Below are 230200 nucleotides of genomic sequence, written 5' to 3'. Positions count from 1 at the left end.
TTTGTGGTTCAGATCTTCCTTTACAGAGCCTCTTTTTGGTTCTGAGTCACCTAAACACCCCAGATCTGTTTGAATGATGGGTCAAGTGATTGTGGGAGTTCTCATCAGATGTTTTTATGGTAGCATCTTTTATGGCTGTGTTATTAGAAGGGCTGACATGCTGAGGATTCCCAGAGACCAGTCTTCAAGGTGCACTGGAATGATAAAAAATATTAGTAGACATAATTTGTTATATCTGTGTTTGGTTTGATTGCTGTCTTGTGTTTGAAATCCTGTAATTAGGGCAGCAGACTGCCTCCAGAGCCAGTACTGCTTCAGGTAATTCAACACTAGGGCGAGTTCCTTTGGCTTCAGTAGGTGATTATTTACAAAGAGTGAAGGCTGGAGCCCATGAAAATTAAACATCACCTCTGGGCATCTGAAGATCACAGGGAGAGCAGGGAAATACTGAGGGTCATCTCTCCCTGTTGAATAACTGAATTAGAAGTATAGATCCTCGGGAATGGGCAGCACCTTGGCTTGCTCGATCCCCTCCCCCACTAGATGGCACTGAATTCTTTTTCTTTAAACGGGAAAAAAAAAAAAAAGGACGAAGGAAGAAAAATATGGTGGAGGTCATTTTGATGTAGAAAAGACCCCAAAAAACCAAACCAAAACAAAACGGACGAAGAAAAGCAAATTACAATCGGTTGTGTATTTACTCAGTCCATTTACTCTGCCGTTCCCCTTCCTAGCTCGCACCTCTGTGTGCCTTGTAGAGGCGCTGGCTTTGCTTTTGTGTCTGGAGCTCTCTGGGCGCGGGAGGATGCTCGGGGAGGCCGGAGGGAGCAGGGCGGCCCTGGCTGCAGGGCTCTGTCCGCAGGGAGCTCCAGCGCACAGGGCTGGGCACAGGGGCACTCACCGGGCTGCGCTCGCCGTCCCGCTCCTTCAGACACGCTTTCCTGGGCTCTCTGCCTTTCTCCGCGCATCACTGGAATCGTAACCCGCAGAAAGGAAAGCCTCGGCTCTCACTCCGTCGCCGAAACTGCGTTTTCAGCCCCTGATTCATTTAAGAGCCGTGAATTAGCTCCCTGTGCGGAGATGTCCTTAATTCCCTGTAGGGAGCGGTTTCCATGTGGTGTGCCCAAGTGTGCGTGGAGGGGTTGTGGGGTTTATTTATTTATTTATTTTTAAATGTCTTTCTCCCAGCTTACATTCATCGACAAGGATTGGTTTTTTCCCCCTGTGGTGAAGCAGGGGTGGGGTGGGAGGAAGGAAATTTAATAATGATCTGTTTGTGCTGAGAAGGGGCTGTCTGTAACAATCCTGGTTAGAGACATGGGGAAGGCTCCTGATGCCTGCAGCAAGCAATATTCTCCCTCCTGAAAAAAGATTAGGGATGATGATGAAGGGAAGAAAATCTTTAATTCTAGCAGTTAAAGAGGAGCTAAAATCCAACAATTTCTTTTATAGTTATATGTTTAAGGTGACTTGTAGACTGCATCTGATAAAGCTACAAATGCAAGCAAAAAAAAAAAAAAAAAAAGCATAGAAACTGCCAGTAAAATGCCTTTTCAGAGAAAAAGATAAAACCTGGAACTGAATGTCAATTTTTGGCTTTCAAACCCAGGCTTAAGAATGAGAAGAGGGAACAAGTCTGGCTTCTTCAGGTAGGAAAGTCCTCCTGCCCCAAACTGTCTTGCCGTCTTGGAAAACCTGGCACCTGGACCTCCCTGGGTCCAATCAAATCTTGACTCTTTGGACTGTAATCCTTGTTTAACAAGAGGGAAATGTCTTGTGTGTGATTCCATTATATGATTTTCCCATCCTCTCACATATCTTTGGCCAGCACCATGAGAAAAAACAGTTCTAGTAGCTGGTTCTTCCATTCTGCTCTTCCAGTTCTGTTTAAACTGAATGTTTAGACAAAAACCAATTTTGTTTTCCAGTTCAATATAAATAGAGAATAAACATAGCAGGCAAGGTTTTGTGCTTGAACAGAAAATCCAACAATCAGCTGAAAAATATGGTTGGTAAAATTAGGCCTGTTCCCTGTTCTCATCCTTCAGCTTGGGACTTGATGCTAAAAATTGACAAAGAAATTCAGGTGCATTTTCATCTCTGCGTGGGTGTGACACAAGAAACCTCGATATTCGTCATCTTATAGGAGCCAACAGCTTTTTGGCCACAAAACTCTAAATTTAATCTTTGAAGAGACAACAAGTATGGCTGCTCCAGGCCCCCTGTAACATCTAATTCTTTTCATCTACTGACATGTAGTTACTTGGAAAATCCAGTTATAGAAGTGGATCCATCTGTGCTGAACTATTTTTAAAAAAAACCTGAGATCCTTAAATATTGGCTGTTATTATTAACAACAAAGGGAAGTTACTGCAAAAAAAATTAAACTAGTCTCTTTTTTCAGGAAAAGTCTTAAATTTACCTAGACCTTTACAGATACAGTGAATGTTCATAACACAACACTGAAATTTTGCAATACATCTGGTTCAGTAGATGCAGGTGATTATAACCTTTATGGTTTGGATGACTGACTTTTCTTTGCCAGTTTCATAACCCTGTGAGGTGGTTAGAGAATACAGTACATTTCACACAAAAAATGGTTTAATGACACATATATTCTTCCATAGCTGCAAATCCCAGTTGATATGGACCCTGGTTTTGCCAGATAAAATGGGAGATACTTTGATTTTTTCTATAATACAATTTGGTTTAGTGCCAAAAATTATGATCCAGCCATATGGGTTAATTTTTTACTGATGCAGCTGTATTCCACATGACAATCCAGGTATGTATTTCTGATACACACAGAGCTGCCACATCTGCTCTCCCCACTGGAGCAAGTATAATTTGTGTGGCTAGGGTTAAAAGTTAGCAAAATCCCAGGGCTCTCCTCCTGGGGCCAAGAGCTGTCACCAGTCCCAGAAAGGCTGTGTTTATTTTAAATTCAGATGACACAGCTTGGGGTTCAGGGGCCAAAAGCTGGTGGGATCCAGCACGGATGTAGATTTTTGCAGCATACATCTGTGGGGAGGCATTGGGCTGTGGACTTTTTGGTGCAGTAGGAGCAGCTGCATTCTTTGCCTTGCATGCTGTGGAGTCAGTGGGAGCCAAATATTGGTTGGAGCTGACTTGGTTCCTCTGTCAGCTGCAGGATGCTGTGGTACTCACAGGTCAGGATGTGCCAGCTCCCAGCCCTTTTTGGTGCAAGGGAAATGACCATGTGTATTTCTTTTTTTAAGCACTGTGTTTCAGAGTCTGGAGGCCTCAGCTCTGTGGATCACACAGAAGGTCTAGAATCCAGGATTTCTTTCAAGCTTGTTCTCTCTACTATGTAGCAGGTTGGGATTTATTTTTTGGTGCAGTGAGAAACGGCTCTGCTTGTTTTGGATTTGGTTGACATAATGTAAGGGCTTGTGATCAAGAATGATCAGGATCCAGCTAAATCCAGGTTTTACATTTTCCCCTCTTAAGAGAGTAAGGCTTCGACATTTCCTGCCTGGGAAGTGGTGCAGTTTATCTTTAAGGAGGATAGAGAAATAAGAAATGAGTCTCACGTTGCATGGGTGACATCACTGGCTTTTGGCTCAGCGCTCTGTATGCTCGGTCTGTAGGCTTCGGCCAAGGCTGCAGGGCTCGGTGTTTGAACAAGGAAACATTCCCAGGTGTACAGAAGATTGGATTTGCCATTATTTGGGTTAAAAACGGTGAAATGAGATTTCTAAAGCTTGGGGACTCCAGCTCGCCTTCTGTTGCACTTGATCTCTACAAGATGGGTGAGTTATTCCCATTAAAGAGAAAGGGAGTGAAAATTTAAGGAGAGAAAAAAAAAATGTCTGAATATATAACTACCGATGCCGGGGATACGATCCGTACGAAGCTGCTGAGCTAAAGAACCTCAGCTCCGACGAGGAGATCGGGCCATATGGCAGAGAAATGGTGCAGCCCTAAAGCTGTTGACAACAGTTAGGGGCTGCTCTCCTCTCCCCGTGTGAGGTGTGTGGCTCCCCCCCACCTCCGCCCCTCCGCCCCGGTTTGTTTTGGTTCGGTTTCCCCCGACCTCCCTCCTCCCTCCTTCCCCTCCCCGTTCCTCAGCATCCTCTCCGCCAGCCGTAGCCCTGCCTGCCTTCATCTTGCAGATGGCTAGCGTGCCGCCGTGTTAGGAAAACTGTGCACAACACATCCCAGCGCCGGGCACGGAGGAAGCCTTGCAGCTGCCGGCGGAAGGGGGGGCAGCAGCGTGTCTGTGTGTGTGTGTGGAGGGAGGAAGGAAGGAAGGATGCCGGGGCCCAGGGCAGCCCCCCGCGCTGCCTAGCGGGCCGGCGGCGGCTCCTGCCCGGCCCGGAGCCCGGGCTGCCCGCGAAGGGAAGGCAGAGCCGCGATCGGCTGCCCGGATGACAGCGCCGCCGACTAAAGCGGGAGAGTGAATGGCAGGGCTGGCAGAGAGAAGCCGAGGTGTCTCCGAAGCCAGGATGCCAGCGGCTGTCGGCGAAGGCTGCTGAGGGAGAGAGCCGAGCGTGCCCGCGTCCCCTGAGGCAGCCGGGCAGGGGATGCTTTAACCACGATCTCAAACAGCAGCAGCGGCGGCGGCAGCGACAACAACAACAGATTGCTCCCCCCCTCCCGCTCCCTCCCTTTCGACCCCGCTTTAAACCCAAGCAAGTGACCGACCGTCCAGACGATGATGCTCTTGCTGAGCCGCTGACAAAGGAAAAGCGAGTCACCCATTCCTGACACCGGGACAACTGGCTGCCTGCGAGTGGGAGATGTCAGGCTGTTGAACTTTTCTGTCCTGTGATGATGCTGTAGTGATCTGAAGCCATCTCTTCTGGGTTTCTGAGCGGGCCAGATTGAACGAGATTAATGGACTGATCAGCCATCGGGTCTCTTCAGGGGCATTCATCCCTTCAGCCCCTGCCACTGGGGTGCTCGTGGTGAAGGGCTGTGTTTCTCCTCACCAGCTCTCCTCTGCAGAGGAGAAGAGGCAGATGAGACTCCAAGACTGCCTCCAGGGCAGAACTTTGTAGTGGTCTCAGCATCCCTCTGCAGCGTGGATGTGAGCCACGGGAGTTGGGGATGTTTGAGGCGGTCTGTGCCAAGTGACACCCAGCAGCTGCTCCGCTGGTTTTTGTGTGCTCTCACCCCCAGTGGCTTTGCCTGTTGTGAAGATGTCCATGGTGTTTCTGTGAAGCTGAGGCATGGCTGCTGGAAGGTTACTGCTCTATGCTGGCCTCTCTTTAGCTCTGTGTGCCCTTGGCATGCTGGCTGTGGCGATTTGCTCTGACCATTGGTACGAAACTGATGCCAGGAAGCACAGAGAGAGGTGCAAGAGCATCACTACTAAGAGAAATGATCCTGGCTTCATTTATAACTCCAACAACAACCTGCCTCTCAGGGCCAGCAGGTCTAGGTTGGACCGCTGGGAAGGGAAACTCCTCTTGGCAAGGAACAGGAGGCAGATCTTTGCTATGAGCGCTGTCGACGAGTGCAACAGACAGTACAACTCCACCAACATGGGGCTCTGGAGGAAATGCCACCGACAGGGGTTCGACCAGGAGCTGGAGGAGCTGATTGCCAAAGGTAAGGGCTGTTTTTGTGACCAGATGAACGTGCCAAGCGCTCCTGAGATGAGCAGGGGCTGAGCAGAGCCATTTGGGCTCACAGATGGGAGCTGGCGTCTCTAGCCAAGTGCTTCTCCTTGCAATGGGTGAACTGGCCTGGCTGGGCACTGCTTCCAGAAGCACTGCCAGGGCAATTCCCCACAGGATCTCTACTCCTGGGGTTTGGGAGCAAGAAGGCAATGAGGGTGAGAAGACACACGCCCCAGAATATCTTTTTCATGCCTCTCTCTCTAATCTGGATGTAGTCTTCCCATCACCATGGTATCAGATTATTTCCACACACAAATAAGAAGCATGCATAAAGGAGACACTGTTGCCTTTTTTTTTTTTTTTCAGTTTGTTTGACCCTGGTGGCTTGGGCAAAGTACATAATATTTTATTGGAGGCTACATGTGTCTGTGTTTCATCGCTGCTTTTCTGAATATCCCATCCATCCTGAAATACACCATTTGCAGTGCTCACATGTAGGCTTTTTCTATCCTCAAATGGAGAGTAAACAAAGAGAAATGCTAAAGAGCAGGAGGAGACCCAGCTTGCTGTTTACACTGAGCTATGCTTTGGAATATTTTCAATATCTACAAAACATTACATGAATTTATTGGAAACGAATAATTTTCTCTTGGGGTGGTGATGCATCTGTTTGCCTGTAGCATTTTTGTGCTTTTTTTTTTTCCTGTCTTTTGGTCCTTTGTCTTAATTGCTCCCTCAGGGTAGTGACTGAAGGTGATGGTCATTTTGCCCCAAATGTTTCTTTGATCTGAAGTCTAGGAAAGGGGATACATGCATAAACCCCTAGCTAAACAGAAGATGCATGTTTTTGCAGGATGATGAGGGTTTCAGTAAAGGATGAAGGCATCTTTGCTGCCCACAGCACGGTTACTCTGTACTACAAAATAACATTTCCCTCCCAAGGTTCTTCTGTTGCAATCAGAAGATTCCCCATTGGTTTATTTCCATTGTAGTGAAATCATTGCTCCTCGCACAGTGCCATCTTCCAAAATACTTGTCTTCTAAGAGTGTTCTCTATCCCAAACTTGCTTGATAGCCTTCATTAATTCCCTCCTCAGACATTACAAGTGGAATTACTGCCTAAAGCTACTTATTCAGGAGGGGGGTTCTCACACGTGTGCCCATGTACATGTTTTGTTCCACATGTTTTATGAGTGAGCACTGGCTGTGAGTAGCATGGTAGAAACTTGTACCAAACCAGTCCAAGCAGGTGGTGTACCTGGATCACTGCTTGGGATCCTGCCTGTCTTTCTAGGGACCCTTCATATCCAGCTGCTATTTAACAACTCCTAGGAAATAGATTGGGGTCTTCAGCCCCATTTTTAAATGACAGGTGGATGTGTCAGAAGCCTGTCAGCACCCAGACGCCCTGCTGCTGGTTTCAGTGCCAAGGGAATGATTCCTGTTCTCCATCTAGGCGAGGATGGTGTGTGCTGGGCAGGCCATGGTGAGCTGGATTGCTCTGCCACGTGTGCTTGCTGTGCTCGGGGCATAAACAAATTCAACCTTGACAGCGGGCAAACATGTCAACAGAGCTTACCTTTGCAAATGGAGCTGTGGTTATTAGAGAGGATTTTCAGCCTGAAATAAGTGGGAGTCTTTCCTCTTTCTCCACTTGGCTTGTCCTGGGAGCAGGAATGTCCATTTCTCCTGGCAGAAACAGCTGAATTTCTGTGTCTCAGGGTTATGTGTAATGGCAGTGTTACCCTGCTAAGTGTTACCCACAGGGAGAATGTGACAAAGCAAGATGAGGTGGTTGCATGCAGGAGAAGGTGGTCTTTGAAAGATCTTGCTGTAGTCTTGTGTTCATGTGTGTGGAGTGTGCTAACTCTAAACACCCAGCAGGTAGCCAGGGGTTCCCTGGGCCCAGTGCAGTGAGTGTCCCTGCACACACACCCTGTGTAGCTGTGGCTCCAGATGGCCAGGCAAGCCCACTGCCCCAGGTCAGATGTGCAGCTTGTGCACGTCAAGGAGCTGTGTGCAAATATCTGGGTGTGTCACTCCTTGCCTGCTCTAAGTGTTTTCTGATACACTTCTAGGTTGTAGGATGAGAGAAGTGCTTGAGGAGGGAGACTTGTAACATTAAACAGCAGCATTTCAGTTCATTTGCTGGCCTTTCTGGGGTGAGGATCTGTCTATGCTGTAGCTCTCAGCCATGAGGAAGAGTCACCCATATAGAGGTATAGCACATATATAAATATATATATGCTTTGGCACCTCTAGACGGAAACACAGAAAAGGCAAGTATAATGGCAATTCAGTAAAATAGCGTTTGACTTGCTCAGAAATAAAAATAGAGATGTTTCCTTTTTGACCCTCACTTATATGGTGAAAGTGAAGTAAGTGTTGCTGCTGTCTAGTGCTGAGAAGAGCTGTGAACTCAAAACAAGGCAGGTATTCCAGGTACATACCAACAGGATATATCATGAAGGTAAAAACTAAAAGTAGTTTTCACTTCCATGACAGATCCTTTTTTGGGGTTTAGGAGCTGCAGGGATGGGTGTGTGGACAGAATACGTCATGTGCAGGTGTGAGGGGCTGCAGATATTCCCTGTGTAGTGTTCAAATAACCTGGCTGGGGCACATATCCTTACACAGATGAAATCACTCTCTGAGATCCAGGGCAGATAACTTATAAAAGAGGATGAACATACAGCTTTAACTCTTATTCCTCTGTTAATTTAATGTAATATACCTCTTGTAGAAGTGGATAAACTAATGCAGGCTCTGGCCTCAAATATGGTGTATAATGTTATATATAATTGAATGTAAATTTTATTAAGTCTTTTGGTTTTTTGTTTGTTTGCTTTTAAAGCTGGACAGAATCTGTGATCCATTTAGTTTAAAACAGATCCTACATTTTTCCCTAGGCAAGACTTCCAGTATTGAGAATGGTCTATTGAGATTTGTCTATCAAAGTATAACAAAAAATGGTCATTAAGAGCCTAACTAGCTTTGCAAATACCCTGCAGTTATTCTGCTTGTGAACTCTGCTGAAATTAATACAAGCTATAGGCAATGGCTTGTGGCAGGATCAGGAACTGTGGTACTTGGCAATATTCTGATATCAGTGATTTTAAAAACCAATTCTGTTCCTGAATAGGTTGGGCCACTTCTGTAATTCTATTCTGTATTTATTAATTTTTACTTTCTGGGAAATAAATCCAGACCTTTGTGTTGGATTTAGCTAGAAAAGCTGGAGATCTGTTGCTTCAGGTTTCTTATATATAGGTATAATTGATAGTAGTACATATACAAAATAGTTGGTCCTATTTTTATTTCTCCTATACTCTTTTTTGTATTTTCATAGAACCCATGTGCATGTTTTAAACAAATACAATTAGGTAAATAGGCAGTGAATTAAAAGAGATTGTCACAAGTAAGAATACTCAAGGAGAGGCAGACTAGCATGAGACCAAAGGAGTATTCTAAAGTTCCAGCAAAATTAGGCAGTTCATTTCTTCTCTTTGACATGATGAAAAAAAAAAATCAGAAACAACAGAAATTACAATCAGTAAAGAAGTTATTGGAGTTGAACATGCAAACTGAGGTCTCAGTCTTGCTAACTTTTCCTCTGCTGAATAATCTGTATTTCTGGGAATGGACTGCTTGGACTGAGGGAAAGCACTCTGATACAGAGGGACCAGTGAAAAAGAAAGCCAATAGAGCTGTTCCTCTGACTCTTTCACATCTGATTGAGCCTTTTAGAGTCTCAGGACCAGAGTTTCACTCCTGATCCCTAAAGCCTTGCAGAGTCAGGAAATGCTGGCTCTGGGGTTGTTCAGCACAATATTCTAAAACCCTTCCAATTCTCAGGTGTTTCTCCCTCACAAACTGAATAGCCTTTGCTGCTGGAGGCTCCTTTGATCATAGAGCTCACCCTGTCCCATCATATCTACTGTTTTCCTGTTTAGCAGGGAGTTTCTAGCAAAAGCAGCAATCCCTCACCCAAGCAACAACTCTGAGTGAGCCAGCCAACTGCAGGGCTAAGCAAGCAGAGAGCTGGAATGCAGGTGAGTGTCTGGAGAAGGCAGAGTTTACGTCCTGCTTTGGCAACCAGCAGCTCACAACTCCTTGTGCACGACTTGTAGTGAGCCAGAAAAAAATGGGGAGCCACAGAGTCTGCCTGCATCCTATGGCAATGCTGCTCAGATGCTTTCCTGCAGTAGTTGAGAGGAAAACGAGAAAGGAAAAAAGGGAATTTCATCATTTAATTATAAAGGTACAATAAAGTAGATGAAGAAGTTGCACAATAACCAGAGTCTGTTCCATTTAGACAATTACTACTCAGAGGACCTTTCATCTTGCCTTTGGAAGGCTGCCAGTTAAATGTGACTGGATGGGGCTCTGCTACCTGCCATTGGAATCCAATTTTTATTTAAAAATCCCCAGAATTTACAATGACCTTGTTTTTCCAACCCCCCTTTTACCTTCTTTCTTTTCTTCTTTGCAAGTCATAGTAAATCCTATTTTAAAAGCATTTTACTGTGAGTATACTTAGCCCATGCCACCACTGAAAAAAACCCCCGAACTCTAAATAATTCCTGTGCAGCCTACCTCCACATGAAAGAATAGGCAAGATTTCTGAGGTGAAAGCATTCTCTGGTTTGGTTTGTCAGAGGCAGGGCATAACTGAGGAAGAAAGGCTTAACAGGACTACTCCAGCCATCACTAGGGATTATTTATACACAAATGGAAAGAGGCTACTGAGAGAGGCTACTTGCAGCTGTATCTAGCTGCAAAGAGCAAAAAGATTTATTTTTGTTAAGATTCTTGCAATACCTTACAATGTTCAAAATTTGACTTTTAAAGTGCAATGGTTTTGACAGGTAAATTAGGACAGCCATTTTTTCCATGTATCCTTTATACATTCAAGACTCAAATGCATTGTTTAAAATATGTGCTTGAAATCCCAAATGTTTTTCAAATGGACTCGTTAAAAAAGGGACTTTATTGAAGTCTGGTTTCTGATCCTACAGAAGTCAATAGTAAATGTTTTATTGAATATGGTGATGCAGCAAGTTCAGGCCTTTAGTGTTTCCTTTGAGGTTAAAATTGTCCCTGGGTAGAAAGGCCAGTGCAAGGTCTGTGCTCCCTCCTGTCACAGCTGGAGCTCTGCTGGAGGCATCCACTGAAATTCAGGCAATAGACAGCACTGGAGTTGAATCTTAGGCTATCCAGGTACTCAGTTTTGCAGTTTTTGATGCTGAAATTCTTCTTAGTCAGTTGATTTAAGACTGGAAGTCAAACAACTGAGATACAGCAAAGCCATCCTCTTGTTGAGGGATTTTCTAAAATCCTTTAGTGGATGAAATCACTGGTTCATGTGTATGAGTTCCAGCAGGATTTGGCCCATCATATCTTGAATAAGCAGTTTAATATTTTAGTTGCATCAAATTTAAATAGCAATTCATGAACAAGTTTATTTGCCACAAGTAAGAAGAACCTGACACATTCCTCTGACACATCTGGGATAATTAGTTTGATAATATATATCTGCTAAAAATAATAAGAACATATATGTAATTTGAAAGAACAGCACCTGGTTTTGATCATGAACTTTTAAAGGGCAAATTTCAATCAAGTTCTTGGCTTTCAAACAAATTTGCCAGTGAAGACAAATGGAAATTTTGCCTGAGTAAAAATGACAGGATCATGCCCTTCTCAAGAGAAACTGATGTTTGCAGAGCTGCCTGCAGGACTGCATGCTTAATTCCTGTTCATTTAATTGAACATCCAAATCCTTTTGAGAAATCTCAGCAGTTTTATAATTTCTACCTACTGCTAAAAATTTGCAAAAGCTGTGGAGGAAAGATTTAATATGGGTGTAGTTGTGTTCTATTCACTCTAAAAATAAAAATTTGAAAGATAATTTTATTTTAATAGAGATGAAATGGTCTGAACTATTTTGTCATCTCCTGCAATAAAAATCCATATTAATATTGCTTTTTTGCATTGAAAAAGTATTTCTGTGCATTTAGAAAAGGTTCAAGAGGGGAATGAGTTAATTAACTATTGCAGAACCTTTGTAGATAAGAAGCCTTTCTGTTTGTAGGTTTAGCTGAAATAATGACAGTAACTTATAATGTGAGTTACTTAATGGCTCATTGCTCACAAACTGCTGCTGGAACTCTTTACTACATATTTACCTCTTTAGGACCAAAAGAAAGAAATGAGATGGTGTTCTTAGTCTTTAAGGACAGAATAAATAAATAATGTGGATTCTGGAATCCAAGTTCCCTTAACAGATCATTCAGACTAGAATCCACTTAAAAGAAAAGAATATAAACTAACACATTTTCCCTGCAGGAGAGAAATCAGAGTAAAAAAAATGGAAATTTATCCATTTTCTTTCTCATTAGGCCTCATTCTTTTATAAATAAATATTCAGAACTGCCCAGCTGAGCCTGCTGAAATCATAATCCTTTGTAGATAAGTACCAAAATAGATAAAAGAAAGGTAGTACTGCAGTTAGGGCAGGGGCTTACAAAGCCAGAATTCAGTCCAAGCTCTGCCATAGTCTTTCTTCATGACCTGAGGCAAGGGACTAAATCTCTCAGACCTCAGCTCAGTAGCAGTATAATAGGGATTTCGTTCACTTTTATTAATGCCAGTTCGCATTCTGCCCTCAGATTTATGAGCCTTAATCATGGATCAGAAATCACGGATCACAAAAATGTCCCTGGCCTTTTGACATGTGGCTGCACTTTAAATATTGGCAGTGAATGCAGCCTTATGAGAGAGTACAGAGAGACTACAAAGTAATTATGTTCACCATGAATGGTGTGGCTTTAGAACACCAGGAGGCAAACCACATTCCTGTGAGCACCACAAAATGTGGCATTCCTACACATGTGCAGTTGTAAAGAAGGATAATGAATAAGAAGTGTGGATGCTTACAGGATAGTCTTCCAAAGATTGAGGGATGGCACCAGAGAAATCATGGGTCATGTCTGCTTGAAATATTAATAAGCAGGTGATGGGGATTGACCTCTTTGGGTGGCTGTAGGAAGAAGTTGACTTTTCCTTAATGAAGACAAGTAGATTACACTAATGAGATAGATACAGGGACAGCAGTCTACAGCTGCTAAGAGAAATGACGTGGTCAGAGTGATGTGTTGGGAAAATTATATTTCTAGCAGCATCCTAAATACATACATGGAGGGCAAGTTCACATTTGTAAAGGTCAGAAAAAGAAATATTGTGGTAATAAAGGCAGGAGGTGGTGAGAGCCTGGATGGTAAAAGGATATGCAAACCTTGGACATCCCCTGGATCTATATCTATGGTGAGAGAGATGAGATGAAAATGTTGCTCCAGTTCTGGACCAGAACGACGAGAAAAGTAATAGCATTGTCTGTGATGATCTAGAGGGGAATTACTGAAGAGAGTATATAGTAAAGAAGGAAGAAGGCCATTAGGGACTGTTATAATTACAATAAGCTGAGTTTGTTATATGTGTGTCCATGAAGAAATATTAGAGATACTGTGGGTATGGACCTAGGAAGACAAGTCTATGTTAGAGGAGTGAGCTTGGAAATTTCTCCATGGAGATCAGAGTGGAATCTATGTTTGCACTTGAAATTATCAAGGAGTGAAATACAGAAAGAGAAAAAGAGAAAAGCCCCATGAACCCCAGCAGATCTAGGAGAACAAAAGTGTCTTCTGGAGGGCATGCAAAAGGAGCAGATTCAAAGGTGGTGCAGTAGAAGTCAGTAACACCACGGTAACTGAAGAGAGACACTGCTTCAAGTTTAAACAGCACAAGAGACTACTGCAGGTAGCCAGTGTGCTGCAGCAGCTGAGAACAGAGTATTCAGACTGTGCTGAAGATTGCCCAGTACATAAAGTAAAATTTTAGTAGCGGTTGCAAAGGAGAGGAAGCCACAGTGAACTCCAGGCAACTTTTGTAGCTGGCATAGTCAGAGAGGTTGGTGAGGAAGGGAGGAGAGGAAAAGACATGGTATTTATAGGGGAAAATAAATGTTTTAAGATAAAACAGTGTTTTAAGATGAGACTATTTTGAGAGGAAAGAGATTGAATGGTATTTGTGTTATGAGAGTAAAGAGGCAGAGGGGTGTGAGAGGTCAAGGCAAAGAGAGAGCAAGAGGGCAAGAGCAGCTGTAAGGAAAGGCAGGAGGCTGGGTAAGACTGGCTCAGTGGCAAATAAAAGAAAGGAATAGAGCCACATAGGAGGTTTTCATCTGTAGGAGAGAAGAATGGGGAAGGAGTTGTAGGAAGGCAAGAGGAAACAGAAGGCAAAGCTTCTGGAAGAGGAAGAGCATGGTTTGTCATTTTCTCATGGAAGAACCAGGTGAAATCCTGTGTGACAGCTGAAGTGGGGGCTGGAGGAGGCAGGAGGGTCTGAGAATGAGCCAAATGTGGCTAAGAGGTGATTGTGACTGTGAGTCTGAGATTTAACTGTGCTGAGCCAGAGTAGTAAGCTAGGAAATGAGCAGGACTTAAATGGGGAAACCATGCATTTATAGAGGAGAAAGGCAGGAGGGTTCCCATTAGAGATGCCCTGCTGTGAGACATAGCAAAGTCCAGCTGGGATTTGGGGTATAGGGCAGGAGTAGCTAGGGGAATGCAAGGCAAAAGGTCTGTGAATGAAAGAATGCAGCATGGATAGCATCTACAGGTGGAGAAAGGCAAGGAAAGATAAAGAGTGATAAAAGAATGAGGGCAGGCAACAAGTCCTTGATGCTGATGATCTCAGGTGACAGAAAGGCCAAGGAAGCTTGAAGTGGTGGCTGGTGCTTGTTGAAAGAGTCCAGGGGATTGTCCAGGTGGTGGAGGAGAAGAATGGGGGGAAATCCACAGGGTTCAGGATGAAGCCCTGCCTTTTTGGGACTGACTGGAGCAAGCAGAGTTGTACACTGAACAGAAGATGCACTAAAATGTACAGCTTAAAGAGCAGAGAAGTCACTACCACTGACTCTTGTACAATTTGCTCTGCCTTCCTGCTGTGAGTTTATCCTGTGTACCCTTACAGAGGTGTAAGCATGACTCTCCCCAACAGAGTTCAGCAAGTTTGTCCAGTGCTTGCAACAGCCATGTTCCAGTCTCAGCTTGAACCTCAAAGAAGATAAATAAATATCAGGATAATATTAATTCAGGATATTTTCCAGAAAGTGGGGAGGTGTGTGTGAGTATGGAGAATGGTATTTGCATAACTGGGGGCTTTTAAGGAGTTTCAGGATGTCCTGTGTACACAGCAGTGTGGATCCTGTTAAGATATCTCACCAGATGGAGTGAAAGACATGGGGTGTCTCATGGTAGCCCTCACTTAATTCTGAGAACTTCTGTTGGTTATGAGTTTTAACAGCAGACATTTGAAAAAAGCTTCCTAAATGTATTTCTAGACTTTCTAATAGGATGAAACTGTCGTGCTAATTTTATTGGGTAACAAAAGCTGTTTAAAAAGATCTTTCTGCCGCAATATGAAAGTATAATTCTTTGTCTCTGTCTGTGTCCCTATTAATCAGTGCCTATCTTTGAATATGCAAAAAAGCCTTTATAGTGTAGATACTTTACTTTCTGCCTAATGGTCATTTAAAGATATAAATATTATAACAGAAACAAACACAAACAAAAGAAACGGAAACTTTTTCAGATGTTACAGGTGTAGATTAGGGTCACTAGAGCCATTTTGAAGAGGTGATGGTTTATGGTAGCTGATGATCCAATTATATAGATTTGTCTTAGATTAAGAGAGTATCCAAATGCCTAAACATAAAGGAATTTGAAGAGTAGAATGGTGCCTCTTTTACACAGAGGACAGTTGCTCAACAATGCAAAAGCTCTGCAGGGCAGCCATTTGCATTGGAAAGAAATTTGTAATTGTTGATCCCTAATTACATATTTTATGTTAAATTTCATCCCCTTTCTATTTACCAGTTCCCAAGACTGTCCAGTTTTGTTCATGTGATATTCTGTAATGGTTAAAGAGAAAGGGAGGGGTATTATGGTGATCAGAGAGAGAAAGGAGACAGCCAACAGGAGCAGGGGAAATGGAAAAACTCAAATAACTTAATGGGCTCAAATTGGGAAGTTGGACAATTTCCATCTCAGTCTTTTGAAAGATGTGACATTGCAAGTCCAGTAAAAAGGATTTTCAATAAATCTGTCTAATTAGGGTGGTACATTAGGCATGAAAAGTAGCAAATCTATATTTAAAGAAAGGAGCAGAAGTTGTCTGGGCCACAGTGGACCTTTTAGTTTGATCATAATAACACCAAGCAGTGTTTAAAGTAAGTTCTAAAGGAGAGATTAGTTAAATGCACAGGGGAAAATGAAGTAAACAGGCAACGTGTGTTTTCCTATTTGAAGTGTGCCCAACTACCCTGATATATTTTGCTAGGAAGATAACTGGGGGTTTAAGATAAGGAAATGCTTCAGACCTAAATTATCAGGATTTTGGTAGAGCTTTTTGTATTCTGCCCCTAAGGAAATGGTTTGTTGTGATGTTAAGGTAATTAGTACAAAATTTACAGAGGGTTTAAGGAACTGACTGAGGGAAGGCAAAAAGTTCTGAGAGGGGAAGTGTCAAGATGAAGTCAACAGTAGCATTCCTGGAGTAGGGGACCAGTAGCATCTTTGCACAGAAGTTGGCAGGGCTCATTGATCTAGATTTGAAGGGGGAAAGAGATAAAGCCAGGCTTCTTAGAGATAAGCCTGAGGGTGGCACACTCGTGTTTTAGGGACAGTGTGCTAGCAAGGCCCTTTGGTTTGCTGTCGCAGTGGAGGTAGAGGATTCATGTGGCAGCCAAGACTTGAGAGTTAGTGGTGTGTTGGAAGGAGAGACTGTGACCTTTGGAGAAAGAGGCAGGCAGCACAGGAGGACTACAAGGATGTAATAAGGTTATGCAAAAAGGAAATTAGAAGGGCCAAAGCCCAACTAGAATGATTTGATGATCTTAAAGGCCTTTTCTAATCCAAGCTAGTTGGGTCTGCTCTGCCCCTTGGACCTGTCTGCAAGCAGAGGGTATTGTTTAATCAAAAGGGGATTACCTTCACCTGGCCATACCATTGTTTTCCAGTCATTCAGTAACTAAGACTTGGTATCTCAAAGCTTGCTTTCATTTCAATCTCACTTATGGTTTCCATATTCTCAAAATCTTTTGCCAGGCAATCATATTTATAAGGCTTTCCTGTTTCATCTTCCCCAACTCAAGAGGAAAGAGGAATCCTTTCTAGTCGGTGTCTTGTGGGAGGATCCTTCCATTTTCAAATGCTATTCCTTCTAACTCATTGATCCTGGTGGGAAAGGTAGTCACAGACTCCCAGGGCATCAGCTTTGTGGGGATGGGAGCAGGACCAAATTTCACTGTCCACTCCATGAGGTCCATGTTTATCAGTGGTGAAGATGCTGCAGAATGGGCCTATACATTGTCCTGGCATCTGGACCTGGAAAATTCCATTTTTAGAAAGCATGGGGTCTTGTTTTAAACATTTTTTTAAACAGAAGGTGTCATTGGGAAGAGTGTGGCAATTTAAGTGTCTTCCAGAGAAGGAGGGACAGGCTCCTTGATTGGTTGGAAGCAGGAAAGATGTATGTCTGTGTAAATTTTCCTTCACACTGACAGTGATGGCACTACAGGGACGGCCTCTGCTTCTCCCCCAGTCTTTCCTTCCTGTCCCCTATGCTGTTCTTTCTGGTGTCCCCTGCACTCTGTGCCACAGCAGAACTTGTGGCACATCTGCCCCCTTTTGTTCATCAGTTATTATCAGCCTCCAGCCTGTGACACAGCAACTAATTGCATTGCCAATGCCTTCAAATGAAGAAGCAGTAGGAGCAGGAGCAGATGAACTCTTCAGCACCAAAGTCCTCTTTGCCCATGCGTGACTCTAAAAATACAAGTACAAAGGGAGAGAAAGGAGAAAGGAGCAGGAATTTGGTGGAAAGCTGCCCACAATGCCGAGACATGGGCAAAGATTCAAACTCAAGCTCTGCTTCACCTGCTGCCAGCCTTGCTTCCATCTGAGGGGTCTTGGTGTCCATTTGGTTTTGTTACCAGGGTGTAGATTTTGGCTGGTGGCATTAGGATGACTGGAATGGCACAGCTTCTTTAAAGATTTTCTGTCCTTTGAATGCAATTCATGGCATTTTGGGAGTTCCTGTACCTGAAGTTTGAGGTGACCTGCACTTGATTGCTCTGGTTGGATGGCACATTTTACCTGACACCTAGGAAATTAGGTTGTTTGAATGTTCCTCTTGGGCACATGAGTTAGGAAGTGAAATACCTCCTCAGAGGACTGAGGCTCTTCATGTTGCTTGGGATAATGTTTCATTGAATGTCTTTAGGATCTGTGTTTTGAAATGAGATCCAACTGTTTAGCTCTCAGAAGGCACAAATTGCCCCAGTTATATCTATCCTGGTGGCAATTTACACCAGGGTAGGACTTGGTTCTAATACTTGGGGATCAAATATGAATATTTCTCCATTCATTTCAATGCTTTCTTTCCAGGGTTTTGGTCTGTGTTAAAATGCAGGTCAGAGCTCCTGAGTTTAAGTTTTAATTTGAGTAAGTCTCACTCTCCATCAGAGCTATGGCAACAATCTTTTAAGCTGATATCATGGTTTAGGCATTTGTGCACACATACCTGAACCAAAAGATAGAGGCAACATGTAGAAAACTGGATATGAGTGGAAGAAATAGGTCAGGAGTTCTCTCTATGGTCTTTAACAGTTTCTTTTACCACCAGGCTGTTCCTTTCCAAAGATAATATATCAACTATTTTTTCATTGTTTCTAAGGGCTGGGAGCTGAGAAGTGACTCCTCTGACATTTTACAGCAATATACCAAAAATTATGGGGAAAGTTTTCACATGAAACATGTAAGAGCCAAAGTTTACCCATCACAGATGCCAATCTGCTTTCAAAGGATTTAACAAGGCCTATTGTCTACCATGCTGGTTTTTTGATTGATATTTTTCTGTTGATGTATTGTCTTTGTAGCTTTTTCATCTGCTAATTGATGTATGGCTGTATATACTGGTCTTTCAGCTGTTCTCCAGCTTTATATTAGAAGTACTATGTATTTTTGTGATTCTTATGGTTCTATTTAAAGGTTTAGGAAGATAAGTCTGAAATAAATTTGTAGCTCTCATGGGTTAAAGTAACTTTATTGAAGTGAACCAGAGATGCAGTGGGTGCCTGAGCCCTCAGGCAGCCTGGAAAAATGACTTAGCAAGGTGATCACAGTCATTTCACTGGAGCATCATGTTTCAAGCCAGAAGGTGAAAATTCAAACTCACTGATGAAGGGGAGGTCAGAGTAAGAACGAAACTACTGGGACTGAAAGTTTGGAGTTGTGGACAAAAGAAAATGGTGGCAAAGTTAGGGAAAACATGTGCAAAGAGAGAAGGGAAAGATTGTGAGAAGCACTGGTAAGGAGAGACAGCAGTGGCTGCAAGGGGAGCAGACCTTTTGTTGAGTGTTAAGGCCAGAATCTGTCCTTGAACAAAAATTGAAGTGACAAAAGGTATATAAACACCATGTTTCCCCTTTGGCTGTTAGCAAACTATTGACATGTTTGTGGAATGTGTGGGAAGAGCCTGAACTCTAATGCTGCCTGTGAACCAGACTCATGGTGAAATTTTTCTGTCAAAGATGCGTTTGTGTCCTTACTGTAGTAGGGGCAGGACAAGGGCAAGCCTGTGACCAGCCTTTTTCATCTTGAAAGGGTTATTTCACCTGCCATTTCTGTCCTTGCAGAGCCTCCTTGGGGGCACTTCTTCCAGCAGAGCACTTCTGATCAAGTTTTCCTCCAGAAACTGAAGCAGGAGCCAGAGTCCTTTGGAAAGCCCTGCATATAAATATCTTGTTTAGTTAGTCTAATAAAGGTATTACTAACAGTGCTGCTTGCAGGATTTATTGGGGGATTTCACTAAGACAGTGTTAGCAGTGGAATTATAGTCATTCTCATGTAAGACCTTGTCAATGCGAGAGAAAATAACATTGATCCAATCAGAGATATTTTACAGGATCAATGTAATATTCTTTTGCATAATCACAACCAAAGGATTATGGGCCTGTGCTGGGAGTGATGAAGGATCACTTGACAGATCACAGCCTCATTTGTTCTCATCCTTTTAACTGGTGAAGTACGGGCAGTTTTTAAAAGTCTGCCTCTATATCCCTGTATCTTAAATACATCAGGGCTCCTTTGGGCCACAGGCATTATATACTCAGTCTATTGCTTTTAAACAATATTTTTGGCTACATGCATTTTTCATAACTGAGCCATACTGAAGCAACTTGGTATGACCTTGAGACAATTCCCTCTGCAATCCAGGAAACCAATGTACACAAAATGGGAAATGAGGCCCTGAGGTGAGCAGGGAGGAGGAGAAGACAAATCAATACACAGCATGAGCCTTATAACCCAAACATCTTAAGGGATTCTGAATAAGTTTGTGTAATTGAGCTTTCGGGTAGTGCAGCAATTCCTCCAAGGGGACATGAGCATTGAAGATAGCAGTGAATTCAGGAGGCTCAAGAGCATCTTGTGGTATGCTGGAAATAACTCATTATCAAACAAGTCCCCCTCATTGTTTACAATATTGTCTTTGCATTTTTTCAAGATCCCAGGTCTGCTCTATTGCTTTAATGACAGTTTTGTCATGCCTTGTGAAAGTCCTAAATCCCTCTACTGGCTGCAGTTACCTAGATATTCCCTTGGCTTTAGACAGGCTTCTTCTGCTGTGGAAGAGAAGCTGTGTGTTTGATAGCTTCACCAGATTTGATGGAATGGTTCCTTTGGATTTGCACGTCCATCTCAGTAAAGGATGGAAGGGGAAAATGGTGGCTGAGGTGCAGAGCAACGGCTCGGCTCACTGATAATATCAGGGACCATTCAAGCTCCAATCCTGTGGTTTCAGATGACTACAACTGCAGGGCTGCAAAAGTTATTTGGGGAAGAAAAACCAGCTATTACAAGTGACATTTAAAATTAGATGGGACATAGCTCTCGTGAAATACAGCAGGCATCAGCTTGTTTCCATCAGGACTAGGACAGATGACCGAACATGTCCCTTTTTCAGTCATAGGCAGAGTCTAGCCTGAATCAGAGCACACAGCTTTGCTAGGAAGAAGTGACTAATGTGAAGCATTTGTACAGAGGAGTATGTGAGAGGATGCAGGAGCCTTTTGGAATTAACCCTTTAAACAAGTGCAGGCTGGGGAGAAAATCTCCAGGAGCTTTGTGGTCTCTGCAGCTTTACCTTGCAGCAAGAGGCATGGGAGGGGGAAGAGGAGACAGAGTTCCAGATCACAGATGGGTCACAGCCTCCAGGCAGCACCAACCCTGGCAAAGCTCCCTTGCTGGCCTTGTCCTTGCAGGCTCATGTTTGGCAAGGCAGGTCTTGCACAGCCATCACTGTGGGGTGATTTGGGGAGGCTGTCTGGTTTGACAGCTCCCCTTTGTGTGGCCCATTACCTCCTGTGCCAGGTGGCATACAGCCCCTCCTTGTGCAGACTGTGACCCCCTGTGATGCTGCCCCTGTGTGGGCTCCTGCTGCCCACGGGGAACTCTGATGATGGCCATTTCCATGGGACCTGGATAACTCTGTCCTGCCTGTTAGCCTTGGGACATGGGTCTGGCACTGTGGGTAGCACCAATATGGCAAAGCAAACTCAGGTTGCCAGAATGATTAAGTGAGAGTAATTGTGGTGTCACTTTATTTTTTCTCCTTGCTACCTCAAAAAATCAGTGATCAGATTGCTTTAGCAAAATGCAGTGCCAAGACGTAATTGGTGATAGCAATCATGCACTGTATCAGCTCTGGCCACAGAGCTTTGGACAGTTTTTATATCCTTGCAATTCATGAGTGCCTGTCATTTGTTCTGTCAGTGAGTCTGCAGAAAATCCGTACTAAAATGAGGTTAGGGGTTCAGACTTAAACCCAGAAAAGCATGAAAAATCAGAGCAAATCCATGCTGATAGACTATACTTTGTTGTGTAAGTTCAGGATGGACCTTTATATGGGATTTTCACTCTTAACTCACAGCATCCTGGTGCTGAGAGTTAAGTTAGATCATGGATATTTCTGGATTGTGCGTACTTTCATGTTAGTGGATCCATAGGCATATGATGAGCACACCAGTGTAATTTGCATTTTAAAGTAGTCTTAAATAAGTTCTCATGTCTGCAGCTGGGCTTTGAGAAGACTGTGTTCCCTGGAGTTAGCCCAGGGCAACGTGCTGAAGATCACACATAGCTTTTACTCTGTTCTTGCTCAAGCAAAACTGCTTTTAAGTCCAGGGGAGCTAAGTCAGCCTTGCTGAAGTTGGAAGCAAACGTGCCTTTGACTTCAGTGGGACATAGATTTTGCCCAGTTTTAATTTTTTCTTGTGAAAAGTCTTCAAGAAAAAATGGAGGAAGGCCTTGTAAACCAAACCTCATAGGGATTTACTAATCACTCGTTCTTGCATAGGTTCGGTGCCATGTGAGTCCCCTGAAATATTACCTTGAGTCTGGCAGGAGGTTTGCCTAGAGAAAATGACCTATATACAAGGCAAGTGCCATGTAGCACTTGCAGTTAACATTTTATTTGTTGGTATAATAAAAGCATGTCAACAATTCAGTGTTGCCAAACTCTATTTGCCTGTTTGGCTGGGATATGTAGTTTTTTTCCTGAGGAGACAGTAAAATTATGTTCATTTGTTTCTTTACTACACTGCTCCTGGCAAAGAAGAATTTGTGCCAGGGCTGATAAATATTTGAGGGAATTTTTTGAGGTTGTTACTCTGAACCACTGCTCAAAAAAAGTTCAAGGAAAAATAAGCCAAGGCTTCATATCAATTCATATAACTACCCTTACTAATAAAAATGTTAGCTCTTTAGTTGAATAGTCCAGTACACCTCTGACATTGTGGTCTTTTGTAGAAGTAATTTCTTCTGTGAAAGCTGCAAATGTAAATGCTCCCTTTCAACCAGTCTCACTCACAAATAAGTAACTCAGATCTTCCTTGATGCACATAGTGTCGACCAAACAATTTCCATCGTCTTAGGCTTGTTACTTTTTCATTTTGCCCAGAGGGATTTGCAATCATTACGAGTCACTTTCCATTTTGACTTGTAGCCCAAACAATTGCACACAAGTGCAAGGCTTCGATAAAAACTGCTCACTGCAGATAAGAGTGACCCCCATTTACGAGCAGGTAAGGTCAGGCCTTTCCATCATAACCTTTTAGGGGGGATGCTGATCTTTCAGGCTATTACACAGGCTGGAGAAGCATACCATGATGTCCATGTCACTGAGATTTTTATACTATCCCATCACAGTAGCATCTAAATACCGACATGCCCAACTCTGTGAGGAAATACAGCTCAGAAATTGTCTGGAGTAGATATGCCATGTATTATTAATTACCCAGCTGAAGCATCTGTAGTAATATTTGTACTATGGGCTCTGCAGTTCTATTCCCCCCCAATCCTTTTGAGCACTTATTTGAATATTGTTATTTATTTTAAGCTGCCTGGTGATGCCCAAGCTTGAGGAGCGTAATTGTGCTGTAGCAGGGGAAGTTGGGCACTTGTGCGGTCCCTGCCGTCACGCGGGCTGATTCAGCAAAATGGCTGATGCGGGCACGAGAAGTGTAAATCAGCCAGGGCTGCAAGAAGAGCACTTAATTGAAGCTTTATCAAGTGCCTGCAGAGCTGACCTCCGAGCAGCAGCTGAACCACAGTTGGGATGGGAGCGAGCCAGCAGCTTTCACTGATGACTAAGCCCGTGTGCTGGGAAAGGATTTGCTTAGGAAACTTGCCTGCTTTACCCATGGGTGGCAGACCGCTGCATAGCTAGGGGTGACTTAAATCATTCTGCCTAACTCACTTAAGTTATTCCTTTCAGCAGATTCAGAGCTTTTGGGACGATTTGATGGCTCTGTAGCTGTGTACAGGGGATTTGAGTTAAAGCCAGTCGGGGTGAGCACAATGTTAATGGCACAGGGGGTGCCAGGCTGTATGGTGACATGATGGCAAATTTGGGTCTGTGAAGTCTTTCTGTGCTGGTCTGGCATTGGAAGGGTGGGTCCAGCACATTTTCTATCCCTTCTGCATGAGCATTTTCCTGCTCTGCATGTCTGCAGCCGTGTATGCAGAGACAGGTAAATATCCAAGAGTTGTAGATATTTGCCTGTTGAGAAATGGATCCCACTGAACTGCACAAGCGTACTAAACAAAATAATGCCCTGAAGGCTGAAAGCAAAAGGAGAAAGAACTGTGTGAAATTTCACAAAGCTGAAAATAATAGAGGACCAAATTAATTTGGAGATAAAATCTAAACAATCTTGACAGGTAATTGGAAACTTATCGACAACATTCTACTGCATGTCCGCAAAAAACTGTAGTGCTATATCTGAGAAAGAAGACGGTATTGTTTAAAATTACAATGGCTTTGCTATGAGGGGAAGTAAAAATAGCAGGAAATAAAAATTGTGAATGGGCCTTTTCTCACACACAGGAAGAAAAAAGGGCAACATACTGAAATATCTGGAAATTAAAACCTTGCAATGATAACAGCTAGGTAGGAGAAGAAAAAGAAGGAAGGCAATAGGTAGCTGTGTTGATACAGGAAGCAAAGTTCCAAAAGCTATTAAAACCCAGACACTTCAAGTAAATTATTATTATATGCTCTGTAATAGCAAAGCATATTAATGATAGAAATGCTAACAATAGTATTTGCCTTTTGCTAAATGGAAATGATTAAGAAAACCTGTGGAAGTCAAGGATATTTTTAATAATGTTTAATTAATATTAATTTTTATTTCTCATTTGGGAAAATCCTAGATAAGATATTCTCGCCATGTGATGACAACAAAATACTTTCTTCTCCAGCAGTAATTTAGACTGATAGAACAGTTAATAAGTTCAGTCATTTTAATTTAATTGATCTGAATAATTTGATTCCAAGCATTTTAAAAGACCTAGCTAAGGAAATGTCCAGATTTAATTCATATAAATAGAGATTTCTAGAATTTGCCTGGATACTGATGAAATAGCAAAGAACTGGAAGAAAGCTGATATTATTCAAATTCTTGAAAAGTGTAAATATAAAAATGCAAGGAAAAGTAATGCAGCAGCTAATGTAATTAATGAATAAATTATTAAAGAGTTAAATACAGATATGCTAACTAATGCTAATCAAAATGGATTTGTAACAATAGATCTCATTAAAGAATTTTTGTTGATAAAGGCGCTAGTGTTGATTGACTATTCCTTCTCTTTTTTTAGGCACTTGACAGGGTACCAGATGACATTTTTATTAATAAACCAGAGAAATCAACATGATACACATTAAATGGATTAAAAAGCTGGGTAAATTATGGAGTTTAAAATGAAATTTTCTATAGACATAAAACAGATTTCACAGGATGTTACAGGTAACAGCTTTTTACATTAGGCTAGCTATCATTTTTATTAAAGGACTAGGGAAAAACATGACAAAGTAATCCATAAAGTATACTTATAATAGTTTGGGGAGTGCTAAATAATAATGCAAACCAGGTAGCTCTGTGGAAATGGTTGAGGAGAGCACACTTGGTAATGCAGGGCTTATGGAGCTCAACCAGCCAAGCTTAACAAAGAGAGGACTGAGGGATGGCTTCACCATAGGCTGTAAAGCTGCATATGGAAAGAGAATCTGCTCAGAGAGGACTCTGTATCTAGCAGGCAGATCCATCACAGGTGAAGGGCTGAGGTTAAAGCAGCTGAATTCAGATGAGATATAAGGCCAGTTAGTGGGGAAGGTATTAACCCAAGGAACAGCTTCCTCTTGGAGGTGGCAAATTTTCCATTGCAAACACCTTGAAAACTTAGATTGTATTTTTGAAAACTTAGATTGTATTTTTCAAACAGAATTGAATTCTGGACAGTCTCATGGCCTCTAACTGGGCATCTGGGTGAGCGATCACAGAGCTGCCTTCTGCACTCATAATTTATAACTGAGCATTACACAGAAGTTGTGGCTCTGGAAAATGAGTGCCTGACACCGAGTGTTCAGATTTTGCCTTTGTCAGTCAAAGGGTTCTCTGGCTTTCCTGAATGTAGAGCAAGACTTGGAGTATTTTATGTGTGTAAGTATGCAAAGACATAAATGCACCCACTTCAAAGCTTTGTGTAACTGGGTGGATCTGACTCCACAGCAATGCAGCCTAGGAATGCTCTTAATGCAGGGCCACGTTCTGCTGCTGCTCCAAGATCAAGCTGAGAGGATTTTATCAACATCATCAGCATTTTACTGTGACATAACTCAGAACTGAGTTTACCCTTGCAAGTTAGCATGGCCAGCTGTCCCACAAGAGAGGATGTGGAGGGTGATGTCAGGAACAGGCAGTAAAAGAGGGAAAGAATACAAGGGAAAGTTAGAGAGGAAGGAGAGATGCAGTAAAACCATCAGCAGCACAAGAGAGGCTAGAAAACAGAGACATGTGAAAGCTGCGTTTTAAGCTGTAATTTTGTGTACATAAGGAAAAGAAGGGAGAGAAGTATTGCACAAAACCAGGGAAATTTGAGAGTATGTACTTAAAAGATGGGGAGAGAGAAAAGGAGAAGAAACAGAAATGTTTGTTAGTCTTTGTGATCTTCTGTTACACTTACTGAATTATTTATTCTGATATTTGCTGGTATCTTCCTGCCAGCCATTTTTTTGTCACGATATAAATAAGAGCAGGACTCCGTTACTGCTATTGCTGGAGGGATTTTGATGTTGAATGGCAGCGGGCACCTTCCCCCTCCCCCTGGCATCAGGCGATTATGAATTATGCCGAGTGCCTCTAATAACTAAAGGGAAAGGGCTGCTCAGCACATTTGGAATGTAAATCTCATTTTTTTCTCTTTTGTAGGTCATGAAATGCAGCCCTTTTCTAAACCCCTGTGCTCAGATCACAAGCTACTGCTGCACACAAATTCCTCAGTCTATCCTCTGCAAGGGTGGCATTTGACCCAATGCTGAACCCCTCAGCATCCTAAGGGCTTGAGATAAGATTGTTATTATTGTTTTAAACACAAGCATGCTGCATCATGTCACTTAAAAAGTGCTGCATAGATGTTATGCCACATGGGAAAACAGACTGTTTAAAAACAGAGATTTGATGTATTCCAATTCGAAAGCAAGAACTTAATTTATGGTTTTTTCCATAGCCTGCAGGTAGTCATGGGCTACAATTTGTAGGGAATCTGCACTTACTGGCCAAAACTTCAGAAATGTTGACTGCCCAGCCCCTTTCAAGCAGCCATGTAAGAGAACAGGCACTTTTGGGCCCCATATTTAGTTCCTGAGCTCTTGCATCTCCTGCCCTTGGCGCCTTCTTTTCAGGAGCAGGTTCTGTGCTGCAGCTTGAGGAGCTGATGGCCTCTGGAGAAGATGCATGTTTCTGCTTTGCAAGAAATGAAAGGGAGGGGAGAATCCCTTAAACATTGATGAGCTGAACTGTCTGCTTTATGACTGGAGTAATTTAGTTATGATTCAGGTCATAGATGGTCAGTTTTTGTTTCCTACTGTACTGGCATTGTGCAACATGCAGTACAGACCTTGTTTCATTTTGGAAGAGTAAGCAAATTATGTGAATAGTTAAAAGGAGGGGATGCAGGTAAAAGGGAAAAAAGAAATTAAAATTATCTGGTGCTTGTTTTGCTTTTGGGAAGGACAGTTTCTGTCTGTGGGGAGAAATTAACTTTTCTACACAACTTAAATCTCTCTTAAATCCTTAAAATGGAGCTGTGGGAGTGACATGGCTGAGGCCTTGCTGCTGGCCAGTTTCACCTTATCATATTTGCTCAGAATATTTCCAGCCCAGCAGAGTAACTTTGCTGACAGCCCTGCATGAGCTCCAAGATATTTTCTTGCTTATAAATTAAGTTTTCCCAGCAATCCACCCTGCTACTTCAGTTATCATCACTGGAGAGCGGATGTCCTCAGGGACTCAAAAAGGACTATGCAGTCTCTCACCCATGGGTTTTAACTTGACCTTGCTCACATCACTAGTGACCAAAAGTCATTACCATAAGTGGCTTATGTGAAATGTATTGGTCTCAGTCAATTATAAGCAGACAGTTGTCTGCATGACTAAACCACCATCCCAAATGGTGCTTTTTTTGGGAAGTCCTAAGCATAGGCAGGGTCAGTACAGCTGGACTGAAACCTCAGCAAAAGCACAAGGAGAATAGACTTTAAGTTTTGTGCTTATTCACTTTCAATAGAATGAAAATAACACAAGCTGTAAAATAGCTGTAGAAGGTATTTCATGTCTGCATAATTTAGAGCAGTCTCTGGGGCTGCTCTGACTTACACATGGGACAGTCATACTCCCCAGACAGCCCCCATCTTCAGAAGACACCAAGGTGGCAGAAAGCCTTTCTAGCAGCCTTTGCCCCCACCTCTGCTGAGGCAGAGCAGAGACCAGCAGCCCAGACTAATGTGCTGTGCCCAGCACATCAGTTTTTACCCAGTGTGCCAATACAAGCTCAGCCTTTCTCTTCACAGAATATCACACTGTGGACAAATGGGATGCTGTCTGCCAGGCCTTTTTGAGCCACAGAGAACCGTCAGACTTGCTGTGACTACCCAGAGGTACTCAGCTTTGTTGGGGTACAGATGGGGTGAGATGCAGAGCCAGGGCCACGGCCCAGGAGGAGAGAGAACAGTTGGTCCATTTTGCTTTAAGCTACAGGCAGCAGATTTTCAATCTGGGAAAGGCTTGCAAGAACTGATCCGGAAATTCAAAATAGCAGATTTTTCTCAGAACTGGAACACCAAAGTAGACATTTAGTTTGAATCAGCTGAAAGCCCCTGATTTAGTAACAGATATTTAATTTTGATTTTGCTTTATTTATTCATTATCTTGGTAAACACGTGTTGACTGCTGCCTGCTGCTAAACCCCAAAGCTTCCTCTCTTCCAGCACTCTCCTCTCCCCAAGCCATGGCAGTGGAACAGTGGAACAGTGCAATGTCTCTCTGCACAGCTACAGGGAACCAGCTCTGGGAGGAGCCCTCTTGCAGGCCCACTCTTTGCTGTGACCTAATCATGTCTTTCTGGCTTTCCCTACAGTGGGAGAAAGCTTTACTTTGTGCCTGCACTCGGGTTCCTTCTGCAGCTCTGTGTAGTCCTGCAGTCGTGGTACATTAAAATTCACCTCAAAACATTAAAACTGAGCTCCAGGATGGGATTTCTACCAAGGGGCCCAGCAGAAGGCCTGGTCTTTGATTGAGGACTGGGTATCTGAGCTGACTACTGTCCTGAGGAAAAGGACTGCCTCAAAGCATAAAATTGAAACAGTGAAAGAATTATTGAGATATTCTGTTTTCCTTTTTTTTGCCAAGAAGCTCAGGTGCCTTGTCTGCAATCTCACAAAAATCTGAGCTAGAGCTGGAAGTGTGTCCAAAACTCTTGACCCCTAGTCTTGTGCTTTAGCTATAAAAGCATCCTTTCTTCCTGAACAGCTGTAGTAATGGTCTGCCAAGGGAATGAAGGGAAATGGAGACTCTTGTCTCCAGTATTATGATTCTGAATAAAGCCTCAGGTCAATGTAATCAGACATACCAAAAAGAGAACGATGATGTCTCTATGACATGGTTGAATTACTGGCATTGCAGAGCTGGTCCAATTTTTTTTATAAATGGTAAACTTATCAATGTGGAGAATCAAAGGGTTTTGTGAATTTTTGTCAAGCACAGTGACAAAATAATCACTATAGTGTCAGAAGGCAAGGAAGGATTGAGGGAAACAAGGCAGTGGAAAAGTAATTTTTTTTCAGCACAACAGATGTCATTGTGGAAATTATAACAATTTTTAATATTATAAAAATAGACTTCCATTTTTTTAGGGAATATTTCTCAAGGGAAAATTGATCCAGTTAAAAATCAAAGCATTTCTTTATTGTTTTGCCAAAACATTCTGGGTTGATCTAAAATTATTTTTTTTTATCTTAACATTTCACTGAAAAGCTTTAAAAATTTTATTCTGCTTGAGTCAAATTTAATTTTTTCCTGATTTTGCTCATTTTCCCATCTGTTTCTGATGGATCTTTCTTTACTAAAACAGCATCTTAACTTTTGTTAGCTTGATCTTGCACACTTGAATGTGAAAAAAGGCAAAAATAAGTTGAAAATTATATGCATTAAATTTTCACAATGTGTAACTTTAGTATGGATATGTAAGTATTTCATCCCTCTTTGGTTCCTTTAAAACATCTTCCAGCCCATTGACTCTAGTAATGGGCCAGGTAAACATCTTGACCTTTATCTACTTAACTCAAAATCCCTATAAATAACTTTTATTGGTTTCTTTCCTCTGCAGCTATATGTAGTGTCACAGATAAGAATGTCATTGCCCCAAACTGACAATTATGTTTTCCATTTTTTGGCCTTTTGCTTTCTTTTTCTTCTTACATAGTTTATAAAGCACAGAGACAAGAAAAGTCAAAAGAAAGGTCTTTGTTCAAATAAAGGTAAAATTCTGCTGCAGACAGAAAAGTGACTTTGGAGAAATAATGATTTCATCAGACTCTGTATTTATTCTTTTCAGTGGCATCCAGATCAAATTTACTTGGTTTTCAAGGTGATGTTTCTAACCAGCCAGCCCTTAAACTCAAACTGGGATCTGAAAGTCAAGCTGTGTCCTTTCTGACTCATGCATAATCATCCTTAATAAAGTTTCTATAGACAGGATTTAGCTGACAAGTTGGTGTTTATCATACACAAGACAAAAGAGATTAATCCAAGCCATTCATCCATAGCTAGGCTGACTCTTCATCATTAGCTGGTTAATGTGTGCTATCTGTAAAGCAAGCCAGAACAGGATGATCCAAAGAGCAGATGTCATAATATGGAGCTGCTTTTATGCAGTGCTTTACTCCACCACAAATGCATTTCATTTAACAAAGTATTCCCCGGACAAATCCACTGGTGAGCCCCTGTGATAGAAGGCCTGGGAGAAATCCCTTTTGCCTTCCTTCCCCTCATATTTGTGCCCATCTTCCAAAGCAAAATGTGTGTATAGGATTAAAAAGGGGAAAGAGTGGGGATGGGACAACATAGGAATATCTGGGGCTCTGCTCTGCAAAGGGATCAGCTGGTCAATGGAAGATGAAGTCAGATTTGGGATTTCCAGCCCCACAGCTCTCCTTGTTGAGCATGATACCTCATGGAGTATGGCAAATATTGAACACCCTCTTGAGCTTGCTGACATGTGCATTTGTGTATTTAATGTACATGTGTGGCAGTCTGACACCCACTGTGACAGAAACCACCAGCAGTCTCTGTGCAGCAAGCTATCTTCTCCCATCTCTGTAGGTTGAGGTGATGATGCAGTTTGAGCTTCCTTTGAGATCTCCCCTCTTTTTAATGAGCGTTAGATCTTGTCTTAAATGTTATTTTAATCCACTTGTTATGTACTTAGCATGCTGAGTAGTCAGGCAAGGAGGAGGGAGCTGACTGGGTGCAGGGTAAGTGAGGTATCTCTCTGCTTGGGAGAGCTCTGGTCCTTCCCCTTAAGCACACCTACCTCATGTCTGATGATGAATGTTATAGGGAAGACTGGATGTCACCTGGCTTTTTTCCTACCACCAGGGTGCCTGTAAGAAACCAGAGGAAGCACAATCAGTTTGAAGAAGTGGTGCCCTTTAAGCAGAGAGAGAAAGAGATCATGCTTATAGGAGGCAATGCTTTGCAAGAAGCACAGTGAAGCAGAGGAGAGTCTCCATTTCCTGATCTGTGCTAGACAAGCTTAGTATTGTAATGTAGGGAACCTCTGACATGAGGAATGATTGGTGTTTGATTTTATTACTATAGAATGTTGAACAATTATTTTATTAAAACGACACTATATTACATTAATACTATACTATATTGAAAATACACTCTACTACGCTATACTAAATTATATACTAAAAAGTACTAAAGAAAACTTGTGTCTGTCTCTGGACAGTCAGGACACAGCTTCAAGTGATTGGCCAAGGACACAAAATAATCTTCCGCAGAATTTATTTGACAAATCACTTCAGGTAAACAATTTTCTTAACACATTTTACATGTGCAAAACAACAGGAGCAGCTAGTAGAGATAAGGATTGTTTTTCTCTTCTTCTCTCTGTGCTTCTCCAGGTAAAAACCCTGAGAGAGAGAATTATGTCTGTCTGTTCAGAGAATGTGAATGCCACAAGCTGAGGAAGCAACTTCACCCCCTGCACCTCAGCTATCTTACCTGTTAGTTGCAATGGAGATCCCTCCTTTATAAGACATTTGGAGTATGTTAGTAAAGAGTGTGCTATTAGAGAAAGGAATATTACTATTACTACTATTACTATCACAATGCTAATAGAATTACTCAGTTTCTGTCTGGACAAAGATGTGTAGGGGGATATAATATAAGAAAATAAAGATAGTGTAGAAAGTAATCTTACCCCTAAGGAGTTGCAGCTGGGCCAATTATCAAAGATTAGGGACACGCCTGACTTTAACAGGCCACAGCTGTAAGCAATGAGAAGAAGATGCTATAAAAGAGTGGGGTGGCTGGGTGAGAAGGGAGCTGGTGTCAGTTGGCTGGTTCGTGAAGAAGAAAGAGTCAGTGCTCTGAGGAGCTGCTCAGGAGAAACACGAAGAGGGTATGAAACTCTTGTGGTAAGGAGACAACAGTATGCAACCCTTACAATAAGATGACAACAAGATGAGATCTTTGTTGGCTTCTTGAACAGATGTGTGGCCAGGTTTTGTATCATCAGAAATGGCTTTTGGCTATTGCCTTCAAACACCACCTCACCTATTAATGGCTTAGTCTGGGGCTCTGTTGTATGTTTGAAATACAGAAGTTGTCCCTTTAGAAGCTGCCAGGACTTCTATTGGATTGTATTTGTGTGTGACGTGAACTGTGCTCTTAATGGCCTGATGCAGTCTGCTACCCTGGGTTGTGACAGTCTGGGGCTGTCACAACTTTTTTCCTTTCAGTCTCCAGACTACTGTTCCTTCTGCTCCTTTGACCCCTGCTCTTCTCTGCTCCCTTTCTCTCTGTCCCTTTCCTTAGTCCCATTTTTTTATTATTAGTCTTGTCCTTTCAAGTTGCCCTGTTAGTTCTCATCTTCATCTCCTGCCTCTTTTGCATAGACCCAGTGTCTTCCCATGCAGATTATGTAACTCATAATATTCCCTATCTTGGAAGAGCCAGAGGTGGCTAGCATGCAGTAATTGTGGCCTCTCACAGCAGGAGCACAAAGGTAACTGGTTTTTTTAGGGACCCTCAACACAGTGAGTGGACAGCAATCAGTCCAGGCAAGAGAGGAGACTTACACCTTATTGATGAGGTTAGGTTGGGCCTCTTTAAGAGTCTGGGGATCCTCCTCTGTGTACTTGTTCATTTGTCCCATGTATGACTTGGGTGACTTTGAGTTCCTTTCTCCAGTACTATTTCCTCACTGTCTTCTGAATCTCCTGTCCATCTGTCAGCAGGACTGTACCACATGTCTTCTTATGATCCTGTCACTGAGCTTCCTTCACCATGTGAATGCAGCTACACATAATCCAAGGCTATATGAGTTTTATATAGTGATGGATGGTGCTCTGCAGAGGAGTCAGGATTGTGGGATTTGGTGGTCCTTTGCTGTCCCAGCAGTAATCACTGTACACACAGACACTAAACAAGAATTCAGCCAAACCAATATTTTCTTTAGGGCAAAATGTCATGGAGACTTTGAAAAATACATTGAAGCTTTCTTTTCTGATTATTATACTGTATTATGATGCTCCTTCTATTGAGATTTTTTCAGAACCCATGTCTCTTCTAATGAAAAAAACAAGATACAAAAATAATCTGGAACTCATGACTCTCAAAAAGAATCAAAAGCCTGGAGATGAGCTCAGAAACTCAGGATAGGACATTCCATATTAATCTGCAAAGTAGGAGCATTATTTTCCAGTTCAAGGTGGTAATAGATTGATTCTATACCCTTCTGATGCATATACATCTAAAATTATCACATCAAGCCTTAAACAAAACTTTGATAGCAGTGTCTCAACAAACTGAGAGGAGTTCAAAGAAAAGCATCAAAAATTATCAGGATGGCTTCAGGATTGATTTAGGTTGAAAGATTAGGTGTGCTTAACGTGGGCAAGAGATGATGAAGGTGGGCACACACTAAAAGACTACAAATATTTGGTGGGCGTTAATGCTAAGAGGAGAAGAATTAATTTGTGTCATAAGAAATGACACAGAAGGAAGTGACAAAATAGTCTGAAAACTACAAAGAACCTTCTGCTGTCAAAACATATAGTACTGTGTTGTCAGTGAAGTATCTACAGAGGTAGGTAACAGGCCCTGAGGGCAAAAACTGGGAGGCTGTGCTGCATGGAGTCAGCCTGCTCTAGAAGAGAGGTGAAGTGGAGATTACCAGTTCACCTGCCTGAGACAGCTTTCCTCTACCACGTATTTTGTCACTTCCAAAACAATCTTTTTGAACACACCAGTTATTCAAATGACCTCTTCTAATTGAACAATCTAATCTGTGTATTAACTTATTTCTATATATGTAACATATATATATATATTGCTATGACTTCTTGTTATGTTCCCAGTGAGTGTACAAGTTTCAGGAATCTTGTTAATTTGGCCCAATCTTTCAAATATGTTATCTTAATATCTAGTCTAAACCCATGAAAATCTGGTGTGTTTATCCATCAGATACCTTGCCACACAGGTAAGAAGAACAAAGGCTGGTTTTTTTGTTCTTCCATTGTGCTGATTCACAAATTTCTTCATTGCCAGAGACACAGCTTAGCTTCTGAGTGTAGCCCATAGCAGGAGCCCCCCCAAGCTCCGGGATGAGATCTGTGTTACTGTTAATGTTGCTTTCCTCCCCAAGTAAACTTTAGACTGCTTTAATTTTGTTCATCTGCAGCACAGTGGATTGTTTACATCCAAAGATGGAGTCTCTGCATCAGACCTTTGGTCCTTGCTTGCTAAATGTTTCCAGGGGTCATTTTTGGCAAGCATGACACCTGCCTGGGCATTCCCTCAGGACTGTGGGTGGGGTGCAGAAAGAAATCCAAGGCCTGAGCAGAAGGATGCTCATGCCAGGGGTTTCTGGAGGAGTGAGGCAAGTAAAAGACAGAAGCACAAGTGTCATCCAAGCTCTTGTGCAGGGGTGAAAATTTTGTGGACTTTTCTCATGTTCTTTTCTTGACAACTCATTTATTTCAGTGGCTGTTTACTGCTGGAAGGGGAGACACATAAGGCCCCTAGCTGTTAATCTCTTCTTCCAAAAGAACATTGTAAATAATCCTAGGAAAATTTATGATGGAATTTGTTTGCCTTTTATCAGCTAGATGTTTTCTTGAGGGAAAAGGAAACACCACCACAGCTGACTCCAGCCAGGCCATGGCAGGGCCTGATCCTGGCTGGATGCCATTTGCTGCAATCCCTCAGCCCGGTGACCCTCACATCACCGAGGCACTGATGGGGGAAGCTGCACTCTGGGCACAGCTCCTCCGTATCTCTGTGGGGAAAACAAGCCCTGTGTGCCACATGGCTCTGGTGGCAGCTGCTCCTCAGCAGAGGTGGTACCAGCTGGAGGCAATCAGGGCCCCTCACGGCCCCAGATGGCTCCACCTGGGCCCCCCACAGCCATCCCGGGGACCATTTCAGCTCGGCCTGAGGGTGCTGGCTCTTCCCCGAGCTCTGCTGTGAGGTGATGGCTTACACATCAAGGGGTGCCATGGTCCTGGCTTGCTCATTGCTGGATGGATGAACCATCATTGTGATGAGGGACCCTATTACCAGCCCCTGTGCTCCATCTTGTGGGTTTGTGCCCCTCATGAGGCTTTTCCTGCCATTTGAGGCAGGTATGTGCATGGCTGGGTACTGGTGGGGCCTGGTTTTGTGCACCTGGATTCTCCTGAGGCTGCTCGGAGCTGGTGCTGGGGTGTCCCTCTGGGCTGGGGACCAAGGTGCTGTGGCCTCTGTGGCCCAAACCAGCAGGGCAGGCTTTGGTGATCCCCTGGACTGGGTACAGCTCCTCTTGTAGGCAGATTGTGTGAGCAGAAGTAGCAGCTGGCTGAGGCCCCTTGTGTGCTCTGGAGTGTAGCTCTGTGGTAAAGAAGTGGTATCTCCCTCAGCTGGGGACCCTCCCTGGTCTGGGAGGTGACAGGGGACCTGCTGCAGGTACCTCCCCCATGTCCTCATGGCTTGTGCAGCATGAGGAAACAAACACCACATTAATTGTGGGATGACATGACATCTTTTTCTTTCCTGGCCCTTCCCTCGGCCTGGGGAGACTTGGCTGCTGGTTTGGGGGATCATCACCTCTTAGGAGGAGCTGTGGGGGTTTCTTCCCTGAGCCACCCAAGGTAGTGACATCCACCTGGGGAGTGCCAGTGCTAAGGCTGAGTGATGCAGGCTTGGCTGGTAGAGCATCTGTATGTGATCCTCCTAGCAAAACCAGTGGCCTGTGAGGTTGTCTCTGTGCAGGCTGGATGTCCAGCTCCTTTGTTTTCAATCCAGGGAGGCTGGAGCTTGGGGTCTGCATGGGCCTGAGAGCTTCCCCTGAAGCTCTTGCAGCCCTGGCAGGACTCAATGGCTCCATGCTGATCTGAAGGGGATCAGGACTTGGTGTGACTGTGGAGTTGGTGAATGAGCAGTAAGGGAAAAAAGCTTTATGTATGTTTGGTCTGTGTTTACTTAAGAGTAAGTGAAAAATAGATTTAAACAACAGAGAATTTATCAACACTTTCCCACAAAATGTTCAGGGGCCAAAGGGACCAGGAAAAATGGATTCAATTAGGTTAATAGGACTCTTCCTGTTATTTAGAGTTGTGTTTTCAGTTTGGGGTTTTGAGTGTGTGTGTTTGGTGACTTGCAAGAGGGGATGGCAGCTAAAAGCTCTCAAGCTGCAGCCTTCAGTCACAACCCAGTGAATAGTGCTGTGTGCAGTTGGACACCTGTGTGTAGTTTCCTGTCTTGCACTGCCTCTGCTTACTGGAGCAGCTCCTCACAAAGGTCCTGTGTGCTGGCACAGAGCCTTGCACTGGCCAGCCCCAGGAGTTTGTGCTTTGCTGCAGAGTGTGTAATTATTCACCTTATGACTCAGTCAGCAGTACTGTGAGTGTCAGCATGTAATTCTTCTCTGCCCTGAAGTAATGGTCTTCGACCAATGGTCCAGGAACTATTTCTATGGGTTTGTGAAAGATAATGAGAAAAGTGAGGCTATTGTCATTAGGCTTAAATTCATTATTCAGGGATCCATACCTCCATTTGAGATACTTTATAGGTCTATAAGTTTCAATAGGCTGAAACCAGTGGCTCTGACAGCTTTCTTACCTTCTGATGGTACCTTACATAGTGCAGTATCACCACTTTTTCCGCCCTAGAGTAACAAATAGGAGGAGTACTAGGTCACACTTCTGTAGAGCAAACTATTACCAGGAAGGTATAATGGTGGTAGTCTAATTGAATTGACATTTTATGTATTATAAGTGATCATATTAAATGAATTTTATTGTGATATGTATCACATTGTGTGAGGTTTTAGGGGAAAACTGCTGCTTTATGCCAGATGTTGCTGAGGGGAATATTATAAGTGGCAAAAGTATTATAAAGGCTGTCTCTTTCACGCAGGATTTATGTCTAAGGTCTAAATTTTAATACTCTCATTGATATTTGGATTTTATTCTGTGAGTTGTTTGACAACATCCATTCCAAATGTGCAAAAAAATCAATCTAGCCCTAAAAAACCTGAAGATTTATAAAGCATATGTGATTGACAAATATTGGCCTAATTTTAATTTTATTCTGGTTATTGATCAGTGCCCAGGTATTCAGGGTAGGTTTTCAGCTGTCTTCCATGAGTTTAGTTGCTATATTATTGGAGCTGAGTCTTAACAGACAAAATACTTTGGGAAATGTAGGTAAAATACCAAAGGTTACAGCTGTGCACTTGGCTTATAATGCAGAATTTGATACTACTCTCTGTAAGGGCTGTAGTCTTGTCTATAAAGATAATTTGCCTGGGATATAGTGTTAAAATTGGGGTTGGTGGGAACACCATCTATACTGTGGGGGTTTTCTTCAGAAAAAGAGTCTAATAAATCCTCTGAAGAACTGCAATAACTGCTTTTGGATTTCATATCTGTGTGACTCCTGTATATCCAACAGATATGAGGCCCATGTGCCTTTTCAGCTTTATTTTCTGTGTTTACATTCATCTTAAGTGGCACAGGCACAGCGATGGCAGATTGCACAGGGGTATTTTTATTAGGAAAGCCCAGTAATGCAAGATAAGTTGTAAAATTTGTCTAGACAGAAGAATAGACTGAAATAGCAGTGGAACATGAGCAGGAAGGAAGGAAATACAAGTGTGTGTGTGTGTTGATGGGGGAGTACACAGGGCTGTTTCTACCTCCAGGGCAAGTCATCAGGAACATGTTACCACTGGTAAAGGAAAATCTTGAGGACAGACGGAGTCCCAGGGGTGAGAGCTGTCTGAAAAATGAGAACATAGTTGTGGAAAGGTAGTACCAGACTTTTTAGACAGGGTTTTTTTGGTAGTTCAAGATAGACCAAAAAAATGAGTCTTTCTTCCCTTAAATTTCATTGACATCTTTGAAATCTTTAACATGGTTACAATGAAATTATTTCCTAATTGTTATATTGAAATTTTAATTATTATTAATAATAATAATTAATTATTATTAGTAATAATAATAAGTTTTAGTACTATTTTTTGTAATTTGTAATTTTTTTTGTAATATGTCTGTAAAAGTACAGGCAGCAATTAAAAAAACCCCAAACAACATGGAGGACTTTGATTTTTTGGTTATGAAATGCAATTTTTTTAATTTAAGGCCACTCTCCTGGGATCCGATTCACCACTGCCTTATCCTCATTGTCAAGAAGAATTTCACAGATGTGGTGCCAATGCCCTCATGGAGGGGTCTTGCTGTTTCGTGCCTGGGGTCTTGTAAAACTCTTGTTGCTGTTGGGCAGAGCCATGTCTAGGAATAGTTCCTTTTAGTGAAAAATAGGAGTTGTAATCTGTGTAAGAACTGATATTAAACTGGCATGATTTTAAAGTCTGTTATAAGTGGGGCAAAGCATCAGAGTACTCCAGAACTGTTGATAGCTATTGCCTGGCAGCACAGAAATATTTCACTTTTCTATCTGAGCAATACTGGGGGAAATCAAAGAACACTGAAAACTGGGACACTGGGATGATTGGCTTAGGAGTTAATTTTTTTTTTCCAAAGCTAAATCAGTAGGACCAGACTTCAGAGCTTTATTCATGTTCAGTAGTAGCTCCATTAAAGTCACCTTCCTTCTCCTGATTTTACACACAATTTAAAGGGTTCTAAGAGCCCTATTAGTAGTATTGAAATATGGCTTGTACCTTGGCACAAAAAATAGGGGGAAAAGATCTGATCATCACACTCTCTGTGGCTCTAGTAAAAGCAAAGTTTGAAGAAACACACAGAAAAAAATGGTTAATAATGAACTGAAATGTAAAATTTTAGTTCAGTGCAAGACACTTGAGCATGGTGATAAACTGTGGAATTGGATTCTGAGACAAATGGTAAACTCAGGCTGCCTGAAGCCTTTGATTTGTTTGAGGAACTGCTTTAAGCAATCTTCTGCAGCATAGTTTCATATACTTAGATTTTAACTCCTGGAGTGAAGTGCAGCATTGGGAAGAGAGCAGAGGAGCACAAGGCCTGTGTTAGTGTGACCCCAACCCTTGATGCAGAGCTTGTGGGCACACTTGATGATTTCAGGAAGAATGCAGTAACTTCCTGGTAAATGTCCATTTTCCAAATATTGTAGTACTGGAGAATATGGAATAAATTGTCATTTCCTGAAATTTAAAAAAAAATCCTGCTGAAATTGGAAGCTTTTATTGTGCTACTACTACAACAGCATAAGTGGAAAAGCATTTATAGCTTGAACTTGCCTACTTCTTTTGGTGTGGGCAGACAAAGTGAGTTTCAAAGCATGTTCTCAAGCAAAAGATTTGATATTTGCAACCTAAATCACGTGGCACTGTATGTTTCCTGGGAGGGTGATTCCTCTAACAACCCAGCTGCTAACTGGGAGTGTGCAATTAAAAATGTATGTTGTGTTTGTCAGCTCTTTAAACTGTTCAAGCTGGTTACATAAGGTGAAGAAATTCATTACATAAGTTACACCATGAATTGCAAATTGTTTACTTAGTTGTGACAGCCATAGCTTAAGATATTTGTAGGCTGAGGGTTTGTCAGGGTAGACATTTATGAATCATTCTGAATAATGAATAAATTTCAGATTTTATTTGCAGCCTTTTAGCAGACAATTAACAAAGAAAAAAGGATAAAACTTGTCAGAGTTGTATTTAAATGACTGTCTGCTCCAGATTAGTGACTTAAGCTGGGTTGCTGAATTTGTACTGTTGACTAAATTTGGCAGTTCATATCTTGCTGTCAAACTCCTGAGTCATCTAGGCTTTTGAATGTTTTTCTGCATAACTGTATAATTATAGAGAGAAAATAGACTAAGTACATTAATAAGGCTTAATTAAAACATGCATATGTACAAATACTCATGTATACAAATGAAAGTATCCAAACTTCTGTGTTCTTATTGAGCATCAGACACAGCAGTACTCTGCAGTACAAATTCTCTGTAAACTGTGTTTCAAGTCTTCTTCTACATGGGTAATAAAATTCAAACAGCCTAGTGATGTGTTAGAAATTTCTCTAACTGTAAAAAATGTTGCTGTCTGAATTTTCTTATTTCAACTCCAGCTTTCTCAATAGAATTGCTTGTTCCTGTTCGGAACAAAAATAAGCTATATTAAGTATCAAGTGGTTTGCTTGTAGCACAGTGTACTGGATTCTCTGCTAGGATGGTTTTTCAGGAGAAATTTTACCTTTATTGCAAAAATCATGTCAAAAACCTTATTTCTTTATGGACTACCCCTTGAGTGTGTGTTCTGGGGTTCTGTTAACTCCAGCCAAGTCTTGTGCTCTGGGCTGCCCACTGAGAACCTTTTGTGTCAGGTGTGGGCAGTGAGAGCCACCTGCTGCCATGGCAAAGGTTTCTGTCATCCTTTCCTGAGGTGTGAGTGACTCAACTAGCTGAGCTGTAAATCTGTGATCCCATGGCCTGTGGGAAAATGTGGGATCTGGCTGTGCCCTTCCTTTTTCCCCTGGCCCATGAGCTTTCCTTAGAGGTGCTGAAGGTCACTTGTCCTGACAATCTGTGTCTGGCTCGGCTGCTGAGGTAGTTGAGGATTATCAGTTCATGGATGCCTGGATCAGCCCTTGCTTCTCTCAGCCAAAGCTTTTAGGATGATTGACAAATGCAGGGGGGCTGTTGGCCAAAGTGTTTTCTTGCAAGAAAGGTAATTCTGGGGCTGGAATGGCTCACAGCAAGTTGGCTGTATGTCAATAGAGCAGCATGAAGTTGACTTAATATAGAATGGCCTTTAACTCTGGCTGTGATCACCTATTTGATGTAGTTTTCGTGCAGTTTTGTGGTGATTAATGAATATTTATCATTCTGGAGATCTTCCAGTGGAAAACATTTTAATAAGTACACAAGAATGTTATTGAAATGCACTTCATTGCATAGCAGGAAAATGTGTATTTAATTGTCTCTGTAATTGCTGGTGACTGGATGCCAGGCTGGCAGGGCAGTGGCTCCAGAACCTGACCCATGTGAAGGCTTCTGGTGCTGCTGTGTGTGAGCCCTGCCTGCTTTGAGAGGTAGAAGTGACCTCTGCTTCACTCTGAGTTCAGAGCCAATGAACCAAGTCACCCTGTGAAGGAGGCAAATGAAATTTGGAGAAATAAAGTAGTTTGTAGGTTTTCTTTTTCTGCTGGGGTTGTTCCCACCCATCTTGAATAACTTATTTCAGCAAGGCAAGTGAAAACTTAATTTCCTTTAATATCAACATTCCCTTCTCCATTGCTTTTGCAATATTTTTGTAGCTGTCATCATGATAGAAGGAAATCTGTAAAACAAAACAAGAAAAAAATTAAGGAAAGTACATGAAGCAGGAATCAGTTTCAGTTCTCCAATAGTGTGAAAGATGCAGTTTGTTACCAGGCAAAGTAATTTCAGAATATCTTTTTACGCTTCAGAAGAAAACACTAATTAAAGTATTCCCTGCTGGTCTGCTGCACAAGGCAGCATAGCTCTGATGCTGTTCTGAGCACTTTCAGTGGCTGTGCTGAGCGAGTCTTATGGGTGGGTAATGGTGGTTAAAGTGGAATGGAGGCTAGAGGTGGTTTATTCTTAATAAAAATGTTAGCTGAGTAGAGAGTACTTCAAGTAATGTAGTGAGGTCATCGTGGCAGAACTTAGAGAGGAGAATTAAAATATTTAATTGCTCTTGTGTTTTTTCCCTGTTCACATCCATGAAATACAGATAATTTTTACTGCCTTCTCCTGACACCTCTGTGCAGGATGAGGAAGAGCTGCTGAATCAGTGTAGTCTTCTGCTACTGCAAGCAACTGCTAGGTAAAATTCCAGCCCCAAACACCTTAAGATACCTATGAAGAAGTAAAATTTAGGCCCCTTTTTTTGGGTGACTCCAAAATGTGGGACTGCACATTTGAGGTTCTTTGGTTCTTTTTGGGTTTGGCTTCAGTCTTGATCTCTGCCTTCTCACAGCTGATAGTCTTGCTCTATTGATGTGATTCTTTGTTGCAGGTCTTGCCATCAACATGAGGTTTTTTTCACTGACTTTCCACCTCATCTCAAAACTGAGAAGGAATGTGGCCTTTGTCAGTTCCTTAACTGCTTTCCATGCCTGCTGTTGCTTATTTCCCTCCACAGGGTATTTTGGGATTTAGCAGGGACAGCGTGCTAGAGCCAAGTGAAGTCATGTTTGGCTACAGCTGCTGGAGTAGATCCTTGCCCCTAAAGAGCAAAGAGAAGCAGTGGATGTACTTTAGGTCTTAAATTGTCCATTCCTTTCAGGCACAACTCTTGTTGCTAATATAGATGTTAATATTAACAAATCTCATGACTCTGTTTCCTGTGGCTTTCACAGGTGTGTTTGCTAGCATTCCACATTTGGAGTGTGTTGTAGTGAATTTGCCTGCTTTGAGATCCAGGTAGACTACTTAGTTGAATTTGGTTATCACAGTGGGACTTGCAGTAGGTACAGAGAAACTCTGGTGAGGCCAAGCCTTGAGACAGAGCCCGTGTACCTCTCCTACCTTGCCTGGGTCAAAGGCAAAACACTCAGATGATGACTGGGCACAAATCACAAAAGCCAAAATATTTTGTTCCCCAGACATTTGCTCCAGTCTAGACTGCTGATTGGGAGTGTTTTGAGTGACCTGACAAAATGTGTGTGAGTTTCTGGGGCGGTCAGAATTCTTTCACTATGTAATTTCCCCCCTTTTTGATGCTCTTTCTCTGTTGTCACAACTTTCTTACTGCTTAGATGCCTCCAGCTGCAGCTCACTGGCATGGATGAACAAAATTGGGTGGTTTATAAGCTGACAAAAATATAAGCATCAGACTCTCAAATTGATATTTGACAAGGAAGAGGGCTGAGAGACTCAGTAATGCTGCCTGTATGAAAAGACAGGCAGCCACCTTGAAGAGAGATTTTTCATCTTGCCAGGGAGCCACAGGGAGAGAAACCAGCCCAAGCTCTGTCCAGTCACCTGAACAGCACTCAGCCATACTCAGTTGTGTGCTAGATTTGTAATACAACATTTCAGTTGCCTGTGGTCTGTGAACCATTCTATTTAGAGCTTTAATTCCCAGAAGATGGGATTTTTATTTTGACTGTATGGTTGATGGTTACTTAAATACAGAGAGTTATGCTTGGGAAGGAATGCTAGTTGTGCCAGAGACTAGGTATTGGAAATGGAGAGTAATGCAGAAGGGGAAAACCTTTGTGGTGTTGCATTTTTCTTTTCTCCTAAACAAAATGCTTTGATCTCCAGATGAAGAAACTAGCACAACAGTTCATGTTAATTGATACCACTCAATCATCAATCCACTTGGCTTCTGCAAAGAACATTAGTTCAGCAGCACTGGCAGAGCATCAATGGAAGTTAATTTTAATGGTAATTCGGAGCTTCGCTTATTTCTCTTTTAAAAGCTTTTTGTACATGAAATAAATTTTTATTGCTAATTCATTTCATTATCATCTGGTGTGGGTTCATGCTAAATAGTGCAATTCACTCTTCCTTTTCTGGAATAGGGTGAAGCTACTGTCCCTCCCCAAATATTCATGAGTTGTGATTGTTGTTTGTAGTTCAGAGAGGTGAAATTCAGGGTTAAGGGACCAAAGGTTAAACCAATGAAAGGCATATTTTTTTTAATATTGAAACAAGCTGCAGTTCTTCCAACCAGGTAATTCATGACACAGGAGTCTGGGCCTGCTTGCTGAGACACGTTATGGACTCTGGCAGGACAGTGCTTCCACTTTTCTTCTGTCTGATGGGAGCAGCATAGCCCTAAGCCTAATGAGAGGTACTGTCAGAACTTTCCATCATGCTTTTAGTGATATGGCAGAGCAATACAGTTCATAATGCCTGACTGCATCCCTGATGCAGCACAGCTGCAGGCATGCACTGTGCTGCAGGTATGATGGTACCCATTTCCAACAAGGCATTTGAGTGATTATCCCTGTCCTTTCTAACTCTGGGCTGAGGATCCAGCAGGCACCAGCACCTTCCAGGCAGAGATAAGTAACTGGCTATATCTAGCATAGCTTAAAAATGATTTTAAAATCTCCTCATAAATATTATCCTGGTAGGAGTATCTGTGGTGATATGAGTCTGCTTTTCTCCTGTTAGAAGTGAGACTGGCATCCTTCAACTACTGTGCACATTGTATTTCTCAGATTTACTTTATAGGATTAGGAAGAATAGCTGAGGGGAAATGATGCTCAGCTTCATGTCCAGGTCAGCATATTTGGAGAAGCTGCAGAGCTGTCCAGTGCTGAAGCGATTCAAGCGCTGTATTATTGCCACGGGTCATGTGCAGCTGTTTGAAGTAAACCTCTTTACTGCTTTTGTACTTCATGGCATGGCATCAGGCTCCAGAATGATCAAAGCCTCAGGCTTAAATTATCCTAATTAGGCAAAATCAGAGGAGCATGAGTTGAGGCTTAAAGGTTGCCACAGAGGCAGCGTGCAGCTTACATTGCTATGTCCTACTTCCTTGTGGGACCTCAAGAGTATACATGTTTTTTACTTCCTTTTGGAGTACAAGATTCTGAGTCTTTTAAACGACCAGGACTATTTCAGAGTCTGTTTTTTTTTGCTCTGGAATAATATGAATAATAAAATTGCAGGCTTGGTCTTAAGTAACAACTCTTGTGGGTGAGGTGTACAGTTTGAGCATCATTAGATCATTCCACTTTATTTCTTTTCTTGGATTTTGAATATTAGTAGTATATCTAGCTGTGATTTTTTTATTTTTCAAGTACATCTTTCTACCCTAGTACAAAATCAGCTTGTACTGTGATATTATACTGTGATATTGGGTGTGATATTGCAGAAGCACTAGATTTTTTCATCAAAGGGTGAATAAATTGGGTCTGGAACACTATTGGTTTCACAATCACACAGTGCCTGGACTTATGGGAACCCAGTCTAAGACTGAAGTTCCTAGTCATTGACCCAATACTGCTGGATTGCAATAAATGCCACCAAGTCTGTAGGAAATATAAACAGAGAAACAAGGTATTTTCTTTTGCTCCCTCCTTTTAAAGACAACCTAAGTGTTCTTAAATATAATGGTCTATATGTCAAGAATACTTAATATTTGTCTTTAAAGTAAGTTATTGTCATGCAATTTCATAGTAAAATCTTTTATTCCATAGTTGAAAGTCTATAGAGTAACAGATGAATATTGGTATTTTTCATTTCGTAGGAAAACTTGGTTATTTTCCAGTAGGAAAGATTTTTGCTGGAATGGGGAAATAATAGCTGGAAATTTCTGTTTTCTGCCATTCTCTACAATTCTAGACCACTTGCTTTCATTTTGAAAAGATGCTTCTTAAATCTCAGGGAAATATTAAAGCTCTGGAACTAGATGAGTTTGAAGACAGATTGGATGTGGCTTTGAGCAACTTGATCCTAGTGAAAGGTGTCCCTGCCTGTGGCAAGGGGGTTAGAATTGAGTGGCCTTTAGGGTTCTTTCCAACCCAACCTATTCTGTGATTCTGATTTTCCCAAGTAGCTTTTCTTTAGTCCATTACGAAATGTCAAGATCCAATTTTGCCTTTGTGTGTGCTCCTGGCAAAGGCTTCTTTTGTGTGGATGAAGTTGCATTCCTGCACATTTGAAAGCTGTTCACTTACTGATATTCCAGGATTGGAGTATTTTACTTGAACTGTGTCCATGTACTAAGAATGGTTCTCCACATATCCTGCATCTGCTGTGGCTACATTCAGAAAAGCTGTTTAATCCTTAAAGTGTAAAATCTACTGCATTTGCAAATGTGTTATACAAACATTTATGATAATGGTATCAATTTCAGAAATTGGACTATTTTTTGGGGATATTTTATTTCTCACTCCTTTTAGAGCTCTGCGCTGCTAGCTCCTTTTCCCTTTGCTTTATGCCTGTTGCCCACTTGTGTAGCTACAAGCATAAACTCTGTAACCCCTTCTTTTAACCATCTAAACTTGGCTGTTCTTTTCTCTAGGCATGATCAGGCTGGTCAGTTGCCTGAGGAGGACACAAGTGTCATCTTCAGCTGATTCCAGTCATGTCCAGTGCCAGACTTGGGTGTTGTGTTTGGGGTATTGACTGTGCTGCCAGTGATTGTGGCACTTGGGCACCCTTACTGTATTTCTACTGCAGTATGAGATGGGCATTTTGCTTCTCCTTCCTACATCTCCTGGTCCTGGGAGTGCCTCCTGGATCTCAGCCTTGTGCATGCCACCTTAATATCTTGTTCTCTTTAAGATAGGCTCTACTTAGAAATATTTTTGATGGAACAGATTTGCATGTACAACTCACTGAGCTTGTACTGCAGTGTCTTCCAGGTGCTGCATTTGCCTCTTACCCTGGTGGGTGGAATCTCTGGGCAAGATCAGCTTGCAGCTATATCTCTTTATTATGATTTTTGTCACAATTGCTGTAATTAAACCTGATATAGCAGAACCCTAGGAGGTAAGAATAATAAGGTAATGGCATATTTTCTTAAAGCTTTGGATGTTTTCCAATTAATATGTTTTCTGTTAGGTTGGCATGTCATCTCCATCCTTTTCATCAGTGTGGATGATGATCCAGTGGAGGCATGTTTAGAATCATTCTGGATCTCCTTCACCTCATCCTATACTCAATGAACTGAAGCCTTGCACTCTTTTGGGAAGACTAGTACATAAATTAATGCTGGGTAGCAATACTGTCTTTTAGAAAATAGTTTCAGATATTGTAGAGAAACAGATTGTGCAAGGTAGTTTTAGAGTACTAACTAAAATGGGAAGTGAAGCATTCATGGAATATAACACATATAATAACACCTGGATTTAGAATTAATTGTACAGATAAAACGTATCCAGAAGCACATAGGATGCTGAATCATGGAGTTTTTAATTTTTAAAATCAAGCCTTGAAGTTCGAGTCTTATCTTTGCATATATACCAAATCATCTGTATGAGCAGTGGAAGTGCTAAACAGGATCAGCAAAAAGTCTTTCAGGGCACAGATTCTGTTCACTGCAATTGTACAGTGAATTCAGTGTACACTGAATGTGTCCCATTGGATGTTATCAGAGGCTACTGAGACACAAGCCTTTATTAAAGTTCAGATGAGGAGTATAGAGTAAAAAAGTAAATCCTGAGCTGGCAGTGTCTGAATAAATGCCTGTTTCCATAATCCCTTCTCTCTGCATCTGAATTTCACCAGTGTGGTGTTAAAGGCCTTCCAAGGTGCTTGGAAGAGAGCTCTTCTTTGGTCCCATGTATGCTGGGGCATCTTCTGGGATATGGTTGCCTGTTCCTCTGCCAGGATAAGGATCATAAAGCAGGTTCTTGAGTTGTAAAGGGCTGAATTACACCTCAGGCTATAAACCCCAGTGGGGTTCTGCTGCCCTTTCAGGCACAGGGATGGTGGGATGCACTGGGTGGTGACAAAGATGTTCAGATGTGCAGTGCTCACCCTTCAGACAATGCTTATTGCTGCCATCCATGGCGTTCTATTATATAATGCTGCTCAGTGAACTTTGAATCATGTCTTTCCTTCTATACAACTTTCTTGACAGGCAGCAGAAATATTTAGTCCATCTTGTCCTGGTCAGAACATCTTAGATTGCAGTGAGTAGGAGACCTTCACACTGTAAGCCTCTGATTTGATTTGACATTTCAGATGGGAAGGTGCAAGAAGTGGTAGATGACATTTATTGGAAGACAAGAGGATGTTATAGGCAAGGGAACATCATGTCACAATACCCTCCCAAAGGAAATTTCAATATGTGCTGACCCAGCAGTAGATGGGATGAGAAATTCTCATCCCACATCTTAATACATTTAAATATACACCAGCTCTGGGTCTAAACTAGGGTCACATGAATTTATAACAATCTAACTTTATTTGGTGTGGGGAAAAAATAATAGATGCTTTTAGATCTATAGGGGTTTTCCCTACTCTGTTCTGCTGCCCTGTTCCATTAGTTGGGCTGGCTTCTGTCATTTTTAATTTCTGCATTAAAGTACATCATATGCATGTCTTAAGAGAAATACAATGAATCTGAGCTAAAGTGCTTGGATACTAAATACCTTTGAGACTTGACTAGAATAACTTAATTCCTTGTTCAAGATCATGCTGGCAACAGGTCATCTCACTGCTAACTTTCCCATAGCTGGAGCTATTGGCATACTCTGATCCTTCCAGATGTGTACTGGGAATAAACAAAGGGAAGGTTGGGACTGGAGAGAAGTTGGTCCCTTCTCAGTTTCTGGTTCCCTCTATCCTCTTTCAAGGGCATTTATCCTTCCAGTGTTTTTATCTGCTGTGAAACGTGTTGCTGTTTGGTACAGAGCATCTGCAGCAACGCTGAGATTCTAGCCCAAAGTTGTTGACTGAAGTACTTTTGAGTGCAGCAAGACCTTGATGCACCAGAAATGAATTAGTGTAGTGTTTGTGGAGAGGTGCTCAATGCCCAAGCCTTCTGTACACAAGGGCGTATGATGGTATTGCAAAACTCATTACTGGATAAGTAAGGGCACAGTCCAGTCAACTGGAAAAATATTTTTTGATCACATCCACCAACTTTTTCTATTTCAAATACTTCTTCAAGAATAATTTCCTTCTTGCAGGAGAAACCACTTATGACTTCAGACAGCTGTGGAGAGATTAACAATATCTGTGGTTTGTAGGCTTTAGAATGACCAAATTGTGCTTTCGCTCATATTGGATTTCACAGTACAGTTGTCTGATCTTCTTATCACCATCTTTATCTTCCTTTTCTTTTCCTTCTAGTTGTCTTTCAGTTTGTTTGACTATTCAAGGACACCTTTTAAAATATCTACATAATGTTGAATTTCTCAAGGCCTTTATTTGATTGAAGCCCTCATGTACAATAGGAAGTCCAGTTACAGTAGTGCAGCAAACAGCCTTGTGAGGGAAAGGCAGTGAGCTGTGCAGTCTTTTGTCCCTCTGAATGTGTACTTCTTTACAAAGGAAGATGAAGTATCTTTGCAATTTAGTAATGGCAGCTCACAAGTTAATAATTTGAGCAAGGACAGTCCAGGGAATGACTGAACAGGGAAAGAGCATGGCCAAACATGAAGCTGTTCCTCACTTCAGAGAGACATTATATAAATGCCAGTTTAATTTAATGGTCTCTACTCACCAGGAAAAAATCCTCAATGTTTATTTCAAGGTAGTTTTTTGTGGCTTTTGTCATCAGACTCTATGATCCAAGTAGTTATTCAGTTGGTAGAGTTTGAGGCAAGAGACATTATGGACTTGCCGGGAGAAGCTCTGCTCACTTAGGGATGATCTCATCTGTTAGCTTTGCTCTGCACTTACATTTAATACCTGCAGGGGATCTTTGTCTCAGAAATACTTTATGTATGAACTGGTGTCTTGAAAATATCTTTATTCCAATCACAGTACCCTATTTTTTTCTTGAAATAACTAGAATAAGGACAGCATAAAAAAAAATTAATCTTAGAGAATCTAGAGTATAAGGATGTATTTAAAATAGTATCTTTCTACCAAAGAGAGAATAGGTTGAAAGTCTTCTGTTTGCACAGTTTTAAAGTCTCAGCAGAGTCCTTGATGGATGGAGGTAGTCTGTTTCATCAGCACAGGATGTAGAAAGAACAGTTTATGGGAATAGCAGTGTGTCTTTCTGGTATATCCATGCTGTAGTCTACTCATAGGGGGAAAAGCCCAGCCTAGTTGCAAAGCTGTTGTTGGATTTCTTTCTCACCTATTTCTTTGATAGGCTTGTTTTCTGCTGGTATTTCTGCTTTTGTAACTGAGATAATTTCAAATGGTTTCTCCTAGTTACCTTTAATTTAAAATGTGCAAAATGGGATCTATGCTAAGAGGGGCACCTTTCCCAAATTTAAAGCAAGCCAAATCACCTTTATATATAACATAGTTAGAAAAATGCCTCTTAATTTCAACTTATAAACAAAATACCTCTTGAGCAAAAGGGAAAAAATTGTCTCCTTAGTTTAGTTCTATAAATCTCTACCATATGACTCTTGCCACAAACTTTCTGCTTCTTTCTCATTTCTCTTCATCACAACTTATTATGTTCCAGTTGAGGTTGTGAAACTCTGCCTGCCACCCCCACACTTAGTTGCAGGACAAAACCTACATGAAAATGATATCATAAAGGTGTTGCATAGCTCATATAAATCCTTTCTTTAGTTTTTTTTTTTTTTTTAGAGAGACTGCTCTATGCAAGCACAAGACCTCCTGTAAGTGGGTTCTTCTGGGATATTTGTCTGGGTTAGGTCTCAGCCTTATTTCCTCAATGTTGCATGCAAGCATCTCAATGATTCTGTCATGTTGTGATTTCTGCTGCTTAAACATGAGGTTGAAGTGCTACAAGGAAGCTAAATGCTTTCTCCAGCTCAGCTATTTGTGGTGCTTGCTGTAAACTAACAGGGGATACAGAGAAGAGCTTCTGTTCCTCTCACTTTAAGGAGGGGACTGAATGTGTCTAGAAAGCCACATTTACATTGCAAAGCAGCATGTAAAAGAGCTTTCCAAGGCAGAGAGATAGGCACCTCAGACTTCACCGCATGTGATCACAGATACTCAGCAGGATGAGTGATATCAGTGGATCCACCCTTATTTTCTTCTTGGCCATCTGGGACCCTCCTTCTTAGACATCCATTTGAAATAGGTTTTGAAGTTGGTTGATGAAACACCAAGCTCCATGGGAGCATCTTACTATGAGAATCATAGGGTGTACATTGATATAAAGAAACCTGTCCGTGGAATAGCTTTTGCTGTGCTTTTTCTTTGGCTTGACAGCAGTGTTGAGATATTGCTTTGTTCCATGAACTATTGGGTCATCAGTGAGTTTTTACTGGTAATTGCTGTCTCACTGACTTTTTATTGATCATTTAATTTCTGCCTCCAAACATGTGGGAGCAAATATTTTTCAGTCCTTTTAACCTCCTTAACTTTTCATTTGTGCTCTGCCTCCCTCTCCCCTGTGGCCAGCCCAAAGCAAATAGGTGGACAAAAAGATTAATAGAAGCAAGGAGATGCCTTCCTCCTCTCAAGTGCCCTGTGGCTTGGAGACTGTTATTAATAGCTGAAGTAGAAAAGTGTTTCATAACCCTCTTCTTGCTCCTGCTTCCTTGCCAGCCCCCTTTCCTTGGTCCCTGGAGAGAAAGTGTGAGCTCATCACTTTCCAATGCAAATTCAGCTTTTGGTCTCATACTTGGATTCTTTTCTTATCATGGGTGGAATATTTATCTTCTGCCAGCTGGTGGCTTTAAGCAAGCTGCTATTTGCTGGGCTATCCAGAGACCATGTGAGGAACAGGCCTGGCAAAAGCTGCTTGAGCACTTTATTTTTTCTCTACTCTGAAAATGTTGCTGTCTGCTCAATATGTGTGCACATGTCTTCTGCACCTCTGTCTTTGCTCACGCAGTGGTTGAAAAGAAAATTTAGACATTTTGGTGTGGAATCAGAAATTGAAATGTAGGCGTAACTGAAATCTGTGGAAGTTGCTCTGTGGAATCTGGTCACATAAAGCCCACACACAACAAAGCTGTTGTGTGTCTGGAGATTCATTATCTTCAGGGATGGCTTCCTTTTCATGTGGGCACTGGATCTGATGTTTTCTGTATCTCTAGAGATCTGGTGGGTCAGTGCTGAAAGGGAGCTGGCAGAGCTTGCCAGATGGCCTGGTAAGAATGGGAATGGCACAATGTTATCTATTACCCCATTTCTGTATGGATAGTACAGTATGGTGGATCCTTTCAACCATCCCCCCTTGCTGAATTTTTACAAGACTGCTTTACCAGCTGAGCATTGCCTAACAAGTTAGACTAAGCTGGAGGGTCTGAGGGAGTCTTTATTTGGAAGTTAAGGGAGATGAGCTGTAGAAGAAAAATGGAAGGAAAAAAGAGCATCGCAGTTCTGCTTCTCACTCTGGAAAAATGTTTGCTCTCTTTCCTAGTGAAAATCTTTAAGCTGTTCATTCTGTTAATGCATTTTCTGGGCATGAGCCATTTTGTGGACAAAATATTTATTTTACGTCTCATCCTTTCAGTTGCTCTCTACTCAGTGGATACAGGCAAGCTTCTCCTTCAGGTAAAACAGAGGATGCTGCTACCTTGAGTATGTTTTCCTGAAGTTCTGTGTTCATTGCATTTTTTGGTGGTCAGTAAAGGCATCTACATATAAAAAGCAAGCTGAAATAAGATTGTATATTGAAACATCCACTTAATAGTCACTGGCAGCCTAACAGGCTGCAGACTTTCTGCATTTTACCCCAGAGGAGGGAGTCTATAGGTGTATAATGTGCTTGTAAGTACATTTATAGTTACACTTCAGTACAGTTAGGAAATTTTTTTATTTTCATGTGGATAATTGTTTCTGAAGTGAAAAGCATGCAAGGGGACAGAACCACTTGTGAAAATTTAATGCTGCTGGTGGTTTCAGTTGAAAAAAATTGATGAAATTTAGAAAAATGTTGTAAAATTTTCAGAGTGTTTTTCAGACTTTCAATTGAAATACAGTTTTAAAGTTATTCTTTAAAGGCATCAAATTAAGTTGCAGATTAATACAGTTTTGCGGCTGTACGGAACTTCTCTGGTGACCTGAAGCTTTGGCTGGTTTTTTTCCCTTGTGTGATATGACGAGGTTGAATTTAAAAGAAACAATTTGTGCTTAGGACTTAATGTTCACCTTGTGGTTTCAAGGAGGGGATGTTACTTCAAACTGGCCCTGCTCCTGTACCATTAGGTTGCATTTCCATTAGCACATCTTCTGATTTAACTTTATTTGTGAAGAATCTAATGGGCATCACCTCACAGCACATTGTGTTCTGCACCAAAGCATGGTAACTAGACATGATCAGGTGGTCATTTCCAGAAGTGCTCTCCTGATCCATGTCACTTGTTCCCATACGAATGTTCATTGTCTCTCCCAATATGTGGCCCTTGTGTCTGTCTGCAAATGGGACAGGGCACTGCATCAGATCCCTCTTTGATTTACTCAGATATCCAGGAGGTGGGCAGAACCTGACTGTGCACCTCTATCCACATGCAGGGGAGGCAGCTAGGGGCTAGCAACTGAGTCTTAAACCAACAGACAGAAACTCCAGCTCATCAGCTGAAGGGAGGCATCTGCCCAGTTCCTTGGCAGCTCACAGCAAGCAGCAATGAGCACCAGGAGTTGTTTCACTTTATCTAGGGCAAGTAGCAACAAGTCCTACTGGCAGATCAAGCTGAACCTCAGTGCAGGATGATGCCAGAGCCTGTTAGGAAGAAACATCTCTTGTTCTAATAGTTTGGCCCATGCTGCAACTGAAAATCTATGTTGAGCTTCATTAATTAGAACATTGGCTTCTATTTATGCATATAAGTTGATGAATATTCACCAAACATGTTGATTAAGGTGGTGATTCTTGCATGTTCTTCTTAGATTTTTAGCCCTTTACTCTGAGGTATTCTATTATTCGAAATATTCATGCGACACCAAGGGAATTTCTGATTAGGTAAAAGGGGTATTTGTCACTATCCTGGAAAAATCCCTTTGCCAGGATTTCTTCTGCTGGGAAGTAGAGAAACCTCAGAAAAGAATAAAAACAATTATCTGATTGCTTCTCTCTGTCTTCTCTCTGTTTTGCTGCTTTGGAATGTGGTCTGGAGACTGTTTACCAACTGGTCAATATTTGATTTGTTTAGTGTGAATTGTTTTTGTTTAATGACCAATCACCATCAGCTGTCAGACTCTGAGGAGTCAGTCAAGAGTTTTTCATTATTCATTCTTGTTAAGCCTTCTGTCTGTATCCTTTATCTTTCTTTAGTATAGTTTTAGTATAGCATTCTTTAAAATAATATCATAAAATAATAAATCAGCCTTCTGAGAACATGGAGTCAGATTCCTCATCTCTCACCTCGTCCTGGGGACCCCTCACAAACTCAACAGGCATTCAGACATTGGAATAGGTGCTCAAGGATGTGCATCTCCATTCTTGGAGGTATTCAGAACTTGATTTGACAAGGCCCTGAGCAACATGAACTGTCTTTGGATCTGATTTTAACTTTGACCTCTTTTGAGCAGGGCATTGGGCTGGTTGACACCTAGAGAGCACTTTTAACACATGTAATTCTGCAGTTAATGTAGAAGAATAGCGTTCCTAAATATTTGATATGAATCTATTTATATATCTGGAAAAACTATGTAACCAGTACTTTCATGGTTAGTATTACTCCAGAATAATAAAATAATCCTGTTAAAGGTGTTGCAATATTTTTTAATAAGTATCTGATTTCATTACAAAAAGTCATCTGGAGTTCATTAACTAGTCAGCGTATCTGATTGCATGATTGCAATCTGATTGCAGACTCTGATTGCGGGTATGTCATAGCAGCTGGTCAAAGTAGAACTTAATTTCTCCTTCTATCCTCCTCCAAGGTTTAATTTGACCAGTTAATTCATGCTAAAGCTGCAAGTCTTGCCTATATTAAGGTACCTCCAGATGAGTTCTGATGACTCATAAGACATGATTAAAGTAACTGAGGGCAGCACATACATCTCAGGGTGATAATTCTGAAATGGCACCAGCCTGAATTGCCAGTGCTAATTTGAAGGATGCAAAAATGCTAACACAAATAAATAATGAACTTTTCCAGGTGAAAGAAGACTTATAAGAACATAGCAGATGTATATGCCGCATGGAATTGCTTTTTGTTACCAAATTTTGATCCTAATTATGATTGTAGCCTCTGGAAACCTAACTGAAATGTTATGCTAAGAAAAACAACCCACTGTGAACTTCCTGTGCTCTACAGATTTTCTGAAGATAATGTGAAACACTTAGAGGCCCAGTGGCCAATCTACATATCTTTGTTTGTTATGGAGATAGTCACCCAATGAGGGACCAGTAACCAAACCATGCAATTAAGGCAGTCTCTCATACTGGATGCAGTTTCTCAAAGTTAAGAGCAAATATATGTCGTGAGTGCAGTTTGCAAGCCAGAGGCTAAGATTTCTTTTGCTAGGAAATGTTTGTGTAGTAATTCTCAAATAGATTTGTGAAAATTAGAACTAGAACAAAGGGTGCATTTTGTGGATTTTTTTTTGCTTCAAAACAGTAGATCCAGGGGTATCTGCAACACAAGAGAAGGAAAAGCTGCCTGGGGGTAGCAAAGGCTCAGAGTATTCACACCAGTCTTTTCAGGGAAGCTCATAATATCAAAAGCTTTGACAGGAAATGTAGTAAAACAAATACTAGTTTTACAGCTGGATCCTTCTTAGAAACAATTATGCATACTATAAGAGAAGAATGGGTACCCCCTGGTTCAGATTCTGCATGTTACAGATGCAAGGTGACTCTCAGTCCTAATTTGTGCAGTCTGGAATGGCTATACCATAGCTCATCCAGAGAGAGTGAGCGAGCTGCTGGCTCCTGCATCTCAGTTTCCTGATTGCTCTAACCCAGGGACTGCTGCAAAGAATCTTAGTGTGGGAGAAATTTTTATCTCTATCTGGAAGTCCTCTAGCTACTGAAGGTAACTTATTCACATTGGCATTGGGTTAATCTGTACTTGAACCTTTAAGGATGGTCCCACAATCTGCAGCCCTGAGAGCTGAGGCAGGGGGGAAGTGAGAAATATTCTAGTCCTCAAAACAGGAGAGGAATACTCAGATAACTCATGCAAATAAATCTGTGCCGTCTTGGCATTAATCTGAAGTGATATACTGTCACCCAACTGCTCTCGCAGGTTATCAGTTTGATGAAAGGCCATGTCAAGGACTGCTTTCTTTTACCAGCTCTCAGATGGCTTGGTCTGTATTATGCATAATACTAAACCATGATCACACTGACACTGTAAATTCATGAAACTCAGCAACCACCTTTGCAGAAATCAAACTGACCAGGGCAAATGCCTCTGGGTGCTTCTGAGATCCACCATTTACAACAGAAATAACCCATACCTTGGTGGCATTTTGAATTTCCATTCTATTTTTTTAAATTAACCATGGTAAAAACTGTTGCTTGGAGCAGTTTGAAAGAGTTTAAATATCATATTTAAGGGAGTGGTGGGGGCACAGTGGTGAAGAAATACTGGTCTAGAAGTTCTGAAAAATTTTGTGTTGACCTACCAGACAAATACCGCCTGGACATCAGACTAGGACCTTAATTGATCTCAATCTTCTTCTGCTTAGAGTGGGATAATGGCTCAGTCATTCCCTGCATTACCAAACAGTTTGAGGCCTCTGCTGGGATGGTGTTTACAACTCCAATAATGCAGTGGTAGCTGAGCTAACATTAGGGTGTTAGTTGGTAAAGTTCTGAAAATTGAATAGGAAAACATCAGTGTTTTTAGGCAGTACTTCTCCAGTGGCCTAGGTTAAAAGTTTTTCTCATAATGGAGAGAAGAGGAAGTATTATGTGCTAAGGTGATAGTAGGGAGCAATGATGAGCAGATATGAGAAGGAAGCTGAGCAGCTAAGTGAGTCAGTAAGAGGAGGTGCATGTTTGATGCTGTGAATACTTAGCTGCTCAGGATGAAGCTATCTCGAGTTTCCTTATCTCCAATTTGTCATCTGACCACTGCAGGAACAGGGGGCAGCCAGCCACAGTTAACAGCTGCTGAATCCCCTGAGCATCTGTGCTTGTGATGATGGCATGGCAGAGGTTTGCTCTGCATGTTTCTAGTTGCATCCTTCTGCTGATCCTTTTCTTAGCACTCTATTGGAAAATGTCAGCTACTTTTCTTTAGGATTTTCAGCAAGTATTTCCCTTTGGTCAGAAAAATATAGGATATACTGCCTCTGTCTCTGGAGCAGCTTTGTGGTGGTTTTTGTGTTTCTTGTGGCCATCTGTAACTCTTGCTATGGTGGCTCCTAGCTAAAAAATAACCCACTCACTGCTTTGCTCTATAAATACTGTTCCCAATTATTGGAGCAAAGTGCAGAGCAAAGCTGCAGTTGCATTTGGTCTAAGTTTGTTCTGTAGGCTGAAAATGCTCCATAAATTAATTGCAGTTACCCTATTGAGGGTATGGAGGGGAAAGCTTGCTTTTCTTCCTATTCCAGAGACTGGATTGAGCATAGCTAGTAATTCTTCTGAAGGTAAAGATTTTGTAGCATTTTTCTGAGAAGGCTTTCCAGCAGAGCAGTAATTCTGTTTCTTGCTGCTCTTTATGTTTTGCTGTCATAGGAACCTCCAGGACTTGGATCTTTGGGCATCTTGAATATTGTTCTCTTCTGTGTGGAGCAACTAGGAAAATATCAGAAGTATGAAATCATCACTGCTTATTAACTTGCTCTTCTCCTAATTTTTATTTCCAGATCCAGGCAAATGAAGGCCTTTTTCTTAAGTTCAAAAGCTGATTGTCACTTCTAGTTTGATATATGCTGGTGAAGTTGCATTGACTCAGAAGAGTCATTGTCCCACACTTGTGAGAGTGGGTTTAATAAATGGTTCATGTTTAAATGCCAAGCAATCACAAGCATTGTCATTTTGGACCGTGAAAATCTTGAGTTTCTCAGTAAGATACTGCCTTCTTCTGCTGGGTGGACACCATTGCTCCCTGGTGGAGCTGGCAGGACTTCAGTGCCCTCTGTGATCTGCCATGCCAAGTGCTCTACCATGTCCTGTTTGCCCACCCTGGTTGATAGTGATCCCAAAGCTATTTTTGTATGTTGAAGTCTCATTAGAGCCATGGGGAAGGAAGTATAAGCCCCAAATTATGGATATGGTCAAGTGATGACCTGAATTCAGCCAATAATCTCTTTCTGCTTTAGGCTTTGGTGATGAAAGTGATATTGAACAGCTTGCTGCATTACCACCAGAAGTCTTTGCAGAATTAGAAATCTGATGTACCTTACTAGAAATTAGCCTTTTTGGTTCCAGAAAAGCTGCAAATAGAACAGGAGTTGTTCTCCCTTCCTTCTGTAAGCTTTTATTTTGTATCTTGGCTCTGTGTCTCTTTCTACTATTCTATATAGATCTCTTGTTTGGGCAGGTATCTAATAACTTAAAGATTAATTTCTGACAAATAAGCATTTGTTATTTTCTTGCTGATACTTCTAATCTATAAAAGCAACCTAGCAAAAAGGAATAGGAAAACCTATAAGAAGGCAAGGTTGTGATTTGGGGATTTTTTTAAAGCTCTTTGCACACTAGCTGTCTTTTTATTTAAGTACTATTCTTAGTTTGAAACTTTAATTCTGGGCGTACATTTGGTGCCCAGATGGTGCAGACTCACACAGAAGCCCATCACGCTGTCAGGGCAGGCGGATACATATGTAAATATTTTGCCTTTTCCCCCTATAATATTTGGCTTTGTCTAATCTAATTGCTGTCAAAGGCAGAATGTGAAGAATACTCACAAGAAGCAAACAATGAGGACCTCAAATGTTTATACTGCATTAACTCTGGAAGATGCTGGTAGGCTGTGATGTAATTAATAACTTGTTTTATGGGTTTTCTTCATGCTGTGAATTCATGGTCTATAATCTAAGTTCATGCCAGATAGTATCTTACAACCCTTAGTAGAAACTTGTGTTTGCAGTGGTTTAAAAGCATCTTTTACCCTGTGGAACTGTCAATATAAGGCTAATGGGTCTGCCTTTTCAGTTCAGGCTGGCAGTAAGAGTCCTCTACCTGCCTCCTTGTGTATGGTGCTCTTTATTATTTATATAATTCATTGCTTCATTTAATTTATTCTATTGAGTTCTTGTCTTAATGTATTTTTAATACATAAAAGCATTTCCAGCATAGCTGCTTCTCTGACTAGTGGTAGCTAGTAACAAACAGCATGGCCTACCACATTAAGGATACCTATTTAGGTATCAAAGGCCTGAGCCAAAATAACATGATGTTAGTGGGAAAATGACTTCCATGAGCTTTGAATCTGACAGCTTAGTGAGAGGGTCTAATAAGCCAGTGTTAGCAGAGAATGCTGGCAAAAGCAATGTAGGAAACCTGACTGACTTTCATCAATACAAGAACAGTTACACAGTTACAGGTGTCTGATCAGATGTGAAATTTGGCTAGGCTATAATTCATGGAAAGCGTCAGACTACACCAGACTCTTTCTTCTAAGGATACTAACTATGCAGAGAGATGCCAGGAGATCAGATCCAGGAGGGGCAATTATTGTACAGAAAGGAAAGTACTTGTAAAACGAGATCTAATGATGTGACCAGAAGACATCAGAAGCAGCAAATGGTGTTTTTTTCTGTGGAGCATAGGTGAAATCCAGAAAATAGAGGGGGAAAAAAATTGCCCATTTCAACCACTGATATTGCTATCTGAGCCTCACTGTTCAGAGATGCCAATGAATTCCATCTCTGAACCTGCTGTAAGAGTGTCTAGGTACCTTCAAGGGACAGTGTAATGTGTCCCCCTGCTGAAGGGTGGAAAGGGTTAGGAAATTGTTCACTACCTATATGTATAATTTTTCTGTGTTGCTGTTTATTTAAGGGAGGATCAAAGGTGTTTGCTTTGTGTATTTCCTGAGGTATGGGCATTGAGTCATGACCATGATAGCACAGAAAGCTAAGACATGAGTTTGTAGTTTCTATACATTAACTGCATGGCAGTTGCTAGCTCACAGCTCAGGGAAGAATTTGCCACATAGCTATCTCATGGTGAAAGCAGGCACTGGCAGCTACTCCAGTCTGGAAGCTCCCCAGAATGTGTGAAAGATAAACTTCCCATATCATAAGTTTGGATCTGAACTTAGATGTCATGGGCTGGAGAGTGTGCGGGTTGTCACAGTGGGCAGGGATGGTAGGGATAACTTTGCTTTTGGTTGTCAAACCCCTCTGGCCTGTAGCCGGCAGGACATGTTACATTCATTTAACAACATTTTCTGCATTTTGCCTTTCCCAGGAGCAATTGAGCGGTGCTCGTACATCAAGTACCACTACTCCTCAGCCACCATCCCCAAGAACCTTACGTACAACATCACCAAGACAATCCGCCAGGATGAGTGGCACGCCTTGCGTAAGTGTTGCTGCTTTTCTTCACCTTCTCCTTGTGTGCAGGCTCCCTGGTGAATGAGAGCAGAGGCTTTGAGTGGCAGCCTGCTCAGAGCCCTCCTCTCACATCCAGTTTGTTGTGTAGCAGACAGATCGATTTGTTCTTGGGACTTACATCTCTGTTTCTGCTGCTGACTGGAAATTCTGCTGAGGCATGAGAATGCAGCAGTGGGGAAAAGGCATTTGTATGCAGAGATTAATACTGAGTTAAATACAAAAATGAATAACAAAATCAATGCCCTATTTTTTAATTCAGTGGAATGCTCTGTACGTGAGCACATTCTCATGCCATTGCTGCTGAGTTTCCTGCTTCCAGGAGAATTCATTGCTGGCTTTTATTATAGAATATGTCCCACTGCCAGCAGCTCCTGTGTGAGTGTGGCATCACTCTCCTTTGAAGATCTTGAAAGAGAATTGCTGCACCCTTTAAGGCACAAGGACAGTGATAATTGTAGCCAGTGGTCACCAACTTGTAATGCTTGCTGAAGTGACAAGATCTGACAGGGATGGAATTGCCTTGGGATGTATTGGCTGACCTTAAATCTTGTCTCTCTCTCATCTTGGAGATGGAAAAGTGTTTTCACTGAGAAAATGCATGAGGTAGAATTTCACAAGGAAGGAAACTACTGTTCTTGTTACTACATAGTCGTGGGGACTGATGAATATCCTGAGCAGCTCTGTTTTGGTGGAAGCAGTTAAATCTCGTTGAAGGTGGCAATGGCTGAGGCAATACGGGTTCTCACTGAGAATGTTGGAAGGTGATAGTGAGCTTCTACTCTGAGAACTGTGCCAGATCTGTGGTGTTCCTACAGCTTTCAGTATGCTTCACTCCTCCCCTGTGTGGTTCTTGCTTTGGGAGGGTCCTTCTAAGCTCAGAGGAGGAGAAGGTGCAATGCTATAGTTTTTTTTTCCTGCATGGGTGAGATTCATTGATGCTTGTAGGCCTTCCTAGTACACTCTGGTAAAGAGATAAGAGCCTTCTAGAGGGTCTTGCTAAATGCCTGTTTTTTTTTTTTTAAATGTGTCCACGTGGATAAATACCTATTTTTATTGTGATATGACAAAAAAGGAATAACTGAACTTATGCCTCTCTGCAGGTTGTAAGAGACTGGTCTTGCAAAATACTGTGTTATGCTAATTTGTCCCTGAGATCAGAAGATCAGAAGGTTCAGTTCACTTCAGGTTTTCTACACCACCTGTCTTCTCTGCTGGTGTTAGTTTCATGTTGATATAAAACCTAACAGTGCTCATCTATAGCAAAAAAAGAGCACCTATCACCCAAGACATCTTCTGTTAGGGCTCATAGGGCAGTAGGAAGGGACTTTGGTTTGTGCTTTGTGTATGCATCATTTTGCTTTGTGAATGTGTTCAGTAACAATGACTTATCCGCAACTATTTGCTGGGAATCTCACTGTTCAAAAATTATTTTCTAAAATTCATCTTTGTCTCAGCAATGGCTCAAATAAAGGGTTATACACCTGGTCATCTAAGGTTGTGTGCACCCTTTGGTAGGATCAGCAAGTTCCCAAGCTTTGAGTGTTGGTAGGGCATTTGTCAGTCTCCAAAGGTGCAATCTAGACACTGCTCACATATTTGTTTCTGGCGTGGTCTGAGGCACTCTCAGGGTGAGGCTGCTTGTCTCTTCCCTGTAGAGGGTACATTGAGTGAACCTCATATTTCTGACCCAAATTTTCTTGCCAGTTTTGGGAGTCAGATAAGTGTAGAGAGATGTAGATAGAACTGATATCTGAAGGCAGAAGAGTAGAGAAATACTTTGCTGAAGCTCTCTTCTCCTGAGCAGTTGGTGCAACAGAGTGCTTTGATATAAGGGGTAATCCCACTGGTGGTTCTGGAGGTCACTGCATTTAAGAATGAACTGAATCTATATGACTATTTCCCATGTAGGAACAGTAACCTGTCGTAAAGGACAAGGCCAATACCAATCTCTCAAGTTGTGGTTTGGTTGAGGGGATTTTTCTCCCTTTGCATTGCAGTAGACCAAGTAGGATAAGTCCCTTCAGCAAGTCCCTGTGATTTTAGCCCCTGCCTTAGCAGCTGATCCTGCTCTATGCCTCTGGACTAGTTTCATCCAGGACACAGCTACTTTATCTCAACACTGGTCAGTCTGATATTTCCAAGTCAACCTGGCCATTATTTTCCTCCGAATATTTCCCTGTTCATATCAGTGAGTGTTGTGACAAACAACAAAAGAAGCAGGGCCCAGGCCTGGCTATCTTCTTTCTCTTGCCAGGGGTTATTTTTCAGATCTGTAGCATGAGATAGGGAAAAAAAAAGTATTTCCTGAAGAAACATGGGGGCAAAATGGCATCTTGGAGAACTTCAGAACTGGGAAAGTGAAAGCAGAAGATTTGGTCACCCTAGTAAACAAAAATGCCTCTTCCAGGCTGAAGCCACTGTTACCATTTGCTGTATTTGTATTTGAGTCATGTATTTTCTTCTGCCTTGTGTATGGACAGCCAACTGTGGTGCCTGTGGAAGGAAGCCATTGTTTTGCATGTTCAGTGGGCTGGGGATTAGAGGAGAGAGGGCTTCCACTATAGACTGCAAATTGCATTTTTTGGTGGGCAGGACTGATGCTCCAGCAGTTTCTCTTGAATTGCAGGAATGCGTGCTGGGACAATTAATTTGAGGCTGAGGACCCCATGGCACCATTGAGCACACAAAGCAGATACTCCTCCTCTACTCTAGCTGTGCTGTTAGCCATGCTGCAAGAACCTGAGAGCAGCTGGTCCTAGAGGAATGGTTGGAGCTGACTTTACCAGCTTTGATTTTATCTTTTTTTCATTCTGTTTGACATTTTCAAGATGGAACCTTTGCTCCAAATTGATTGCCTATGGCAGTATGAGCTTGGGAAATAGGACTTGTCTTTGCTGCAATCACTTCCTCTCAACTATCTCTGGTTAAACAGGGATAGAGGGAAAGATGATTGTAGTATTGTCAGCTCTTACCTGTCAGGAGATAAATGTTGATCTAATTAGACAAAACAAGTCTCTATATGAGCTGAGAGGGCAAGAGAGAACCAGAGGAAAGCTATGTCTGACAACTTTGAGTACGAGTAACTGTCTTTATGGAAGATGCTGATGTAGTGATATGACTGAGTCACTGTAAGCATTTCCCTTGTCACACTTTGACCCTGGTCTTGAGTGCAAAACCTGATCCATAGTTGTGTTTTCTGAAAAACAAGACCAGCATCATTGTTGCTCTCAGAAATGGAGGTGTATTATTGCAGTAGAAAGCCAAGAAAATATGAGCAAGTCAATATTTATTCACACATTGTTCCATGCTGTTCCTGTGGGCTCACTTTTGTTATGCTACATATGTGTTCATAAAACATGGGAATGTGCTCATGGCAGGGGTTTGTAGAATGTGGTGCAGGAATTGGGAAGGGTGAGAAGGGTTTTCAGGTGTCTTAATTTGCAAAGACAGGTGTCTGCTAAGGAAGGCAGGAGCCTCCCCTGAAATGGAAAAATGTAAAGCCCCTCCCTCCAAATTGTTAGAAATTTGAAATTAAGGGACTGTCAAGCAAAAATATGAGAGCAGGAATAACAGTTTTTTATTAGGGAAGAAAATAAAAGGATAAAATAAACAATGCTGTAGACCAAAACACCACTGACAGAGTCAGAACACAACCTGACACCCTGTGGGTCAGGATGCTGGTAGCAGTCCAATTGGAATTGTGGCTGCAGTCCTCCTGGAGTGTCAGGGATGGTTCTGTTGGAGCAGGGATCCTGTAGAAGGCTGTAGTCTTCCTCTGAAGATCCAGTGGAAGAGGCAGCTGCTCCTCTGGGAAATCCAGTGGAGAAGTCGTGCTGATGTTCCAGAATCTCCAGATTATATCCAGTTAGGAATGCTTGGCTGCTCCCTCTGGGCAGAGCATCTCACAATGGGATGCTGTAGTTTTTATCAGTCAGGCAGTGACATTCAATAGCCTGTTATCAGCAGGTGTCTCTCCAAAGGGAGGATTGGTTGTGGAAGAGACAAGGAAAAACTGCCCACTTAACAGAAGACAACTGCCATACAGATGGCAAACAGAATACAATTTGCTTGGCAATCTAGGACATGAGGTGATAGAATAAGCATTTCAACTGGATGCATGTGCATTAAGGAAGCTGACAATAAAAGGGAGGCTATGTTGATGTTAATTTTTTTCTTGTCCCCAAATCTTCAGGAAACCATTTCTGGTATATTATGGCAAAGCAGTTGAAAGGCTGTGTTTGTAATGAAAATGGCAGTACCTCCAAAGCAACAAGGAGATGTACTATATTCAGTTTAGCATCTTCTAGGACCCAACAAAACTGTTCTTTAAAGCCACTGAGGGATAAGGTGCTAAAAGCCCAGGGAGTGTTCAGTCTGTGTTACTCCTTGGAGAACAACAAATACGTGTTGGGTTGATGCTGTGTGGTGTGTTTGTTTAGTTGTTTTTTTGTTTTTTTTTTACCACCAGAAGGACTGTAGTAAGGTCATTTTGCTTTCATCCCTGTTTGGCTTTGTGTGGGTGTGTTTGTTTTGTTCTATTTTTTTAGTAGGCTATAGGCAACCCAGGCTCTATATTCATCTTATGCTACAGTCTGAGAATTAACTGCTTCATGTACAAGAGCCATCTTCTCTCCAAGGCAGATGTAGAAACTACTGTGGCTTTAAAGTGCTGCAAATAAGCAAGTTGCTGATGTGTGTTCTTGAAGAGTGATATTTGTTTTTATCTTAGAGAACAAGTGCAATAACTCCTTCTTCCCTTTTTCCTGCCTTGGTAGCTGAAAATGGGACAATTGCTGCATGGCTCTCAGAGCCTTTGGCAGAGCTCCCAGTGGCTTGTGTTATAGTGCATGAAAGTCTCTACATAAGAAGAAAGATAAAAAAATTCTTCATTGTCTCCAAAAGCTCTTGTTTTGCTGATTCACAGAGCCTATTGTGTGAGGTAGATAGTTGGGTCTAGAAGCCTTTTATTTTTCCTTCCTCCCTGTGTCTCAAACCTGATTTTCTACTTTGGATGTAACACTGCCACAAAAGAGGGAATTGGTCTGTCTCTTCTCCAGCTTGCCATTGCCTCTTCAGCCTGTCTTCCATAGCAGCTGTGTTTTGTGTCCAGGAATGTGAAGAGTGCTGCATCTGGGCAGGAAGTGGCTGGAATTGCTATGGAAACTGATTTTTTACAGCACAGCTTAGAAACTGTGTCACCAAACTGCTTTAGAGTGAACCAGATCATAAACAGGTAGCTGATGCTTCCTAAGTGTTCAGAATTTCCTGGGCTTTCTGAAAACACTCCTTGCCTGGCACTGTGGGATCTCCTTTAGCTGTCTTCTACCCCCATGTTTCTACTGCACGACCACAAGACATGGGCTCTGAATCCAAAATATCAGTGAGGAAAGCTGCATTGTCAGAACAACAATCATAATGCTTTGTATTGAAATGATATCATTTATCTGCACTCTGGAACTGCAGCACTCTTGTGTTTGTGGTGGTCTAAAAGCCATTTGCATAAAAAATGAATTCTAAAGTCAAAAGTAATAGCCTGGCACATTCTGCGAAGAGCAAGTATTGGAGGAAATGAATAATTTCTACAGGATGTACAGAGTGGTAATATTTTAATTCATACAGCATCTATGCTGAAAGTTGAGTGGATTTTATTGGCGTTAATGCTCTGAATTTTGCAAGAGCCTACAAAGCACTCAAATACTTCCTTATAATCAGTAAAACTACTGGAAAAATATCCAGCAACAATTAACACTCAGGAAAATGTCCAGACTTCTAATTTCTACAGACTTCCCAAGCCTTCTCATTCCATGGAACATGAAGTTGAAATTTGCACTGAAGCTCAGTTGACAGCTTGACAATGCCTTGGTAACACCAGCAGGCTTATGGGCTCAGACCCATCTGCTATTATAAACAACAATAAATATTTAATTGTTGCATTTTTAATAAGAGCTGACCCCAGAAAATTTTTACTTTTGTTTTTTTCATGGATACTACTGAAAAGAGTGTTTGAAGTAAAAAGGCAACATCCCACTTTTGCTTCTTTCTTTCATTCTCTCCCATACGTGCCTCTACGAGGAAATCCTTTTTCATTTTTAATTAGCTACCTGGGCCCCCAGATGGAAGTACACCCTTAAGTATGGCCCCATCCTGCTGGTCAGTGCCATTTGGGATGATGTCACTCCTTAGTGCATTGCTTATCACAACAGACGGGGCAGCCATCCCAGAGGTTAGTCAGGCAGCAGGTGCTCACATGCCTGGAGGTCTCGTGTTGTTGGATCTTCATTGCATTCATTGTTCCCACAGCTAATGGCCAGGTGGTAGTGACAGACCTTCTCATTTCCCCCTCTCTCTCTGCTGTAGGGTTTTCTTCATATCCTGCTATTTCCAGCTAAGATAATTTTTTTTTTTGGCATTGAAGTCTAAGACCTATTTTGAAATCTGTAAGGGATTTTATTGCCTTCTGCTAGGTTTCATCTTAGGATCTGCTAATATGCCTGTGACCTTAATACCTACACTGATGAATAACTTTCCCAACTGCATACTATTTTTTATTTGCTTCTTAGTGGCAGAAGAGCAGGGATGGACTAAGGGAGGAGGTCAGTAGACCCTTCAATCCTGAATAGCAAATATAGACAAGATTTGGGAAGGGAGAAAATGAGGACAAGGAAAGGGGCAAAACTGTTCTGGAGAGTTGGAAGAGGTAATATGAGGGATTACTAAGCATTGCAATTGGGAAAAATGTTGGAGTGGTGGATTGGAAAAATTTTGGAAAGAAGGTGCAAAAATGGTCAAACTCCGTTGTTTGTGTTGGAGTGAAGTGGGGAACAAACAGGAAAGTATAGGATCCACTCCAAAGCCCTGTTCAGAGTGACAAGTCAGAGATCTTACTGCACATCTGCTGCTAATGCAGCTGTGAAACACTGGCAGAGGGGAGGTCTCATCCTGCTCCCTCAGCCAGCAGGTTCTTGCCCAGCTCACATGATGGGGCTCACAGGTGAATCAGGATATCTGCTGAGGACCCTCTTGCCACTCTTCTGAATCAGTAAGAAACCCCACACTAGAATTTCTGGGTTTGCAGTTTGTTGTTTACCTAAAGTTCACTTGAAATCAAATGAGCATTTTTAAGGTTGAAAATACAAGCATGTAAAGTTAGAAGATGACCCAGTTTTGGCTGCATACTTGGCCTTAATTTATCTCCTCTAAGCACACTCATTATTGAGTCTTTAATAGCTGTAATCACAGACTCTTGCCTTGTTCCATGGATTTGGGATATTCTGTTTCCATTCAATGATGCTTTTGTTTGGTTTATTTTTCATTGCTGAATTTATGGTTGTTGGCCGTTTGAATTGCAGATTACACAACTCCTGATCCTATGATGGAGTTTAGCACTTCATGGATTTTGTCAAGTTTCTAGTAATTGAATTGAAGAAGGTAGTGTAAATATAAATATAGTAATATCTAATAACCATTCATGGTTGGCTATAATTTTCATTTTAGGTCTGACAATCAAAGATAACTGGTTTAGGTTTTTTGAGTGTCCAGTTGGATATAAAGAAAGCTTAAGTTTTACATATTTCCAGAGCACAGCTCCCATGGATTTTCAGAGTAACTATAAAAGCTCCACACTATAATCAAATTTCAAATGGCCACCCAACCCACACTGGGTTGGTGTAAATGAGAAAAACACAGCTAGGAACCATGTCTTAAGAAATTTCTTGGACTGACTTAGCACCAAGGAGTTTTAGAGTAAGTGAAGAGCAGAGTGCTTGTGTGAGAGGGAGGAGGAGGTGCGGCCACCTGACTCATCTCTGCTCTGATTGCTCTTTGCTGAAGAGTTTCTTGTCTTCTCACCTTTCACACTGACCCTTTCAAAGGGTCCCATTCCTGTATTTCCTGCCTTTGGCATGCTTGGCTTGGTAACCTTCATGTTGATGGGGTTTGGGTTTTTTGGTTTTGTTTTGTGTCTTATATTTGTAAGTGCAGGCACTTGGATGCACTGAGGCTTAGGTGATGTTTTGTATTGTCTCACACTGTTATACAAGAAAAAAGACATTTTTATCTTTATTGTTGAAGAGAGTCTTAAGGTATTTACAGAACTGTTCTGAGTGCAGGAAAATTGAGAGCAAACCCCCTCCAGTCTCACTAGTGATTTTTTGCAAAGAAGTATTAGACACTTTTTGCCTGTTGCAGTGTGGAGATGTTGACAGGTAAAACATACCATTGCTAATAATTTCTAGTCATTCAGCCAGTCAAAATATAGCTTTATTAATATGCATACAGAGCTCTCTGTTTCCCTTTTCTCCCTCTTGAGAGACACAGAGGGGGAGAGATGGGCGTTCTTCTGTCTCTTGGCTAATCAAGAATGATGTCTTGTGCATTCTTAGGGTGAGAGAAGAGAAAAGAACAAACAGGAGGCTCTAATGGGTCTCATCCATCTGACTTCTATAATTTTTGATTTATATACCAATTTAATGCCTGGTTTATGATGATTTATGTCCCAGTTTGTTTATACCCCAGTCTGATGCCCCACCCCACAACATTAGTGAGATGAAATCCCAGCAGTTAAATATTCCAAGGTGATTATATGCCACATACAGAGTTACTAATGAGGAGTTAAGTGCTTCCTTACTTCAGTGCAAGAAGATAGACATAAGTGGAACATTTTGGAAATGAGTTTAGTGTGATTTGTTCACAAAGGCATGCACCATCCACAAGGAAACATCATAGCAGCCAGCATGAGAGAGAGGGCAAGAGACTTTGATTCAAACAACCTGGCCTTGACCTGACACAAGTTGCAGGCTGAAACATGAAGGTGGGTTTTATATGTCAATAGCTACTAGGCAGTGGTTGCCATTTTAATTTCTGTTTTGCAGTAATGCTCTTTGGACATTGAATTACAGAATAAACCCAAACCTCATGCACAGTCAGGATATCTTCCTGCTTTGAAAAAACATAAAATGTGTCAATATTAATGTGCAGACACCATAATGCAGCTTTACTTCCTCAGATTGCTAGTGTTAACTGGGTCATTGTGATTTTGGCCCTGTTGTCAGAGCCAAATGCAGTTCTGGTCCATGAAGACCAGATGAAGCTGAAGGATTTGTCTAGGGGCCCATCCCAAGACTCCTTAATTGGCTGGGTGAATCACAGTTTAGCTGTTCAATTATTCCCTACCCACCTCCAGGAACTGATTGCACAGTTGGTGGGGGAATAAGAAATCAGGAATATAAATCAACTGCAGGTATCTCCTGTGGGAATTCAGAGTTCAGTCTGGTAAATCTCATCTGGCTGCTCTGGATGTAGGTTATACTTAATGGAGCTTGAGCCTGCATGTCCCTCTGCATCACTGGAATTATGACAGCTAATTTGAGTCTGTCTGCCACTGGTATGTGCAATTGATCAATATCTCTTTCATAAAGACAAACTCTCCCTCATCTCTGCCTTCATCAGCTTTGTCTTTTCTGGCTTGCCCTTTGCATCCTTGTGTGCTTTGTGGGTTTTTTTTCCCCCAAAACTTAATTCTCACCTAGATATTCTCAGAAGAAAATCAATGGAAGAATATGAGTTGCCCACCTAAAAGGGGCTTCTTTGCCATACTAAGGCTATAAATAATTCAGTAGGGTCCCTGTCTTTCCTTTCCTCCCATAAGATTTGGTTTATTAAAATTTTATGGGAGAGGACAGGGAGGTAGCTGAATTACTGTCTTAATCTGATACAATCTTCAGCAATGCATTAGTTCAGTACCAGCTGCTCTTTACTCATCATCACAGACACACACTAAATCAGTCTTCCTTGTAGAATCCATTTTGCAGCATGTGATAATCTTGTATTTGAGCATGATGTAATGTCATTCCTTATAACTTGCTCTCAAGCCTGATGGTGTTGCCAAGGCAAGAAAAGTGTTAAACTGCCAAGGCAAGTCTTCAATCCTGCTTCTTCCACTGAGGAATTCAGTAGAGGCATGAATCCATATAAAGAAAGATCCTAATCAGAAGGGAGCTGTAGTCTGGGGACTAAGAGTTTGGTTTGGCTTATATTAATACTAAATAATAATTCTACTGAAACAAGAGCAGATATTCTTAGATGAAAATTGTGTGAAATCAGCATCTGAATACCAAATACTCAAGAGTATGGAAAGGAAAATGCCTTTTTGGCATTTTGATGAAAATGGACAGATCCCACAATTGAACTTTCCTGTTAATGCTGCTGCTGTATAGTGCACCTTCCATCCTAGCACCTTGAAACACTCAGGAAATTCTTTTCACTCATTATCCTTTGGATTTAAACTGGGTGCCAAAGGAGGAATACAACCTAAGCACACCCATTTCACAGAAGGAGAAGTGAATTGACTTGCTAAATGTCATGTGGAGAGTGAGTGGGAGAGCCAGAAACAGAACTCAGGTCTTTGGACTCCCACTGCTGTAAGTGCTAGACAATGCTGTGTCCTGTAGTGCCAGGGATTATGCAGCCTATCTCCTAGAAAAGCCTTGCAAAACCAAATATCAATAATGTTTTTCCTAAAGATAGTAAAAAAACCCCAAAAATTCAAATGAAAGCTCACTGGCCAAAACCAGAATCCAAATGAATGTATACATTTTTGCCTAGAAAAATAGCAAAACTACCTTCAAAAGCTGCTAGCAGATTAGATATAACAAAGTGGGGGTTCCTCAGAACCTGTTAAAACCCAGGTCCTTGGAGATATGAGGGTGAGGAGCAAAGATCAAAGGTTGTCCCTTACAGTATGTGTAGGTGCTGGAAGTTTTCTGTTGTGTATATGTTGCTCTCTACACCAGTGTTCTTGCTGATTTTATGACAACTGATACAGCACAAATAACTTAATGGTACTTGGTTTTACCTGCAAGTAATCTTAACCATAATTTAACTTGGAAAATAATCAAATTAGTGCATTTTGAGAAATAATAATTATCAGTCCTATTACAGAGTCATAAAATCTGAAAACAATGCATGCTGAAAGGAGGCATATGATGAAAAAATGGCCTTTCTGATATGGCCTGGGCAGAACCTGTTACGGGTGACAAATCCTCTTTAGCCAGTTCAGATTGGGCACAGCCAGCTCTGCTCCTCTTCCCAAAATGGCATGGGTCAGGAAATGATTAATTGACAAGGATAGCCCTGACCATGATTACTGGCTGTGAACCATCTGCTGCCAGAAGGTGCATTAGTTACCTGTTTATTTCACATAAACCTAGGCTGAACTGGTCTGAGGCTTGTTTCAGGAACATCTTCATCCTTCATGAAACCCAGTGTACCAGGACCTATGTGTCGATTAGTTCTGCTGATTTTTCATTGATGTTTAGGTCTTTACACTAAAACAGGATTTTTATTCTGTAGATAAGCCTTGGCTCTGACAACCATTTGCTGAGGCACCATTCCTCTGTCCTGACTTCCACTGATGAAGTAGTAAAGTCCATGGTGTCATCCCTTCCACAGAGGACCAGATATTTCATGTGGAAGTAATTGAGAGTGAAAGGCTTTTGTAACAAGAAACCAGGCAGAGAAATGCAAGAAAACCCCCCTTGGTATAGCAATAGGATTAGTATTTCAGACTGTCTGCCCAGTTTTCCTGGAGGAATCAGTGGTGCTCTGAAAAGCTCAATTGACAGCTCTGCTAGGTGAAGCTTTTTGACAAGACAAAGGGTTGCACAGGCAGGAGCACTTTGAAAATATGTGTGATGCATGGATGGATTAGATCATTTGATGTATCTCTTTGGCTGCTAGTTCACAGGAATTCCTGATTAACAGTTCTGGCATTGGCTTTCAGTGGGAACCAATCCTCTATGCAAGTAAGAGCAGAGTTCCAGAGGTAAATGAATTCCCACTTTTTGGCAGTCAGATGACAAGTACAGGGTAAGGATATTTGTGGTTTTTTATCACAACTGGGGGAGCTTTAGTATTTTACAAGCCAGAGAAGAGAGGCCATTTGTCACTGGCTTGTTGGATTTGTGATGAGGGTTTTGCTGTCCTTTCCTCATAGAGCAGGTGAGTTGCTCTGTTACTGTACCAAAGCAGTGCTTAGAGAAGGCACAGTAAATATTGTTGTAGGGCTAAGACCACGTAGGAAGGTCTAGGAGGCTCCTAAACCTGCTGGTGCAGTCTTCAGAAGATGCTTTATCTGAGAGGGACCATGGAGAGCCAATCCCCAGGCAGTGATGGCCTGCAGGAATTGCACACCAGTCTATGAAGTTGGCAGAGCGAACATCAGTCAGGGAGGACGTGGCTAGCTCGGATGGTCATGTGGCCCCAAGTTATCTGCACAGTGCTCTGGTCCACACAGCAATCTCATTTTGGCGGGATTGAGGGGAGCTAGTTTGGGACAGAAAGCCATCTGCTTCAACAGCTGCCTTCATTTTGATGTTGATAGAAAGGGAAGAACATCTGGTGGTGGCTGTTTGGTGGTATGGTCGGCAGTTGGAAGGATATTGCTGCTTTCCAAGTCTTTTATTCCTATGCTGTAGGCATGAGTAGAGAACATTTTCTGGTGTAGGAGCAGGAATCTTACAGCCTTGGGGAGTGGAGAGTGCAGAGAGAAGCTCTTTGTATGCCTGGGAGGCCCTGTGTGTTTTTTGGTTTGTTTTTCCAAGAGCTGAGGATGCAGCTGGATGAGCTTTTAGTGGTGCCTTTAAGAATATGAACAAGGGAACTAAGGTGTTGTGTGTAAACACCTGGGGAGAAGCTAAAAGAGAAAACAGAGCATAATGGAAAAGCTGCTGGGGGAAATAAAAATGTGATGCCTAGATGCTCTTCCGTGGATAGAGAGAACTTTTCTCCTCTGTTTATTATTCGGTGGTGTGGATGCATTAGATTTATGTGAGAATCAAACAAATTCTTGACATTGCTGGCAGTGCTGAGACAATAACCAGAAGCTGTTGCCTCTGTCACTTTCCTTTTGCAGCAAAGTCTGATGGTGAATGAGACTGGCATGAGTTTGCTATTGCTCACTCATTACTTTTTGAAATTTACTTCTCTTTGTGTTTGTGTGTGTGTGTCAAGCTCTTGGTGCAACTCTGATAAGCCACGGAAAGATGGAGCCTTTCTGCAGATCAATAGAGATCAATCTCTTAATTTCAACTGAATGACAAAACAAAGCCAGCTATTAAAAGTGTATGAAAAGTGTGTTTTTACTTTTTTTTTAAACACCTGCTAGCTAGCAGGCAGCTTCCAAAACCAAAGTACCAAGGCTCATAGAAGTGAGCTCTTGCCCGCACTTTATTTATACTTACCCATCCAAGGGTATGGGGTTTGTACAGACCTGAGGATTACACAACAGGTAAATGTGGAAACTTCAAACTGTTTGGCTTGGGCTAGGTTTGTTATTTTGCTATTGACTGCTCTGTGACACTGCAATGCCATTGAGCTTTGGGCACGTGTATGTCTGAGGCCACAGCGTCCAGGGCAGAGCTGCAGGTGATCGAAGGTGGGGCTATACTTGGTGTTAGTCAACATCCATGGGGTTCTTTGGTACCAGATTGCGTGTAGCTGTCCAGTAATACATCACATCTGGTTCCCTGACTTACAGAGGAGGCTGGGAAGTGGGATGATGAGTTCATTTAGGTGTCATTAGAACATTCAGTCAACCGTATGGGATGTTGTCACAGCAGTGCATTTACCCCAACAAGTCTTACAGATATGGTTTGGGGGCAGCGTGGGCCAGCTGTGAGTGAGATTCACTGCACTTGTTTCCTGACTGAGTGCTGTGTAAGGAAAATCTTGCCAACTGTTGAATCCAAGTATCAAAAGAGAAATCTTGGTGAAGTATTTTTCAAGTGTCAGTACACAGAATGGTGAAGAAATTAATTGTTTTGGTAGTTGTTCTGACTACTTAGAGCTCCAAATTACAAAAACTTTATTGTAGACACTGTGGTGTATATTCATCCTATACCCACCTGAATGTGAGTGCCAGAGGTGGATATGAAACAAATGGCACAGGATAGTAAATAGTCTGAAATATTGCTGCTAGCAAATGTCCATGTCAGACTGTTGAAGCCTTGTGGGGTTTTTAAATGAAGGAGCAGAAAACAGGTATTTCAGTTGTCCTGAATTTGCTGTGGTTTTGTTTCTCTTCCTACAATGCTGGCCTCATCAGTAAAAGTAGGTGAGATGTTGAGATGTTTGTGGACATGGCTGCTCTGTTGGGCCTCTGGTGTGAATGAACGGGCAGAAGGAATAGAACATTGCCTCCTGCAGTGAGTTTTCTCTTTATACGGAGGTGTGTCTGGAGAAAGGCTGAAACGATGTATTGCTCATGATAGCAAGAGACCTGAGAGAGCACCAGCTAAGCCCAGGTGTACTGCAGGCAATCACTGTGCACGTTTCCCAGTCACTGCCATGCCACTGGGCTTAATCACTGTGTATAAACTGTTGCTCTAGCAAGAGCTGGTCCCTCGTTGGTGCAGAGCTCTCACCTGACTTTAGACAGCTTTGTTGCTGTCTCAAGCCTCCTCCTGCAGTATTGCCCTGCCATTCCCAAAATGCAGCACTATGGCAGCTGCAGCCATGCAGTTTGGCTCCCAGGGCTGTCCTCAGGTCAGAATGCATCTTGCTTCAGTGCCAGGCTTTGCTGGAGGTGTTCAGCATTGGTAAGTAAGGTATGAGTTCTACTCTTGGTCCTGTTCTTGAGGTTCTCAGCTTTGGCCAGCTGCTGGTTTGGTGGCAGAGAGTCTGTGTGATGGATTTATATGCTTCTTATCTTAGAGCTGTCTAGAAGCACTTTGGCCCTGATGCAAATGTGTTTTAATTGGGCTTGACAGAGGTGGTCCCAAGAACTTGTTGTGCCAGTAGATTGTACCGGAGAGCAAAAGCTTTGTGGAGGAGGTCTTGTTCAGTTTTGAGGAGGGAGAAATGGAGTTAGCATAGAGTCAGTGATGTTGGCTTTCTGTGAGCTGAAGCCCAAGCAGTGGGCAGAAAGTGCAGCTACAGTGGTGTGGAGGGGCCTTGGACCCTTCTCCAGCCCCTGAGGTGAGAAGGCTCAAATTGGAGGGCTGGCTGCATCCCTGTACTCTCCTTTTCCCTGATGGTGCCTCTGTGTGGGTCATTTTGGGGGTTTCACCAAACCAAAAGCCTGTGTGAGGGAGATGTACTGCTGCTGAGAGGAAATCAGGAGAGCTGCAGAAAGGGAAGGTCTGAAAGCATCTGGAGCAACATCACGAGGAAAGTGAAAGAGGTGGATGTTTGTCACTGTTGCGTGAAGTGAGACAAAATCCCAGCACCTCAGGCAAACAATTACAAGACCCGAGCTGACAGAGCCGCTCTCCTGTGAAGCCTCCTCCATCGTGGCTGTCCTGCTCTGCTAAAGCTGCTCTGAGGCTGCTCAGACATGATTGCCTTTCCTCCCTCTTTAGGGAAATTACAAGGGGTGGGCTGTGGAAAAGGTGCCAGCAAGCATAGAAGGGAAGAGAAAATAGACAAAATTTGATGTTGAATGTATTCATCACCATCTATTTTAGGGTCAGTTACAGTCTTTTTTGCTGTGTTAAATGAGGTGCTATTTTTAGATTGCCAAATCCATACATGGAAATTATTCTCAAGTGTTCCAGCTTTCATCCTGTATTAAAAAAAACCCAGTCTTATCTTGATGGTGCATTTACTGCATTAATTCTATGTGATTTCTTTTATCCTTTTTTTTCTTCCTGCTCAAAAAAATTATCCCTGCTTGCTCCCATACCTTGGCTAACATTACTGGAAGTGCAGCAAGAGAGCTATTTAATGCTCTCACTTGTTGCTATAGTGTTTTGTTGGAGTTATGGGGGAAGCACTGGTGGGTTAAGAAGTGGCTTAGCCGGCAGCCCACCCACTTCCTTGTGATTTTTCTTCAAAGAGTCTGACAGAGGAAAGTTGTTCTGTTGCAGATTTGCTGAGTTCAAAGTGAGTGCCCTACAGATACAACTTTGTGATTAATCCTCAGAACTGGCACATAAAGCTTATGCTATGCCACTGCTACTAATGTTAATGGGAGTCAGGCAGCTTACTCACAGTGCACTGCTTTAAAGAGTAATAATTTACCCAGAAAAGTCCTGAGGCAAGAGAAGTGATAGTCATTTATTAATTCTTTTGTAAATCCTTTTGTCTGTGGCAGTGGCATTACTTTCCATCCATTTCTAAGCCATTACATTTTGGTGAGCCCTGGGCCCTGAAGTGAGAAGAGAGCAGGATGCTGTTTTCCCCATGTCCTTGAGCTCTTCAGCACCAAGAGCTAGTGCATGTACTAGAATTCCAGGCTATATTTACAAAGAAGAGACCAAAACCTCCCAAACATATTTTATACCCTCTGTTGCACATGCAGAATTAGTAGCTGTAGAGAAGATGACCTTTAGGCAGCCATAGAAAAGCAAGCAGAGAAAGCTGTGCCTCTCAGCTTTGATAGAAAGCAGTTCTGAGCATAGCTGTGGCATCAATGAGATAGTTACTTTAAAAAGCATGGGCTTGTTCAGAGGGGAATGAATTGGGGTACCTGATTTTGAGGTGTCTGACATTAAGTGTGCTTGAAAGGGCCTGATGGCCAGTGGGAAGTGCTCAGCATTCCTCAGGAGACTTTTCAATATTAACAGGAGGCTGAGTGAGGTTGTCATAATCTGGCTGTGGTTGTGTGCAGCATTACCTCCCAGTATAGACAGTTAACCAGCAAAGGTGTCTCTTTGGCAGATTTGGTTATATTTGTTATTTCTGTGCTAGTTAGGGATTTCTAGTGAAGATGGTGCTTTCTTAGTGCAGGAAAGAATTTTGGCTGGGAACCAACTCATGGAGAAAAGGCTGTCTGCAAAATTGCACCATAGTACTGGATATATACTGGGTATTTGTTGCTATGTGTGGAAAGCTTCCTCCACACATACAGTGAATATTGGTGCTCCAAAAGCAAGAGAACTATAATTCTGAAATAAATTTCCATACTGTGTTGTTTTCTAAAAGCAATTGAGCTACTTGGGATCCTAAATGACCCTGAAAGCTACAAGTGAATATTGAAAATTCCATATTTTGTTCTCAGAGCAGATGAACCAGCACAAAGCATGATGGATGCAAACTTTCTGGGCAATCCCTGTGGTGGAACTAGCTTTGGGAGGCTTGTGGAAATGGCAGCAGAAGTCAAAGCACCTCCTGAAGGCTAAGTTGCCTTGAGATGAGTAGTCATAATTAAAGCTGCATCTGTAAAATGCATTGCAAAACCTTGAGTCCTTCAGGAATGCTATTTGAAATAATGATCATGAGCCTGACTATCAGTCTGGGAGAGTGGGTCATTCATTAGTTAGAATTCCCTTTCCCTTCCACCTTTCAAAAAATATTTTTAATTTTTTCTTCTCCTTTTCTGCTTTTATCCTCCCCCCAATCCTTCCCAAATGCTTGAATATTTCATTATTTCTAACTTTAAATTATTGAGATATGCATATCCCTGTTCTTCCTCCATGTGCCTATGGGATCATTTCCCAGCTGATTTTTTTTGGACTGATTTGGGGTTTTTTTGTAGCAATGAGGCTGATGCCAGGTACCTCTACATGAGAGAATTTTTAGTTATTTAAACAATAGTATGTCAGGCTGAGGATTCATTTCCTTGCATTTGCTGACTGTAAACAGAGAAACAATTGAGATTCCTTGATCTGAGGGGGATGAGAGGTGGCAAAGATGACTTCTCAGTGAGCTGAATGGGCAAAGAGCTCAGCATAATTCATGGTACAAACCATTTAAACTACCAGCTGGAGCTGGGCAGACAACGTTCAATGAGAAGCTCATAGACTCTTCTGTATTTGCCCACTACAATGTCTCTTAGAGGAATCTGGGGAGAGCATGAAATAACACATCCAGCTCCAGGTTCCTCAGCACAGGAAGGACCCATTGGAATGAGTCCAGAGGGCCACAAAGATGATTGAAGACATGGAACACCTTATCTGTGAATACAGGCTGAGATAGCTGGGGTTGTTCAGGCTGGAGAGGAGAAGGCTTTGGAGAGACCTTATTGCAGCCTTTCAGTGCTTAAGGGGGCTTATAAAGAAAGGGACAACCTTTTAGCAGGTCCTGTTGTGGTGGCACAAGGGATAACAGTTTTAAACTACAAGAGTGTCAATTTATGCTAGATACAGATGTAAGGAAGATTTTTACAGGGAGGGTGGTAAAACACTGGCACAGATTTGGCCAGATATGTGGTGATGCCTCATCCCTGGAAACTTTCAAGCCTGGGTTGGACAGGGCTCTGAGCAACCTGATATAGTGCAAGGGTGTCAAGGTCATGTTTTCTGAAAAATCTCTTTGCCCAGGATTTTTCTCCTGGGAAGAGGAGAAGCCTCAGAGAAAAATGAAGACAGTAATTATCTGATTTGCTTCTCCTGTGTTTTGCTGCTTTGAAATGTTTGGACATTGTTTACCAACAGGTGGTTGTTTCATTGGTTTCATGTGAGTTGTTTTTGACTTAATGACCAATCACGGTCAGGCTGTGTTGGGACTCTGGAAGGAGTCAAGAGTTTTCATTATTATCTTTTAGCCTTCTGTCTGTATCCTTTCTCTATTCTTTAGTATAGTTTAATTTAGTATTCTTTAATATATTCTAATATAATAAAATAATAAATTAACCTTCTAAGAATGTGGAGTCAGATTAATCGTTTTTTCCTCCCTTTGTCAGGGAACCCCACAAATACGACAGAAGGGGGATTGGATTCAGTGGCCTTCCAAGATGGTTTCAGCCCTCCAGCCCCAACTTTTCTATGATTCTGAGCATCTGCAGTGCTGTGGTCGCCCATAGTGGGCTTCTGGGGAGACTGGGAGCAACACTTGGTGGCAGCAGCAGCTGCTGGAGGATGTGACTGCTACTCCAGATAGCAGCGTGCCTGGGGTCAGCTCCTAGCCAGGACTCTTAGCACTTCCTAGAGGGCCATACAATAGAATTTTGTCCTCTTTCCCCATTTTCAGTCCTGAAAAAGCCTCTTTCAGAACACCACAATTACTAGCAGAGGTCTATTCCAAATTGAGTAATAGAAAACTCCAGTTTAGATACAAATGGAACATGATTGTACTGCAGGCAAAGGCTTGTTTATTCAGGCATGGTAGACTTTACTAGTTTGAGTTTGCATGGATGTTTTATGTGCCCAGCAAAATGTTTGACAGTGTCACCATCAAGTCACAGCACTGTGCAAAAATGTTATTCTTGAGTTTCATTTCTTTGAGAGCATGCTAGAGAAATCGGGGATAATCCAGAATTTTTAGAAAAAGATGACTGCTTATATTCAGAACTCCCTGTAGAGCAAACATAGGAAAAACAGCTTGTCTTTCGCAAGAAGATTGAGGATTGTAATTACACAAAATAGCATATACTTCCAATGAGCTGAATTTTCAAATTTATACATTTACAAAGAAATCATATTCATCTGTTGTCTTTTCTCCAAGCTCTAGCATGAAAGAATACTCAGTTTGTTTTTTTCTATTATTGACTTCTAATCCATAGCAATTAAAGAAACAAACAAATTCCTCTTTAACTCCTTAGTAGGATTTAAAAGTCACAGCAGCCAGACTCTGAAACCCTTAAAAAGTCATTGTGAATGCTTCCTATAAAAAACTATATGGTTATTGAATTCCCATGCTACTTCCTGACAGCCCTGTTCCTGTGCTTTCATTGGCTTTATCACCCCACTGTTAGTTGAGTATTGGATATTTATCCATCAGATAAGGGTATTTTTCAACTGAAAGAAGTCTCTCCTAAGGGAGACAGGGTCAGCAATTTGCTACTAGAAATAGTAACATGGCAGTTCTTTTGAACTAATATTATGTGGATGAAACATGTCTGTACACTCATCTGTGCTCTATTTCCCTCCTGTCCTCTCTCCAAATCCATTTCTGCTGCAGAAGGGCAGACTACACCTTGCTGATAGCACCTGCAGCATGTGGGCTGGGGCATTTTTCAGGAAATTATCAATGCATTTGCCCATCATGAGCCCCTGATGTCTCTGGGAGGGAACAGGACCCATTTGGTCACTTGGGGTCAGCTGTCCTGTTTATGTGCCCTCCCAGCTTCCTGTGCACCCTCAGCCCACTCACTGGTGAGGGGTAGTGAGGAATAAAAAAGGAGCTGTTTAAGCACTGCAGTCACTAAAACATCCTTGTGTTACCAATGCTGTTTCCAGCACAAATCCAAAACCAAGCACCGTAATAGCTACTATGGAGAAAATTAACTCAATCCCAGCCAAAATCAGCAGAATTTGACTTGTGTTTTGTTTTTTTTAACAGCTGAGCTCCTGTGGCAGGTTTGTTCTTCAACAATTTGATTAGATCTCATTCAAACACATCTCTTTGTAATGTTGCACACAATGGAATGCCAGCCCCATCCCTTGCTGTCAGGCTCAGGATCCTGTGGGCAGCAGTTGCTCTGGCCTCACTCCTGCCTGGGGCTGCTCAGGTGCTTCCTGAGCTGCTTTGGCAGCTCTCAGACTCTGACTGCACAACTCTATCTTTAGAGCTGCAGAAAATCCAGTACTGCAGTGTCACAACAGAGCAGGTGGCACAGCAAGCCAGGGTTTGAATTTCAATTTCATTCAAGTTATTTCTTAGTTAGGAAAACTTGTCTGAGTTCATGAACCTCAGTTTTAGAGGTGTGTTAACTGTAGAGAGCTTTTGAAATGCGCTTGCTGCAAAACCTAGCAATGAGAGGGCTATCTGCAATATGGAATTACTTTTGTAATCTTTTGATGTCATTTCCTTAACCTTGTGCAGGTTTTATCACAGGGATATCTTTTGTTACATTCTTCTTACAAAAGAGAAGAAAATAACTAGTTAGTTATTATTCTAGCTGAATCACAGAATAAAATTCAGATGCAGCTGTCACACAGTTCTACTATCTGAGGAATATCAGCATTATGAGCTGAATGCTATTAGCATATTTATTAACAGTGCATAGAATTTATTTATTAATAGTAATGCACAGATAATTTACTCATTATGTGCTTGCACTACTGTTTTGATGCAGTTAATATTGAAAAAAGCTTGTATTTTTCAGTTTACATTAAAAATATTGATGAGAAAGATTGAGTTTGTTTGCTGTTACTATGTCATGTGTCACCTCACACTCCCTCAGGGACAAATTTAAGGCTTCACTTTCTCAACATGCTTTAAGTATATGACAAGGTGGATGTTGTCAGCCAGTATTGATTATTGATGTTGATTCTTGCAAATTTCAAAATCTCTGTAGTATGAACATCTGATGTAAAATTTAAATTACCTTGCAAATGCTGAATTCAACTAAGAATTTTTCACCTTCATATTTTCAGTAACAAACATACAGTCCCTAGTGCAAAACAAATAGCATGTACTGTGCTTTATAAATGTGCATCACATGCCCAAATTATTTTCATAATCACTATGGATGCTTTTTACTGCCAGCATTATGACATAATGGCACAAGCTTTGCAAATACCCCTGGTTCCAGCTGTGGCTCACAAATGAACCAGACTATTTTGGGCTGTAGCAGAACCAAACTGATGGGTGAATGTGCTGATGCAGTATGTCTTTGGGAAGCCCTCAGCAGCAGTGAGCCATGGATCTCTGGTTGGAAAAAACCCCACGTGTTTCCTTCTCTGGGGACAGAAGCAGCTGCCCTCTCCTCTGGGACTGCATCCTGCTCTGGCCTAAATAAGCTGATGTGTTTGACTGGCTGTGTGATTGCTTAGGACGGAGCACAATTCCCTTAACTGTTGACCAAGAGCATCTTGGTGATGTTACTCACTAAGTGCTGTGCTCTGTTCTTGCCAGAGATGTCTCTTCAGCATGGATGTGACTCTCTTGGAAGCTCTGCTTTCCAATTTATGACATGTCTTTAACAGGAATCAGAACAAGACCGATTATCCATCATCTGAAGAATGCAGGAGAAGTTTCTGTGACTGCTCTAACCTTGTGGTTATTGCCACCTCAAGGGTCTTAACTGGCATTTTAACTTATGGAGAGGGGAGGGATGCTCTTCTTGGTTAGAAAGAACAGTGATCATTGGAGAGAGCCTGTCCCAGCAGTTTCACCTTTTTGGAATTCTGGAAATAAAGTGTTTGTCAGAGAGCTTGGGAGGATTTTGAAAGCTGTTCTAGGTGCTCTCCTGGCCTCATATGTAACTTCTAATTTTTTGGGACAAGTATGCATTTGGATCTTTTACAACACCTAAAGTCTCACTTTCTAACCACTTATTGCTGTTGTCCTATTAGGCCAGATTCAGCCCTGGGGAAAGCAGGAAAATCAGAAAGGAGTTGGCCCATTTTATGTAATGTCATATGTGGCACAAGGAGCTGGAGTCAAGCTGTGGATGGCAGGAGAGAGATGGGGCAGTGCACAAACACATTTGTGCCTGCCACAGCCCTGCAGGGGGAATTGGAAATTTTCTTGCCTGATCCATTATCCTGGAGGAGAAAAGGAATTGATGTGTACTAGACTTGGCACTGGGGAGCTCCTTAGCTGATTGCTGCTAATTTAATTATTGGGATTTTTGTTAACCCTTTGGTAAATGAAGACAGATCTTGTTTTATATTAACATTCCATGAAGAATGCATAAGCATAAAAACCAACAACTCGTAGCCAGGGAGCACCCAAGGGATTAATCTTGTAGTCAGGAGTTTCTTCAGGACACTTGATTTAAACAGGCTGCTTGCACAAAATATCAAAGGTGTTTTATTTGGAATTAGTTAAGTGGCTGCAGATAAATTTAGCAGCATAGCTCCTTATCCCCACATATCAGTTCAATTTTGGAAGTGTGTGTGGGGGTTGAGTGTTCTTAAAAAACAGTCTGGCTGAGGCATTTCTGGTCTATTCAGGCAGAATTTTTTAGCTACAATTTCAGGGGTTCTGGGCACAGACTGATGTTGCCTCTCTCACAGGGACAAGAGCCTTAAAATGTCTGGATAAACTCTTCTCCAGTACCCAGTGATCTCCTTATGTTGCAGTTGTCTACCTTTTCCTATGCCATAAATATTCTGCAGGAGAACTTCTCTTTTTTAAAATTCTTCAGTACTCCCTTTTCATCCTACAAGTATTTTCATATGTTTTATCACAGGCCAGTGAGAGCAGAACCATGCTGATATCTAAGAATTTTAACTTGGGTTTTTCTCCTCACAATTCATGTCCTATCTTCCAGTTGAGGGGATTGGTTTTCCCACTGAGTTTACCTAAACTATTCCATGCACAATGAGGCTGCCTCTCCTCTTGCACTTCTACTGCAGCAGATTCTCATGAGTCCTGAATCCCTCTAGTGTGAGGGATGAGAGTCAGACCAAGAGCGTTCTTGATCTTTGGTCCTCAGTGCTCTGCTCATCACAGGACTGCATTGCTGTTATTCTGTTGCTTCAAGCAAGAACTCAAAGGCACCAACTTTTTCCTTCTGTGTGGTGTGATGGCCCAAGCTGAAGTGTCAGTAACAAATGCTCCCCCTGCTCCAAGGATTACAGCCTTGTGTTTTCATTCCTGATAGAACTTCTCTCTTTGCAGTGACCCTTGTGCATTGTCTCCCTTATATCCATAGCACAAAGACTCGTCTATATAAATGGGATTGAGGGCAAAGCCATGTTGCCTGTAAGTCCCATGTTTGCAAGAGGTGAAATAAACATTTGGTTGTTATTAATGCTAGCTATAAACACTGTTTTTTGCACCATGAACTTGAGAACTCAATGCAAGTGGATATTCTGAGTTGGGTGGTAACTGTAACTTTCATTGCATGGGTTGAGACATTGCACAATTTCTCCATGCCTGCTCAAGGTGTAGTGTCCTTAATGGGTGTCTTAAGGTTGACATAGAAATGCTGTTGGTGAGAACACACCTGAGTTCTACCCTGTGCTCAGACAGGAAGAGCAAGTGCCTCAGTGTGAAGAGAAGGGCACTGTGCCTGGTCTTTCCATGAGCTTCACAACTGTTTCACACAGCTACCTATGCAGTTGGCACCTTGTAGCAGTCTGAGAAGAGAGGCCAAGAGCTGAATCAATCAGGAGACTGTGCTGGGCTCAGTCTGGCAAGTGAGCTCCCTCCTGGTCACAGCTGAGATGAGTTCTTGTTCATTTTAACTGTGCTTGCAAGCTGCTGCCCCAGGAGCTCTTTCTGCTGTGTAAATCAGCTGGGGACTTCAGTACAGCAAATTTTCACCCACACTAAACTACACAACAACAGTTACTTGGCAATGTTTTTCATCATCATCCTGTACTTTTTGCAAGTTTTTACACTGCTGGGAGAGGTTATCTGGATTCTACTGGCTTGTGAAAGGGGAAGAGTTTTAGTAGAGACAGAGGGAGCAGGCTTGGGATAACTTTGCTTGAGATAAATCCCAGCAAGGGATTCTGAAGAGGGTTCCTGTGCTTTTTCTTGAAATGTAAAGAGAATGCTTGAGCTGAATTTTTATATAATGTTGCAGCTTAGCCCTCTCAACAGCAGATTTCAGGAGGGAGTAGTGATTTTATGTAGTGTTTTTTAGCAAGCTGGGAAACTGGTAATAAAACTGCACCACCTGAGTGGCAGGTATGAGGCACCTACCATATGGGGGTGTATTAAGGATGTTTAATGAAAAGCAGATTTATTTTCCCTTCCTGTTGTTTTTAAAATCCCATAAAATACAGTTTGGCTGGTGGAAACAGGCAAGGGCATGCCTATGCCATGCATATTGGATTTGGCTCATGAGTGCTTGGGTGCAGGATCCTGGAATGGCTGCACTTTTTGAGGCTTTTAAATTATGAGTCAGCAGTACTGGAGGAACTACTTAAGGAATAAAAGTGTCATGTCATGAAGGGCACCATCCATCTTTTTACTTGTGTGAAACTAGAAAGCATCTCATCTGTCTGAAAGTTTTAGGCAGGTGCTCTGGTTAGTGCTGTTGAAAAAGGCATGTTCTCAGAATTACTTTAAAACATGAAATTATGTGCCTCATTCAAGCCTATTCATTGTAAACTGTTTCTGGGCCTTTATGACATGAGAGATCTTTCTGGCTTTTCACCACTCTTCAAAAACTCACAGCTCACCAAGGAGGGGAGGAGAGCAGCACAGTGTGGTCTTGTGCTGCTCTGTAACCCCTGCCTCACTCCCTGACAGCTTGCTGAGGCCTAAGCTGTCTCACAGAAGGCAGAAAGCCTTGGATTTTCATCATGGTACAGATGAGGGTGTTTGTTACTGACACAATATTTGTAGAGAAGGTGCCTCCAGCTTTGACACACGCTCTCTTTGAGGGAGGGTACCAGTTTCAGGTGTGCCATCCCATTTATTCCCTATTAATTTCTTTATTGTGAATATTTCTCTTCAGATAGGATTTTTTAAACACAGAACTGCATTCAAATTTCAATGTTTCTTGCTGTGATTTCACAGCCAAGCTAAGTTTATAGTTACTGAATGTCAATATATGTATATAAAAGAGAGAGGTAAGTGTGGAATACAGGATGAGCAGGGTGGTAGTTTTGGTCTGAGGACTGATGGAAGTGAATATCTTCTAATGAAGGCTGTCTTTGACGTCAACTGCAACAGAGGATGCTACCAATGCTTAAGAATTCTTACAGAGAAACTTGGGTTCCTAGATGACCATACTATTTCTTCTGCTTTTTAAAAGTGTGTGCACCAGAAAGAGCAGTAGGGCATCTTCTTTTTTCTATGTACACCTCTTTTGTACAAAAAACCCCAGCAACTCAGAAACTGCTGACATCTTTGGAATTTGTGAAGGGTGGAAGGCTGCTACTTCTATGTTCATAGGGGGAGTTGAGTCCCAAGGTAAATGAGGTCAAAAATTAATGAAAAGCCTTTACAATGTGGTGGCTCTTAAAAGATTTGACATGCAAATATAGCTCACAGGAGAGAGATGTCTATAGCACAATTAAGCAGAGCAAATCTTTGCTAGCAGCTGAGCACAGAAAGCTGGCACCACTGAATCTGCACAAACTCCAGTGCATTCTTGGCTGAGATATGTGTGTGGGAAAGTGTTTGCTTCAATGACTATTTTTGACCTATTTCATGAATAAATAGGACTTGTGCCTCTAGAGCTTGCAATCTGGCAATTTCCAGAAGCACTACATTAGCAAGGAGAAGAAAACAATTATTAATAAATACACTTCAATAGAAAAATTCTCCTGCCCCAGCTTTCTAAATTCCATATTTAAACTGATTTTGTGTGAAATGCACCTCTAAGGTTACCTTTTTTAAAACAAACCTTTATTATTCATAAAAATCTGATACGAGGGTTTTGTTCCTCAGTGCCGCACAGGTTATTAGCAGTGAGATAGGGGATGAAAGAGCTGTAAAAAGAGAATTTGTAAAGTATCTGTGGAAAGAGCAGCAGTGTTCTCTACCTGCTTAGGTTCTCCTATTGAATTTACTTAAAATACAATTGGTTTGCAAAATCCTTCAAATCAAACCTTTGTTCTGAAATACAAGTTGGGTGCTTTATGCAGGAAGATATGAAGGAAAGTTATCAGAAATAGATTAGCTCATAGTTGCTTTGATGTGCAAGGCAGAATTCAGTTTATTCATTTTTGTGTTAGTGTAGTAGAACAGAACTTGTTTGCATGAATAAAACAAGTGGGTAGTATAACACCATGTACGAGAGAAAGCATGAACTGGAGCTGCTTGTTTAAATGAATCAAGTTATGACTGCTCCAGCTATGAATAATAAGAGTGATTGGAGAATGTTTTTTCACAAAAAGTCCTGACCAAAAAAAAAAAAAAAAAGAGCTTGTTGGCATCTCCCAGCAATAATTTATAGTGTTCAGGCAAAACTCTTTTGTGTCTTGCTCTTTTATAATTACAGATTCTCAAAACCTCCCAAATTTCAGATAGATACTGAAAAGTCTTCAGCAATTTTTTCTCCAACAAAACCTTTTTTTTCCTTAAGGAAAGAGAATGCTTTCCACATCTTTTTGTCAAAAATCTAATTATGTATATAAAAAGATGTTTCAACAGAATTTTTTTATAATTCGAGTCATTTTGAGTTAAAAGACTGCGCACTCTAAAACATAAATTTTTTTACATCCTTTCCAGCAAGCTGTAATAGCATGTATAAACAAGCAGGTGCTCTGAAGAGATGACAGGGGCTGCACAGATTTTGTTTCAGATTTATTTTTGTACCTTTTTTCTGGAGTTTTGTTCTGAGCTGGTCAGGATAATACAGCACTCTCCTGAATCCAGAATGATGTATTTGTTGTATGGTGGGGTACAGTGCAGGATCCCCTGAGCAACACAAATTCTATTCATGCCATGAGGTACTGTGCAGCGAGAAGCCCTCGCCTTGCTCCTGGGGTGAAGTGCTTCCCTGAGGGGCTGTGCCAGCACTGAGGAGCTCCCAAACCGGGAGCTGAGCAGGTCTGGCCCCTGCTGCCTCCACCCCCTCTGCATGACGCCCCAGTGTTTCTATTTCTGAATTTAATGGTGAGTTTCAGCTTCTCCCTATCCCTGGCATGGATTTACCCTTAAGCCTTCTTCTCCAATTAGGCTGTTTCTAGATTGCCATATATCAGGCCTGTCAGAGCCTTTAAATCCCTCTTCTAGGTCACCTTCTTGCCTTTGCCCAGGGGAGTAAAGCAAACCATACCTCCCACTGAGCTTTCCTACACATATGCTAATAAGACGCTATTAGTGCCACCTTCTTCCCCAGAGAGTAGGATGCAATAATGATTTTGGGAAATAGGTGTTTCTGGCTTCTTCCCTGGCTCTGACTTTCCTTTTCCAGTGGTTTTTTACCAGCTCAGTTACTATTCCTGGCTGTCTGTAATGCTAAAATTGAAATGATAACACTTCCCTACCTGACAGGCTGGAGGCGAGAAGTGGTTGTAAGGATTAGTTACCTAAGGGCTAGAGCATGCCAAATGTTATTAATAATGCAAAGCAAGAAATGTTCTGGAAGAGAAATGGAATTCTTGCTTTTTGCTTCAAAGGAGAGGTTTACCAGAACTCTGTAAAGACCCTGATTTCTAGTCAGGTGGATTAGCTGATGTCTTACAGTATTACAGATGTACATGAAATATGGGAGAGTGGTTGGCCTTGAAGTGTCTCCCACATCTGGGTCACTGCAGTGTTCAGCTCATTATTGACTGAGAGGAGGTGACTCCTGCCCAAGAGGTGCACCTCCAAAAGGGTCCTAGGTTGTTTTCTTCATTTGCTCAGATAAGTACATACATCCTTCTTTTGGAAAAGTGTCTCCTGGAAGGGCCAGTAGAAGTGTGAGAGAAGACTTGAACTTCTGTGCAGTGTAGGGGTAAAGCAGAGATAAGAGGAGGGAAGGATGGCAAAGGACAGAAAAGGAGCCAGTGACTATGTAGAGTGAGCTAGAGGGGAAAGGACAGTGCAAAAAAGAGAAGGAAGGACAGATTCAGTAGCACAAGCTAAAAATAATCAGTGAAGGGAATGAAAATTGGTTGCAAAGGATGGAGTGTCAAAGTGCAGGAGACAGCAAGGAAGAGTGAGTCAGGGAATAAAGAAGAGTGGAAGAAAATGCGTTTATTATCTCTTTTTATCTGACAGTACTGAAAGTGGTGTAAAACAGCAATTACCCTGCTTCATGCAAGTCTCTGCTTAAAAAGTGGTAAGGAAATGAATATGATTTCTGAAAAGAGATAGTCCTCTGTCCTGCCATGCTGTGTGCTGGAGCAGTCTCTGCTTTTCTGCTGGTTCTCCTCTCTCCCAGCTGAGCTGCTAGCATGCCCATCACCTCCCTGCTAGTATCATGCAGTGTTTAGAAGGGGCCTTACCCATGCCAAAAAGGGCAGCACAGCAAGCTCTGGAAGTACACACAGAAAGCACCTAGGAGAGGGTTGCTTGGTTAATTGTTTCAATTCGTTAAAAAACCCCAAAAACCTACATGCTGCATATTATTCCATCCCTGTTTAGGGAACATCTGGCAGCATAAGGGATTGGGTTCATGCCTCTGAGCTACTTCCTTCAGCACTGACACCTGTGGACCTTGGGGGATTTCCTTGGACAAAATTTTGTTTTGCTGTGCTGCAGCCCCATTCCATGTCACGCTCATTAACACTCTGCAAGAGGTACCGTGCTCTGCCACATCCCTGTTGGAGCTGTCACAACCATCTGTGGTCCTTGTGTTTGCCACTGCTGAAAGTAGGCAGTGCAGTGCCAGCAACCAGCTTCACTCCTACCGAACTCACTGGTGAATTGGAAGAGAGCAGCGCACAAGCTCCAACCAGGAAATAGCAGGGAAAATGATTTTGTAGCCTGGCAGGAGTTAGAGTGGTCCTAGGAGCTGCTCTGGGGTTATTTTCACCCCAGAAGCCACTTCTGGTGCAACTCTTTGTGCCCCTGGCCTGTTCCTTGTGAAGGGGATTAGAAAGGGTTGATTCCTCTGCCAACCCACTGGTTTAGCACTGGGAAATCAGTCTGACTCCTTCATTTCTCTGCCCTCAGTCCAGCAAACCAGTGCAGCAATCTGGGCATTCTGAAAGTGGGGCCCTGTTCCTTCTTTTTCAGTTGGGTAGGCTTTGACCTTTGAAGGGAGATAGTGGTGTAGTAGAAATATGGTGCTGGCTATAGGGTCCAGCTGCTGGTCCCATAATTGTATTTCATTTTCAAGGATGAGGAACTTAAGCTTATGTTCAGCCCTGAGGTAATGGGTGTCAATCACTACCACTTGATAAGCTGGACAGATATTGTTGCTATCAGATCCACTCGTTTTAAACCATGCTGATAACATACCTTGCTGACAATCAGGATACCAGGGAACTGGCATCATAAAAAAGAATTACCTTCCTAGAAATGAGCTGGAGGGAGAGGCAGTGTGCAGGCTTGATTTTAGCCTCAAGTTCCAGATTTCATCACTGATACTTGCTGATGTGGATGTGTGCAATCCATGTAACTGAAGCACCTCAGCTGTTTTCTGGAGAATCGAGATAAATGCTGCTTCTCTGACTGATGTTATTATAAGGTACTTAAATACTATGTAAATGAAGGTCCTGTAAATAATGCAGAGGTGTAGACGAACATAACTGGGGAAGGATGAGTAGAATGAAAAGAAGTTCAACCTGAAGCAGAATTCCAGTCTGCTGAGTGAATATATATGGGAAAGTCCATAAACTGTAGTTATTTTCTGAGTAGAGCTAGGTGATAAGACATAAATTTCTAGAACTAAATAATATTAAATATTTATGAAGTTGGTTCAGTTTAATTTTCTGACATTTGAGTTAGTACCAAAAAAAATCTGTCTCTATGAGCATGCCTTAGGTTCAAACCCCTGTATCTTAACCCTGTATTTTGATCTAGGCCAGCTTCAAAATAGTAGGTACTGAATTCTGCTGTCAGGTACATAAGCACAGCTTTCTAGGATGTTGGTCAGAACTGGAGCTGGAGAGCTAAATTTGTTTTAAATAGTGAAATATCTAAGTATCTAAACAATTTGCTCTAAATTTGCTTAATATCTTTTCATAGTGGCAGACTTGTAAAAATATAATTTAAAAAGTCTGTTCTGATATTGTTAAATAGAAACAGTATTTGGTGATAATGCACTTTTTTTTTTTCTGCTGAGAGACTCAAAAATGGAAGAACTTCAATACTCTGTAGCTTCCAGGACTGCACTAACTTCAAGTTGAAGTTGCAGCTGTGCTTATGAAATGGGTGGATGGTGTGATGAGCCTTGTCCTGGGCGCAGAGGGAGCTCTGTGGTCTCAAAGCCTGCCAGGCCTTGGCAGGAAGCTGCAGTTGTTCAGTGCATTGCAGCAGAGAGAGCCCAGGTATGATCCCCAGGTGTGACCCTGTGGGAAACAAACACAGTCCATCATGGAGAGGCAGCACATGAAGCATGGCAGCGGGAAGCATCCTCTGTGAAAGCTTCCAGTGGTACTCCAAGAAGAGATCCAAATTTTGCTGCTTTCATGTTTTGCTGCAGGATCTGCCATTTCATTGAAAGCTTCCCTGAAGGGAAGCTGGAAAAAAATCTAGCTGTGACTATGAAGGCAGAAGCAAGTGCTTAACCATAGGCAGTCCTGTATGTGATCTGACTCTAATCTATGAACAGCACCCAAGTACTCTTGGCACTGTTATTTTAAGCATGCTGGTTTCAGGATAGAATTCCATCAACTCTTGCAAGACGAGATGATGTTTCTAGGAAGAGGTCACGTGTCTTCCTTGTGTGTCTGACTGCATCTTGCTGTTTCTATCAGTTGGTCTAACAAAAATCCGCCTTTATCCATCCAAGTTCTCATTGCTCTTCTACTGTCACAGGTACTTCAAAAAGTTTGAGAAACAGACAGGTAGTTATACTCATGTAGGGACATAATAGAAGCCAGACTGGAAGGAATTACATTAGCATTTAAGGCTTTGGAAGAACAGGGAAGTAGAGCTGTGTTTATTAACAGTTCAAAGCAGCACTGGTTTATTTATTTTTCCCCACAAGTAACACTGTCTTTAAAGAACAAAAATAAGAATCACTTCAATCCCAGTGGCAAACTGCTACCATGCTCTTCAGTCTGAATTCTTACCTAGATGAATGCAATACACAGTGGTGGTAAAAATGCAACACTCAAGGCTGAATTTTGGTTTATGGCTGGACAGCTGGAGAGAAAAGCTCAAAAGAGCAGCTTTGTGGCCCTAGTGAAATTCTGGCTTTTGGATGTAAAGGGAACTTTGAAACACCTGTATAAATGACTGTGAAAGAGCTAATAAATGGAGCCAGATTTTTGGCATGAAAAGTAAGATCTCACTTTGCATTTTGTTTTTTTAATATTTTCTGATATTTGTCAAGTTTCTTGAGGGATATAAATAGCATTCCCATCCTTTGCCATTACGCCATGAAGTATATGTGGGATGGAGACACATTATATGACTGGAATTGAAAATGTTTTTCCATAATTCTTTGTTTGCAATAGGTGTAAAATTAACCTGGCTTTAATACCTTATTTGAAACACCTGCACAATGTTGGATAATGTCTCCTCTGCCCTGGGAATTGGTTTGGATTTTTTTTTTCAGTTAGCAGATGCTCCCTCTGCTTGTTTTGGAGCTGGAAAAGATAACACAACATAGGACCTACATAAACAGAGAAAATTACTCTTTCAATGTTTCTTGGCAGCAGTTGTAGATTAGATGCACATGAATGTCCCCTCACAGATGTAGAGGTGATATTAAACTGAGAAGTCATGTGATACCAATTAAATACGTGTGTCAGCTGGCTTCTGTTCAGTAATTTATTTTTTCTGAGGGTATTCCAGCATCTTAAAAAAATTAAATACGGACACTAAATAAAAAATAATCAGCTTGGCAGAGTAATCCTTTCTTTCCTACCATGATCTTATTTTATTTTTGTGTCAAGTTGTTAACATGGCCTAGAATGGTCGTCACTTTGTGCTTTATCCTTTGGAGAAAATTATAGGATGTGGTGAAAGGTCACTTGCAGCCATGCAAAGCTTGAGATAGGAGTTGTGTGTGGGAAGTCACCCTCTTTTTCCTGTGGGGAAAACTCCTACAGCTTTCAGAAGGTCTGAGATAAGACTTAAGATATTTTTAGACATGGGAGCTATTTTTATGTCCCCTTTTTTATTTTCTTTCCCCCCCAGTTTTAACAGCTCCCTCTGAGCCCTCTGTGGTTGGGGTGGTTGTAACTAAGGCACCTGGTACTTGTGCTGAAAAAAATGAGTAACACAGTCCTAGCAGCACTTTTGAAAGCTCTTTGTTTTGTTCTAAAAAGACCTTTTTTATCGTGGAGCACATAGAGAATATATGATAGTATAAAGTTTTGGAAGTAGGCTATGAAGTCTACTTCATATGGAGCAGAGGCACTGTGAGTTTTGATGTTGTCACTTCAAGTCCTGTGATGTGCATCCTTCTATCTGTAGCGTGCTGTTTCCTGCCACTTCTCCTTCCTCTCTGCCAGCTCCTCACTGCTGCCAGACCAAACCTTGGGTGCCTGCACAGTCACCTGGATCAGGGAGCAGATTCCCCTTAAGAAGGACCCACAGAGGGGAAAAAAATCCTTATTGTTTTCTGACTCAGTTTCCCAGCCCAGGTTATTGGAGAGGCCCACACCCATGTGATGTGCAATGGAAGGGGAAGTGACTTTTCTGTGGCAAGGCAGGGCTGCTTGTACACGTGGGTCTCTGAATTGGTGTTGTTTTGCCATCCCTGCACACAGTTTTTCACATGGATATCTAATCAGATGAACAAGGCAAAAGGCACAAAGACCTCTATCTGAATGTGACAGTTTTAAATTAAATGAAAAGTTGAGCCCACATAATGGAACCACTTTCAGTAAAGGATTACAGCCACTTACTCCCCCTAAACAAAGACATTTACTTTCATGCCTATGAGCCAGTAGGACACCAAAAAAATCAGTTTAGCTTTCTGTGTAACCTCTGCCAGGCAGACAAATTTTTAATCTTCTCCTTGAAGCTATGTCTGTTCCACACTTTCCTTTTTGACTATTAAATATGAAGGGACATGTTTACTTGAGGTGTTTTCCAGTCCATATCCTCCAACCTTCACAAGGGGCAAAGCGACAGAGCCTTTTGGGGCAAGGCATTGCCCTCACTCCAGCATCATATCTTTCTTCCGTGCCTCGAGCAAAAGGCTGCTGAAGGTTGCAGAACAGGAACTCCACCCTGTAGATCTTGCACATCTAGGTTGTTAGTGGCTAATCTTTGTCTTGTAGGTCACCAGGAGACTTGGTCCATAAATCTGAGTTGTGCTTAGGATAAACTCCTGGCAAAATATGTAGATATTCCATACTGCCTGTTTTCTGTTGGGAGTCATATTGTTGTCTGGTGAGCGATATTGAAACAAGCTCTATCTGATTTAACTTCATGGCATTCTTGCTGTCTACAGTGTTTCTTACTAAAGCTTTGAAATAATGTCAGCATTATGTATATGTGTGTCTATTAAACCTTTGTGTACATATATGTATTTGTTAATTTGGCACACCTATATGCAAATGTAAGTGAAGGGACAATATGTAATAAAAGATCAGATTGTGCATCCTGTCTCAGTTTAGAAAGACAGGTGTCTGCTAAGGAAGGCAGGAGCCTTCACTGAAATGGAAAATGTAAACCCCCTCCCTCCAAACTGTTATAGATTTGAAATTAAGGGCTCTCAGGGAAAAATACGGGAGCAGGAATAACAGTTCTTTATTGAGGAAGAAAATAAAAAAATAAAATAAACAATGCAGTAAATCAAAACAACACTGACAGAGTCAGAACACAACCTGACACCCTGTGGGTCAGGGTGTTGGTAGCAGTCGAGCTGGAATTGTGGCTGCAGCCCTCCTGGGGTGTCAGGGATGGTTCTGTTGGAGCAGGGATCCTGTAGAAGGGTGGAGTCTTCTTCTGAAGATCCAGTGGAAGTTGTTCCTCTGGGAAATCCAGTGGAAATGCTGTTCTGGTGTCCCAAGATCTCAGATTATATCCAGTTAGGAAATCTTGGCTCCTCCCTCTGGGCAGAGCATCTCAGAATGGGATGCTGTAGTTCTTATCAGTCAGGCAGTGACATTCAATGGCCTGTTAACAGCAGATGTCTCCCAGAAGGGAGGACTGGCTGTGGAAGAGATAAGGAAAACTGCCCACTTAACAGAAAACAACTGCCATACAGATGGCAAATAGAATACAACTTGCTTGGCAATCTAGGACACATCCAGAAGAGGATTTCCTCTATATTCTGTACCTTTTATAACTCTATAGATTTTTAAGCTATTGTTGAGAGGTGCTAGAGACCTGAGCCTGATTTAGGCACCTTCTAAAACAGCTGTAAGCTTTGGCAGTCTTTGCCACCATACTCATCCTCCCTTTGGCTTTCTTTTTATAGCTTTGAGTAAGGAGGAGAATAACTGTAATAAAAGTCATTACAGCTCCCTCTTCTCCCTCCTCTGGCTGCAAGCCTGTTGAGGCTCAGAGGCTGTATGGATTTTTTTCTACCCTCTTGCTGATTGTTTGCCTTGAGGTACATGAGGCTTTGCATCTCTTCCCAGCAGAATTCCCACAAAATGTAGGGAGTCCTTACCCTAGAAGTCTATTGTAGGTGAGAGCTGGTGTAGGATTTTCCATCTGGTAAGCACAAGATCACGAGAGGATCCCTCACACAGTGTGTATGGAGGTGCAGGTGAGTTCCTGCATGCACTGAGGGAATTTGGTCAATTGTGTTCCTCCATTCATTTTCAGATTATTGCTCTTTCTCTTGTCTCTCCCCCTTTTATAAAAGGGACAAAAACTTTACAGCTTCTTTAGAAGGTTCTTTAAAATGTTAGTTTAGGATTTTCCTTTTTAAGTATACACCTGTGCTGCCTGGTATCTCATGTTTATTGTCTTTTTGAGATTTTTCAAACCTGAGTTCCATAGCTTTTCTGACTGATTGTTTTAGTGACATGTGGATATTTGACATTGAAACAACAACTATATCAATACATTAATGAGAAAGATAAGAGTGAAGAATGTGTATGAAGGGGTGAAGAGACAACCAATGCATCTCTACAGCCTTTTGTAGAGTCAAGTGGGCTCACTCTTCTTTTCCCTAAAGCTTCCTTGGAGTCATGGTTGGGCTGAGCATGGGGCAGGGGTGGAAAGTAGCATCTACTTAGGAAAGATTATTTAGGCAAATGCAGGAAAAGGAGGAAATGTAGGGACAGAGTTAGTCTTTTGATTTGTTTTGTTTTGTGGAGAATTAATAGCCAAGTCACAGCAAACCAAAGAAACCTTACCTGCTTTTGAAACTTGGCTTTTGATATTCACTGACCACAGAGCTGGAGTTAATGTTACCTTTGCTCTCTGGTAGGGAAATCTGCTGGCCCACGGGAGGGCAGAGGCTAGACGGGCTGGTGCTGAGCAGGCAGGTGTGTTTTCACAGCACCTTAAGGGCAGCAATGAGCTCCATTTGCTAATTGTGAGTCAGAATTCAGGTTTCTGTATGGAGGGGAAATGGAGCCTCTAAGCCATGTTAATTTGGGATTTAGTACCATTCCTGTAGCTTAAAATAACAGAGCATAACCAAAGCATATGTGCACCCATTCATCCACTGTTGATCTTGAGGAGGAAAAGTAGTTCTGCAAAATCTTTGGAACCACCACTGTATCCTAGAACTACTTTTGCTGGATGAAATTTAAGAAGATGTACAAGTCTGCTTCCTTTTGCTTTTGCATAGCTGTCCTATGTACTGATGAGCTATTTATACACAAGGTCTTTGTTCCCTATTTGCTGCTGGTTTATATTAGCTCCCTGGATCTTCACAATCTCAGATGAGGAAAGTGCTGGCCTTAAAAAAAAGAAAAAGGCTTCTCCACAGTATGTGTGCAGTCCTAGGGCTTTGGATTGTGCATGTGATGCTGGGCTTTAATCAGAACTGATTAGAGATGCCTTTAATGCTGTGCCACACTGCAGCACAAGGTTTTATGGTGGGTGGGCAGTGAGAAGAGCATCACTTGCTACCTGGGGTAAACACAGCCTGCCTGCCCTATGTTGTCAGGTATTTCCACCTCAAATTTGTGTCGTTTGTCCTGGTCCCTGTGGGATCTCTGTGTGAAATGGAAGCTGTGTTTGCTTGGGAGCATGTCTGATGAATTGTCTGAAGGGGAGACAAAATATCTTTTTGAAACCAATTGTTTCTGGAGCCCCGAACCACTGCTTATGGGCAAGGCAGGGATTGTGTTTTGCTCACGGGTGTGACTGCTCGTACAGTGTGACGAGCCCCATTTGTTGGTTATCCCGGCTTTTTACCTGGCGTGAGTCATTCCAAAGCACCACGAGATGGCAGTGCACTTGCTCACTTCCTCTGCTCCAGGCAACGCGCAAAACCTCTTCTGAAAGGAAAATCGGTGCACTTCACTCCTAGGGACTGCCTGTGAACCCCACAGCCACAGTACTGCTGCTTCCCAGTCAAAACCTGCCATCGTGCTTGCCCTGAAAGCTGGGAATGAATCTGCCCCTGGCAGGGCTTCTTGTGCTCTGTTGTGCTGCTGGGGTACAGGTAGAGAGGAGGAGAAGGTTGGCAGAGGGAAACTGAGAAGTGGCAAAACTTGCTTTGAATATTTGTTTCTTGTACTGCAGGGCCACCAGGCCATCCTGGCTAGAGAGGAGGTGCTCCCTTCCTTCAGCACTGCTGGTTCCAGGGCTGCCCCACAACTTACAGACCATGTCTTCTTAAGAGATGTTTTGGAAAATTGTCTGCAGTTCCCTTTTGAAGGGGATTTGTGCTCCTTTCTTTGTGTTCTTGCAACCCTTTAATGATGGCTTAAGTTGTTTTTTCCTTCTCTGCCCCTTTCTAACAGGCATTTTTAATTGCTCCTTGTCTCTTTGAGTTTCTTTGGTGCTTCTGGTATTAATTGATTTCACTTTACAGTCCCTTTAGCAGGAACCATAACAAGGAGTCCCAGGGTGGCTTTTGAGATGTGTTATTTTGCATGACAAGTACAAGCCTTCAGTGTTTGTCCTATTCCCAGGCAAAGATGACTTTGCCAGTGGAGCAAACTGGGGCCAGTGCCCATTGCTGAATACAACTTTGAAGCACCACAGGTTTAACAGCAGAGCAGGGAGATGACCAAGTGGTGCCTTGCTGCTCTGCCATGTGTGTGCTCTGCCATGCCATCTGTTAGCACTACCTAGGGCTAATCTGTTTAATTTTCAGGCCATCTAATGGTATGGCTGTATTAAGTCTGGGTAAAGTAGGTCCCTTGATATTTAGTACAGGTCAACTAATTTTTGCCGTTCTGAAACAAGTTTGAAGCCAAGAACTGGCCTCCAGGTTCCTGGGAAACAAAAAGTTGAATTTGGGCTCACTAATCCCTTGTGAAAATAACAAGATTCTCTCCATTTCTTGCAAGGGATGCAAAGGTTGAGGTACAAAAGTTATGTGATTAGCTCAGGGATATCCAGAGCACTAGTACTGAAACTGTGAATCCTTTTTGTCTTGTGCTCTGTCCTTCAAGAGAGGTGTTGCTTCAAGGGGAATACCATCCATATTAAAAATGACCTGCACACACTGCTCAGAGGCTCATGGTAAATGCATTGACATGAAGTAGGATGGCCTTACTCTTACCTTCAATTCAGGAACTGACTCCCCCTTCTCTGTTCCTTTTTTAAATTTTTGGTTTTTTCCTTATCCTGTGTTTCATCTTCTCATTTCTTTATGGTTCTTTTGTCTTTCAATACCTGTTTTAATTCTTCTCTTCATCTTTGGTTTCCTTCTCTTCCACTACTTATGTTCTCCCTTCATGAAGATGGGGACCCAAGGGCTGTGAGCAGTGGGAGCATCTCCCAGACTGGATCACCTTGAGAGCATCTGTTTTCTCTCATTTTTTCCACCCTCTCCTCCTGTTTTGGCAATAGCAGCATGAACAGAAGTCTGAACCTTCACCAGAGGGTAGCAGCCAGGCCTTAGGCTGCCACATGGGCTCATGGGGTAAAGCTGGGGGAGCAGGCTACAGAGGGACAGAAATTCAAAGTCCCAGTGAAGAGAAACAACTGCTGTATTTTGGAGCTAAGGAAATTGAGTCCCATATAGTTTAGACATTTCACACAATCTCATAAAACAAACCACTTGCAGAGCTGGAAGGAGCAGTTAAAAGCTGATGTGCCAGCATGGCTGGAGCCAGCTACTCTGTGATAAGATGGCAGTTGATCCCTAGCCCCCAATTCTGGAATATAGCACTTGATATTTTCTCTCTACACACACAAACTTGGAAGAGCTGCTGAAAAAGTTACCTAGCTTCTTTCTACCCTTTCTTGCCTTTTCATTCCTCTGTTTACATATATTTTTCTCAGGCAGGGTTTGCTTCACAGCACCCTTTGGCCAGGCTCAATCAGAGCAGTAAATAGCTTCTTTTCCAGTGGGTTCCTTGTAGTCCAGCTGCAGCTTGATGGATTTATTCTGTTTCAGTATGCTGTCCATTTATCCCCTGTGCTGTGTAGTCCCCATTGTGGAGATGCCTCTGGTTTGGCATCCTTCCAGGATATGTTGCTTCTTGAGCCCAGTGGTTGGAATTTACCTGACAACCTCTGCTTGGCATTAGGCCCACCCAGCACCATGGGGTGCTTTGCAGAAGCAGCATTTCCCTCAAAGCCAGAGTGTTGTGAATCCATAGTGCACCAGGCTGTCCAGAGGTGACCCAGGGAGAGGACAGGCTGCCTGAGATGGCAGCTGGCCTGATTTTATTGAGAAGTGGTGAGGAATTCTTCCATCCTTCCCCTGTCTCTGCTTTGCAATGCCTTTTAGGAGCTCCTCCTGGTTCTGCACTTCCAGCCCCTGCCTTGCCACACTTTATTCCAGTGACACCATCTAGCCCTCTGTCACCAGGCTGGTCCCCTTCCTGGCAGCCTGCTCCAGCAGACCCTTTACCCTAGGAGGCCACCATGGAAGCAGAGCTGTGCTGGTTCAGGCAGGCTGTTTGGGAAGCCAGGCAAGGGACAATGGGAGCTGGGGTGACAACTGCTCACTTGTGTCTCATAATAGCAAAAAATCACAGCCCTCACCTCTGTTCCTGCTCCACTCCTGGCATGAGGGGAGCAGAATCCCAGCTCTCTGAAGGCTCTGCCCCTCCTGATCCTGCCCTTTCTCTGCCCTGCAGGAAAGAGAGGAGTGATTGCCAGCCCTGTCCTTCCTCCTCTCATGGCCAGCCCTGCCCTTTGCTCCTCTCAAACCCTTTCTAGCAGGAAAGAGTGAAAAGAGGTTTGTTGGGGGGAAAGGTTGGAGGAGGAAATGTTGTGGTAGAAGTGGGCTGGAAGCAGAAGGTTTGGGATCTCAGGTTAAACTAAAACAAGTGCTGTGTACCAGGGCATGGCGATAGGGGGAGAGGGCCAAGGGGAAGAGCAGAATGTACACAAATAAAGGGATTTCTTAAAACTCTTTTCTTCTCTCTTGGCTCTTTATTTCACCATATCCAAAGAGCTTTCATCTCATTCCCAGCCCTCTTCACCCCTCTGTTATCCACTACCTCTCACTCCCCAACCCCAAACTTTCTTGGTTGCTGCTCAAAATGTACATTTTGCCTACAAAGCCAAAAAGCCTTGAAGAAGCTCTGTCCTGTTGTAGATGTCAACATCATTCTTTCTATTCTGTGCTGCCTGTCTGTGGTTCATCACAGAGATGTGATTGTTAGAGACTTGTACTCATGGACTTGCTTCCTCTACTAAATGCTGAGCTGTGTGTAAAGTCTCTGATGGGGAAAGCAAGGCCATTAGCAAACTGCAGTTCAGAAAAGATATAGTTTATTTAGACTTGTACCTTGCAAATGCCCAAGGTTGTAATCCTAGGTAAGCAAGACAGATCCACACCAAAAATCTTCCTTCAATTAGTTTAAGGCTTGAGAAAGTGCTTCCTGCCTTGCAGACAAAATGCAGGCATTAATGAAGAAGCAATTATAAAGATTTTGGGAAGTAGTGATAGCCTAAATCCTATGTTGCAGCATAGATACTACTTTTTTACCACCTAGTCAAGTTTTGCATCAGAAAATCTATCTCTTGTTTTGGGTGGTATTAGTGTTTTGGCATGTCTTGATGTTGACAATACTGTGTCCTTCCTGTTCAGTGCTGCTATTTGGCTGTCCTACAAACCTTTTGGGTCTACTGTCAATAGAATGTTCAAGCTTGCCTGTGATAGTTCAAAGCAGTTCTGAAAAGATGAGAAATAAAACTTCTGACCTTCTTGAAGGACGCTGGTGCATGTCTGGAGTTCAGCCTGTGATCCTGAGATGAAGTTCATGATCTGGTGGGCCAGCAGCAGGTTATAACTGATTTATAAAACTGAAGATGCAGAATCTTTAAAAATGGGTACTCTCCTTCAAATTTTTATATTAGAAAGTAAGAAAATGAAGCAATCAGCTTTCTTCACACAGCTGAACTCACACATCCTAGCTACAACTTCCTAATTCCCCAAACTTTTTAATAGCCTGATTGCAATCCCATTTACTAATGACTCTTAGAGTTTCCCTGGCTTTAGACTTATGATGCATAACCTTTCACACTTTCTCAAGTCATTATAACATCTTCCAGAAAATAACCAGACTTCACATGTAAGAAATTAGCAGGAAAAGACCTTGTAAAATGTAAATACATTTTAAATAATCATATTTTGTGAAACAATAAAAAACAGAACTCAAATCTGAGGCCGTTATCCCTTTACATGTCACCTTCAGGGTTCTGAGCTGTGATGAAAGGTACCTTTTCTTCTTAATAAGAATGTGTTTATTCCATGGGTAGAATGCAGTTTATGAACTCCTTAGCTATTTATTTCCTGGGGCTTGAATTGAACCAGATTCTATTTGTTCTCCAGTTTCACACCCTTGTTTTTTTCAAAGGAAGTCACTTTTCTTCCTATCTGGAATGAAAATTATAAAAATGAGTCATCAGTTTCCACCTAAGTCTGAAGGGAGCTATGCAACCTTAGCTGGTGGACATGTCAGGAGGTGTCTTGGTGATGTGCAGGTCTGAGGGCTGGTTACTGAGATTTCATTGGTAGCACCATGGGTCTCTACACTGCTGGTCAGCAAGTGCTGCACTAAAGGGCTGAACATATAGATCCTTTTTTGTAATTTTTTTTTCCCTCTGAAATGAGGAGTGCAAGTTGTTTGTTTCAACTGGCATATCAGAATTACTTGGCACCCCGGTGAGGAATTTTCCTACACACAGGCCAGCTTTAAATATTCCTTCATTTTGGTCCTCTTTCTGAAACTGATGCCTCACAGAATAAGGATGAAAGCAGTTATAAGAGCTGCAAAATTTGTGGGTGATGCTTTGCTTTGCTGCACCTAGTACATCAATAGTTAGTTCCAAGTTAGATTAGTGTTTTGCTTTGTGACTGATGCCTGAGAAAACATCACTGCTTGTTTGTCCCAAGATGTTATCCATGTTTTATGGGTGAATAAATACTTTGTTGTCACTTAGCAATGTTAACCACTGCTTAAGTCAAAATGTCTTCCTTGTATGATTTTACAAGCCTTTGAATATTTCATAAAGCATTTAATTTTGTTTTTGTCGGTGCACAAATAAAGAGAGAGTGATGCTTAAAAATTAAATAATGATTCAGTTTAAGAATTGAGTCTTTCAGTCTAGACTAGTAATTTCTGTAAGGGACTTTGTACCTGTAATGGCTTTGAAATTGTCACAAGAAAACCTTTTAGTGAAAGTGTATTTTATAAAAGATCCATTAGCTCAGTATCTTTGCCTTGGTCAAAAGAAGGGATTTGTGAGTGATAATAGCCCTCAAAAGTATATGCCATTTTTACATCAGGTTCTGTTTTAGGGAATTAGGTTTTCAGACACTGGCAATTTGCTGAACATTTTGATGTTCCTCATCTTTGAGAAGTGCCTGTTACACTAGCAGGTGTCAAAATCTGTAGATTCTATTTATTGCCCTTTACAAAGCACTTATTACTATGATATTCAGAGCCTGTATGTGGAGTAAAAAAACATCAGGGGCGCTTTCTGGAAGGAGCTGATGTCACTTGTTATGCTGGCATTTTACAATGTAAAGTGCTGTATAACTGTGGGAAATGGATAGAGGTAATAAAAAAAAATCTTTGCAGGAAAGTGTAAAATATAGCCTCTTAAAACTGAGCAACCCAGGGCTGTAACTGCACCAGGTGTTGCTGGGGCAATACCCATGCTGCACCCTTTGGCTTAATTCCCTCTGGCCCCAGTTCATGTGTCTCTGGCAGGGGGCCCCACATGTTTTGCTAATACTGGATCCATTTCCCCCTGTGATACTTGTCCTTGGAGTGAAGGAAGCCCTGGTATTGTCTCCAGCATGGAGGGAAAGGGTTTGTTTTGTTTCCTGGGGGAATACCTGCCTGGCTGGCCCAGGCTGGGCCATGTTCCTCCTCCTGTTGGGTGGCTGAGTGCTCTGAGTGAGCACCAGCTGGATAAACACACCCTGCAGTGGGTGGGCAATGGCTCAGGAGTCAGGCACCAGGGGTTGCTGTGAATGGGGGGACATCAGGCTGGGGACCGGTCACCAGTGGGGCTCTGCAGGACTCTGTCCTCAGCCCTTTGTTCTGCAACACCTTCATTAATGACTTGACGCAGGACTGGGAGTAGTGATACTCCCAGTATCACTGGGAGGGATACTGAGGAAGTTTGCAAGCAATACAAAACTGGGAGGAGCTGCTCTACCTGGAGAACAGGGAAACCCTTCAGAGAGATGTTGACAGATCAGGGGACTGGGCAATCATCACCAATGAGATGTAGTTCAGCAAGGACAAGTGCCAGATTCTGCACATTCCTTAAGCAAAGTACTTCCCTCTGATGGTTGGCTCATGAGAAGGCTTTATGGACAGGCAGCAACTTTCCAGTAACTAAAGGTGCTGCTTCTGCCCACACCACAGCATCCTGCAGCTTATTTAGGAAAAAACCTCCAAAAAATTAAATACAAAAAAACTCCGGACAAACAAACCCTCCCCCCCCTCAACCCCCCAAACCACCTCCATACACAGATAAGCAAATTAAGCAGGTTTAATAGCATCACATGTTGGTGGAAACTCCTGCAAGCATTGCTTTATAAAGTAAGGGGGTTTGTTTTCCTTTCCCCCCCCCCCCAGAAATATTGAAGAAAACTTAATTTCTTAATGAAAATTTCCTTTTAAAACTTTATATCTATTTTTGGAATTATTTTAAGGGTCATTGTTTAGAGTTATTAAAATGAAAAATTAGCTTCCTCTAGTTCTAACAACACTGATTTCTGTGTACATTTATAAGTTTTTAACACAGGGACTGTCACAGGTTGACCCTTCATAAGCCTGAATCTAATGCTTGAAATTCCTTCCAATTTAATATTCCTGAGATAAAAATAATCTTGACATTGATGTTATCTGGATGGGTGGTTAGGATACTAAATATTAGATTCTCTTTTAGCTCACCAAACTTTCTATTTTATTCCCACAGCAGAATCATAGTCCAGTCTGCTGTAGAAATACCAGTAGTGATATAATCCCAGTATAGTGCATGGGTCCCCTGAATTAATGTTTATTTGACATAGTTCCCTCCTTTCCCTCCTTTCTCTCCTTTCTCTCCTTTCCATCCTTTCCCTCCTGTTGATAGCAGGTGGATGCTTAGATCCCATAGTCCTGGGTGGAATTGTCTGTGATGATGAAGTGGACCTTCATTCTGTATTGAAGGCTGATGCTAATTCCTCTTCCCCATTAAGAAACTGCCACCAAAGAGCAAACTTATTTCCTTGTGTTTTGACAGAAGATGAACAATTGCATTTGCAGAAGTAATTTGGGAGAGTGTCAAAGCTGTCAGCACAGCCAGAGGTGTCTTTCACTGTGTGTGTTCATGTACAGAAGCTTTGCATTTTGAAGGTATCAGCTTTTTCCTTCCCAAGTGTGTCCATGTGATCTGGTAGTTGTGAAAGGATGGACATGTACAGCACTGCAAGTCACTATCACAACAACTCTTCTTTTTTTTTTGGTAGCTTTAGAGTTGAGAGGACTTTCAGCATCTGAAAGCAGATCTATCTTCAGGAAAAATGGCTGGGGGATAGATCCTGATCCCTTGCTGCCTTGTACTATGTCTGGTCCTGTACATCATTACAAAAGGGACCTCACAGTGCCACCATTTTGATCTGGTGGCATTCTGCAGGGCCCAGTGCATGGCTCTGCATGGTGCCAGTCTGGTTTTCTTTTTAAATAAACTGCTTTAGTATGGTGCTGTACAAGGAAGAGCTTCACCAGGATTGCTGGGGCCACCAGTTCAGCTCAGTCTCCCTTTTGATGTGTGGTACAGGACATCTTTGTTGAGAGCCAGAGGTGATCCTGTCCCTCTCTTTGCTGCAGGTGACAGTGGAGCTGTTTGGGTTCTCCTGTGCTAGGGAAGATCTCAGCAAGAGTTTGTGCACAAGGGAGGGTGGATGTGTTGTGCTCGTTTTGAGGGCTGTCTCCAAGGTGAGCTGTGCTTGCTCTTGAGCTGGCATATTTGTGCCAGCAGACAGGGCTGGGGGATGTGATTGACTTAAGCTAAACACACAGAAGATGAGGGATGAGGTCCTATTTTTTCATGGCTCTGTGAATCTTGGATTCCACTCCTAATCTTGCAACTGTTCTTTGTGACCGCAACCTTGCTCACACAACATCTTCGTGCTGATGAAAAGGGACCACACCTTTTTTTGCTGTATTGTAATGATGATAGTAGAAGTCAAAATTATTTTGAGATCACAAGCTGAAAGCACTTATGTAAAAGTGAAATGTATTATTATGCTTTGTTGAGAACAAAAAAAAATCGAATTTTTTTTAAATTTTCAAAACAATTGTTTTTAATTGTGCATTGTTTGAGCAATCAGTCTCTTGCAGGAATACGGATAAAGATGACAGCTTTTCACATCACTTGATAAAGGCTGTTGGTAGCAGTCTAATAGCACATACCTCAGAAAATTCAAGCACAGTCATCTGCACAGAAAATACTTCAGATTTTGCCCTTTTATCTTTCCTTTTAAATTCTGAGTTTCTTCCTGGCATACCCTGCAGATAATATTCCTGCCTGAAGACATGCCCCCATTCCCAGTACCCAAATTTTCATTTTCTCACATCAGTGGCTGTATATTAAGGAGTGGGTGGTAGAGAGAAGGATATTATTTGACAGTTAATATTGTAAATTCTGTCTTATATAGTTTGTATATGGAAACAGTAATAGCTACTGCTGCTGTGGTTTTGTTGCTGCAGGGAAAATGCAGTAAATAGGACTTTCAGAGGAAGATCTGGCAATGAAGAAAAGCTCTGGAATTTCATTTTTTCCTCTTGTGCTACCACTAAATCTCCCTTCTCATGTTAAGGATATAAAACATAGATCTAAACAGATCCTGGTATGCCATGGATGTGCCACACAAAGACAATGCACATGGATACTTTTTCCCATTCAAGTTCGTCTGTGTGGTCCTTTGTGGAAAGCAATGACATGGTGTTTTATAATACCTGCCATTTCAAGTTCTCAAAGCACTCTCCAAAGACACAAGATTGCTCATCTTTGTTCTTCCCTGTGGTAAGTCAGCATTACTGTTCTCCTTTAACAGGTGAAGGAGATGGGAGGCTCCATAACCATAACTGGAAGCCAGTAGCAAAATGGAGAAGAATTTCTGCCCTTGTTTGCTTTACCTATCAGGCTGTTGCCTTGCAACCTTAGCTCTGCTACTGCACATCATTTATTGGTTCTTTGCTCACAGCTCCATGTTTTCCTTCTTTGCTCTTTGCTTTCTCCAAGGCGCTCAAGCGTGTCAAAGACTGCAGAGCACATTATAAGGAACAAGACTGTAAAGGAATAAGATGCAGCAAGACTGTAAAGGAATGAGATGCAGCTTCATGGCTTTATTGAAATAAAGGAATGAATTTTTTGTGTGCCATGGCAGTAAAAGAAGGAAACAAGATGGTGCTCTTGCTCTCCTTCCTTTCCATATGTAGGCTGTGTTCCTTGAGATCCTTGGAGGAAGCTGCTCCCTGGCTTCTAAAGCTGCTTGAATACACAGTGTGGTAACAGAACATAAATTCTGTATTTATTAGAACACCTTTTCCAGAATCACTGAGGAATATTTGTTTAGCCAGAAAGTCCTATGACATAGCCTGGAGATTTCATGAGTGTGTTAATGAGCTGGTTGGTTTGCTTTTCCCTGCCTGTGCATTGCTGCATGTCTGAAGGCAGGCAGAGAGAGGGCAGTGGGCTTTCTCAGCTGGTTCTGAGTTCTTTGTGCTTACCATGTGCCTCATTTTCCACAGGGATGCCTGTGTTTTTGTGCAGTGCCAAGGTGCTTTTCAGTGAAGCATTTTTGAAGGTGCAGCTAAGGGTTGTTCCATAAACCTTAAAACTGTTCTGATTCAGGCAGGGCTTAGCAGGTGTTTTCCTTAACTGAGCTGGCCTGTGACTGCTGGAATGAACTGCAGTATCTGCATGTTTAAGGCCAGTTCATATCACAGATTGGACTCTCTAGAGTTTTATGCCAGAACTTAATCTTTCTCTCCTATTCCTGAATGTTACCTGTCTACTGTTTAGTCTTTCCATAGTCTCCTTATGTGACCAATATCATATCCTTAGTTGTGAATCTCTGCATAATCTGAGATGTACAATTTCTCTGACTGCCTTCTTCACTTTCTGTAATCCAGTCATTGGGAAAATCTCACAGTGACCAAAGTGACCAATTTGTTTTAGTAAACAAATCTTTCAGCACTCTGATCTCTCTAGCTGGGGTTTTCCTGATGGCCATCTCTATTAGCTGGGTGATGATTTGCTGCTCCTTTTGTGGCTCCATGAAGCTGGGCCCTTTAGGATTTTTGAGGATTGGGAGTCAGTAGAATAAAATAGAGAGATTATATGCAGTAACCTAATTTCTGCCTAAGATAATTAAACTAAATTTTATTTCTCTGACTACAGTGAAACAAAATGCAGCAAGGGTTTTAAAACTGTCTTCAGAAGCCTCAAAGGTTTTTTTTTTCTGATGATGATCTCTGATTGTGATTTTCTTCTGATGGTCCAAGGAGGCCCATTTGCTGCCTTCACTCAGGGCTTTTCTTGTAAGGACTTCTGCTGCTTTCTATCTGCAGTGCACCATCTGCACACTGGCTCCTCTCCTGACTTGCAACATTTGAACCTGGGAAATCCTTCAGTAGAGGCAGCTGTGATCTGGCCAGTCCCCAGCTCTTGCTGGTGGGGTGACTTTCATTGGTTTTTTAAATTTCACTCTTTGGAAAGGGTTGACTGACAAGTCTGAAAGATCACAACCATTGTTTTTAGTGTTGTGGCTGATCATTTTCACATGGTACCCTGTCCATCCTTGGATCATTTGCTCCTTCCCATGGCTGCACTGAAGACTATCTAATTCAGCCAGGTGGTGCTGAGTGCACCTGTGTGAGGCTCTGCAGCTGCACCCCTTGTGCCTACCCCAAATTTTTGTCCATCCTAGTGTGTAACTTCTCTCAGTGTGTCACTGGTTGCAGAAGGGTTAACTAGATGTAGGCTTAGTCTATTCATACATGAGATTCAGAGGCCCAGATGGTGTGCTTAATTACTCTGGCCAGCTCTGGCATCATCCCACTCCTGAGGGAATTAAATGAGGAATGGTGTGTCAGAAACTGTTCCTTTCCTTTCTCCCCAGAGCACTTTGGTGTTACAAGCTCCACAACACATTAGGCCTAACTCAAACATCCCCAAGACAAAGTGGCTTTGGGGTGCTGGCTGGCCCTTAGGCTCCCAGCTGGGGTTTTACACACTCTGTGTGCCATCAGGGCTGCTCTGGGAGTGCCTCATTACAAGTGACTCCAGGACACCATTTTCTTTGCAGGAGCAGTCAAATTCCAATCCGTGAGCATGGCTGTAATGCTCACAGCTCACAGAGCATCAAATACATGATCAGAGCTTGCTCTACAAGGTTTATTTTTAATCCTGTCTCCCTGTCCCTTGGTATCACATGCATGGAAACACCCTATCTTGGTGGCTTGCCTAGCAACATACCTGCCTTAGGCCAGAACTTAGAGGGCTGATCCCCATTTGCTGTCAGGAGGCAAAACTCAAACCACATCCACAGGATGTACAGTCTCTATTTTTGCTTCTTGCATGTGTGTCTCTGCAGAGCAAGGCTGAGCACAGAGAAATGAAGATGCCCCCGTGGCAAGGAATGAGCCAGCTCCAGATGGTGCAGCTCAGCCTTCCCAAGGAGTTATGGCCTGGCTGCAGTGGTTGGGTCCCAAGCTGGGCTCTTGCTCGCAGTGCCCGCTCTGGTAAGCAGCTGTGAGGAGGGAGCTGGCTGTTCTTTTAGCAGAGCAATGGCCAACACACATCTGCCTTGATGTACTTCCCACATTCACTCTTCCCATATCCATTGGGAGTTTTAAGTGGCAGAAATTCTAGAGAATGACTATGTTTTAGCTGGGACTGGTGCAGTTAGTATTGCATTAAAGATTATCAAGGTACTTGAAATTTTGAAATCCTGTTTTCAGACTGAGCCTAGGAGGCATTTTGCATTTGGCAAAGATTTGTCATACTTGCTTTCTGGTCTGAAATAAAGCTTTTTTCATTTTTTTCTTTCCTATCCTGTCCTTTCAAATAAGAAAAAAGTTAGTTATTTATTCCTGAGAAAAATAAAAGAGGAGGGTATGTCTTTTAGGTGGTAATGGTTTTCTTAAGCTGCTTTTCAGTGGTAATGGCAGATGTTTGAAAGTTGTGATTTAAGGCAGTAACGCTCCTCACTGGAGAATGATGTGTGGCCTTTTTCCAAAGGAAATTGGGTTTGATTTTACCACACTATTAGCACTGAAAATCACATTCTGAGCCTGTACTGTGGAGTGTTTTTCCTGGGCTTAAGTGTGCATCTCAGAAATGAGGCACTGTATGTGAGTGAATTAACTTCACTCTGCAGTCAACTGGGTGGGCCTCAAAAGAGCTTTAAAAGCACAGGTTGTTTTTCATGGGGTTTGAAAAACTTAAGGTAAGAAAAGTGTGTCCCATAGTGCCTGCTGTTCCACCAGTCAAAATGCCCTTGTTGCCTGGGGAAATGCACTCAGCTCTAGAAGTCAAGAGGGCATGAATCCTATTTCCAGGTCTGCACTTCACAACTCCTATTTAGTGTGTCTGAGTGGTGCTGAGCAAGCTGGAGTTTGAGAGATGCAGTTTGTTATGGAAATAGTTGCCACTGGGGAACAGCACAGGGTCTTGTTCCAAGGGTGACTAATTTTTATTTGACCACTTTAAGGGGTTTTGAAAATCCCATGCTGAATGTGCAGAGCAGAGATTTTAGTAGGAGAATTAACACAGCCCCTGAGGATGGCTGTTCTCCACAACAGTGCCTCAACTGAGGTCAGATCCCATTCTCCTTAGAAACTGCCACTGAGGAGTCTGCACACTTCTCAAACAAAATTTGGTGAGAGCACCATTCTGGTGTTCAGCCAACTAGTTTTTCTATTTCTGGATGCTTTATGTGCCTGTGGCTTCAAGACTATCTCTTTTGATATTCTGCTTCTTTCTCATAAAGTGACCAGATAGAGACACTGTAAAAAAGTAAATGGAGAAACCCATATTGCAATTGAATGTGAATGCCAGAGTTGTCTTGAGCCAATTCATGCACTCATGTCTTTGGTCCATGCCTGCCCTGGAGGTCTCCTGCTTTTCTGCATGGACACAAGACAGGGATGCTTTTCAATGGGATTGTCTGAATTGTTGGGCACCATTTCAGAACACTGAGTGTCAGTGGAGAAGGGGGACATGTGTCACTTCAGGCACACATTTCTGGCTTTGTCCTCTGCAGGCTGGTCAGCTGGATATACAGCTCGCCCTGAGTGGGACAGGCAGGGTGGCTGTGAGGGGTGTGTAAAAGCCAGCAGTTCCCTTCCCTGTCACACAGAGCCTGGGAGCCTTTTGCAGCCAGCCCTGGAAGGCTGTAATCATGAGAGGGATAATGGCTTGTTTTGGGTTAATAGATCTTGACAGCCTAATTTCCCCTGGTGAAAATAAAAGGGAATAAATCTTACAAATACTGTAAAATCAATAGCTAGCAGTGAAGGGGATGACAACAGGACCCTATATCCACAGCACATTTTTTGGTGAATTGTTCATTTCTCTTTCATGCGGATGGGTTCCCTGTGGCTTTGCTAGAGCCATGTAATCCTCCATTCTCCTTTCTGTCATGCCTATCTCTTCAGTGCTTTTGTTTTACTTGCCTCTAAGTAAGGAATCTTAAGCCTTGAGCTTGTTGGAGGGGAGTGCTGCCTTGCTGGGGGAAGATCTACAGTGCTGTCACATCTTGGAGGCTGCTCTTTCTTCTTCTCATTGGCATGCGCAGCTAACCTGGTTACAGGTCTTTATCTGTAAATAGTTAACCTTATCCTGAACCTCCAAAATAACACAGCTGTGGGAGCCTTTGCTCACTGCTCTCCAGAAGACCACAACCTCTGCAGTGTTATTGACCTGAAATATTGACAGAGTTGCCGCTGGATTTTTTTTGCACTGCCAAGGTCGGGGTTTAGGATTCGTGCACTGAGCAGCCAGAAGCTTCTCCAGATAAATCTGCAAATCCACTGAGGGTAGTCTGCAGTGAGTTGGGATTGGCAGCATTACAAAAATAGAAGATCATGAAATAGGAAGCAGTAAAACAGAGCTGTGGGATCCTTGCTAGTACTCACTTCATTGGCCAAGGCACAAATGTCTCTCTGCACAGAGCAAGCTTGAAGAGGACCTCAAGCTCCAACCTTGCGGAGCTCCTGGCTCCATGGGCTGGCAGGAGCATGGGCTGAGCAGTCCTCCCATAGCAATGTTGAAGAATAAAGGTTGGGATAGAGTGTTTTCTTGCTATTTGACTTCTTGTGAATGAAGATTAGTGGGATGAATGTTCTCTAGTCTATACCCTTGTGGACACTACTTTAAAGCCAAGGTGAAGGAACTACCTCTTTCCCAATTTTCAAATACTAAAGATTATTTAGGTTGCTAAAAACTGTGAAAAAAGTTACTATACTCTCAGAGATAAGAATCACATAACAAGGATTTAAGAGAAGCCTGTGTGAGTGGTTAACCCAACCTCCCAATTATAGGGCTTTGGCTCTTTCCTGTCAAAGTATTTACCCTTGGGTTTTGCTTAAAGTTATGACCTTCCTTAAACAGAAAGAAATTCCCACTCTCTTTGCCTTCTAGATGCAGACATTTTTGGGCAAAGTCAGGTGAACTCTTTTCTTCAGCCTGTTCCAGTTTCCCCTTTCCTCACTGCTGAAGGACACTGAGAGGCAATCAGCTTCTCTTATGTCAGGGTGCTGTCCAAGTGAGGGCACTGCCTTGATCTGGAACTCCTGCCTCTGAAACAGGCTTTCTCTGTGATGTTGAACTTGCTCTCTCTTAACTCCAGTGTTTCTTCTGTCAGATGGCTTTTTCCTTCTGTTTCCCTTTTCTGTCTCTTCATCATGTAGTTTTTAGACTGCTCAGGCTCACTGTCATCACTCTCTATGTATGGTGCCCGTTCAGTGATATCCTCTACTTTGGCATTTCTGTTATTACATGTAGAACAAAAGCACTGGTGGGAGAAGCTTTGTGAGGGTTTTTCCACTGACAGTTGATGTTCCCTTTGAGATTTTCTTCCTCTGCCACCTGTTCTGTGTTCTGTTATCCCTGCTCTTCCCCTGTGTATTTTCCATTTATAGTGCTGATGACTTGGTGCTATGTGTTTTCCTCTCTTGTTACCATCCAGGGGCTGTAGGGACACTTTGCATAAAGTAACTTAAACTGAAGTGTATTTTTAAGAAGCAGAGGTATCACTCTTGGTGTTACATTATTCACACAGAGACTGAAATTGTTTTTAGAAAGGGCTGGTCATCTGCTGCTTGCTGTAGGCTCTTCCTCCCCTCAGAACAAGAGAGAATCTCCATTGCCCTTCTACACTAGGGCAATGGAGATTAGAATTCTGCTGATTTCAAGTGGTATCAAATGAAAAAACAACATTAATGAATTTATGCACAAAAGTCTAATTTAAATTATGCAGGTAGTTATGTTTCCTCATAGCATTTTTTGGTGAAAAAAAAAAATCAAGAAATGGATTCCTTAGAGTTCTACCTCTCAGTTGTGAAAGGTAAACAAAAATCAATATGCTGTAGGCTGTCTTTGTTTTGAGAAAAGAGTCAGATATCAGGCTGGGCAGAGATTCCCTAGTGACTCCTAGTCATAGTACATATTTTCCTCTGTTGGAGTAACTGATGAAATAATCATAATATTTAACAGTAATGATAATAGGTGGTTCACAAATAGATTTTTTTTTCAGTTAAAGATTACAGCACTCCCTTCTTACTGATATGTTCTGATATATGTGTTAGAAGATACATTAGCCTGTGACAGTAAAATACTTTGCAAATGTCCTTCAGCAAATAATCAGTGCCAGCCTTTAGAAATGGGATCACTAGTGATGTACTTCAGTGGTTACAGAGAGGGTTTGGTGCAGGAAGGATCTGCTGGGTGGGAAAATGAATCTGTAGTTATGAAGGTATGGAAGCACTTGGTGTCCTTGGGAGAGATGGAGCCTCTTTTTTCTGTGCAGGCCATGGAAAAAAAAAGTGTTTTCCTTGTGCCAGAGGATTGTTCATGTCAGTGGAAGTGGCAGAAGGAAAAATAGAGGTACATAATTGGAAGTGGACCTCTTGACTTCCCACATATCTGTGAGATGTATGCAGGTGAACACTGAGTGTGCACTGCTGATGACAGTCCATTGAGCTGTGTTCCAGGAATAAAGCCTCCCTGGATGCATCTGGCTTTAATCCATGGAGAGAGAGCTGAAGTAGGTGCTTTTGATAAAACTGACTTGTAGGACTGAACCTTCCCTTCTGCTTTGGGGTTCTGCACCCCAGGCACAGCAGGCTGGCATGTCAGGAGGTGGCTGCTAAGCTGTAACTTGTATAAAGTATCACGAGGCATAACAGAGGTCATGACTGTGCTGCAAATGTGTGGGAAGCTGGGGCTGTGAAGGGGCAGCTTGGGGGAAAATGGGATAGTGTGAGTCTCACACTTGCTCTCTGAAAGTTGGCAGATATGTGGAAGTCATTTGTCTTGAGTCATTCATCAGGTCAGTGACAGAGCCAGAAATAGAATCCAGGTTTTCTGATTGCTAGAGCCACCATCATATCTCCAAAACCATATTGCCTCTCAAAAGTTACTTCAAAAGTGAGCAAAGCACCAAGGGATCTTTTACTTTCCTACCCATACAGCTCTTTGATGTGGCCAGGCAGGTGCTCTTGAATCATGGCTGTATATTCAAAATCTGAGGCAGGTCCATTTTGAATAAGAGTTAAAAATGAGTTTTTCATGTGATGAGAATCTTTTGCTATGGCAGGCAGAGGCAGGACTGTGATAGTAGAGATAAAATGAGTTATCTCTTTGCACTGCAGCTTTCAAGGTGACCTTCATGTTAAAAAAATCCCACCTTGAATGTAAATCAGGAGGCCTTATATATCTGTTTATGACTTAGGAAATGCAGTTTAAACATGTGCTTTACAGACACCTAAGAGAGAACCTCTGGGAACCTTCTGCAGGTATTGTGACTCATACACTCTTCAGCATAACGATGCAAAATCATGCAGACCTCACTGGTATGGAAATCAAGCCTTGGGAAGATTTGTTAAGCAAAAACCTGAGCCTAAATCCTCTGGATTCAATCCTCTGGGGTTTCAGTCAGACCTTGTGTGCCTTTTTCCTGCTCCTCACCCCGATGTTGTGTTCCAACTGCAGCTGCACCTGTGGCTTGGTGTGGATCTACAGCAATTTGTTCAGGTTGTATGCTAACCATGCTCCTTTTCTGAGAAGATTGCCTTCATAGAATGTTGTTTCTCTGGCATGACACTTCTCTATGCAGCATCTTTCCCTTTCAGGCCTCCCATAGATTGTCAAGGAAACCTGGCTGCAGGCAAGTGCTAGGTAAGGCACAAATAATCATGGTTGTAATTTAAAGGGGCTTGTAGCTTTGCCATATTGATGAGTGCAGCAGTGGAAAGCGGGCACCATGAGCATGCCACTACAGGCAAAGCAATACAGAAAGTGTTGATTTTTCTTTCAGCAATGAATATTGTGCTCAGCAGCATTTTCACATCAGCTGTGGGGTGTTCAGTGCTGCCTGGTACTGACTGGATCCATTGCAAGGTAGCAGAGGCTGAGCACAGCATGTGGGTGCCCTCCTGCCATGCTACACCATATCTGGGGCTGGTAGGGGTGAGGCAAAACCTGTCCAGTTCAGTGCTTCTCTGCTGCATCCTGTGCATCCATGATGCACTGGACATTTAGAGATTTTGGCTTGGGATGACTTCTATAATATTTCTAAATCCCCTTAGGACTTGAGTGGGGGGAGGGAGTGGTGAAATGCATTTTGTATGTGTGCTATTCTGTGATGGTGTTCGCAGGGGTCCCAGGATGAGGGAAGAGACAAGGATCTGACTCCATGTTTCAGAAGGCTGATTTATTATTTCATGATATATATTATATTAAAACTATACTAAAAGAATAGAAGACAGGATTTCATCAGAAGGCTAGCTAAGAATAGAAAAAGAATGATAACAAAGGCTTGTGGCTGACTGAGAGAGTCCAACCCAGCTGGGCTGTGACTGGCCATTCATTAGAAACAACCACGTGAGACCAATCACAGATGCACCTGTTGCATTCCACAACAGCAGATAACCATTGCTTGCATTTTGTTCCTGAGGCCTCTCAGCTTCTCAGGAGAAAAAATCCTAAGGAAAGGACTTTTCAGAAAATATGGCTACACTATTCTATTACTATTTTATTTCCTAAAAGAAGGTAAATTTGGAATTGGGATTGCAATCAAAACAAAACCTATAAAGAAGTCCTAAAGTGCCAACAGAAGTTGAAACAATGCTTCTGGGATGGGACATCTGTTCTGGTGCTGTCAGGCCTGTGCCCTCCCCTGAGTGGGATCTCATGTCTCACTGGCTTTTGCTGACTTGAAACCTTTTTTTCTATTTACATCTTAAACGAGTATTTGTCCTGATTTGGCATTTATTGACTGTTTAATATTTAAACACACTTAATAATTCCTGAAATGAAACCATTTTCATGTAAATATGGGACTTCTAGTCTCAGCAAGGGCAGGCATCAGCAGTAAAAAGATAAAAAGCCCCAAGTAGGGACAGCATTAGTATAAAAACCACGGTTCCCTGCCTCAGTAAACATGTTGTGCACTTGTCTCTGCACTGGCCGCAGCAGGGCAAAGGCTCCTCTAAGAATGCAGTGCCTCCCTCAGCTCTGGTGTCAGAGGGCTGGTTACAGCCCTGACAGCACCCCCTTGACTGTGGCAGTGAGGAGGGCAGGCAGGGACGGCTCCCTCTCACTCTGTCCCTGGGGATGTTGGGTGCCATCTCTGCCCGGGCACCAGCGGTGTCCCCTCTGCAGGGTTGTGGTAGAAGGTGATGATGACATGGCCTCTGGCATGGCAGCTTTTGTCACTTCACAGTCTCCTCACAGATTTCACTTTCTGACCTGACACTCTGGTTCCTTCAATTCTCTCCAAGCTGTAATTTATCCCTGATTGTCAGGAGCCAGCTCTCTGCTCTGGCTCCATTTGGGTAGAGCTCTTTCTAAAGGCAAATTCCATGAGCCCCTCCATGTCCCTGCCACTGCAGATGCTTCCAGCATGAAATTTCTAGCCTCTCATCCTGCAAATATGGGCTGTCCAGAGAACTGTTTTATGCAGAAGTTCCCCCTCAATCTAGCTGGAGTAATCCTGAGAAGGTTTAAAACAAAACAACAATAAGCACAGAACAACAAAATCTGTAGAACAATTCTGCCTGTGCCAAGTTAGTTCTGCATCATGCAAATTTACTTAGTGGGGCATGAGAGATTCTCAAATTCAGTGTAAGTAGCAGAGAACTCCTCTATACAAATAAAGACATGGAAATAGCTTTCCATCAGGAAGCAGCTCTGAGCTGTACTGCCACTGTGTACCATAATGCCTGGTCATCACCTTTGTTTTCCACTCATACTTCCCAATGAATTCAAGTGGTTGTGAATCTTAGGAATCAAGATGTGCAGTTTGGCCACTTTCAGGCCTTTGAGGTGCAGACAGAGAGCTCAATATAAAAATAATAGGATATGGTCCCATTTATCTAAACAATGGGATTAGGAATTCTTCATTGTTGTATGTAGTGGATTTGTTGGTGTTGCAACTGCCTGTCAGAGTAGGGCTTGAGCAGATGTAATTTCCAAACTTGTTGCTGTTTCCTTGGAGAGTAAACCCAGGCAGATGGGAATGACAGGGCTGCAGTGGTTTCCCCACTTAGGTGCACCCCAGGACTTGGACGTGTGCTGCAGAATGCACCTTCCCTTCACTGAAGATGAAGCCAGAGAGAACGAATTCAAATGTGGTTTTCTACCTTTTTCTACAGCTACTAGGAAGTATTTTAAGAGCATCATGTGTCCTTGCTCAAATCCAGTGACGAGCATTTTCCACCTGCTGAATTCTTTCACTTCATGAAGCTGTTGCTCCTCTTGGCTATTCGGTGGAGCCTAATAAGCCCCATCCTGAGAGCTATTTATCTATGTCCTGATGCTGGGAACACTGACAGTCAGACTGGGGAGTGTGTGCTCTGCATGCTGAGCCATGTGCTAAAACAGCATGCTGCAAAATATACATCCTATCATCTGTGCAGGCACACAGTGAGCCTACATAAAAGAAGGATGGGGAAAAGCCCACAGGATAATAATCAATTGTTTAGCAGCCAACACTCAAGAAACTCTGGCTTTTCTAAGAGCAAAGAGTGAGAAACCCTCCCTGCTCTGAGAGAAACTGTGGTTGTGATAATGAAAACATTATTGGTGATTAATGTTTCAGACTATTCAGAGCAACAAGGATACTTCTATCAGTTTTGAAGTTCATATGACTAAATACAAACCTTAAAATAAAAAAAAAATCCTTGGAGGTTTTGGAGAAATTTAGATTTTGAATTTGAAGCTAATTTTAGAGATTCAAATCCCTGTGCATTTGGAAGGGTCTGAAACTTGAACTGAACCTTGTAGCTTTGAAGCTACACAAGCTTACACATTTGCTATTTTTTCCCTGTTCCCCCTCCATTTTTCACTCCCTGTGGTCCATCAGTGATCTCCAAATGTCCAATCCAGTATCCAGTGGAGGCAATATAAATTTCTAGTGATGTCAAATATCACTGGTTAATCTTATTAATGATTGCTGTGGATTTTTTGTGGTTTTCCATTGTTTGGGCATTTTGAACAACCTGTCCCATACCCTTGGTGTTTTGTATTAAATAGACAATAGACCAGTTATGATAGTCTCTGTTGCATACATAGACTTTGTAAGCCTTAATATTGTTACAAGGAATAGAATTTTTATATTTTTAGTTTGTGCTATTTAAAATTGTTTAACTTTAAAAAAGAAGCTGAATTCTTTATTAGTCTGATAGGTTATAACTGAGTTATCTGGATAGCTACATAGTGAACTTGTAGTGTCACAGAGGTTGCAGTTGCCACACGTGTTTTTCACTCAAACCTACTAGGATCTCTGGTGTGCATACTGATGAGTGATTTGCATGTCAAATCTCTTTTGACCATGCAAGGGCTGGACATGCAGGGAAAGAAGAAACAAATGGAGAAAGGCTGGGTTTTAACATTCTTTGTCACTTGTGCCACTAGGGCTTTGTGGCTCCTTCTTTCATGGTTGAACATGCCAACACAACCCCAGTGAGTGGCACCTCTTGGTCCCACTCTCCTCCCTGGCAGATAGGAGGGCCTGTGTGGGGGCCAGTGGAGCTCCCTTCCCAAGCAGGGCATTCAGCTCTGGACTCGAGGCTCCCCACATGTGCCTTGTTCATGCTGGGGACTGGCACTGAGGAAGGAGACAAAGGGACTGATAGCAACAGCTTTGGCAGCATGAGCAAACCTAGTGGGCTGGGAGAGCTGTGCAAATCTTGACACCTTAATTAATGTGAGCTGGTTCTCTCACAGGCCTGAATCTTGTGAACCATCCCACCTGCCTTTGCTCATTTCCATAGGCTGAGCTGATGTGATTTCAAACCTGTTCCTCTGCATAGATTTGTGTACTGTCCCTTCCTTTGACTCTTCTGGCACATAGTCACTTCCAAGAGTCCTAGGCCTTCAGGGCCAGTTCTGGTCCCCACAAAACACACCAAGTAAACCCATCCTTTCCCAAGTCTTCAGCTTTATGATTGCTCCAGCTGATGGCTTATTGCCCTGGAACATTTGAAATACTTAATGTGCTGTCTGAGGGATTCCAAGTCAGTTATCCTTCCTCTCACACATCACAAGACGTGACAAAATCAATAATGTACTAAAAATATTTCTTGGCTTCAGTTATTTCATTCTGATGGCATGCTCCTTGTGTTTGGGGTTCTCTTGTAAGGATCCTTCCTGTTTTTCTGTACATGACCTCTCCTCTGTAGTGGAATATCTGTGGCCTCTTCTAAGAGGGTGATGAGTAAAATTTGCCTTTAAAACTTGCTGTCCTACTTGACAGTAACATCTTGGCCAGCATGGTTGACTGATCACACTGCCTCATCAACTTCTGTTTAATTACCAGCTTATCAAAGAGGATGTTTTTTCCTGATCTGACTGTCATTTTGGCTTAAATTGTTTCTTCTAGCAGAAAATTATCAAGGTTTAATGGTTCTTTTTTTTTTCAGTCCAGTCCTGCCAGCCTTACAATTTCATTTAAAGACAGACATCTAAGAAGAAAAGAGGCAAGCAAGCTTCTTGCACAAAAGCTGTTTGGAGTTTGAAAGCAAGTCTCCGATATCAAGCAGAGTTCTGAGACAGAGGAAGCAGATATCACTGCTGCTGTTAATAAGATAAAAAACCCCATTCAGAATGGCCACAGCAGTCAGAATTAGTCTGGAGGCCTAGGGGGAGTTGCTGTGTGAGATATTTTTGCTTTTTTACAGTCAACTACAATGTGGGTTATGTTAGGATTGTGACAGATCAGTATGCCTTCCAGCATTATTCTCCTATCTTATTTTATTGGAATTTTAGTCAGTGATGGCTAATGAAATTAAGTTCTGGTCCTCTTCTTTGCAGCAGTCCAACTGAGCATGCAGTGGTTAATTTGATGGGATGTAACAGGAGAAATAAATTCCCTAGATTTTGCTGATGGCTGCCAGAGTGCCCCAAGCACTTCGAACCCAGTGTGTGGCTGGGTGCTCTCATTTCTTCAGGGACAGCTGTCTTCATTCATTGGCTGCTTTGTATCTGATGAAAGAAAGAGGTTCTCAAAGAATGCACCTCAAATAGGCCATGAGATTTGAGGCAATTTTTTTGCTTCAGGGCCTTCTTTGGGCCACGAGGAGTCAAAAAATAACAGTGAGCAGGGTTAGTAGAACAGCTAACCTTTGTTCTACATTTTTAGGAGCAAAAAGAAGGTCATTGCCCTTAACCTTATCTCCCATTCCTAGCCAGGGTTTTTTGTTAACTCTTAGCATTTTCGCTGTGCATTTGCCACAGCATTATCTCTCTCATGCTGCTTTTTCCTTAGAGCCAGTGAAATAAAAGAGAAAAAAGATATTTTAATTCCTAGCCAGAGGGGAAAGTGTTATCTCTAAGATGAGTGTGGAGAGTATAAAAATGTGAAATGAGCTAGCTTTGTAGGGGTGCTGGCTGCTTACAAATTACTCTTTTTGGTTCTGGTGCTCTCTGACACATAAAGAGCTTTACCCGAGAACTGTGTCCATCCATCTTAATGCTAACTCAGCAGAACCTGATGTTACAGGGAAGCATTTTCTGCTCCTCCTTGGACTGCAACTGTGGAAGGAACAAGCAAATAATCTCTCTTGCTAGCACTCTGCATTTCCTTAATTTCTTTCCCTGTTGTGTGGTGGCTGTAGTATGAGCTTTACATTCCCAGACACTGAGTGTTGTGCTTTACTTCTGAATGAGGACAGCAGAGGCAACAGAAATGCATGTTTCTGCCTCCCACCAGAGCACCTGCATCCTTACCTAGAAGATAAAAGGTGAGAAGTTAGTAGTTTGGTTTTCAGACCTGGTTTTGTTATTGTTTGACAGTGTTGGCATTGCATGAGTGCACTGTTTTCTGTTTATGTTTTATTTATTTTCTGTGACATTTCAGTCTGTTGTGAAACTGTTAACTCCTTTTTCACAGTTGACCAAAAAGTCATAGAAGTCATTTTACTTTCATTTTGTGTTGAGATGATTAGGATTGTTGCTGGTGACCCCAAATGAAAGGCTTGCTGTCCCATTGCCACTGACCTGACCCATGCAGCCGCTCATTCTCACGTCACCTTCATGGCTACATAAAGTTTCTCTGGGTGGAAGGTGATGCTGTAGAACAGTTAGAGGGGAAACACTGAAGGGATGCTCATCTTCTGTGGTGCATAACAGAGAAAAGAGGCAAGTCAAAAAAAAAACCACCGTAGAGACTATAAACTGAAAAAGTGGGAATGGACAGGAAAATCTGCAAATGGACTTCAGGTAGTCCAGATCTTTCTGGGACTTAGAACAGATTTTGCTATGGACTTTCTCTAGTGAAAGGAATTGTAAGGAATAAGCATTAATATCAGGATAACTGCAAGTATAAAGGACTTGATAGCCACAAAGGATGTGTGTTTGGAGTTCTGGGTACTGAATTTTTTCCTCTTTACTTTGTAGTAGGCTTTCATACCGATCAAGTTCAGGGCAGTGTGTGTATAAAATGCCCTTAATCAGCATCCCCTATTTCTCCACTGCAGGCATTTTACACCTGCCTTTGATACTCACAGTGTGTGAGTGCAAATCATCATAGAAGGCAATCAAGCCTGTATGGCTTGAGAATTACTTCAGTAATTCATAGTTTATTTCAGTTGCATTCATGGACGTGTACTGGTTTTTACTTAACACCTTAAGATCCTCTAATCAGAATGTGCAACTTCCTGGATGAATTCCTTGACTTTAACCTCCAGATGCTGTGAGTTCACAGCCTTCTTTGGGGTTGTCTTTCAGGGAGAAATTGCCACAAAGTCTGTCTTTCCCTGTGAGAAATGAAGGACTAAATTCCCCACACACTGTTATTCTTATCAGCCCCAAACATGCTGCATAGAACTGCTGCAGTTCAGTAGCACTTTGTACTGAGGAATAAAAACATGTGAAGTCAAGTCTGATTTTCCAGCAATGGTGCATGCATGAAGGGAGCTTTGCTCCACATGAAGGAAAGGGATACACTTTGAACTCTCTATCCCTTTGCTTGTGGAGCACTCATCCCCTCATACTGCTGCTCCTCTGTGCTTCTGGGCAGACCTTTTAAGCAGCTCTTGTGCTGAGCCCCATGGAATGAGGGGATTTGCTGGTGTGTCTGCAGCAGCTCAGAAGTTGCTGAGCACCGTGTACACAGTGTGCAACTCACAGAAAGGAAGCAGTTAATTAGCCTTTTTTATGTCAATATGCTTCTATTATAGTCCTGGGTTCATGTTGATACCCTCAGGTGACTAATTTACATGGAATTTCTAGTGTGCGTTGAGCTTTAAACAATATCCCAGGTAGCCCAGTGAAAAAGGTTGTTGATGGCTTTTATGCAAAAGATTGGAAATTCAGCCCCTGTTGGGACTGTGCTTTCAGCCACAGCAGAGAAATATTAATACCTGTCTTTCTTTCCCTGTTCATAAACAAATTCTTATCGCTGTTTTTACTGCCTAAACAAAAGAAATGGTCCAAAGCATTTAAGACATCCAAAGCCAAGACGTGATATTTATAAAAAGAGCCAAGGCAGATAAAAAAAATGATTTATGATACTCTTAGAGCACCTTTCAGCCAGCTAGGTCACATGATATTTATAAACTGATTGTATACACTCTGAGTGTCTATGTGTTGTGAAATAAATGAAAGAAGTGTAACTTTTTCCAGAAGTAAGTAAAAATAATGTACATTACTACAACAATAGCTTAATAAATCTGCACATTAATTTCAAGGAGACAGAGAACAACTGAGCAGCAGGGAAGATGAATGTACTGTAGCTGGGTGGGTCTTGAAGCAGCACTAAAACCTTTACTTCTGTGAGCAGTGATGAGTTATGTTGGTAATGATGAATGTTTGGCACTTTGGGTGTACCCTGTACTGAGTTTTGGCACCTAAAAATCAGGAGAGCTGCACCAATTTATGCTGACCTAAGCATCTGGCCAATTCTGCATTAAGTTTATTCAAGTTAAATAAATTCCTGAAAAACACAGTATATCACTCTTTTGGCAGGAGTAGGAGAGTTTCATCGGAGAGGCTTCCCTTGCTGTCCTTTCTGTTCTCTGTTCATAGGACAACTTCCCTAGAAATGAACCACATTACTTTAACTCTTTCCTGTGGTGTCTTGTCTTCTGATCTTAGTGTCAACATGTGATCCCAACTTAAAGGATCAGCAGTTTCTGTTGTAAGGATCCTTGTCATAGAATGTTTTCACTTGAAACATGGTAAGCCTCTTTTACTAGGGATCCTCCACTCTGAATGTGGTGGTTAGAAATCCAAATATGACGGATGGACCTGCCATCACTTCTTCATGTTTCAATTTTCTTCTGGCACTGGAGAAGTGCCAGCCTCTGCTCCAAGCATTCTTCTTTCACTGTGAATCAAGGATCATATATCACTGTCTGTGATAACAGCTCCTGCTGCTTTGACCCCTTGCCCCCTGCAGATCCTCCAGTTTCCTGACTCTGTGAGCTTTGTGAGAGCATGACTTGCCTTTGGAAAGGGGTCTTCAAATTGTCCTTTTTGCTTTGTCATCCTTATGTTGGTGTTTTCCAGAGCCAGGACCGTTTATAGGTACAGGTAACTGTAGGAGCTTTGACCTTTCTGTGCCATGGGCAGCATGTGTGGGCTGCACTCTGTTTCTGTGCCTCCTCCTTTGGATGAGGTGGCAGTACAGACAACCTCTGATCTGCCTGAAGCTGGAAGGATCAATGCCTGCAGCACTTGCAGACCCTTGTTCAGTTTCTCCTGTGAGCCAGACACGGGGCTTTCACGTGCAGCTTTGTTGATGCTGGTCAGCAATGCCTGCCCTGCCTAGTGTGCTCAGCACGTCCACTCCATAAGCTGAGTGACTGGGACAGAGCAAGGCTAGATAGTTTTTCCAAGTTCAAGGGCAAGCAATTGCTTAAAAAAAGAGGAGGACCTGAGAATCTGGACTCTGTTCCTGTAACTGCCAGACTGATTTATATTTGGAGTGATGTGAGGTAGTTTAGGAAGCACCAGTGTTTGATGATTTATTTCTGGTCAAATAATCTAGCTAAAGAATTCAGCTTACCAGAGGACCTACTATAAAAAGCAATGAAGCATGGGTTGGGCATCATTCAGAGACTTAACTGTGGCTTTATTAAAATCCTTGGTGTTTGTAGCAAACAATGCAAATGCATCTATTTCTATGCAGCAACTGAATGCTGCTAGAAATTAAAAGATGCAAAAGACAAGAAGCTTACAAGGATCCTGTGATTATTAATACTGATATAGAAACAGCTGATACATCTGCTTTTTTGTAAGGTGTTTGAAAGAACTGTCTTTTGTCTTAAGAGATATAATCCTGAAAGAATTAAAGGTGACAGATGATCAGTTGAGCTATTGATCACTTGATTGATCAAGCTATCACATGAATGCTTAATATGTCCTCATACATCAAGTGTGTGAACTTTTGCTAAGGCATTAAGAGTGAAATAACATTAATAATCATTTTTCCCATTCCACAGCCTGTGCATGTACATGGGCAGGTATCTGGTGTATTGGAGCAGGTGAAAGCAAGACTTGCAATTCCACAGAGAGACAGGCAGTCACAGGGATGTGGTTTGTGTTCAGCTCTAAATGTGGGCAGACCTGCACTTCTAACAAATATGTGAGTGATGGCTCTGGTGTGCAGAAGTTGCATCCTGTGAGCCTCCCGCTGCTGCTCAGTGGTGTAATTGTGTAGGTGTGTTGCTGTTATCTTGGAGATTACAGTGAGGTCCCTTGAGTAGCTGCTGTCAGTACTGAAAAAAAAAACTTTAGCAGAGGACAGAGAAATGGAAATGGTCTCAAACATAATGAGGAGTCTCTAATGTAAACAATGACCTGATATACCTATTAATAAGTAACCAGCTTCATTTTACATGTACTGAAGCTTATTCTAATTACGTGTCTGGATAACTAAACACCACTAATTGTCACAGCCTGTGCAGGTTTTGGTTGGGATAGAGTTAGTTTTCTTCCCAGTGGTTGGTATGGAGCTGTGTTTTGGATTTGTGCTGCAGGGTTGATAATATAGAGATGTTTTGGATATTGCTGAGTGGTGCTTACCCAGAGACAAGGCCTTTTCTGCTTTTTGTAGCGTCACACTGGTGAGGAAGTTGGAGGGTGGGAGGAACAGGTGACCCAAACTGACCAAAGGGATATTCCATGCTGTATGGCATCATGCTAAACGTATAAAGTGGGAGGAAGAAAGAGGAAAGGGGGTGGGGAGGAAATGTTTGTAGTGATGGTGTTTGTCTTCCCAAGTCACCATTTCATGTGATAGAGCCCTGCTCTCCTGGAGATGGCTGAACTCCTGCCTGCCCATGGGAAGCAAAGCAAGGAACCAGTTCCTTGTTTTGCTTTGCTTGTGTGTGTGGCTTGTGCTTTTCCTATTAAAATGTTTTTATCTTAACCCATGTGTTTTCCAGCTTTTATCCTTCCTATTCTGTTCCCAATCCCACCTGTGGAGGGAGTGGGTGGCTGTGTGGGGCTTGGCTGCTGGCTGGGGTTAAACCATGGAACAAGAAAATCTTGACATCATGGGTAACGGCACCACAATAGTCAGATATGGCTGATAAAATAGGATGTAGTCCATACTGCACCAAATGGATATGGGTACCATTCTTTCTGACTTCATTATTTTGGCATTTGTTGACTCTAAGATATACTAAATGCCTATGGGTATGGGTCTCAGTCTCCTGCCATCAGGGTGAGGACAATGAATGGGATGGATGGCTGGGGAAGGCAAGGATGCCTGTTATGGCAGTGGGTTGTGAGATCATGTGGGATTCACAGGTTGGTAGAAGACTCGCTGTGTTAGTGGGAGGTCTTTGATGTGTTTCCTTCCTTCTGCAAGCCTGTGTTCAAAAATCTGGGAACAATGCTATTAATTTTGGTTATAAGAAAGATAGCACATACTGGAGTCATCTGCATGCTGTATGGTCTTATCACTAACACCAACAGCCTGGGTAGGGGAGGAACAGACCCACACAATCTGTGGAGGCTGAAGAAAAAAATTAACCTCTCAGACTAAAAAGTAAGGACCCTGGGACAGGGTGGTTAAAGTAAACAGTAGTAGGATTTCTGTAGTCATGATTGTCTAAAATACATAAGTAAGGCCAAGTTTTATAGGGAGAGAATATCTTATATTAACTCAACTGGCATAGCTGGAAAGCAAAACAAAAAGGTTTTTTTCAAGCTCGGAGCTGGTCTCTCTGTTTCTTCCAACTGTACCAGTTAGTCTAAATAAAAGATATTATCTCTCTATATAAACCCTGCTTCAAGGATGTCCCTGTACACACCTCTCCAACCTCCAGGGCAGTGAAAACCAGAAGAACAGAGATAGACTGTGCCCATCCTCCTCCCAGTGAGCAGCAGGTTCTGTCTTCATGCTGTGCCTTGGTCCAAAGGGCACCAAAGAGCATCCAGCACCCTGCCACGAGTCTGGGCTTATGCCAGATTCTCAGCTGACTTGCTTTGAAAAGGGAAACTGGTGGCTGGAGAGGTCACGAGTGTGGGCTGTGATTTCTGTGTTACCCAGCTGTCTAATGGTTAATGTGAGATTCTTCACTTCCTAAACCGTGTATTCATTATCTCTGCTGGAAGGAATCTCTGCTTGTGCCCATGCCTGTCCCCATGCCTGTCCAGTTAGGAGAAGTCACAGATGGTGGCTGTGGTTAGCCACTCTCTTCTGCATGCTCTGTGAAGCCCTTGCAGTGCTGTGACCCTCTTCATGAAGTACAAGAGCTACTGGCAATGGCTCTTTCCAGCTTTGGAGCTGAAAGGTGTCAGGTCAGGTTTATAAAAGGGTTTGCCAGTAAGAAGCTACGTAGGGAAATGCTTCTCCTGCACTTTTGTCTGCATGTCACAGAGTTCTAAAGGAATTAATGGGAACAGTCTCTGATAAAGTTAGGAAGTTCTCAAAGGAAATTCAGATGTCTGTTTGGGGAGTACCTTTGAAACATCATCTATAAAGCTGTAATAGAAACATTTGACCTGAGATTTCCCACAGACAGTTTCTGGATCTCCAAATAGTTTTTCTTGAATTATGTCCTGGAGATAACCTCTCAAAAATATATAGAATTTCAGGATAAAGAAAGGAATGGGTTCTGTAAAAACAAGGGTGGAATTTCCTTATAAAGAGAGAAGTTAGAAGAGTCTGATCACGGAAAAATCATGGGGCAGCTATTATACCACAGAGCTGCTCCAGCAGATAATTTAACTCAGTATTTAAAAATAATAGTGAAATAAATGTGCTTGCTTTGGTACTTAAAATAAGCTTTGTAGATTAAAACTGAGGATTAAAACAATAGTTTTCATTTGTCAGTATTCATATTTTTTGACCACTATCCAACTTTCCTGTGTTAATGAGGTGTTAGTGGTTTTTGGTTTTGCCTATATAGTAATTTTCTGCAAAGTTTCATTTTTAGATTTTTATGCCCCAACATAGAGATGCAATCACGAGAGCCGACTGTTAGTTTATACTTAAAATTCCTCTGCTATTCTATTCCTTTTTTAAACTAACAAAAAGCCCTATGGAAACAATTCTGTTAGGCTTAAGCATTGTAAAAATCCTTCAGAAATGGAATTGTAGCAGTGTGACATCCAGTATTCTATTAATCTGGGAAATAATTCATTTCCTAATAAGCTCCAGTACTGTCAGTACACAAAACCCAAAAGTTGTGCCACTGCAAGTCTAAATGCAAACTTAAGTTTTTCTCTGTATGTTGAAAATTTATAAAGCATCCAGTTGAATAAATTTAGCAAAGCTTTTACTTTTATTAAAGGCATTAAAAGGTTCTGGGCAGTCCTGAGATCCATACAGAAAATTGCTAGCTCTTGAGAAGGCACCACAGCTTGCAGCTAGATGTCAGAGGGAGCAGACTGGAATCGAGAACTTTGAAGTGACTAACAGCCTTCAACTTTGCTTGACCCCAAATATTTCCAGGCATTGGGAACAATACTTATGGATGAACTCTAGTTTAGACCCTGTGTATATATTTCAGAATCCATTAATGACTTAAGTACATTTGCAGTATTGCAGTATTGAGTGTAGTGTAACAGATGTGAGCCGTGAATGCCAAATGTCTCCCAATTCATACTGGAGCAAAGGTTGTTGCTTATTCCTCTCATCTTGGCAGAAAGTTGTGTGTTAGACAAATAAGTGATTTAATCTGATTAGTAGGATTGCACTGGCTTTCAGGAGTGATGAATATGTGTAAAAAATATCTCTTGTGTATGAAAATAAGTGCAGAATGGAAACCTAGTTGCCTTTCTGTTGGAATAAATTAAAAATAGCTGCACGGATATCACAGGAGTCTCATGCTTATTATGTTAATGCAAGCCAAAGATAAAATTCATTGTTTCAAACACAAAAAAAATACATTTAGCAAATAGGATGTACTAAAGGAAGTACTTTCTTTAAAGAAAGAAGGAACATTTCCTACTGCAAGAAGGACAATTCTGGCTCTCCCATCCAGGATTTTATGAGATTTTTTAGTGTATATATCTTGCTGAGCCATTGCAGATTTAACAGCAGGAAGCTAAAATGGATTGATCCATACTTAATTCTAGAATATCAATTAACTGTCTACCCTTTGCTAAAAATCTCCAGAATTAATGTGGTTTACATGTACACGTAAGGATAAGAGGGCAAGAGCTGTTAAAAGGACTGGGTACATTTGTGACAAGATACAGACATTGATAATTTGGGAGCAAACAAGACTGAAAGATTTACAAACAGAAGGTGTGAACAGTAGGGTACACGGCTGTAGATGTTGAAAGCTGCTTGAGAAACTGCCCTGGGAGAGTGCTAAAATGATGTACTATTTTATCCCTATGTGGAAGAGGTGACAAAATGGCATATCTCATACAGTTTTGGGTAGAGATGGATAGAAAAATTACCTATCAAGACATTTTTTGATGTGAAATTTAATTTTGGCCTAAACAAACTTTTGTTCTTGTTTTCAGCATTTTCTTACAAGAATATATTTCTGTTTACAAATCATTAGCCAAATCCTAGAACATGTAGACAAACCTAAATTTGTTCCAAACCTAAATTTTTAAAGTTTTATTTTCTCATAGAAGTTTGCATTACTTGTAGAAGTTTTTGATGAGAAGAATGTAAATTTTTTGTAGTTAGAAACGTCTGTAGGAAAGAAACCCAAGCAAATAATGTTTCAGCCTCCTGATAGGTTGAAGAGCTTGGAGGCTAAGGAAGCCAGTGAGGAGTTTTGCCTTGACCTGAGCTATGTGTCTGTGGGCCCTGTGCTTTTGGGAGCTTCTGGAGGCTTGGTCTATGGAGGAGCTGCCCAGACTGTGTCAGTAGATTGTGTGCATGTGCTGCTGAGCTCTGAAAAAAAAAATCAGTGTTTTCTCAAGCTGCCATTTCAAACCTTCTGCATCACTGACATGCCAATCCAGGCAGCAGTCTCTGCAGAAACGTGCGTAAACATTCCCACTTGGACTTCATCACGGTAACCAAGACACTGAAAGACAGCAAGAGAAGATGCTGTGTTCTTTGTCCCCTTTGCTGTCTTCCTTTTTGCTTTTTTCATAGAACAGAGTTGGCAGGACTAACCAACAGTGTCAGGCCAGGATATGGGGTTTTTATATAGTTGCTATCAAGGGGCTTGGTTTGAGAGCCTCCCGGCTCAGCACATTCTCAAATTTAAAAGTCTGGAATCAGACCTAAGACTTATTTTCAAAGCTCAGGCTTTTAACACTGTTAAATGTTCTCTCTTTGATCCTTACAGCTTGCAAGGACATAGCTGGGCATACAGAGTTCCTGTTACCCTCATCCTTCCATAGGTTGTCAGGATCAAGACTGCTTGGGAGGCAGAGAATGGCTGGTTGGAGTCTTTATCTCCCAAGGTCTTGAACTTCAGCCCAAGGCAATGTTCTCTGTATGAATTAGGTTGTCTTGATGAGTGTGTCTGAGTATTATTCTTTGAGGTTTTGCAAAATTTTGATTTTGCAGCACCATTTCTCTACTGAGTGTGCAGCGAGGAGCAGCAGAGAGGACAAGACACACTGTAGTCACAATCACAACCCACCTCTGTGTGCTGTGGTTTGAATTTAGGTACATTTCTGTATCTCATGGTGGTACATGGAGTGTGTTTTCTGCATGCACACTTCTCTGACAATGCGAGTTCTGCGGACCTGGGCAGGAACTCAGAGTTTCATGCCTGGTTTGATGTGTTTGCAGTTTCTGCCAGCAGTCTGTGGTGAACTATGACAGTGCTGTGAATAAATCCAGCACACAGAGGGCCTGTCCACTCCTGCATCCATTGCTTTCTGCTGTCCAATATGCTGATGGCTGCCTGGCACCATGCCTAGGTGAAGGGAGAGCTCCTGTAACTTGTGGCATTCAGGGACTGTAGCAGATTAAGAAAGTCCAGCTGTAGAGCTGCTTGCTGGTGTTAGCCTACTGCTTCAGACAAGCAGGCTGGTATGGTTCCAGGCACCCCCAACCTGCCTGGAGTGGTAAATCATTGCTAATGATAGGCAAATGTAATAAGGGTTGGTAGGCCTTGATCCCCCTCAGTTTTTACATGCCTACAGATGTCCAGGCCCATTCCCATCAGTGTTCTCACCAGAACTGTCACGGGCTAACAAAGGCTGATGAGGAATTAGCCTGCTGTTAGAAGTCAGCCATGCTGCCCAAGGGCACAGACACAAGCCATGTTGGTGGGACCTTCCCAGGCTGCCTCTGGTTTGAGGATGAAGAAAGGAATCCTGCCAGCTGCTGAACATCTCAGGAAAGCTTGGCTCTCATCTTCTGTTCATGGCTCTGAGAGGGCTCAAGTGTTTTCAGGAGACACTCAGCAGTTTGTAGAATGAGGCACAGAAGAAAGCTGTCTGTCAATCTGGTCCTGTCCTCAAGCAACAAAATAGTTTAAAAACAATAGACTGTGTCTGATTCTTCTTGTTTCCATTTGTAGATATAAATATATGTATGTTCAAATGATTTTATGAGTCTGATTGTGAGTGGCAGATAAAAAACTCTCAAATGCCTGGATTTTAATACTGTTACTTCATCAGGAGGGTGAATGTAATGAAGCCTGTTAAAAGGGAATATCTTGGCTGCTTATTTTGCTTCATAAATATTCATGAACACCCCCTCTCCTTTCTTTGCCCTTTGACTGCTTCTATTAACTGTGAGCCATTAGCTGTGGATGAGGCTTGAACCTCATAAAACATTTTGTGGTCATCAGACGCATTATTGGAAGAATTTGCAGACACAGATACTCTTGACATTCACATCTGTTCCATCTAATTATTCCTAAATTGAAATCGTAAGCCTGTCTTTGTGACAATGCAATATATTTCTGTGGAGTTGATTGCTTTATTAGAAGCAGTGGTTTACAGCTTCAGCCAGGGAATGAGTGACACATAGATGAAATTTCAGTTTTTCTTTGCAGTATTCCTAGCAATATGAAAAAAGCTTGAGAAAGCCTGTATGATGTACATGCAAGCCTATGTATCATATAAAAACACATTATTTTTTCTATGAACATTTTATTTAGAAAGTCAGAAGGCATTAGTAGAGAGCTTAGTCATTGATTGAATAGGGGTGAATACTCCAATGGAAAGTATTGGTAGTAGAAAGTGTCCTTCTGTCAGGATTGAGCATGTGCTGTTGGGAAGGCCTAGGTTTTGAAGAAGCTCCATGCTTAAAGATTCCCAAGGAGGCCTGCCAGACAGTGCAGTCTTCACTCACTGCCCAGGACTCCATGATCTGGGTGGCCAAGTGGTCATGAGAAGGGCAGGGGCACAGCCATAAGAATTTAGGCTATGTGGATCTTTGGTGGGAAAAGCAATAATTTTAATCACTAGATCTGTTTTTTCCCTTTTCTCCTCTCTCCCACTATCCCTGCTTTCACCCCTTTCAGTGCAGTTTTTTTTTTTTTATAGCTCCTTTTTTTTTAAATTTGGCATGTCTTTATGGCCTGATAAGTAATACCCACTGTAAAGATTGCTTTTGTGAGGTAAATGCCAAATGTCCAAAGTGAACCAGATGAAATCAGCAGCACAAAGGAAAAGCCAGCTAGATGACTGGTAAATGCTAACAAATTTTTATCAGCTCTTGATTAGAGAAGAAACTTCAAATTGGAGGTGAATGTTTTCTTAAATTCACATTGATTTCACATAATTTTATTGTGGTCTCTCTTTGTATCCATTCTTTGCTTCACCCCCAGACTGTGGGATGGACCTCCAAAATGGGACGTGTCATCCCATAATGTTGAGAACAGGTGGATAGTGGTGTTGTTCTTTGTTACGGCAGATTGGTTTGGGGATTTAAGGATGAAGGAATAAAATGACCAGCTGCTTGCCTGAAAGGAAGATGCAGTCCCTGTCTCACTAACAAAAAAATTAAAAATTTGTTTATTTATTGCAATTATTTACAGACTGCCAATTCACTGCCATGTTTAAATTTTTATTCTCTACGCACACAGCCGCCCACCCCACTGCAAATATGTTATAGAAAAGCTGCAAATTACAGGATGTCTAATTAGAAAGCTTTGAGGAAAAGATGACAAAGAATCATTCACCATGGAGACAGAACTTGCTTGCTGGTTTATAGCCAGCTAAACAATGCCAGAGACTCTGATAAGCTATTCCTGGGGAGAGTAGGAGTTAGCCTGTGTGGAAAGCAGGGAGCTGCTATGCAGCAGTTATGGAAGAGCAAAGCCCTCCTCTCTTCTAGAGGGACCAGGGACACGGATACATGAATACACAGTGGTAAATACACTGACTGCACCTTACATCTGTTTCATAAACTGATGTAGTGCCTGATTCAGACCTCTTAATACAGCAAAACCCCCTAGTCTGCTTTCAGTGACTGTTGTTAGGTCACAAGCAAAACAAATCTGTGGCTTCTCTCTAGAACTGGTCATTAGGGGTGATCTGGAGACTACAGGTCTGAATGTAGCTTATAAGAGTAACAGATTTATACACTGCACAGATTAGGAGGATTTTTGACTTCAGCTGCGAAATCCAAATGTTTGTTCTTAATTTGTATTCTTTCAGCCCTGTGGAATTGGCCAGAAAAAAAGATATTTGGTTCAGGGCTATTTTTACATGTGAGATGTTTGTCACTAGCAGCAAATTTGGCATGATAGGCAGCCTCTGCATAAGGCTGTCTGGGGACAAGAATAGCAGAAAGTGCAGCAGCTGAAGACTGAGGTGCACTGTCAAGAGTGATCTGTTATTGCATGTAGAGAAATTGCATGGGGCATGACTGGATCGAGCATGTAACATAAGCTTCTCTATCCATTCCACAGATATGCTAGTCTGAAGGTCTCAGACTGTTTTTAGCAGAAGAGCTTCCAAATTCTTTCACATTCCTTGCATTTCAGGAGCTATGTGGTGACTCCTGTTCACAGCTCTGTGAGCAGTGGGCATGCGTGTTGTCGTCACCATGGGATGTCACGCGTGACAGCGTTACCCCCAGCACAGCATCACACCAGCTCTGCACACGAGGTGTCAGACCACCTCAGCACTGTGCCAGACCACTCCCCTTTCCTCAGAGGCAAGGGAGGCAGGGGCACTTCTACTTGCAATTTGGTTTAGGCTGTGTTCAAGCTAATGAACAATCTGACCAAACAAGACCAGCCTTGGTGCCAAAACCCCTTAATCGTCCGACCAAAAAAACAAAAAAAATCAAACTTTGATGAGAATATACCTGCATTATTGAGACAGGGTGCCAGACCCCTCCACTTTCCTCAGAGGCAAGGGAGGCAGGGATGCCTCTACTGCCAATTTGGTTTAGGTCATGTTCAACCTAGTGACCAATCTGACCAAACAAGACCAGCCTTGGCGCTAAAACCTCTTAATCATAAAAAAAAAAAAAAAAAAAAAAAAAAAAATCAAACTTTGTTGAGACTATACCTGCATTATTGAGAGAGGGAGCAAATTTGTCAGCAAATCTGACAAAGCTCCTACTGTGAAAACATTTGGGGTATAAATGTATACCTTTCTGCTCAAAGTGCTCAAAGTACACGTCTACTGCTTTAGAAATGTGTTTTGATTTGCGTTTGGAAGTGATCACCAAGCTTTAACTGAGATCAGAAGTCACTGAGGGTTAGTTCAAAGGATTCCTCGGAGAACAAGATGAAATTTGGGTTCTGTTTTGAATAAGGGATTGTGGTGGATTAGCACCAGCTGGAAATTAAAGTCCAAATAAGCCACTCCTGTTCCCCCACCTCCTTGGGCAAGAGAGGGACAAAGGCAGACTGTGGGGTAAGATAGCAATTTACTGAAAGACAGCAGCAATAATAAGAATAAGGAATAAGAAATGCACAGTATCAACAGCAATATTAATAACAAAAGTATATGTAAAGAGAAGCTGCTTTGCCTACACCTTGATCACTTGGACCTCCTCATGAAAATGTGAGAGAAGTGGGATATACACATTTCCCAAGAAAACTTTGCTGACGTGTATCATGCAGGAAAAAAAGGATATCTTCTCTTAACACACTAAGACAAAGTTGACTGCTTCTGGCTTTTGATGCAGAGCCTTTTGACCCTGGTCATCAAAGGGAAGCAGTTGGCAGAGGTCACTAGGAACTGCTCAGCAGCATAAGCAAGATGGGATATTTTTATTCCCATATAAGTGAATGTGAGATAATTTATATCTCTGTGCACTGCTGAGTTTTCCTAAGTTTTGGAGCTTTTGGATGTTCAGAAGTCAAAGTCTGCAAAATTATGTGTGAGCTGTATTTGTTGAGGCTCCTACAAGTGTTTCCACATGCAACCTTCTCCTCCTGCACCTGTATCCAGCAGTCCATACCTGGTTCCCACCACACCTTCAGAGTGTGATTCACTGAAGTTATGCAATTTAGAGCAGGCAGCAGGGGATAAGTGATCAAAGAACCTGACCTTGAAATTAAAGCTCCCAGCTGGGTTGCTTGTTCAAAAGGAGACTGAAGAGGGGCTAAACCCAAGCCATGGTTGCTGGTGGCAGTCTCTAGGTTTGCATCTTGAGTGTGGGAGGGGTGGCATTTGACAAGGATGCCACGTTTGACAAATGGCAGTATGTACATGCTGAGATGGAAGATAAAAACAAAGGGAAAACGAGGGTTTAAATATATAAAAATGCTCTCAAGCTGAACTACAGTCTAAAATTTGTGAGGAAAGAATGGTGGATTTCTTCTGTGTGGTTAGGCCGGCCTATCAACAGGGGTCTTGGATATTTGAAACTACAAAGCAGAAGTGGGTGATACACAACTCTGCCAGAGCTATTTGGTCAGGAAGTTCCTCCAGGATAAGTGGTCAAATCAATGGCAACAGTGATCTGCTGAGCTGATTAAGAGATGAGCTTGCTTTTCAGCACCTCTTCCCTTCCTGAAAATGCTTCAGGTGCTGGCAAGGCAAAGCCTGTTCCAGTTGTGTGGGCACGATGCTGCTCCCTCCTTGGGCCAAACCCAAACTCACCCTAGGAGGGGTGGGCACAGAGAGGAGAGTCTCTAGGCTGAAGGTTCCCCTCCCTAAGCTCAAAACAGATTAAAAATTTGCTGTGTTTGTCCATGTTCCTGGCTGGGTGTACAGTATTCTCTAGAAGAAAAACACTTGAGCCAGTAATTAAATATGTCAGCTCTTTATCCAGGAGAGTATTATATTAAATTATGTACAGTAAATATTTTTGGAAGGTAGAATTCTAAAGAGAACTTATTGATTTATGGCAAAGGGCCAAGTTGCTGATGGGTTTGGCAGACGTGTTCAGCATCCAGGGCCAGCCTGGGAATGGTGTGTGCTCGAGAGATGCAGGGAGCCAGGCATGTTGGCACAGAGGGAGGCAGCTCTGCAGCTCTCCCTCCTTCTCACAAGTACGCAGACAAACTGTGAGCACCCCCGGGTTTCTGCATGCCTGCTGAATCGATAATGGCGATTTAGGAATGCTTTATCAGCACCACTGTCTCAGCTGTTCTTCTAAATGGCAACATTAGCAGGACTACCCAGCCATAGCAGCGAGGGTGGCGGTGAGGTGAGGGCGGAGGAAAGTGTCAGCAATATGGATGGCCTTGCCAGCGCTGTCAAGGACTGGAGGTGATAAGCAGGCAGCTAGAGATGTCATTTCAGCTCCCCAGGGAGACCAGGGTCAGATATTCATCATATCTCTTTATTCTGGGGGGAAATGCTTTATGTGAGACAATACATGGTGTACTTCTGTATGTTGCCTTCTGTGAAGACTGATATGTGCACTTGGCTTTTTGATGTGTTCAGGCCCTCAGTGCTCCTCAGAAATGTTTTGCATCTCTGTGTACAGTCAGAGGTGCCTTTGTCATCTACAATGTAAATAGGAAGCGATCTCGAGGGAGTTATGTTATACCAGCAGTGACTGGGTTAGGTCACCTGAAGAGATTTCTTATTTGTAATGCCTTTCTTTGATTCCCTGGGGATTATTTGCACATGCATGTTTTAGCAAAGGGTGCAGGACCCTTGCATGGCATTGGAGGAATGTAATGTTCCATCGGCACGTGGCTGTGGCTCACAGAGCATGATGCTAACTCACAGCTATGGGATCACAACAGTGTACTACAGGTGTGTGTGTGAGGGAACAGGCAGGAGTGAAAATGTACCACTGAATAAGCATGGCGAACACTTGCCATCATTATTTACTGTTTGTTAAAGTAAGGTGTATGTTTCAGAAATGGGGACGCATGTTAGATATGCCTATGTCTTTGCTTGTAGATGCCTGAGTTATAGGGAAAAATTTGTGTTTGAATTTGCATATCTGCACTATGCTTTGTGTGTCTTTGTGTATTCTTGTTTTTCAAATATAAGAATATTATGGATTTATTGAAGAAATTATGCATACAGATGTCTTTTTATTGTAAAATATAGAGAAATGTAAGTGTAGTTTCCCAAGGCAATTTTCTTTTCTGCTGGGAAGTTGATAATGTTTCTGATAGTTCCTCAAAGGAAGAGAAAGATCCGGTGTAGTGCAGGGTATGGCATTATGTTCTCTGCAGAGAGCCATCAGTTCATTAGTAAAAGATGGCTCTTCATTTTTCAGTATAAGGTCATTCCACATCTAAGAGATGAAAGTCCATTTCACTCATAAAAATTTTAATTTAAAGTGTCCAGTGCCTCTCCTCAGCTGGAAAAGAGCTATCACGGGATCTTTCTGCAGCTATCATAAGGAAAAAACTAACCAGGTCAAGCAAAGTGTTTTATATACTGCCCCTTTTCTGGTTATCATGTGTGTCCAAAGGTGTTCTTCCCTTGAAATGTTTGAGATATGATGCAACATCCTGCTGCTTTTTGCAATATTTTTTTTAATTTTGCCATAACTAAGATGAAGTTTCACAAAGACAATGCTTTTGAAGAGTTGGTTAGTATTGCCTGCTTGTGGTTGAAAAGAAAAAAAAAAAACCAACAGCAAACTAAGCTTGAAAGGTAATGAATGCAAATTTGTAGCATGTTTCACTTACAGAAATAAATGGTAGTTTAATATGCAATCAATCCAAAGTTTGGATGCCCAAGTGCCAGTCTGCAGCAGCAAAGAAACATGCATGAAAATTCTGCAGCTTGGAGCATAGCAGGAAATTTTCATCTCACGACGTTTGAGCTGTTGCCTTGCAGAGCATGTCCTGTTCTCCCATCTTACAGCATAATGGTGTATGGCTTACTGAGCATCTTTTTCCAAAATAATTGCTGAAATCTTTCTGTGGTTTGATTGAACATTGTTGGATGCTGCCAAACAACCCAGATAAGATTTGCATTTCCCCTCTTCCACAGCACAGTAGGTGAATGAGTCTTGAGGTTGTGTTTAATCTGCTGACTTCATTGGAGTCATGCCAGGTTAGGTCAGCTGTGAAAATCTGGCCCCAGGTCACTAATGAGAGCTCTATCTCTGGAGCTCCAACCTTGCAGTGGTCTTCTGGACAATGCTGGCACTTCTCTAATGCAAAAAACATTTAAAAAATTTTTCGTTATGATGCAGTTAAACCCTCTTTAATTTGAAAGTGATTATAATCAGTGGAGAAAATCCTGTTAATTAGGCAATTAGGTACTCCACTTCTCTTCCAGTCTCTCTTTGCTCTCCACCTTGTTTTCTGCTTTGAAAATCAGGAGAACAGACATATTATTCTTGGCATCTAATTCTAAATTCATCTCCAGGGTCAACCTCATTCCAGTCAGTGCACCTATCCCTTCAGCAGCAGGATGATTTAAAACCTCCACGTACCACTGTGATTATTTAAAAGCAAGAGATGATGGTGTGTGTGTTTGTGTGCATTCCTGTCTTTCAGTACACCCTCTCAGGACATCTCAAGTGTCTCTTACAATAAAACCTCCCACGGTAAATTGACATCTGTTTCCATTAAAGCATGAGGATGCCTAGGAGTGAAAACTTTACTGACCAAACATCCAAGGCTTTGCTGTTCTGGAGGTTATTAACTGGTGTACTGGATGTCAATCAAAATCCACAGATGTGAAAATCTGTACCTCAGTGTAGCTGTATTGGGAAGGAATAAGGTCCTGTCAGCTCATCACAATCCTTCTTATCTTTTGTGCTCCCTTTCATCCCACCTTGGCTTTGTTTGATATTGGTTATCTTGAGGAAACAAAACTATGTTTTACTTTCTCTGGGAGCACCACAGTGCTCCCCCAGACCTGAAAACCCATGCTAGCTCTGGGGTTGTCCGTCTTTGATGCTGTGAAGGTAGCCCTAGGGCTTCATGCAGTGGTGACCTCTGGGCTGAGGAAAGATTGGCTCTTTTAAAGCTTTTTCAAAATATTCTTACAGTCTCTGCCATCAGGGTTGCTTGTGAAACAGAGACCAGATGGGTAATCAAAATTAGTAGTTATGTTTTTTAGGCCATCAGGGGAGTACTGAAGGGGAGATGGAAGTTTTTCATCAACATAAATAGGTGCAAGTTTGGGAAGAGAGAAGGGAAGGGAGTGGGGGAAGTCTGCAATAGCTCAACATTAAGGCTGTCAACCCTTCCCCATGCCAGAAGTGGAATGACGCACAGAAGTGGAACAGGAGTAGGTCGAGTGAGTGGAGATGGAAAGGAAGCAAGGGGGAGGCAGGTGGAAGCTGAGGAAGACTACATGGGACCTGTGGAAGTAGAGTAGGAGTGGTTGTGACATGTGAAAATGAGTTTGGGAGTGGGTGGAATGCGTAGGAATGGAGCAAGAGTGGGAAGGGCCCATAGCCACCTAAAGACCACATTTGTACTTCAGACAGTTTTCTTCTTTTTCTATCATTGGAGAGCAGTGTCCTTCCTCTCTGAGGCACATCTGATGGTAATGAGAGGATGGAGAGAGGCAGCTGGTGGCACCTCCAAGCCTGGAGAGAGAACAGAAGACATTTCAGAAACATTTAAATGCTTTGCTCTCCAGCAGGGAACCTGGATATCCCCAGGATATGGTCAGATACCAGACTTCTTGGCAGCAGCGCCTCACACCTGTGGTGACAGGGTTAGAAATGTTTGTTTTTAGTCTCCCACTGCCCATGGGTGGTTTCCCATCATGCAGATGAGTGATGCTTTGTGGCCTGAAGCGCTCCTGACTCCCTGCAGCAACAGCAGCTCCTCCTGCCCACCCCTGCAACAAAGCAAGGATTGAGGGTGGGACAGCAAACAGCTTGGCCTTGGAGCCAAGGCAGACCTAGACACATCTCCTGGTGCTAGCCTTGTCTAAAATTTGCCAGAGGCTGTGGTAGGGATCGAGAGGGCTGGTGACTTTATAAAAGACAAAGTGAGAAGGAAGGAGTGGAGAAGTAAAGGTGCAGTTTAGCCACCCTCCTCTATTCCAGGACTGTTTCAGATTAAGCAAGATGTTGAACACCACTCAGCACAGGGTGATATGTTTTGCATGTAGGACTAATGTTGTTCCCTTGTATTTATATTTATGAGTGTCCTGTGGTAACAGATGTGTTCAGAAAATACTGAGCCATTTAGTAATTTATCTTTATGTCTCTGTAGTATTACACAAAATTTGTTGTCAAACCCAAATAAATCAGAAAAATAATTGGGAGAAATTTTAGCTCCAGATAAAATATTCAGTGAAAATGGTTCATTTCTGTCTGCAGACTGGCTCTGATTTTGACTAAAGCTTTCTTTCTGAGTATTGTCCAAGTAGTGTGGGACTTTTTGCTCAATAAATGTCTCTGCTCTCCACTGCACAACTGACTTGTCCATGGAGTAGGTTTTCCTGTGATGCTTTTGCTCTTTAACCAGGTATCTGAAACATTTTAAGTAGAAGAAATGCAGAGGGAGAGTAGAGAGTAACACATTTCTCTTGTCAATTTGGACGATGTCAGTTGAGCTTCCTGGGTTTTCAAACCAGATATTTAAGGAACACAGCAACAAACAACAATGCAGCAATTTTTATAACAGCTCAGCAGTGCAGCCCCTGCTTTTATACATCCATCCAGTGTGGGGACCTCTTGAGCAGCCCTCCCACAGCATGTCTCATGATGTGTGTCCATCCATCTGGGCTGGAGGCCTCTATCCCAGCCTGGCTTTCTGCTGGCATGTCTGTGTCCCACATGCAGTATGGCTGATCAGGCTGTCTGGAGAGATGACTGAAAAGAAAACACATTCCTTTCAGTTCTCTTCTGAGGAAAAACAAGTGTGACAGGTTAGCCCCCACCCCAGTGCACAAAAGAGAAAAAAACAATCGCAAAAGAGGCTGGCAGTGGAAGGAAGACAGCAGACAGCACATTTTCTTGCTTCCCTGAAAGCCGGGCTGCCTTTGACCCCGGTTGAATTCATCTGTGTTGGAGCCGGCAGGAGAGCGATGCTTCTGCTGGGCTGCTGTTGCCATGGAGACAGCAGAGACAAGAGGGGCAAAAGACTGCCAGAGACGACTTCTGAATTAAAAACATGGTATTCCTGCTCTTCATGCTCCCATATCCCAATTCCTGCTGGTTTCTGCTCTTCATGGGCTGTGGGTGTAGTAGCTTTGATGGAAGGGGGGAAGCAGCTCTTTACTTATCTCACAGAATGGTTATTTTCACGCCTTTCACAACTCAACAAAGCAAATACAGCACTTTTTTTTTTTTTTTAATGTCTCACACTTGGTCAAAAAAAAGAAAAAGAAAAAAGAAGTAAAAATAATGAAAAGACTATGTAAAATTGCTCTTCCCACCCCCAAAACTCTCCACTCCCCACTCCCCTGGAGACTAAAAGGGAAATATCATCATTTTATTTTGAACTATCATTTTCAGCTCCAGTGGGTGGGTGGAGGTGGGTGAGAACTGAATTTCTAATTTCTCTCCATCAAAAATGAGCGTGTGTATCAGGAACTGACAATGTCTGTTACCTGTGTCTTCTTGTCGGATGTGTTTGGGGAAAGAGGAGGGAGGGAGGCGGAACAGGTTCATCCTTTTCTCTGGATTTCTAACTAGAAATTTTCTGGAATTGTTCAGTTTGTTTTGGGTTGTTTGGGTTTTGGGCTTTTTTTCAACCACATGTATTTTTTCATGTATACTTCTATTTCGTGCTGTCAGGGTTAGGGGGAACTAGGAGTTGCAAAAACAACACAAAAAAAGGGCAAAGTGACTTTCCAGTGTTCTGTAAAAAGGCGATTTTTTATTTTTCCATTTAGGCCTCTCTACTATTAGACCTTTCTATGTTTACTCTTTTGCCACAGAATCTCCCAGGTTTGCTCTTGGTGCTTCAATGCCACGGATGGGTGTAGAGACCCAGTTACTGACTTGTGACCAGCATCCCTCCAAATACCACACTCTGCCGTCATTTCTTCAGCACGCAGCATCCCATAGAAAGGGATTTCTAGTCTCAGCCTTCAGCCCTCCTGAAGCTTTGTCAGCACTTTGCTGACAGCCAGGTCAGGCTCCTCAGCCACTGCTTCAGCCAAATGCTTCCCCCAAACCTGCTTCTCCTGTTTTGCTCTCCACAGTTGCACATCTGTGTACAAGTATTTCAATAGCTGGTTGGTAGCACACAGCATGAATGTTGCTTTAATGTTGTTTAAATCATTCTGTAGGCCCTAGCTCTAAAAGACCAAGGAGAGAAGAAAATTGCTGTACAAGAAGGTGAAATATAGGTTGAAAAAAGAAGTCTTCAAAGTTTTGCTCTTTTTGCCATTCCTTCAAGTGACTCTAATTTTCTTCTTTCGCCAGTTTGGATGGGACTGGCTCCAGCCCCAACAAAATTTGGGTTGAGGAAAGATTTCCCTGATCTGTTAGAGATCTTCATTTTTGCATTCCCATTTTGCCTTTTCCTACCCATCCCCGGGAATCCCAGTCCCAATCTTCTCTCAGAAGCTCTCTGTGGCAGTTGGTGGTGGGGAGATAATCAGGACTAGTGACATTTGGTGTCTCATCCTCCCCAAGGCCTTCCTCTTCAGCTTCACTGTCCAGTAGCAGTGGAGAACATTTGTTATCTCCCAGGCTTGGGGCCCAAGCAGGAAATAAGTAATTTTTAAGAGACGGATGTGAATTTGTTGTTGACATCTGTTCTTGTTTTAATGAGGAGAATTAGAAAGAAGGAAGACTGGTTTGAGATGGAATTAAATTTACCTTTTCTCCAGCAGGAGACCCTATTACAAGTCCTTCCAAAGACACCCATGAGCCTTTAGTAAAGTAAAAGGAAATTATTGATACATCAATAAAAATCCAAAGAGGAGTTAAACACTAGTCCCCTTGCCACCCCAATCCCCTGCCTAGGTTAGTCAGTAATTCCTCCTGACTGAAATGAGCAGTTTTCTTTGGTGAATCACAGATATAATTTTTCCCCCTTGACTCACTCACTTCTTTGAAATGCAGGTCTTTCTCTGGCTTCTTCACAGAGGTCCTTCTATAACAGTTTCTATGTAATAAAGAGTGACCGAGGAGCGAGATTGATGTCTGATGTGAAAATTCAATCACTGGCTTCGATGATCTATTAAATCAGCCTGTGATGTCTCCTGATCTGCCTCTTACTGGAAAGAGCCCTTGCAGCAGTGGAATTGCTTGCTGCCTCCATTAGTTTGTAAATAACCTGTACATTTGGAGGTCAGTTTGGCATGATGGTCTCTGGCTCAGCAGGTGTCCTGCACTATTAAGCCCATTTGAGTTTTGATTTTTGAAGGCTCCAAGTCAGAAAGAATAATTGATAGACTTTAAAATAAAGTTTCTCTCCACTTTTTTGTCCTTCCAAATGGGAAATGTGGCAGTGAAACAGAGTCCCCGTCCTATCCTTGCACTTTCACTTGCCTTTTTTGATGTTTCTCTTGCTCATTTTCTTTCTCTAGAATGAGGCTTTTTTTCTTTTATGTAAAAAATTGTCATCCAGAGATAGTCTACTGAGTTTTACTCATAACTGTGAGGTAAATGCCTTTGGGTAGCAACTATGGAACAGATACCTTTCTGGTGCTGATGAGCTTGACAGCAAGAAACGTGTTGTTCTGTGCTGAGTTTTCCCCCTTTCCAGAAGATAAATTCCTGCTTTACTTCAATGTCACATTTACTCCAGTCTTCCACCTCTAAGTTTGGACTTAGCTTTTTAGTTAGTAAGTGTGTCATTTGGGGTCTGTTTGGAAGGCTCCCATTTTACCTTGTGAGTTCAGCTGCTGAGAGAGCCTTGCCTTGCCTTTGTTGCCACATGATGCAGAGTGAACAGGTAGGAAGGTGTTTCCTGCCTTGCTGGTTATCCATGGTTTGGATGTAGGGGCAGCCTGCACTCACAAGCGTTATTCAGTGAGGCACAATGCTGTGTGTGTGGGCCACACCACTTCCACCAGGGGTGCAGCCACTTGGGTCTCTGGGAAATTCATGTGCCTGCAGAGAGAGCAGTGTTAGGAGAATTATTCTGCATGGAAAAGCTGTGGATCCAGCTGGTTTTAGAAGCTTCAGACCCACTGAGGCTCCACATACAGCCAACGCTTGGAGGCATGGAGTCTGTCTGACATAACTCAACCTCTCTCCCATTACTTCTAATAGTAGAACAGGGACTGTAGCTCAATTTCCACAAAGGTTCATAGACATTGGGTACCCTTGTCACCAGTTAGGGAGGAAAGGTTTTTCTTCCATGGCAATCACAACTATATTTAGCTCTCATTAAATTAGCATGGCAACAGAGGTGATACCACTGATATGCTGCCATGTGATAAACAGATGAAAGGCCCTATTGCAAATACATTAAATCTCCCAAACAATTTTACTTGCAGTAACTGCTTCTGTGCTCCATTCCTGGGTCTTGAGGAGAAGTCGCCATTCACATTGGATAAGGATGTGTGTTTGTGAAATAGATTTAATTGGGGGTTTTTTGGCTGAGAATTAAACTATCAAACTCATGGTGCTCAGTTAAAATGTGAATCCACGTTCCCAGAGGCCAATGTCCTGACTCACAGGGCCATCTCTTTTCTGTAAATAGCTGTTGATGAAAATTCCACGACAAAATCTGTCTTCAAAGAAATATAGTTTTCAACTGGTACTGATACATTCATTTAGCTTGTCAAATAAATAGGTTGTAGTGAATGAAAAATAGTTAAAGGTTATTTTTTAGTGGCTGTGTTGTGCCATAAGAAATAACTTCCTTTCTGCTTGTGATGTTTCCTGAAAAACTACTAGAAATATGGAAACCCCCATCATATTAATCCTGAAGATCTGAAAATGGCTGTACTGAAAAAGGAAAATGGTAAACTTTTAGGATTCTCCTTGTGGTTCAAAAAGCCCTTTGCCTATACAGTATTGGGTCTATTTATTCTTTCTGAACCAAACATTGATAAGATGAATTTTTAAACTACGCATTATGGATTTGCATCAGTGCATGTAGGACAGAATTTGCTCTGCTATTTCTCCCACCCTCCTGCTTTCACTAGGTTGCCAATTAGGACTAATTATAAGGGGCTGACTCACTGCTCCATTACAGCTCAGGTCTGTGCCACTGTGGCTGCCATTGGAATGAATCAGTCTGTGTGGCTGCTTCAGCCTTGCCCTTTTCCTCCTGCCTCCTACCCAGCTATTTTTCCTTCATTTTTAGATGCCACATGCCTGCCTTCACTCCTTCTACCTGAGTCACCTGCCACAGGTGGTGTGGCTCACCACAGCTCTCTCCCCATGGTCTCCTCTATTTGCCTTCTTTTTGCCAAATAGTCCTTTTCCCTGTTAATGCTGCCCACGACACTTTGCAGGAATTCAGCATTTCACTGCTTCATCTGAGTTGCACTTGTTTGTCTGTGAGGCTATCATAAAGATCATTTTTCAGGCTCTAGGAGAGAGCTGTGCAGGTGGTAGGATGGAAATTACCCAGCTTGGGTCAGTCCTACTGAGCCCCCATCACAGGGTAAAACAGAGAAGGCTCACAGTGGGAAGCTGAAAACTTTTCTTATTTCACCCTCAGTCTTTCAGCATATTTCAAAGAACCCTGCCTTGCATAGCATCCTCTCATGTTTCCTTTTGATATTCTCACTTCCCGCCTCATATTTTATTCTACCTTCATATCAAGGCTGTGTGTGGTGTCAGCTCATTCTGAGCTGTCACCACAGTAGCTGGAGAGCTGACACCCCAGGCCAGTATTTGCTGGTTTGATTGTGGATTTTAGGTCACAGAGGTATGTTAGCAGTATTGGGTAATAGATCTGGTGCCTATTCTGAGGTGTAGAACCTTAAGGAGGCTTCTCAGGTGGGATCAGGGTGTCTTCAGGATGGCAGAAGAAAGGGGCAGGACATAGTGCCTCTCTGCCTTGGCTCTTGTGGCAGCTGATTCTTAGGGTTGCAAGATGAGCATGCAAAGTGGAGCTGCTCATGGTTTCTTTGGCACAGCCAAAACAGGAAAACATTTTATTTCAGTTGTATAAACACAGGGCGAGAGGAGAGCACAGAAAGCAGCACGAAAGTGACTTTGCATCACCCACCTACCACCATAGAAAGCACTCAGTGTTATATTCTCATCCAGACACTCAAATTGGAGTGGAAATGGCATTCAGCCTCTTGTAATACGCATCCTGTTGTGGCCTGCTTCAGCTGGACTACCACAGGACTTGTTATTCATCTTGGACAAGGTGTAATTCATAACGTCAACCCTTTCTCAGCTACTGCACAACAGGTCTTTTCAGTCTCCTTCACAACTGCAAACCATATTTTAATATAAAAAGAGTTTCTGGTGCACTTCTCCTTCCAATTTGCCATCTTGCACAAATGCCCCCAGATGTTGAAAAACACATTATTTCCCTGTGATAGCAGTGGTAACTGCCTACTGAGGAAAAAAGTAATTTTAAGAGGGCATGGAATGCATTTTTAGGTGGGTAACTATGATCAGGCAGCTCTTTGCAAACAAACAGCTGATGCTCAGCATGACACACATGGATTGTGGCACGCCTCTGGAGAATCTGTGTGCTGGAGTTTGCCACCATGTACAGCAGTGTCTCAGCTGGAATTCAGTGGGGAGACTCACTGAAAAGCCAGAAACAGAAGCAATATTCACTCCAGCACTGAGAAGTGGAGCACTGCAGTGCAAAGGGAGTCCCCAGGCCAGAGTCAGAAATGCAATGACTGCTATTCTTAACCACTTAAACTCAGCAAGATCCAAGGGCCAGACTTCAAGAGAAATCCCTGCTCTGACGTGTCTGATTCTCTTTTGTATTGGTCTGGCCTGAAAAAGAACCAGCTGGATGTAGCTAAAATAGTCATGAGTACTGAAAAACCTTACTCTTTTAATTGCACTGGTGTATCAATGCTGACTGTATACTGAAAACCCCTTGATACTTCGTTTAACTATAATTCCAGGTATGGAAAACCACAGACCAAATTAGTTTCCACTCTCAAAAGCAAACCTGTTACAGAACTAGCTTGGGTGCTTTGACCAAACTTGTTGGTCTGTCCTGCCCAGTACCTGTTACTCAGGGATGAGCCAGTACTTGGAGCTGCACAGACCCAGCAAAACAGGAAGGAGCTTGATGGATATCCCACCCCTGGGCAGGACTTCCAGGAACAGCTGGGCCGGAAGAGTGGCCTAGAAAGGGCATAGTGGGTCTTGGGAAAGCAGTTAAAGCTGTTCTCATCCAGCAGGATGAACTTCTGTGCTTAAACATTTCTTGGCTGCTCCACCAGCAGATGTGTTCTCCACGTGTCAAGGGAAATCTAGGGTGGATATTAGGAAAAGGTTTTCAGGCAAAGGGTGATAAAGTACTGGAATGGTCTGCCTGGGGAGGTGATGGAGTCACCATCCCTGGATGTGTTTTAAAAAAAGACTGGATATGCCACTTGGTGCTGTGGTTTAGTTGAGGTGTTAGGGAATGGGTTGGACTTAATGTCTTGAAGGTGTCTTCCAACCTTGTGATTCATGGAAAAGGAAGGTCCTCTGCACAACTGACAGAGCAGCATGTAGCAGTGTGTCAGCTTTGAGCTGTGTAGGTAACAAATGGATGATGAGAACACACACTCAGATTCTTGGTCTGGAAGTGGACTGGAAGTGTTTGAGTCATGGCTACCCCTCCTGCCTGGATCTAGACAGAGCAAACTCACATCTCTTTGCTGCTGTCTGGTTTGTTCACAAACCACGTCATCTACCTGCAGGTAATTAAAAGGCTGCAACTCCTGCCTCAGTTGTATTGTATGGAGTGGTTAGGGCATTTCCAAAATGCTGGTTCCTTCTGTGAGAAGGGAACACTGGGTGCCAGGGATCCTCACATTCATGCATGAAGGTGAGGGAATTCCTATTCTTTGCAAAAAATAAATGATGGCATGTGTGGGCATAATATATGACTATTCGGCAATTGGAAAATTGCTGATTTATAACTTACTCTCTTGCAGTTGTGTACAAGAATAATTTCAATTTGCATTTTAGGCAGTTTACAAAGTGCAGGACCAACCGCTTATATGCTGTGTTTTTCCCTGAGCAAGTCACTGTAACTAACCAGATTATCATTTAGTGATAAAATGTATTTACATAACTGGAAAACCAAGGTAGCTGTAAACGTGTTAATGTTTTATGAGAGCTAGGACATGCCAGATCTTTTCAGAATTATCTAAAGAAAGTCACAGATGTGGTCTTTGGAGTTGGGTTCATCCTAATAAGATACAGCAGGATGACTTCAATGAGACTTTTGAGAGCAATTTCACAATCAGAGGCTTCAATCTCTGAAGACCTAAACTGAAATGATAAAAGCAATTGTTTTAATGCCCCCACAGGGTGTGATGCTGTTATGCTAATTTGCACCACAACGCCAAAGACCCTGCTTTAATAAGCATAATGTCTTCGTTAGACCACTGGCTTAGTAGCTGCCTTTTAAGATATAGTGGATGGATGAGGGATTTGGGAGCAAGTAAAGCAAATTAGCTTGGTCAGCGTATCCTTGAATGGTTATCACTTCTCTTTGCTCTCTCAGCTGCAGAGGTGGGGGAACTTGGAAGAGGAGAAATAGTCAAAATAACAAATTGAGTGCTATTTACTTCCTTTACAGACTCCTTTTGTCATGCTGTCAGTGAGAGAAGACCGATTTATTCCCTCACCTGTTAAACTCCAGGCAATATAATCATCACCATAGTCATGACGTGTCAATGCCATCTTTATTTTGCATCACTAGTAGCAAAGGAGACCATTGTCACTGACACCATCATCTTTCTGGTTTTCTTCTGCTTCTCCTAGCACATTGTGTTTGGAAGGCAGAACATGGTGTCAGGGTGCCAGAGGAATTTGGGCTAGAGATCCCAGAGATTATTCCACTCTGCTTCTGGGAGCATTGAGTCCCAGTAGCAATCACAGCAGAGATTATGGTGACACTGGTGAAAAAAGAGGCATTTTTTACTTTGTTGAGACTCATGTAGCTTGTCTGGAATCAAATGGGAACTCTAAAAAATTGGCTATTTAGGTGTCCTCCCAAATTTCTTCCATTGCACACTCTACAATGCATGGATAGGTGTACCCAGTTTTTCCACTGCCCAATCTCTACAACTACTTCTGTAGAGGGTGGGCTGGCAAGTTTTTGCAACCAAATTACTAGGATAGAGATAAGTTTCTGGCTTGTAGGTACTTCCACCTCATATTTTAGGCACAAGGAATGTAATCAAAAGGGAAGGACTATGGTCCATAGCCACCAAGTGCAGTTCAGAGCTGTCTGGAATAGTTAGGGTTAGGATAAAGCCTGGCTACTTCAAACATATTTGACAGATTTGGAGGAGTTCATGGCAAGTTTCTCAGCTGTGCATGTGCTGTGCATGCCTCTGGAAACCTGAGTGTCCTTTAATACTCCCTTATTACATCATGCGCTAGTTTTTGGCCTCTTTGATGGACATGTCTGGACCAGGTCTTTAAAATACAGAAGGACATGGAGCACTGTGGTGTGGATGTTGTTTATTTAGATTTCTGGAAGTGGAAGTGATTTCTTTTACTTCTGGTTTGTTTCAGTCTTTTTTTGATGATCACTTAAAATACCCTGCACTAATTGGTCTCAGTTCCTTTGCAAATATACTAGTGCTGGCAACACTAAAGTGCAAATTGCACTGTGTAGCATTCCTGCTGGCACTTTGAGCAGTACAACCATCCACTGAATGGTCTGGGCAGGGAGAGAGCCCATAAACTTTGGTATTGGCATTGCCAGCTGAGAGTACAAACACATTGGCATTGCAAAGGTTATAATGCTGACATCTGAGAGTCACTGGAAAAAGGCCTGAATCACATCTCTGCTGGCCAGGCAGCACTGCCTTGTGTGCAGGCAGAACCAGCCATGCTCACACCTGCCCTGCCAGATGTTTGCATGTCTTGCTCTGCCCTGAAGTTCTGCAGTCAGCCTGGGCTCTCTGCTCCCATGGTGAGCTTCCACTGGAGACAGTTTCCTGAGGTCTCACCTGTGTCTTGCTCCCTACAATCAATTTATACTTGTTTCTTGACCTGTTCCCTGTGAGCAAGGAGAGCTGCTTATTGCTTGCCTTTCCAGTTTCCTTTCATACATCTCAAGACTGCTGTATCTCTTTTCAGCTTCCTGGAGACTAAACACCCTGAATTCCCCTCAAACTCTGACCCCCTTGAACAGGTTTTTCCAATGTTTCATCACCACTGCTGCTTTCCTGTGTTACCTGTCTATGCACATGGTGAACTTCTGTGTCTAGGGCTGTTATTACACTGCTTTTTAGCAGCATTATCTCATTTGAAATAAAAGATTTGAGGAAAGCAACAGCCTGACCCACAGCATCTGTCTGCTTCTGTTGAAGGCGTGAGGGTCATTACTGTCATTAATGAATATTGGTTTTAACCCAGATTGCATCAGTCGCTTCTTGCTCACAGCGTTAATCATCAGAACAGGAGATAAACAAGGTCTCAAGTGAATAAGCTTTTTGGCTCTGTTCATGTGGACTCCTGGGAGATGATGATTTACCTTCTATACAATATTGAGAACTGGGATCTGTGACAGATGAAATGACATGAACAACAAAAGGATGCATATGTAATTGCATAGTTGCCTCCTATATTAATGCATTTGGGAATTCTGAGCCACATAGTCAGAAGTAAAGAAAGCAAATCTTAGAAGTAGGGCCCCTAGGTATATAAAATTAATTAGTTTATAAAGGGGAGTGAAGGCTTCAAAACCAGAACCCAGAATAAGACAGTGGGGATTAGGACCTTAACTAGGTTGTTGGTTTTTCCTTTGTCTCCTTGGCAAATGTTTCCTGTTATTTGAGGTTGTGACTCCATAGCTTGCTGCAAACAGCAGTGTTAATAAAAGGTGCTCCAATGTTTCTTAGCAGAGAATAAACCTTTGCTGGAATTTGTCTGAGTGTGACCTGTGGCTGGCTGTCCCTTGTTAGCCATATGGTACAGTGAGGATGTGTTGTTATTTTGGAATTACCTAGGGAAAAGCTACATGAAAGCTACATGATTTAGGACAAGAGAATAGTGTTAGGGTAAAAGCTGGAGTAGGAATTAACTTAGAATTCAGGCTGCTTTAACAAAAGATTGCTTTCATACAGAAGGGTGCTGTGCCATGCTCTGTGCATGTGGGGAAGCAGGGAGCAAGAGCTTGACTCATGGAGAGAAAGAAATAGAGGAGGAAATGGAATTGGCACTCAGTGCCAGTTGTATTTCTGCTGCAACCTTCTGTTTTGCACTCAGAGGATTTCACAGTAGACAGCAATGTGGCCCACATGACATACAATAGCCACTAATGGAAAGAGAGTAAAGAGGAAAGACTTGTTTCCCATTGTGAAAAGTGGGAATGGTAAACTTACCATCTCAGAAAGGGACTCAGTCTGTGAAATGGTTCATTTGCAGGACAGATTTGACTCCTTACATGCATGGCTGATTTCTGCCCCCTCATTAACCTGCTTTGCATGGACATATATGTAGTGTTGGTGATAATGGTTGCATCCCAGGAAGCTATAGGTTGTTTGGGAGGGGTACTCTGTACTCACCCAGGAAGGTTGTCCTTACGTGGAATAAGCTCATTGCTTTTTCTCATGGGTTCAGCTCTGGTTTGTGAGGAGGTGGGAGCTGTCAACATCCAGTTCAAAAGGCACTATGGCAGGGAGCTGTGCCATAGAGCCCACATTGCTGCTCTGACAAGTTTGCTCACATTATCTGCTGGTCTGGTAGCAAACAGAAGTGGCTTAGAGGCAGAATCCCTTGGGTGAGCATGGATAGATTCAGTCTGATCAATTTTTATGTGTGGAAGTGCTAGGAGATCAATGCAGGGTACATGAGGCCAAGCTCCTCCATCATGGGAAGTCTGAAGGACCTCTGGTTTCCGGGACATGCTCACCCATGTGTTGTAGTTGTCTCCTCTGACCTTCACCTTCCAAGAACTTTCACTCATCCTGGCAGATGCAAGGAAGGGCAAAGCATTATTCTAATTTTGTTTCTATTTTTTTTTTTTTAATCTCCTTCCCCCCTTCTCTTCCCCAGGGTTAAGAAGAGAACAGAAGATATTTAAGAGATGGCTACTAACTAATTTGTGTATTGTGTTCCTAAAATCCCTCCCTATTTCCTGGCTTGATTACTTATGGGAGTCTTTTCCATTACTTAACAGCTATGCCTTGAAGAGAGTTCAGAGAAGCTTTACTCAGTTTGTTTAACATGGAAATAAATTGAAGTGACCTGTCAGATTATTTTTGAAACAGAACAATATTTTAAAATAAAATGTTTCCTAGCTCCTTTTATCCTGGTGCTTTCTTTCTCCTCTGCAGTTTACCAGTTCTTGATATCATCTCTTCTTTCCTGATTTTTCATAGGCATGTGAGAGAGCCCCAAGTACTCAGTGTTTTTATTTTCATTTGAAGGCCTCTATAAAATTGCATGTTACAATATATGCTGTTGCCCTTGTGGAACTGTTTATAACCTACTTTATGGACCTTAACACCATCCAGTCCACTTGTTCCTTTAGATAGGTGTTGAAATTAAACTGCCTGCAAAGGGTTTTTATTTTTGAAACTTTTTAGAGGAGAGTTTGTTTGTTTTTGCATTTGCCTAATTTTTGTTTTGCTGTTTCTTTTCCTTCACGTTTGGGTGGTGTAAAGCAGTTGCTCTATTCCTCCAGGTGTCCAACTTTCAGTGGCATCCAAGGGAAAGTGGAACAGAGGGGGACAGCAGGATAAGTCAGAGGAGAATTTATTATTCTTGTTTTGTTTGTATAGCAAAGTATTGTCTGTGAAAAGTCAGTGGCCCTGTACTCACTGGGAATGATTTGCAAGCTCCTCAGTGCATGAGACAGCTCCTATCACCCTGTTCAGTGGGCACTGAACACCATGTGGGCTCCAGCTCATCACACACTGCAAGCCAAACTAAAGCTTTTAGGGTCCCAGCTAGGCTAGAGATGGCTCTGTAATGACTTCTTCAGGATGTGTAATGGATGGGAGTGAAATCTGCTTAACTCCTCAGCTCCTGGGGATGTCCCTAATCTTCTTGTTGTCTGCTGTCTTTTGAGCTGGTTTGCATCATGTGAGTCTAGAAATGTTGCTGTTGTTCTTGCTGCTGCCTGGGCTGGGAAATTGTCCCTAGTTTATTGCAATCTAAAGGCAATACCTTCAAAGTCCTTTAAAAATGGACTCCTGTTTCTCTTCAAGTCCCTAACAAGGTATGAGAGGCTCCAGTGGTTTTTACTAGGTTTTTCTTTCCTCAAATATATCTGCAGAGCGGGTTGCAGATTTTTATTTCAAAACAGGAGGGATTTTTTCTGAGTTCCAAGGTTAGACAAGAGCACTCTTGGATGTTGAAACACTGGGCTAAGAATAAGACAGTTGGATTTTGCTCCAGACTTTGCCCATGTTTTGTTCTTAAATGCATTGTTTGTCCTTTTTTACAGGCACAGCTCAATGCTGCAGTATGTAAGAGGAATTTAGCTGCATTGAATACTCACTTATACTGTAGCCAGGTTTAGTGCTGCCTTGTAATTTTCTGATCTGCCAGCTGGGGATAAGAGTACTTGCCCATTAGTGGAGAAATGCTCCAGTTTACCAGCCCAAGAATTAGAAATCAGAAGCCAGTCATGCAATAAGTGAATTTACATAAGAAGCAAGACTTTTTTTCCCCCCCTCAAGTGGGAACTTTTTCAATTACTTTCAGATTTCTGAATCATAAGACTTGGTTTTTGCCAGCTGCTGCCCAATTATATGGCTATGGATCTTGCACATCATTTGACTTCTGAGAGTTAGGGCTACACATAAAATAGAGTAGGACAAGTAAAGTTGAGAGACTTGTGGTAAAATCAAGAGAGGTGATAACCCTGGTGTTATAGAGACAGAGTTTCATTTGTTAGTGTTTATAAAGTGTTTCTTGAGCCTTGTATGGAAAGCTATGGAAAGCAGCATTTCTGTGCCATGTGCATCACCAAACGATGCACCACGTGTCTCTTCAAAGTGTGTGTGAAGTGAAAGCGTGGGACAGGGAAGATTTCCCTCTCCATTCACTAATGATCCCTGAGCAGGTGCTTGTCTTCTAGGCTGCACATACACTGCTTTGTTGACAGAATAACTCTGTGTTCTGCTGTGTGTTTTATTCGGTAAATGCAAAAAGACAAAGATTTCTTTAAAAAATGAGAAATATGTCAGAAATAAATAGTCTTTTTTGCTGTTTCAAGTGTTATATGTATATTTGAATCCAAGATGTGTAATGTGATTTTCAGCATTGTAGCACTCCAAACGTGCAGAATGCAACCTGGGATATATCTCCTCAGCTTCCACTACCACCAGTGAGAGTTACAGAATTAAAACTGAGTGTTCCATGACCCTTAAGATCTGAATCTTTTTTTCACTCACAGTGAGGCTATTTCCTGTAATATTTAATATGAAAAACTTCCTGAGATGCCTTGCTCATTTAATGACAGAAGAATATTAGCTCCCACCTCCTGTATGTGAATTTCATGGGTGTCAAGGGGAGGCCTGTCTGTTATCTGCTGAGCAAAAGGATATGTGGAAGAGCAATGAGCAACAGGCTTCAAAAGACTTTAGGTCAGGCCTTTCTTCTAGGCTGACCATTGCTGCAGTTCAGACAGTTGTAGCCCTGCTAGTTTAAAATAGCCAGGTGGGATCTTAGCACAGCATCTGCTGGACATCAGTGTGAGCTGCAGAGCCCAGCCAAGAGGCTGAGCCAAGGTTTTGTAGTTAACCTGCATTGAACCACTACAAAGGTAGCTGCTAGCATTGCCTATTAGATATACCCACACAAATATAGATATAACAGACTGTTAAAGAAGGAAATTGGCTTGTGTTGATGTGCACAGGTGGCTTCTGATAATTCCTTAGATGACTGTACATTGGAATGTGGTATCAGCAGAGAAGATAAATCTCTTTTCCTCCATTCTTTTAAATGAGGAGCTCCAGGCAGTTCCCCCTCCCCTCTCATACCCTTCTCCTCTGTTCATTTTCGTGCCAGGTCATTTCTTGCCAAAAATCCCATCTGCTCATCAGTGGCATTCCAGAGCAGGAGGTGCTCTGGGGACTTGACGCTGATTAATAGCATCATTCATGAGCCTGTGTATGAAAGGAGGAGGAGAGGGAGATGGTGCCAACCAGAGCTGAACTAGCAAGAGCTTGGAGGTTCCTCTCTAAGGTGCAGTGATCACCGCATGTCCCTTCCCCAGGTATATTTCCCTTCCCAATATATTTCACTGTTGTTTCCTCAAATACTGTCTTTGGTAAAGTTTAAATGTTCATGTGGAAGCAAGGGAGCTTTTGCCTGGGTCAGTCAGAATTAGAGCAGCTTCCATGGAAATCACTCTGTTATTAATTATGCTAATTTTTATCCCATTGTTCCTAAATATTTGTTTAAGTATATATGGTGGAAAAAACCATGCAGATAGATGTGCACTCACTTGTATCCCTTCTGGAGAATTTCACTTGTCCTCCACCACTGATTGCTTGCCTTTTGCAGTTCCTATGTATTTTTTAGGTGGGCAAAGTGTGTGTAGAGCATTTTGAGGTCTGTCTCTCATAATCAGAGTCATAGAATGGTTTGGGCTGGAGAGGATCTTGAAAATCAACTAGTTCCAACACCTCTGCTGTGGACAGGGACACCTTTCACTAGAGTTGCTGAGGCCCCCAGCCAGCCTGGCCTTGAGCACTTCTAGGGATGAAGCATCCCTAAGTTTTTTGGACAACACATTTCAGTGCCTCACCACCCTCACAGCAAAAAATTTCTTCCTGATAATCTAATCTAAATATCTCCTCTTTAAGTTTAACCATAATCATGATATTGTGCAGTGGGTTCCAGGACTAGTGTTCTCTGTGATCCAGCTGTACAAAGGACAGTTTGTGCACATATATTTTTAATTTTTCTATTTAGCTGTCCCATTTAGCCTTTTCAGTTTTCCCTATAAAATAAATAATATTAGATAATAGTCCTTGCCTTTCCTTAATCATTCTGTTGAAAAGCCCCAAATTACCTCATTTCCAGAGGGTGAGATTCTCTATAACTGAGAATAAAAGCCTTGTCAGTCTATTAGCCTGTTTTCTATCTATGCCTTTTTCCCATCTCTGCTGCACTTTCTGTGTCATCTCTTCCCTTTCTGTCTCCTCACATTCCTCCCCCTGATCTGAATGAGGGGTGGGGAGAGATCTTGTTCAGCCATGTGTGACAAGAGGCTTGAGAAGATGGCCCACCACCAGTGGCTTTTATTGGAAGGAGAAGTAGAGTGGGAAGTAGAGTCAAAGGGGTTTTGGTCTACTCAACTGACCTCAGCTTTGAGGAGTATCACCCTTCATCTTAAAATGGAGAGAGAAAAGGTAAAATGGTGGGGAAACGTGCCACAAAACACTAAATTTGATACACACAAAAATTGATTTGTCTCCTTTCATCCAGCAATGATCCAGCCCAAATACTATCTCTTTTTTCCTCTTCCTACTCATACTTGCTCATAGATGGGGCCTGGTTTGGGTTTTCTTTTCAGAAATCCATATTAAATAGTGAAATCACTGCTATTGCTTGTATTACCCACTTCCTCTGAAATACATATTAGGTTAAATACAACATAAATTGAAATAAATGTATTTAAGTTGTATTAGGAGCAGCTGAGGGCATTCAGGTTGTTTAGCCTGGAGAAAAGGAGGCTCAGGGAAAACCTTTCTGGTCTCTCCAACTGCCTGAAAGGAGGGTGTAGTGAGGTGAGGATTGGTCTCTTCTCCTAAGTAACAAGTGATAGGACAAGAGAAAATTGCCTCAAGTTGCACCATGGGAGGTTTAGATTGGATATTAGGAAAAATTTCTTCACTCAAAGAGTTGTCAAGCACTTGAACAGACTGTCCAGTGAAGTGTGGAACTCTCAAGGTATTAAAAGCTGTGTAGATGTGGCACTGAGGGACACGATCAAGTGGTGGACTTGTCAGTGCTGGGTTCGTGGTTGGACTTGATGATCTCAGAGGTCTTTTCTGAATCAAACAATTCTGTGATTCTAGGTGTCTCTTGGCTTTAGTGCATGCCCCCTACTTCTGAGGGAAATCTTTAATGTCCCATCTTTGTTCCTTCCTTTGGGAAGGACAGACACTGCATTTCCTTCAAACCCAGGTTCCTCCTAATCACGAATAACATTTCCTGTTTAAACTTATTAACACTGAATTAAAGGAAAGAAATTCCAGAAGAATCTTCCAAATGTTAACAGTAACTTGTAAGGTTTCATGTTAACTTAGTAGGTTTTATGTGGCCATCGAGCAGAGGCATCCATTACTCTCAAATAGTGTAATTTTTTTTTTGTTTTCTAAAACCTCTCCAGAACAAATTCTTTTATGGCAGGAAAAAATGTGAGAAGATAATAGTCACAGGATAAGACTAATATACAATTTAAGAAAAGTCATATGGCTTTGATCGTGAATTCTAAGGTAGGGACATTCTACACACTAACTTGTATTAGAAAATGGAAACTACATTCTCATTAGGGTAAAATCAGATTTCCAGAATTCCTAATAAGTCATGTAGGTGTCTGTTCTTCAATTCCAAGTTGACCAGGGCCAATGAAGAAATGAACTCTAGGACTGAGGATCTGTTGTTGGGATGCCCTAATCTCAGCTAAAAAATCACAATGTTCTCACTTGTCAGAGACCAGTGAAAAGGCAGCATAGGTTACAGACTAAGCATGAGAACCAAATCAAAAGCATTCCTGGACAAAGGGTTTATTGATTTACTAGCTCACAGGCTATTTTGAAGCTGCTTTACACAAGTGAAGTAAAAAAAATCAACAACAAAAACTTGAAAACAAACAAAAAAGCAAAGCCCATTAAAAATCCAGAAAAGTAAAAAAATGCTCCATACTATAGATTCCATTTTATATCCTTTCTTGTCTATGAAAGCATTCTGGAAATTGCTTGCTTTTCTTTCTGTAGATACATTTTTTATTTCACAAGAGGTTTGATTCTTAACACCCCAGGTACTGTGCAACAAATACTCTGTAGATCAAAACAGCTGAAGGAGTTTTCCCAATTGAGCTCTCCTCCCAGCCATCCTCAAGCCAGGATCTGGAGTTTTGGAGGTGGTAGGCTGCAAACATTTTGTACATATCCAGAAGTCTTGGTTCAGTCAGCATTATGCTGTTTCTAAGTCAGAGTCAAGATTTTTGACACCACATTACTTCTGTAGTGTATTGGGTCCCTTAACTCCAAAAAACAAGTGAAAATCCTGGGTGCTGGCTGGGGACTAAGCTGTTACAGGGCTTGCAAGGGTCTTCAGGGTGAGATAGAGGTGAGAATGTTGACCTCATGTTTAGAAGGCTTGATTTATTATTTTATTATATATATTACATTATGACTATACTAAAAGAAAAGAGAGAAGGTTCTCAGAAGGCTAGCTAAGCTAAGAATACAAAAGGAATGAAGAATAATAATAAAGTTCTGTGTCCAGGCAGAAAGCGAGAACAGCTCTGCTATGAGTGGTCAGTAAATCCAAACATCCACAGGAGACCAATCACGGATCCACCTGTTGCATTCCATAGCAGCAGATAACCATTGTTTACATTTTGTTGCTGAGGCCACAGCTTCTCAGATGGGAGAAAAATCCTAAAGAAAGGATTTTTCACAAAAGATGTCTGTGACATTAAGCAATCTATAAACGCCACCAATATTGCAATGGTCTGTGATGTCCTGCACATAGAAAGCTTCCCACCAATTTTGCAATGGTCTGTGATGTCCTGCACATAGAAAGCTTTGATTGTTCACAGAATTGTTATTAGCCTATGCTGCATGTTTATGTTTGCCTCCTCCTTTCTTAATTTCATTGAAATTGCCATCTCCTACCTTTCACCCTTTCTCCTATGTGCTCCTTGTGTACCCTGCCTTGCAGAGAAGCTTGGAACAGGAACCTGAGCAGACAGTACCACTGGCTAAGCAGCACTGCACTCCATGTTTGATGATTTAAATCCCATGTCTTCATACAGAGTGGATAAACACATGACATGGCCAATTCCCACTAGCTGCAGAAGGCAGCACTGATTTTACCCCTCCAAAAGGCCCATGTGTTTGCCAGTCTTGGCAAGAGGCAGTTTGCTGTGTACATCTCCACAGAGCTGAGCTGCCGCTGCCTCAGCAGCCAGACGCAGCAGCCTGTGTGTCCACATGCCCTCCCTTCTGGGGCTTGACAGGCTGTGCTGTCAGGAGATTAAATTATTCTGTGGGCAGGGTGTGAGGGAAATAGCCTGAGACAGATTTCTCAGCTGCTGAGCGCTGTTCCGGCGAGACGTGTTAGCGTTAATTCCCTGTCCCTTCATTCCGCTGTTCCCCACAGTGCAGCTCTGCGCAAAATGTAACAAAGTCAGCGTTTTGGGGGTAACATGGCCAGAGCAGTAGCTGTGAAAGGCAAGTCTCTTAGACTGGTCCCCAGCACAGGAGAGGTGTTAGGGTTCTGCCTTCTAGAAATGCTGAGCAGTTGAAATGTGGGAGAAATCAGTGGGAGCTCTTCAGCTTGTCTGGAACTCTGGCCCTCCAGGTACTGCTGATTCAGCAAAGGCTTTTTTTTTCAGTGTGTCCACTAGTAAACAAGGTAGCTTTCTCATCTCCCTTGATTTTCCTCTACTTTCTACCATTCTTTTACCCTCATGCCGACTTCTCTTTCTGTTTTCTCCCCTGTCTCAGGTGTTTCATGTTACATAGCTTTACCTGTTTGAAAGTTAGGCTATTAATTTAGGCTAATTTCGAGGCTTTCTTGACAGCCACACCAAGACAAATATTTATTATGGGATAATTAATTCTTTGGAACTGTTCTCCCCGCTCTCTTCCTACTGATTATAGCACCATACAGCAGGGTTGGATGAAAGATGAAAATGGGATCAACAATCAGGGAAAAGGAGGAGGATGGCAGATGGAGGGAGTATGTGAGGGAGACTGAAAGAGAGTGAGAACAGGAACCTGGCAGAGTACAAGAGAAATGCTTATTAAGAGTTAATTTTCTTCCCAGTGGAATAGTTCTGTTAGGAAAAAACAGTCATCTAACAGACAGCATGTCAGCTTGAAGTAGCATGCAAAAATTAATATTACACTGCATATGATTTGTTAAACTCCATCCCCTGGGGAACATACTCTGATGGAAACAAACTTTGGGTGTGTCAGAATGAGACTTTCTGTTTGATGGTAAATTGTCTTGTCTTTGCATCACGTACCTGGCAGTGGCTCATAAGCTGACAAAAGCTCACGCTGGGGAGAAGCAGAGGTGAGAGGTCTTCTCTCTTATCTTTCTTGTGTGCTGGGGAGGGAGGGAAGTGTAGGGACAGAGGTGCAGTGAGGGAATTTGTGCAGATTAATGCTTCTAAGAGAAACATCTGTAAGGGACTGGTAAGAATAGAAGAAAGTGCATGAGAGAGAATAAAAGACATGAGATGGAGAAGTATAACCAGTGAGCAGGGAGGGAAACATGTCCTCTTCCCTTCCTATCTTTTAATCTGTGAATCCCCTTCTGATGTTTATTTTACTTCTCTGGCATTTCATTATGTTCAGCTCCTTCTGTACTTTTCTTTTGCCTCTGTTTCCCTATGTTCTGCTTCAGCCAAACGCCCTTTCCAAACCCTTTTTCCTTACATATCCTTCCTGCCTTTTCCCAGGCTCTCTGACACATAACCAGTGTCTCCCTTTTCCTTTCACACTTCTCTTTCTTACCTGTTTGTGGTTTTTTTGTGGATTTATCTTCCTTGTTCAGAAGTTAGAGGTTCTTGCTCTGGTGTTCTGCATTGCCAGTGTCCGACTGTTACATGTAAATGTCTATTTATTTATATGTACACACTGACAATGATATAAATATGTGTATACATATATACATATCTGTGTGTGTGTATATGTACACACAATATTCTAAACAGAACTAGTTAACTTGGTCATAAGACAAAGCTTGGGTGTTATTCTTACTCTAGTTGATAGACTGCCTGCTTTGATGCAAGGATTCAGACTCAAAGACATGATTACATTTCTCCAATGTCTTCTCACAATATTCTTTACACCCAGACACAGCCCATGATGTGGCAGGATGGAGTCATGGGAATGGCTTGGTTTGCTTCACCACTAGCACCATGAGATAGGACTCCTCATTTCCAGCTGTCTCATGCTGATGAGTGCAATTCCAGTGGATCTAGTGCAACAGGACATGGCAGTGCAAGTTGTCATGATAAACCACATCAGCCTCAGACACTCACTGCAGCCCCACCCTCCCTCTTGCCCACTCCTCTTCATACTGCCCCCTCTTTGCCCTCACAGCTGACAACAGATAGATAACTCTGTTATCTCTGTTGTCAGGTGTGAGGGCAAACAAGACATCCTTTTAGTATGTGTGCCAAAGGTCTGCATGTCTTAGTGTTTTATACCTTGAAGTCTATGTGTCAAAACTGCAGATAAATAGCTTAATTTGGTTTTGAGTGATTGTATTTACTGGAGGTTGACAGAACTTGTTTCTAGGCATTTCCCTCTTGGGCCACTGTATTTTTCGGGGGCTTAGTACAGGTATATAGCAAAACTATAAATACTGAATTTTTTCCACTCCAGTTTTCTAAGGAAACTGTTTACATACTAAAACTGAGAGAAAACATGAGTTAGAGTTACTTTTTCCGCTTAACTTAGTCTGAACCTCGTTGGCCAAATTGGTTAGAGGACCCCCTGCAGGAATCTCTCCTTGAACCACAGCAGATCTCTTTGGGAAAGTTGCTCTGAGATGTACATCCACAGCTGGCCAGGGTCCATTAGTTCCTCTAGATATGCCTGGCATCCTGCTGAGCTCTCTTCTGTGGGACAGTTGTGCTCTCCCAGTAGCCCCATGGTTCCTGTTTCCCACTTACCTGCATGAGGTGGGACTACCCATAGTCTGAGCACCTTTCCAAAGGCCAGAGAGCTGTGAGGGTACAGGCTCAGTTATAGGAGTAGCAGTCCTTCTCCTGTGCCTTCCCACTGTGCTCCTTGCTTGCCCAAAACAAAATAACCAAACCCAAGTTCTGTTATGATAGGGCAAGGAAGCTCAGTTTACCTCAGCCCTGAGTCATGGCAGGTTACAGAGGGTCAGGATTTGCTCAGAACCAGCAGATTTTTTGGAAATCCAGAAAGAGACCAGCAGAGATTTGCAGGTCGCATTCTTGCTGAGACCAAGAATGCAGCAGCTTTTGGATAGTCAGTCCGCAAGGTGTGGGGAAAAAAATTTCCATGTTCTGGGTTTGAAAATATCTGCTATTTGCATTTTTTATGTTGCTCTCTTTTTGGTTCATTGAAAAGCCTCCTTTTGCAAAGCCAAGGACCTTAAGGCCAGAAGACACAAGACATTGTAATGGTGAGACCTTTTTATAGAACACAGGCTATTTAATTTAATTGACTTCCATTTGTATGAAGGCTGATCATTTCTATTTGGTGAAAGCACATTTTCCAAAAGGGCATCAACCCTTGATGTGAGAAGTCTGAGAGATGGAGAAGTTACTGCTTCTCCTGGTAGTTTGTTCCAGTAGTTAAACACTTGCAGTGTAAGTTGTGCCTCATTTCTCATTTGAAGGTGTTTCACTTTCCTGGTTTGCATTCACCCATTTTTCTATAGTTCTGCTTATCCACAGTGAACCTTAATCTTCCTCAAGGTCCCTCCTTTCCCAGTTGCAGTGTCTTGCTTTGTAGGTATCATCTGCATTTCTTGGTCCTTAGCATATTACTCTCTATTTGGCTGAATTAAAATGTAGTTTGAATAGGTATAATTTAGAAGGGATACACTTTATTTAATATTTCTGCTTTTCTACCAGTCTTTGCAAAGTTCACCTCAAGTATTTTGCATTTATTTCTACATTGGTGATGAGATGTAAAATCACGTTCTGTTTACTCATGATATATGCAGAATCTCACACCACATCCCCTTACTGAATGATGATTCTGTTCTTTGTTCCTTTTTGAGATTCCTCAGACAGTCCTCAATTCGTTGAATAGGTACTTTATTGTCAAGGTATAATGCAATTTAAATCACAGTGCTATGAGATAATAAGTCACAAACTCTACAGAAGCCAGAATTTCTGTAGGGTATTCACTTACCTTCGTCAACAGAGTTTGTAATTTAATTAGAGTATGAAACTATTGCTTTAAAAATACTTTGTCCCCATAATCCTGTGTTTTTTGGCATGAATTTTATTGATACTGTTTTATGTATTTAACACTGACTCAGCATTTCTGTGATCTTTCCTGGGAGTATTGTCAGGCTGAGAACCCTCCCTTCTTCCCTTGCCCTTTTTGTCTGTTGACTCAACATTAAGATTCCCCCAGTCCTATCAAATTCCTCAACGTTCTATAGTGTATTAAAAATTAACATGATGGTGCTGAGGAATGTTTGTAAGCCAGTTTTTCAAGAATTGTGGCTATTGGCTGTTTGGCCTGTAGAACTTGTCCCTGGTTCCCAATAGGTTTGGAATTAATTATTGCCAACTCAGTAAATATTAAATATACACACAGTGTGTTAAACAGCCATATTAATGGCAAAATTTGCTACCTCAGCGTTAACAGTTTTGCCACTTTCATGTAGTATCATACTTCCACTTACCTGCAGATTTCTTTAGTTCTCAGAGTGTTTTTGGATACCCTCAGCATTCTCCTGGAGAAACAGGCAGTCCATGGCTTGGTCAGGTGCACCCTGTGGGGGTGAAAAACTCTCTGGATGACTGGGCCCAGAGAATGAGATGATGGAGAATGGAGCGACATCCTGCTGGTGGCTGGTCACTGGCCTCAGTGCTGGGGCCAGTCCTGTTTAATATCTTTATCCATGACCTTGATGGGGGGATCAAGTGCTCCCTCAGTGACTTTGCAGATGACATCCAGCTGAGTGGGAGTGTTGATCTGCTGGACAATATGAAGGCCTGCAGAGGGATCAGGACAGGCTAGATCCATAGGCCAAGGCCCACTGTGTGAGATTCAACAAGGCCAAGGGCCAGGTCCTGCCCTTGGGTCACAGAAACACCCTGCAGTGCTACAGGCCAGGGGAAAAGTGGCTGGAAGTCTGCCCAAAGGAGGAGGATCTGGGAGTGCTGGTGACAGTGGCTGTACTAGAGCTAGTTTGTACCCAGGTGGCCAAGAAGACCTGTGACATCCTGGCCTGTATGGCCAGCAGGATCAAGGAATACTGGGGCCAGCCTCTTCTCCCTTACAACTAGTGACAGAACAAGAGCACATAGCTTCAAATTACACCAGGGAGTGTTTACATTGGACATCAGGAAAAAGTTTTCACTGATAGGGTGGTTAGGAATTGGAACAGGCTGCCCAGGGAGGTGGTGGAGTTACCAACTCTGTGGGAGTGTTCAAGAAACAACTGGACTTAGTGCTATGGTGAAGCTGGCATAGTGGGGTTTAGTCAAGGGCTGGAGTCAATGACCTTTTCCAACCTTAATGATTCTATGATTTTATTATTCTTAACTCTGTCAGCCAAGCATTTTAACCTAAGTTCTTCCCCTTCCCTCATCAGTTACTTACACCCCTTTCAATTTTCATTTGTATTGACTGCCACCTGTAACTGCTGCCTTACATTTTACCGTATGTGGCTTTAATTTCTAATTACTGCTTTATTTGCCATCAAACCAAGCATTGTTTTCTTATCCAATATTTTAAGCTTTTCACTGTGATATCAGCATTTTGACTAGTCAGTTAACTCTTCTTACTTAAAGTACTTCCACTTTTCATTCATGTTACCGCTCTAATCTTTGGTCCCTTCTCAGTTTCACTCAGATTTTCTTCAAATACCTTCTCTTAAAGCTTTAAGACTTTTTATTGGTACCTGTGTACTTTTTATGCATGTGGGTATGGATATGTAAGTATTGCTTGAGGATGCTGAACTTTTGTTGCCCTTATTGATTGTAATCTGGTCATGATATTTGGTTTCCAGGCAACTGTCATTTTTCAATCCAATGATTAATTTATCTTCTCATAGGAAGAAGAGAGAAATAGAATGTCTTAATTTAACTTTTCTTCACCATTTCTTGTTTTCATGCAATTCTTCCCTACAGAATGGGGTTTGCTCTTCTGAACAGTCATTGTAGTCTTTTTCCCCACAGTGTTTCCAGACTTGTAACAATTGCTCTTTCTGTAACTGACTGTCCTGATTTTTTTTTCCTTCCAGTCATACTCTTCCAATTTTTAAACTAAATTCTTTCCCTACATGGATATCATGGATTACTTTAAAGAAACGATCATATTTCAATGTTCTTCTTTCCTCTTTTCTTCATACAGATTGATATTTAATTTGTCCTGAAGATTGCCTTTGTCACACACTGAACTGTCCATGGAGTTCATAGATAATTTAGAAGTCAGTAATGTGTGCAATGAGTTCAAGTAATTTCTTCTGGTACCTTACATTTTTCAGGACTGAGTTTCATTTCTTGTCTTTGTGTTCATTCACAGGTTCACCAGGCTCAGCTGAAAGTGTCTATCAAATTCTTTGCTCTTGATCAAAATAAATAAATGGCATTGTTTGGAGGTTTAATCACCTCCTCTTCACTCATTTTCATAGATCCCTTCTAAACATGTTTATGTGAAGTACTAAACAAATACCAGAATTTTCAGATCTTTTTCCATGCAATTTTCCTACTTCAAAGACAGAGGAGAATTTTTAAAAGATCCCAAATGTATTTTGGAGTAGTCTAAAATCTTTTCTAAAATCCAGAGTTAGTAACCATTCTGGTGGCCTGCTGTTACCTGTCTGGGTAGTGTTGAAATCCCCTTCTCAGCCACCAAAATCTTCTTTCTTCTACTTAAGTTCCTCTTTGCAGAGACGTCCTCATTCCTCCCAACAGTTAATTTTGGAGGAGTTTTGACAACAATGGGATAAAACATTGTCAGAGGTCAACAAAGAGCACCTTCCTGTAAATAAACTGAACAGACATTCTCACAGGAGGTCAGCAAAGATTGATTAGTCATTATGGACAATACAGACCACATTTAGTCTCAGTTGCCTGACTTCAGTAAAGCTGTATTAAGATAAGGAACTAGAATTTAGATAAAGATGCAGTTTTTATTTTTGCTTTTGGCTATCTTCAGCTAAGTGATAAGTAAGAAGCCTACATGAAAATATCCAGAATATTCATGGGGTTGAGTACTCTTCCCTGCCCTGCTCTTCCCTTCTTACTGTGTCTGTGGTGATTGGCTAAGTGGTGCTAAAATGATGGATGTCATCTTCTCCTGGGAGTGGAAATTGGCATTCAGACAGGAAAGTGCTTGGTTTGCATTCTTGCCTTGCTTGGATTTATGTGGGCAATCATCAGCAGGACACTTTTTGGATCTGAAATTGGGTCTGCAGAGGAGTTTCTCTGCTGAAATGTGTGATGTGTATTCAATCACTGCTATAAACAAAGGACATCCATATAAGCTCGATATTAGCTATATTAGCTCAGTATAATGGACAATAAAAGGAGCTTCCAGAATGTTTAATTGGAGAGGAGTGGGCTGTTTATTGGAATGAAAGCCAAATGCAAATTAATGCTTCCTGGAGTATCACTCTTGTTTGCTCTCCACACTGGATGGAGAAAGATAAGGAGAGGAAAGTGAGAAAAATACCCCCTGGCACATCTCTGCCAGCTTTCAGTTTCAGTCAGGCAGTAAGTCCATGCTCGCATCAGTTCTGATGAGCTGATAAACAAATCTATCAAATTTGCCAAGTCTGTGGGAATCCCAGGCTGTGTAATGGTAGATGGAGGTAGGGGTTACAGCAGGATGGAATTTACTATAGCTACGAGCTGAAATACAATAATAATATAGTAATAAATAGATTGCTGCTCCAGCAGAGAGAGCAGAACTTCTGGGGCTGCATGAAATTTTGATATAAAAGTGGCAACAGTGGGAGACCTGGAGGATATTTAGCATAAGGCAGCAGGAGATATCCAGGGGCTTCAGAGATGTGGCAAATGGAGGAGGTTGCAGTCTGTGAAGCACAGTAGTCCAAAACTCAGATCATTCATTGTATTTAAAATGAAAATGATACCCATTTTGGATAATGTTATAATTTTATCATGGTGTTTAGTAACTGGATGAAATAATTAGTTTCTCTTTGGACTAATATGCTCTTTAATTTACTATATGATGAACACACAAGCATATACACACATGTTTTTCCAGCCATTCTCTTTTTGCTTCCAAAGGGAATTCATTTTGAGACAGGGACATTTTAGGTGATATTGTATCAACTTAAAATTTTGGTAAGACGTGCTTTAAGTTATGATATTATCAGTGCACCCAGTCTACGTGGCAAAACCCAAACTGACAAGCTTTAGCTGTGTGGGAACTAAAATCACATTGTATGCAGGCCAGGGTGAGGATCTTCAGTTAGAGGATGAGGAAAAGCCTGTTGAAGTTGACTACTAGGCTTTAGTTGAAGCCTTTGATATCACTTCTCACAACATTCTCCTGGAGAAGCTGGCTGCTCGTGGCTTGGTTAGGTGCCCTTTTTGGGGGGGAAAAACTCTCTGGATGATCAGGCCTAGAAAGTTGTGGTGAATGATGCTACATCAACCTGGTGGCCAGTCACTAGTGCTGCTCCCCAGAGCTCAGCTGGGGCCAGCCCCGTGTAATCCATGATCAGTTGTCTGGATGAGTGCTCTCTCAGTCAGGTGACAGGGAGATGGATGGGTGTGTGATCTGCTGCAGGGTAGGAAGGCTTTGCAGGGAGATGTGGACAGGCTGAATCAATGGGCTGAGGCCAAAGGTAGGAGGGTCATGGGGGACCTTATTGCTCTCTACCACTGCCCGAAAGGAGCACAGAGACCGGGCTCTTCTCCCAAGGAACAAGAGGAAATGACCTCAAGTTTTTCCAGGGGAGGTTTTAGATTGGATATAAGAAATATGTCTTTATAAAAATAGTTGTCAAACATCGGAATGGACTGCCTAGAGAAGTGGTTGAGTCACCATTCCTGGAGCTATGTAAAGGTGGCACTTAAGGGCATGGTTCAACAGTGGGCTTGATGGCGCTAGCCTAAGAGTTGGGCTCAATGATCTTAGAGGTCTTTTTCAACCTAAGCTATTCCATGATTCTAAGAGCATTGGGCTCCAAAGTGTTTTTGACCTTCTCTCTAAATACACATTAACTTAAACACAGGCACAAGAAGCTGAGGAGAGATGTGATGTGAGCTTTCAATGCTCAGTAAGTCTGCCAGGAGGGATCAGCAGCAGCTCCCATATGCATTCAATTGCAGAGACAATTTCACTGATACAAGCAAACTCCTTTTGATTACTTGGGTGAGAAGACAGAGAAAAAGAGAAAAGGACAAAGTGACATTTTAATTAAATCAGTGTTTAAGAAAAATATTTAAGGAAGTAGATGGAAAAAGATTGGGAAAACATAAACAAAACAAACAAAAGTCCCCAGGAGCTCTGTGGTGTTAATCTAACCTTCAGCATGACTGAAAACTGCACAGGCAGGTGAGCAGCATTATTGATGTTTGAAGTAATTACTTCAGCAGGCACTGCTATCAAAATTCATAGTGATTGATTTCCCACTAGTCAGCTTATCTGTCTGAGAACAAGTTCACTGGAAAGCAGCTTATAACCCCTTCCTAATAAGCCATGGCACATCACTGGAGAAAATGGCGTCAGGCTCGTTTTGTTTTGCGTTCACTGCTATTAAAGGTTAAATCATTCAAAATTTTAAGATGCCAGGCAGTTTTCTTCTCCAGACAGCCTAGGAACACAGAGATCTGTACTTCCCAAGTAACCTGTTCTTATCCTCCTAGGTACTGTGTTAACTGAAGGAGACTTTCAAACTGAATTTCTTTCAGTAACAAGAGGGGAAAGTCATATCTGAACACACACACCACACATATTTTTAAAGGTGGTTTTCAAATATGGAATATTTTCCATAGGCTGAGTGAGAGCTGATTAAACCACAACAGTGGAGGAAATAACTGAGGTGCCTTAGGCCACAGCAGTAATATTGCTGGGTATGCACTCGTCAGCATCAGGTTAACTCCATGCTCCCTGAAGGTGCATATTCAGGCCTGAATCTGAGGTAAAGTCTTTAAGGTGAGGTTGGATGAAGATACAGGTGGCTCTGGGGCTGTTTTCCCTGGAAGACTTAGAAGACATGATCCATGTCCTCACAGCCTCAGTAAAGAACCACAGTGTTGTGACAAGAACATGATTAAACATCTCCCGTGTCCCAGATATCCTGAATGAAATTAGTAAACAAGGAATTACTATCCATGACACTGCAACAATTTCCAGGCAAATGCAACCTCTGTACCACCTCTGGACAGGGGTGCATGACTTTTAGGGAAAGCCTATCAAGCTGGAGTAAGAAGGGCTTTATCTTTCCCCATCCATTTTTTTTAAAGAGCCACGGGCTGGATAAAAGCAGCCAAGACATGGATTGGTCAGTGTCAGTAAGAGCTTGGATCTTTACTTCCCTCCAGCCTCTGTTGGTTGGCAGTCATCTACTCCCACAGATCAAAGCACAGGAAAAAATGAAGTGAAGAACAAGAGCAAGAGGCTTAACTATCAGTCTGTGTCAGGAGGCACATCATCTGCAAGTGTTTTTCCTTTTCCTTTTGGCTGTTTCCTGTGCACAGAGAGCCAGAAAGCTTCCTTGTGCAGATAGCTGTTTTCCCCTGCCATCTGGCAGGGTGCACAACACAAGAGGCAATGGTGCTATTTGTCAGGAAAGAAAAGGACTATTTGCTGGATCAGTTTTATGGAGGAAAAGAGAGGGAAGAAGGGAGTGCAGGAAAACCATTTTGTACAATTGACAGGGGAAAGAGAGGAGCTGAGTGAAATAATTTCTCAGGGCAAAGATAGGCTGCTCCTTCCAGGACCCAACAGCTGCCTGCTTAGAATCTGTGCATGAGAGAAGGAGGCAAAGGCAGGAGGGGAGTTTGGACCTAAACTTTCACAGAGGATTCATTGACAACATTTTTAGAGTTGTGGAAGATGCGTACAGCAGTATCCAGGGCTCCTTCTGCTGCCCATCGATGCTGTTCAGGCAACCAGGTGGGGAGGAAAAGTTCTGTAAGCTAGAAAAGCCCTCAGTATGTGGCAGTCCTAGTAGGACTGGGAGCTCTGGGTTGTATAAACAACACATCCCAGCAGTCCCAGGTGGCCTGTGACTCTTCAGATGGTGTGACAGAGTGGCAGGCATGGCAACCCTTTCTTCTCTCTGCTGTTCCCAGCAGGCTCTGGAGACATCAGAGGCTCCACAGATTCTCACCGTGGTCTGCAAACCAATATGCCAACCCTGGGCTTTGGCCCACATTGCCAGTAGGCTTCTGTGCTCTTTTTATCCTTCTGTGTTTCCAGTGCACTGAGCTACAGCATGACCCAAATTTCTGCATCACCCTTCTGGCTTGTAACACTGTGCTTCTATTTCAGCGCCTGACTCCCTGGTCAGTACGGTGATCCTCTTGGTCCATGGGAGTCTGGCAAGGATGGGGGAGCAGATGGTCACAATAACACAGTGAGGTTATAGGAAAACTGTCTCTGCTGGGGGCACAGTTTTCTCAGATGCACAGGGATGACTGCATCTTGTCACAGCTGAAGAAGAAGGTAGATGAGGATCCAACTGGCCTCCCTTGCAGGACACACACCCCTTTATCCTCCCAAACCTTTAACATCCTCCCTGCGTGTTTGTATCTCTTCCCACTTGTCTCTCTGGATGGGTGCTGTGGCAGCTCAGTGCTCTGATTCCTGCAGAGTCAGGAGGGGAAGTGCAGAATGCAGACAGGATGGCTCCCCTGGGGGCTGGAAAGTCTCTCTCCTTCTCTAATTGCTTCTGACGTTTCCCCTGACACATCCTGAGTGAGCACATCACCCCTGCTTCTGGGGGGTGATTAAATGTTTGGATCTCTGAACATGTAGCTGTGTTCTTTTTTGACAAGAGATCAAAGATGTCAGAACTTTGGGGAAAAAAAACAAACCACAAAAAAGAGAGACTGAAAAGCAAAAAAAAAAAAAAAAAAAAAAAAGACAGAAATAGAGAAGAAAGTCAAGTAGAAATAGGAACGATGGCCTGGAGACAGGTGGACAGATGCCTAGCAAACCAGATAGACAGACGGCTGTGGCAGAAAGACAGCATGCTCCTTGCTGTTCTTGGGCTGTAATTATCAGTTATTTAGGCACTAAGCCCAGGCAAACCAGTTATTATCAGTATTCAACAGCTCTGAGGTGAAGCCCAAAGCAATTAATGCCCTTTGAGATCTCAGGACCAACTACAATGAGCACTGATTTTAAGCAGAGTGTTTGTGGGGAGGGAGGGATTAGGACTTTTTCATTATATAAGAAAGGAGGGGAGGGAGAATCTCTTAATGAGCAAAACAAGTATGAACAGCAAGAGAGCTAGAACCTACACTCAGGAAGTGACTACTGATCATATCTTCTCTACCAGCAACCCTTATTCTTCAGAGGAGAAATTGTTGTCTGAACTCATTGAGTTCTGAGAAAGCAGAATGCTCAGAAATACATCATGAGGAGAGCAGAAAAAACCATGGTCTGTGAAGGGCAGGAGGAGCACCTCACTCCTGTTATTTTCATCTGGTCTGATGTAGCTGTAGCATCTGAAAAGGTGGCCAGACTCATACTATGGGATGGAGGGAAGGAAAAAAGGAGGGATGTGAACTTCCCTGGGTGGAGGGCTGAAATCCACAAGTAGGACTGGCCTCTCCCTGGTATTCATATTTTGCCATGACTAGAAAACCATCCTGCTCCTGATCAAATCCGGTAGTGGTAAAAGGCACTTGGTGTGGCATTACAAGACTCTGGCCTCTTAGGTTTTTCAAGGAAATACAGAAGAGTATCCTAAAGGAAGCCTTTCAAAGAACCTTTCAAAGACTTTGTAGTGTGCATATTTTAGGATTACAGCCATATCTGTGCAGTTGCCATAAACGCACACAGAGGTAGGTGGTGGCTCAATAGCTGATGTTGGGCACTCCTGAGTCAGAAACCTTGAGAAAATGTGAAGTCACAGGTACAAGAAGTTCTGTTTGTCAAGACAGCCAGAAGTTTAGATTTTCTCCTGATCCTGAGTGGCTGCTTGCTGCTCTTCGGTCAGAAAACAAAGCGTGAGTAACTGAGAACTTCGTGGAGTTATGTTGAGATATTTTCCTCTAGACCTTCAGCAGTTTATTACTAAGGATGCACAAATTAATAGTGTATTTTGGTGCTGCTAATTAGCCCCTCAAGCACAGCACAGAACCTGCTTGGAAAACCCAAGCTTGTAAATTGCTTGGTTTGCTGTGAAGCCTGGTCTAATAATGAGAATAAAGTGTTTTGAAGAATGCACATATGAGAAATAGCTGTTAATCCTCCTTAAAACTTTTTTTTTTTGTTATATGCTGCTGGAAAACACCTTCCTTTATACTTTGAGCTGTATTTCTTCTATAAACTTGCACTTCAAGAATTTCAAGTACAGGAACAGCTGGCACACAGTTAGAGTGGTAGGGGAAAGGGAAAAGAAGCAAGAGAGAAAATCCATTTCCCTGGACCCTGAAAAGATTGAAAAGTGAGAAAATCTGGTTGAGTGAAAGAGAGCTGGTTGCCACAGCTGTGGTGAAGGAGGCTCTTTCATCCCACAGCAGTGAAGCTGTGCAGAGAAGGGCCTTGTGATAGCAGATGTTGTGGGGCAAAAAGCAACAAGGAAAATACTTCTTTCACCAAAGCAAATTTCAAAAGTTCTTCCACCACTGCAAGCAAAGCATTCATGACCAGGAGGTCTACTTCTGGTTTGTGGCAGTTCCCATTTGGCTCAAGAAGCAGTAATTAAGTTGAATGTTTGAGTTCTCTGATCCACTTATTTATTTGTTCAACCTGCAGTTTTTCTTGAGGGCTCACAGTCCTGAAGCAGAGCTTTAGAGCTGACTCAGGGAATGATGCTGAGATTTTTTTTCTTGTAGATCTGACAGCATCACTAAGAACCAAGTGAAGAGTGGGAAGCAGTGGAGGTACCCTGTTCCTTCCACCAGGCTAGGATCAGAGCTGCTCTCTGGGCTGTGCAGCCACTTGTCAGAAACCCACAGGCTCTTTGCTACACAAATGGTTGGAGGTGCTTGAAAATGGAGTGTTTTCTCTCACTGCTTTAATCTTTATTTCATTGTTTTTACTTTACCAGGTCCAATGCTTTCTTCCAGGTATTTTGAACGCAGCTAGAAATTCATAGGTTTTGATTGCTTATTTTCTCTTTTACTTTAGATCCTGGCATGGCATCACTATACCAACTGTGATTTATTAGGTCATGCTGTTGCCTGACCAGTAATACAGCCCAGTGTGTTTGCTTGAGACTATTCTTCCATTAAATGGAGCCCTGCCCTTCACAGCAGGTGCATATGGGTGCTTTATTCTTTCTTTCAATCTCCTGCTTCAGTCATTTTTGAAGAAGATGGCATGACAAGGTGGCAGTTGGATTTTTCTGATATAATAGTTTTCTGCAGTTGGGTTTTAGTCTGGTGATGAGAGAGCATTTAAAAAAAATATGTATTTAAATGTCGGAGAAGACCTGTGTGAGATGTTTGGAAATGTCAGATCCCCTGGATGCCTCGGTAGACTTTCATAAACAGAGGTGAGGCTTTTCTGGGTTAATTCCACGTAGCTTTGTACTGAGTCTGCTATGTGAGGAGATGGGATTTGGAAAGTTTATTGAGTGCTGTGGGAATGCTTATGTGGTACAGACATGATAAATGAAGCTGGTAGATTGTGTCTCTTCTGTCAACTTTGTGTCTTGATTTATAGAGCTTTCAGTGTTTTAGGGCTCCACAGCACTGTAATTCCAGATCATGCAGGATTTGCCTGCTTTGGAACTAGATCCAAAACTCTTCCCATGTATGCTGAAAAGCTTGATATCTTTTGGAGCAGATATTCTTATTTATTAATTGTTCTTCAAGAAAACGGAGGGAAATGTGTTGCTGGGAAAAAAAAAGAAAACAACAAAAAAACCACCTCAAAACATAAAATAAAGAAAAGCAAGTTAGGAATGTGTCTTTATTCAGTGGGCTCAGTAATGATTTTAGGTGCTGACTCTGCTGGCAGTTTGATTGCATTTTTTCCCCAGCCTGCCCCTCTCCAGCTTTGTTTGGAGGGAGGGAATGGAGGCTCCCAGTAGCATCCCTTGGAGTTCCAGTCTGCTCCCTAACTCCCTCCCTTCTCCCCTCTACCTCCTCCCCTCTAGCTCTGCCTCTTTGTGCTGCATGTTCCCTTTTCAAAAAGTAATTTCATGGCTCATGCGCTTAAGATTCCATCAGAAAGTCGAGTCTTTGATCAGGCAGACAGACGCCCTGCTGGGATTTCATTGGCAAATCACAATTCCCTTAATTAAGACTATGTGTCTTTATATCACTAAACTGATTCCAGCTGGGTCCCTGCTCGTTTTACATCCAGATTTACCTAGACTATGGATTCTCACCCTCTGTGACTCTGGAGGAACAAAACCCATTTAAAGACTTTTCGTTACCAGTCTTTTTCCCCAGCTGCTTCTCCCCACTGCCACAGCAGTCGGTGTGGGTGGGAACTAAACCTCTCTCTCAGTACTGTTTGCACTCTCTTCCCAGTCAGGAAATACGGTTTTGTGCGGGATTTGCTCTGTTTCTTTCCAGTGCTTGGAAACTGGGGATCAGCAGTAGAAAGAAAATTGAACTTGCCTGATGCTGCTAATTCATTTTTTTTTTTCTCCAGAAGCCATGTTTTTACTGAGAGGAAGATGCTAAAATTCAGCATAATTTTCTCCTCCTTCCATCTTTCCTTAGCTATCCATTAAAGGTGCAGCAGGTTAAGAATACTCACTTATGGTAATCACAGGTCCTGTCTGGGAGAGACTTTGGTGACATTTCTGCAGTGCTGGGTTTGCTTGTTGTATTAGTCACGCTAAGGCGAGCATTTCTCTGGAGGCAAAATAAGACAGTCCTGCCTACAAGGTGTGTGGTCTGCTCTGGCCAAGGAAATAATGCTTGGGGGGGAGCTTCAGCAGACAGTGTTTTTCCACCAGTCATCTGCATTTTCCCTTCCTCCTCTTTTAATTTCCTGTCTCCCCTGAGCGGTGCCCTGACACCTTCTCCAGGGAGGGGAAACTTCCATGGCAACCTGCTAATGGCCCTGATTGTAGGGATGGCAGCTGGCATGGCTGCACCCAGCCCCTGACCCAGAGCCTGTCTGGGGAGGATTGAAGGAGATTCAGGGTTGGGGCTTCTCAGTGCACCAAATCCAGTGGTACAACTGTGTTTGCCATGTGCCAGAGAGAGAAGTCTGGCTCCTCTGGAGCAAATCCCTTAGGCTTTTGCAAAATCATCTATAGGGGCAGGAAATGGATTAAAAAACATGCTCACAGCTTGAGAAATGTCCCCATAAATATATTTGCAGGTGGGTGCAGTCAGACTCTGCCCTAAATGTGGGGAATGGCTGTCCCTGGGTGGGGACCTCAAGATGCCACCCCCAGGCTCTGAGCATCTCTACAAGTGACAGCTCTGTGGCCAGGAAACCTGGCTGCTGGCTCAATAGGGGCACATGGGAGGCTGTTGGCTGCTTATGCCGTCATGTTTAAAATTAACAGCCAGCAAGCAGGGCAGCTTTAATGGCCAGCAAACCCTGACCTGGCAATTCTGAATCTGAGCCGCCCTCTTAATAAATGAATCCAGAGTCTAGACTCAGGACACATCCTCTTCCACAGACTGATGCATCTTCTGATTTATCATGTGGAATTCTTTGCTTGAAAATGCCTGCTTAATGATGTGCCTGCAGAGCTTCAAACCCTGTCCTGGGAATGGAGTGACTTTCTTTGGGCCAGAGCAGAGCTTGACTTTAAAGAAGCCTCATTTTAAGGGCATGGCACATTTCCCGCTGTTACTCCCAGCAAAATGAGTTTCTGGTTCAGTCAAAAAGGCTTCTTCCTGAGCTAAACCTTATTTTGCTCTTCACATGATAATAAAAACGTTCACTGAAAACATTAATAGGACTTTGCACTTAGATGGTTTTTTTATTTGAGGGTTCCAAAGCTCTTTTTAATAAGAATTGCTGATTATGCTCCATGGTAAAACCGGGTTAGATCAAAAGGGGTTGAGAATCTCTGTTTTGTTTGAGAGACAGAACAAACCTATCCCAAATGTATAGATAGTACATTCTGTGAGTAGAAAATGAATTTTATGAGCTTCATAAATAACTTGATAATTAATTTTTTGTTAAAATTAATTAAAAATCTCATACTTTATAGAATGTTAATATCTGTGTTTATCTTTGTCTTGTCCCAGATCGTCTTAATGGAACAATAGAGACACATTAAACTTATAGTTTATATATAGTTAAAATTAATTGAAATCTTGCTCATAGGCTCCTTGTAAAGAAATTAGGATGTAATTAAGCTAAGTTGTTAATGATGTCTAGATGCTGTGGTGATCAGGGTATGTGCCGGACTTGGGTCACTTGGATTTGCAGACAAAGGAGCCCCAGCCATTGCCGTGTTTCCTTTGTGGCTCATTGAGCACGGCAGGACAATGGTCTGCAGGCACTTGTGGCACTGGGGATGTCCCTTCCCTGAAGGAGGAGATCCCATTGGCAGGGATGTGCCAGGACCCAGAAAACCAGCCTGCCTTGGGGATGGCTCCCTGTGGCTGGAGCACTGCCTGTGGGAGGATGGAGCCTGTCTGAGACACTGAGACTCATCTGAGCATCCTCTGCCCCCTTGTTGAGGGAGAGGCTCATGTGTAGGGCCCTAGATAAAAACACTGCTCAAAGGTGAAAAGCCAAAGTCACAAGTGTGGTTTGGGTGTGTGATGTTAAAGGAACACAGTGAACATGCCCTAAAAAAGTTAAATTAGGAGGAGCAATATAAACTTAGTACTTCAGGACATCAAGCCCTTAGAAATATCATAAGGTAGGATTCTCTTGGGCTTTCTTATGCCTCACTAGGTGTGATTTTTAAAAAATAAAAGAAAGCACAGTAAAAAAATTGCTAAGCAAAGCATCAAGTGCTGTTACAGTTAAGAGTATCAGTAACTTAGCAATAAAAAATAGCAGAGGACAATATCCAACTGCACAAATTCCGGATATTCATAGCTGACTTCATATATAAGAGAAAGCAACTGCATTGAGATAAGAAATGCAGAGATAAGGTACCCAAACTGTCTTACCTTAGCCCTGGAGAGATACCACAAAGGGAGGAAGTGGAAAATCAATGATAATGCATTTTACCAACAATTTAAATCCCATCTGGGACTATAGAGACTGATGTCATTCTTGTCCACACTGAACCATAATCATTGCATCTGTCCACTGACTTCCCTAATATTTTCTTTTGACCTGATAAGGAATCTAATACCTGACTACAGCTTTTCACATGTCTTGAAAGTCACAGGGAGGGTGTTAATATGTGTCAGCCTTGTGATAGAGAGAAAGGAGATGGGAGGAAATTATAGAGGAAGGAAAGGGAGGTGTGTGTGTTAAGAAAGGAGAAGCGAAAGACAATGCAAAATGAAGACAAGCAGAGAAGGGCATGTTGAGAAAAAAAGGGATTTGCACCAGAGATGGGGATGAGGGACAGATAAAAGGGAAGGTGGGGAGATGGCTGGAGGGGCAGGTAGCCAGCTGTAGAGGAAAGGGTGTTATATTTTCTTAAAACACAGATATTGGCTTGCATTGGACTTGTGTCTTGACTTTCTAGACAGACAGGTCTCAGTTAAAGGAAAAGGGAAATGGAGTTTTGGATCCTATAAAATGCATCTCATCTTTTGGTGCCTGAGAATTTGGCAGAATAGGTTATTTTAAGGTGCAGGTCATTGTAGTCTGAGGCACAACTGTCTGCCTTGTGCTGTATTGCTAATTGCCAAGGGAAAAAGGGAGATAAATCCTGCCTGCAGCCCAGTGGAGTGCAGCTGAAGTGAATTCTGGACCCAGTGTGCACAGCTTCCTAAAACAGTTTGAGTTTTCTGGACTTTTTTTTTTTTTTTTTTTTTTTTTTTTTTAATTGCACATACATGAGCACTACACAACCAGGAAGAAATCTCTTCTTTCCCATTCAAAAGCTGCTTTTTCCACCTCTCACAAGTGTTTATGATATCTGTCTGCTGCTCTGTACCGGGTTGAGGCGTGTGTTTTGATGTGCAAACACAGCAGAGCTGCCTGCAATCTTTTCTTTCCCTTTCAGCATCACATACTGCATGATGAGATCAAAGAGGTTAAGTGAATTAGGGATCTCCTAACCACAGCTTTTTGGAAATGTGTGACTGCTGGCAATGCACAGTGGGCCCTTCCCTCCATTTGTTCCCCCTCCTTCACATATGTACCCACCAAAACTTCAAATGCTGTATGGGATCTAGGGAGACCCATTAGGAGGTGAGCAAATCAGCCAACACAGATGAACCAAGATGCTTCTTAAGAGTAAGAAAATGTGCTACAAGGATTTCAGATCCCAAATCAGTTGAGTCACTCATGTGGAGGCACAAAAATGGAACCATATGCCATCTCACAAACAAAATATTTGAGAATCAATTCTGGTTTTAGCACCACTGTCAGAGCTTGGCTTCCCAGTTTAGCTCTCTCGTTCCTGCCAGGGATATTATTAGCCCTCTGCCACTGCTCAGGTGCTGCACTGATGGACAGGGCTATTGAAATAAAACAGCTTTCTGGCTGGAAAGGCAAAGTGAATAAAACAGCATGGTGGCAAGGCTGCAGGTGGCTTTTAAAAGTTTTTCAGCAAAATGAACAACAGTTTATTTTGGAGCAGCCAATAGAGTTTTGGCTGAATTGAGCTGCTTTGATTGTCTTGACACTTTTGAATCTTTTTTCTTTTAAATGTAAGGGCAATTTTAAAAAAGGCTGTTTGAAATGAAAAGTCAGAAGCTTTATTATAAGAAAATGTCCATATCAGACCTTTTGGATTTTTTATATGGAGTATATCAACATTTTTAAGTGATACTTAACTTGTCCTCTTTTGTGACATCTCAAAAACATTAGAAAGGCAGAATCAAGCAGGTCACTGCACAGCCATGTGTCACTGCTTTTGGGGTTCTCTGCTGACAAGGAGATGTGAGGCTGTCCCTCAGAGAGGAAAGCACCCAGTCAGGCCCACATGTGTCCACATGCACCACCACAGCCCCTGGGCAGCGTGAGGAAATTGCCAGGGTAGTTTTCCAGTCAGCTTCCAACTTGTGTTAAAAACCTCCCTGATCTATATCAGAATCACAGACTTGGCCTTTAGGGTGAACTTATGAGGCAAGTCATATAGTATGATGAATTTCTGACTTTGGAGTGCAGACACCAGATAATAATCCAGTGAAAGAGAAGGACAACTGTGCCCTCTCCCAAAAAAAGAATCCCTGAGATGGAGACATTGCAAAGCCATGCATCCTACATTGGTCCTTCTAACTCAAAAGCTTACTAAGGCTCTCCTCTGGAGAATAGAAACTAAATGTGTTTTATGGAGCAGGTTTTTATCACTTATCTATCTGGTCATTTCAATATGGTTTTGAGTAATTAAACTTTATGTGAAGCTCATTGGAATCACTCTAGATTTCCACTAAGTCAAGGATCTGACTAATACAGGGATATTTCTTTTTTTCACAGTAAAACTAGAACTGTCTCATGGCATGTTCTTCTAGCTCATTGAGTGGTTTTGTGAAAGTGCTGTCAAACATGGTATTTATTAGGGTTGTGCACAAATACCCGATGTCGTGAGCACACTGCATACATACATTAACGTCACATTTAGGTGGCAAAACATTTATAACTGTCACCGCTCTCCCTGTCTCTCCTCTTGCCTGTCTCCAAACACATAATCAGCCCTGCTCCTGGCTGATTGATGAGATAGATGGGGGATGGTCACGTTTGTCCTCACGTTGCTGTGCATTCTGCAGACTTCAGAGACACAGGTGCACAGGGACTTCTGGTTTTGGGACTGTTGAGAGGAGGTTCACAGGGGTCCCGGGATGAGGGAAGAGATGAGTATGTTGACTCCATGTGTTAGAAGGCTGATTTATTTTTTTATGCTATATATTATATTAAAACTATACTAAAAGAATAGAAGAAAGGATTTCATCAGAAGGCTTGAAAGGAAAATAAAGTGGAATGGAATGATAACAAAAGCCTGCGACTCTCAGAGAGTCCAAGCCAGCTGACTGTGATTGGCCATTAATTAGAAACAACCACATGAGACCAATCACAGATGCACCTGTTGCATTCCACAGCAGCAGATAACCATTGCTTACATTTTGTTTCTGAGGCCTCTCAGCTTCTCAGGAGAAAAAATCCTAAGGAAAGGATTTTTCATAGAATGTGTCTGTGACAGCGTTGAGCATATGACAGCAACAATAATCCACCATTCAGGATGATAGTTGAAAAATACATGGTGTGTGAAGGAGCACCACCAGGGTCTGTTGGTGGTGTTGTGAGGGAATTGTTTGCTGGGCTTAGGTGATCTTAGATAATTTGCTAGAATATAGACTGGTATCCTCAGGAATTTGGGCCCTTCCATTCTGTTTGCCATGCAAATATCAGTCCCTTCAGAGACCTCAATCCACATCCCATGGTCTCACACCACTCTGTCAGACTGAGTCAAAGTGCTGCCTGCAGGACTCTGCAGCATTAGCAGCACTCACTGTTCTCCTTAGCAAAGATCAAGGGGTGCTTTCCATGAAAAGGTAACAGGTCCTGGGAGACCACACACTGCTCCAAGATTGTTCAGTCTCCTACCCTGTCAGTGCATGGAGCTGTTTAGGCTGGACAATTTCCATTAGCATGAGGTCATTTCTCAGAAAATCTCCCACGCTTGCCCCAGGTTGGTGTGGGCTTGTGAAATTATATCAGCAGCAGGACTGCTGATATGAACCAAAGAAAAATCTGCCGCTCACCAGTGCCTCCAGTGCTGCTGCCATCAGGGGAGCCTGTGCAAGGACAGGTCTTCCTGAAAAAGCATGAATAGCAGCATGGGAAGTTAGGGAAGGAAATGAGCCCCCAGAGGGCTCTCTGGGGAGTGAGAACTGGGTGCTGGGACAGGGAGGCCCTCTGCAAAACTGAAAACAAGCTGACTTTAGGAGAGAGCTTCGGCTGAGCACCTACAGGCTGCTCTGTGCCAGTGGCATTGCTAAGGGGTCACTCTGTCCCATGCCATGTGTGGAAACCCTACCTGCTTGCAGTGCTGTGGCCAAATAATGACTAAGTTCCCACTTGTTTTTTTTTATTTGATGAGGCCAGATGGTCTCACATGCCAAGCTGGATCCTACCATCTATTTTAGGTGAAGGAATGTGTTGCCAGAATCAGTCAGAGCTGTGCATACTGGCTTTGGAAGCAGCTCCATGCTGTTTCCCAAAGTCTGACAGGTAAATGGCTTCAAATCAAGCTCACTATAGTGAAATCCAGCATGCTCTCTGTCACAACTGCTGGCCACTCTGCACTTCTGACCTCCATCATCCTCCCAATTCCATCAGGTGTAACCCCACACAAATGTCACGCTGGGAGCAGTCACCTGTGTCCTGCAGCCACATCAAACTCCCATGTGTGCTCCAGCCTTGGCCACAGTCCCCTGCCTATCAAGTGACATTACTTGGAAAAGGTCTTAGAGTTCGCATTCCCCATGAGCATGGTTAATACAGTGGTTCAGCAGCTGTCCTGCAGTTACTTCTTCAACACAAAAATGCTTTAGGGAATATGTTTTGAAAAGAGTCTGTCTGGCATTTTCATCAGGTTTACTGTCCTCAGCCTCTGCAAAGACTCAGCTTTCTGAAGTTGGGCTTTCAGTGTCAGCCCACCTCCACCAGCTGGCCAGTGGATCCCAGTGCTCTTGCTTCAGGAGTATTTTAAGGCTTTTTAGAGCTCCTTTGGGCTCTATATTTGGCTCTGTGTTTCTGAATATGGGAAAAGCATGCTCCATTTCCTCTCAGTTGCAAGCTGCAGTATGCTTGTCTAGACCCTTGTGATGCCTCTCTGACTGGTGTTCCAAGAAGACCCACATTGTCCTAAAGAAAATTCAATGAACTATTATCTTTTAGTGGTAATTTTGCATCTCTGGTTAGCCACGTACATCAGCTATACCATTACAACACATTACTATTTACATACACAAATACAGCAAACACACCTTCACATTTTCCACCAAGGGTATCAGTGCGCCATCATAAAAGCCATAGAGCTCTAATTTCAGGAGAAAAGTAATTTCAGTGTTGCTGAAATGGGAATCAGATGGAAGTGGACTGATTACAGCACCACTTATCTCACCTCCTATCAGTAACTGCCTGGCAGCAGAAACTGGACCTGTTCAGCTGAAAGATTGGCTCTCCTAACTGGGGGTTAATTAACCACCTGAACAAACTGCTAAGTGCAACATTCTTCTTTCTTTCACATGATGATTGGACCTCTTTCTGGAACTTATTTTTTTAGCCAAATATTATAAGATTTGATATATGTCATTTGAAGAAGATGGGTTGTGGTACAGGCACCAAGTATCTGACTCAATCTGTGAATTGTCAGTGATTTGTGCAGTGATACTTTGAAAAGTAAATTCAAAGACACCCCACAAAACAGTGTTAGAAAATAGTTGTTTCCCTACAGCTGATCACATCAGTGGAAATATTGAAGATTCCTTGTTGGAGCAGCTGCTGAGTCCTGTGATATCTGATGTTAACCAGATAGTTTGTACAGATTGAAGGCTGTGTCCCATTTCCCTTCTGCTAGGAAAGACTTCTCAATTTGCCACATGAGAAGAATTTATTGGGAGGCATCTCAAGCTAGACTGGGCTTAATAGGTGCCTAAGGCTTTTTTCCAAGCACATATTTGCTGGGGTACTCCAGCTGTGGATGTGCTTTTCCTTTTTGCTGTGTGTAACATCTGTGCAGTGGGCTTTTGTTTGGCTCTTTGGTGGTTGTCTTCTCCTGCCCCCAAGCTGCTTTGGCTGCTTACCCAGCTTTTTACCAAATTGCAAATTTATTTTCCTTCTGCTTTTGGCAGGCCCATATGTGGAACTGTCAAAATGTCACTGGCATCAGTTGTGAAAGGTTAGTGCCACATTATAGTCAGTGAGCTTATTAACACAGAAATGATTGGGTTTTGGAGAGGGGCAGGGAAGGACAAATGGCAATCCGTTTTCCAGGCACCTGCTTTTTCTACTAAACATTTCTTCTTGTCACATAGATATTTTCAGAAAGTGGTTGCCATCTGCATAGGAGAAAAATCAGCTGGAGACCCGTGAAGAATAAGGCTGGTTTTTGTGAGATTCCAGCAAGCTGGGAGAGGGAGATGGAGAGGCAAAGGGGGCAAGTTGGACAAATTCATTTGAGTGTTGAGTGTCAACAGGTGTTTATTTTCACCAATCCAATGACTAGAGACAAGATCATACTGCAAAAATTGGGTCTGATGGAAACCTAGTGCCAAAGTGGGAAATTGTGGATTCTTTGTTCCATGATACCAGCTTGGTCCCATAAGAGTCATCATTTCCAGTTGCCCTCCCCAGGTTTATAGATGTCTGTATTTAGGTGAGAGCTACTGTTTTGTTTGTTTACATCTTTGTGCTTTTTTAGGATTTAATCAGAACGAGTTCCAAGTCACCATTGAAAATATTCCCATACTGCACTTTTTATTTGTCCAAGGCCTTTTCAGGGCTTCTGGGGCTACCACTGCAGAGAACCTAGCTGGCAATCTTTAATGTATTAATCTTCAAAATTACCTGCTGAGGTGAGATATTTCCAGTTTGAGAACTGAGACACAGAAAGGCTGACTCTCTGCGGTTTTTGAGGAGGTGTGTGTCCCTGTTTCCTAGATGGTGTCCTGAAGCCAGAGAGGTTCTAACAAACCTGCAGAAAGTTTGATTCTGCAGCTGGGAATGGGGACCTGGTGACCTCCCCAGTGGGATGGGCTTTGTGGTGGGAGTTGGAGCCCTGTGTTCATGGGTGCCATGTCTCCAGGAGCAGGCAGGACAGACCCCTCTTGCCCTGACCCTGGTAGCAGGCTGGACTGCTCTTGCAGGCCCCAGCATCTCTCCTGGAGAAAATCTGAGCTCAGAATCAGGGGTTTGGTCAATCAAGCAACCATCCCCCACATCTTCCTTGTGCCAAGCAGAATTTTAATGTACTTCCAATTTCTCTTTTTAGCACGCACAAAGAAAAAAGAAAAAATTAATAATCATCTATAAGAGAAGTTCTTTTCAGACAAATGGGAAAGCATTCAATGCTGATATATATTTTTCTCCACATTTAAATGGTATCTATTTAAATGCAGATTTTCTGGTTTCATATGTGGAGCTCGGAAGAAACGCCTTTCAATTTAAATGTTAATAGAAGAGTAAACTTCAAAATGAAAATTTCTCCATAAGGGACAGTGTTTTTTCACAGCTCTGTCTTTCTCTACTTCTTCCCTCTTTCTCTTCCATCCTCCTTCCTTTCTTCCTACACCACAGCCCAGCCTCACTTGCATTAAATAGTCTTTTTAAAAACAAGAATACATCTTTCAGAGCTCCTGAATGAAAATGTTTAATGCTGGGATCTGTGGAATGAGCGTGTTTGAGCAGAGGGCTGGAGCACTGATAAAACAGAGATACCATCCCTCCACCTCCAGCCTCTTTCATGCTGGCCATTTATTAGGTGTGCTGCTCTGAATGCTTTGTGCTGGGATTATGCTCAGGCTTGTGCAGTGGTTGGGGCAGGGGATGAAAAGAAAGGAAAACATTTTAGTGTAAAATTTTAGTTGCTCCTGATTGTGAGCAAAGCTTTGGTGCTGGGACAGGCAGCAGAGGGAAGTGAAATGCAGAGAGAAATAAATAAAACAAAGGTGCTGTTGCCAAATCTCTCTCTTTCTGTATTACCCCTCCTGCTCCTCCTCTGCTCCCTCGCTGCACGTCTCCAACTTCATTTATCTTTGGGAGAAGCTTAGGGTAAATCTGCTTTTTGCAAAAAGCACTTAACACTGTCTAATGTGTTTTAGATACAGGAGCTCTACATACAAATATGGTTTTTGCTTCTTGTCACAGTCCATTTCTCATTTTTAAGGTTTTCTTTAATTTTTCTCATCACTCTTCAAATATCCATCTATTTTTGTTCACTCTTCTTTCCTCACTGAAAGAAAAGAAGTTGTTCTGGTTTTTCTTCTGCTTCTTTCTGGCCCTGATGAGCTTTATCCACCTTTGCAAGAAGTAGTTCAAGAGATAATAACTGAAGATTAAATCTTAATAAAATTCCATGTGATTAGTGGATATGTTGATACTCTGATGGTGACCAGCATATAAAAAGCAGACTGTAACAGGGCAGAGTCTGCTCACAGATAAGGGCAGTTCTGTAAACTAAATAATAAAGTAACTAATATATAGAATAGGGCTTTCTTTGTCCAGATTATTTTCATACAAATGTTACTGTATGTCATTATTACTTGAATGCCTATGTAGAAAAAGTGATCAACTGTCATCCAGGGCCCTCCTGGGAGACAGGAGAAAATCTGATTTTCAGAGGAAAGTTTTGGAGCACTCAACCCTCCCCCTGATTTCAGGGAAAGCAGAGCTCACAGGGCTCTTCACTGATCTCAGTTCCTTGCCCCCAAGGTGTCTCTAGTTTCCTGTGAGAGCCTGGCAGCAGAGCTGTGGGGTGAAGCTGGCCTGGTGCCCTGCTCTGCACTGCCTCCAGTGCACTGTGCCTTGTGGAGGCCATACATGGAGAATTCAGTGTCAGAGCAGCACTTCTCACCAGCACTGAGAGCACTTTACAGTGAAGGGAGTCACCTTTGCTCTGAACCCAGAGCCCATCACAGATTTCTTCCAGACCATTGGAGAACACAGGGAAACTTCCATTTGGAAATGGGCTTTCTACCTGGCCTCTCCCACCACCCCCAGAGGGGTGAAGGTGCTGGGAGCAGGGAGATGGCACCCCACATTCTCCAGGAAGGATCTCTCTGGTCAGGCAAATCTGATGCTGAGGGACTGTGCTGTCCTTCCTCCCCATCAAGATCATATTGTGCTGTGCTGGCTCCAGGTAGAAGTCACTTCCAATAGGAGATTGTTAGCGTTCAAAAACACATAATCACGGAGCGATTATATGCGGTGCTTTTTATTAAGAGCTCTGGGAATCGGGGTATATTCAACCCAAATCTGATTCCGACCGACACATCCGAAATGATCATGTTTTATACTCTATCGTTACATAACTTTCATGTTAATTATTAAACTTATATTGTTCTATTGTATACATAAATTTAGCCCCTCTCTGAATTTCCAACATAGTTTCTCACTATTCTTCTTATGGTTATATAATAATTACATTTAATTACTAAACAATCATCACATCTAACAATTATATAATTTATCATACTGCTTACGCAGGTGCAGTTGATCTGGGAAAGCAAAAAGCCTAACATTTTAGATTATATCTTTAACTTTTTCCAGGGTTCCACTATCAAGATGACCAGCATAAAGAAGTGTGTATTACCTGAGTTCTTCAAAAGTACAGGATAGAAGAAAAATGAAAAAGGCACAGCTTTGATGTCATAAAGTCACAAAGTCCTCACTGAAATTGAGCAGAACCCTACTTCAAATGCCTCAGATTTTTCAACACCTGCATAATCCATGGAAGCTGTGTAATGAAAAGCCTCTTAGCTTGGTCACAACTGAGAAATATTTGCTTTGTGTGGCCTCACCTAGCAGGAGCAGGAAGGATTAAAGTTATGAATATGAAGAAGAGTGGCCAAAATTGCAGGTGCCTCAGACTTCCCTGTTTCTGTGGAGAGAGGGAAAAGTGGGATGAAAGGGTTGACTGGGCAAATTGCAAGTGTACTCTGCTGGGACCAAAGCTTGGAAATATTCCTAGATGATCATATATTGGAGAGCTGAAATCAAGGATAGTAAATCTGGAGAGAGAGAAAGACTCTCTAAGATCAGCTCTTGAACATTGCTGATGAAATGTAAATGATCAGTTTCAGGTATTCTGATAAAATCTCACCAGAACCAGAGGAGAGGGAATGGTGCAGAGTAGGAAAGGTAGAAGGGGCATGACAGACTAAAGTTGAGTTGAATGATGCTTTGGCATAGGCTCAGCTACTCTGGCCCTCTAGATTGGGCCAGAAATCCCAGCTTGTATGGGCAAAGCTTTTCTTCCTACCCTGCTGTCACTCAGAGCTGAGTAGCAACACAACAGACACCAAAAATACCCTTTTTCTTCTCTGGTCAAAGTTTCTTTTTGAGGCTAAGGGAAAGTAGGATTGGAGCAAAAGGCTGAACCATTCTATGGGATGGTATTCACAGCCATCCTTCTCCTAGAACATCAGTCTTGCACCTTCTACAGTGGAACTGCTTCAGATGTGTTAAATTCCTGCTGTACAAATGTCCCCTTTGTGCATTGAACTCTGATATCCATATCATAAAGTCTTTTGAAGACAAATCAATCTATTCACCCTCATGAGACACTTCTTCTCACCCTTTTCTGTGCTGTACTTAAACAAGCCTCTGTCTTAAATCCCTCCCTCTTAAATCCCTCCCTTACCATCTGGGGGTTTTCTTTTGCCTCTTCTCTGCTCCACATGAGGGAAAGGCAAGAATAAAACCAGAACTTGTTATTTGAGCTCCAGATAGTGCCTTAGGCCACTGGAGAATTTCTTAGGTCCCTGTAATTTTCCCCAAATAGTGGAGGAATTGCTTTCAGACAGTAACACCAGTATGTGACCTGGTCTGGGAGTTCCCCTTTCCTCTGGTGTTTTATGACAGTTCACCAGAGATCAGAAATTGCAGAGTCATGTGGGGTTTGCTATTTGCCAGCATAAACCTCTGAAGGTGTCAGCCTTTATAGAAGACATGACTTCACCCCTCACCTGATAAGGTATTCACCTGGCTCTGAAACTGTGGAATTTCTGATGAAGGAAGGCAGACTGAAGTGCCAGCAGTGCATAGCTGGCACCTTCCTTTTGTGGTTGTTTCTGTTTTAAATAACTGTAAGAACACTTAAGAACTTTGATGCAGGAAATCCATATAGATGGCCCATTCTGACAAGAATAAATCAATTTCATGATGTCCACTCTGCATACACCTCATCCTCAGGGACATGTTAACTAGCAGAGACCTCAGCCAGCTTGCAAAGCTTCCCATCAGCTTTTCCATGTAGGTGGGTCCAGACATTGCTGGCAATCAAACAACTTATCACACAAATAAAAATCTCTAGTCAAACAGAGGGTGTTGGGATTTTGTTGTTTAGGAGAATTTATACATGTGTATTATAAAGGCCATTTATAGCTTCTTGAGATATGAAGGCTCACTTCATCCTTGACAGAGCTGCTTTCCCTTTTTGTGAGGGTCTTCTGCTGTTCTTTCAGCTTTGAGAGAGTTGTGTTTTAGTGTATGTTTGTGATGTGCATATTTCTGAGTCTCTCTGGTGCAGATACTTACATGTAAATGTAATCTGCTGTTACTTTGGTTGAAGTGGGTTGTACTCATTGAGATTGTATTAGAGTAATCTTTAAACTGAGGACTGGGTTACCACATGATTCAGTGAAAGGCACTCAGAGATTTTAACAGTCTCAGGTAGGCTAATACAGATTTCTTTTCTTATCTCTTCATACCTGAAGTGCAAAGAAAAGATTAAAACCCTCACCCTCTATTTGCCAACTTCATCCAAAATACAGTTTTAAGCTCTGCAGAGAGAATAGTGAGAGCCAGAAAATGCCACTCAAAATCACCTGCATTAACACTCCCTGGTTCATTGTACCTGGGAGCTGCTGGGCTGACATTCAATAAAAGACATGTCTGTCCAATTCTATCTTGCCCCTCCTGAAGTTTCAGGGTGAGATAAGAGAAGGGATTATGTTGGAGAGAGATACCTCTGTGCTGCTGATTCTTTATAAGAGAAGTAATTTAAACAAAGCTCAGTGAAATCTGGAAAATTGTGCTCTAGGGCTGTGTGCAGTTCTTGAACAATTTCCAATACATATGTTTGGAAAAGGAAGAAAAAGGAGTGATTTTGACTCTTTTCAAGTACAAATGTTCTCGATCCCTGGTAAAGACAAATCAGAGGGAATGTAGTACAGGAGGGTATAGATCACAGTGACCTGCAGTGAAGGATTATGCTAAAGAATTACACTATCCCAGTCTATTTCTACTTGTGATGTTACTATATTCTGACATCTGTTCCTAGATGGGCACAGAAATGCATTTGTGAGTTCCTTTTCGATTTTCCCATTTTTTGGAAGACCTCAGGAAAGAACTGTGATATACCCAGAATGTCTTCTAAGCAATTCTAGATATTCTTGATATAGACTTCTGGGTGCTTAGTCCCTCCAGAGCTTTCTCTAATGGGAGAAGGAAGGAGGACATAGAGGATGGACTATCTGAAATACTATTTGCAGCAATATTGCACTTTCTGAGGGTCTGATAACAAATGCTGTAGTTTGATTTGCTAACAAACACTTGAGAACAAGCAGTTCTGAAAGCAAAAGCTGTGCTGTGTGGTTCAAGGTCTGTCCAGAAATTGCTAGTACAGATTTATTTATACACTCTCCACAAACTTTTCATGTAGCTGGGAGTATGCTGAGTATGCTTGACTTGGTTTCCCCATCTTTCAGAAGAGTCTCATCCAGCCCTTCCTGTATGTGTTGTGAGGAAAGCAGTCTCTAGCTTTTAGGAGATATTATTAAATTCTGTGGAAAGGAAGATAGATATCAACAGGAAGGCTGAGCCCTTGCTTTAGAAAGATGACTTGCAGTTTCAAGGAAGAGAATGGAACCTCAGAAGTCAAAAAGGCATATTGAAATTTTTAAAAAGCAAAGCTGAATCAGAACATGTTATGTTTGCAGCTGCTGGGGTATGAAACTTCTTCCATGATGTGATAACCAGCATGAATTACCTCATTGCTTATAACAAATACAGATGGACAGATATCAGGGTGAAAGGAAGGGCAGGGGCATTTGCAAACTGACAGAGAACCTTCCATCACATGTTGCTTGGAAATGACTCTTAATCAGCTTTTCTGCCTTTCTTTATCTTCAGGAAACCTATAGAGATAATATTCCCAGCAGAAAACAAAAATGCTTTAAAGAAATGCTTGTTGGTTTATGAGAATCTGTCTATATTTTAAGGACATTGTCTAAAATGCTAATGCGTCTCTTTTCATCATGATTCACAAACCTTGTGACTTTCAAATTTATCATTTCAGCTTCCATCATGGGACTTGGATTACTCCATTCTTTGTCCCTTCTCCAACGTTATCAGTCAAGGAGTTTGTTGTTCCCAACCTACATGAAAATTATACCTGTATTCCTTGCTTGATGATCCATGTTGCTTTTGAGTCAGGGTTGAGTTCCCTGCCTTTTACATGCAGCAGCACCTCTAGCAGTACTAGATATGAAAAGTCTCCCAAAGAGCAGATAATTCACTCATAGCTTTTAGTCAACATTATAAAGAAAAAGGGATAAAGAGGGTGTTTCTAAAAAATGTGTGGAAAGATAATATTGTGTTTTCACCCCCAAGTGATGTTGGTATCTATGTCCCTTTAGTAAATCATTGAAACTAGCAGTCATTTAGGCCAAGCATTAAAAATTAACTTCTGTATTTTAGCTTTTGGAATGAGCAATGCAATACATTCCTTACTTTCACCTTGTAGCTACATTTCTAAACGTTTGGTTTGCTAGATGGTGAAGGGGAATTCAGTGTCCCTGCAATCTGTGCACTTTGCTACAGCGTGAGGACTTGGGATGGGAACCCAGGAGAGGATTAGCTGCAGGACCAGTTAAGCAGTGCTCATGAATGCTCTGAGATAAGTTTGTTTGCTGTTGCAGCTCCCATTTGGCTGTATAAGATTCAACGATGCATTTTGCTGGCATAGTCACTCCTTCAGTTGATTGGTGTTGTCATGCCATGAGCCTGAGATCCTATTACTCAGAGAGGTTTTCAAAAAGAGAAAGAATGCAGAGAACTGTTAATTTCATAGTCTAAAAATAAATAAAAGCAATTTCAGAAAAATAAACCAAACCCAGAATGTGCTCAAACATCATAAAGTGGTGTTACATGACAGCATGACCCTTTTTACCTTTGCAGGATGCATTCAGGAAGGGTTTTATCAGTGCCAATCAAACTCAGACAAAACCCCATCAATTTGTACTGATGAGCTATTGTTTATTTATATGTCATCCCTCCATCCTAAATTAGCAGAACGAATTTAGATATTGCCTCGAGTACACAATGCAAATCTTTGCTTTTCTTCTGTCCTTTCCATGTCAAGCACCACACCAACAAACAGTAATCATAAACAGCCCCATTAACAGGGATTGAGTCTGGGCAATATAGGCTCCTATTCCTCTAAATAGCCTGAGGGTGATGATTCATTTACTTCCATTAAGTACTTTTCCACAAAAGAATCACTTTGAGTAGAGTTGATCCCAGCACTGACCTCAGCTTCATGTGGGCACTGACAGGTGAGGAGTGCCAGGTGGATCCTGTTGGACAAGTGCAGGCTGTTATTGAAATCAAATTTACAACCCCCTTTCCCAACACTGCCATTTCCAAGGGCTCCCCTCAAGAGATGTTATGGCAGGACAAAAGCCAAATAGTTTTAAATAGAAAAGAAAGTTTATATTTTATTTGTTTCAGATAATCTCTAGTGGATAGACTTGTGAAGAGCAGATTTGCAAATGGCCCAAGCAGTGGCAATCTTAAACTAAGCTCACTGAACTTGTAAGAACTAAGAGTTCACAAAGAAGTTCTATTTGGATTTTGTTGTGTTAGGAAGGGAATTTCAGGCTTGATCAGCAAAAGATGTTGAGGGAAACAAATGTCAAATTTGGCCTACAAATCTCGGTCCTGCTCCTTTAAGTTTTCTGTTTAATGGCAAAATTCATAGAGATAAACACCATTTCTGAGTCTGGCATACATGTTGATGTGATCCACTTGTGATCCACTCTGGGTCCATGAAAACTGGATCCATCAGCCAGTTTTATCCATTGGGGTAGATTTGAGGGGTTCTGGACGTCTTGCACCCGAATAAAGCTATTTAAGCTCATTAGAGACAGGTTGTTTCCGTTTGGACAGGAAAATGGTGTTACTTGGAGTCAGCACTCACAGGATAAATTGCAAGGGGTTTGTAGAGCTGACACTAAGAGCTGTGCAGCACCTTGGAGAGATGTGCTGTGCTGTTATGGAAGATGATACAGGAAACAGTAAAGATTTTGTGTTTTCGTTTTCAAATTGAGCCCAGGGCCTCATGGACTGAAAAAGTAGGAAGACATTTGGCCATCAAAAATGCTTTCTAACGCTTACTGCTTGTTTTAGAAAGCACTCTGAGAAATTCCCAAGGAACAGAGACACTGCCTGGGGGAAGTACAAATTTCTGCAGGAAATGCCTTTTTTTTTCTTGTACTAGAGCTCCTTGAACATACTCAAATGTGGTGGGACAGTCACAAAACCTTGAAACCACAAAAGGTTTCAAGATACACTACTTTTAAGATGTGTATCTTGTTAAAAGAGCCTGGTTACTGGTGAGATGAAGACCTGTTTATCTTTATGTTGTCAGAGAGACTCCTTGGAAAATCAGTGATAATCTACAGGAAAGAGTTACAGCTTCAAGGAAGAGGTTGTGTTCTGCAACTTGATCTTGCATAAAAGTGCTATAATGAACATGGACCTGAGTAAACTGCCTTCAAGTCCCTCTGTCCAAGCACACTGATAGACTTTGTGGACACTTAGCATTTTGGATATGAAGTTTTATATATCTCTGATGATGGTAATTTACCTCTTCACAGAATTCATTGAATCTGTGTTGTGGGTATTGCTGGTCTTTTTATCTACTGTGGGAAAAGCATAAAAAAAATAACAGAAACTGAGACATAGTCAAAGGCCAGCCAAAGAGAAAAGCTGCCATAGAGACTGGTGGATGATTCACAGTTTTCAAATCTTCTTTCTCTGTCATAAGCATTCTGTTTCTTGAGGGGAAAAAAAAAAAGTAAAATCATTGCTGTGCAAAAAAAAAGTCTCAAAAAGGAAACAAATGTTTAGAGAGTTGACTTGGCTGGAATTTTCTTTGCTCATATACTCTTGATATATGAGTGTTTAAACTTTTTATGTGTGCATGAAGGGGGGACAGGGAATAATCAAATGTTAGTGAAGATGCCCCCATCTGTTTCATTATCTGAGGGTGTGAAGATGCTCTTTAGCTCACATAGTCCTTGCTCTTTCAGTTGCCACATGGTCTCACTGCCCAGATTTCACATCCAAACCAACTGTGAAGAATTTTTTTTCCCAGCACATGCAGGAAGAGGGTTCCCAGCAGTCCCATAGTCCCATCCTTTTTGCAGAAGACAAATATGCAACATAGCTAAGTCTATAAGTATTCCTTTCATTAAGACTTGGGGGCCCTTTTCCTTTATTTATGAAATAAATGCAGGTCAGATGTACTCAGTCCCCCCTTGAAGAGCAAAAAATGTTTTTCTCCAGTGCCCTACCCTCCTCCTACTCTTAGTGCTCCCTGGAGCAGTCAAAAACATCCTCACCAAAAATCATCTGTCAAGGTCACCATCGGGGAACAGGAGAGGACAATAATGTGTCCTCTGTCCCAGTTGTGTATCTGGAGTGCATTTAATGACATATGACACCAGAGTATCTGTGTGCCTTGCTGCTCTGGAGGAACCATGTTCCACTCCTACCACCCCTGGGTGCCATGGCCCAGCTTACACGTGGGAAGCTGCGGCCCAGAGGGACTCAGTGACACGTGGGGTGACAACTGAGGTGCATACTCTGTCATGTCTGTGCTGGCACAAAGCATAGCAACTGCTTTGCTGATCAGCTGGAGCAGGGACATCCTTTGGATGCTGGGGAGTAATGGACAGAGATGAGAAGGCAAGATGTAAACAGATGTTGTGCTAGTGCCCAGAGACAGGAGTCATTAGACACTGCATTGCACTGAGGCCATTTTACAACTTCTAGCTCCTGCTCAAGCTGTCATAAGTTACTTGAGTGCATCTGCACTGAACTTCATTGTGTGGTAAAACAGTCAGCTGCTCTCTCTCCCTCTCTCTTCCCAGCCCAAGCTAGTGACTTAATTTATGGTTTGTCCTCGCTCTGAATCACCCTTACTTAAATCATCCCATACCAATACACATTGAAGTCCTTGCTGATCAGTAGCACTTTGGATTAAGACTATTATGAACCCTGATGATGCTGATTTATCACTGTTCCCACTGATGTTGTTTTTGTGTCTTCCCCACTGCAGATCTGCGCAGGATGACCGCTGGTTTCATGGGCATGGCCGTGGCCATCATCCTCTTTGGGTGGATTATCGGTGTCCTGGGGTGCTGTTGGGACCGAGGCCTTATGCAGTATGTGGCAGGGCTTCTCTTCCTCATGGGAGGTAAGGATGGTGCTGCTTGAAGAAATGCATTTTTCTTGTTGTTTCCATGTTCCCTCTTTCCACATGTTCCTCCTTTTCTAAGTCACTGAAAATATGTTTTCAGAGTTGTTTTGCCTGATCTGGACTTGGTTTCGTTCTGAGCTCCTTCTGGTGCATATCAAGGATCATGCAGTCATATTTACATTTAACTTCCATCACTAAACTTGTCTGGAGTGTCTGTAAGTCATGGTAGTACAAAGGGTAATCTCTGAGTGTTTTAGTGCAGTACTCACCTGTTGGATGTAACGCTGTCACTTAGCAAGCTCAGTAACAAAAATCCAAGGATTATGCAGATGTTATTCCCACTACCATCCAATTCCACAGTGGGACACTTTGATACCTAGAAACTGTGCTGAGAGTTATAATCTATATTTATTACTCATCAGTTGCTCATGAGTCAAATGTAACCTTTAGTTTATATTTCTCTTTCTTCGCTGTAGCTATGAAGAGCATTCTCTGTGTTCCTTTTCTCACTCTACATACACTTTCTTGTAGACTTCTCTCTGTAAGAACAATTATCAATCTAGCAGCCTTTTCTTCCACTTGTTCCTGTTTGTACTTGCCTTTCTCAAACATGGATGAAAAGGACCATTCCCTAACAAGGTCTAATCAATGCCTTGTATAAGTGTTGTGATGGTTTCCTTCCCCTGCTGGTGATTCCTTGCCTGAAGTATTTTGTGGTTGTATTTCCTTTTTTTAATGCTGCATTACATTGGAGACCCACAGTCATCCTGCAGTTGGGTGAGACATGCAGACCTTTTTCCACCTTTGTACTTTCCTACTGATGCTCTCCCAATTTACAGCAGAGGTTTGGTTTATTAATCCCCAGGTCCATGCCCTGACACTGTGCTTTTGAACTTCTTCCCATTCCTACTACAACAGACCTGAAGGTCATCCAGCATTCCCCATGTAATCTACCAGCCTTCCTTACTACAGATGCCATCAAAATTTCTGTTAGCAGCAAATTTCAAGGCACAGTCACTTGAAATGAAAGGTGTGAAAGTCAAGTCCCAAACACAGCTCTGGGTGAATGCCTCAAAGTGAACACCACTACTTCTGTTCTCTCTTTTCTCTGCTGCTGATTTTTGTTTAGCTGGGTTTCTGCCCTCTGGGCAGATCATCACTTCTGTGCATTTTATCATTTGTTTATCTGTACTGTGGTGTGACACAGATCAGTGTGTGACATAGAGGAGAGATTCTGTAATCCCAGAAGAGAAGTTAAGTGCTGGAGTAACAAGTATTTATGTTCTAGTGGTGTGCTGGTGACATTAGACATCAGTTCTCTCTGTGCCCACAGACACATTTGAAATCTGCTAGGACCTTGTGCAAGCACACACTGGTCTTCATGGGGATGTCTGTAAATGGTTTGTTGTGGGTGTCAAAACATTATAAGCAATGCTTGCCAGATGAGCTTGGTGTTTCTTATTTATTTAAAAGCCTAGTTTGCACAGGGGCCATTTTGTTCTAATCTGCTCAGATATCTGTGTGGTATTTAACTTACTACAGCCCAACATTCAGATTAAAACATTAAAAGTATACTAAATAAGTACAGAAAACTTACATTTATTAGAAACTAGCTATGTCTTGTTTAGTATTCAGAAATTATCATTATATATGGGTCGGTTTCCAGTGCAGCTGCAGAACTTACCTGTTAGCTCCAGGTTATTTGTGAGTGATTTGAAAGATAACTGATAAGTTTCCAGGTGAAAAGAGGTTCAATTTTAACTGTGTGTAGTGGAATGGGTCACTCACAGCTTACAAAGCCATATTTGGGATGCTCAAACAGCACACAGTTCAGTGGAGATGGAGCCAAGGCCACAGAATTGGGCACAGCCTCAGTCATCCCCATGGAACAAGCTGCTCCTTCTCAGAGGGCAGTGGCTCTGCAAAGCTCTCTGGAATCGTGGGTGCTGGGACCATCCAGCTGCACGGGAGCTTTCAGTGCAATGCAGCTGCTAATTTTGTTATTTTATATGGACTGTGCAATGAGACCGTGACGTGGAGTTATCTCTGGGCTAAGCAAAGCTATTTCTGGACATCCTAATCAGGTGTCAGTGCTAAGGGAGGATGTGGAAAGAGTGGGAGAAGTTTGCAGAAGAGCTACAAAAATGTCGTTTGGAAAACAAGAAAAAGACAGCATGCCACAAAAAGCCCATTGCTTGAAACTGTTTACCAGAAGGTTTATAATTGACTCGAACAGAGAGTGGAAGTACCTATGCAGTGGGAAGCCATCTGATAGTAGCATGCTCTTTGCATAGACAAAATAATAACCAGATACAGCAGTTGGAACACAACACTAATTTAAATGAGAGGCATCAGATTATTTTATCTGCCAATTTCTGTCAAGATGTGTAATATTATAAATAAAGATGTGCTGGGAGGAGATCAAACTTATTTTCTGCTTCAGTGCAGACACGTGGATCAGTATTACCCAAAGGTTATCCTCTTTCTTGTTTTGCATAAGTCAATAGCAACTGCTAAACTGATTTCTTCTAACAGCAAGTGGGCATAAAGTAACATCTACAAACTGAAGCAGTCAGTTAATAAAATACACAACTAGAGCCATCTAATCTAAAAGTCAGTAGCTATCAATGTTTTCAGACTGTGTCATGTGTTACATGGTCATTCCTTTTACAGCCAATGAGTCTTTTAATTTCAACTTTTTTATTGCTGGACAGGGTTTGAATACATAGCCTTTGCTTCTGCCATGCCAAAAGTGCTGTCAACATATTACTGTGCTGTTTCTTAAAATGCCTGGAGACAGAGTGCCTCTTAGTTTTGTCTTTTTCTCAGATCCAATAATGGGAAAACTGCTTTGGAAGGTTTCTGCCATCTGACCTCACTGCATCTGAGAGGAGACTGTGTTCAATTGGTAGCCATAGAATCAGACTGAAATCTAACCTTCCCTTCCATTTTTCAACACCACTTGTCTTGGCTACGTTTGTAGCATTTGTTCTGGTTTTATTTCTAGGCAAATAGCTCTTTTTCAATGCTTAAACATTGCCAACTAAACATATCTATGGGGTTTGTCCCTTATTGCCCATAACTCTTTGAACAGGAAATCTCAACAGAGCACTGAGAAGTGTGCTATAATAATCTAATAAGAGCAGACATGGTTTGCTTGGACCTCTGGTTCTTTATTATATTTACCAAACAGTCCTCTTGCTAACCCACGTGGCAGTGCCTCATAAAGACTTGCTTTACTTTGCTTGATCTGATTTCTCAAGCAAGTTGCTAAAACAAGCCGTTTACGAAATGCAGGCCATTATTCGGTTTTTAGCTCATCTGGAATCCAGGACAAGTAAACTATGATTTAGAGTCTGTTTTACACTGCTATTCTGCATGTTTTATAACAAGCTAAAAATTATTAATAATTCATCTTTTCTTTTTAGTCCAAATGTATCTGTATCAACAGCAATCACAGATCCCTTATGTCTTCCACAGCTCTTTTCCATAATTTTTGGTATTTATTGTACAATTTATACTTGGATTCCTTCTCTTGAACAACAGTGTTTGCCTGACCACAGTAGGATTTTTTTTCAGTCCCTCATCTTCTACAGAACCAGATGATACTGTAAATTATGTTTAGCACTTTTTATCTCACTTTGCATGCTGGTACTGTTGCACAGCCTCCTATTTCACTATTGTTACATTCCAGTATTGTCAGCATCATTTTATCTGCAAGGTGGGGGAGTTTCCCTTTTTGATAGTTTCTTCATTTGGAATTGTGGTCTTAAATTTCACTGTGATTAGTTCATTTTACTCATCTTACTTGAGACTGTTTAATTCTATTACAGAAGTGGGTCACACTCAAATTATACATGACTCCAAGCACATCCTCTTGCAGGTTCTTGTGTTTTCTCTTCATGCAAATTACTGCAAATCTGTGCACCAGTAAAAGCTCTAACCAGTAATTTTGTAATTTTATAATAATTTCTGGAACTTTAGGAGCATCTGTAATACTACTTCCAAATGTCAGAGTCCTGTGCCAAACGTGATGCTTTCACGCTCATAAAGTACCTAGTCTAACAGGGATTCAGTTAAACATCTACCTGAGAAAATGCATGTGGGGCATTTTATACATTGTGTTTTGACCAAAGCAAATTTATTTGCACCAAAACTATGCCTTTGCATTTTCAAATATAGATTATGGCTTCTTCATCAGTTCCCTGGGAGTGGAAGTGGTGATCAGATTTTCTGGCTTTGAGCAGTTCTTTTGAAAGTATTCAAATCTTTGACTAGTTTGGGTTTATTATCATGGCAAACCTGCCAGTTCTTTTGGTTGGTGTCTTCACTCCCTCGACATCTAATTTAGCCAATATTGTCAAGGTCAAATGTCAGCTTTAGTTCCAGCTCCAAAGAGCTGAGATGCTATGAATTGGCACACTGGTAACTCTACCAAGGCAAATTACATGGTCTCCAGGAATCCCTTCTTTCAGTTCTCCATCAAGTCATTTGTGAATATTTCCTGTATCATGATCAGTGAGCAAGCTGATCCATCTAACCCTAGGTTTTTCTACCTGCTGTCCAGCAAATTCATCCACAGGATTTTCTTGTTTCAGCATCTCAGGTTTGCAATCATGAAAACCCAACCTCATCACATCCTCTGTTACTGTATTGCTTTATAAAATCATCTTTTAAAGACAATCTCTGATAGCCTGATGTTTTCCCAGCTGATTTCACTCAGCTGTTTTGAAATATCATATGGCTTGCATTATTTCTAATTTGAGGGCAGGACTAGCTTCTTACCTACATACTTCAAAGCTCTTTTCCTCCTCATCAGTGCCTGCTGTGGGGAAAGTGGGGTGGCTGCCTCCTGGTGGCATGATCCACTGTTTTGGCAGTAATTCCATCCTCCCCCTCTCAAGCTTGTGCACCTCCCTGCTGAACTGCTGTCTGTTGTCCCAGCTGGAAATACAAAATGGCACTTCCAATATCATGTTCTGGTACTTGCCTCAGCACACAATTATCCCTGGCCAAAGCCACCTCACTTGCCTTTGTAAATGTATTAAAAGACTGACAAAGAATGACGTTTTATAATCCTTATCAGAGCTCTGTCCATCAGCTGCACATCCATGTATTTTCCTTTTCTAAGTCTGTAATTTGTACTGAGAACACATTTCAGTGAAATAGTTAGGGGTTTTACTGCATGCCTAACAAGGCAGCCCTTCAGGGAGAGACTTCTGCCTTGTCTTATTTCATTCCAAATTTACTGCAAATGAATGTAATAAATCATCTCTGCACTTGTTTACTCTTTTACCTGTTTTCTTCAGTCTTATCAGGTCTCTGCCAGTTTTGTCTTGTGACATACACTTTAGGATGACTTTATGGTTTTTTTCCCCATTTGCTAACAATTTCCTTAGAGAAGCATGTAATTTTACTAGCCTTGCAAATATTCATTATTCTTTGCAAAGTCAAGTGGGTTTCTTGCTGTAACCTTGCTTTGAGCCAATTAGAGATTTTACCATTAATAATTCAGTCTCTAATTAGTCTATTTGGAAATTATTCCAGCTGTTAAATGCCCTCATATGTGATTTGGCTTCCCCGTGCAGTTCTGTAATAAAATGATCTGGAGTCTCATATAGCAGCTCATTTCTTGTCTTTGCCTAGTGATATTTTTGCCCGAGGTGCTGGGCTTGGAGCTTCGCTTGGGGGTCTGAAACTTCCTTTTCTACTGGCACTGAAAGGCCTGGAAGTCATACTGTACACATATAGTAGTACTGTGGAGTTGTTCTGGCCTGATTTTTTGTTCTAGCATTTGCTTTCAAAAAATCAGGAATTTCTTTCATCCTCTCCTCCCTTGTTACCGGTGGTGATCTGCCAGTCTGAGGGTTTAAAGTACCATTTGCCAGTTCACTTTTGCCACTGATTTGGGCTTCTTCTGACCCCCTCTAAGAGTGCTGCTGAGACATTTATCTCTGTAGCCTGTCCATACTCAGAGGACCTAGGTCAGGGTTAGAAAAGCTTCAAATCTTTCCCACAGCAGAGGTGATCACCTATTCATTCCGATGCTGGCTGCTGCAGTAAAGATAAGCAGGCAGGAAAGATGTGTGAGAGGGAATAAAAAATTAAGTTATGCAGGTGTGTTGGCATAATGTAATGTTTTATTTCAGATATGCAAGAAAGAATTTTTTAAAAAAAATGAATAAAAAAACACTTATGTATGTTATGAGTGTGTTCTTTTTTTAAATTTTAAACTAGGGAGATGTGGGGTGCAGAGGTTCAGGGACATCACACCATAATTAATATGATCCAGTGAAGCCAAATTTATTATCCCTGAAAATACTATATTTATAATAAATCTCTGCTGTCCGCATGTCTCTAGCTAATACATGATTGGTTAATCCTAGCTGTTCATGCATCTAAAATAGAATGCTGATTGGATCATCTCATTTTTCTCATGTCTTGCTGTGGTAGTCTGGCCCACCCATGACTCACTTTTTTCTTACTTTCCCAAACTTGCTGACAAACTTGCTGAGCCCTGATGACTCCTCTTCTTGTATCTTTTTCAAGGATATACTGACCCCATTTCTGAATATGTCCATTGTCCATTAGTACAAACAGGCTGGATTGTGCATCGGCGGAATATGGCCATTGTCTAGCAAGAACTCAATCTGCAAAAAACTCTCAAATAGGAGAAATAGCTTTTAATAAGTAATTTCCAGCCTTCTCAGAAATACTTGCAAAATATTCCTTTCCTCAGTCCAGGGGAAAGGCAACAAAATGCTTGATTATCCTCAGAGCCAGAGGATGGACAGGCCATTTAGACTGGGTCACCTTCTCGTGCCCCAGCTGTGCCACGCTTCACGCGGGGCTGTCATGAGGTGCCAGCGGGGATGGGGACACACCCAGGGCTCTGTGCCAGTGCCATCAGCTGTCACAGGAGCTGATGGCCAGGCTGGAATGCCAACCCCATCAGAAAGGGGGGCTTCAAACCAGGGCTTGGGAGCTGCTGTCGGTGTAGCTGTGCTGCACACATCCGTATCCTCTGTCACTCCCACCTCCACAGGGAGCCTTGTCTTCCAAACCCCCTGGCTGGGCTTCCTCCACCCGTGCTGTGCATGTGTGAGGAGATGACAACAGAGGCATCTGTGGATTTGCAGCCATGGGCTGTTACCAGCTGTTGAGTCATTTGAGTCTCAAATTTAACTCACTGTACTTTGAAAATAGCACGGAACGGTAGAAAATAAGAGTGTTTATTCTACGCAACTGTGGTCCTGCCATCTCAAAATAATCCTTCCACTGCTGAATAATTTAACAAAAATGGAACAATTTAATGTAGCAGGTGTAAGGCAAAACTCTGTGACTGACGTCTCCTAGGCAGTTATGAAGCACCTTCATAGTAGCTGCCAAAGAGAAAGATAAACAAAGGGAGAAAGTAAGAGCCGTTCTCTGGAATTCATTGTGAAATATGATATGTCCCACAGGGCATCTAGGATTTCTATTTTTCATTAATAATCAAGGTCTCTACCCATTCTTCAGAATGTTTACTTGTGGTGACATGATCAACCACAACACTGAATATGGAAGGTATTTCCTATGATCACATATTTTTTCATTTATACAACATTATTCTTTGAAAGTTCAGTTTCTTGTGCTTCTTCACAAAAAAAGGAATAGTTTTAGAAAGTTTACATCAATTATTTTTTTCCCTATGTAAAGGCAAATATAAATGCACATGTGTGTGCACAAGTGTATGCAGACAGGTCTTAAACAGCAGCCTGTGATCTTTAGAAAAACCAAGATCTGCAGTAGTTTACTGGAATGTGAATTGTGAAGCTTGGGATAAATACAGTTTTCACAAAGGCATAATACCTTTGGCCACTTTGAAGAGTATTTATAATTCAAAACTAGTTGGAAGACTGGAAAAAAATGAGATACCAATCATGTTTTATTCCTGTGGGAGGTTCTAAATTAATGATGACTGCAGAGGAGCTTAAAAATTTGGCAAAACTCCCTACAGACCACTGTGAGAACTTATTTATGTGGATTGACCTCCAGATGGAGACACAGGCTGGTTTGTATCAAGAGATGCCATAAATGGGTTATGAAAGTGTTTGAGACCAGGCTCAGCACAGCAAGATGATTCTCCCCTCTGCCAAGCCTCCCCCACCACACACGTGAACACTCTGGCTCCTACCTGTGCTTTTGGCTAAATTTCGCATTATGCTCTAAGTGATTTAAGGCTTTGAGTTGGAACAAGCTTGAGTTAATGTACAGCATTAATAGGCTTTAAATGTTTAAACCACTCAAAGGCTCTTGATTGTTTAAAACCCTCAAACACACGACGAGGGTGTTGTGGAAAGCAGAAAAGGAGCTGATGAGGGTCTTTTTGGACCTGCAAGGAGAAGAGCTCAGAGCACTCATGCAGGCTTTATGCCCATCAGGAAGTAATGTAACAAGGCCAAGAGCATTCATATTCAGGAAATAAGAGTTAACCTGTTTCTAAAAATGTCCTTTTTTGCTTTTAAGGATTTGTCCCCCTTTATGGGGAGTAGCTGAAGAAATTGGGGTTCTTAACTGTGGAGAAGACATGCTCAGGGGAGACTATTCCTCTTTAGAGCTACCTGACAGGAAATTGTAGCTGTGAAGGGGTTGATCTCTTCTCCAAGTAACAAATCATAGAACAAGAGGAAATGGCCTCAAATTGTACCAGGGAAGCTTTAGATTGGGTAATAGCAAAAACCTCTGCACCAAAAGTGTGTTCAAACAGGCTGCCCAGAGAAGAGTCACCATCCCTGGAGGCATTCAAGAGTTGTGTAGATGTGGCACTTAGGAACATGGTCTAGTGGTGGATTTGGCAGTGCTGGGTTAATGGTCAGACTTGATGATCTTAGAGATCTTTTCCAACCAAAGCAATCCTATGATTCCTTTAAAACATCTCTCCCTGCACAGTTTGTGGTGTCTCTCACAGACCTGGTTCAAGGCCATGTTCCTTGATCCCATTTTAGGCCAGGTTTCTTGAGTCTGAGGTGTGGCTTTTCTTTTCTTATGTCTTTCAAAACCAGGACACCGACAGATATATGTCCAGGCATGTATTTGTGGATATGGGTTCACTGTTACGTACACATGTCCTGATATGGGGTAGAACTGGAACTGCTTCTTCATCCAGACCAGTGAACCATTAGTGATGAGCCTTTAGCAACTGTTACCTCTTGCCTTCTGAATGCTATCTAATTTCCTATTTTCACTCAAAAAATAAATATTTAGGAAATCACTCAGGCAGACATACATCCCTTTTGCCATCTTTTGAGGTTAATATATTGCCAGGATGGCCTGTTGAGCATTTCCCAGCTAGAAAAAAGTTGCTCAGCAGATGGCAGGGCTTAAAAGAGTTGGGGGTCCATGTTACATCTTAGCTGCTAGTACTTCTCTCGCCTCTCTGGTGCACCAATAACACATTGTGCATTTATTTATTTATGCTGGCACTCATTTTGAAAAGGAAATAGGAGACTCTGGAAATAGGAAAGATCACTCACTTTTGCAATACAGACATCTCTGTGTCACTGCCTATCAGCAACTGAAATACTCTTTTATAATTTCATGTTATAATACTCCTCAAGGGGAATCATAACTCTCATTTATAGCATAAGTTCAAATGCAGAGTTATATCTTTTGTCTCATAGAATATTATTTTCACTAGATGTTATTTTTTTTCCAGTACTTCAGGAATATCTCTGATTCTCTAGGTGAATACCTAGCATTGAAATGTTGAAACCTGAGGTAACATCTCCATAAGGAAACAGGGTTGGGATATAGATGTGTTTTTTGCAAGTCAATAACCAACTGTACTGCAGAGTGTAGTCATTTAGAAGTATTATTCTGTGGGGCTTTTTTTCCCCTGGAAGGAAAGGCTCAACAAGAGAATTCATTGTCAATTCCATAGCATTTGATCTCCATGGAAACATTATCAGCTGACTTCAAAGTCAACCTTCAAATGTGTTGTGGGTTGTTTTTTTTCCTGTGGCTCATTTCTGATGCTCCTAGATGTGCACTTGCAGGCTGTGGGGAAAGAAAAACCAACACAATTTCATTAGCCTTGTACCTGATCATGAGAGGGCACTGGCACTTAGGAGAAGGAGAGAAAAATCTTCTTTAATGAGGTGCAGAGATCTTATAGTCTGGAGCAAAAGACAGGACAAGTAGTTTATGCACACCTCTAAATTCATTGTTTTTCTGTCCTAGCTCAAATCTGTCTCCCTGAACTTTGTGTGCAGTAAATTAAGGAGTCAGCTCTGTCTGGCTTTTCAGCAGGAAGAGCTGTTCATATTCCTCTGTGTGTTCATTTTAAGTCAGCTATACTGATTTGTAATTTCTCCCTCACCAGGATGGGAGGTACTGGCAGAAGCATCAGTGCCTTCCAAAGTTTCGGGAGCAGACAACTTGGCGCAGTCCGTGAAGGGCATGCAATCAGGTTCCTTCTCAGGGATGTCAGTAGGTCTTTGGAGGGCTGACAGAAAGTTAAATAAAGTAGGAATAAAGCAGAGGAGACAGATTCTGTAGAAATACAAAAGACTTCCCCACCCACAGCCCTGGAAAACAAGTTCTGTGTGTTTTAAAATTCAGTGGTTGTCCCATATCCTTTAATAATGTCATGAGGTCTTTGATCTGTTGCTGGCTTCTGAATTCCAATGGCAAGATGCACCAAAGCCAAAGGAAGACAATGAAAACAAAACTGGCATTTATTATTGGGTTGGTCTTTTTAAAAGGAAATTTTGCTGAGCTGTTTGCATGCCTGACATAAAAGTGGAAAGACTGCACATGCAACAGAAGGAAGATTAATACTGGCATGATTTGCTAGACAGAAAGAAAACCTTACAGAGAGAATAGGGAGAAAATTTCTGTGTGTGGCAGATCTTTTTGTTAAATGCAGAGGCTGAAGCAAGATTTAGATTCACTTTCTTTGCTCCTCAGGTTGTCAGCTCAGAAAGCAACATTCCCCCTTGGGCAAATCGCTGCCACACACACTTGGTCTAATCTGTCTGGACAGAGTCCAACTGGACACTGGAAACTGCATTTAAAAAACAACTGGGAAAAGCTATAAATGAGCAGGGCCTTCCTCATTTCTGCCCAACCTGGCTCTTCCAGGGCATACAGAGATAAGTCATGCCAATGTACTTGTATGGGCTATAGAAGATGAGCCGGTATTTCCTCTGCCACAGGAAAGGAGATTTCAGCATTGGCACTGAAATCAGTGTCAGTCTAGTTTGTTGCTTGCAGGCATTTATGTGGATGATGTAAGCTTCACAGGGGTGCCCTGCACTGAATGGTTCTTGCTGACCGGACAAAACTGCATTTTATTTTGATTTCTGACTATTCTCTCTCAGTAACTGTATCAGCACATATAGAAAGGATTTTCTCTTCCTAACAGGTCAACTCAGGGAAACAGTAATAGAGCCCACTGACTTTTGTAGTAAAGATCCTGAAAGTTGTACAAGCAAAGAGTCCTTTGGTCACTTGACAAAAATGAATGGATAGGCTTTTCTCCAGCACCTAAAGGGGAAAATATCCAAATCAGGTAGCCACCACCATCACTCCCAATGGCTTCTTTAGTACTGCCTTCAGCTAATAAAAGGCATCTATCTTTTAGATATCTAACTATCCTTTTAGACCTGAAAGTATTCGCCCTAGAAATATTTATAGTGGCACACAGTAGGCAATATGGAAGAAGGCTGCATTGAATTTACTTGTGCTGTACCTGTTCTCCAGTCTTACTTGTCTTGAAGAACATCTATCAGTAGACTTTTCAGCAATTTAGGATTTCCTGCACAAGAAAGATTACGTGAATCCTCTGAGGGTCCTTCTGAGAGATGTCCAATTTTTTGACTGGAAGAAAATGGTCTTACATACTTATAGATGTAATGAGCTCATTACTAAAAGACCAGATGCAACATGGTGCACGGATTCCTCCTACTACAGAACATGTCCTGTGACAAGGCAAACCCACCATGACTCCACAAGTTCCCTTTAGCTCTGACAAATGCCTAGGGTGGGAAGAACCTGCCTAAGGTACAGCTTGATACTAAATTTATTTGTCGTCATTGGAGGCAAATCTGAGGTGTGATGGAGTCACTTGAGTTTGTTCAGACCTCCAGTGCCTCTTTCTGTTTAATCTTTTGGCCTCTGCCTGGGTCATGCTCTGAGCTCCACACTGCAGAGGATGAAAGACCCTGCCAGAAGCCTCTCTACGTTGCCAAGCATGGTGCTTGCCAGCACACGGATGGGATAATTCTTCTAACTTCGGATTAGAATTTTTCTTCATTTTGACACTGAAGTCCTTTCTTTGCTTTCTGCTCCAGTAAAATCAGAATAATATCACAGTGCTACAAATGGCACAATTTTTGCTGTCTCCTGTGTTGTGGCTGCAAGTTCATGACTTGTTATGTTTGCTTAATGGCTATAGTAAACCCACTTTATTATTGCTAGGTTATTTTGGTTGGGTCATAGGAATCACCATTGCTAATGTACTCAGAAGTTTATTCACTCAGGCTTTGATCTGAAAGCTTTCTTCTCTGCCTAGTCTAGCAAACCTTTGTGCCTTTAGCTAAGTAGTGTTGCTTTTGCCTTACGTGCCAACTCACAGCTCCAGAGAGTGCTTGCTCATCGCTGCAGCTCACTGGCTGGGGCCGTGCACAGCATGGGTGTTCACTGCCTGTGCAGTCCCATGCCCCGAGGGATACAGTCATGGAAATGTCACCATGTGCAAATCTGCAGTGTGAAATATGGACTGGCACTTGTATCAGCAGAGCAAACTGGAGTTCAGCCCTCAGCTGCTGTAGCATTGTTCCTATATATGAGATGCTGATTTACACAAGCCTAAGCATGGTCCCCATGAAGTGTTTGGGGTTGGAGCTGAGGACACATAATTCTCTGGTGCCATAAGAAATTACAGCTTGTGCAGCAGCAGTCCCTAGACAGGCACACAGGCGAGGTGACACAGAGCAGGAGCACAGTTCTGGCGTTTGCTGGGCACCTCTGGCACCTCGGGAGGCAGAAGGCCAAAGGCCAAATGCAAACCTCATTCTGAGAGTGGCTATAATGCAATATCATGACAGACCCTGCAGTTTATCTGGTTCATGGTATAAGATAAAAATGCATTAAGTCCCAGCCCAGGTGGGGATGTAATCTCACAAGGACACTGCACTAAATCTCCATCACCCAGTCAGATTTATCCTTCCATCTCCGCCTTTTTCAGAAGGGCAATTTTCCAGTAAACCCCTTGCTATTCTGCAGCCTATTGGTGATGCTGCAAGCTGCTTCTGCTGGAACAGTACATAATTAAGCAATAATTTATATTCTATGCGTGTATGCACAGAGCAATAAAGTGTTCTCAAGAGCTGCGTGCTGCTGAGGCGTTTAATCCGTGCACAGAAGGAGTTTACTGCAAAGCTGCTCCCTCCCTCCAAAAGGCTTTTGTCATCACTGTATTGGGAGGGAATTCGGTGTATTCTTCAATTATTTCATTTGATTTGGATATAATTTAAATAGTTAATGCTACACACTCCACTTTAGGATCAGACCTAATTTTATTTGTTTGTTTGATGTACCTTAAAAATAGTAAAAGCTAGTTGGGCAGAGAGAAAGTGAAGATAATGTTTCACTTGTGAGATTTTTCTTCTCACGTAGCTCTATAATAAAGGAAAGTGATGATAATTAAGTAAACAGCACTCCTTTCAGAGACATTAGTGGCCACAAGAAGCTAGTAGAAATACTTTTAAGGGCAGAGATTTACATTTTTTTGAAAACTGCATGGTTTCAAAGGACACCTTAAAATCCATACCTTTGCAGTTCTCTTTTTATCTACCAATTTATAAGTAATACTTGACATTTCCATATGCTTTAAAAAATAACAGAAGGTGAGAAGAATCGGTTTTTGGGGTTGTTTACTTTGTACATCTGACAGCACAGTTTGTGAGTCATTTCTGTCTGTTGTGGGGGGAAGGGAGGGAATGAACATCATTCTGTCAGATGCGAAGGAAATGATTTCCAAATCATGAGACAAATGATCTGTAGGAGGAGGGTCTCAGAGATGGGCTTGGTGCCCAGATCATTTTAATTACCAGCTTTTTGGATTTCCCATACCTTCAAATTGGTGATGTCTCCTTCAGGTTCCAGTCAGACACCTCCTCTCTAATAATAAGGATGAGGGTGTTTAGATGTAGCTCCTGCCAGCAGGGTCTGTTTATGCCCTAGCACCACAAAGGTTTCCTTTCATCTGCAGTGCATCTAAGAAAGGCACCGCTTCTTGTCTCAAGACATGACAGACCTTGGGAAATCCCCCAAGCTCTATGGCTCTGGAAGTTGAGCCAGGTCTGTGGGTGAAGGACGTGGCTGCTGACATGATTCAAGGGGATACTAGCATCAGGGAAAATTCAAACAGATTTGCTATGGACGATTTGAGCCTGTTTGTGTTTAAATCAGTTCACTCACAAGCAGTTTTGCTCTACCCTGGAGGTGAGGTTTAAAAACTGTGGAGGCTTTGCAGACCCTCACACAGCTGGGCTGATTGGAAAGAAAGGGACATTTACAAAAAAGAAAACAATAATTCCTTGCAGCAGAGGCCCATGGCACTGCTTGATATAATCATGCTTGAAAACAGCTACAGCAAAGGGCTCTGACTCATAATCCACATGGAATTAGGCTTTGACCAGCACTGACAATTACCTTTCCCTGCCATCCCTCTTCAGACCATGTCTGCCCCTTCAGCAAGGATGGCAGGACCCTAGTCTTATGTACATATATGGGAAATAAGTTCATCTCTGTCCTAAAAAACCTTCCATTCTAAATTAAAGGGATATCCAGTGTAATTTTTAATATTATTATTTAATATATAAGAAAGACAGGCACAAGATAACCAAGAGGTATTTAATAGCTCAGGTTCTCAATGATGATCATCCACCCATTAGCAGGACAGGGACTGTCAGAACCAGGCCAAGATGAAGGGAGGCTACCTGACAAGGAGTCAGGATGGAGGTTTGACTACATGTCAAACAGCAGTTTCTGTGGCACAGACACAGCTTTACATGAAATTTCATCTCTCACTTGATTGAAGCATTTTGCAGTGACATGTGAATTACCTGTCAAAAATCCCACTGTTGCCGTGTCTCATTCATTAGGTTTCACTTTGGAGGATAAAGTGTAAATCCCAGCACAAAGAACTTTGTGAGTTCTGCTCCCCCCAGCTGCTGAAGGACATGACCTTTATTTCCCTGTGCAGCTCATGTACCAATGAGCTCTTATTGACACCTGCCATTCACATTTTGTGCCAGGACCATGGCTGGACCACCAACATTCAGGTCTGGTCATGTGCTTGGACCACAGCTATGGGGAGTGTTTTTCACAAAGAAATTAAAGTTTGTATCAATGCAGTTTCCAGGGGATCTGAGGCATTAATGCACGTGTAGGAGGATACTTCACTGACAGCAAAAACTTGGGAGGAAACTGCAGAAGGCTTCAGTTTGACTTCTGGGGAGAAAAAGGATCATAGGTTTGGGAATGCTCATGACTTCCTGCAGTGCTGCTGCCTCTGAAGCACTGTGTCTATAGTGCAGAGTGTCATGGGCAGCAGCAACAGCCCCCCTCCTCCTGCCACCTCAGCTCCATGTCTTAGCTGGACTAGCAGAGGCTTCATTTCCATGGGTAAGCTCATGTTCTGCATCCCTTTTACCCATGACTCCTTCACTACAATGGCCAACAACTGTGCAATTTGCAAGGATGATCTTTTGTGTTCTGACTGCCAGTTCATGAGGAAAAGCTACTGAACAGTCATGAGGTAGGAACCTTTACTTGGTTTTCATCAGTAGCCTTCCTGGTGAGAGACCAGATTAACTATAAGCAGGAACTTCCTTGCTTGGCTGAACACAAGCAACACATAGGACTCATAAAATGGCCGTAAAGATTTTTCTAGATGGCATAAAATGGCATTTTTTGTGTCTGCAATGAACAGTGCTAGAGAGACAGATAAGTCTGTGTTGTACAAGACATCCTGCAGAAGCACTGGGGGGTGACAGGTTGAGGACTGTGCTCTGCACTCTGTGACATTGTGCATGGCAGTCATTATTTGTCACCATGTGCTAGCACATTCTCCAGAAAGGGGCCAGGCTTTTCTTAGAGAAGTCTCATGCTTGTGATTTGCTTAGTTCTCTAGTGTCGTTACTTGCTCCTCTTTGCTGTTCCTTTGTTAAGGGGCAGAATACCCTCAGCAAGGTGGAGTGCCAGTACACTGGGCACTGCTCAAATACAAAGAGTAAGCAACACTCATTGCACTGAAGAGCTTGTGAACAAAACAGCCAAGACAAAGCGTGAAAGCACGGGGAGTATTTGAAATCCAAAGTTATTTCCTTCCCTTTTGTACTTAGCAAATGCAGCTTTAGTCTGGCCACACAGGTTTTCCCACCCACCTCTCTTAACAATCTTATATTTTGAGAGAGCAGAAATTACCATGTTCTTACTAGCAAAGAAAGGCCTTCCCTGTCATTTTCTAACCACATCCATTTGAAATGAGCCACAGAGCTCAGTTCAGAGCACAGTGCCTCTGAAGCATCATTTTTCCCCAATCCCACAATGTTCTAGTCATTCTGACATAGAACACAGGAACAACTGCATTCTTGTCAAACATCTTCATATTACTGAATAACTTAAGTAAAATAGGAAAGAACATGTGGTTTTTAATCAAACAACCTGATTTTTGACTAATGGATTGTGGGATGGTGATCTCCCCATTTATCCTACTCTGTGCTTTGAAGTAGTATAGGACAACTCCAGAGCCTGGGATCTCATGAGGCTTTTGCAAGAATCCAGATCACTGGTTGCAGACTGCTGGGGTGCTAGTGGGAGGCAAGAAGACTGTTTAGAATGAAATAAGCAGAGTACCTACTGCAGCAGCTCACTGGTCCTCACCGGTGCCCAATGGCACTCCCATAGTATTTGTGGATATCCTGGGCCATCTGGCAGCTGCACATGGCATTAGCAGAAACACCTGACCTCTACAGCAGACACTACCTACAAGTGACATTCCAAAATACACTAGAGAAAAGGCCATCCCAACAGGGATAGCAGTGATCAGAAGAGGGAGCCGTAACAGTGATCTCACTGCAGGTCTGTGATAGAGATTTGCCTGTAGATTCAATGCCTATGTGATGTTCCTGCTAAATAAAGGAAGTGGGTATAATAGAAAGGCCACACATTTTGGTGATGTGGGTATGTTCCTGCAAATGCTCCCGGTTTCTGAACCGAATTCCATGGGAATTCACCAAATAATCTTACCTCTGTGTTCAGAGTGGAGAGGGTCAAATTCATTTATTCAATGCAACTGCAACAAAAAAGAGCAAAGCAGCAGAGAAACCACAACAAAAGTGTTGCTGAAGAGAAACAGAGCCAGAGGCAGGAAAGAGTAGAAGGAAACAAGGACATCTACTAAGCAGAAGACAGGAGCTGGTCATTGAGACCAGGCAGATTGTGACTGCTTTGGAAGACTATGCTGAGTTAGGGATGGGACCAGGAAGAAGAGGACGTTCCTCACCAGCAGCTGTAAGTAAAGAGATGCAGGATGAGCTGCACAGGTAGCACATGTCACACGCTATGGATGCATGCATGAACAGAGGGAGGACACACAGGACTGACTGTGTGTGTCTGGAGGCTGCCTTCTGTGCCCAGGGCTCTCCAGGCAATCCAGAGAGGCCCACAAAGGGAGGAATTAGAGAAGAAAAATAAAGTACCAACTTCATGCTGATGTGAGTCGTTATCTCTTGTGGCAGGTGTGTAGCATCTGTATCTATCCATTATTTGGTGTGTGGGTGGCAATTGTGACATTTCAGGAGCTCAGAGTTTAGCTTCGATGAAGCTGGAGGCCAAAGATCAAAATTAAACCCATCTGGGTGGGATAAAGTTCAGCCTCATCTGATATGTGTGTCTTTCCATAACACCAACTGACCGAGCTAGGAAGTTTGTCCTCGCTGTGTTCTCAGGAAGAAATAAGAAATTAAATATTTCTGCAGAGATGGAAAACAAGAACAGGACATTTTGAAGATTTCAGCAATGTGGCAGAGGGCATCTGAATTGAAACTGGAGTCATGCAGAGGGCAGAATCTGAGTTTTGTGAAGGATTTAAAGATTTTTTTAGTGATATTTGAAAGGAGACTGTATAATGAAAAATTCTGTATTTTGATATAAGAAAAGCATGAAGAAAATCTCCCACGTAAGTTCAAATGTACCTTTCAACGGAGCCAGAACATGACAAGTATATTGTAATATCCTATAAAGCCTATCACTGAGAAATTGGAATGAAACAAAAAATTCAAGGTTATTTTTCCTCCCAAAAATGTCAAAACAAGATTATTCATTCTGTATTTACTCTGTAAAGCAAAGTTTCAGAAAAATCAATGGTTCCATGGAGCATTCTTGTTCCCAAGGGAGTGCTCATAATGAAAAAATGTTCCTGTTGAAGTTTCTCCATACAGCTCTGTTCAGCAGCAGATCAATATTCAGGGCTCTGGTGGCACTCAATTCTTTCTCCATGGAGCCTCCAGACTAAGCCACTCTCTATACAAACATCTTCCCTTAGGCACTTCCTTACTGCTCGCTCCAGCTCTTCTCATGCAGCTCGGAAAGGGGTATGTCTATCACTCTTCTAACTTCTCTTTGTTTTTCTCCTCTCTCCTTCTCCCCTTCCCGCTCTCCTCCAGGAACCTTCTGCATCATTTCACTGTGCACGTGCGTGGCTGGAATCAACTTTGAGCTGTCCCGCTACCCGCGCTACCTGTACGGACTGCCCGACGACATCAGCCACGGCTACGGCTGGTCCATGTTCTGTGCGTGGGGGGGCCTGGGCCTCACTCTCATCTCTGGCTTCTTCTGCACTCTGGCCCCTTCTGTCCAGCCTGTCCCCAGGACCAACTGCCCCAAATCTAGACCTGAGAACGGGACAGTGTGCTAAAACAAATAGCAAACAAATACACACACACACAAAGACATATATATATATATATGCCTAGGTATGCCTATACATGCATATATATGTATATATAATTATATATATATAAAATCTCAAATTAATGCCAGTGCCAAGGTAGAGCTGAGTCCAACATGGCACTCACATCTCCACTGGACTCTGTGTTGCTTCATTCTTTCTCACAGTGATGGGAAAGCTTTTCTCTCACATGGCTCTTCCATCCAACTCTTAACTTCAGCATCATACCTTAGAGGTCAAATGAACCTACCGTTGCACCTACCTACTGCCATTTGGGAGGGGGAACAGGGGATCCATGTGGGCAATCTGGAAGCAGAATCTGTACAGGACATGGTGGGGTCAGAGGCGTGGGGGGGGATGACACAAAAAGTGGGTCCATTGCAGCCAGAAGGGAAAATGTAAACAGCAAGCAAATGAAGCATTTGAGCCACTTCAACAACATACCTCCTCAAGGCCATTATCAGAAACCCACCTACGTTCTTTTTCATTTTTAAAACAAAATGACAGAAATTGTGTCATTGGTTTTGGGGTTTTGTTGGGTTTTTTTTTCCTTAAAACACAGAAAACAAAATGGACAGAATGTGTGAGGAAAAGTAGAAAAGCATTTTCTCTTTGCCTGCCAAACTTTAGAGAGAAGCAAACAAGTGAAAATACTACTGATAATAATTAATAATAATAAACATCCAAGAAAATAAAACCAGAAAACAATAAAAATCTCCAAGAGGACATTTCAGCGGACTTTCCAACAATGCGGTTTTAATCTTCCAGCTGCCTTACATCCAGGCTTACAACTGAGGCTGAACTGCTAATGTAAATGCAGCAGAAGGCCTTTTGAAAATGCTGTGATACATGTGTGTATAACTTTTTCTTCCCTCTTACTTTATTTATTTTTTTTTAACAAAAAGAAAAATTTAAAACATTGCAATGTGATTGTCCACCAAACCATCCATGCTGTGTTTGTGGCCCAACACTGAGGCACCCAGCGGCAGAAGCGTGAGGAAAGCTCAGGTCTGAGACAGCGTGTCTTCTCTGGTGGATTTCAGCAGATTTTTTTTTTCATGGAGCTTCTGAGAGTTCAGGATGGTGGATCCAGGGGAAGACTGACCAAGGAGAAGGGAGGTGGGGGAAGGCCTGGTAGCTGTTCTTCCCAGGGATTTGATGGAATGGGATTTCATCAAGTTTCCGGTTTGGATGTTTGAGACAACTGAGCAAAAGCCATTGTGGAGGAGGAAAAGGGAGCTAATTTCTGTAGAAGAGAAGTAAGAGATGCCTCTCATTGTGTTCATGTATGCCAAATAAGACCTTCCCACATCTTGTCTTTGGAAACTGCCCCAATTCAATGGACATCTCCTCTCTCCATCTGGGAGGACTGTGTACAGATGGATGTGAAAGGGTCAGATGCAGAGAACAGAGATCCATTTCCCATGAGCTTAAGCATTGTATGATATAACTGTGAATCTGCAAATGGAACTCTCTCTCTTTTTTTGGTCTTTCTCTTTTTCCTGCTACTACTCTTCCTATTGTCTCCTTTTTCCTTCCCTCTGCTCTTCCCGTTGTTCAGGTCATAGGTCCCAGAAGAGCTAAACAACAGCTAAGTCTGGAGAGGTGGGTGAAGCCATTAGAGGAAGAAAAGCATTTTGGCTGTGAGGACAGTGGGTCATTGCAGGGTACCAGTGGCTGAGGGCAAGGTAGGGAAGAAGGGCCAAGGGTGTAGCCAAAGGGACTCTGAAGAACGATGACTGAATTGCCATGTGCAAAAGTGAGGGCACCACTGACAAATGTGCAGGCAAAGGGAGACAGGGCAAAGAAAAAGTCTCCCCAAAACCAATCCAACCCAACATGCTCTTAATTCAGGGATAGTACCAGCAATCCTTTCTTACCTGATAGCTGCATGATAAGAGTCCTCAGTAGTCAATAAAAAGTAATCCTCTCCATCTAAAATATCTCACCAGGAGAAGGAGCCTGTGCCTGCTGCACAGAAATGCAGACTTTAATTTCCAGGTCATGCCATTTACACAGCTGGCAAGAAACAGTATTGCTTGGTTCAAAAATATCCAGCTAACAAATAATTCTTGCACATATAGTTGAATTACAGTGCTCAAAGAAACAAAGTTTCTGGAGGACATGTTGGAATAGACTAGATTTGGGTTCCTTCCATTCTTGCTCAACTACCTAGCTTTTGTTTTCTGTTGTCGACAGATTCCCCAAACATGCCAATACCAGCTGCTAAGTCAGTGTGTTTCCACTGAAGTGCCATCCCTGTCAACTGAAGTTTCACAATTTCATTTTACATTAGATGTGACCAGAGAAATTACTTATTTATTCAAGTTGAAAATACAAGCCTTTTGGAAAAAACTTCCTTTTTAAGCAGATTGCTTTATTTATTTTTTTCTGGGAAGGTTTTCAAATAGAGTGGTTTTGAAAAGTTTTGAAATCATTAGACTGTGCAAGTGCCTACTTGGTAAGGAGGTTGATGAATTACCATTGAATAGAAGAAGGAAATTTAAAACAAAAATAGCCTTGAAGAGCTAAATGAAGGCTGAATGCAGAAAACCAATAACTGGAAACCCAAAAAAACCTATTAAAAATTTGTTCATTTCTTCAAAGCATGAAAAAATTTGGAAAAAAACCCAACTTATTGGTAAGAAATTATACAGCTGATTAATTAAAACAGCTTTGAATGCAAACTTTCTTCCTCCTCTGCAGTGCTGACTGTGATAGGAAAGGTGTTTCGTGTAAATACAGATATCTGGAGTGACACAGGTAAGCCAGAGTCACAGAGGTCCCTCTCTGGAGTCTACCATCAAGCCCTGTGGCAGGCAGAGCAGTACAGCAGCTCCTGTGATGATGTATCCTTGTGTGCTTCTTGAGTGTTCACAGGGTGAATTCTACAGATACAGTTTTGAAAGAGGTACAGCAGTAAGATTTAAAGAAATTGAAGTAATTTTGCTGTTTAATGGATTTTCAAAGGTTTCCTTTTCTTCTGCAGCTGGCTTAAAACCAGTTTTGCCTTGATGAAGTATTCTCTGATGGTGTTGGTTTACAAGCTGTATATAAGCCTCTGTGTCTGTCTGTGTGTGACCGTGGGTTATGGTTATTTTATTAACAACAGAAAAGTGTTGACCCTGAACCTTTGGGCCAGTTTTGTGATTTTCCACTTGCTCTAGCATAAGTGTCTGTAAGGCCTGTGTGGCTGTGAAGCATCTTAAAATCTATGGGAATGTCTGAAGCAGCAGGTGATCATGTCACTTTAATCTCCAGTTGGATCCCCAAAAGAACCATTTGGCCAAACACCAGATCTCTCATCACTGCTTTAAGTAAGGGCAGAACCCATTTGGGAGATTGTGAATTTCCCCTCTGTGCTTCTCAAAGACCTGGCAGGAGTCCTGTGTGCTTCCACACCCCTGGATGGGGGTCACAGCCCCACAATGCCTTCTGAGTGCTCAGACTTGTCTTTAATACATCCAGATGTAAATTTCTGAAGGTTAATGTTTCCATCTCTCCTGAGCTGAAGCACATGGACAGCTACTCTGAGTTTCTGCATTTTGGGGGAGGCTTTGAAGTATCTTTCTGAACAGAGATTGAAGCTTTTTGATTAGTGTGTTGTTTCTCAGTTGGAGGAGCAGCTAATTAGAAATCTGTTATCAGTGATCCCAGCATTAAGGGGCTTGACCCTGTCCCTCAGATCTGCTCTGGCCAAGTGCCTAAGCATGTGCTTTACTTGGAGCATGTGTCTAATCCCCTTACATTTGGTTGACTATTCATACTCCTAAAGTCCAGAATGTGCTTTCTTGGATGACATTCAGTTTCCTGCAGAGTCCAGCCCATGTTTTTCTTTTCCCATCCTTCCCCTGTAGCTAAGGTGACACTCTGTCCTAGCCTGAGCAAGCAGTATGTTCCTGGTCTCCCTTTCTATGAGGTGGAAATGCAGGATCCAGATTTAGCAGGCTCTTTGCCACACGTAGCCTTTCATGTTGCACCTCTGGGACAGCACATCTCTGTGTTCCAGAGACCACAGAGCCACTGGAGTGCAGTGAGCACAGCTACCCTAAAATGCCCATCCTAAGGATGCAGGATGAATTGGCTCAGCACACAGTGATCTGCAGGCTGAGGTTCTGTGTGTAGTGGCTCAGTTGTGTTGCCCTGTGACCATAAGGAGTCAGCTCAGGGGTTCTGCTGTCTGTCCCTGCTGGGACACTGCACACCTGAAGGGACTATGTGGCAGGAGCACAGGTGCCCTGTACCCTATGTCCTATAGGATAGGTGTCCTATAGGACACCTCCTTCTTCAAGCTAAAGCTGTCTGTGTATTAAATTTCCTAACCTGTATTAACTGCCTGTATATATCATAAATCCCTTCTTCCTCTCTGCAAACACACAACTGATCTTTCCTCATCTAAACAGTACAGTCCCTCCAGTTCTTTTTCTAGTTTTTTTTTTATTTCTACCCCAGGGACAGTCACAAGTGGATCAAAAACCACCAGACCAGAGCAGTACTTCATCTTTGAAATACTGCTTTTGAAAAATTGTCGTTACTTTTTAAAATGTTATTCCAGCTGCAATAACAAATTAAATAAGTGAAAAAAGCATCCTCAGAGTCCTCTAAACAGAGGATCCTTATCCTCCCAGGAGTGAATTGTGAGAGTGCAGGTATTCTGCTTTCCTGTGGATGCAAGTCATTTGGGACCTTTTTTAGCTATGGCACATTAGCTGTGTATTCAATGGATGGTGAAAAAAGTGAAGTTGGGTGAAGGAGGGGATTGATGTGCAAGGGCTATTTCAGCTTCCCAAGCATTCCTGGAAGACTGTGTCTCCATGGCTGTCCATTTACCCACCATGCAACGCCTCTGCATCAGGCTCATCCCTGGAGCCCCACTGATAAGCAGAGCTCAGAAGAAAATCACTGTAATCTGTCCTTAATTCCTGAGCACCATGCTAACTGCCAGCAGTGAAATGGAGGGAAAATAATATGTTACCAAGTATAGCTTAAATAAAGACATGCATTATTTGGCCTCTTTCTTCTCTGTGTCTCTACATAGGCCTAGAAGGGCTACAGGAGTGGTCAGGCACATTCACATGAACCACCACTGCATTTTTTTGCCCCCAGGTTTCCTACTCCTACTCCTTCCTGGTCCAAACCACTGTGCTCATCCAGCCAGCAAGGGAAGACTCAAGGTGAAAAACTGAGACAGCTCTGAATGATTGCCAGGTACCAACAACAGACAAAAAGTGCACAGGAAAAGCAAACAGCATGTAAATATTAGTGAGAGATGAATTTCCAAGGTCAGGAAATGAAGTTCAAAAAAGCCTAAAGTTTGATTGCTAACTCCAGGCCAGATCCATAAAATCTTGATTCTGCCAGTCTGAGGTGAAAACTCAAAAACCAGGGCTTAGCTCAAAAGTTATAGTCCACTGTTTCCAGTCATAGCCAGAAATATAATGCAACTATTCCATAGTCTGTTGAGGTTCATGGAAAGCTCAGATGCCTTAGAAAATATTTTAGTGCTGTCTTGGTTAACACCAAACCATGAGAAGTGTGCTTACACACCCACAATATCTATTCCTTGGCTTTAGAAAGAAAGTCATCAGATGCTACCTCCTCTCCCTCCCTGCCCAGTTCAACTTAGGGCTTCCATCCTGTAAGCCCCATTAATACCCCACTCATGCAGCCTTCTTCAGAGCCATAATTATTAATTGCAACATTTTGGCAACAAGTGCTGCTGGTGCCAAAGGGCTCTGACAAGCTTCATGTTGACATCAGTTGGAGAACTGTAGCCTGATACAGTGCTGTCAATTTAATTGCAGTAGGCTTTGCACAAGTTTAGGATTTAACTTGAGAAAGAGTCTGGACAACTGCCTCAATATAGGTCACAAGAGGGAAATTAAATTCTGGTCACCTCCTGTAAAACATTCCAGAATCACAGATCAATTGTCCTTCCCTTGTTCAGGGAAGACTTTCAATGAAAATATCAGTCTCAGATAGGTTATCTCCAGGGGAAAGTGGGAGACTGAAAAAAGGGAGACCCAACAGCAGTTGCTTCAAAATTGGTAGAATTCTGTGAGGGTAATCCAATGTTACCCTCAGCATCAGCAGCAGGAATTGTCATTCCTTTCTAGGATTGCACTTTTATATTCTTCCTTTGCTGATTAACACTCCTGCACAGTGGCAAAAAGTGACTTCCAAAGTAAACATGGGCACCCTCACTCCCTTCTTTCCTTAAACACACACACGTGCATATCCCACATGATGTGGATGCCAGGAACCTGTAAAAGTGTCTTATAGAGAGAGAAAATACATAGGAAAATGCAGCATAATTGGTCTCTGTTCTTTTATACTTAACTCATGAGCTGCAATGCAATTCAGATGCCATCTGTGTCCCTGTTAGGTTGTGCATGCAGATCACATACAAAATCTCTGCTGGAGATGCATGAGGAAGCACAAGACAACTGGGATAAATCTGGTATTTTCCATCAAAAAGTATTTGGATATTTAAGGAAGAGATGCCAATGTATCCCCTCCAAACCAGAAATGTTTATGATCCCCTAGTGAAACAACAATCTCAGGACACTCCTGAGCCTGCAGAGGGCTTGAGCAGGCTGCTGGCAGCATCAAGGCTCTGGTTAAAGCTCTGGCCACAGCAGGGAGCTTCACATCCCGTGGGTCTGAGCCCCACCTGTGGCAGCAGGACACAGGAATAGCTCTGCAAAGGCAGTTCCTTCAAGGGGCCTTGTTACTTGCCAGCAGGTCAGAAGTACTCAAGCAGCAACAGCAATTCTGCAGTGGGTGAGATAAAGAGTAAAGCCTTCAAAAACCTGGGAGTTTTGCCCCAGTTTCAAAATTATGTAGACTCCAAGGACTGTGAATCAGTCATGGCTCCGTCTCCTGGGGCCAGATACACAAAACAGCTTCAGCATTCAATTCCTCTTTAGACAGTGAATAAAGCACTAAATGCTTTTGGTGCCTAATATTTTTTTTAAATTTATACGGTCCTAATTTGCTTAAGCTCTCATGATGTTTTATCTCAAGAAGAGTTTTCTTCTGGCTGTAAAGCATAAGGCTGTATTTTTTTTACAAATAGTTATTCATTAACAATATAGATCATAAGAAAAAGGTTTGAGTAATCAGAACAACAAAAGTGCAGGCTTAGACTATTCAGTTAGAATGTACTGAATTATTTATAACTCCTGGGCACCAACAGCAATCACAGATATCTAATTTAAACTGTTACTATTTTTACTTGGCAATTTCCATCACTTAGAGTGTTTATATCTATGTATTTGCAGTTTGATCTTTGCAGAACAAAATTTCCCCTACTTACACAGAAAAGCATATTTGGGAACTTTGAAGGTACTTTCCTGCAGTAACTTTAATTATTTTAAAGCATTTTGAGGCTTAGTAAGATAGACTTTACAACTTTCAAAACTCTAAACTGTATCTAAAATGGGCTTGAATTTTCAGTTCTTTCTCTAGTTAAATTCTCTTTGATTACAGGTCATTGGGATCAAGGAGAAATTTGTTTCATTAGTAGATGTAAGACTGGGTCCTATTTATGTATATATGTGATGAGGGGACTTAGGTAAGGGGGCTGCACTTCAATGTCAGCCTACTTAAGGATCTTTTGCATAGATGTAGGAAATGTCACTGCTAAGTCACTCCAACTTTCTACCAATCTCTTTTTGTAAAAAACAACCATTATACTTGTGTGTGGCTGGAATAAAGCATTATTAAATCTAGTCCATAGGTTGACACACACATGCTTGTAAATATGTGTATATTTGTATATATATTTGTAAATTTATGAAAAATGTCCGTATCTTCATGATTGCCTGAAATGACCTGAGGTTGATGTACAGAATTTCAGGCAAAGGACTGTTTCTTTTTTCACAATCCTCTCATATCTCAGATTTAAACCAAAACAAACTAAAAAGTACCATTTCCCAGGAAAATCCTCATTTTACCATTGCACCAGTTAAGGAGGGGTACCACACTAGTCAGCAGCACACACATCTACACATGTACATCCAGTCAAAGGACTGGGTCTCAAGGGCTTTTTTAAGAAAAGGAATGGACTGAAAAAGCAATGGTAGAAGTTCTGTTCAGCATTAGCTCTCTCAATTGGCTCTCTTGTCCTTTATTAGGAGGCCCTTTGTACAGATGCTGTTCCTCTCCTTAGGTGTACATTTGGGAGGAGCCTTTGTGTGTGACACTGAGCCACTGAAAGGCCAGGACTTTCTGACCTGCTTTTGTCCCCATCAACCTTAGATACTTCACTGAGTTCATGATGTTAACGGGCTCATCTCCCCTGGCTTCTTGTACAGGTAGTAAAGAGAGACAGTTGTTTACAGGTAGTGACCTAGCAAAACTGACATCTAAGCTTTAGGAGCTCCTTCTTTCTTCATGCAATGACCACTCACCTATCTTGAGTGACCCCAAGATCTTAAAAGCTATTAAATCCTGGTGAGGAGAATCAGGTACCTAGTGCAGGGGAGCATCCGTATGGAGATCAGCTGTGTCTGTGTGCTTCTGGTGCATGGCTCATCTGTAAAACACAGGTTTGAACTGTGAAAGCCTGTTGGAACAAAAGGAGGTGTTCACAACAGCCTTCCCCTCCCAAACTGCGACATGACTGCAAAGGACAGGGCTTGTCCAAACCCCGGGAAATAGCATTTGAGGTGAGTGCCTTGTGGTGGCCTCCAGGCACAGATGAATGGGCAGTCCCAGTGCTGGAGGTCAGAGGTCTTTGAGCTGAACTCTTCACCTTTCTCTGCCAGTCCTGGGCATTGCTGAAGCAATGCAAAGAGTGAAATTACATCTTAAATATTTGAACAGCTGAGCTGTTCAAAGGTTACTTTTCTTGCTTTATTCCCAAACTGCCCTGAAAAAGTCATCTAGCTGGTAGTGATAATCACAAACTTCTCCTCCAAGATACAGTCTGGGTAGTTTCATATTATTTTTTTTCAATGTTAATAACTGCTTTACAAACAGCTTACATGGAGATTAAAGAGATTGCAATTTCATCCCTTATTGTTGGGATTATAGTTGTCCTCAGAAAAACCAAACCGAGGACTCAACAAGAGGATGAACTGTGGCTGCATAATTCAGAAAGCTGCTCTGACAAGGCTGAACTACATCTCCATCTCATGGTGAGAGTCTCTCAGAGCCAAAATTTGGAATTACATATTGACAACAAGTCTATCTAGAAGGACCAGCAATTTAACCTAGTATTAGAACTCTGGAACTCTTGTATAGCCCCATGTATTACCTGAATAAAACAAACACAGTCAGAGGAGTGGGAAAATTAAACTGATTTCTGAAAACTCTAAGGCTAAGTGAGCTTTGGGTCTTGTGCCAATGTATGGTCACTACTATTTGTTTCTACAGCTAAATTTAAGTCAGTGACTTGACAATCTTCACCCATCTCTAAGAACTTTATTTTTAAAAATACCGTTAAGGTTTTGACAAGAGGGATTTCAGGGAACTGTAAAATGAAGATTCAATACTGTGTACTAGTACTTAAGGAAAGACTTTAGTTAGAAAGTGGAAGATAAAGCTGAGTTCCAGGGATGAAATATTATTTTTCAGCATGGTACTACCTTGCCCAAACTGTAGTGTATCATCCTAACATTCTTCTCCTGTTCTCCATTTCCCTTTTCTGAGGAGTAAGATATATATCTCTGTCTCCCTCCCTTCCTTTTCCTCTCTGTGTGTGAGAATACAGACATGCTTCCTGTAGAGACATTTTTCTCTAAATTTCATTCCATACCAGCTCTTGCATATGTGAATGTTTTGTTATTTAAGATGTCTGTGAAAAAGAAATAAAGGCTTTAAGAGTGAACTCTAGAAAAGAGGAGGAGCTTGAGAATATATCAAATTTAAGGATGCAGCACCATTTTCTGCAAGATTTTTCAGAATATTCCTAAATTCTCATCATCACTCTCCTGCCCTCCCTCTCTGTGAGAGGGATGAGAAAGGTACTGGGATGTGGGACTCTCAAAGGTTGCTTTTTAAACTGTTGGCTCACTGTGTCCCACAAGGATTTTGCAGAGTTTTAGCGTCAAAGAAAATCTCCTTTTAAAAGGTGATAAAGCCAATGCACAACATCACGTGGGAGGAGGTTGTAAGGGGTGACTCCATACCAGTTTATCTTTGTTTCCCATTCTTTACAACTGTCCTGCTTGCCCAGCCATGCACATTCTCCTCCCTGCTGGGTTCACTTTGCCAAGGTGTGGCTTGCCAATAGGGGCCTGCCTGACCTCTCACCCCCATGATGCACTTGGATAACTTTCCACTTTCTCTCAAAAAAACCTGTCTCAGCTCCTAATGAAAGCCATAACCACTCCTGTGACCCTGCCACAGGGAGTGAATGCCCAGGCTCCATGGCACAGAGCAATGCCTGGCACCAGGGCGATCCTGGGGGTAAGGAAGGAGAATGGGTGGAGCTCTCAGGCCATCAGAGCTCCAGTGTCACCTTCTCCTGCAAGTTCCCCTGCTCCTCATGAACCTCTCGGCCAGTTCAGCACGTGGGTCTCACTCTCCTTCTCCCACTTGTGCCCATGGGAATTGTGTGTGGATGTGCAAACACTCCTGTGTGAGGGCACGAGTGTTGGGTACAAGGGGCAGGGAGTAACCAGACACAGTGGACTCCCCACCATCCCCTGTAGGTGCATCTCATGAAGATATTTGCCTTTCAGGATTCCTTCTGCTCCAAGTAATATCCAGCCTAACCATATGCTACCACAAAGTTTTTGGAGGGTTTCCCTTTCTTGACTTTCTCATTGGTCCATTGGTCCTTTTTTTCCTTACGATTTTTTTTCTTGCTCAGAAGAAATGAAGCAATTCCCATAATCATCTTTTGATGATAATAAAAGTTGCAGTCAACATTGTTTCTAATTGACAGTTTGGGAGGCTTAAGATAATAATTCACTTAAATGCCTGCAAATTGAAGCATGTCAGCACTTTCCTAGGACATTCCCAAGTAAAATAATATGACTGGTACAAGACATTTGTCATGAGGGTACATCTTGGCCAGCTGTTTATGTTTCCTCTAAGTGCAGTACACACACATCAAAGCTGGATTAAGAAAGACCTAGAATGCCACAATACTCAGGCATATTTAGAGAAATGCAGCAATACATCACATTTATCTGGCATATTTTCTCTATAGAAAATTTTACAAGTATGAGTCCCATCCGACCTGTCTGAGGCAGGTAGGTATTATAGCCATTTTGGAGATGGGAAGCCAAAAGCCTGGGAAAAGACCTTCTATTTAGTGGTTTGATGCCCCCTCACAAGTTCTACCAGCTGCAGGGGGAGCCTTCTCTTTTCAGCGCTTTTGAAAATCCAGACTGTAGCTGGGTTTACTCAAGTCTGCAGTGGCTGTAAATGTGAAAGCCAGGATTAGGACACTCAGGATCCTGATTTCTTCAGAGCACTGCTACAGAGCTTTGATCCCACAAAGCACTTGCCTAATTTCAAGCATCAATTTCCCATTAAGAATGCTATTGCCATGCTTAAAGCTAGGCACATGCCTAAGTGCTTTGCTAGATTGGGAATTACATTGAAATATATAAAACTTCAACATGTTTTGAAAAGTCTAAAACCATGTCTATTTTGAATTATGGTTTGGCCATTGTAAAGGATATTTGGACTGTGTATGCAGCTGCTCAACCAAGTGGGGAACTTTTTAGCCAATACACACAGAGTTTTATGACTTTTGGGTAGTAACATCCAGTTTCAGAAGTAATAGTGAGGGACATGTCCTGTGAGGCTGGGACCTCTGTGCTGCTGTAAGAGGCAAAGTGGCTCCTGTGGCCATCGGTGCTAACAACACATCAACAACCACTGACTATTTTGTTTGGTTGTTCTGGTGAGATGTGAGTGTGGTGGCTAATTTCACAAGTAATGTGACATCAAGTGTATTGTACTTTTCCATTTCTTCCTGTAATCTGTTGCAGCAGAGGTGAACAGAATTTGTTTAAACATGAAACACCCCCAAATTTCTTGTTCTGTTATCCAAGGTGCTAATCTGCAGACACACGGGTGTTTGTGTATGTGCATCAGTGTTTGCAGGACTGTGGCCCTGAAGGAACATTTCAGTGGCAGGGTTGAGATCAGGGAACTAATAGGGAGAATGAACAAACCCCTATAACTTTGAAAGACAGGAGTTGCAGAAAGCGTCACAGGACTTTGCCGAAAACCTGGTTACATCTTACAATTTCCCTTTTGTTTTGATTTGTTTTGGTTTTGGTTTTATTCAGATTGGCACAGAATACTGTATTTCCATCGATTAAAATCTTGTCTGGTAACTAACTAAACAACTTGTTCATGGAAAATTAAAAAAATAAATAAGTAAACTGTCAGTTGTGGAATGTAAACTGATTAAACAAATAAAAAAAATCATGTTGTGTGTTTTAAGAGGTTGTGTCTGCTTGTGTCAGGAATGGGACTGGACACCTCTCACCATCCTCATCCTCACAGAAGGATGGAGGACAAAGAGCAAAACTGGGAGGTGGGTGGTCTCTGAGTTATGGGGTACTGGAAATGCTCTTTGAAAACTAACAATAATGAAGATTAGATGGCTTCTGATCAGAATCACTGTACAAGACATTACAAACACAAGCAGGATCTCAACGTGACTGTTTATGAGGAGGTTTTCTGTCTGTCATAGAAGGGACGGATTCCTGCTGGAACCTTGATATTAGAGCACTGCATGTACTCTAACACCATTAATCTCTTTTTGGAGCCACCTAATGTGTTGAAGTCTGTGATTTGATTGAAATGTATAGAGACATCAGAGTAGTTTAGCTCCCACCTTCCCCCAGCAAATAAACAACTAAAACTGAATAGGGATTGGAGCCTGTTGGGTTTCCAGTGCTCAGCTGTAAGGGCTTCAGGAAACCTGGCTGACACAACAGCGCTCTGGTATTAGTACTTCCTCGCTGCACTTGTATACTCAGGCTGACAACAATGCAGCAGACAATCATGCAGAAAACAACAATGCAGCAGTCATAATCATGCATCAGACAAACATTTTCCGTAGGGCCTGGAGTGTGCAGCCACAGTCAGGCTGCAGGTGTCCCAGGCTGAACACCCAATGTTCAGGGTATTCATAAAAGGTATCAAAACTACCTCAGATGTATAAAAAAGAAATGAAAAGAAATAGACAAAAGTGCTTGCAACTGTCCGAGCAGAAGAAGAGCAAAAGAGTGGATCAAACAGAAAAGCACAAATAGTATTTTTTAAATTATTGAGTTTTAAATTAAGTTATCTAGAATTAAATATTAAAAAAATAATGGCAAGGTATTTTTAAACATTATTATTTTGTTAGTTATGGTGTTAAATATAAAAATTTTCTATGTTGATTCTTTTTACCTGATTGAGGCATTGTACCTTTTGACCTGACAGTCAAAAATAAGAAGGCACCTCATGGTTCTTCCCAAGCTGACTGTTTTTTCCATGACAGACTATGGGTTGTAGCAAAACAAAGAGTCTCCTGCAGTTTTCAGGATGGAGTCCCTCCTGCCCCCAAAGAGGTCCTGTCTAAAACACCAGTGCTAGTAAGGAACAAAATGAAGAATCAGAGTGGAGAAGCGTTAAAGACAATTCTCTGTCAAAACCCCCATCAGTACTGATTTAAATTCCTTGACCTCTTCCCTGGCACTAATGGCTGAGGAACGGAGACATCTTGGTGATAAACTACACACAGAACTCCAAGAATGTGCCTATTTTTGCCACGTTTCAAGAGAACCCACTTGTATTGCCAGTGCTCATGACCTGCCTGCTGCTGCAAGTAAAATTCGTGGGGTGAAGCAGAGAGCAGGAGCAGCGAAGAGCTGGCTGGGGGTGCAAGAGCTGGCAACCCCCCCAAAGCAAATGAAGGGAACAGAGGTGTTACAGCAGCATATCCAGCACCACGAGGAGTCAAAACCTTTTGGATGAAGCTTCTCCTCTCCTTGTGCACTGCTGGCCCCAGGCCCAGCCTGCCCAGCCATCCTCATCTGCTCGGGGACAGCGCTCACGTTCAGCGGCGGTGCCAGTGCTCTGCTGGGGCTCTGCTCTCTGCCATCAGCAGGGGAAACGTGATTCATCAGTGCTAAAAAAAGGAAGTCTAAAAAAAAGGAGCCTGCTTTGTGGCGAGGGAGAAAGCAGGTGCCCTCTCCTGTGGCAGGGGTGGCATGGATGGCTCCCATGGAAGCCTCAGGAGCGTGGCCGCAGGGGCAGAGGGCTCAGCTGCTCAGTGCTCCTACAGGGAAGGGCAAGAAGAACATGAACTTGAAAAGCCAGCTGGTCCTTGAAGGCTGGGCTAGAGATGCTGTCATGGAAGAGCTTGCATTTTGGAAAAAAAGTGGCCTGACTTCAAGAAAGATTTATGCACAAAAGTCCAGGTTTGCATTAAGCACATGAGGGCTGAAATTTAAGCCACATTGCGTTGTTGCTCCGTGCAGTGCCCAGGCTGCCCAGCCCTGCTGCTGCCAGCTCTGTGCTGCTTTCCAGGCTGATGCTCATGTCTTGGGCTCTGGCCCTCGGGCATGAGAGTCTACATGAGAGCCACAGGGTCACACAGAAGCCTGCAATGCAGCTAGATAAAGCAGACAGCAAAAGAAGGGAAAACTCATTAACTGTGGTTCACCACAGAGGAAATGAACAGAGGGATTTCAATAACCCAGTATCACACAAGCCACCCATGGAAGAGCAGGGGTTTGTTGTGCCCTTGTCTCAGGAAGGCAGGGACTGAGGCTGTCATACACAGACACTGCCCCCCACAATTCTGGGCACCTGGACTTGGCAGCTCAGTTTGGCAAGTGTAGCAGGAGTGCTCATCTCTCAAGGTCCAAGTCCTGGTTTGAATTAGCTCCATCTATTCAAGATTCCAGCTGGTCGTGAAGGGAAAAAACTACTGAATTAGGGAGGAAAATAATGCAAATTTTAGGAGAAAGACATCTACTTTTCAGCTTCATCTGCAACACAGTGGGGCCTCAGCAGATTGAACAGAGGGACAGGCAGCAACAACTCCAGTTCCTCATAGCAGAGAAATCACCTGCTGTGTCCCTGAGGAGCCCCCCAAAGTTCAGCTTTTCCTTTGCTTTGAGTATCTGCTAATGTTTTGTGCCCACCCAGGGGTGAGGACCCCCTCAGTGGAATGCAAGCTCTGTGTTTCAGAGGCAGGATAATCCCACGGTGACCTTTCCTGTCAGACACACGTGATAACTGCAGCAGGCTGGGGCTGCATGGGGTGAGGATGCTGGTAATGAAATGCTTTCATAGCTCGACACTCATTATTCTGTTACATTATCGGGCTCTTCCCCAGGGGCCCTCTAAAGAGTCATGCCTGAGCTCCTTTCCTGCAGAGACCAAAACCAGACCACCTAACAAGCTACATTTACTAAAAGTTTTGCTCCCTCCCTGCTCAGAGGGAGCATGGTCTTGTTCATTTGCATGAGACAGAAGTGGAAGAGCTCCACCAGCTCAGCTCTGATTTTATCAGCCTAACCCACATCAAACAAAGCAGCGAGCCTGTGGCCAGGCAGGAGTGACAGAGGCTGCTGCCATCCCAGAGCTCACCATGCAGGCCCCTGACTTGCCCCAGCATGCCTCAAACACAGCGTCCCCGCTACCCTGCATCTGCTACTGACTTGCAAAGACTGACCACTGACCGCTTCTTTTTCAGAAACTGCACTTTTCCTTTGACTGTTTAATTCCCTGCTATTGCTTCCCATCCTGAGATAAACCCTTGGCCTTCTCAGCTCTGAAATTCAAAGCAGAGCTCACGGGGAGCAGGCTGCTCAGAGTGGAGCTGGCACTGCCTGTGATAGCAAAACCCTCTCTCAGAGCTCAGCTCTGTAGCAGGAAATGAGCTGGTGGCCCAAGGGCACGGCCACAAGCAGGAGAGCTCTATTGCCAGTAGATATGGCTGGAGAGAGGTCACAGTCCAAGCTCTGGGCCATCATCTCTGCCCTGCTCAGTTCCCCAGAGACACCCAGAGACACTCAGAGGGGGTGGTGGCTATTTCAGGAGGTATTTTACAGGAGAACTGAAGGCATTAGGTATCCTGCTTTGGCTTTTGCTTACTGTTCACAGCAATACTCAAAATGCATGCCAGGAACATAAAGGGAGAAATAATAAACCCTGCCATAAAGAGTGTGTGATTTGGAAAAGCAGAGGCAGGCAGAGGGGGAGAGAAGGGAATAAAACACAAAGGCAAAGTCTTCATAGCAGCAATTGGCACTTGGAGCTGGCCATATATATTTGAAACCATTATGCACAGAAAGCCACTTGGTACTTCAGTGCCTTCTAATAACTAAATAAAGTGAGCACACACATGCAGGTACACAAGGTCCTCAGCAGGTAAAATATGAAACATGAAACAGCCCCAAATATCCACCTTCACAGTGATGCAGATTTCCTTCTTTTCGGTTATGTTTTCTTACAAGCTTCCTTCAAACCTGTCAGAGCAAAGGAGGCTGAGTGAAACGTGTTGCCCTGTGCATTGAACAAAGCTTCAAGTTCTCAGTTTCACATTTGGGGTGTTTCTGACAGGCTGCAGTTTCTGCTTCATTTAAGCTAGCTCATTCCCTTTGGGAATTCTCTACCCACTGAATTTGCAGCAAGAAATGCCATGTGCTGAGGTTTGTAAAGAGCTTTCAGACAGAACAGGTGACTGCTGAGTCCTTCCTTCCCCTCTGTCAGATGGAGATTTATGCATTACCTTGCACTCCTTGTCTCTTCCCAGCTACCGATTTTCACAAATAGAAATCTCAATATTTTTGAAACTTCTAATGCTCCATCAAACTCGTTTGCAAACAACCAGTGGATCCAGAGTTTGATGGGGACAGATGGGCAGACATGAAGTGACAGAACCTTCATTTCCTTAGGAAATCAGTCTAAAAATATTCTGTCCAGAGCTCAGCTTTTTCCGTAAGGATGCGCAGCTTCCCGGGAGGCCCAGCCAAGTCCGGGGACGCAGGTGGCAGCAGCAGCTCTGTGTCCTGGGTGACACCTTTGCCCATGGCAGCTGTCATTGCTGGTACTGCCATCAGGGCTTCCTTTCATCTGGGGGGCTCTGTTGGTGTTGAGATCTCTGCTCTGGGATTGAGTCCCAAAGAGGAGCCCACCAGGGAGGATGACAGGGGAACACTCACGGCTGGAACAGAGATCCGCCTTTCTGAGTCAGGAGCTGAATGCTCCCAAGGTACACCTGGCAAGCTGAAGCACATCTGCAGAGATGGGAAGATGCCCTGAGGGAAGCTGTATCTCAGGACAGGCAGTCAGCCAGGCTTTCCTCCCTCCTCCAGCTGTAGCACCATCCAGAACAGTCTTGCAGAAAACCTTACAACCCACCTGCTTTGCCCACGAGTAAGAAGGGATGGAGG

At 42.3% G+C, this 230200-nt stretch overlaps 1 protein-coding gene across 1 annotated transcript; it reads left to right on the top strand.

The window, feature by feature from the left end:
- Positions 1–3511: 3511 nt before the first annotated feature.
- Positions 3512–225245, top strand: TMEM178B (transmembrane protein 178B). Its single transcript, XM_063154111.1, has 4 exons — positions 3512–5577; positions 60128–60241; positions 193688–193825; positions 212548–225245. The coding sequence occupies exons 1-4, from the start codon at positions 5196–5198 to the stop codon at positions 212796–212798; spliced, it is 885 nt and encodes a 294-aa protein (XP_063010181.1). The 5' UTR covers positions 3512–5195; the 3' UTR covers positions 212799–225245.
- The last annotated feature ends 4955 nt before the right edge of the window (positions 225246–230200 follow it).

This window comes from Melospiza melodia, chromosome 4, assembly GCF_035770615.1.
Source record: "Melospiza melodia melodia isolate bMelMel2 chromosome 4, bMelMel2.pri, whole genome shotgun sequence".
Classification (NCBI taxonomy): domain Eukaryota; kingdom Metazoa; phylum Chordata; class Aves; order Passeriformes; family Passerellidae; genus Melospiza; species Melospiza melodia.
This window is presented reverse-complemented; position numbering and strand designations above follow the sequence as displayed.

Coding starts and splice junctions, on each gene's coding strand:
- TMEM178B (XM_063154111.1), top strand. CDS start 5,196: ATGGCTGCTGGAAGGTTACTGCTCTATGCTGGCCTCTCTTTAGCTCTG. Junction 5,578..60,127: donor GGAGGAGCTGATTGCCAAAG/GTAAGGGCTGTT, acceptor TGCCTTTCCCAG/GAGCAATTGAGCGGTGCTCG. Junction 193,826..212,547: donor GCTTCTCTTCCTCATGGGAG/GTAAGGATGGTG, acceptor GCTCTCCTCCAG/GAACCTTCTGCATCATTTCA.